Source organism: Lontra canadensis, unplaced genomic scaffold (assembly GCF_010015895.1).
Source record: "Lontra canadensis isolate GAN:19392208 unplaced genomic scaffold, GSC_riverotter_1.0 scaffold43, whole genome shotgun sequence".
Lineage (NCBI taxonomy): Eukaryota > Metazoa > Chordata > Mammalia > Carnivora > Mustelidae > Lontra > Lontra canadensis.
Window position 1 is genome coordinate 15955506 of NW_022631037.1, and position 266708 is coordinate 16222213.

At 49.2% G+C, this 266708-nt stretch overlaps 18 protein-coding genes, 2 long non-coding RNA genes and 2 pseudogenes across 47 annotated transcripts; 14 read left to right on the forward strand and 8 right to left on the reverse strand.

Moving 5' to 3' along the window:
* Positions 1–33: 33 nt before the first annotated feature.
* Positions 34–21745, reverse strand: RETREG3 (reticulophagy regulator family member 3). Its single transcript, XM_032871685.1, has 9 exons — positions 21448–21745; positions 9132–9238; positions 7182–7212; positions 6122–6248; positions 5390–5474; positions 4457–4594; positions 3319–3401; positions 2572–2704; positions 34–2143 (listed from the first exon to the last, which is right to left on the reverse strand). The coding sequence occupies exons 1-9, from the start codon at positions 21684–21686 to the stop codon at positions 1686–1688; spliced, it is 1401 nt and encodes a 466-aa protein (XP_032727576.1). The 5' UTR covers positions 21687–21745; the 3' UTR covers positions 34–1685.
* A 331-nt stretch (positions 21746–22076) lies between these two features.
* Positions 22077–27035, forward strand: TUBG1 (tubulin gamma 1). The gene is made up of 11 exons (XM_032871686.1): positions 22077–22125; positions 22443–22555; positions 22707–22874; positions 24079–24147; positions 24421–24500; positions 24943–25069; positions 25307–25393; positions 25512–25661; positions 26021–26173; positions 26263–26424; positions 26613–27035. The coding sequence occupies exons 1-11, from the start codon at positions 22077–22079 to the stop codon at positions 26808–26810; spliced, it is 1356 nt and encodes a 451-aa protein (XP_032727577.1). The 3' UTR covers positions 26811–27035.
* Positions 27036–42593: 15558 nt separating this feature from the next.
* LOC116875957 lies at positions 42594–51971 on the forward strand. 3 transcript variants are annotated; one of them, XR_004384294.1, is made up of 3 exons: positions 42594–42709; positions 46966–47050; positions 51275–51971. It is a non-coding gene; the product is annotated as an uncharacterized LOC116875957 (long non-coding RNA). The 3 variants fall into 3 exon arrangements; XR_004384295.1 differs by having other exon boundaries at positions 51682–51971; XR_004384293.1 differs by lacking the exon at positions 51275–51971 and adding an exon at positions 49106–49295.
* Positions 51972–56508: 4537 nt separating this feature from the next.
* LOC116875883 (tubulin gamma-2 chain) lies at positions 56509–61115 on the forward strand. The gene is made up of 11 exons (XM_032871687.1): positions 56509–56557; positions 56832–56944; positions 57128–57295; positions 57612–57680; positions 58028–58107; positions 58519–58645; positions 59459–59545; positions 59664–59813; positions 60193–60345; positions 60435–60596; positions 60724–61115. Exons 1-11 carry the CDS (start codon positions 56509–56511, stop codon positions 60919–60921), a joined length of 1356 nt encoding a protein of 451 aa, XP_032727578.1. The 3' UTR covers positions 60922–61115.
* A 277-nt stretch (positions 61116–61392) lies between these two features.
* Positions 61393–70409, reverse strand: PLEKHH3 (pleckstrin homology, MyTH4 and FERM domain containing H3). 6 transcript variants are annotated; one of them, XM_032871689.1, is made up of 13 exons: positions 69240–69775; positions 67796–67851; positions 67351–67430; positions 67058–67249; positions 66815–66972; positions 66584–66704; positions 65525–65831; positions 64761–64968; positions 64412–64548; positions 64070–64202; positions 63428–63889; positions 62940–63131; positions 61393–62381 (listed from the first exon to the last, which is right to left on the reverse strand). In XM_032871689.1, the coding sequence occupies exons 1-13, from the start codon at positions 69399–69401 to the stop codon at positions 62205–62207; spliced, it is 2385 nt and encodes a 794-aa protein (XP_032727580.1). In that variant the 5' UTR covers positions 69402–69775; the 3' UTR covers positions 61393–62204. The 6 variants fall into 6 exon arrangements, 4 of the variants coding, with proteins under 4 accessions (XP_032727580.1, XP_032727584.1, XP_032727582.1 ...); XM_032871691.1 differs by lacking the exon at positions 69240–69775 and adding an exon at positions 69821–70409 and having other exon boundaries at positions 61394–62381; positions 64421–64548; XM_032871690.1 differs by lacking the exon at positions 69240–69775 and adding an exon at positions 69821–70409 and having other exon boundaries at positions 61394–62381.
* A 2084-nt stretch (positions 70410–72493) lies between these two features.
* On the reverse strand, positions 72494–74540 carry CCR10 (C-C motif chemokine receptor 10). The gene is made up of 2 exons (XM_032871699.1): positions 74516–74540; positions 72494–73706 (listed from the first exon to the last, which is right to left on the reverse strand). Exons 1-2 carry the CDS (start codon positions 74537–74539, stop codon positions 72639–72641), a joined length of 1092 nt encoding a protein of 363 aa, XP_032727590.1. The 5' UTR covers position 74540; the 3' UTR covers positions 72494–72638.
* A 676-nt stretch (positions 74541–75216) lies between these two features.
* CNTNAP1 (contactin associated protein 1) lies at positions 75217–90257 on the forward strand. The gene is made up of 24 exons (XM_032871688.1): positions 75217–75471; positions 76341–76442; positions 76536–76729; positions 77192–77339; positions 77428–77631; positions 78231–78415; positions 78951–79094; positions 79777–80038; positions 81288–81437; positions 81696–81867; positions 82332–82438; positions 82581–82700; positions 83074–83277; positions 83491–83647; positions 83731–83858; positions 84158–84343; positions 84823–85044; positions 85301–85540; positions 86673–87026; positions 87197–87324; positions 87728–87821; positions 88027–88272; positions 88372–88419; positions 88900–90257. The coding sequence occupies exons 1-24, from the start codon at positions 75408–75410 to the stop codon at positions 89196–89198; spliced, it is 4158 nt and encodes a 1385-aa protein (XP_032727579.1). The 5' UTR covers positions 75217–75407; the 3' UTR covers positions 89199–90257.
* EZH1 (enhancer of zeste 1 polycomb repressive complex 2 subunit) lies at positions 86379–122019 on the reverse strand. Of its 5 annotated transcripts, none has more exons than XM_032871695.1 (21): positions 121956–122019; positions 112937–112980; positions 111777–111904; positions 111533–111661; positions 110284–110403; positions 108771–108891; positions 107054–107230; positions 106109–106211; positions 104582–104745; positions 104063–104154; positions 100327–100507; positions 99891–100087; positions 98494–98585; positions 97527–97567; positions 96914–97039; positions 95496–95674; positions 94881–94976; positions 94411–94492; positions 93877–93957; positions 93385–93469; positions 90740–93102 (listed from the first exon to the last, which is right to left on the reverse strand). In XM_032871695.1, the coding sequence occupies exons 3-21, from the start codon at positions 111891–111893 to the stop codon at positions 93042–93044; spliced, it is 2244 nt and encodes a 747-aa protein (XP_032727586.1). In that variant the 5' UTR covers positions 111894–111904; positions 112937–112980; positions 121956–122019; the 3' UTR covers positions 90740–93041. The 5 variants fall into 5 exon arrangements, with proteins under 5 accessions (XP_032727588.1, XP_032727586.1, XP_032727587.1 ...); XM_032871696.1 differs by lacking the exon at positions 121956–122019 and adding an exon at positions 113899–114112; XM_032871697.1 differs by lacking the exons at positions 90740–93102; positions 121956–122019 and adding an exon at positions 86379–86539 and having other exon boundaries at positions 112937–113145.
* A 9916-nt stretch (positions 122020–131935) lies between these two features.
* Positions 131936–132997, reverse strand: LOC116875982 (annotated as a pseudogene).
* RAMP2 (receptor activity modifying protein 2) lies at positions 132955–134703 on the forward strand. Of its 2 annotated transcripts, none has more exons than XM_032871716.1 (4): positions 132955–133115; positions 133543–133659; positions 134023–134131; positions 134260–134703. In XM_032871716.1, the coding sequence occupies exons 1-4, from the start codon at positions 133016–133018 to the stop codon at positions 134513–134515; spliced, it is 582 nt and encodes a 193-aa protein (XP_032727607.1). In that variant the 5' UTR covers positions 132955–133015; the 3' UTR covers positions 134516–134703. The 2 variants fall into 2 exon arrangements, with proteins under 2 accessions (XP_032727607.1, XP_032727608.1); XM_032871717.1 differs by having other exon boundaries at positions 133543–133608.
* A 3598-nt stretch (positions 134704–138301) lies between these two features.
* Positions 138302–143024, forward strand: VPS25 (vacuolar protein sorting 25 homolog). 2 transcript variants are annotated; one of them, XM_032871718.1, is made up of 6 exons: positions 138302–138432; positions 138647–138792; positions 139486–139539; positions 140032–140120; positions 140895–140970; positions 142379–143024. In XM_032871718.1, the coding sequence occupies exons 1-6, from the start codon at positions 138380–138382 to the stop codon at positions 142489–142491; spliced, it is 531 nt and encodes a 176-aa protein (XP_032727609.1). In that variant the 5' UTR covers positions 138302–138379; the 3' UTR covers positions 142492–143024. The 2 variants fall into 2 exon arrangements, with proteins under 2 accessions (XP_032727609.1, XP_032727610.1); XM_032871719.1 differs by lacking the exon at positions 142379–143024 and adding an exon at positions 141326–141478.
* On the reverse strand, positions 139619–144763 carry LOC116875896. Its single transcript, XR_004384284.1, has 2 exons — positions 144692–144763; positions 139619–139877 (listed from the first exon to the last, which is right to left on the reverse strand). It is a non-coding gene; the product is annotated as an uncharacterized LOC116875896 (long non-coding RNA).
* WNK4 (WNK lysine deficient protein kinase 4) lies at positions 144173–158879 on the forward strand. Of its 3 annotated transcripts, XM_032871703.1 has the most exons (20): positions 144676–144790; positions 145455–145532; positions 146219–146391; positions 147366–147586; positions 147940–148097; positions 148611–148699; positions 148785–149001; positions 151205–151472; positions 151719–151840; positions 152067–152125; positions 152221–152338; positions 152588–152704; positions 155719–155856; positions 156410–156464; positions 156569–157194; positions 157274–157334; positions 157440–157818; positions 157902–158101; positions 158267–158364; positions 158472–158588. In XM_032871703.1, the coding sequence occupies exons 3-20, from the start codon at positions 146270–146272 to the stop codon at positions 158472–158474; spliced, it is 3051 nt and encodes a 1016-aa protein (XP_032727594.1). In that variant the 5' UTR covers positions 144676–144790; positions 145455–145532; positions 146219–146269; the 3' UTR covers positions 158475–158588. The 3 variants fall into 3 exon arrangements, with proteins under 3 accessions (XP_032727593.1, XP_032727591.1, XP_032727594.1); XM_032871702.1 differs by lacking the exon at positions 145455–145532 and having other exon boundaries at positions 144173–144790; XM_032871700.1 differs by lacking the exons at positions 145455–145532; positions 158267–158364 and having other exon boundaries at positions 144173–144790; positions 158472–158879.
* A 668-nt stretch (positions 158880–159547) lies between these two features.
* On the reverse strand, positions 159548–160519 carry LOC116875895 (cytochrome c oxidase assembly factor 3 homolog, mitochondrial). Its single transcript, XM_032871720.1, has 2 exons — positions 160265–160519; positions 159548–159913 (listed from the first exon to the last, which is right to left on the reverse strand). Exons 1-2 carry the CDS (start codon positions 160476–160478, stop codon positions 159807–159809), a joined length of 321 nt encoding a protein of 106 aa, XP_032727611.1. The 5' UTR covers positions 160479–160519; the 3' UTR covers positions 159548–159806.
* A 124-nt stretch (positions 160520–160643) lies between these two features.
* On the forward strand, positions 160644–167827 carry CNTD1 (cyclin N-terminal domain containing 1). Of its 3 annotated transcripts, none has more exons than XM_032871713.1 (7): positions 160644–161010; positions 163889–163964; positions 164262–164430; positions 165374–165536; positions 166209–166353; positions 166986–167082; positions 167657–167827. In XM_032871713.1, the coding sequence occupies exons 1-7, from the start codon at positions 160842–160844 to the stop codon at positions 167825–167827; spliced, it is 990 nt and encodes a 329-aa protein (XP_032727604.1). In that variant the 5' UTR covers positions 160644–160841. The 3 variants fall into 3 exon arrangements, with proteins under 3 accessions (XP_032727604.1, XP_032727605.1, XP_032727606.1); XM_032871714.1 differs by lacking the exon at positions 160644–161010 and adding an exon at positions 161405–161425; XM_032871715.1 differs by lacking the exon at positions 160644–161010 and adding an exon at positions 161448–161467.
* Positions 167828–168464: 637 nt separating this feature from the next.
* On the reverse strand, positions 168465–179392 carry BECN1 (beclin 1). Of its 8 annotated transcripts, none has more exons than XM_032871704.1 (13): positions 179258–179392; positions 178861–178989; positions 176170–176237; positions 175276–175334; positions 174780–174848; positions 174539–174629; positions 174296–174432; positions 173946–174140; positions 172714–172860; positions 171162–171311; positions 170601–170661; positions 170013–170155; positions 168465–169263 (listed from the first exon to the last, which is right to left on the reverse strand). In XM_032871704.1, the coding sequence occupies exons 2-13, from the start codon at positions 178985–178987 to the stop codon at positions 169095–169097; spliced, it is 1416 nt and encodes a 471-aa protein (XP_032727595.1). In that variant the 5' UTR covers positions 178988–178989; positions 179258–179392; the 3' UTR covers positions 168465–169094. The 8 variants fall into 8 exon arrangements, with proteins under 8 accessions (XP_032727595.1, XP_032727596.1, XP_032727597.1 ...); XM_032871705.1 differs by having other exon boundaries at positions 179225–179392; XM_032871706.1 differs by lacking the exon at positions 179258–179392 and adding an exon at positions 179170–179247.
* On the forward strand, positions 176481–177026 carry LOC116875893 (annotated as a pseudogene).
* Positions 179393–187198: 7806 nt separating the features above from the next.
* Positions 187199–194066, forward strand: PSME3 (proteasome activator subunit 3). Of its 2 annotated transcripts, none has more exons than XM_032871724.1 (11): positions 187199–187464; positions 188159–188191; positions 188313–188375; positions 188584–188688; positions 189807–189855; positions 190407–190519; positions 190756–190824; positions 190974–191041; positions 191141–191195; positions 191320–191406; positions 192300–194066. In XM_032871724.1, the coding sequence occupies exons 1-11, from the start codon at positions 187423–187425 to the stop codon at positions 192378–192380; spliced, it is 765 nt and encodes a 254-aa protein (XP_032727615.1). In that variant the 5' UTR covers positions 187199–187422; the 3' UTR covers positions 192381–194066. The 2 variants fall into 2 exon arrangements, with proteins under 2 accessions (XP_032727615.1, XP_032727614.1); XM_032871723.1 differs by lacking the exon at positions 187199–187464 and adding an exon at positions 187933–188056.
* Positions 194067–194210: 144 nt separating this feature from the next.
* Positions 194211–200524, forward strand: AOC2 (amine oxidase copper containing 2). 2 transcript variants are annotated; one of them, XM_032871721.1, is made up of 4 exons: positions 194211–197055; positions 198902–199187; positions 199426–199555; positions 199886–200524. In XM_032871721.1, the coding sequence occupies exons 1-4, from the start codon at positions 195468–195470 to the stop codon at positions 200150–200152; spliced, it is 2271 nt and encodes a 756-aa protein (XP_032727612.1). In that variant the 5' UTR covers positions 194211–195467; the 3' UTR covers positions 200153–200524. The 2 variants fall into 2 exon arrangements, with proteins under 2 accessions (XP_032727612.1, XP_032727613.1); XM_032871722.1 differs by lacking the exon at positions 199886–200524 and having other exon boundaries at positions 199308–199525.
* Positions 200525–201081: 557 nt separating this feature from the next.
* Positions 201082–207457, forward strand: AOC3 (amine oxidase copper containing 3). The gene is given in 5 exon segments (XM_032871726.1): positions 201082–202818; positions 204148–204278; positions 204280–204434; positions 204811–204940; positions 205726–207457. Coding segments are annotated over 5 exon segments (2292 nt in total). The 5' UTR covers positions 201082–201218; the 3' UTR covers positions 206002–207457.
* Positions 207458–213788: 6331 nt separating this feature from the next.
* LOC116875899 (membrane primary amine oxidase-like) lies at positions 213789–221718 on the forward strand. The gene is made up of 4 exons (XM_032871725.1): positions 213789–215574; positions 219846–220131; positions 220860–220989; positions 221233–221718. Exons 1-4 carry the CDS (start codon positions 213945–213947, stop codon positions 221506–221508), a joined length of 2322 nt encoding a protein of 773 aa, XP_032727616.1. The 5' UTR covers positions 213789–213944; the 3' UTR covers positions 221509–221718.
* Positions 221719–236564: 14846 nt separating this feature from the next.
* Positions 236565–246114, forward strand: G6PC (glucose-6-phosphatase catalytic subunit). Of its 2 annotated transcripts, none has more exons than XM_032871728.1 (5): positions 236565–236837; positions 239644–239753; positions 241628–241733; positions 242358–242473; positions 244418–246114. In XM_032871728.1, exons 1-5 carry the CDS (start codon positions 236794–236796, stop codon positions 244927–244929), a joined length of 888 nt encoding a protein of 295 aa, XP_032727619.1. In that variant the 5' UTR covers positions 236565–236793; the 3' UTR covers positions 244930–246114. The 2 variants fall into 2 exon arrangements, with proteins under 2 accessions (XP_032727619.1, XP_032727618.1); XM_032871727.1 differs by having other exon boundaries at positions 236684–237007.
* The last annotated feature ends 20594 nt before the right edge of the window (positions 246115–266708 follow it).

Here is a 266708-nt window from a genome sequence, read left to right on the forward strand (position 1 = left end):
TTTTTTCCCCCCCCCCCCCCCCCCCCCCCCCCCCGCCGCCCATCCCCACCCCAGTTCACAGTGGAGGACTAAGGAGATTCAGAGCCGGATCCCCCGGGTACAAGAAACACCTTCTGAAGATTTTGCTCTCCTTCCTCCCTCCCTCTTGCCAACTTCCAAGGCCTGAAGCTACCCACACTCCTGCAAACACACCCAAACCCACTCCTCTTCCACACTTCCCGTTTTTTCCCACATCAGAGCTCACCTGTGAGACATCTGGGTTCTGTCCAAAGTCTGAGAACCATAAAGCAGGGAGATGCCATTTACCCCTAAACTTCACACACACAAGTGACTATGAAACAGGCACCTAGCTCTTCTCCCTTAGTTTTCACTCCTGGCCTCTACCTTTTCCATCAACCAAGAGCAAACGTGTTAGCACACTCCCACCTGCAGCACACGAAAATGGGCTCTGTCCAACATCCCTTGCCCAGGTATGGGGGTGTTGGGGGAGTGGTCCCTGAGGATCAGCAAAGGGTTAATGCAGAGGGCAAGAGGACAGAACAGTTTGGCCTGAGCTCTGACTGGGGAGCCAAAGAGAGGCTGTAGGCTGGCACAGGTCTAGAATGATCATTTTTAGTTTTTGTCTCACATGATTTTTCTAGGGGCAGTAGAACAGATACCCCTCAGAGAAGTCTCTACTGACGACAGACATATTCTTGCTTACTGGGTTCTCCTTAAAGGAGGCCCCACCAAGTTGGAAAGCAGTTAAAAATGAAAGTATTAAAGGAACTGAACAGGGAGTAGGAAGAGCTGGTGCAGGAAGAGCTGGGCCCTGCGCGAATGCCGGCGGGCCACTGGTAAAGTGCTCCCTGACACGCCGTGCAACCACCGCTGCTCCAGCGGAGGAGCCGGGGAGGCAACAGGAACACGGACACGGATATGGTGTGGTATTGCTTTGCTCGTTGCTCAGGCTGATGGTCAAGTGGAGCCAGGGGTAGCAGCACCAGAAGTAACCAGGCAGCTTCAGAAAATTCCATGAGACCAGGAGACACAGAGGCACTCGCCTTCTCAGCCAGCTGACCCCACAGCCCAAGGTAATGTCGAAGAAGCCCGCCCCCACAACATGTTCACCGTTCTTAAATTTCACAAGCACTACTTTGGAGCACTGGAGGTTAGGCCTCAAGAAATGAGGATGGGCTGGGGCAGAAGGAGCAGGCCTGCTCTGCCCAGCCAAAAAACTTGCTTAGAAAAAGACAAATCAAATCATGGCTTCGCAAAAGAGGAGGATGGCAGCTGCTGCTGACTTGGAGCTCCAAGGAGGTGATGGAGGGAGGGAGGAAGGGAAGGGTGCTTCTGTCACGGAGGGCCCCCGAGCACCCATACCTAGAAGCGAACAGCAGCACCCCCCCAAAGGGGAACCAATACCCCTGATTACTTTGTTCCCCCAAAGTACCATTCTGATGGAGAGAAGCCTCCCTCAGGGGAGCACTCTCGCTGCAGCGACTGAGCTCAGAACCGGGCGTCCAGCGGGTGGCAGGGGCGTGAGCATCCATCCTCTCGGCAGGCCTGAGCTTCAGCCAGGCCGCCAAGCACTCATATGTAATTCAGCGGATGGGACCTGGGTTCTTCCCTTGCCCCTTCACCTTAAGTGGGATAGGGAGAAAATAAAACCTAAACCACAGTGACCCCTAAAAGGAGTCTCTGCTTCAGTGGCTCCTGGAACTGGCAGGGTCCAGCTGATTCAGCTCCGACTGGTCCAGAAGTTCAAAGTCATCCCCCTCAGCATCAGTATCCAGGTCTGAACTGGGGGCCCGGAGGAAGCCTCTTGTTGTTCTCCGGGGAGGCAGGCCAGAAGGGCCTGGCTGGGAGGCCCCTGACAGGGCCAGATGGATCATGCCCTGGGAGACCAGGCTGGCGAGGTTGCTGGTGAGGTGGGACCCTGCAGGCAGGGCACTGAGCAGGAGCTCCGGCAGCACAGCCTCCTCCTGGCTGGCAGGCGGGTTCTGGAGCTCCTCAGCCCCTGGTGGGGAACGGTACATCAAGCTAGGCATCCCAATGCTGGTATCGTCCTCGTCATCCAGGCCAGCGGGATCCACATTAATGGAAGGGAAGTCTGGAAGGTCTCTGGCAAAGGATTCTTCTGGATCACTGTGACCATCTAGGTCTGGGAGAACAGAGGGGTGTCTGAGACATGGCAACAGTCTGGCACTCCTGCGCCCTAGCCCCACAAAGTCAGCACCATGCAACCAGATTTTTTTACCTGGAATTTCTCAGGGTAAAGCAAAACCTGGAGCACTGGTTGGCGTTTCCCCTCCACTTATATACTGCTGTGATCTCTGCTGGCCAAAGAATTCCCTCCCCTTCCTCCCTTATGCTCTACAGGAGCCTAGAACGGAGACTACTGAGGATTTTAAGGAGAGCAGCAGCACAATCCCAGCTGCAGCCATACCCCCCAACCCCCATCAAAGCTCCTCTGCCACCTGTTCCACACCTCTGAAAATAGGGGAGGAGGGGGCAGTATCCTCTCTGCCCAGGGAAGCTGAGAAGCGACAGTCAGAGCCGTTACGAATTCACATCCATGGTCCCCCTCACCTTCAGAGCCTTCTGTTAGAGGTGTCTGGCCCCGTGAAAGATTGAACGTGCCATTGTCTGTACAAGAGACCTCAGCATCTGAGTGCTCAGAGTCTGTGATGGCCAATTCCCTGGCAACAGTAGAATCATCAAGCTTAGGAGAGAAAAGATCAACAAGCCTGAAGAGCGGATGCCATTAGGAACAGGTGCAGTTCCCCAGTTATAGCTCTACTAATTAGCTGGCCCTAAAGGCTAGCCTACGGCCAGCACTGCCATCAGATACGACTGGGGACTTCAGTCAGTATCGTGATCCTACTAGGCTGCTCCCCCAAGGAAAATACCCTTACTTATCGATCTCGAGCAGGAAGGAAAGCAGTCGGGGAAGCCAACCAGCCACTTACTCTAAAGCGAGTAGCTGATGCAGAGATTACTTTTCTTGGGGGCCGGGAAGATACACTGCCCAACAAAAGGTGAGCTGGGCTGTTTAAAAGACGATCACACTAGTCCCAGAAGTCCTGCCATGATGGCAGGGGTTAAAAGGAGACATGGAAGAGGGTGTGCTGGTCACCAGGCTCAAACTGAGATCTACACATACAGTCCCAGTATAACATGAGCTGCTTTCCTCACTGTTCGTGGGGCAAGGGGAGGGTGGGGCCCTGGAGCACCGTAAGTTTGAAAGCCTAGTTACAGCCTAAATGTGAGGCGTCATATGGTTAAAGGGAGCTAAAAGAAAACTAGCCGGTGGTGTACTTCCCACATCCAAGATACCTGAGGACAGAAGGCCGCGAGCTCCTCTTCACTGTCACTGTGGCTGTCCAAGGCACGCTCTGGGTGCAAAGCTCTGCGGCGCACTGTGTGCAAAGAGCAGAAGGCCTTGGCACCTTCCCTTGAAGGAAAAACCCCACCCACTGAACTTCAAAGGCATAAGATCAGAATATAAGAAAATGAACCCTCTAAATACAGCCCAAACCAAAATTACAATTCCTGAAAAAAAACAACCAAAACAACAATGCCTGGTGGGGTGGGGGGGGCGGCTGCTGACCCTCAGTGGCAAGATAAGCTGATAATAAGCACAGAAAGGCTCTCTCCCAGCGCCTCTCCTCCACCAGCCCCTCTCCGTTTTTGTTCTGGTCAGAGGATCAGGAACTCGCAGGATAGGCTGGGGACAAACAGGATGTCAAGCGGAAAGTAGATGCCACTGCAGAGAAGGCAAGGGAACCGCCCCACCCTGGTTCAATCAGGCTTCTGAGGACTGATAGTATTCGGCTGGCCATGCTGGGGAGCTGGGCCCACATGACCACAGGCAGCGTGCTAGGCCTTCATGAAACAGCCCATCTGACCAGCCCAGAGAAGGGAGGGGAATGTTCACACGACTGTCATTCCTGTGTTGGAGGGTATGGGCTAGTACCCTTCTGGCTTCTCAGGCAGTATCAAACTATCACCTTTGGAAAGAAGCTTTCAGTAGTGAAAAGAGGCATGGCTTAGTTAGGAGGTACTATTTACTGACTATAAAGTTCAGTTTCTTTTCTCAAGGTTGTCAGAGTTAAATAAGATACACATGAATAAAATAAAAATATACAATAAAATAAATAAAAATACGCAGAGCTACCACCACAGTGCTTGGGTATATGGAAAGTGCTTCACAGAAAGCAGCAAACTCTAGGGATAGAGATCTTCACTGTCTGACTTGTACTCAACTTGGGAGTGTCCAGAATTGCAAATGCAAAAACTCGTAAGCCTGCACAGATTTCCCTCGAATAAGATATCACTTTTACCTACCACCCTCCTACACACCACATCCCACCACTTCCACTTTTGAGGACCTACCCATTATGTCAGACCTATGGGCTTTTTCTTCTCTTCCCCAAACTGCCCAAGTGGAACGAAGCCTCCCCTTGACACTTACACTGTCTCTCTCTCTGCTTGGACATCATGTAGCCGCGGACACTAAAGTCCAGCCGCTGCAGAGCTGGCTTCAGCCGTACGTAGGCTCGATCCCACAGTCGGTGGTACACGGCTAGGGGCCATATCAGGACAGTGACAACTGAAAGGAGGAGTAGGAAATAGTCACAAGGGAGAAGCTGGATTGTCCCTCTTCCACTGTGTCCTCTGACCAGAGAGTCGGTGGGGCATAGTTCTGCTTCATTCTCCCGGTGACCTTTACTCGTCTCCCATGCCACATGAGGGAGGGGGGTTCTGGAGGGCAGAGACTTCTGTGGCCACCGATGTGGCTGTGCACAGCAGAGTGTGTTGCTGATATATCGAGGACAGAACCAGGTGTGGTCACTTGCATCTGGGTGTCGCTGAGCCATAAATAAGGCTAGACCGGCAACGACTCAGGAACGACTCAACAAATCACAGGAGCTGCTGGCCACAGCCGTTAACTGCTCAGTTTCCCGGCCCCACGCAAAGTTCATGCCAAGAGGAAGTAATGGAATTTAAAACCTTGCACTCCAGGTGAAAAAGAAGTGCTCTAGGATAAGCAGAATCTAGTAGAGTAACCACTAAAACTTATGTTCTGCTGTTATACAATATACTGACTCTAAAACTTTCCTCCTAAATAGGGACAGACAGTCCTTTATGATTGGTAATACAATATATGTTAATGGACCGTCATCAATTTCTAAAGCTCGCTTGGTAAGAAAAGGACTTGATGTTGGGGAGCCTGCTATAGGCAAGAAGAAAGATATTTTCATGACACCAAACAGGTTATAGAAATATAAAAAGGTTATTTCCTGGTGAACCGAGATATAAAAGTCCTCTTCCTAGACCCAGAGTTAGCTCTGGCTAGAAAAGCTAGGAGAAGGGGAAGCTTGGGGGAGGTACATGCCATACTTACGTATCAAGTAGGACAGCAGGAGCCCAGGGATGTAGCGGCCCAAGACGGCCAAAAATGTCAGTATCCCACAGCTCAGCAAGCAGAACTAGAGGAGTCAGGAAACAGTATTAAGTTTCTGTTACATGGCAGGAGACTGGGGTACAGACAAGGGATAAGGTGGAGACGTGGCTGAAATGATTCTTTATGACCTATGAGTGGGCAGGTCAGAATGAGAGCTGTGTCTAGCCACCGGTGCACCCCGTGGTGAATCTGTTTGAGATGAAAAGGAGCATGTCCATTCTATTCACATTCCTTCTCCCTTGCTAACTCAACAGGGCTGCACCCTTTCTACTGGAAAATTGGTTTGCATAGGCTTAGCCAAAAATTCTCTCTGAAAGCAAGTGTTGGTGGTGGGTTTAAAAAAAAAAAAAAAAAGTAAAAAAAAATTTAAAAACTCAACAACCTACCATATGTTTAATATGACACAGAATACACATAAGCAAGCTCTCTTTCCCATCGTAGGGCAGGAAGATGGCTCAATCTAACAGGCAAGCACCCAAAGGAGTCATCGATCAAGCTCTTCCCTTAGTTCTAGTGGCTGGTCAGAAGCCCCTTCCCATAACTTCCCTTTGTCTCCACAATCATCACTGTCTTTCCTTTCTTGAATGAGGCTATGTAGTCAAAGGACTGTTTCAGTTTAGCATGAACTGAACTAAGAAGCCAGAAATGAAAATGAAAAGGGAAGAGTCTTACCTTGCCTGGGTTTTGCTTTTTGAAAAGCACAAGATTCCTTATGAAAATGGTCCCACTAACCCAGACTTCAGCTACGTGGTGGCAGAGCTCGGGCACGCTGAGCAACCGAGGGTGCACAAAGCCCCAGCTATAGAAGAGAGAAGGGGGAGCTGTGAAAGGAGGGTGTTGAGGGGCTCCCCCCATCTTGCTGTGTAGGCAGCCAATGCTTCTAGGTTACAACTGGAGCTAGGGAGTGGCTGGTCGTAGGTGCTTTGGAGGTGAAGCGGGACTTTTTTCTTGTCTCACCAGGTTGAAACTTGAATTTAGGGACTAAGAGGGCACACTGGTTCTAACAACTCCACCCTATGAGCAAGCCGCCCAATCCACGTGTATAAACCTGCCACCAGCTCCAAGGCACTCTGTGCTGAGAAACATCTTCTCTGCCCTCGGACCATTGCAATTCACTGTGATTGCAACTCAGGGATAAAAGCAGAGCACAGTCTGACGCTGCTGCTGCTGAAGGGGAGGCAATGGTAGGTGTGTCCCTCAGAGAGAAAAGAAACTCAGCAAGAGCAAAATAAACCATAGCAGAGGAAATTCCTTGGATCCAACATATGGGATGAATGAACTGAGAAATAAAGCAGGAGCTGTAAGACACAAGAGGAATCTTTGGCTTGCTGACGCCAGGAACCAATGTGTTTTCTGACCGGGGACCTTTTAAAAAGCCAGAGGTCACAGAAAACACTAAATGACCTGGTATCAAAGCCAGGAGACAAGTGAAGTAAGCCTCTTCTGCGTTTTTACAGCAGGGCTAAAAAATGCCACTCACTCCCTGGCATACCAGGTCATGGCACTATTATGCTTCTTTTTCAGAAACGTTTCTTGTTAATAGCAGATGACGCTAGCCATCTCAACATACTGCTGCCTAAACTTTAGGACTCGTTAAGACGATTATTTGGAACAGACTAGGTTCTCAATCATACTCTGTATCCATAACATGGGGTTAACAACATGTAACCAGAATATTACAACAAGAGAATCAATCAGAGCAACAAAAAGGGATTTAATTAGTGTTCCATACCTCTCATTGTCTAATGCGTCGGGTCTTGGCACTACAATATTAAAACAAACACCAGCATTAGTTGGTAGGGAAAACTAAACATAAAAATGTTAGGCTGTTGGTCTGACAGCTCGAGTTTTAATAGGTTTGGGGGAAAAGAAAATAGTAATAGCCAATAAAAAGGAGACACAATGTTATACTGACAGAGTTAGGGAAGTGCAGACATGGGGAGGATGGCTGATGCCTGCTCATTTCTCCAAGGGTCGGGGGGGGCGGTAAGGGGATCCAAATGGAGCATCAGGGCCCCTTCTACTTACTACAATCAAGAGCCAAGGTGCACATGAAAAAATGACCCATCCCGCCCCTCAAGTGTGTCTTGGTTGCTCATACACATCAGCGTGCACCTGGTTACCGAGGCAAGTTACAACCACTCCAACCCCGGAAATCTGCCTTTTCTCTTTGAAAAAGTTCCATTAACTACAATGAATGACGTCAAGTCTTTTGACATTCACCAGCCATAAGACCTGTGAATGAACTACATGACTGCCTAAAGTCTCTGCAAAATAGGATGGGAATGTATTTAAAAACTGTATACTCTGGTGTAAATATCCTGCCAACACTTCAAAATTAATGTCAAAAACATACATCAATTTTCCTTGCTCTCAACCCCTACCCCCCTGCCTGACACTACTGGATCTGGTACCTGAACGCCATTCCCCCCACCCTCCTAGCGCTGAACTCTCACAGCTGGCTTTTATTCCTTACCTTCCTAACCCCCTATTTATCAGTCTTCATGTGTCTTCCTTCTTCCCAGCTAAGTCACCCATGGTTTATTTCCAGGAACACTTCTCTGACTGCTTCTCACACAGATACAAGCCATAGTTTCCTACCAGGTCTCCCTCCTTCCCCTTTTTATCCTTCCCTGGGATCCTATAAAATGCTATTGAATTAATCTGTAATATATAGCTCTAATAAAAAAATGTTCAATGACCACACACTACATTTGGGATAAAGTCTAAACTTCTAGATCTAACTTAAAAGGCTTGTAAAATCTAATCCCAAAACATTTTCAGTTTTATCTCTTCTAGCACTCCTTTTATAATGACCTCTTCGTCCTGGTAAAAGTGACTAATTCCCTGCTCTCAGGAGATACTTTGCAGCTTCTGGTTTCTCAGATTAATCAAACTACTAGCCCCTCTAGAAACACACTTTTCACTTCACCTGTTCAAAACTCTTGCTTCATCAAGGCCTGAGCCAGGGCCAAAATACATGACAAACACACCGATCACATGCTGCACAGTGACATCTCCGGTACCATTCTGTTGTCTATGTGTGTATCATCTTTGAGAAAAGGAACCGTATCTTAGAAAATACTTTATATAAGTCACAATGCTTAGCTTAGTGCTTTGCAAATAAACAATTCATAAGAAATCCCTGGGAGGCAAACTGACACTGCCTCAGTAAAGATGCCATATCCACGGGCGGCTGGGGTGGCTCAGTGGGTTAAAGCCTCTGCCTTCAGCTCAGGTCATAATCTCAGGGTCCTGGGATCGAGCCCCACATTGGGCTCTCTGCTCAGCAGGGAGCCTGCTTCCTCCTCTCTCTCTGCTTGCCTCTCTGCCTACTTGTGATCTCTGTCTGTCCAAAAAAGAAAAGATGCAGTATCCAAAGATAATTTTTTTTTTTTTTTAACTTGAGGACTACTTATTCCTCCGGCCAGTTATGAGGTCAAGAATATCTCAGGTGGTGGATACAGATTTCCTGAGCTTGGTAACAATGGGAAGGCTGGAACAAAGCTCTAAGGAACTACAGATGGGGCCCCAGCCCTTCAAGTGTCTCCTAAAGCAACAATTCAGACATGAAAGGATATCCCAGTTCTAAACACACCCTCATAAACCCCCAAAACTAAAGGTAAAAATTAAAGGCAAGACCATTTCCAGTTCAGATTCTTCTAAATGCTACCAAACTCACCTTTTATTTCAGGCCAGATTTTGTTCTTCCACTGATCTATACATACGATGATCATGGAGCTGAATGCAAGCAGAAACACAAGACGAAGGGATGTCAGTGCAAAGAACCTACAGAGAGGGAAAAACAGATTATTATCCAATTAAGCTAATTTCAGAAGGGACCATCTGTGTAATTCAGGCTCCAGTAAACAGACTTAAGTCCTAGTTATATACCTTAGGAAAATCAGTTAAACTTTCTGAATAACAGCTATTTCACCTATGATAACAATTTGCTTCTGTAAAGGCAGAGGGCTAAATCAAATGACCTCTTAAAGCCCCTTTCGACTTTCAAGTCTGCAATTCTATTAATTTCAGGGAGAAATTCATTCCTGATAACTCATTATGATGAAAGCAAACACCTTTCTACCAAATTAGACCTTAGTGGAGGGCAACAAACTGATAGAAATGTGTTAAAAAGCACAAAATTCAATCAGATATCCTTTTACAGATGAAGGAACTCAGATCCAAAAGTACAATGATTTGGTCAAGGTCAACAGAAAGCACTGAAGCTACATCTTAAAATCTTAAAAAGGCAACTCTTCAGAATTAACACAAGTATTTCTTAAACATTTCCAAAAAATTGAAGAGGGAATACCTCTTGATTGATTTTTATGAGGCCAGCATTACTCTGATACCAAAGCCAGACAAAGACACTACAAAAAAACTACAGCCCTACATTCCTTATGAACACAGAGGCAAAAATCCTTAATAAAACACTACCAAACTCGGGGCGCCTAGGTGGCTCAGTGGGTTAAGCCTCTGCCTTTGGCTCAGGTCATGATCCCAGGGTCCTGGGATTGAGCCCCACATCGGGCTCTCTGCTCAGCAGGGAGCCTGCTTCCCCACCTCTCTCTCTGCCTACTTGTGATCTCTCTCTCTCTCAAATAAATAAATAATATCTTAAAAAAACAAAAACACTACCAAACTGAATTCAGCAGCATATTCAAAGGATTAATTTCAGGAATACAAGGATAGTTTAATATATAAAAACCAGTAAATGTAATACATCACAATAACAGAATGAAGGAAAAGATTGTTGGTTTGTTTTTTTTAAAGATTTTATTTATTTATTTGAGAGAGAGAATAAGAGAGAGCATGAGAGAAGAGGTCAGAGAAAGAAGCAGACTCCCCGTGGAGCTGGGAGCCTGACGAGGAACTCGATCCCAGGACTCCCAGATCATGACTTGAGCCGAAGGCAGACCCTCAGGTGGCTCAACTGAGCCACCCAAGTGCCCGAAAAGTTAGTTTTTATTTGAAGGAATCAAGCACAAATAGATATTTACAAAAAATCAGGGAAATCTGAATACATACCGAAGATATTAGGGAGCCATTGCTTATTTTTTAGGTGTGATAATGTTATGAAAAATATGTTGGTAGAGTCCCTATTTTTAGAAGATACATACTATAATATTCATGAAAAAAATGATGAGATATCTGGGATTTATGTCAAAATAATACAGTCTGGCAAGGAAAAGAATATGAAAGAAGATGAAACAAGGGCACTTGAGTGGCTCAGTCAGTTTAGCATCTGACTTTGGCTCAGGTCATGATTTCAGGGTTCTGGGATCAAGCCCACATCAGGCTCCGGGCTCAGCAGGAGCCTGCGAGCCTGCTTCTCCCTCTGCCTCTGCCTCGCCCCCTGTTCCTGCTCTCTCTCACTGTCAAATAAATCAACAGAATCTTTAAAAAAAAAAAAAAAAAAGTAAAACCAGATTGACGATGAGTTGATAAATTCTAATATTTAAAATCTTCCACAAAAAGTGAAAAAAAATTTTTTTTAAAGTAGTTTTTTTTTTTTTCCTTAAAGATCTGATTTATTTGTCAGAGAGAAAGCTCTCAAGCAGGGGGAGCAGCAGGCAGAGGGAGAAGCAGGCTCCCTGCTGAGCAAGGACTACCCACCCCCCCAACATGGGACTGGACCCCAGGACCCTGGGATCATGATCTGAGCTGAAGGCAGAAGTTTAAACAACTGAGCCACCGAGGCATCCTTAAAAAAACTAGTTCTATGAGTCCTTCTACTACAGCAGCCTATGGCTCTAAAGCAGTGCCTCTCAGTATCTGTAGGCCAGGGCAGGGCTGCAAGTTGACTCTGCCTGTCTGCGAGGAAGTCAGTATTAAATTTAGAGTAAACATTGAGAAATTTTTATAGCAATCTGACCAAGTAATTTTGAATCTAAGAACACATTTGGGTTTGTATATTCTGTCCCTTTTTAAACCTTATTTTTCTAGTAACTCATTTATATTGTATTTTACAAAAGTACTAATTTGCAACACATCAGGGAAAACACCACCACTAGCCTTCCCCACAGACCGTTAGGCAGGGCAGTGAGGATGGCTTTTAAAGTCAGACTTGCTTGAATTTGATTCTCTGAACACCCACTCTTAGTTATGGGTCCTTGAATGAATTAGCTCTTCGGTTTCTTCATCTATTTGTAGCGGTAACAATAACAAAACTTGCAGGACTGTTTGTAGTCTTCGATACAACATACTTAATTGCCTATAAAAATATCATACTTCATATCTTGCTAGAAAGACAAGAAAATACAAGCCTAACACACGGTTCTATTCAACTTTACAAGGTACAAGTGTTATCAGCTATTATCACAGGAACTGATCAAACAAGGGTAAGGATGACCAAGGTTTGGTTACAAATGACCTGTCTCTTTTCAACTAAACACACGACCTAATGGCTTGGTGTAACACAGAACAATACCAGAGTATGAGCCTTATAAAGGAAAAAAAAAAAAAGCTTTGTCTATGTGTATATATCAATACATACACATATGCAGGGACTGGCAGAGGAACTTCAATTCAATTCTTCTAGATATTTTTGTACTTGTTTTCAATAAACATGAATCCATGTTATGTAATTTTAAAAACTAACACAAAGGATGAAGGATGAAGGAAACAAGAACTTAAAAATCTGGTCACCAAATGATAACCCTATTCCGATTTTTCCACCCCACCACTTAAAGGACACTGTAATTATACACGAGATTAAAGAATGAAAACAGCTTAACAAAAATAAGCCTCTCAAGCTGCCTCAGGTCATTAATCTTTTCTCCAAGGCCAGTTCATCATCCCAACAAATAAGCGAATTTAACAAGGCCAAGGATAAGGGCCCTAGAGCTTCCTGCTCCCTAGCACTGCTGCTTCTCTGTCCCAGCCGCAGGAGGATAAAGCAGGACCACTGCTCCCTCCAGAGTTCTTGAAAGGGCTCCCCGGGGAGGCAACCCAGACTGTCTGCAATTTCCACTTCCCAGATCATGATTACTAACACCCATCTAAACTGGGGTAGGGAAAGGATATTAAGCTCTCCTAAGAAAGGCTGATTTTCCAAAAATGATGGCAGGAAAAAATACTGCTTCTCCAAGACCTGAACTACTTTATATTTTGGTAGCCTGTTATAGTCCCCACCTATGCTTCAATTCAATCCAGCAAATACTTACTGAGTGCCCATTTTATGTGGAGGCCGGAGGTATGCAGCCCAGTTACAGAAACAGTGAGACATGGACCTTACTCTCAAGTGTATTTATGCGTCTATCTATGTTTGCAATATAACATGTCAGGGTAAGGATAACAAAGAGGAGGACATCAAGCTGGAATTTAAAAGATAAATGGTAAGAATGGGGTGCCTGACTGGTTCAGTCAATGGAGCATGTTACTCTTGATCTCGGGTTGTGGGTTTGAGCCCCACGCTGGGTATAGAGATAACTGGGGGTGAAAAAAAAAGATAAATGGTAAGAAAACAAGACAAAAGGGTGTGGGGAAGGAGGAGAGGACACTCAGATAGGGAGAAGAGCCAGCTGGCATGACATATTTAAAGGACGACAAGCAGTTTTGATAGAACTGAAACAGAACACAAGGAGGAGATGAGTATGGGGAGAGAGGCAGGAGTCAGATTATGAAGGGCCTTTTATCATAAGCATATTAGATTTTACCTTGCAGATAAAAGTGATAAAGAATTTTATAAAGGCTGTATTTTTTGGGTCATGAAGGCTAAAAGTGTGAACATCTTCTTGAACAAGATTAATCCTGGTCCATAAATTAATTTTAGGAACAGATTTACCTTTTTTCTTGAATAAGCCAATGTAGGAACCTCAGAAGTTTTTCTGTGTGGTGTAAAATAACATTTCTTGGGAAATCAGTTTCTTCCATATAGGTAAAAACTTTTTTTTTTTTTTTAAAGATTTTATTTATTTGGCAGACAGAGATCACAAGTAGGCAGAGAGGCAGGAAGAGAGAGACGGAGAAGCAGGCTCCCTGCTGAGCAGAGAGCTGATGCTGGCTCGATCCCAGGACCCTGGGATCATGACCTGAGCCGAAGGCAGACGCTTAACCCACTGAGCCACATATAGGTAAAAAGGAGCCCCCATATAGGTAAAAACTTCATTAATGTAAAGATCACCTCAATACACTGCAGTTGACCCCTCCAAGGTAATCAGACAATAGCATCAGTGTTCTCTTAGAGGTCTGACCAACAAACATAAAACATGGATAAGGGTGTGCTTCTTTTCTTCCAGGCCTCAATGTTAAAACCCTAAACAAAAAGGGAGTATCAATCTCAGATGAGTGTTTTTTTTAAAAAAAGCTCAGAAAGCGTAAGACATGGACCATGTGAAAAGAAGTCACATCGATGCTTATCATTTTACAGATGTAACCTGGAAGCCTACCTCTAAGAAAACTCTGCAACTATGTGCAAAGATAAGACATAATTGGGGGCGCCTGGGTGGCTCAGTCGGTTAAGTATCTGCCTTCGCGCATTCGCAGGTCATCATCCCAGAGTCCTGGGATGGAGGCCCACATTGGGCTCCCTGCTCAGTGGGGAGCCTGCTTCTCCCCCCCAACCCCCCCCACACTCATGCTCACTCTTGCACGTACGATCTCTCTCTCTCTCACAAACACATAAATAAATAAAATAAAATCTAAAAAAAAAATACAAGTCATAACTGAAGATAAAGTCTTTTTGAGATTGGTACAGGTAAAGGATGGATGAAAAATCAGGACTCTCCTGGACTTGTTCAAATCCTGCAATGTCTATTCATCTGGCCCAAGATCCACAGGCAGATTTAACAGCATATGAGTTTGATAAGACAATACGCAAAACATTTTTCAGCAACTAAAATCAGCATGAAAACGTCCCAACTTAACAAAAAAGTGCAAATGCAGTCCATTCTGAATCTTCCCCTGTGAGTGGTTCAATCTGGGGATTGCCCATAGCCCATTACTCATTTTACCCCCTGTGGGCTCACAATCTGTTCTTTCTTAATGATGTATTTTTTTTCTTATTCGTAAAGGCAACCATGTTTATTGGAGAAAGTTTAGAAAATGAAAGTGATAGGGCGCCTGGGTGGCTCAGTGGGTTAAGCCTCTGCCTTCGGCTCAGGTCACTGTCTCAGGGTCCTGGGATCGAGCCCCACCATCGGGCTCTCTGCTCAGCAGGGAACCTGCTTCCTCCTCTTCTCTGCCTGCCTCTCTGCCTACTTGTGATCTCTATCAAATAAATAAATAAAATCTTAAAAAAAAAAAGAAAATGTAAGTGATAATTACAGATGAAATTAAAAATTGAATTAGTACATCATCTATAAAAGTCTTACCCGTCCCCCCCAAAAAATTCTTGAACCTCAATCTAATCAAGTCTCTCGATCCAGTTATCAATGTACAGGAAATACAGAGCGTAGAGGTATCTGCACATGGATGCAATAAGTGAAATCCAGCCTGTGGAATACTTTATAGGACAAACTGGTTTCTTCAACCAACAAATGGTAGAGGAAAAAAGACTGAAAAGGAACCAACAGAGTAAAAGAGATGTAAAAAACAGAATGATCAGTCACAATATATGGACTTCATTTGGATCCTACCCAAACAATTTTTTTTTAAGATTTATTTATTTATTTATTTATTTGACAGAGATCGCAAGTAGGCAGAGAGGCAGGCAGAGAGAGAAGGGGGAAGCAGGCTCCCTGCTGAGCAGAGAGCCCCATGCGGGGCTCGATCCCAGGACCCTGAGATCATGACCTGAGCTGAAGGCAGAGGCTTTAACCCACTGAGCCACCCAGGTGCCCCAAACAATTTTTTTTTAATTTTTTTTTTTTTTTTATTTGACAGAGAGAGATCACAAGTAGGCAGAGAGGCAGGCAGAGAGAGAGAGAGAGGAGGAAGCAGGCTCCCCGCTGAGCAGAGAGCCCGATTCGGGACTCGATCCCAGGACCCTGAGATCATGACCTGAGCTGAAGGCAGAGGCATAACCCACTGAGCCACCCAGGCGCCCCCAAACAATTTTATTTTTCTATTTTATTTATTTTTTTGGAGGGCAGAGGGGCAGAGAGAGAGAGAGCGATTCCCAAGCAGGCTCCAAACCCCCCAGCACAGAGCCCAACGCAGGGCTTGAACCCATGACCGTGAGATCATAATCTGAACTGAAATCATGAGTTGGACGCCTGAGCCACCCAGGTGCCCCCCAAACAAACTATTTAAAAAAAACAAATAATATTTAAATTTTTTTTAAAAGTAAGCTCTACACCCAACGTGGGGCTTGAACTCACCAACCTGAGATCAAGAGTCATATATGCTGTGTCGACTAAGCCAGCCAACTGCCCCAAAACACAAGTAATATTTATGAAAAAACTGGAAATTTGAACACTAACCAGAATCATTAATTTTTTACCTGTGATAATGGCACTGGTATTTTTTTTTTTTTTGAAGTCTTTATTTTTCAGAGACTCACATTCTAAAATACTTACAGATTACATTATAAGGCACCTGGGATTTGCCTCAAAACAATAAAGGAAGAAGTAAAAAAAAAAAAAGAACTGAGGTACAGAAGACACAAAATTGGCCATGAACTGAAGAATTTTAAAGCTGGGTACATGGTGGTACATATTATTATTCTGTCTACTTATGTACTTATGTATATGTTTTAAACTTTCCATAGAAAATGTTTTTTTAGGGACGCCTGGGTGGCTCAGTTGGTTAAGCAGCTGCCTTCGGCTCAGGTCATGATCCCAGCGTCCTGGGATCGAGTCCCGCATCGGGCTCCTTGCTCGGCAGGGAGCCTGCTTCTCCCTCTGCCTCTGCCTGCCATTCTGTCTGCCTGTGCTTGCTCTCTCTCCCTCTCTCTCTCTGACAAATAAATAAAATCTTTAAAAAAAAAAATGTTTTTTTTAAATGGCCTTTTGAGGGCACCTGCGTGGCTCAGTCGTTAAGCGTCTGCCTTCAGTTCAGGTCATAATCCCAGGGTCCTGGGATCGAGCCCCACATCTGGCTCCCTGCTCGGCAAGAAGTCTGCTTCTCCCTATCCCACTTCCCCTGCTTGTTTTCCCTCTCTTGCTGTTTCTCTCTCTAATAAATAAATAAATAAATAATCTTTTTTAAAAAAATGGCCTTTTGAGGCGCCAGGGTGGCTCAGTTGGTTGAGCGTCCAACTCTTAGTTTCGACTCAGATCATGATCTCAGGATGGTGAGATCAAGCCCCATGTTGGGCTTCACACTCATCATGGAGTCTGCTTGAGATTCTCTCTCTTCCTCTCCCCTCTGTTCTCTCTCAAAAATCCTGAGATCATGACCTGAGCCGAAGGCAGAGGCTTAACCCAAGCCACCAAAGCGCCCCTCAAAGAAGTCATCTTAAAAAAATAATTTTTCTAAAGATTTTTATTTGACAGAGAAATGACACAGTAAGAGAGGAAACATAAACAAGGAGAGTAGGAGAGGGAGAAGCAGGTTTCCTACAGAGCAGGGAGCCTGATACGGGGCTCAACCCCAGGACCCTGGGATCACAACCCAAGCCGAAGGCAGAGGCTTTAACTCACTGAGCCACCCAGGCGCCCCTGAAAACATTTTTAAATAAATAAAAAATAAAGGAATAAGCAGAAATGAGTAACTCATTGCCATTTACTTTAAAATCTTTTACTACTACTGAGGGTGAAATATTATATATCCATCAATTCATTACTTTCTGCCTTTTTCCCCCTGTTCTTTTATAAATCTTCCATCCCCTTTATTAGGGGTTAAAATCCAATTATCAGTCTAAATAAAATATTCCTTGAAAAAACTGGTTTCCTGAAAAGTCAAGAGAAAGTCCAAAACTAAACAATTTTTTTGAGGTTAACTATACCATGGATCCTCATTATTAGTAAAGGTAAATTAGAGTTTGCTATAATCATAAAGTTTATGCTACAATCATAAAAAAAAATAAAGGGCATATGTCTATCTTCAATCAAAGAAGATACTATTTCTGGGTTCCTTTGTTATTACAGAGTAAGCTTGTCTCACTGGCACTTCAGAACAAAGCCTCCCATCCTATAGGGACAAAAAGCCCATTATTGTACAGCACTTGTGGCCGTCTGGTTAATGAGCCAGTCACTGGTAAATGAGAATGAAAAAAATTAACCCAACCCACATAATGTAGTGATCATTGTTGCTTACACAAAACCAGAAATGAAACCAGCTAGCTGCTAAACACCTACTTTATATTAATAACTGTCCATTACCATAAAGCACCCAACCTTGCAATTAGGATAGATAAAAGCTGATGGCGAAAGCGAGACAAAAAAAAGTAAGCCAAGGCATTCTTGGGAGTCTCCCTGGCTACTAAAACCAACAAGAACCTTCCAGAGACTAGCATTAGAAACATGTGCTCAAAAGACTGCAACTGCAATTTGATTGTAAATTTTTCTCATAGAACAAATGTCTTTACTTAAATGGACCCTGCCTTCCATCTCTTATTCCTCACTATTGTTTTTCACTCATATTCTAACCGTTTAAATCAGAATTGTTGTACTCTTAATCACTTCTTGCTCATTTTTAAAAAAAAAAATTTATTTCTTTGACAGAGATCACAAGTAGGCAGAGAGGTGGGGAGAGAGAGAGAGAGATGGGGAAGCAGGCTCCCCGCTGAGCAGAGTCCGACATGGGGCTTGATCCCAGGACCTGGAGATCACGACCCAAGCTGAAGACAGAAGCTTAACCCACTGAGCCACTCAGGCGCCCCTCTCGGTCATTTTTTTATTTGGGGGGCTTTGTCGGGGAGGGAACACCTGTATTTTTTTAATCACTGAAACCACAGATTCCATAATATCCCCTAGGGTATAGGATGGTTAATTCAGACAAGTGACAGTTAAAGCAGATCTCAACAGGGAATCAGCTTGTGATTGCTCTAAAGCAGTATCCCTAATAGAGACTGTCTAGAATCCTAGAATGTTAAGAAGTGTAAAGGAGCTCCAGAGTCATCTAGCCCTCCTTGAATCATGCGCTACTCTTAAGAAGAAGGGCTTAGAATGCATACACATCTCCAGGGCTCCTTGGTGCTCCCCTGATCTGCTAGGTCAGAGTTAAACCAGCAGGTTACTCTAACCTGTTCTTTTCTGATCCTGTGAGGATACATTCTTGCGGACTCAGATATTCTTCCCCCAAATCACTCATTTACAGGTGGCGTTGAGGCTAATGAAAACACAAGCTACTGGAAAGGAAGGGCTAACATTTCTGTTAATATCCTAGAAATAATAACATATCAGTGACCAGAAGCAATACAGATTAGAAGATTTCTGACCTAATAGCTATAATTGCTCTGGAACCTGAAGGGGGAAAAAAAAACAAAACAAAACAAAACAAAACAGAACAAACCATGAATGAAAGCCCTGAAATACTATATAGCAAAGCTATACATCTCTTTCTTTTGTGGTGGTGTTGTTGCTGTTTTTAATTAAGATGTAAGAGGGCACATTCACAGGCACAGAAAAACCCTGAGTGAGAATAGATATCAATGAAAGTTAAGAGCTACCTACCTGAACTCTGATTTTTTTATACTCCTATCCAATCTTCTAATACCTCAAAATGTATAAAACATCTCAGTTAATGATGTATCACTATTCAGAACAAAAAAAGGAAAAAACGCCAATGATCCTCTTACATTTTCTAAACATTTATAAAGTCTGAGAACTAAACAGTTACTAACTGAAATGTCAATACACATATAAAATATGATGTTACTAGAATGTTAAGTCTAGTCTTCAATTTGAACTTCAAACTGCCTCCCAAGGAGGCTCATTTCCTAAAACAACAATCCTGTGAACTGCCCTACCAAACTACTTTAGCTGTCATTCTGTAACCTTCATGGGTATGAGTCCTCTCTCCATAAAGTGCCAGAGTCTTGAGTCACACCTTCTTTCTGCTGTGGCTCTTCACCTACATTGTGGAGAAGGATGGGAATTTAACAAGTAACCATGTTCTGGGTACACAGTAGGCAAGCTATCAGGAAATGGCAGAGATAAAGACCAATCACAAGGCTTTAAGAGACCAAGATGTAAGAAAACAGGAGCTGAGTGAGATTCTAAACTTAGCCTGTTAGTAAACTTGAGCATACACTACTGAGGGGCAAAATTAAAGCTAACTCCAACAGTAGGAGCAGCCATGTTCAGATCTCAATTCCACAACCTACTTCTAAAGTTTCTCATGCAAGAGGCATATGGAAAGCCCTGAGAAATAACAACAGACATGCTACTGATTCATTTGTATTAACACACCCTTGGTTTCATTATTCATTTAAATCCTGATGGGAGTTTTTATGTATCAGACAATCACACTTGGATCCAAACCTTTTAATGAGGACCAATTTTTTCCCTAGGAGTACAATCTCAGTGTAGGTAAAAAATGAAGTTTTGACTGGATGGTTTGGGTAAAGTTTAGGGCTGTGATGGGGGAGGTGGGGAAAGGAAGAGAAGATCATTTTGGAAAATGCTCTTGACTGATGTGCTATAGTTAAAGGTTTCTGACAGAGTAGAAGAGGAAAGAAAGTAAGTACCCGGGGATCAAAGAAGCACTACCAAAAATAAATGAAGAATGCTGTAGGAAAACTTTATCACCAAGTTTGCTGAACTCTCTGGAAGCAACTAGTGTCAGAGACTGCTGCAACACCTTTAATCTGAGTCTCCTTCAAACTGTGAGGAGTAATAGCTGAACATTGCATCTTTCTGTCAATGAATTTGAAATTGTGCTCCAGTTCACTAAAAATCTTTCAGACAAAAAAAATAATAAATGTGCTGGTTTTAAAACCAAGAATTTTAGGAGAAAAAGTATTTTCAGCAAAAACATATTGTCTGGGATGCCTGGGTGTCTCAGTCGTTAAGCGTCTGTGTTCTGCTCAGGTCTTGATCTCAGGGTCCTGGGATGGAGCCCCACATTGGGTTCCCTGCTCACTGGGAAGTCTGCTTTCCCTCTCCCACTCCCCCAGCGTGTGTTCCTGCTCTTGCTGTCTCTCTCTCTGTGTCAAATAAATAAATAAAATCTTAAAAACAAAACATATTTTTCTTGGAAATGTTCCATTTCAGACTTATCCAGAATAGGTTTTTCATTCAGCTGTAGACCCCCTCCCCAATACCACATCACTTGGAATTTGGTGGATAATCCTTTCTTAGCTTTGAATAATTCCGAAGTATGCTCAGCAGATCGTATGAAGACCTATGTCCACCTTAGGTCATGATAACCAAGAAGCAGCAGTTCCATTTCACACAGCATGACACACAGACTCTTAGAGCATATATACAGTCTCACTTCTCCAGCTGAGGAAAACTCACACACGCTTTTAGGCATCCTCAATTTCCCTGCCTATAAACCATGCCTAAGGATGGATCTCTAATTCTTTGGGAGGAATTGCAATCTTAAGTGGCTTTGAAACGGGCAAAACCGCACTATCACTATTTCATAACTGTTCTTCAAAGCTTGTAATTTTCTTTCAACTTGCAGCTTTGGAGGCTCTCACTGACGCTGACTTCACAAACTTCCTTGAGCAGCAGAAAGAAGACCTAACGTGCTAATTCCAGTTCAGGTCTCTTATCACACCTACGGATACCTTTGCAACATCTCAAGTCTCACGCATCTACCCCAGTAACAACTACTAAAATCAGAGCTCGGGGGGTGGTCTTCCAACCACATTTGAGCAAACAAGAGACGGGAAGTGATAGCCTTAAGTGACACAGCGTTCCCTAGCCAAAATGAGGCGCCCTCGCTCACTGCGAGCGGCTCAAGATGTTACCAGAAGCTCCTGCCATATGTACGGGGTGAGGCTGCGGGACAAGTAAAGCAGGGACGATGACTGGAAGGCCCTGGGTACAACTGCGGTGCGAAGCCTGCAGGCGGGATGGAGTGGAAGGAGATGAGGCAAAATTAGACAGTTACTGTAAGGAGCCAATGCAGCGAAGAAAACAGGGAGGCGAGAGGTAGAGCCCTAGAAAAACCTGACGAATTCGCGCCTGGGAGGGTTTCCGAGGGCCCAGTTCTCTCACCAGAAAGCCGCGTTCAGCCCCAGGCACCACAGGGCGCTCCTGGCTGGCCGCTCCCACACCAGGGCTGCCTGCACCCGGCTCAGCAGAGGCTCGTAAGGCCCCAGCACCTCCACCAGGGCCCGCTGCGCCGCCTCAACCTGCTGGTCTCGCTCCCAGGAGCCTGACAGAGCGCGGCGGCCCCTGAAAGTCGGCCCCGAGGCTGGGCCTGGGGCCGCGGCCACCCCCTCTGCCTCCGCCATCTCCCCCCGACAGCCACAACATCCGGGGCCGCGGCCCGCGGTCACAATAAACACCAACTGCGCAGATGCGCGTTTCGGCGGGGGAGGCCGCGATCTCCACAGTGCGCCTGCGCGCGGGCTCTAGTTCCCGTCCACCCAGAGGAAAGAACACTACGTCAAAGTACGTCCTCCGCGCGCAGGCGCAGAGCGCGACAGGGTGCTGCGCACGCGCAGTCTGCTCGACTGAAGCCGAATGAATAAGGACCTGTTATCGCCAGAACTCAGTTCTCATTGGAGCAGAGAAAGTTTGTGGGAGGAACAGGTTGTTTGGCGCCTGCGTCGTGCGGCTAGCGGCTTTAGAGCCGCGGCTTGGCTGGCGGGAGCGTCTGCAGCGCCGGTTCCTGACGAGCGATGCCGAGGGAAATCATCACCCTACAGTTGGGCCAGTGCGGCAATCAGAGTGAGCGAACCTCCGGCCCCTCCACTACTTAGGTTCCTTAGATTCTGTGGGCTCTCGCTGTGATCCCGGACTCCATCTGCCCTTCCCAGAGTCGTAGTTTTCCGAAGGCGGGACATGACTGACCCAGTGTCCAGTTGCCCTACCCCGAGGGGCCCTCCCCTCCCAGTCGCTGGCATACAGCCCTTTCCTTCTACACGGGAGACTCCCGAGGCTTGACTTCTTACCTTCAAACCCAGACGCTCAGCCCCTCAGCTCTCAGTTGGAATCTGCCCAGACCCAGATACCCTCTTTCTCCCCCGTCCGCCCCTCTCCCCCAGTTGGGTTCGAGTTCTGGAAACAGCTGTGCGCCGAGCATGGTATCAGCCCCGAGGGCATCGTGGAGGAGTTCGCCACGGAGGGCACTGACCGCAAGGACGTCTTTTTCTACCAGGTGCCCCCAGCGACATGGTCAGGGGTTCTGAGGGAAGGGCAGGGGCCTGGTACCGGGAGACCCGCTGGGCAGAGGAACCAGGGCGGGAGGCTTGAGGAAGGAGGGCTGGGCCTTAGCTGATTGTGCCCCCTTGCTGGATGCCCCTCGGCAGGCAGACGATGAGCACTACATCCCCAGGGCGGTGCTGCTGGACCTGGAGCCCCGGGTGATCCACTCCATCCTCAACTCCCCCTATGCGAAGCTCTACAACCCAGAGAACATCTACCTGTCGGAGCATGGAGGAGGAGCTGGCAACAACTGGGCCAGTGGATTCTCGCAGGTCATTTGCTTTTTCTCTGGCAGGACCCACAGCTCTCTTCCTGTGTGAGGACAGGTTGTATGACTTGCCAGAGAGAGAAGAAACCAGATCAAGGATGTATGCGTAGTGGAGAGAGAGAGAGAGATGGCTGAGGAGAGTTCTTTTTTTTTTAAGTCTACTACATAATATGGTTAAGACTGCACTTGCCAGTGCTACGTACCAGGCTATACGAAATGCTTTACATATAACTTGCTTAAACCTCCCCAGAATTGTAGAGGTAGATATTATAGGTTCATGGCCTCTTAACAGCTTTTTCAGATTCCAGAAAGCTGTGAAACCAAAAGATGATTTATAACTTATTTAGTAGCAAAACCAAATCTTGGGTGCCTGGCTGGCTCATTCAGTAGAGCATGTGATTCTTGATCTTGGGGGTTGTGAGTTCGAGACCCACGCTGGGTGTAGAGATTATTTAAAAATAAAATCTTTAAGGGGCGCCTGGGTGGCTCAGTGGGTTAAAGCTTCTGCCTTTGGCTCAGGTCATGATCTCAGGGTCCTGGGATCGAGCCCCGCTTCCGGCTCTCTGCTCAGCAGGGAGCCTGCTTCCCTTCCTCTCTCTCTGCCTGCTTCTCTGCCTACCTGTGATCTCTGTCTGTTAAATAAATAAATAAAATATTTAAAAATAATAATAATAAAATAAAATCTTTAAAAAAAACACAAATATCAGTGGAGATAAGCTATTTTAGCTTCTATCCAACTTGTCATTACTCATATGTGTCATTGCAGAAATATTAATATATTTAATATTAATATATTTGATTAACACACATTAGACACCCACTGGCGTTTTACTTAACATACATCATATGTACCATATAGTACCTTACTTGAACAGGAAATATTTGAATCCCAAAACGTACCTGGCCCCAAGAATTTTAAATAAGGCATTGAAGAGTTGTATTATTCCCTTCATTATACAGATGAGGAAACTGAGTAATCTGCCCAGAGTCACTTGGTTAAATAAAACTAGAACTAATACATGACCCGGATGTACTGTCTGCTCATACCCATGTGCTTTACTGCCTCTCAATACTAATGAAAAGCAGGGCTACTGTGCTCCACAAAAGGACTTTTATGGTTCTATAAAGAGAATCCAGGGTGGCTCTTCTGAGGTCAGAGTCCTTGTCCATGGTCCTGTCCCACTCTGACACTCTCCATGTCTGTACAGGGAGAGAAGATCCACGAGGACATTTTCGACATCATAGATCGGGAGGCAGATGGCAGTGACAGTCTAGAGGTGAGTGTCTTAGGAATGCTGGTGGGAGTTGTCCTAGGAAAGGCTTGACGACACCCTTTAGAAGCCACCCGTTAGGTATAAGACCTCCCCATGTGCCCTTTCCACTGAACAAGCCACTGGGCTTTGTTGGACACAATGCAGGGTCTCCTAAGCTGTAGGTGTGGGGGAGGGAAGTGGAGGAGAGGCCTCAGGAAGATAGGAGACCTAGAAGTCGTAGGATGGGTCCAGTTTGCAATGCAATACCTAAACACTGACTGCCCCTTCCCCGTGCAGGGCTTCGTGCTGTGTCACTCCATCGCTGGGGGGACAGGCTCTGGCCTGGGCTCCTACCTCTTAGAACGGCTGAATGACAGGTAAGTCTGTGTTTCATGAGGCTGGAAAACTTGGTTTCCCAAGAAGCTGGGAGGCCTTCCAGATACGCCTTCCTATTTGCTGGAACAGAGAAAGAGCCCTTTTGTTCAGTCCTGTGGTTAGGAAAGGGAAGGTACAATGACCAAGAACCTGATCACACTCTGGGGAGTTGGATCTGCAGCTTAGAATCTAGGCCCTAGATGAAGAGATGAAGGTTCAGGGAGCATGGCTGGTTTAGAGTTAGAACCCTAGGTCTGAAGATGTGTCTCTGCCATTCCTCCTTTGGGCTTGCAGACTTCCAAAAGTCAAGTCTCCTTTCTCTGTTGATCCTGTGTCCCACCCCAGTTTCCCCATCTAGGTTCAGCCACTTTCTGACTATCATGAGCCCCATGTTAACCAAGTCTGCAGTCTCTTACCCTGACCCTCTTCTCTCAACCCCATTAGGTACCCCAAGAAGCTGGTGCAGACGTACTCAGTGTTCCCCAACCAGGACGAGATGAGCGATGTGGTGGTCCAGCCCTACAACTCACTGCTCACGCTCAAGAGGCTGACCCAGAATGCAGACTGTGTGGTGCGTCCTGGATTCTGCCATTCTCCCCTCCAGCACGTCTGTCTGCTTTCATCATCTTCCTGCACTTAAAAAGTCCATTTTGAGCCCTTTTGTTCCTCAGTCCTGTGCCAGTGCCTTTTGGATGGGTCTTTTTGGCCATGAGGCACCAAAGAAATTAAGTTTCAGAGACCAGACGCAGGCAGAACTCCTATTCTTTCTGTCTCCATAAATTTGTCATTCTCTTCTGTCCCTCCCCAGGTGGTGTTGGACAACACAGCCCTGAACCGGATCGCCACGGACCGCCTGCACATCCAGAACCCGTCCTTCTCCCAGATCAACCAGCTGGTGAGCCCCCACTCCTGGACTCTCTGGGCGGAACCCCTCCTTGCTCTGGTCCACCTCAGGAAGGGAGCCCTCACCCCTCCTAGGGGCCAGGGCCCATAGCACACGCTCCTGTCCCCAGGTGTCCACCATCATGTCAGCCAGCACCACCACCCTGCGCTACCCCGGCTACATGAACAACGACCTCATCGGCCTCATCGCCTCGCTCATTCCCACTCCTCGACTCCACTTCCTCATGACAGGCTACACCCCGCTCACCACGGACCAGTCGGTAGGAGCAGTCGCGGCAGGCCCTGCCCTCGCCTTGCTGGCCCCTGCTGCCCCAGGAGCTGCCCCTTGCGGCCCCCAGAGGCTCTGTGCTCCGGGACTAGCATAGACCGTCTAACGCCACACTGACCCGCTCTCCTCTCCCGTGTGCCTCTGGCTCCCTCCCCGCAGAGTCCAGGCCCTGTGGCGTCTACGGATGCTCCCGCACAGGGCCGTGACCTTGCCGAGCTGAGGAGGACTCAGTCCCACAGCAGAGGCTCAGTGTAGACCTGGATCTCGAGACCCTTCCCTAAGAGACAGGGCTGAGGCATTGGACGGTGGCCTGAGTGCGGGCCCGGGCCCTGTGGCCCACTGTCCCCTCAGGTGGCCAGCGTGAGGAAGACCACGGTCCTGGATGTCATGAGGCGGCTGCTGCAGCCCAAGAACGTGATGGTGTCCACGGGCCGGGATCGCCAGACCAATCACTGCTACATCGCCATCCTCAACATCATCCAGGGGGAGGTGGACCCCACCCAGGTAGGTGAGGCCCCTTCGTGCCACCCCCGGGCCCACAGGGGTAGAGGAGAGGCTACCACCACCACTGCTGTGTGCACCCCTCCCCCCAGGTTCACAAGAGTCTGCAGAGGATCCGGGAAAGGAAGCTGGCCAACTTCATCCCCTGGGGCCCTGCCAGCATCCAGGTGGCCCTGTCAAGGAAATCTCCCTACCTGCCTTCGGCCCACCGGGTCAGTGGGCTCATGATGGCCAACCACACCAGCATCTCCTCGGTGAGGCTCACTGTTTACACATGTCTTTCCATATTTGCTTCCCTGGTTGGGCCTCACCTGTCCACATCCCTGCTGCCCCTGCTTCTGGCTCTCTTAACGTACGGATTGCCCAGCCTTGCTTCCCTGGCTTTCTGGGCCATACTGCTGCTCTAAGTTCTTTGTGACCCCTGCTCTCTGCACACACCAAGCTCTTCGAGCGGACCTGTCGCCAGTATGACAAACTGCGGAAACGGGAGGCCTTCCTGGAGCAGTTCCGCAAGGAGGACATCTTCAAGGAGAATTTCGACGAGCTGGACACGTCCAGGGAGGTGGTGCAGCAGCTCATCGACGAGTACCACGCAGCAACACGGCCAGACTACATCTCCTGGGGCGCCCAGGAGCAGTGAGGACCCCAGGATGGGGACCTCATCTGCCTTACTGATTGGCCCAGGCCCTGCCTGACCGACCACGCCCTCAGAGTACTGATCAGGGACCTCACATATCTCTTCCTCATAAACACACACACACACACACACACACACACACGTACTCTGTACTGGCCTGGGGACATGTTTATGTCTCCTCTTATGAGACTATTTATGTTAAATAAAGCACTGGATGTAATAAATCAAGTCACTGGTCTCTTAAAGGCTTGTAGATGTGCAGAAGGGGGATGCCTGTTCTCTCTCCATCACAGTGAAAGGGTCTTCCCCAACTTCCAGCCTCTTCAACGCTGAGCAAATGCCTCCCCTCACTTAAGGAAATTCCTTCCCCTTCCTCATTTTGGAGAACATGGGTGGGGTCCACTCATGGGAGACATTTCTTTCCAGGGTAAAAAGGCCAATAGATACTGCCTTACTCTCTCATGACATTGTGGGCCCCAGGTTCCCCACCCCCTCCAAGCCCTCCATGGATCAGGTGACCCTTCCACCAGTTTCATGTTCCCACATCAGAGTGTCCTGTTAGTCCTCCCAGCAGCAGGCCTGCAGCCACCATCCCTACCGCCAGGCCCTGAGCAAGCAAGAGAGTTGGTCCAAGTGCCTTTCATCTTGTAAGCAGAGTGTGCCAGAGAGTCAGTCCAAGAAAGCCACTGGTCAGGCAGCTGGAGTCCAGGACAAGCAGCTCAGGAGACCAAAGCCAAAGCCTGGACTACATGCAGGGCCAAAATGGGCCCATAGCTAAGGGTCCGTGATTCTGTGAACGGGGGGTCTCCAGTTAAGGGGCCAGTGGCCTCCACTTCTGGTGGAAGATTGCAAGGAAGTAGTAAATATGTAGTGACCTAAATTCTCAGAATCACAAGAGCAAAGTAGGTTGTCCCTAGGTCATGGTGGATTGTCAGGGCCCCTCTTAGGTACTTATGCACCCCAAAGGTGAGGTTTGGGGGTAAGAACAACCACGTATGTGGACATTATGCTAGGGTACTCACATTATTTTGTTCAGTTCTATGACGTGGTAGATTTTATAAATAAATAGATTTTATAAACAAGAAACAGACTAATCGTGCCTAATTTACCAGGTCTCAGACCTAGTAAATGACAGAGTGGGAGTCAAATCCTGATTGGAGTGACTGGTATCAGTATTCCTAACCATTGCATGTCCTGCCTTTTGAGGTATCTTATGGGTTAGTGTAGAATCATCCCATTTCTGCGGTCTGGAGCCATTGGATGAGCCCGTGGTGTCAGAGTGTGTGAGGACCTTGAACAGCTGTGCAGATAGGACAGGTGCAGTCCCCGGGTTGGACAGAGGGTCAGCCTCAACTGGCTTCAGGTAAGCCTGCAAAGTGTCCTCATCACCCAGGTCAGGGTAGCTGGGGACCTGTGCCTGCCTTCTCAGTGTCATGCCAGACTGGCATGACCACCAGGATTTCTGGGGCCAAAGCCAGAGGGTCAGCCCAATGGATCAGGATTGGGGCTGGCGGAGTTTAGCACACAGGTGAAGGACCAGCTCCAGCAGGTATCTGTGAGTCCCTACGGAGGCTGAAGAGTACCCAGGAACCTTGGGCAAACTACAATTTTTTTCTCCTGCTTCGTTGTTGACCTGAGGACATCTTTTTCCTTCCATGAACCCACTTATCTTTAATAAAGCCTTGAATATTAACAGTGAAAAACACTGAGGCCAGACCAAAGGGACTGACAGGCAGAGAATGGGCAGTCAAAGGCTGGGCCCTGGGCTTCCTGAGGGGTGGCAGGGAGGCCATTAGCCTGTCACCACCACAGTCAAAGCATGAACTTGTCACCTTCAGTTGCCAGGGCCCGCAGGAGGCTGACTCAGGAGAGCCAGCCTGGTTGGTGTCAAGCAGCCGCCTGTCGTCTCAGTACAGAGGATGACTTCAGGGGAAACCAGTGTGCACCTGGTGCCTTCAGGGCTCCACCTCTGGCCCCGGCACCACTGGGCACCTTGCCTGGCTCCTCTCCCTTGACTGCCTCTGCCCCGATGACCAGCCTTTCATCACCTGGGGTAGCCGCGTGAGCAACTGGTGCTGAGTGGGGGTCATGAGCACTGGCAGATGTGGCCACAAGCCCAGGGCCTTCTTTGCCAGACCCAGTTCTAGGGTGAGGAGCCCTAGGGGGAGGAAGCACTAGGCAGTCCAGAGGAAAAGTTGTGTGTGTTTAGGACTCCAGCCACCAATCCAAGCGGGGAATACCCTAGGCAGGTGGGCCTCTCTGGAAAGGAAGGCTGGGTCTGCAAAGACGCCTCTCTTTTCCCCCCTGCTGAGGGCCAGGCGCTAGAAACACAGACACACACCTCAGTACCAGCTTCAAGGCCAGGCCCCTCCCCCAAGTCTATTTCCAGATCACCCATCACCCCAGGCCGGTGCGGCCCCTCCCAGTTCTTGGCCAGGGGCAAAGCCCTAAGTGTGTCAACTAGAGGGCCGAGAGGAGGCCAGGTGGACAGGGAGGAGGTCCTCTGGGAATCAAGACAGCAGGTGGTGCTGGTGGTGAAAAATCCGTGGTTCCAGAGACTGCAGGCCACTAAAGTAACTGTCCCAATGAGAGGTGAGGGTTGCTGCAGAGAAAAACGGCTCACGCCCAGAACAGGAACCTCTCTGACTAAACAAATAAGAAAATCAGCCACTTCAGGGTCATATTCCCAGGACCCCCGTGTGATGTGGCCCAGGGACAGAGCTCTGGTATCAGGAAGCGCTTTGTAATAGAGAGTGGTGTAAGCGATCTGGAACTCACGAATGTCACTTTGGCAAGCATACCGGCACAAGGAGAAGAGGGGACCACCCCAAGGGTGGGTGGGGAGCTCACGGTCAGTGCAGATGCCAGGCAGGGGTGGTGAGTCAGTCCACTTAGACTCATCCGTGGTCTCCACTGGTCACCCGTATGCTCCACCTCCCTAGAAAGGGGCTCTCTGCAGTGGAGAGTCAAATCCAACATCAGGACACCTTCCAGGAAGGCCCATCTCCACCACCTGCTCACCTTCCATCCCTCTTAGGTATCTTAAGCAGATAAGGGGTTGCTTTAAGAAAGTAACGGGAACATTTTAAATTGACAGTCTGATTTTCTAATCCATCATTTATAAGTTTTAATGAAATGCCCTAGGGCCTGATCGCTGCCGTATGAATTGGTAAAATCAAGTTTCTTGCAAAGCTGCAGGCTCGGTCAATCTCCCCGCTGTGAGACCCAGCGGGAAATGCCCTCCTTGTATCTCTGGCGTTGCGATAGTAGTGACCTTGGCCATTGACTCCAGAGATAGGCAGTTCATCCCTCCAGCCCTCAAATCCATTATGAATCATGAATAGGGTGACTGAAAGCTCTGAGTCTCAAGAACCCTTCAGATCTGGTTTTAACTAAAATTCCCACATTCCCTCAGTCCTGAGAAAACCGGGATAGTTGGTTACCGTAAATGAAGAAACCCCCGAGAACGATGAGAAAATCTTGAAGCAGTATATATGAATGATCAGGGCTCGATTAAGGTCTGATAAACAGTTGTTCATTTTGCTCATTAATTAAGCAAACATTCATTAAAAATAGAGACCAAGGGGCACCTGGGTGGCTCAGTCAGTTAAGCATCTGCCTTCGGCTCGGGTCATGATCCCAGGGTCCTGGGATCGAGCCCCGCACTGGGCTCCCTGCTCATAGGGAATCCTGCTTCTCCTTCTCCCACTCCCCCTGCCCGTGTTCCCTCTCTTGCTGTGTCTCTCTCTGTCAAATAAATAAAATCTTAAAAAAAAAAAAAAAAGGAGACCAAGTTGCCCATCAAGCTTCATAATGAACCCCACCTAAGGGGTTTTCCAATTTTATTGGGGGTAGGGAATATAATATATACTACAATTAACTTAAATGAAATAGGTATAATATATTAATATAACTTTTGTACGTGATCATATATTATTCTGCTTTTGTTTTTAAACTACGTAAGCTGCCCACCCAACATGGGGCTTGAACTCATGATCCTGAGATCAAGAGTCTAATGCTCTACCAAGGAGCCCCCATTATTCTGTTTTCTTAATTAAATGTCTCAAAATATATGTTGCAAAATTTTAAGTGCTATAAGTAAAATAGTATATGAAATAATATTGAAATCATTACTGAGCATTTAATATATACCAACTACTGTTCTAAGCACTTTACATATATGAGCTCATTTAATTTTGACAGTAACTACATAGATAGGCACTGTCTTATCTGGATGTTTACAAACAAGGACACTGAAGCTCAGGGTCACACAGGCTGGGCAATGGTCTTACCTCCCCTGGAAAGAGAAAACTTAGGGGCACCTTGGTGGCTCAGTCAGTTAAGCATCTGCCTTTGGCTCAGGTCATGATCCCAGGGTCCTGGGATCGAGTCCTGAGTCAGGCTCTCTATGCAGTGGGAAGCCCGCTTTTTCCTCTGCCTGCTGCTCCCCCTGCTTGTGCTCCCTTCCCCCTAAAAAAAAAGAAAAAACTAAAAAAAAAAAAAAAAAAAAAAAAAAGGAAACTTAGGAAGAGATGCAGTAACTGTCACATATATGGTGGGGTGTGGGCTGCAGGAGGGAAGGGCCTCTACCGTGACCCTCCAGGGAGCAAATTGGGGCTGGTGGAGGGAACTAAGAAGGGGCAGGTTGCAGCTCTGCGGGAGGAAGAACATCTACACGCTCGCTGCTGTCTTCAGGTGGCAGGAGCGACCACAGGGACTGCGAGTACCCCCTTCACTGAACTCGGTCAAGCAAGTTCTGTGTGATGACTAGTCCAGAACGGTCAAGTCCTAGGACACAGATGAGGCAACCTTCAACGTGTCTTCCAGCCTTAGGATTTAGGAATTTCTTGGAAACCAATTTCGTTTATAATAAAGCATATTCCTTTTTTATTTGTATTTATATTTCTCTTTTAACAAGGCTTCACGCCCAGCGTGAAGCCCAATGCGGGGCTTGAACTCACGACCCTGAGATCAAGACCTGAGCTGTGATCAACAGTCGGACACACTCAACCAACAGAGCCATCCAGGCACCCCTAGGAATTCAATTTTAAAACAAATATATTAAGGCCTACTGTATGCCTGAACCCTTTGCAGTAACTGGGGATTCTTAGGTACCTAAGCTAAGGTCCCGAATGTCAAGAAATTCTCACCCTGAGACACCCACGCGGCAAAGTGACAGTTAAGGTGGTAGGCGCGCACCAGCAGGATGGCCGCAGTGTGTTCTCGGTAAATATTTACTGAGTGTTAGCAAGAATGAAAGGCTATGCGAGGCCTGTGTGGGAGTCACACAGGGGAACGATCAGTTGACAGGGTCTTGAATTCTGAGGGAAGCTTTCCAAGCGGAGACGTACAGGAAGGTTGGGGGGGCTCGCATGTGCCCCCTCGCAGGGGGCTCTGCTGGCAGGCAAGCGAGAGATGGAGTTTACTTCTCCTCTGGGGCTCAGCCACCCCCTTCCTGTCAGCTGGGAAGGGGAAGCTCACACCAGGCAAATGAGGCCACCAGAGCCCACCTGGGGTGAGGAAAGGCCAAAGGCAGAGAAAAGGAATTATGGCCCAACCCAGGTATGATGGAAGGTTTCCCAGAGAGAAGCCAACGGGGCTTTGTGTGCAGGGGGGAGCGGTTAATGTGTTGACATCCGGAAGGAAAAACATGGTGGGCAAAGGGAAAAAAGGACTTGAGGGGGCTGGAAGGCTTAGAAACAGGACAAGGGGTTCCGGAAACCGCAAAAGCCCAGAGTGGCATTTGGGGGTGCAGCAGGAGACAAGGTCCAGTAGATATTCCAAGACCAGACAGGCCATGCAGGGTCTTTTATGCCATGTGGAGCTTGGACTTTATTCTCTGAGCAAAGGGGAATCCTTGAAGACCAGCTGGGAAGCTATAGCCACCAGCCTGCTCTTTCTGGACTTTTCACCTAAAATAACACAGCACCCCTGCTTTCTATGCCCTCCTGTTCCCTTAACTCTTCCTGCAAACCGGTGTTTGGCAGACTCTGATATCAGAACTCTAGCCTTCTCTGTTGCTCCTTCCTAAAGGTGAATTCTTAGATAGAGCTGCCCACGTCCATGCTTCTCATCATTTTGTTCTCCGGTGCCACTGCCTGCCCTGCCCTGCTCTGAGCTGCCCCAGACCAGCTCTGCCCAGCAAACTGCCCCACTTTCTTCCCTCCCCCAAAGCCCTCACAGATCATTCCTGACCAGGCACACCCGGGGCCTCCTGCCACACTCAACCACAACGATCCCCTTTTTGTCTCCAGTCCACCACACACATAATTTCATGTTATTTTGTTAGTCTTATAATTGTATTTTTGTCATGTAATTTCCTTTTCTAATACTCGCAAATACAACCCCATGTGTTCTATAGAATGTTCAGGCATTCTGGCATGAATTAAGTTCCAATAAATACTAGATTTTAAAATATGTACCCTCAAAAAATTTTTGTTAAGGGGCACCTGGGTGGCTCAGTTAGTGAAGCGGCTGCCTTTGCATCAGATCATGATCCCAGGGTCCTGGGATTGAGCCCCTGGGGTCAGGCTCCCTGCTCATCGGGGAGCCTGCTTCTCCCTCTCTCTCTGTCCTCTCCCTGCATTCATGCTCTCACTTGCTCACTCTCTCTCAAATAAATAAATAAAATCTTAAAAAGAAAATTTTAAAAAAGATTTTATTTATTTATTTGACAGAGAGACACAGTGAGAGAGGGAACACAAGCAGGGGAGTGAGAGAGGGAGAAGCAGGCTTCCTGCTGAGCAATGAGCCCGATTCGGGGCTTGATCGGGACTCGATCGGAACTCGATCCCAGGACCCTGGGATCATGACCTGAGCCCAAGGCAGAAACTTAACGACTGAGCTACCCAGGCGTCCCCCAAAATTTTTTAATGAATACATTTCTTTGTTTTCTCAAAGCACTTAGGCAAATAAAACTTAAGATCCCTGGGAACTTGGGGGCTCCAATGTTTCAACTGATCTTGAGCCTAGAGTAGTTCCTCAGACACCTGACAGGATGCGTGCTCCCCCACCTGGAAGATGCTCTCTCCGGGAGAACTGGTCCCAATCCAACTCTGTGCCACACCTCTCCCTAGCTCCCTCCGCTCCTTCCATGTCCGGCTTCCCCCAGGCCCTTCAACCACTCACGCTCTGGTTTCTCCACATGTCTCCTCCTCTGGGGTGTCTCCTCCTCACTCCACTTCCTTCACCTGGCTGGCTCCTCACTCATTCTCCACATCGCCTGTCACTTCCAGTGAAGGTTTCTGGTTTTTCCATAGACATTCCACCAGCACCCTCTACGTTCTTTGCCATAAATGTCACCACGCTTTATTATTTTATGTTTTTGGTTTTGTTTTTTTCTCCTTGAGGGCAAGGACTGACCTGTTCATCGCCATATCTCTAGAGTCTGATAAGGAGAGGGAATTCAGAAACATTCCTCAAAAGAATGTAAATATAAAGTAGAAAAAAAAACGATAAAAAAGGCACTCTGGATAGCCAAGTTCACATGCTCAAGATTAGGTACTTTAGGGGCACCTGGGTGGCTCAGGAGGTTAAGCTTCTGCCTTCAGCTCAGGTCATGATCTCAGGGTCCTGGGATCGAGCCCCGCCTCGGGCTCTCTGCTCAGCAGGGAGCCTGCTTCCCCCTCTCTCTCTGTCTGCCTCTCTGCCTGCTTGTGATCTCTCTCTCTCTGTCAAATAAATAAATAAAATCTTAAAAGAAAAATGACTAGGTACTTTACCCATAGGTGAGCCTGTCAAGTCTTGACTCATAGTCTACTCACTCTTATTTTATTTTTTTATTTTTTAAGATTTTCGTTAATTTACTTGAGAGAGTGAGTGAGAGCACAAGGGGTGGGAGGGGCCGAGGGAGAGGGATAAGCAGACTCCCTGATGAGCAGGGAGCCCAATGCAGGGCCTCAACTGGATGCTTGATCCCAGGACCCTGAGATCACAGCCTGAGCCAAAGGCAGTCTGTTCAACCAACTGAACCACCCAGGAGCCTCTACCCACCTTTATTTTAAACAAAATTCTCACCTATTTAGATGTATGAATTCCTAGACTAACACAAATTAGCAAGGAGAAAGGAGAGGGGTACTAGGGACTTTTTTAGAGGGTTTTTTTTTAAGATTTTATTTATTTATTTACTGGAGAGAGAGAGAGCTCAAGCAGGAGGAGGTACAGAGGGAAAGGGAAAAGCAGACTCCCTGTTGAGCAGGGAGCCCGGTGCAGTGTTCGATATGGGGCCCAATCCAGGACCCCAAGATCATGGTCTGAGCTGAAGGCACATGCTAAACCAACTGGGCCACCCAGACACCCCTAAGTGTACCAGGGACTTTACATTAAAAACAGTTAGGACCTGGGCTATCACCTTGATAAGGAGAAAAGAGACAGAAAAATGACAAAAAGGCATAAGGAAGGGACCATCTGACTTAAGGGTGAACGCACCTCCAAAGGCTTCTGTGGGCAGCTTAGCCAGATGCCAAGGCTGGTGTTCACGTCTGTTCCTGAGTCAACAAGAAAAGGTTGAATTTTATTCAGTATATTCCACTTAAGGAAAGAGAGGGGTAAAGAATACATTTTACAAATATTCCCACCAAAAATAATTTTTAAAGGTTTTTTAAAAAAATCTTATTTTTAAGTAATCTCTACACCCAGTGTGGGGCTCGAACTCACAACCCTAAGAGCAGAAGTCACATGCCCTATCAACCGAGCCAGCCAGCCACCCCCAAAGTGATTTTTAAATGTTTTAAGTTATGGGACCTACAGAGATAAGCCTGGTTTTCTGGGAAATTCACTTATTTACGTGGAAAATCTTTTTTTTTTTTTTTTTTTTAGTCTGATAAAAATGTAACAGTGGTTGAAAACAATAGTAAAACCATGAGAAGCTACTGCTATTCCACTGAAAGAAGCAGTGACCTTCCTCAGGGATGCCTGCACTGCTCTCTTAGCAATTACCCCTCTATATTCCAATCAATGGTCCACTTCCCTGTCTTCCCCACTGGCCGATGCATTTCTCATGGGCTGGGACAGTGTTTTTCATCTCTATATCCCTGATAACTATCACAGGTCTTGGACATTGGAATTGTTCAACAAATGAGAGAATGAGATCAAGGTCAGAGCTTCTCTTCCCTGCCTCTCCTTTAACAAGAAGACATTAAAAGACTTGCCACATGTGGGACACATGCCTGGCTCAGTCTGTAGAGCATGTGACTCTTGATCTTGGGACCATAAGTTCGAGCCCCATGTTGGGTGTAGAGATTACTTAATAACAAAATCTTAAAAAATAAAAACAAACAAACAAAATAAATAAAAGACTTGTCACACAATCTGATCATAGTGTACCCCAGGATAAATTAATTGTTCACTACATTGGAATATTGTGACTTTAATCCTAATCAGTTTTCAAAAAAAGGAGAAAGGTGGGGGTATTGGGGGGGAAGACGTGATTTCTGCACCTTTAGAAATGAATTTTTCTTTTTTTTTTTTTTTAAGATTTTATTTATTTATTTGACAGACAGAGATCACAAGTAGGTAGAGACGCAGGCAGAGAGAGGAAGGGAAGCAGGCTCCCGGCGGAGCAGAGAGCTTGATGCGGGGCTCGGGGCTTGATCACAGGACCCTGAGATCATGGCCTGAGCTAAAGGCAGAGGCTTAACCCACTAGCCACCCAGGCACCCCTAGAAATGAATTTTTTTGATTCCTTTTATATACGACATAAGAAAATATACCCAAGATTCTTACACAGAGTAGCTACATGTCAAGGAACTAAATGGCCTGATGTTGCTGATTTTCTGATATTTGATCCTTTGGAAATATACTGAACGGATACATTATACAATATGTCATTAGCACCTGAATGGAAACACACTAGTGACAACGAGTATCTTCCTTCCTACAATATCAAATAATCGTCACGAATCATGAACTGATCTGTAGACAGCTGCACCAGAACGTGGAATCAGCAGAAGGCGGGGCAGTTTCAAGTCCTGACCTGCAAAGTGAGCTGGGAAGAGGGAGCACTCAGAACCCACACGGCTGGAAGGTCATCCATGGGACAAAACAAAGTTGCCACCCAGATGAGTGCCTTTAAAACTACTTTGTGGTAGCTTGTCTTGGTCCAAGAGCACAGTCACTGTCAAAAGATGGCCGGGGGGCACCTGGGTGGCTCAGTGGGTTAAAGCCTCTGCCTTTGGCTCAGGTCATGATCCCAGGGTCCTAGGATGGAGCCCCACATTGGGCTCTCTGCTCGGCAGGGAGCCTGCTTCTCCCTCTCTCTCTGCCTGCCTCTTTGCCTACTTGTAATCTCTGTCTGTCAAATAAATAAATAAAGTAAATAAAATCTTAAAAAAAAAAAAAGTGAAATTCTCTTAAAAAAAAAGATGGCCGGGAGGGGAGGGGCTGGTGAGGACTGAGAGGGAGCCTCAAGGTACCGCGAAACTATAGCTGGGCCAAGGAGGAAAACACTGGGCCAAATGCCCCCCAAATCTTGCCCAAGGCTTGAAAACAATCCATCTTCCTTTCCCTACCCCACAGTTCTCTCTGAGGACTCCCACTTCCTTTATGACCTGTCCTTGCTTAGGACTCCTGAACCTAGAGGCAACTGCTCCCCAAGACCTTTCCTTGCCCACCTAGATTCTAGTTCTGGAAAAGGCACTATTCTGAGTATCCCCTCAGCCGGGACCCCAAGGATGGAAATGAGTCACAGAGACCACTGCCTGAGAGGGATGGTATGAAAAATTACCAGGTTCTCTGAGGTTTATGAACAGGGTGAGTGGGGACAGACATAATAGTGTTTAGGGGTCCATGAAGGCCAGACTACTTCTGCTTCAAGGTCATAACCATAGGCAATACTGTTAAGGGAGTCCCCCCACCTAGAGCCAAGGAACAACCTTAATGGAAGCCTCCTGTGGCCCCTGGAAATCCTTGTGACCTGGCTCTCTTCTATAAACTGAATCAGTTCTAAAAGTATAGTAATACTCTGTCTGCTCTGGTGTCCAGTTGTGTTCAGGGATCTCCCCACAGTGACGGGTCTATTCCAACCAGCTGTGTTCCTTTGGACCCACAGTATTCATTTCTTCTTAGGTATTGCAGGGGTCCCCTGTTCATTCAGCAGGTTTCTGACCACTACCCTCTAACCCATGTGTGTGGAGAGGCCTCTAGATAACTACAATTGTCAGGTGATACAACAGCTGTTAATTCATAGGCCCTGAGCCACCAAACTGATAATTACTGCACGGTCATACTCCATTCATTTATATCCCTCCCACGTGAATAAGGACCTTATAAATGCATGCATTCCTTCTGCTGTCCCCTACACCAATGGTCCTTCTTCTTCTTCCTCTTCTTCTTCTTCTTCTCCTCCTCCTCCTCCTCCTCCTCCTCCTCTTTCTTCTTCTTCTTCTTCTTCTTCTTCTTCTTCTTCTTCTTCTTCTTCTTCTTCTTCTTCTTCTTCTTCTTTTTAAGATTTTATTTATTTGACAGAGAGAGAGACACATAGCAAGAGAGAGAACACAAGCAGGGGGAGTGGGAGAGGGAGAAGCAGGCTTCCTGCTGAGCAAGGAGCCCAGTGAGGCGCTCGATCCCAGGACCCTGCAATCATGACCTGAGCCTAAGGCAGACACTTAATGACTGGGCCAGCCAGGCGCCCCTACACCAATGGTTCTTAACCTTTGCTGATTCATGGAGCTCTCTGAGAATCTGCTATGAACCTCCCCAGAAAAAGAGTAGACATATGGACTTGAAAACAATTTCACAGACTTCTTGATGCGTAAAGCCCATCCTTCAGACCCCAAGCCAATGCTAACAATTATTGATGGCATGAAATGATGACATTTCTAAAGAGAGGTAGTTAGAAGGGAAGAGCTGCAGCCTAATTCTTCCCACTTGTTTTTCATAGGCATAAAGGCCTGCAAAGGATGTGGGAACACAACTTGGTCAACCTGATCTGTGAGGTCCAGCCAGGTGCTGTCCTCACCTGTCCACCTTGCCAAGGCAGCAGGCTTATAATGACCAACTAAGGCAGCAGCTCCTGTCTGAGACTGACACAGGTCTCTCCCTTGTCCACACCAATACACACCCACCTGAGTCTAGCCCAGACCTTACACAGCTTTCCCTAGCGCCATCCAGGCAAGCCAGGTGACTCTTATGACTACCTTGTCACCTAGGAATAGTGGATGAAAAGGACCTCTATGGGGTCTGCTGCACTACACCTTCTCTACACTTCCTTCTTCTCCCTTCATCTCTCTCTCTCACATGTACACACAGGAACACACACATACTCCAGCCATCACTCAGAAGAACCAGAGTCAGCATCTCGAAGGCTCCCTGTAGCAGAGCTCCCCAAGCATGCCTTCAGGTTGGACTCAGCCAAGTTTAAGGGTGACTGCTACCCAGCCACTGGCCAGATTACATTTTCTGGGTCACTCTGACCTCCTCAAAGGCCAAGTATTGTCGTCTGATATCTCATCTGATACTCAAACCTCTATGCCTCAAAAATAACAACAACAACAATAACAAAACACCCTTGATCTTCCCTTGATCTTGGGCACCTGGGCAGCTCAGTGGGTTAAAGCCTCTGCCTTCGGCTCAGGTCATGATCCCAGGGTCCTGGGATCGAGCCCCGCATCGGGCTCTCTGCTCAGCTGCTCTGCTCAGCTTCCCCCTCTCTCTGTCTCTGCCTACTTGTAATCTCTGTCAAGTAAATAAATAAAATCTTTAAAAAAATAATAACACCCTTGATCTTGATGCAAAACCAAGTGTTTACCACACACACACACACACACACTCAGGGTTGCCACCAGTCTTCCCCAACCTCTGCCAAAAATGATTACATACTTCTAACAAAGATTGACTGTGAATATAAACAAGGGTTTGTGGACCCCAGGGATGGGAAGAGGTCTCCCCGCCCTTCCACAGACTGGGGACTTCTCCCACTCTAGCCTTTCCCAATCATGGGAAAGACAACCAAGGTAGCTTTCTCCTCACCACAAACATGTACCCATCATTCTAACTGAGAGTATGAGCAAGAAAAGCAAAACTCTAAGGTACCAAAAACACCTCTTGATGGGGCGCCTGGGTGGCTCAGTGGGTTAAGCCTCTGCCTGCAGCTCAGGTCATGTTCCCAGGGTCCTGGGATCCAGCCCCACATCGGGCTCTCTGCTCAGTGGAGAGCCTGCTTCCTCCTCTCTCTCTCTGCCTCTTTGCCTACGTGTGATCTCTATCTGTCAAATAAATAAATAAAATCTTAAAACAACACCTCTTGAGATGGACGTCAGAGTCAACTCTTGTTGCCGTGGACTATCAGATGAATTTCCAGTTCTGTGAATAACCAGTCACCAGAGTTTTATTCCAAGACCCAGCCCAATTCTGGCCTCTCACAATGTGCTTTCAAGTAATGCAATGTGATTAAAGTGTTATCAGAACCTGCCTCTCAGCACGTGACTAACTAGACTTGTTATCTTAGGCAGGTCACTTCCTGTCCCTGGGCCTTGGTTTCATCATTCATTCACTCAACAAATATTTATTTGTTTGTTGAGAAGCTCGTAAGTTCCAGGCACTGTGCTAAGTGCTCAAGACAACAAAGATGAGTGAGATACGGTCCAGCCGGCTGTGGTCTCACTCTATTGTTGATGTGTTAATGTCAATGACTCCTTATTTGCTGCATGCTCAGGACAATAATGGAGGTTGGACAAGGTAGGAGAGGAAAGCTGGGAGGGGAGCACCTGTGTCTGATTAGGGGCATGGAGGTTTGTAAAAATAAGGGAGTTGGGACTTTTTAATCAAAGAGTCTGTTATTCTTAGATGGTGGTGCATTCCAAAAGGACACAGAAGCCATTTGGATATTCTGCTCCAGGGCCGTGTGTGCAATCCCAGGCCTCCGCCAGCGCAGATAAGGAGTTCACCATTGGCATTTGACCAGTTGGCCCTAACACCTCTTTCAGAGTTAGTAGAAGCCAGATTCTTTTTATCAGACTTCTGCACTATCCAATTCTAATGATCACCCTAGAAGGGTGATCATCGACACTTTGTCAAATCAAGTCCCTTCCAATTCAAAGGTCAGCAAAGACATTAGGCGTACTTGTGCCGTACATCTGCTTAACCAGCTGATGAACAAACACGTCATTTGGGAGGGGAATACCCAAACCCAGACATGCACAGAATGAATCCCTCATAAGGTTTTCTTTCAAACAAAGCCAGAAATAAAACCTATTGATCTCTAATTGCCAGAAACTCAATGGTCACCCCAAGATGCTGTTAAACAGAGTCTGCTAATTGTGGCTTATAATTAACTCATGCACCAGCTAATATTATTGAAGTCCTCAAATACTGAAAGGAACAGCGTTATGAATTCCTAGAAAGTCAATATCAGTAATAACCAAAATAACCTTCTGGGTTATTTTTTATTCTGCCTAACTATGTTTTCTGTATTTAGTACAAAAAAATGTGTTTTGATGTTGTAACGTTTGAACCGGCGAGAGGTTATTATTTTACAGAGAATAAAATGTGTTCTCTCCCATTAAAATATTTATTAGTGTTTTTCCTTTCTTGCCAAGATGGTGGGAATCTGATACTGCCACATGCAAACTGCCTAGTAAGTTCATTATATGTATAATTCAGTTCTTACATTTTGTTCTCTCTTGAAGTAGAAATGCAGGCAAAACACACCGGTTCCCCATTGCACTTTGAATTCATATATGTGTCATCTATATATTGGTCAAAAATGTTATGTGTTGAGAAGCCATCTTGATGGTTGTACATCAGTGTGAATGTACTTAATGCCACTTAACTGTTCACTTAAAAATGATTAAAATGAGGGGCACCTGGGTGGCTCAGTCATTAAGTGGCTGCCTTCGGCTCAGGTCATGATCCCAGGGTCCTGAGATGGAGTCCCACATCAGGCTCCCTGCTCAGCGGGAAGCCTGCTTCTCCCTCTTCCACACCCCCTGCTTATGTTCCCTCTCCCACTGTGTCTCTCTCTGTCAAATAAATAAAATCTCTTTTTAAAATTTTTAAAAATTTTATTTATTTATTTGAGAGAGAGAGAGTGAGAGAGAGTATGAGAGGGAGAGATCAGAGGGAGAAGCAGACTCCCTGCGGAGCTGGGAGCCTGATGCGGGACTCGATCCCAGGACCCCGAGATCATGACCTGAGCTGAAGGCAGAGGCTTAACCTACTGAGCCACCCAGGAGCCCCAATATAGAGATTTCTTTTTTTTTTTTAATTTTTAATTTTTTTATTAACATAAAATGTATTATTAGCCCCAGGGGTACAGGTCTGTGAATCGCCAGGTTTACACACTTCACAGCCCTCACCGTAGCCCAACGCAGAGATTTCTTAAAAATAAAACCTTTAAAAAAAAGAAAAAAGGCCTCTCTACATTAACAAAGTGAAGGCTACCAGAGTCTAAGGTTTTTTCTCTGTACCCTCAGACGCTTCATTAAAACACCAGGGAGGAAGAAACCTGTCACACAGATGTCAACTCAGATTAGGGAAGATAAGATTTAAATCACTTTGATTCCAATATGAGAACAGTTTGAGAACGACTTGGCTTCAACCTGTGATTAACAGAAAACCACCTTAAGCCACACACGGTTTCTGAGCTGCGGAGGAGAGGTGGCCCAGGGAGGTGGACACAGGTGGTTTCCAGGGCTCCTTGGTTCATTGGCTCCTTATTTGAGGACAGGGTGACTCAACTGGGGAGAATTGGCTGCTTCAGCCTGTTTGGTCTTGATCTATCCAGAAAACACACTCGCTGACATCTTTCTATCACTAAGTCGTAGGTAGCGACAAAGCAAGTAGGGGAAGGGACTTTTCACTCGGGAATGCTCAGAACCGTCCCAGGACTGCCTTGAGAACCTGCACAAAGGGACGGCCTGAGACCTGCAGGCCCTCGGGTCAACAGCCAGTCTTGAACTGGAGAGGTGAGGAGCCAGAGGGGCAGGCCGGCCAGGACTAAGAATACAGGAGCTCAGAAACAAGCAAACAAAAACTATTCATAAGAAGTCCCAGGAAACAAACTGAGGGTTACAGAGGGAAGGGGGGTGGAGGGAGGGGGTAGCCAGGTGATGGGCGCTAAGGAGGGCATGTGTTGTGATGAGCACTGGGTGTTACAACTAACGAGTCGCTGAATACTACATCAGAAACTAATGATGTTACTATATGCTGGCGAACTGAACATAGTAAAAAAAACTTAAAAAAAACAACAACCAAAAACTGTTCATAAGAAGCACTAAAAGGTGAGAGGGTGCCTGGCTGGTGCAGTTGGTGGAACAGTCACCTCTTGATTTCGGGGTTGTGGGTTCAAGCCACAAGAGATTGGGGTAGAGATTATATACACTGGGTGTATATACCTTAAAACAAAAAAAGTCCTTAAAGGTGAACACAGGCCTGGACCTTCCAGATTGCAATTAGACTGCTAAGTAGCTATCCTTAGAACTTTGTCATATTGATTTAACAAACCAACATAGAAAGCAGAAGACGAAAACCATGTCAAAAGTTAATTTTTAGGGGCCCCTGGATGGCTCAGTCGGTTAAGCATCCAACTCTTGATTTCGGCTCAGGTCATGATCTCAGGGTCTTGGGATTGAGTCCTGTGTCGGGCTCCCTGCTCAGCAGGGAGTCTCCTTCTCCCTCTATTGCACCACCCCCCAGCCCACTCGTGCTCTCTCTCTCTCAAGTAAATAAATAAAATCCTTTTTTAAAAAGTTAATTGTTAATAACCTCCTAAATAGTCTTATTTAATTTTTTTTTTAATTTGAACATAGTTGAACCAGTGTTCCATTAGTTTCAGGTTTATGACTTAGTGAGTATGGTATCTCTGTATGTCATGCTGTGTCTAAGTAGCTTTTTCGGGGTTCTCTTTTAAGGTTTTTCTTTTTAAGATTTTATTTATTTATTTGACAGAGAGAGAGTCAGTGAGAGAAGGAACATAAACAGGGGGAGCGGGAGAGGGAGAAGCAGGCTTCCTGCAGAGCAGGGAGCCCAACACAGGGCTCGATTCCAGGACCCTGGGATCATGACCTGAGCCGAAGGCAGACCCTTAACACCCAGGCACCCCCTAAATAGTTTTAATTAGCCAAATACTGTAGCCTGACATAGCTGGAGGGATGTATTGATAGCACAGTGAACATCAGTAGAGACAAAATGGACCAAAAATTTCAACATACACTGAACCACTGCGGTCAAGGAAAGGCTGTTAGGTTGTGAGAGAGAAAACAAGGGTTTAGCCTCAGCTGTTGCTAACTGGCCCTATGACTCTATCAGGCAGAAATACATTCAGCGGCAGTTAAGAGAACATTCAGTTAGCAGTAAGCTAAATAAATAATATAGTTTGTTTTTCTCACTTGGTAAGTCCAGAGGTGGGCCATCCAGGGTTGGGCATCTGTTAGGAAGCCACCCAGAACATCTGACCCGTCTATATTTGTGTCCCACCATCACCCATGTGTGGCCTTGGTGCTCATGGGTACAAGATGGCAGCTGGACCAAGTTCCAAGCAGAAGACTAGGAGCAGAGCAAAAGAGGCTGCGGCCTCCAGCTGCACTTGCCTTTTTGAAAAAGTTGCCCCAGGAGTCTTTCATTGAGAGATGACTAGGGTGAGGGAGCTGGATTTGCCAACCAACATTAATTACCACAGTGACCTCAGACATACACACAGATCTTAATACAATATCAAGACTAGGGAAGCTTCAAAACCTATGTATACATCTCAGCTCTCTGAATCCTAGCCTCCTCATCCGTAGAGTGTATGGGATGTACTATGGGCATTCTGGGCAGGACGGTTCATTACTGTGGGGCTCTCCTGCAGACGGCAGGACACTACACATCTCTGATCTCCAGGTACCAAATGCCAGGATCCCCCTGCCCCCACAACTGTGATGAAACCAGATAGGCCTCTGCTGGTTTGCAGATGCCTCCGGGTTGGGGTGATGCATGGGAGGGGACTGTCTTGTGGGATTGGAAGCCACTGTCCTAGATCATGTCTAGTCTACAACTGTCTGATTCTCTCTAGCCTTTTTCATAAAAGCGAGTTAGTTTTTGAAGACGTGGTTACCCAGCAGGAATATAGATCCCTATTTTCTATCTCATGGTGGGCTGGTATTCCTTTATCTCCTCACCGCTACCTTTATTATTTTCCTTTTTTAAAAAATTAATATATAATGTATTATTGGCTTCGGGGGTACAGGTCTGTGATTTATTAGTCTTATGCAATTCACAGAGCTCACCACAGCACATACTCTCCCCAATGTCCATCACCCAATCACCCCAACCCTCGCACCACCCTCCAGTCCAGCAACCCACAGTTTGTTTCCTGAGATTAAGAATCTCTTATCGTTTGTCTCCCTCTCTGGTTTCATCCCATTTCATTTTTTCCTCTCTTCCCCTATGATCCTCTGCCTTGTTTCTCAAATTCCACATATCAGCAAGATCATATGATAACTGTCCTTCTCTGATTGACTTATTTAGCTTAGCATAATACCCTCTAGTTCCATCCATGTTGGTGCAAGTGGCAAGATTTCATTTTTGATGGCCGCATAATATTCCATTGTGTGTGTGTGCGTGTGTGTGTGTGTGTGTATAGATATAGATATACATACACATATATATGTATGTCTCTCTCTATATATATATATACATATATATCTCTAGAGATATATGTATATCTCTATATCTATCTCTAGAGATATATATGTATATATATATATCTACCACATCTTCTTTGTCCATTCTTCTGTCGATGGACCTCTAGGCTCTTTTCTTAGTTTGGCTACTGTGGACATTGCTTCTCTAAATCCTTATTGCTACTTTTAGACAATTACATTTTACCTTGCTGAAAGGCCCTCCTCCTCCTCTGAGGCCCATGTTATCCACCACCATCAGATTCTTCTCCCACTTGCTCCAATGATCCATCTATTTCCAGATCATTCCTCCACGTCCTCTAGACCTTCCACTCCAAGCTTTGCCTTCCTCCTCGGTGACTTTTAGATCCATATGGATGGTCTTGCCTGGACTTGACCTCCTGACTTCTAATGCCCTTTACTCTTTCTTTCCTTGTCACCCACACAATGGATGGACCTCAGCACTTGCCATACTGTGAACTACTTAAATTTAACCTTAAACTTGACCAGCTCCCTCTTGGACCACCACTTTCAGTACTTCCATGTTCTCATTCCCTTTGTCCCATTCTTCCTCCTAATGTTGATATGTGAATTTTACTCCAAGGTAGCATCCCCTTCCTAGCTGCACACCTTCTCCACACAGCTTCTGGACAAGCTGGTCCATCCCTCCTGTATTCCCCTGATCTTCACCTCATCCTCCTGGTAAAACCCCAGCCCCAGCTCTAGCTGCTTTTCTGCCCTCTGACTCCTACACTTGAGCAGCTGAACACCCACGCGAAGTGTTGCCATGACAACCGGGTGGTGAGCCGCTGGTCCCTCTACTCGTCCTTGTCAGCCCTCTTCTGTTCCCTACCTTATCACCTCGCCTGTCATTCTCACTCTCAGCAGATAACTTCACTCCTACTTGACAGTGAAAATAGAAGCCATCAGTCAGAAGCCCCCTCAACTTCCTGTCCCCACTGCCACCCCACTAAAACACTTATTTTTATCTGCACTCATCCTTTCCTCCCTTTTATTGTGGGAAAAGTTTCCTTCCTGTGGTTAATCCCTCCACCTGAGCCCTGCATCCCGATAGCTCCAGCCTCCTCAGGGACCTCGGCTCTCAAAGTTCTCTCTCTGCTCCTACAGCATCGCCACGTGGAAAGCTCTCCCATGTTCTCAAACACAGTGTTCTCCAGACCCCACGTTCCCATCTCCACTGTGCAAACTTCCCCTTCCCTCTTTTCCTTTGCAGTCGGAGTTCTCCACCTTTTTCACACCAAGGATGCCTTTGGCTGTCTGGTGGATAATGTTCTTGAAAGCCTGAAATATGCATGGAACTTACCATGAACACCAATGACTGCAAATGCAGTTGTTACAATAGATTTTAAAAATTTGTGACACCATTATACATGCGCTGCTTTCTTTTGTTCTTGGCTATCCTTTGTTAATGCATTAAATAGCAAAATCTTGAAGTGGGTCTAAAAGAACTCCTGTATTTTTATGTAGTGATTATTATAAACACTATTTTGCAACATCTGTGTCAACTATAATGTGAATTAAAACAGCTGTGATTTTTACAGGTGACAAAGTCACAGTTACTACTAATACTACTGAAGATTGATGCCTGCAGACATAATTGAAGAGGAGACGATAGTTTAATTAGAGGTAGGTGAAAAATCAAGGTGTAATTTTTTTCCCATCCAAGTTCGTGGGTCCCGTGAATTCTTTTCTTTTTTTTTTTATAGATTTTATTTATGTATTTGACAGACAGAGATCACAAGTAGGCAGAGAGAGAGGAAGGGAAGCAGGCTCCTCGCTGAGCAGAGAGCCTGATAGGGCGCTCAATCCCATGACCCTGGGATCATGACCTGAGCTGAAAGTAGAGGCTTTAACCCACTGAGCCACCCAGGTGTCCCGTCCAGTGAATTCTTTCCATAGATGCCTTGGAGGGGACCTGTGGGCACCAGATTAAAATGCTTGTTTTAAAGCCCATCTTCTCTGCTCACCTCCTTATCTTCCATTTGTGTCTCAATTTTATGATTCTCCAAATAGCCATTAGTGCCAACTATGTATAACAGTAAGTAATCTTTTGCAATCTGGTTTTCATGGCACAGGGTCATGGCCCCATGGCCCGGGGTCAATATCCTCACCAAAGTTACCAATGGTCCCCTAAATGTGAAGGTACCTTTTCCATCTCCATATTACTCCAAATCATTTCCTCCGTGGAATTTTCTCCTTTCCTATGGCTGCACCTTGAGCGGCAATTAAAAAACAGAATCCAAATCATATAGCTTAAACCATAAGGAAAAATATATTCTACATTTTAAAAAAAGATTTTATTTATTTATTTGGGACGCAAAACAAGGTTTTATTGAGCAATAGGAAAGTATATTGAATGATAGTACAAAGCTCCAAAAGACAGAAGGGACCCAAGAGGGTTACCTATTTATTTATTTTAAAAAAGAGAGAGAGTTCATGCTTCTGTGAGCAGGGGGAGGGGCAGAAGGAGAGGGAGAGGAGAAGGCAAGGAGAGGGGAGGGAGAAGAAGAGGGAGAGAATCTCAAACAGGCTCTTGTGCTGAGTGAGGAGCCTGATGAGGGTCTCGATGAGTAGCTGGATCTCACGACCCTGAGATCATGACCTGAGCTGAAACCAAGAATCTGACACTTAAGTGACTGAGCCACCTAGGCCCCCAAAATAAATCCTACCTTTTAAGAAGTCCAGCTACAAAGCTGATCCAGGGCTGATCAATTTCATGGCTTAGCAATGTCATCCGGGACCCAGGTGCCTTCCGTCTTTTTGCTCTCCCACCTCACCATGATGGCTTATCCTCAAAGATGTTCTCCTCTACACCTTAAAGAACAACTGTAGCAGTTCCAGGTGCCATGCCCAAATGTGATAACATGCAGCTAAAGAACAGGGTGTATCTCTTCCTGTATGTCTATTTCTAATCCGGGAGGAGACCTTCCCCAGGAGCCCCCAGAAGTCTTTCCTCACATCACATTGGCCTAAATTGCATCATATGTCCCTTCCTAAATCAGTCCCTGGCAAGGAAACTGTGATGACCATAACTGGCTTGGATTAATCAGGATTCACTGCCAAACCACTTGGAAGAAGGGTGGAATGCAGAACAAAACCAGGGCTCTGCCAGAAGTGAACAGGCAATCCAACCTCATTGATACACACTAGTTTTTCTTCTGCTTTTTGCTGGCTCCTTCCTTTTGTCTTTGCAATGCATTCCTCCTTCCCACCCCGTTAAGTGTTGTATTGTGTCAGATTCTCTTCCTGTCCTTTTCCAGTCTGGGACCATCCCACCCCACAAATTCTTGCTAAACGACCCTATTTACCCCTATGGCTTGAACTGCCACTTGGGTATGCCTCACTCTCCACCTAGAATTCGCTCCTTAGCTCGAGACCCGTGAATTCTCTGTCACCTCCTGGGACCCTAGCTCCATCTGGATATTCCCAGGCCTCTCAAACTCAACCTGTGCATCCACGTTCTTCCTGAATTCCCTGTGTTTCGGTCATCACCCTGGGACTGAAATCTGTCTGCTCATACTCCTTTCTCTCCTTTACCCCCATTGCAGAATCCATCATCTTAAACTCCTACAGAGTCTCCCCACTCAGTGTCTCTAGAATCGGTCCCCTCTTCTCCAAACTTGGGCAGGGACCTGCTCCTTTCAGGGCTGTGTGGTAACCTTGCCCCTTGCTTTATTCCAGAATACCTGTGTCACTGATACCGGAGGAATCCTTCTCTAGCCTAATTCAGCAACCTTCATCAGCTTCCTGTTTTGCACGGCACATCTCGTCTGGTCCTGGCTGACTTCTCCATTTCACTACCTGACACTTTCCTCCTTCACCCTAAACTCAACATGCCACCTCTCACATCCAGCCCGCACACATGCTGCTGCTTCCCTATCATCAGACCCCTCAACTCGTGCACATGCGCATACACACACACACACACACACATCTTTTTTTCCTCCGTGTGCACTCCAAAATACTTTCATTTTTTTTGACAAAACTTATTTTTGTCACCTACCATGTGTTAGCCACCTTACCATGCTGATGACAGCTCTATCTTATCTTTCTTAAAAATGGCTCCCTTGGGGTGTGTGGGTGGCTCAGTTGGTTAAGCAACCACCTTTGGCTCAGGTCATGATCCTGGAGTCCCGTGATCGAGTCCCACATGAGGCTCCCTGCTTGGTGGGGAGTCTGATTCTCCCTCTAACCTCTCCCCTCTCAGGCTCTCTCTTTCAAATAAATAAATAAATAAAATCTTTTTAAAAAATGACTCCTTTGTGTTCCTTAATAAGGATCGCTGTAAGTTTATTTAAACCCACCCCCTGGATGGATACATGGACAGCCAGGTTGCTTTCCAGCATTATAAACCCCTTGTAGCACCCATCCCTATATATACATCTTTGTGCATATGTCCCAGCATGCGTGCCTAGCTATTAAGGATTCGGGTGATTCCTGGAAGTAGAATTGCCAGTCAAAAGTTATGTGATTTTACATACCAAGAGAATAGCCAGTTTACCCTCCAGAATGTATCCATTTAAACTACCACCAATATAAAAATACTGTATTAAAGCATCTATTTCTCAGAACCTTCATCAACACTAAATATCTTTAAATTTTTGCTTATCTAATATTTTGCCTTAAATTTGAATTTTTCTGATTACTAGTGAGACTGAGTATCATTTTACATTTTTATTTATCATGAACCCTTTCTTTTACCTATTTTTTTTGACTATTCATTCTCCTCCTCCTCCTTCTTCTTCCTCTTTTTCCTCTCCTTCTTCTGCCTCTCCTTCTCCTCCTTCTTCTTCTTTTTTATTAAGAAACCCTCCCCTAGGAAGCCTGGGTGGCTTACTCGGTTGCCTTTGGCTCAGGTCACGATCCCAGGGTCCTCGGATGGAGTCCCACATCAGGCTCCCTGCTCTGCAGGGAGTCTGTTTTTCCCTCTACCCTTCCCCTGCTTGTGATCTCTCTCTCATTCTCTCTCTCTCTCAAATAAATAAATAAAATCTTAAAAACAAAAAACAAGAGCTCCAACTCACAACCCTGAGATCAAGAGTCAAGTGCTCTACCAACTGAGTCAGTCAGGTGCCCCCTTGTTTGTTCTCTTCCTCATTTGTATCCTCCTCCATTTTCTTCACCTGGCCCATTCCTACCAAACATTCAAGGCTCAGGCCAGGCACCACCTCTTTCAAAATAGGTTTCTCCAATTCTCCAATTCTCTGGCCTCTCCCTGCACCCACCCCCAACATAAGCCCCCTGCTCTGCACTCTGTGCTGACCTTGCTCTGTGTTTATCTCCTCCACAAGGCCATGGACACAGGGGTCTGTTACCTCTGTTTCCCCTATTCATATAAGTGTGCCCTGGTGTCGTATAGATACATAACAAAAGAATGAAACAATGAGCAAACGATCCACAAACAGGATCACTTTTAGGGTTATTTCTTTTTTGCTATTCCTTGAGAAAACAATACAGAATTAAATAGCCTATTTTGTTTGTTTCCTAAGGAAGATGAATTTCACGTAACTCCATACAAAAAGCTTCAGCTCTTCACCTGCATTGTTTTAATTTTCTCTTGGCTTCATTTTGAAGGTTAACCCCCCCCCTCCACGGGGGAATGGGATCCCAGTCTCAGGGCTCTAACTAGCTGTCTTCCTCCTCGTCCCTGACACACCCTCCTTTCCCCACCTCACACCTCTGCCTCTTTGCTTCCCCAACATAACTGTGCTCCAGGAGGCCAAGTGTCCAGGAAAGGCCAGAATGGAAGGTGCAGGCAAGGTAATGTTTTATTCAACCTGGAATATCAAATACAAGCTTAGGACATTTAACAGATTTGGTAGTTTACAAATGTTGCATTTATTATCCAAGGCAAACCAAAGCCTCAAAGGAATGCCACATCCCACTTCATTATTATCGCCTGCATCAGAGAACATGGAGCCAAGCAAACTGAACTCAGTACTCAATGATCAAGCCATGGGTGATGACCTTGAGAGCCTGAATCTGAAACCCATGAGAAAGACCCTGAACCTGGTCCTTTTGCTCAACCTCAGTAGAAGGGAGATCCGAAACCGAATCTGTAGGATGGTGACAAATAATCCAGGTTTTAATTTGTTGAAATTTATCCGAAGCAACTACTCATTTTGCTTTTACCCTGAATAAGATGTTTCATCTGTAGCAACAGCTAAGCTATCCTTCAGTTCTGACTACGCCTAGGGGTGATCATAACAGCGGCTGGTGCATGTTGAATGTTTTCTATGAGCCTGGCACTGTGGTAGATGCTCCTGTATCATCTCTTGGAACCAACAACGTGCACGGGTCAGTTCTCAGCAGAAATGGGAATAACCTGCTCATAACTGGGAAGATTTACGTTCAGCTCTGCCCACACGCGTGTCTCCAACCCATTTCTACAGGTAAGAAGGAGCCTCTGGCTGGCCAGAGATGGCTTCTTCGAGGAAACCCACCTTTGCAATTTCCCAACTCAGATCAAGTCACGAGTTCTAACCTGTTTGCCTATAAACTAGGATTTGAAGGAAGTTTTCCCACTTCTGGGAGACTAGCAGGAGGAGCAAGGCATAAGAAAAGGTTGAAATTAAACTCCCTCATTTCACAAGTGCTTGCAGCTTATTATTATTATTTTTTTAATTTTTAAATAAGATTTTATTTCTTGTTTTGACAGAGAGAGGTGGAGCGAGAACAGGAACAAAGCAGGGGAAGCAGCAGAGGGAGAGGGAGAAGCAGGCTTCCCACTGAGCAGGGAGTCCCATGCTGGGCTCGATCCCAGGACCCTGGGATAACAACTTGAGCCTGAGCAACCTAGGCGCCCTGACAGCTTATTATGTTAAAGGAAGCAGACAGTCATTCCAGACTCACAAGGCGGGAGGGCTGGCAAGTTTGCTCTTATCCTTAAAGCCTTCCTCTTCACCTGGGCACTTTGGGAGGGCCTAGCAGAGCCTCTGAAGACAGCCAGCCCTTAGGAACAGCTCTGACAGGGGAAGGGAGCCCCATGGAGGAGCTCAGACTTCAAAGGGAGCACCTAGACCCTCCCTGAAAGGGTGAGGCTGCCAGTCCGCCTGGGGGACACCCCAACAGCCCAAATGGAGAAAGTGGGCTGGGAGGCTGGGGTGGGGTGAGGGGAGGGAAAGTGAGCAAAGGCCTGGGAGGGGACGGGCATGGGGCAAGCCAGAGTCTTCTAAAGAAGCCTAGAGGATTCTTGGCAGCCAGGGCTGGAAGGTGGCCGAGTTCTCATAAAAAAAGAGAAAGTGAGAGAGAAAAGAAAACAAAAAACTTCGTCTGAGCATGACTCTTGGCCGTGGTGCCTTTGCCAGCGCCTCTGCAGCAGCTCCCAGAGAGAGCCTGCCAGACAGGGACAGACAGACAGCCCAATGGAGCAGAAGAACAGCCAGAAGCCAGCCCCGCACCAGAGTGGGGACTTAGAAAGTTCTGGGGCTGAGGGGTCCTGCACCCACTCTTCAGCAATTGGCTTGGAGACCACTGGCCATCCATATGGAAGAGATAAAGTGGATCCCTATCTTACAGCAGGCTTCCAAATAAGTTCCAGATGAGCTAAAGACCTACAGGGTGTTTTGTTCAGGACAAATTATGCTCAGAGACTAAGTTTGTCTTTGCCAATAATTTATTTAACACAGGTCCACTGTAACAATTATAACTTATAGTAATAATATTTCACAAGCCAAGCATACAGGATATTGTCTCTTAATACACCAATAAAGAAATAACATATTCCAAACCAATGATGGATTAGTTACATTATTTTTCCAGGCAAAGGGGAGATGAAAGCAATAAAGACCAGTATTAGTTGGGGTGTACCTTTCTACGAGTTGGTTTTGGGTAGTGTCACTCCTTCCAACTAAAAGCTGGATATCAGCTGCCTGCTTAGGTCCCTCGCTGCTGGGGCACGTAGCTAGCGGGAGTGTTGGTGCCAGTGTTGACAGGCAAGGTGGCTGCTCTGAAGACTGTTACTGCAGGGTCTGCCACACAACTTGTACCACCACTGCCTAGGAAGGATAGCCTCACTAAGGCAGAAGCAGATGTCCCTTCTCTTCCTGAGACTGCCGCGTGGTTTAACACCACGGCTGACCAAGGTAGCCTGGCCACACAGGAGTAAGTAAGTATCTCACAATCTCCAGAGAACTATTTAGATCAGCAAAGAGTAGCCTTGTGCAGACCAAACACTTTTGAATGGCTGGTCATACCTCTTGGTTTTTAAAGTTTAAATGACCGTGTGGTGGACATAATGGCCGCCCGTTACTATGTATGGTGTCTAGAGTTCGATAAGAAAGTGCTAATATCCAGCTTCAAAACAATTTCACGAAAACAAGTTCAAGCCACAAACGACTTGTCCAAAGCAAGTTTTCAAAAACATGGATTTGAAATCGCAACAAGTCAGGACACAACACAGGAAAGAAACAAAACTACTATGGGGCATTTGGAAGAAAACATAAAAGGACAGGTTTATGATACTGGGAAAGGGGAAGATTTCTTTAACAAGGTATAAAACGCACCAAGCAGAAAGGAGTAGTAGAATAACTGTCTACATTAAAATCTTCTCTATCCCAAAAGACACCAGATGCAAAATATAAAGACAAGCCATAGGGGCACCTGGGTGGCTCCGTTGGTTAATTGTCTGCCTTTGGCTTGGGTCATGACCTTGGGGTCCTGGGATCAAGCCCCATATCAGACTGCTTGGTTGGTGGGGAGCTTGCTTCTCCCTCTCCCTCTGCCTTCTGCTCCCCCTGCTTGTGCTCTCTCTCTCTTGCTATCTCTCTCCATGTCAAATAAATAAAATCTTAAAAAAAAAAAGACAAGCCATATCTGTGACTCATACAACCAAGAAAAAAAAATCGTAGAATATCTTATTATGTCTAAAAAAAATAACCCAATAGAAAAATGGGCAAAGGATATGTATAGGCAATTCTGAAAGGTCTAACAACCATAACAAATCAAATCAACCTCCCTTGTGACCAGATTGTGTGGAAATTACAGTCATGAGATCTCACTGAGCAGCCATGGGATGGACAAAAATTAAGATCTGATAACCCAAATGTGGATGCAGGTGTAAGGAAATGGAAACTCCTTCGCTGGTAAGAGTGTAAACTGGTACATCCATCTAGGAAAAAAATATATGAAAACGTGTAAAGCCTTCTAAAGAAGATGCATATGCCAGTGGTAGAGATAGTCTCCTTCATGTTCAGAAGTGACTGATCTGTATTCATTCTACGTAACAGGGGATAAGTAGAAACAATCTAATCACCCCTGTGTGGGAAAGCTATTTCATTCGTCCAATGAAATACTATAAAGCAGTTAAAAACGATGAAAAAAATCTACACATATCAACATTGCTGAATCACAAAAATCTAACATAGGGTGAAAAAAGCAGGTTACAAAAGGCTAGTATACTCTGATAGCATTTACATACATTTTTAAAACAAAAAAGTATACAATAAAAATATAAAATCATGCTTGTATGTTTTAAACTTTAATATTTATTTATTTATTTGTCGGAGACAGAGAGAGCACATAAGCAGGGGGAGCAGCAGACTGAGGGAGAAGCAGCCTCCCCGCTGAGCAAGGAGTCTCATGCGGGGCTCAATCCCAGGACACTGGGATCATGACCTGAGCCAAAGGCAGACGTTTAACGGACTGAACCACCCAGGCCTTCCAAAACTTATCTGTAACTTAAAATAAAACAGAGGGGCACCTGGGTGGCTCAGTGGGTTAAGCGTTCAGTTCTTGATTTTGGCTGAGGTCTTGATCTCAGGGCCACTTATTAGGGAGTCTGCTTGAGATTCTCTCTCTCCCTCGCTCTCTGCTCCTTCCTGTCCTCTCTCTCTCTCTCAAATAAATAATCTTTAAGAGAATTAAAAAAAATAAAACCACAATGAGATACCACTTCACACTCGTTAAGATAGCTATTATAAAACAAAACAAAACAAAAAAATAGAAAGTAACAAGTGTTGGTGAGGATGTGGAGAACTTAGAACCTTATGCACTGCGGGTGGGAAAGCAAAATAGTGCTGCCACTATAGAAAATGGTGCAGCAATTCCTCAAAAACGTAAACATAGAATCACCATATCATCCAGCAATTCTGCTCTTGGGTGTCTACTCAGAATAATGAACAACTGAAAGCAGGGACTCAAACTTATTTGCACAACCATGTTCATGGCAGAATTATTCACAGTAGCCAATAGGTGGAAGCAACCCTGGGGCTTCTACATTCTACATTCTACAGATAAATGGATAAACACAAAATGTGGTATATACATGCGATGGAATATTATACATCCTTAAAAAATTCTGACACTGCTACAACACGAAGTTACCGCGAGAACATTATGCTAAGTGAAATAAGCTAGACACGAAATGGCAAATACTATAAAATACCACTTATAAAAGATGCCTGGTCAAAATCACAGAGACAGAAAGTAGGCTGTTGATGGAGAGTTACTATTTAATGGTACAGGGTTTCAGTTTGGGAGGGTGACAAAGTTCTGGGGATGAATGACAGTGACGGTGGCACAACAGTCGTTATGCCACAGAACTGTACACTTGAAAATGATTAAAATAAATTTTGTGCTAGGTATATTTAACTTAAAAATAGACATTGAAAAAAGACTGGCTTGAATCCAGCCCCTCTGTCCAAAAGAGCCACCAGCCTACTCATCTACCCGCAACGCCCCGCAGAAGGGGTCCTCCTGGACCTTCCCTCCCCGACCCCCCCCCCCCCCCCCCCCGCCCCCCCCCGCCCCTCCCCGCCCCCACACCCAGGTCACTACCTCCGCAGCCCCAGCGAGTCTCACCGCGCAGGCGCGGAGCTGGGGTGGGGGAGCAGAAGGGGGCGTGGCCTCACACTGCGCCTGTGCCGAATTCCAGCTGTAAGTGCTGTGGGGGAAATGATGTCCAGGTTGGGCTCCCCGGCCCGGCGGCAGCGGGGAGGCCTGCGCTGCACACGCGCAGACCGAGCAGTCGCGTCAAAAGACGAAGAGAGCGCGCGCTCCGCACGTCCCGCGAGCCCGGCTGCCAGGCGTTCGTCTCCGCTGTGACTCCCGCGGGGCAGGGCTGGCGCGCCCACGTCTGAAGAGCCATGCCCCGGGAGATCATCACTTTGCAGCTGGGCCAGTGCGGCAACCAGAGTGAGCGAGCGAGCGCCGGGACCCTCCAGTTTCCGGTTTTGCCCCTTCGGGTTCTTCCCAGTGCTTGGCATCCTCCAGTCCCCCTTTCCCTGACATGAACCCCGTGCCCTATTGCGCATGACAAACGCCCCAGCTGGAGAGCCGCACCTGGGCTGTGACAGCTCCCAGACCAGGTGTCTTGGGTGCAGCCTCTGAGTGTGACAGCCTCTGAGCCTGACTCTGGGCGCCTGAGGCCTTACGACTAGCGACGCAGGCATCTCTCCCCATCCCCCAGTTGGGTTCGAGTTCTGGAAACAGCTGTGCGCCGAGCATGGTATCAGCCCCGAGGGCATCGTGGAGGAGTTCGCCACGGAGGGCACTGACCGCAAGGACGTCTTTTTCTACCAGGTGCCCCCAGCGACTTGGCCAGGGGGTCTGAGGGAAGGGCAGGGGCCTGGTACCGAGAGACCCGCTGGGCAGAGGAACCAGGGCGGGAGGCTTGAGGAGGGAGGACAGGCAGGAGCCAGAGCTGGGAGGATGGAGGGCTGGGCCTTAGCTGATTGTGCCCCCTTGCTGGATGCCCCTCGGCAGGCAGACGATGAGCACTACATCCCCAGGGCGGTGCTGCTGGACCTGGAGCCCCGGGTGATCCACTCCATCCTCAACTCCCCCTATGCGAAGCTCTACAACCCAGAGAACATCTACCTGTCGGAGCATGGAGGAGGAGCTGGCAACAACTGGGCCAGTGGATTCTCGCAGGTATCCGGGTGACCATCCCCTAAACCCCCGATGTTCCCTCCCCAGAGCAAGGCAGGCTCAGGCATCCTGGGGATTTGACTAGACCAGACTGACAAAAAAATAAGAGACAACGGAATAACCTGATAAGAGGGACAGCCAAGGAGAGGTTTAGGCAGATTGCAAGTCATTTGCAAAGTAGCTTTTTTGGGGTTGAGGGTCATGGCTGAGACTCTGCTTGAGGGTGGCAGTGGTGTCCCAGGGTAGAGTTTTTGGTGCTGAAAAGAGATACTCCCCAGAACCCTCATCCTCACCCTCCCTCTCATGTCTTTCTCTACAGGGTGAGAAAATCCATGAAGACATTTTTGACATCATAGACCGAGAAGCAGATGGAAGTGACAGCTTAGAGGTGAGGCTCCGCCCCCGCTGAATGGAAAACAAGGCTGAAAAGTGCTGGGAAAGGTCAGGATGTTCGTGAACAGGTGGTGTGATGGGGGCAATTCTATTAAAAACTAATCTTTTGAGTATCCTATGTGAGGTATCGAGGTAAATAAGGTACAGTACTTGTCCTCAAGGAGATCCTCATCTGGATGGCATCAGCTCCTTAGGCATGAGTCTTCCTTCCCAAAGAGTGTCAGCCTGGATAGACACAGAAGAAGCCTTGAGACATGAGTGTGTTGGGAGTGGGGAATGAGACAAGCCTGGAGCCTTTGCCCCATATCCCTGGAGACCGCCTCTCCATCCCTTCCCATGCAGGGCTTTGTGCTGTGTCACTCCATTGCTGGGGGGACGGGTTCTGGCCTGGGATCCTACCTTCTCGAACGACTGAATGACAGGTAAGCCTGTGTTGGGGGAGAGGGCATTAGCCCTGGTTCCGTGGATAGGGTCTTTCCTTTTTATTGATTTTTTCTCTTGGACTGGAAGGTCTGGCACTGTCACTTTGAGTCATTGGTAGGAACGGAGCCTGGCCATCCAGAGAATGTCTTGGAAGCAAGAACTCCCAGGAAGGGGTTTGCCTAGGGAAAAGAGGGACCTTAAGGGTCTGATGGGTTTGATGCTTTAGGTTTATTCTTTTTGGCTCCTGAGCTCTGACCACTCGGTTCTGCCCTTGCCCCCCTTTTGTACCAAGGGCTTGGTGGCACTTGGAAAGGAATGGTCGTGTAAGCTCTAGAGAAGACCAAGATGGGCAGTGATGGGAGTCCTTCCAGTTCACTGTGTCACGTTTCCCTTTCCCTCTTTGCCCCCAGGTACCCCAAGAAGCTGGTGCAAACGTATTCAGTGTTTCCCAACCAGGATGAGATGAGCGATGTGGTGGTCCAGCCCTACAACTCACTGCTCACACTCAAGAGGTTGACCCAGAATGCAGATTGTGTGGTGAGCACTGGAAAAGGGAGTGGGGGGCTCTGGTCCACCTCCTCAAACCTGTGAGACATGGACACCCTGCCCTTCCCAAGTCCCTGCCTAGAGAACAGAGGACCAACAAAGCCATTCCCAGTGGCCCAAATTATGAAATGAGTTGACTCCAAGTTGGTTATAGTCCCTTTAGGCAGCAGGACTCTCAAGAACATGTATACTGCCTGATATATGTCCCCATTTAGCCTGTTTAATGCCTACTCATGCTTAAATTCTCAGCCTAAGGGTCACTTTTGGAGTCAAACTTCCCCTGACCACCCATTCAAGATAAATTCCTTTGTGCATATTTCAGGCTGTAACTATACTTTTCTGTGAGGAGGACAGACCATGCCTGTTTTATCCCCCATGGTATCTACAGAACCAGGCACGTGCATGGCACGTGGGGATAATCACATTTGTTTACTGGATGATAGAAAAGCGTCTGGTGATGCCCCTGAGACAGTAGTTTCCTTTTTTATGTTAACACACCTACGCCCTGGTTTTGGAGTTTAGAGGGGGCTAAGCTAATAACTTTTTTTTTTAAAGATTTTATTTATTTATTTGACAGAGAGAGATCACAAGTAGGCAGAGAGGCAGGCAGAGAGAGGGAGAAGCGGACTCCCCACTGAGCAGAGAGTCTGACGTGGGGCTCAATCCCAGGACCCTGAGATCATGACCTGAGCCGAAGGCAGAGGCTTAACCCACTGAGCCACTGATGCCCCGCTAAGCTAATAACTTATCTCCCTGCCCCTTTCTCCTCAAAAAGGTGCCATGACCCTCTTCTGTCCCCCGCAGGTGGTGTTGGACAACACAGCCCTGAACCGGATCGCCACGGACCGCCTGCACATCCAGAACCCGTCCTTCTCCCAGATCAACCAGCTGGTGAGCCCCCACTCCTGGACTCTCTGGGCGGAACCCCTCCTTGCTGGGGTCCGCCTTGGGAAGGGAACCCCCATCCTTCCATGGGGCCAAGGCCTACGGCATGCGCTCCTGTCCCCAGGTGTCCACCATCATGTCAGCCAGCACCACCACCCTGCGCTACCCCGGCTACATGAACAACGACCTCATCGGCCTCATCGCCTCGCTCATTCCCACTCCTCGACTCCACTTCCTCATGACAGGCTACACCCCGCTCACCACGGACCAGTCGGTAGGAGCAGTCGCGGCAGGCCCTGCCCTCGCCTTTCTGGCCCCTGCTGCCCCAGGAGCTGCCCCTTGCGGCCCCCAGAGGCTCTGTGCTCCGGGACTAGCATAGACCGTCTAACGCCACACTGACCCGCTCTCCTCTCCCCTGTGCCTCTGGCTCCCTCCCCGCAGAGTCCAGGCCCTGTGGCGTCTACGGATGCTCCCGCACAGGGCCGTGACCTTGCCGAGCTGAGGAGGACTCAGTCCCACAGCAGAGGCTCAGTGTAGACCTGGATCTCGAGACCCTTCCCCAAGAAACCACACTAGCCCGAGTCAGACAGGGCTGAGGTATTGGACGGTGGCCTGAGTGCAGGCCCGGGCCCTGTGGCCCACTGTCCCCTCAGGTGGCCAGCGTGAGGAAGACCACGGTCCTGGATGTCATGAGGCGGCTGCTGCAGCCCAAGAACGTGATGGTGTCCACGGGCCGGGATCGCCAGACCAATCACTGCTACATCGCCATCCTCAACATCATCCAGGGGGAGGTGGACCCCACCCAGGTAGGTGAGGCCCCTTCGTGCCACCCCCGGGCCCACAGGGGTAGAGGAGAGGCTACCACCACCACTGCTGTGTGCACCCCTCCCCCCAGGTTCACAAGAGTCTGCAGAGGATCCGGGAAAGGAAGCTGGCCAACTTCATCCCCTGGGGCCCTGCCAGCATCCAGGTGGCCCTGTCAAGGAAATCTCCCTACCTGCCTTCGGCCCACCGGGTCAGTGGGCTCATGATGGCCAACCACACCAGCATCTCCTCGGTGAGCCTAATCTCCTGGGCTTCACTGACCAGTCTATTCCACTAGCCACTCTTATCATTCTGCCCCATTCCATTCCAGCCCCTTATCTTGCATGGGTTTCCATCCTGGAGATTTCTATCTCTTTCAGCTCTTTGAAAGTTCCTGCCAGCAGTATGACAAGCTGCGGAAACGGGAGGCCTTCCTGGAGCAGTTCCGCAAGGAGGACATCTTCAAGGAGAACTTCGACGAGCTGGACACGTCCAGGGAGGTGGTGCAGGAACTCATTGATGAGTACCATGCAGCCACGCGGCCAGACTACATCTCCTGGGGCACTCAGGAGCAGTGACTTCCTTGCCACCACTTCCCCTGGACAGTAAGCACAGTCCCCATAATGCCTGGTCCCTGTGACATGGATTCCTCTCAGCTAAAACCTTTCTAGAATCATCTCCATCCCAGGTGCTGGTCCTCCTTCCTCCCTTCTCTGCCCTGACCCTTGATATGCTTGTTATCTCTAATAAAGTGATAAAGCTTTGTTGTGCATATAGTCAGAGTGTGAATATGGGGGGATGACCCATGTTCCCTCCCAGTTCCCAGGCATGTGTCCTTTACCTGCTGTAGCTTCTTACCACTAATCTGGGTGTCAATATGGTCACTGTTTCCATTGGCATACCTTGCCTAGAACCAGGACACTCTACCTGAGTCAGCCCTGAGGGTTACTGAGGTCTGCCCTGTCCTCGGTGCCGGAGCTTCTGCCCCCAGGTGGATCAGTACTGCCCCAGACTCTTCCACTCAGGGAGGAGGCTGTGGGGGTTAGTGAAGGAGGGCCTGCAGCATACTGAGCAGGTCGGGAAACCTGGGACTCTGGATTCCCAGCGCCCAAGGCTATCAGATCCCTAGGAACGCAACCCAATTCAACCTAGCTTGATAAAGCAGGAACAGAACTCAGGAGTAGGGCTGAGCCCATCCTGATAAGGTGTTTATCTGTGCCAGAGAAGCTCTTGGGTCTGATCCATTCCCAAGCTTCTCTCCATTCCAGACCCAAAGCAGTAGGCACACCGACATGGACCCAACGAGGGCCCAGATGCTGGACACTGGGGTAGGAACTGGGTAGTGCCAGTCTTGATGACTCACTGCCTTCCGGCCTCAGGGACGCCAGGAGGCCACCCCTGTGCTGCTCAATGGAGAAGTGAGTGTGAGTAATTGCCAGCTTCCCAAACTGCCCTGTTCCCTGCCCCACCCAGCACCCTGTGGCAGCCTGCTGGCTAGGAGGAGGTTAAATCCAGAAGGTCAAGGAGGGTGGAGCTCTGTGGTGTCCAGACTCCCCTCAGTGCTGGTAAAAGCTCAGAGTGTGGGCGTCCCCAGGGGTGGAGCGCTGAGCTATGGGGCTCTAACTGGTCCCACCGACAACACTCCCACAGGAAGGGTTTGTGTAAATATGGATTTTTTTTCGCTTCTCTTCTACAAATAAATTAAGAAACAAACTAGAAAATCATCGGCACCCATTACAGCCCTTGGGTGTGGGGTGTGCCCTGTCCCTGCAGGGCCAAAAAGGTCCATGGTTCCCTCAAATCTCAGAGCAGTCCAGGTCCAGGCTGGAGGCAGAAGGGAGGTCGTGACCTCTTGGCAGGCTCAGTCCTGCAGCTGCCCCAAACAGCCAGACTGTCCCTGGGGCTCGTCCAGGCCCGGGTGCTGGCTGGGAGGGGAGGTGTCTGGCAGGTCTTGGCATGGAGGAGAAGGGCTGCTGCAAGGCCTCTCAGGGGAGGGATTGGGCAAGTAGGCATTCACCAGCTGCATGATCTCTTCCACCTAAGAGAGGGCAGAGGTCAAAGGGCGGTAGGGGTCACTGGGTTCTCCTTTGTCTCATCCTTTGCCCAGGCTCCTCACCAGGGCCTTCTGAGAGCTGCCCCCCTCCCCGCAACCTTTCCCTCCTCACCACCATGCTCTCCCTCACTCACTATGTGCCAGTCACACTTGTGTCTTTCTGCTTCTCTAAATGCTGTTGTCCTCTCAGAGCCTTTCCACCTGTGATATCCTCTACCTGGGATGCTGTTTCCCCAGATCTTCCTGTGGCTAGCCTAAATATCACTTCCAGTATCCCTTCCTGACTGTCCTACCTAATGCTATGACCCCTTCCAGTCACTTCATGTCACACCACCCTTCCCTTGGTAGCATCTATTACTGTCTTAGATAGTTTCTGATTCCTTATTTAGGGTCTGACCTCCTGCCCTAATGTAAGCTCCTTGAGCTTATCTTTGATCACTGCTGGATCCCCAGTGACTAGACCTGTACCTGGCTCAGCAATAATAAAATGTTTCTTAACATCCTTTCCCTTCCTTCCTCCTTCCACACCCTCTTCCCACTCACCTGGGGACTCTGCAGGACGAGCTGGCTCTCTCCCACCCTCAGTGCTAGGGTGTGGGGGCCCATTAGCTGGCAGGCGGCCACGTGGCCATAGCTGACACTGTGGATGGGCTCTGTCTCACCCGGCCGGGAGAAGGACATGGCCTTGGCTCCCAAGCCCAGGCATAGCTTCTGTGGAGTGCCCCCACCAGGCTCCTAGGGACAGATGGGTAGAGTCAGGATGGACGTAGGGGACCCCGCGGCATTATTTTTGGTGTGGGGAGACAGCTGTGAGCAGGAGTGTCCCGGTCTCCTCTGTGATTCACACAGCATATGTGGAAGGGCTAACGCCTCTGGAGAGGGGAGAGCCCAAGGGCCAGTGACTCCTGGGGTTTGAGAGGGTCAGCTGTGCTGGGTGTGGGGAGTGAGATGACCCACAGTGGGGCCTGTGGCTCTGGGGCAGAGGTGTAGGGCTTGGGCCGCCAGAGTCCCTTCTCCCTTCTCCCCCTCACCGTGCTCAGCTCCAGAACGTCATACCGAGCAGCGCCGAACCCTGGACACTGCGCCGCCAGGGCCAGGTAGGCAGCCATGGCCTCAGCTCGGCCCATGCCCCGTAGCCGCTTCCAGCCGCCCAGCACAGCAGCCGCCGTGCCCGCGCCACCTCCTCCCTCGCGGGCCGCGCTTCCCGCCGGGCCGCCTGCCCCGCCGCCGCGCCGGGTCCGCTCCGCCCGCCTCTTGGCCAGGCCCGGGCTCCAGATCGCCCCGGCCAGCAGGGCGGCGGAGGGGGGAGGCCGGGGGACGGGGCGGGGAGGGTCGTCCCGCGGCGGGGCGGAGGGCGGCAGCAGGCGGTCCAGGCGCGGCAGGGGCGCCCTCGGGGAGAAGTCTCGGTGCAGGCTCTGCAGACGCAGCGCCGCCAGGGCGCGCAGCGTGTCGTCGGGCGGGGGCGGCCGGCCGCGCAGTAGCAGAGCGTGAGCCTAGGAGGAGGCACCGGGTGTCAGCGCGGGAGTGGCGGCGAGCACACCTGGGGGCGCAAAGTCTGACGTCTGGGTTCGAGTAAAGCCTCCCGCGAGGTTGCCATAACGGTTAAATGTGACGGCCCGGAAAGCGAGGGGGGGCTGTCTTTTGGGGGGGCAGTGAACGCTGGAGATGCTCACCTGCTCAAAGAGGAAAGGCAGTTCGTGACCGTCTGGGGACAGCCCCTCAGGGTGCAGGGGCCCGTGAAGACGCAGACACAGTCTCCAACCAGAGTCCAGGGAGTCGTCCAGCCCGGCTTCCTCCACCGCCAAACTGCAGAAGAGAGGAGGACTCGATGCCACGCAGAAGAGAGACCCCCCTCCAAGGCGTCGGCCACGGCGGGCAGGGGTGGGGGGCGGGGCCATGCTGGGGGCGGGGCCAGAAGTTTGGGACGCCTGGAAATCTGACAGCAAACCGCCCGCGGTCAGGGCCCCTCCGTGCAGATGGGTTACCGGAGAGCGGGGCTGGGGCTGGACATTTACTTCTCAAACCTGGTGAGCACGTCGGCCACGAGAGTACCCCCGGCCAGGGCTCGCTCCTGGGCCCCTCGCTGCTCATACAGCGCGAAAGCGTTGCGGCTCCGAGCCAAGCCCAGCCGTCCCACCAGCTCTCGAGCAACCTGGAGGGGAGGAGGCAGGAGGGGGAAATCAGACCGCGCTGGGGTCTTGCCAGCTGGCGAACTCTTTCAGGTCTCCCGGTCCTGCCACACACACGCCTTACGCAAATGATGGATCTTAGACGTAGGCAAACCTAGGGCCCAGGCACCAGGACGGCCGGGCATGGGAAGCTGGGAGGACGGGTTGAGGTTTCAGGGGTCTTTTCTGGCCGTACCTCGCCCGCCGTGGTGTGGGAGTCTATGACCACAGGACAGGCACCAGCCCCGGGACAGTGCACGGTGCATAAGAGCTCCTGCCGTTGGCTCAGCGCCGAAATCTCTGCCAGCGAAGGCACCAGCTCGCGGCCGCGCGTCCGGCCCAGCGCTTTCCTGATGAAGCGCGCGTACTCCGCCAGTTCCGTGTCCGGGAGCGCCTGCTCCGTCCTGGGTTAGAGAAAACCCGAGGGTTAGTGCTCAGAGAGCTTTCCCTCTCCCCATCCCTCTCGCCTTCTTATTGTATCGTTTCTTTCCTCTCACGGATTCCCACCCCTCCAACTCTAAGTTGCTTGGACCTAACGACCCGCTCTCTACCCTTGGAGCACTGCGTGGAGCTCAATTACTTTCTAAGGCTCCTACAGCTCTCTCCTAACCGCGTCCTCCCTCTTGCCAAAGTCTCTCCATGATCTTCCGCGCTGAAATCCATAATCCAGCCCCATTCCGCTCTGCAACTTAGAAGCGCTGGCTAGACTGCCTCAGCCCAGAGGAAAAGCAGCCCTTAGCAATTCCTCTGCCTCAAGGGGGGCGCCTTTTGCAATCCTTCTGCAGGAAAGTGGGATTTGATCTCGTAATTCCCACAAAGACCCTGAGCATATTAGCCGCGGTCAAGTCTCTTCCTCTCTCTGGGTCTAAGTTCTCCTACCGCCAGTTTGGCAAGGCCTGCCATTCTCTCCCGGGCCTGCAGCTCCCCTGCCTCGTCCTTACCCCAGCCCTCCCCTCTCACCTCTCCAGATGCCCCAGAAGGTGCCCGCGGACTGCTCCCCCCGGCCGGAAGGTGCAGCTCATACAGGTGAGGAGCTGCCAGTACCGAAGGGCCGCAGGGTCTTGGGTAGCTGGGGGCCCGGGAGGGCCTGCGGGGCCCGAGGTCTGCTTAGCCAGCTGCAGGAAGAGCTCGTCGCGGAGCGCGGGCAGGTCCCGGCAGGTTTGGAGCACACCCTGCATCAGGGGCCCGGGGCGCCGCGCCCCCTCCAGCGCCTGCAGCGCCAGGAACAGCCGCACCGCCTCCTCGCGCAAGGGTGCGTAGCCCGGACCTGCGGGAGGGTGGGGGCGGAGGGACGGTTTGGAGAGGGGACACAGAGCTGGGCCCTGAAAGGAAGGCATGAACCAGGGAAAGGTCAGAGGGAGTGTAAAGGGACAGGGGTTGGCAAGGAGGGGAGAGTACGAACGACAGGAAGAGTGAAGGGAAAGCAGTGGTCCCCACAGAGCCTCCCAGGCACCTCCCCCGGGGGAGCCACTAGGGCTGCTCTCTGAGTTAGTGAGCTCCAGGGGTTGACTAAAGGACACAGGTTCAAACCCCAGATTCTGCAACTGGGCACTAAAAGCCTATCAGCATGGGCCAGAAAGCAGGCTGGACTGGGAGTCAGAAAACAAGGGTTCTTCTCCCAGCTCCTCTTAATCTTCTACTTTTAGGACCTGGACTCTCACTATTCCTTTTAGGGAAGAGGTATAGCCAGATGAGGCCAGCCCATTCCCCACAGTGCTGGCTTTTCCAGCAGTTGAAAACATAGTATGCCGGGGTCTAAAGAGCATAAAGAAAAATAGAGTGTAAAAACTCATGAAGGAATACCAGTAGTCAGAACGAGATCCATAGACAAGGTGGTCAAAGGGGGCATTTTTTCCTGTGCTGGCTTCCCTCTCCTCCACCCTAGGTATCAATCCAGCCAGCATCCATTCTCAGCCCTTTGAAAAGTGAAGGGCTCAGCCCCCTTTGGACTTCTAAGTCCCTGTCAAGTGAGGCATTCAGATTCCCCATCCAAAGGACTGGAGCCATGCCACCACTCACCTGGGGCGCTGACCCCATACGGCAGGGGCAGGAGTGGAGCATACAAGGCCCCACTGGTGTGCCTCAGGATTGGATTCCGTCGGTAAATAAGGGCCACGGCTTCTGGGTCCCCACAACTCTCCTAAAATCAGGGAAGGAGTCACAAGGATGGAAAAAGGGGCTCCCCACAAACTCAGGAGGCTTCTGGGGCCGCCACCCTCCTCTTTCTCCATGAAGTCCTCTCTGTCACACCTGAATGTCCCTCAGCAGCAGCTGGGTAGGGGTCTCCAGGGGCGCCTTGGAGGCGATCACTTCTCGCAGCGCCAGACCCCAGCGTTCCGCCTCTGCCTGGCGCGGGGAGCAGAGCCGGACGCTGTGCTTCCGGCCAGACACGGTGACTGACCACAGACCTGGAGAAAGAGAGGCCATGGAGGGCAATCAGGGCCGGACGGGGCCGATAGCAGGGAGGTACAAGAGCCCTCTGTGAAGCCTCACCGGTCTCCTTGGGACGGCGCTCCGGGCCGGTCACCGAGCACAAGCTGGTGAGCACGAGGCTCCGGAGGCGCCGCGCCCCCTTCCCGCTGCTACTGAATTGGTCCAGAGAGTCCCGGGTGAGCACGAACCAGGCCCGGCGCGGGGGCAACCAGGGCCGAGCCCCTCCTCCGCGGGGCTCTCCGTACAGCCAACCTGGGGGGAGGGGAGGGAGAAAAAGGGGATGAGCAAGAGAAGACCTTATCCCCTGGAGGGTTGGGATTGGGACTTCCAGAGTGCTTGAGGTGGGTCCCCACCTTTCACGACGACGTCTGGGTCCTCCTCGGGCGGCCCCTTCTCCGGGATGAGGCTCCGCGTCTCCTCCCAGCTCTGCAGCCTGGGCCAGAGGGGAGGGAGGATTGGGCGAGGCTGTCGGTCCAGCACCCCGCCTCCAGGGGGCTCTTCAGTCGGGGCTCCCCAGACCGCGAGGGGAGCCTGCTCCGGGCCTGGACACCCCTCCCCCAGACTGTGGGAACCGCTGGGCCGTTCTGACCTCGCACCAGAAATAGCCCAGACCCCCCCCCTTTCTCCCCGCGCCCCCAGTCGGACCGCCCCCCCGGGACCCCGGCCAAACCACAGCGTCCGGCGTAAGGCCTCTCCCTTATTGCACAACTGCGGGAGGGCAGACTGCGAGGATTGGGGTCCAGGGAACAGGCTTGGGGGGGGGGGCTTCATACCCTAAGACGCAGGGGCCGAGCTCACCTGTCTGAGACCTGCGCACTCCTCACCGGCTGAGTCAGCGTCACGTCCAGGGGGCCCTGGGGAAACAGGGAAGCAGCCCTCAGGATCAGAGCCGTCATCGCGGGATGCCCGTGGCTTCTGCCCCCAGGAGAGCGCTGCTCGGGGGAATTGAGGGATCAAGGAGCGGGGTCGTGATCATGAGGGAAAGAGCTGATGCCACGAGGAAGCCCCTTCTGCCAGTCTCTACGGAACAGCCCTAGCTAAGAAGTCAAGGCTCCCGCGTTGTCTGTTTCCCTTTGAGGATTTAAATCAGGGCGGGATACGCTGGAAAGAGCACTGTGCAGGGAGTCCAGTGGGGAGACCTGGATTCTAGTAACAGTCTGACCACTAACTCGAATCACTGGCTGTGGAACCTTCACAGATCCTCTCAGTCTTTGGGCCCTAGCTTCCCCATCTTTGAAAAGGAAGAGGTGGAGGAAACTCCTTTTTGTTGGAAGTCACCCCCTCCTCCTCATTTCCCCTTCATTGGCTGGCACACCGGCAGGTGCTGGGCACAGCGCTGGATGAAGGGAAGTGGGACTTTTTCAGTATAGGGCTTTCTTCAAGAACTTCTTATGCCCTCCCACAGACACTCCTGAGACTTAATGGTAAGCAGAGACCCTCCCCCTTTGCTGGGGCTCTGGAAGAGCACGTAGAAAAATGGCACACGCTCTCCAGGAGAGGTACAGTTCAGGATTTTGCCCTTCTACCTCCTACCCTGGAACTTCAACAGGAGAATGGGGCCTGAGAGAGGCCAAAATCCCGTCCAGGAGCCAGGTCAGGGGAACTGTGCCATCGTCCCATTGCGCCCAGACTGCTAAAGCCAGGAGGGGGAGGTGGGGGAGGGGGCAGGGACACCTGTCCCCAAGCTCGCGGGAGGGGAGTGGAGGTGGAGCATGAGGGAGGCAATGGCGTGGTTCACAGAGCCGTGGTTCACAGAACTGACCCAGCCCAGGCTGGAAGCTTGGGGACGCCTGGGTCCTGTGCCTTCCTGGGACGCAGACCCACCTTTCTGGAGGGTCCAAGAGGAGTTCTTAGCCACACTGCCGCGGGGGCAGGTGCTGACCACTCTCTTAGTCCAACTCTCCTAATCGCAGTCCCCTGCTTCCCTCCCTCCACCCCCCTCTATATTTATCCGCCCTCCGCCTCCGCCAGGTGCTGGCGCCGGCCCCAGCGGCGCAGCCCGCCCCACCCGGGCACGGAGCCACCGGGCCTGCTGGGGACCCCTGAGCGGGGGATGGGAGCCTGACCCAAGCCATAGCACACGGGAGTCTGGTTGCCGGTGTGCAGGGGACTCCGGAGGGGACATCAGGGTATGGAGGTCTTCCAGACCAATCGAGCCTCAGTTTCCCCACGGGGAGAGTCCACAAAACCGAGGAGCCAAGTGTCCCTCACCATCCCCTCAGGGATTCCCCAGGAGCCTCACCAGGGAGGGCCGAGAGTTCTGTCTTGAGTGGCAGGGTAATGACGAGGGGTCCTCGAAGAGTTGTGGCCCCCAGCTCCCTCTCCGTGGGGTCCCTGCCACGGACCCCAATCTGAGGATGCCTTCTCCCCCTCTCCCAGGTCCCCGCGGCGGGAGCTCCGGCATCTGGCCCCAGCACTCAGCGCTCACGAACTGGGAGCAGAGCGGACCCAGGCGTCCGAGCCGCCCAGCCGGCCTCGCCACATTCCTCGGCGCTGGCGGAGGCGGAAGGAGACGGGATGGGACGCGGGCCCGGCGGGGAAGGGAGAGGCAGGGCCAGGTCGGGCCACGCGTGACGCCTCCCCTGCCTCAGGGCCCCTAGCAGGTGGACAGCGCCCAGCATGCGGCGCGAGGCCCACAGGCACATCCCGAGTAGGGCTGCTCCTTGAGCTCCCGGGGGCTCCTGGCCCCCCAGGCAAAAACCTCTCCCACGTCCCCGTCTGCCCAGCGCACGGCGTTTGGCTGGAGTCTGGAGCAGGATCAGACGTGACGGCCGCTTGTAGTGAGAGGGATTGAGACAAGGCTCCAAACCCCCAGGGACTTACCCTCCCGCCGCCCGCTGGACTCGGGGTCCGCAGCTCAAAGGTCTCCTCGTCCTCGTCCTCGTCCCCGTCCCCGCTAAGCTCGCCGTCCCCGTAGTCCCGGTGCAGAAGAGTAAAGCCTCGACGGCAGCAGAGGAGCCACCACAATCCCCCGGGGAGAGGCATCCGGGCGAGCAGCCGGGGGATGGGGGCGCGGGCAGCCGGGCCGAGCTGCAGGGGGTCGGAGAAACTGGCGGGGCTCCGACCCCAGCGGGGGAATGATGCGGCGGGAGGAGGGGAAGGGAGAGGGGGACTAGGAGGAGGCAGTGTCTGGCGCTGGGCTGCAAGGGGTCGCTTGCTAGAGCCTGCGGGGGGCTCGGTGTCTGGGCCCCCGGAGGGGGAGGGGGAAAGCGTCCAAGGCTGGGTGGGGGGGAGCAATGTCCGGAGCTGGGAAGTAGTGTCCGTTGTAGTGTCCAGCCCTGTGGGGGGCAGTGTCCGGTGCAATGTCCGAGGTGGGCAGTTGTCCAAGCTCCAGGGAGGGTCGTGTCCGGTAGGGTGTCCGGTGGCCGGGGCCCGGGCCGCGCGCGCTGCGCTCCCTGCAGCCCCGGGACTGGCGCGCTAGGGGCGCGAGCACAGCGCCGGGACCCCGCCTCCCCAGCCCCCTCCCCTTCGAGGCCCCCCCCTTTCCCTCTCTTTCTCTCCTCCCTTCTTTACAGGGCAGGGTGCAGTTTTCGTCACAGTCTCCCCTGCCCAATCCCTGTGCCTGGCGCCGGGCGCGGCCACCAATCAGGCCACTGAAACCGCGGCGGGTTGCATCATGTGCCCCTGGCTTGGTGACAGCGGGGAGGAGCTGAGGAATAAAGAGGGAGGGGGCGGTGCGATGTCAGCCACGCCCCCGTCCCCGAGGTCGGACGCGGAGTGCTGGTGATGTCACGGAAGCCCGCCTTCATGCCCTTGTTTTAACTCTTGGCTCACCAGCCAGCAGATTAAAAACCCTCTCGAGAGGGAGCATTGGAGAACGAAGGGCATGGGGCATAGAGGAAGGCCCCGACTGCGGCTCTCTGAACCCCTATCTCGTCTCGGAGTCCCTGAGAAAGGAACGATCTTTAGCTACCTGCGCCAGGCACAGCCCTGGAGGCGGCCCTCCGCCACTGGATGGAGTAGTCCAATTCTTTGGTCTGAGTCACCTCCTTTTTAAGGTGCAGAAGCTGAGGCAGAGTCGGGGAAGTGCAGACCCAGGTCGGAAATTAAACCTGATTTCGAGCGTACAGCTCACTGAACTTCAGTGGGGAGAGTGATTTAAGATTCAAGGGAATTCTACGGTCTTCGAAGAGAGTGGAGGCCTCTCGGGGAATATAGCCTGAGGTCCTGTGTCTGAAGGGGTTAAGCGAGGCGCTAAACGGACCGGGAGGGGCGGGGCCGCGGACGGGGCGGGGCCAGGGCGACAGCGGGCGCGCGCGTGCGTTGCTGACTCAGCGGCGATTCCCGCGGTCTCCGGTGGAGAGTTCCAGGTTGGCCCCCAGTGGCTGGCTTGTAGGACCTTTGGAGGATCGGCGCCATCTCCGGGCCTTCCCTGGATTCTGTCCCCTGGTGGAGGTGGCTTTCGGTCTCTGCCGCAGGAGGCTCTAGGAAGGAAAGCTAGCCAGCGCTGGGCGGGGCGGGACAGGGCGGGGACGTCGGGCCAGCGCCTCCCTTGAGACCTCCCCGCCACGCCCCGCCCTTCTTGCTCCGGGTCCCCAGACTCCAGGCTGGAGTGGTCCGGGCAGCTTTGCTGACCGGATATTAAACTGCAAGAGTTGTCGCACGTGAACACCATCCTGCCTACCGTGCTTGTGTAAAACAAAGACCAGGAATCCATGCGACCGTCAGAGGCTGTCTCGGCCTTGCCCTCGCCCCAGATGACAGTGGCCAGCACTGAGATTTTCTCGAGACGGAGACATTCGAACCATATACTCTCTTCCCTGTCTGGATCCCAGGCCCTTGCCTGCAGGAAAGTTCTTTCCGATGTCTAACCTCTCTCTTTCCGGCAGGCTCAGCACATTTCCTCTGACCCTGTCCCCAGGGAAGATGGAGAACAGCAGTCACCCCCACCCCCACCACGCCCATGATAACGACTCTGGAAATTTTCAAATTGGCATTATCTCCTTGGTTTCTCTCCAAGGTGAAAAACTCCCACTCAACTTTTTAAATTACCTTTTTTCCTTTTTTTTTCCCCGCCACGGAATCTTAGAAGAGATTGTAAAGTGATAATCTAATCCAAGACCCTACCCAAAACTGGAGTCTCCTGGGCATTGTCAATACCTACCACCACACCATGCACAGGCACGCACAATTCCCAACAGCCTTGGCCTGAACATTCCGGAGGCCAGGAACTCCGTACTTGCTAAGGCAGCCATTACTGGATAGCACTGTAGTTGTTAGAAAGCTCTTCCTTGTGCTACTTTAAGAGGAACCCCAGCCCTCCCCCCTTGGCAGCTTTCCCACCTCACATCTTGTTCGAAGAGACCAGGTGAAGGTGGAGGGAGTGACAGTGCCTAGAGCTTCAGGCTCAGCAGCTCTGCACACCCCCACCCAGACTCTCAGTGCCTTCCACTCGGAGCCAAGCGAGTTGAAAGGGGAGGAGGAACGCACCAGTTCTGCCCTGCTACAAATCACTTCCAAGTCGGTGACTCAAAAATAGTAACAGTTGTTGGGTTGTATCTCATTTCCATGTTATCAATTTAATGTGGCAAAGTACAGAAGCAATTCCTTTAGGTCCCTACCTCCGTCTCAGTCCCCCCCCCAACTCCCCTTTCCCACTACCCTCCCTGGAATCCCGTCCTCCCCTCCTTGATTCGCAGCCCTAGTCGCCCCAGGAGGAGACACTGTGGGTCTCAGTGGGAGCCGAACAGGAAGAGAGGCGGGGCCGGCGGGGGCAGCGGCCGCGGGGGTGAGGCCCTGGGCTGCAGCTCCCACCCCGCAGCAGCCTCCGCAGGTCCTGGCGGAAGCGCAGGCCCAAAAAGGCGTAGAGCACGGGGTTGAGGCCGCAGCGGGCCAGGGCCAGCCCTCCGGTGACCAGCAGCGCCAGGTCCTTGCGCTTGCTGGCAGGGCAGCTCCGCTCGCGTGCAGCTAGCAGGTCCGCCGTATCGAGGAGCAGGGCGAGGCTGTAGGGCAGCTGCAGCACCACGAAGGCCACCACCAGGGCCACAACGACGCGCAGCGCACGCCGGCGCTCCGGCCCCCTGGCGGCCAGCAGCGTGCGGCCCAGGAGCGCGTAGCAGGCGGCCATGACGCCCAGCGGCAGCGCGAAGCCCAGGACCACCTGCGCCACGGCGCTTGCCCCCTTCACCGTCTGCGTGAGACCCTCGGGGAAGACGAGCCGGCAGCGCCGCTGGCCTTCCCGCTGCCCGTCCTGGCTGAAAAGGAGAGCAGGCAACGCCAGGAGCAGCGACAGCAGCCACACGATGGCTGAGACCATGTGCGCGCGGCCCGGAGCAGAGGGCCTCGGTCCTGCGGGGAGAGCCCGCGTGATGGCCACATAGCGGTCGGCGCTGATACAGGCCAGGAAGAGGAAGCCGGCGTGGAAGGAGGCTGAGTAGAGGCCGGAGATGGCGCGGCAGGTGGCACTTCCCAGACTCCAGCCCTGCAGAGCCCCTGCTGCAGCGAAGGGCAGGGTTAGGGCCAGCAAAAGGTCGGCCAGGGCCAGCTGGAGCAGGTGGGCGGAGGTGGGCGATCGGACAGCCCGTCGGGCGGCCAGGTGCGTGGCCAAGACCAGGCCATTGCCAGCCAGACCCAGTGCAGCCACCACCAGGGAGACACTGGGTTGGAAGGCCCTACTGAAGGCCTGGACATCCGCCTTGTAGCAGAGCTCTGGCAACGGTTCCGCAGAGTATGCCTCCTCATCCTCCCCAGAGTAGGGGCCCCAGGAGACCTGGGGAGGTCAGAATGAGAGGGACCTTATGAGACATCTTCCCACACACCTCCCCCTCCCACACATACCTTCCAAGCTGGGGGCTGCTGTGTGACAACAGTACAGAGGGAGAAGATACAAACTGTTCTCTGAACTCTTCCTAACACACCCTCCAACAGGCCTCGGCTTCCACTGCACCCCTCCTGTCTCTGCACCCAGCTTTCTGGATGACCTTGACTTTCTGGAACTCAGTTGCCTAATATACAATGTGGAGATTAGAAATCCTGACCAGCCCAAGTGGCAAAGTTGTCTGAAATAAGGAAGATAATGGATGTGAAGCATTGGTGCTCTCCTTAGGTCAGGGTTTCTATTATCAATAAATCTGGAGGTTCCGGTCTGTTTGCAGCGCCCTCTCCTGGAAGAACACCCACATGCAGGCTTTGTCTCAGAGGGGTCCCTCCCTGGACTCCAGGCATGGTGTGGAGAGGGTTGCAAAGTCTTTTCCTTTCTCCCCTGCCGACCCCACCTCTAACCTCCAGTACAGGTGCACTGAACTGCTCATGACAGGGGGAATCTCAAGGGTTGGGCCTCAGGTTTCCTGGTCCCTTGAACCCCTAGGTTCAGCTCACCCTTCCCCTCAGCCCAGTCCCATCCCCCAACTTCAGCCTCACATCACCAGCCCCATCTATCTGGAAGGTGCCAGGTCCCAGATGGCTCCAGATAACCTGGATAGGTCAAAGCATGGCAGAAGCTTGTTACCAGGTGGAGAATCCCATCCCTTTGCCTTACCCTCCCTCTCTATGACCCTTCCCCCCAGCCCCCACTCCCACCTGCTCTGCGGGTTTCGTCCCCATCTCTGGCTACACAGGTTTCTGAGGTATAGCCACTGGGGAGAGAAGTTAAACTAGTGGGACAGGAAGGAAGGGGCGGGGAGAGGGACCAAGAGGGCGGTGGGGATTAGGGTCTGTGGACTCTCTTTACCAGACTTTCCCATTTCACCCCCTAATTTTTTTTTTCTCTCTTTCTTTACCCTGCCAGTAGAAAAAGAATGGGTTTGGGAATATCATCATTTGCTAGCTACCTGTGTGATCTCGAGTAAGTTTACCTCTTTGAGCCTCAGGTTTTTCATTTGCAAAGTGGAGTAAGGTAAAAATGTCGAATTCACAGGGTTAAGAGGGTGCCTAGGATAGGTGCCTGAAGCATAATTTGCCTTCAGAAAATGTTAGATTCTTTTACTTACTCTTCTCTCAATCTCCAAATAGCCAACCCCCGATTTTCTTGGATTTTTCGGGACGCTCCACTGGCATTATCTTCCTTCCCCCAGCCCTGTGGCCACAGTCCCTGCCAGCCTTGGGTTATTCAGGGTATTTCCCGGCGGCTGGAGGCTCTCTACCCCCGCCCTTTCGCAGCAGGGCTGAGGCGCGCGCTTGCGCGGGGTCTGGGAGAGCTGCGCGTGCCGGGAGAGAGAGGCTGGGGAAGGGGGAGGTGAGAGGAGAGAGGGTGGGAAGGAGAGAGAGAGCAGCGGAGAACCTAGAACGACAGAGAGAGAGAGAAGGGAGAAGGGTTGGGGGAGAGAGAGGATAGAGGGAGGGGTGGGTTAGGAAGAGAGACAGCGATCCGCTGCGAACCCCGGGAGGAGAACTGGGAGCCCGAAGTGGACCTGGAGCCCTAGCCGGAGCCGGGCCCTGGGAGGCGGCCGCCGAGACCCGTCAGCCCTGCACCATGTGTCTTCGGCTCCTCTGCATCCTGCTCGCCGCGGTCTCGGGAGCCCGGGGCTGGGGCTACTGTGAGTGCCGGGCTCAGGTGCAAGCAGGGTGGGACCCGGGAGTCCGAAGCCTGCAGGGCGGGTCCAGCCGCAATGCGGCTAGGTGGTCGCGGGTCCCTTCCCCGGCCGGCGCGCGCTTGCTCGTTTCCATCCTTTTCTGCCTCTCCCCCGCGATCCGCAATGCAGCTCCGAGGCTGGAGCGCGCTCCCGGGCCGGTGCTGGGCAGCGAGGAGCCGAGGATTCAGTCGGCTCCGGGGAGGATTTGGGACTGGGATCCAAGCGGGAGCTGGTGCCTGGGCTTGAGGGTTGGGGATAAGGGTGGTACTGGTGATCCCAGCTGGGGTTAAGGTTTTGCCAGGATGTGGGGCTGGGCTTGGAGCTGGCCCAGGGGCTAGGGTTTGGGGCTGGGGCTGCATTTTGAGGCTGGGATCCAAGCAGGAGTTGGTGACCCTGATTGCTGTGAAGGTTGGACATGGTGATGCTGGTATGACTGGCTGGGTTTGGGACCAAGGCCTGGATTTGGGGTTGGTGAGGGTTGGGGGTGCTGATGAGTGGGATCCATGATAAGGCTGGGGCTGGATTGGTGCCTTGGGCTGACTCGGGTTTTGAAAGATGCTAAGGTTGTGTTTGGGGGAGTACTAAGCCTGGGCTGGTAGGAGGGCAGTCACAGACCTGGGGAAGATCCGGCTTAGGGGTCCCCCCAGAAGAAGAAGGCAGCCCCCCTGAGTGTGCAGCTGTTGCTGTAGCCCAGGTTGAGTAGATGGCTTAAGTTAGTGCTGGGGTGCCTGCTGGGGAACAGAGAAGGAGGAGCTCCAGTTGTTCAGTGTGCCTGGTGTTTGGAAGGACCTGGGAGGGGCCCTGCGACCAAAATGTCTGTTTCCCCAACCCAGACGGCTGTGACGAGGAGCTGGTCGGGCCTCTGTATGCACGCTCCCTGGGCGCTTCCTCCTACTATGGGCTCTTCACTGCGCCGAGATTTGCCCGGCTGCACGGTGAGCCAGGCGCCGCCCCAAGGTGTGGTGGGGGCCCTGGAGGGCCAGGCATAACAGGAGAGCCAGGGGTAAAAGCCCTTGCCTCTTCTATAGGCATAAGCGGATGGTCTCCCCGAACCGGGGACCCGAATCCTTGGCTCCAGATTGACTTAATGAAGAAGCACCGGATCCGAGCTGTGGCCACCCAGGGCTCATTTAACTCGTGGGACTGGGTCACACGCTACATGCTGCTCTATGGGGACCGAGTGGACAGCTGGACACCATTCTACCAGCAAGGGCACAATGCGGTATTCCAGGCCCCCTGTGCACGCACTTGGAGAACCCCCTCAGTTCTGCAACCTGCTCTGGGCACTGGCTTGGGGGGATGAAGGAGGAGGAGATGGGGACACGTGTGAGGAACAGCGGCTTCCCATGTGGGGATTCAGTCCAGAGGGACGGTCCACTCACCGTGGGTGCAAGACTTTCTCAGATGACAGGGTTTCACATACTTTAGGGTCAAATCTGGGAGAGCTTCTTGAATGAGGTGACATCCGAGTTGAGCTCGGAGGAGACAATAGGATGGCGGGAGAGGACACGCTACGCTAGGTCATCTGTTTTTCTAAAGCCACGAGGGTCCAGGAGATCAAGAAGAGTCTACTTTCTGGAAGCTGATATTGGCTGGGTGTGACAACTGCGGGCTGGGCTGGGAGGCTGTGGAGAAATAAAGCAGAAGGTGGGGACCTGATCTCCCCTCTGCCCTTCCCCCTCAGACCTTCTTCGGGAACGTGAACGAGTCGGCGATAGTGCGCCACGACCTGCACTACCACTTCACCGCGCGCTACATCCGCATCGTGCCCCTGGCTTGGAACCCGCGTGGCAAGATCGGCCTGAGGCTCGGCCTCTACGGCTGCCCTTACAGTAAGACTGCGGGAGTCGTGGGGGTGGGGGCGGAGGGCTCGGGAATCAGTCTTCTGGGTCCTCGGCCCACCTGCTGGCCTTCGCGCAGAGTCCGACGTGCTCTATTTCGACGGCGATGATGCCATCTCGTACCGCTTCCCGCGAGGGGTCAGCCGGAGTCTGTGGGATGTGTTCGCCTTCAGCTTCAAGACGGAAGAGAAGGACGGGCTCCTGCTGCATGCGGAGGGGGTCCAGGGCGACTACGTGACACTGGAGCTGCAGGGGGCGCACTTGCTGCTGCACATGAGCCTGGGTGAGCTCCACCGTCGCGGGTACGACCCCAGCGGCTTGGCTGCCACGCCCCTCGCGGCCCCGCCTCCGCGAAGCCGCACCCACTCCGGATCTTGCCATTCCTTACTGTTTGGACCGGCTCGCCTTTTCTGTGCCGGGTTTGGCGCTAACAAAACACTGGACTCCGAGTCAGAAGATCTGGATGCCAGTCTCAGCTCCACCTACCAGTGGTGTGACCTTGGACAAGGAACCTCTCCAGTCTGTTTCCTCATTGTGGAAACCTTATATACATTACGTGTACATACACATACAAGCCCAAAGAGTTGTTATTTTGTATCTCATTAGCTTTTCATAACAACCATAGGATGAAGTAGAAGCAGCTATTGTAAAACAGGGGCCCAGAGGGGTTAAACGACGTACCCTAAGTCACATTCTCCCCAGTGGGCACCACTCCATCCCAAGCTGAAGATATCCAATCTCTGTATACCTCCTCCCCCCCCAGGCTGCCCTGGGCCCTGTGCCAACCCTTCTCTGTGCTCCTGGATGCTGCTGCACCTGGGGGCTAGGCCTCTCTGGGGCTCTCCAGGTTGTAGGTCTGACCCTGCTCCTCCGTTCCCCCAGGCAGCAGCCCCATCCAGCCCAGGCCCGGTCACACCACTGTGAGCGCTGGTGGTGTCCTCAACGACCAGCACTGGCATTACGTGCGGGTGGACCGATTTGGCCGGGACGCAAACCTCACCCTGGACGGCTATGTACAGCGCTTCGTGCTCAACGGTGACTTTGAGAGGCTGAACTTGGACAATGAGGTGAGCAGAGTAGTTCATTTAGTCGAGTTGGGGTGCTGGGGGGGTCCGTGGGAGGACAGTGCTCTCCAGTTCCTGAATCTCCTAGCAGCTCTTGGCAAACTTGTGGTTCACGGGTCTGGGATGTTGTGGTTGTTGGTGTTGTTAGAAGGCAGATTTCCTGGGCACACACACCCCCACCAAAGAACAACTGACATGGGATCTGGAAATCTGGGTTTTGGGGATCAGATGAGATGAGAAAATTGCCCCATTGAATTGCCCAACTCTGTGGCCCTGATCTGCAGGTAAAGAATCCCAGACATGTTAATTGACCTACCCAAGGGCATGCACCCAATCTGTGGTGGAGTCAGGGCCAGCACCCAAGCCTGGGGAGGCCCAGCAAGCTTCCAGCTTGAATAGCGATGCTGGGGAAATGTGTATTTCAAGTCTTATATAAACCCAGGCTGGGAGCCTGGGAAAGCCTGGGGAGGAGGAGAGAGAGAGGGGCATGAGCTTGTACTGGCATCCAGGGAACCTAACCCCCTTGCCCCGCCCGCAGATGTACATTGGGGGTCTGGTGGGCGCTGCACAGAAGAACCTCGCTTATCGGCATAATTTCCGAGGCTGCATAGAAAACATAATCTTCAACCGAGTCAACATCGCAGACCTGGCTGTGCGGCGCCATTCGAGGATCACCTTCGAGGCCAGTGGGCAGGGCGTTCAGGGAGGGCGGGACATCAAGCTGCTCCGAAAGCAAAGAGAATCAGATAAAAGCTGAGGATTCCTCTCTCCCCAGCCAAATGCTCAAGTGGGTGGAGGGCGCCATCACAGACTCACAGGAGGTGCAAAGGCCACCCCTCCCTAACCCCCAGCTGAGAAGCTGTGGTCTGGTCTAACCACATCCTCAATTAATGTTTGAGGAAAATAAGATGCAGAGACCGGGAGTGGCTTGGCCAGGGATCACCGAGTTGTACAGTGGTTGAGTCCGATCTTGAACCCAGGTCTGTTTTGGTGTGGTCCCCGTCCCCCACCCCACCCCACCCCACCCCAGCTCAGCAGCGAATGTTCTAGTGCCTGCCAGGAAGCCAGCCGGAAGTTTGCTCTCCAGGCTGGGAGGAAGGGAAGGAGGGAGCGGCGGCCCATGGAGATCGTGTAAAGAAGTCACAGCCAGCAGAGAGTCCCCCAGGGCCGCTTGGTTGGAGACCCCCTCCACAGCTGGTTATGGTTGTGGAGGGTGGGAATGGTCAGAATGGGAGGTCTCCCCCGCACACACTCCGAGGCAGTGTGGGGAGGAAGGTCCGAGACCACTATGGAAACTGAATTCCCCAGGGAGGCAGGCGGCTTCATTCTCTTGGGTGCTGATGGAGCCTCACCTTCATCCTCAGGGTAAGGTGGCCTTCCGTTGCCTGGACCCGGTTCCTCACCCGGTCAACTTCGGAGGGCCTCACAACTTCGTGCAGGTGCCTGGCTTCCCGCGCCGAGGCCGCTTCGCGGTCTCCTTCCGCTTCCGCACCTGGGATCTCACGGGGCTGCTGCTTTTCTCCCGCCTGGGGGACGGGCTGGGCCACGTGGAGCTGATGCTCAGCGAAGGGCAGGTCAACGTGTCCATCGCGCAGACTGGCCGAAAGAAGCTTCAGTTCGCTGCTGGTGAGGGGTGGAAAGTTGCCGGGGGTGGGGGGTGGGTAGGGGAGGAGGAGACCCCAGGAGGAGCCTGTGTGGGCCAGCACTGAGGCCCTGGCTTATTGGAGAGGGGCGAGGGCGGGGCGGGGCGCGAGCACGGGGGTGGGGGGGGGGGCTGGGAAAAGCAGGGAGTGGCCAGAGGCTCAGAGTCAGAGCTGAGGGTCTAAGGGTGCTGGGAGAGGCAGGAGGGCCTAGAGTCCTGGTACACTCTAGCTCCAGGGGGCTCCAGAAGTGTTTGTCACTTGTTTGTGGCTTTGCAGACTCTGCCTCAGCTGCTAGGGTCAGGGAAGACAGTCAAAGATGTCAGCACTCAGTGGGAGCAGTGTAATGGCGGGGGTGGTGCCTGGGGGGGCTCAGTCAGTTCAGTTAGGCATCTGACCCTTGATTTGGGCTCAAGTCTTTATCCCAGGGTGATGAGTCCCTTGTTGAACTTCATGCTCAGCGGGGAGTCAGCTTGAGATTCTTTCTCTCTCCCTCTGGACCCCACCCTCCCCCACAGGCACTCTCCACTCTCCTCTGTCTCTCTCAAATAAATAAATCTTTAATATATATTATACACCATTTATTTATTTATTTACTTACTTATTTATTTATTTAAAAAAGATTTTATTGGGACGCCTGGGTGGCTCAGTTGGTTAAGCAGCTGCCTTTGGCTCAGGTCATGATCCCGGCGTCCTGGGATCGAGTCCCGCATCGGGCTCCTTGCTCGGCGGGGAGCCTGCTTCTCCCTCTGCCTGCCATTCTGTCTGCCTGTGCTCGCTCTCTCTCCCTCTCTCTCAGACAAATAAATAAAATCTTTAAAAAAAAATAATAAAATAAAAATAAAAAAGATTTTATTTATCTATTTGACACACAGAGAGAGATCACAAGGAGGCAGATAGGCAGGTGGTGGGGGGGGGTCAGACTCCCCGCTGAGCAGAGAACCCGATGCAGGGCTCGATCCCAGGACCCTGAGATCAGGACCTGAGCCGAAGGCAGAAGCTTAACCCACTGAGCCACCCAGGCGCCCCATGTTTTATATACTATTTATATGTTTAATATGTGATGTGTTTTGTATATTGTATATCATACACACACACACACACACATATATATATATATAGTGTAATGGAGGGCACATAGGACCGAATGAGGTCGCTGCCTCTAGGCTCCAGACACCCTTCTCTCAGAATGTGGTGCTTCCCACACATTCACTCCATCCTTTCCTCCTGCCCAGGGTACCGCCTGAACGATGGCTTTTGGCACGAGGTGAATTTTGCAGCCCAGGAGAACCATGCCGTCATCAGCATCGATGATGTGGAGGGGGCAGAGGTCAGGGTCTCATACCCACTGCTGATCCGCACCGGCACCTCATACTTCTTTGGGGGTAAGTGGGAGCCAACCCGGCCAGACCCCTGTCTCTGGGTGGGAAGGCACCACCAAAGTCCCCTCAGATGGGGCTGCCTGGAGAGTTTGGTAGGGATAAATCCCCGTCTCCCCTCTGGAGCCTTGGGGACTGGAAAGTCACTGCCATGGTCTCTTGGCCCCCTTCCTTCCTTCATGTCTGGCTTTCCTTTGGAATCTCCCTGGGGGAGGGTCTCTGGGGTCTCCCCTGGGGAGGGCCTCACAGGGGTGGTTGCTCCAGGTTGTCCCAAACCAGCCAGTCGATCGGGCTGCCACTCCAACCAGACGGCGTTCCATGGCTGCATGGAGCTGCTCAAGGTGGACGGTCAGCTGGTCAACCTGACTCTGGTGGAGGGCCGGCGGCTGGGATACTATGCTGAGGTCCTCTTTGACACATGTGGCATCACTGATAGGTATCCGGAAGCCCCTCTCCCTGCAAGAGGTGACCCCTCCAAAGCCCTCTTCGGTGGTCTCCTGATGGGATTGGCCTTTCTCAATAATCTCCCCCCTCCTGCTCCCAGCTCCTCCGTGTCCCACCTGGAGATGATTCCTCCTTGGCCTCTCATCTCACCCTCTTGTCCTTCTTTACCTAGCTCTTCCATTAAAGCGACACACGCTCAGAATGGAAACGAAGCCTCTTCTCTTGGTCCTAGAGGGTTTTCTTCTGTGGGGGAGGAGAGGGAGGGGGTGGGTACACAGTAGTCCTTGAGCCCTGAGGCTTGCCTTAGTGTGCCAGCACTTAGGCATATACCTGGCTTGTTCCTCGGGGTCCTGGCGCTCTCAGGAGCCGGAAGTGAAGCCTGTAGGGATCAGACCCCACGCTCACGCTCTCGCTCACAGTAAGGCGCCTTCCCTTGGTGCTGACCCTCTTCTCTAGGTGTAGCCCTAACATGTGTGAGCATGATGGACGCTGCTACCAGTCCTGGGATGACTTCATCTGCTACTGTGAACTGACAGGCTACAAGGGGGAGACCTGTCACCAACGTAAGCCGGCTGGGGGAGGGGGCCGCTCAGGGACAGGGAGGCCAGGAGGTTGCTGGGGATCATGAGGCTGCTGGAGCCGGTAGGACTGGCCCTCCTCGCCCTCTGACCCCATAACTGCTTTCTCCACCCCACAACCTACCAGCTCTGTATAAGGAATCTTGTGAGGCTTATCGGCTCAGTGGGAAAACTTCTGGAAACTTCACCATTGATCCTGATGGCAGTGGCCCTCTGAAGCCATTTGTAGTGTACTGTGATATCCGAGGTAAGTGACTCTGATGGGTGGTGAAGGGGCAGCTAATAAGGCTGTGAGGGGGTGTGGGGGAAACGGGGGGTTGAAGGGGGGGCAGGGGCTAGCAAGACTGAACTGTGGTGTGTGAGCGGGTAAAGGATGGCAGAGGGGAAAGGGGACACTCAGGAATTTGTAATCTAGCCTTGCAGATAAATTCTAGCTTCCTGATCCAGTCCAGCCATCACATCTAGCCTCAACAATGTCGAGGGCCCAGAGCTAGGCTGGAACAGAGCTGCTTGGCCAACTTTACTGGCTCTGAGGAGCAGCAGCGGTGGTGGACATGGGCAGAGAGATGGATAGAGAATGGCCACCTTGAGCCAAAACTCTGTCTCTTCCACTCCCCCAGAGAACCGGGCATGGACAGTTGTGCGGCATGACAGGCTGTGGACAACTCGGGTGACAGGTTCTAGCATGGAGCGGCCGTTCCTGGGGGCCATCCAGTACTGGAATGCCTCCTGGGAGGAAGTCAGTGCCCTGGCCAATGCTTCCCAGCACTGCGAACAGTGGATCGAGTTCTCCTGCTACAATTCCCGGCTGCTCAACACTGCTGGTGAGGGCCTGGGCTGCCGTGGGCGGGGTGCAGAGCTGGAGGAGAGCCCTGGTTGGCGGGGGGCGGGGGCAGGGCTGGGAGGAGGGAACCAGAGAGGTCAGCTGGAGTTCTTGAACACTTGAGCAAGGATCTGGGCTGGTTGGAAAGGGGAGAGAGGAGCCCACAGACTAATGGAGGGATGGGGCCTGCCAATGGCCCCCACATCTTCCCCAGGAGGCTACCCCTACAGCTTCTGGATTGGGCGAAATGAGGAGCAGCACTTCTACTGGGGAGGCTCACAGCCCGGGATCCAGCGCTGTGCCTGTGGTCTGGACCGGAGCTGCGTGGACCCCGCTCTGCACTGTAACTGTGATGCCGACCAGCCCCAGTGGTGAGGGGCTGAGGGCCAGGGCGCTCAGGATTCCAAGGGCAGCGGAGCAGCAGGGGCTGAACCGCTGCGTCCTGCCCCCACAGGAGAACCGACAAGGGACTGCTGACCTTTGTGGACCATTTGCCCGTCACTCAGGTGGTGGTGGGGGACACGAACCGCTCCAATTCTGAGGCCCAGTTCTTCCTGAGGCCTCTGCGCTGCTATGGCGATCGTGAGTGGCAGAACCCTTTTGTGCGCCCTCCCCAGGGTTGGCTTTCCAGTTTCCGAAATTTAGACCACCTGACCCACTGCAGGTCTCTAGGACATCCTGCCAGACACCCAGCTCCTGCCAGGATGGGACCCCTTCTGTGTGGTTCCCCTGCTGCTCATTCTCTTTCATTACACCCCCTTCTTCTCCCCTCGGTTCCCCCTAACCGTTCTCCTTGCCCCATCTTCCCCCACCCCACCGGGGGCTCCCTTATTTCTCCACCCTCTGACCTCCCTGACCAGGCTTTCCTCCTGGTTTTGCAGGAAATTCCTGGAACACCATCTCCTTCCACACTGGGGCTGCCCTGCGCTTTCCCCCGATCCGTGCCAACCACAGCCTTGATGTCTCCTTCTACTTCAGGACCTCGGCTCCCTCGGGAGTCTTCCTAGAGAATATGGGGGGCCCTTACTGCCAGTGGCGCCGGCCTTACGTACGGGTGGAACTCAACAGTGAGCAGGCAGACCCTGGGAGGGACATGGGCTAGACGGAGATTTCTGGGGGGAGGTGGGGTAGGCAGAGGCTGGGGGAAGGGGCAAAGGCAGGCGCCAGCACGTAAAGGGCTTTAGAGAACGGTAGGTTCTAGAGCCGGGTCTGTCTTGGTAGCAGCTTTGTGAACTTGGGCACTTGCTTCAGCAATCTGGGCCTCAGGCCCCTCACCTTCAAGAAGGTACTTGGACTCCTGAGGTGTTTTCTGCCTGACTAGTTACACTTCTAACCTCAGCAGTGGGGCTGGGAGGCTGGCTCCAGGGATCTGCAAATTTGGGAGAGACCAGGAGTGTAAGGTTTTAAGGAGTTTATGGGTTTGGTCCCAGGCTGAGGAAAACTAGAGGGATGTTCAAGGAACTCCGAGGAGTGAGGAGGAGAGGTTGTATGGAGTGAGGAACCTGTGGGGTCTGAGTCTTTTCTCCCCACCCCCTGCGTTGTCCAGCCTCCCGGGACGTGGTTTTTGCCTTCGATGTGGGGAATGGGGATGAGAACCTGACAGTACACTCAGATGACTTTGAATTCAACGATGATGAGTGGCACCTGGTCCGGGCGGAAATCAACGTGAAGCAGGCCCGGCTCCGTGTGGACCACCGGCCCTGGGTGCTGCGGCCCATGCCCCTACAGACCTACATCTGGCTGGAGTACGACCAGCCCCTTTACGTCGGTGAGCTGCAGCCTTTCGCCGGGTCTGAGGCCTCCTGCCCCTTCCCACCCTCTCACCGCAGCTCTCCTTGCTTCCAGGAGCCCTGTGTCTGAGGTCCCGACGCCCTCTGCTGCGGAGTGGGCCAAGAGCTCACCTCTCCTGTCTAGGCCATGGATTTTATTCCATGCTCTCACCCCCCTTGGCTCCCTTCCCAGCCCCAATACTTACCCCTGCCTCTGACTCTACACCCATTTCTTGACCTGCCCGCCCTTCCCAGGATCTGCAGAGCTAAAGAGGCGTCCCTTCGTGGGTTGCCTGAGGGCAATGCGTCTGAATGGAGTAACTCTGAACCTGGAGGGCCGTGCCAATGCCTCGGAGGGTACCTCACCCAACTGCACAGGCCATTGCGCCCACCCCCGGTTCCCCTGTTTCCACGGAGGCCGCTGTGTGGAGCGCTACAGCTACTACACGTGTGACTGTGACCTCACGGCATTTGATGGGCCATACTGCAACCACGGTCAGTGCAGCTGTATATGGGAGACCCAGGAGCCACAGGGCGCAGAGGGGTATTGGAAGGGCAAGGGAAGGATGGTGGGTGCAGGGTCAGCACCAGGGAAAACTAGAGTTGTCCCTGGCTTCCTGAGCTCTGAGCTGGGACCGTCTCTGAGCCAGGACTGCTGAAGGTGATGGGCGACTCCAAGCCATAAAGAGGCGCGAGGAGGGGATGATGCAGCTGGCTGGTACTGAAAGAACTCAAAAGCAACCGCCAGATAACTTCCCCATCTTCCCACTGTCACCAAGATATCACAGGCTCCCCCCGCCCCCTTGCAAGCATACCCAGCTCAGGTGGTGCAGTGCGCTCCCATGCCATTTCCTAGTTGATAATCGCTGAGCTCCTAAACAGGTGTCTACAGCCTGGTTCTTGGTTAAGGCAAGCCTTGACATTCACCTTAGCAAGATTCTGCACGTGCCCCCAGACCACATCCTTCCTAAGGCTGGTCTAGGAGGATGCCCGTGCAGGAGCGTTCATGGTGGGAGAAGTCTCCCGGAGCAGACACTTGCAGGGACTCAGGGACCAGCAGAGGACCTTGGGTCTTGGTTTGGGGGTGAGTAGTGGAGAGTGTACCAGAGAGGATCGTGAGACTTCGATCCTTTTTTTTTTTTTTAGCTTCTATTTATTTATTTGTGAGAGAGAGGGAGCACGAGGAGGGGGAGGGGCAGAGGGAGAAACAGACTCCCTACTGAGCAGGGAGCCTGACACAGGCTCGATCTCAGGACCCTGGGAGCATGACCCGAGCCCAAAGCAGACGCTTAATTGACTGAGCCACCCAGGCATCCCCATGATACCTCGATTCTAATCGTGGCTCTCTGTATACGGCATATCCTTATGGAAGTCACTAGCCACTTCTGAGACTCGGTTTCCCCCATCTGTAAAAGGCACAGGTCGTATTGGATGATCTTTTCCATTTCTCATGGTTTTAAGATTCCATTCTGGGACCTAGAGGCTCCAGGGGACCTGACAGTGAGTGAAGGCAGGCTGTGATAGTGGCAGGACGTGAGGCTGAGGTCCAGGGTGGGTGGGTGGGTGGGTGACCGACAATGTCTGAAGCCAGGAGCAGCAGCGCTGATCCCCCTCCATGTGCCCTCAGATATCGGCGGATTCTTCGAGCCCGGCACCTGGATGCGCTACAACCTGCAGTCTGCTCTGCGCTCAGCAGCCCGGGAGTTCTCACACATGCTGAGCCGCCCGGTGCCGGGCTATGAGCCGGGTTATGTCCCTGGCTATGACACTCCGGGCTACGTGCCCGGCTACCACGGGCCCGGGTACCGTCTGCCTGAGTACCCCCGGCCCGGCCGGCCGGTGCCCGGGTACCGAGGGCCAGTCTACAATGTCACTGGAGAGGAGGTGTCCTTCAGCTTCAGCACGGACTCCGCCCCCGCGGTCCTGCTCTATGTCAGCTCCTTCGTGCGTGACTACATGGCCGTGCTCATCAAGGAAGATGGTAAGGTCCCACAGGGCCCCCAGCCCCAGCTTCCTGCAGGGCGCCCTTCACTGTCGCAGCTGCTGGTCCACTGGGACAACCCCCAGCCCGACCCAGAGCTCCCCGAAGAGGGGGCTGTGGGTACTGAGTGGACACGCCCTTTCTCCCCCTGCCCCACCCCCATCCCGCAGGGACCCTGCAGCTGCGGTACCAGCTGGGCACCAGCCCCTACGTGTACCAGCTGACCACGAGGCCGGTCACGGACGGCCAGCCGCACAGCGTCAACATCACCCGCGTCTACCGCAACCTCTTCATCCAGGTGCGCGGAGGGACAGGGACCCCCTCGGGACGCACCCAGGCAGTGGCCCCAGGGACGTGTCCAATAGCACAGGGAGAGTGCATCCCAGTTTACAGAGGAGTCTCAGGGGTCTTGTGTGTTGCTCTGGGAGGTCGTCTGGGGAGGTGGATGTTCTCATGTCTGTTCCGTAAGGCAGTGAATGGGCTCAGGGCGTCTCGGGGTTCCCCACCGAGGCAGGCCACCGGCAGCTGCCACGACGGGGCTCAGAACGAGGCTGCCGGGTTGTTCACAGTGAATCCTTCAGTGGGTGGCTGTCCACCTGCGGCTGAGCGAGGGCTCCCCAGCAGCACGGGAGTCCCCGCGTGGGCCTGGTTTGGTCAGCCTCTGGTTCTCCCTCCCTCCGCGCCTCTCCCCTGCCCCTCAGGTGGACTACTTCCCACTGACGGAGCAGAAGTTCTCGCTGTTGGTGGACAGCCAGCTGGACTCACCCAAGGCCTTGTATTTGGGGCGTGTTATGGGTGAGCTGAGGGTGCCAGCGTGTTTGGGGCGAGGAGCATGGGGGTGGAGGCGCGAGGGAGCCCTGGAGGACGAGGGAGCCCCAGAGGATATGGGAGCCAGGGTGGCTGCGAAGGCAGCGGTGAGGGGCCGGAAACCCGCTGGTAGTGAGTGGGGCAAAGCTGGAGGGGCCCAGCCCCTCTCCCTCTGGGCCTGCCTCTCCCTCAGAGACCGGCGTCATCGACCCAGAGATCCAGCGCTACAACACCCCGGGGTTTTCGGGGTGCCTGTCTGGCGTTCGATTCAACAACGTGGCTCCCCTCAAGACCCACTTCCGGGCCCCTCGGCCCATGACAGCTGAGCTGGCCGAGGCCCTCCGCGTTCAGGGGGAGCTATCCGAATCTAACTGCGGAGCCATGCCGCGCCTTGTCGCAGAGGTGCCGCCCGAGCTGGACCCCTGGTATCTGCCCCCAGGTGGGTCTGGGGGACACACAGAGGAGGGAGGGTCGACAGGGAAGGGCAGCGGTTCTTAACACGGAGGAGGCTTCGCCTCACCAGTGCTTTCCCCTCCAGACTTCCCGTACTACCACGATGAGGGATGGGTTGCCATACTTCTCGGCTGTAAGTAACAGGAGCACTACCTTGATCTCATTCCACCCTCTGTGGGCATCCCCTCCCTGTCCCGGACCCCCGGGCTGAGGGCGGCGAAGGCATAAGGCGAGGGGGCACACACACGGATGAGCCAGGCTGTGTGGACGGCAGCAGAGTCGTGAGCTGCCGAGTCCTCCGTGTCTGAGGACACCAGGGACTCTGAAATGAACTATTAACATGGGGCTCTAGCAAAGGGATGAGGAGAAAGAGGGTGCAGCAGTTTCTAGAGAGGTGAGAAACTGGGGTAAGCCCAGGGGTGTGGAAAGAGAATACGGGAAACCGAAGACAGCAGCGGGGTGAGCCCGGAATTCAGACCTGCAGGACACTTGGGACTGGCTTGACACACGTGAACTGCGGACGGCCACGCACGTACCCTTTTGGCCAAAAGCATCCATGTGTGTCTGCGGAGAAACCCCCAAGATCGGCCCTGAACTCTTTTTTCCCTTGCAGTTTTGGTGGCCTTCCTGCTGCTGGGGCTGGTGGGGATGTTGGTGCTTTTCTATCTGCAAAATCATCGCTACAAGGGCTCCTACCACACCAATGAGCCCAAGGCCACCCATGATTACCACCCTGGCAGCAAACCTCCCCTCCCTGCTTCAGGCGCTGCCCCAGTCCCAGCCCCTACAGCAGCTTCCACCCCAGCCCCAGCCCCAGCCCCAACCCCAGCCCCAGCCCCAGCCCCAGCCCCAGCCCCTGGTCCCCGGGACCAAAATCTCCCCCAGATCCTGGAGGAGTCCAGATCTGAGTGAATCAGGAGAAGGGCTCTAGGGACCAAGTCCATCTCCTCTGAATCCCCCAATTCCCACCTCTCCCCACCCTGTCAGGGACATTTGGCTCCTCTTAGCTGGTTCCGCTCAAGCAGAGGAGGCCCCTCCTGCCAAGTCTGGCAGGCCGAGCTACAGATGGGACCAAAGGGAGTGGCCAGCCTCACTGCCTAAACCAATGCCCTCCCCGTCCCCATTTCCCCAGGCTCCTGGTTGTTCGCCTGCCCCAAAGGAGAAGCTCCATGGGGTTGAGACAGGCCCCCTCTGCCATCCCTGTCCCAGCTGCTGCAGGGATTAACAACAGAGTGCAGGGGAGATTAACCGCTTCCCTTCCAATATTCAGTCTCAGCAGGGACAGATGTGCGGGATTGCCGGGATGCACAGGGTATGGGGGGAGGAGGCTGCTAAATCATATCCCCTAGCCTCCCCCCTGCCCCGCAGAACGTCTTCCATCTGCTTCCACTCAGTTGGGGGTTAGGGAAGACTTTGTTGCTGTTCCCCACCTTCTCATTTTTGTTTTGTACAGAGACCGAGAGGCCTCGCTTTTAGCACCTTAGTACCTCCGCTGCTTCACATGCTTTAGCCAAAGCCATGAAAAAAAACTTGCAATGTAGAGAGAAAAATGCAGACACACCGACTAGCCAGCCCTCTGTTCTTCCTCCCTCTCCCAAGATATGCAATAGCCTTGGTGCCTGTCCAAAGGCTTGGCCCCCTCTCCAGTGCATGAGGAGTCTTCTTTCCTCCGCTCAGAGATGCTGCTTTGTTTGCCCAGGAGGTCATATTCTTTATATATATTTTTTGTTGCAAAGTCTCTCTCCAGAGAAACTCTATATATTACTCTAATTTTTTAATTATCAGTTTATATATAAAAGAAAAATCAATCGACTGTCCTGTGCTGTGCCCACGGTCTGTAGTTTTTGCTTCTCCCGTGTTGGAAGTCTTGTGAGGTCTGCTGGCCACTCACCCAGCCCGACCCAGCCTCCACTCTCAAGCCGTGCGCTCAGAGCCAGAGCCGTCCTAATAAAGCAGAGTGGCAGAGCCCCAGTCTGTGCGTGGTAGCTGGCGTCATGGCGAGGGGATAAGCGGGATGCTTTTAAGGGACCTCATCTGAGGGCTCAGGAATTTCTACGAAGAGCCCTCCGGATCCTCGCATCACTGACCAGGAGCCTGACTGGCTCTTGCCAACCCCCTCACCCCCCCCAACCCCAGACCTCACTGGAAAGTGGGCGTTAGAATGCTAACACTTCGGGGCGCCTGGGTGGCTCAGTGGGTTAAAGCCTCTGCCTTCGGCTCAGGTCATGATCCCAGAGTCCTGGGATCGAGCCCCACATCGATCGGGCTCTCTGCTCTGCAGGGAGCCTGCTTCCTCCTCTCTCTCTGCCTGCCTCTCTGCCTACTTGTGATCTCTGTCAAATAAATAAATAAAATCTTTAAAAAAAAAAAAAAGAATGCTAACACTTCAGTCCGAGCACCCCCCGTACTGGTGTCCCTTGATTCTTCCAGCCCCAAAGGACACAATACACAACTTGCCAAAATGGATCCTACCACTTTATTCAGATAAGAGGTCACAAGCCACAGGACTTTAAAGTGCGTGAGATTCACTGGCAATAAAGCCGCACATATACCAGCCTCCCCTAGTCCCCACCACCTTGCTCCATCTGTCATTCCACGGTCTCGGGGGAGGGGTTGAGACCCGTCATTTAAGGTGGGGTGGGGGGCAGCGAGGGGAAAAGGATGGGAATGCTGGTGGAATAGGAGTCCCAGTGGTCTGAAACTGGCAAGGAAGGGATTCTGCACACTGAGGGAAGAGTGGGGTTGGTCTTGCCTCTCAATGGCTGGATGTCACTTGCTGCCCATCTCTCCCCACAGCCAGCTCCATTTCAGACAGACCTAACTCCTCCTCCTTCATTTGTCTCTGGTTTTTCCCTGTCCTTTACGAGGACTTCGGAGCCCACAGTCCAGCTAGAGAGTGTCTCCAGTACAACGAACACAAACCACTGCATCTGGAGATTTCAGAATCATGGCAGGGCTAGTCAGTTAGGTGGGAAGAGGGCTCTGTCAGGAGCCGGCTGGGTGTGTGCTGAGGGCTGAGTGTACATGTGCCCACAAGTGTGGTGTGTGAGGGTATGTGAGTGTGTGTGCACATCCCACCAAAATCCCTATATGACAGTCTGGCCAGAGGGAACCCCACTCCTTGCTTCATGGGACAGACAGTGGGGTTGGAGGAAGGGAGTGGTCAGTATAGACTAGAAAAGAAAGGCTTGGGTTCCCTAGAGGAGAGAAACCAGCTCCCTACTCCAGTATTCCCTGGGCCAGCCTGTCCCTGTGCACATCCTTTTACCCAGCACAATGCCCCTTATTCCCCAGCGGCTCAGCATGGCAGCCATAGACACAGGGGTAGCTCCCTGAGCCAGCCCCATGCTCATTTACATCGTGTGTGTCAAGGAGGCTCCTCCTTACTCCTCCAGGAGCTGAGATGGAACTGGAGGGGAATCTTCCAACCCCTGGCCTTCCCCTCCCCTTAGGAATGGGATCTGGGCAGGGGCCCGAGAGACCTCAGCTCAACTCCACCTCAACCTGCAGACCTCCTCAAAGAAATAAAGTGCTTGGCTCTTCATGACTCCCAGAGAGAATGGCAGCATGGACAGGCACGGGGGTTGGCCTGCTACTTCTCAACACTTCAAATACCCTGCGCCAGTGTGCATGGCGAGCACGATGGTGTCCTAAACACATGTAACTTGGGAGCCCCTCACCCACTTCCAAACTCTGTCAACTCACCCTTTCCAACAGCAGGTGCATCAGACAGGAAAATAAATCACCTTCACAACCTCCCCATTTTCAGCCCAGGCCTTCGCCCATCTGCCCAGAAGAGAGAAGCAACAGAGGCCCTGTGGGCGTGGGCTCTAACAGGAACGAGAGGCCTGAAAACAACTCCACAGCCTGGAACCAGAGTGCTCACACCCAGCCCTGCACACCACCCGCGCCTCTTCAGGAGCAGCACGCCGCCTGCCTGCAGTCACCAAGCCGCAGCTCTGGAGGCAGCCGGCTGCACACTGGCACCTGCTTGCAGGAATCTGAAAACGTATCCACCCATCTCCAGAGTATGGAGAAGGCTTCTCAGAGCCTATAGGGCCCCAAGCTAAGCAGTTTAACTACGGTCATCAGGATGGCTCTGGCTCTCTATGGAAGAACGGCACTTAGCTCTCCTTCTCCCAGTGCTGAAGACCTATACTCAGAACCCACACTCTGAATTTGAACCCTGACAAGAGGGAAGAGGTAGTTTAGGTGACCGTCTACCCCTCTGAAGTCAGTCTGTACCACCGCCAGGCTTGCCTTTGACCCAGGCCACTCGTAAGTTCCAGGTACCAAACTTCATTTAGCCAGTCCTCTCCAGGTCCCGTGACCAGAGAGAGGTGCCGACAACCAAATTACACAAGGACCCTTGACTTGGAAAGTTAGAATTACAGGACAATGCTTGTGAGGAACTGCCCAGGTTGACTGCCGAGGCTCACAGCCTACATGGCAGACAAGAAACCACGCTGAGTCACCCACCCCCAGCCTGTGCTCTCTTCCTCTGAGGCCTAAGACTCGGTCTCGCACTTCTGCAACTCTATCTTCTGGGCGCCCAAGCCCTAGCTGCCTCTGTCTCCCCTCTCACTGAGACAGCTTGTTCCCACTGGACACAGCCGAGGCCTCGCTGCAGAGGGAATGGGTGGGGGGATTCTCGGTGTGGGAGACACGTAGTGCAGGAAACTCGAGCAGCGGTGGTGTGTGCATGAAGCAAAGACAGTGCTGCTACCATAGGCGCTGGCGTGGGGCCCAGGAGGGCTAAAGGACATCAGTCTCCCTCTCAATGCCCACGTACTTGAGAGCATCAGCTTGGCTGTACCTGTCCCGGAGCAGGAGGAACCAGGTTACTATTAAGGCTTTTGTGAGCAAACAGGTAGACTCCCCTCCGTTCTGCTCCCTCTCCCCCTTCCTCAGAGTGGTTTACAATTGCTCCCACTTCTGATGCAAGGCACCCGAGAGCAGAACAAAGAGAAAGACAGGACTACCAAGACTTGACCACTGTCTGCTTCCTCCATATCACCCACCGTAAGCCCCCAAATCAATTCTAACAACCACCCTTCTGTCCCTGGAACCACCTCCCAACCATTTCTGGCCCCCTCACCTGTAATCAAAGAAGAGCTCTTCACCAGCTTGAATTGCCCTTTTAGCAAAGATCCCAATGCGATGATCCCCATTCACCATGACCACTGCGGACAGGACAAAGCTAAGGCTAGGTTCCTGCTCAGCTCCACGCCAACGATGGGTGGTGCTGGGCTGATTTTCTCCCAATTCCCATTGAAAACATAAATGAAGTGGAATTAAAAAGCAGTCGGTGATGACTGTTGCCTCTGTGCTTTTAGAGCTGTTGTTCTGACTGGTGATATAGGAAGAGTATTATCTTTAAGAGATTCTTGTTTGTGGGAAAATGGTTATAATGTATTCAGTGAAGAAAGCCAATTACAAAACAAAGACTCAAAATGATACCAGATGTTAAATCATGACTGTCTTTGGACAAAAAATAACTCAGCAATGAAAAAAGTTACATAATGGATAGAAATCATAGTAAATAAAGCATCCATCATCCACCCTCCCTCCCACACTACTGAGAGCTCACCTTTGGCATAACAGTTGGGGTTCACTGAATGGTTTGCAAATCGAATTTTGTTTCCTTTCCGGGTAGCATCTACTACAAAATCTATACAAAGAAAGACCATGAGCTCACCAGACAAATCCACAGCTTCTTGAACCTGATTTCAAAATCAATTAAATGCAACAGAAATAATTCAGTGGGAATTCTGAAGGCCAGCAGCACACAGCATAAGAATATGGCCTCATGTGAGTGTGCTCCCTTTGGATCCCCCCATTTTGCTAGAATTATGGATCTCCTCTTCCCATCTACTGGGTGGGGAGATTTCTGAGGTGGAAGTGCTCAGGGCTCTGATTAAAACACATCCCAGAAATGGTGGTTCTCCCAAAGCAAGTGAACCAAGACTCATGGCGTCTTGAAGTTCAACCTCCCCACCTCGCTCTGTGCACCTGCTGGAGAAATCACAGCTGATCTGAACGTGGGCTGTGGGCTATCGTAAGGGCAATCTGGTAGAAAGACCCACCTAAGACCACCCTGGGGCAAGAGGAAGAGACTCCATACCATTGTTGAGGTTGAAGAGGAAGCTGGACATGTATTTGTCATAGACCTTCCCCCGTCGATCAGCCTCATCCTGAGAGATCAGCTGCAAAGACAGACAAGGAACAAACGGGGGGTCGGGCTGCCCACTCAGGCATAGTCCCCTGCCCACAGAAAGGGGTGCTTGCTAAGTATCATGATGAGAATCACAGGAGACAGAGCTCAAGTTAGTTCATTCCAATCCCCACCAACCGTGACCAGTATGAAGCCTGAAGAGAGTTCTCTGCCTTCCCCCGCCTTGTGTAGCAAAGAATTTCAGAAGAGTGGTTTATCTCAGGATTGCAAACACTTCTGTGGGATCCCCCAAGAGGCCACACAAGAACTCAGTTGAGTTATTTAGAGAGTTAAGTCATAGAGGTCTGGCCCACAGAAAATCAGAGTTTCTCATCAGTATCTCCCCAGATAGGAATGTGGTCCAAACCGATAGCACTCACCTCACCACAGTATTCAGAAATGAATTCGTTCTTTTGCACAGACTCCTTAATGAAGGTGCCCCATCCGGCCACATCTGAGGGGGCCAGCAGCAGGTGCTGGGGAAGAGGAGTCAAACCTCAGACTACAGGGCATGTGTGAGCAGGCGGGGTGTGTGCTAGATGTGCACGTGTGCCGGGCATGGGCAGGGTGGAAAGAACAAGCAACTGTTAAGAGGATCTGAAAACAGAAAAAGGTCTCAGCCATTCTGTTCTGGGGAGAGGAAAAACAAAGAAGGGAGGTGGCAAAAGGAAATGTAACACCTCCTCCTCTAGGCCTGGGGGCCTCCTGGAGCCAAGTCTCGAGGAGCTCAACTCACTGCTACGAGTCAAGCAGAAACAGACAACATCCTCGATGGGTCCTGTGTCCCTCCTCTCTGCTCTTCTCAGGCTGGCCAGTTCAGGGGTCACGCTTCTAACTCCTCCCCAGGACAGACAACTTCAAAATTCAAGAACTTAGGATTTGCCGAGCCCTTTTACGTAGAAGCCCTCCAAGGGGCTGGTGGAAAGAGGTCGCTGGGGCCAACTCCATCTTTCCCCCTCCATCATGCAGCCTGCAGGCCCATAAAAAGCCCTCACCTTCTTGAGGCCTCGCTGGATGCTGCAGTTTTTGCAGGAAACCACCTTGCAGTCCCAGTGCTCGGAGGCCCCACAGGTGAGGCACAGGTCGGGATCGCACTCTCGAACTGCCAGGTAGCAGGGACACTGCTTGGTGTTGCACTGGGTCTTACAGCGACAGCCAGGGAAGCGATTCTGACCTGGGCGGGGCGGGGGGGACACAGGGGAGGGTTAGGAACCGGGGCAGGCTAATGCTGGGGCTCGGGTCTGCCTCGAGGGTCAGCAAGGAAGTAAATGTGATATGTTCCGGGAAAGTTAGCAAAATAGAGGAGAAACTCTCTGGCCAATAAGCATCTAGTCAAGTTTCTTTCCAGAGAACATGGAGTGCCTTCCAACATTCATGCCTGGGAATCAAAAAAGCAGGTTTGCATATGGAGAGGTGTTTCCTAGAGATTCCTCAGCAATGCTCTCCCTCCCCCTTGTTGGTGGAATTTGGAAGGGAGGTGGTGAGTGGCCTACAGAAAATGAAATCAGTGCTTTTCACTGCTAAATCATCACCATCAAAACAAGAATCATTTTGAGAACAGGATGCATCCGTTCTAAGCTACCCTCCTCCACCCACTGCCCTCCCCAGCACAAGTGCCCCTCCGCTGTGGCTAAGATTGATATCTGCTATGGGTTAGAAGGGATTTCCAGCACAACTGCCCAGGCACCAAGTTCTGCAGGCTCTGGAGGCTGTTATCAAACTGCTCAGCCTTGAGCGGGGAAGGGCGCGGAGAGATAAGAAGTGAGGGAGAAGCATGTCTAGCCTCTGTCCTACTTCTGCTGACATCCAGACGGGACAGATATGAATACTCCCAAGTAGTAAACTAAAATAGCCACATACAGGGCGCCTGAGTGGTTCAGTGGGTTAAGCTGCTGCCTTCGGCTCAGGTCATGATCTCAGGGTCCTGGGATCGAGTCCCGCATCGGGCTCTCTGCTCAGCAAGGAGCCTGCTTCCCTCTCTCTCTCTCTCTCTGCCTGCCTCTCCATCTACTTGTGATCTCTCTGTCAAATAAATAAATAAAATCTTAAAAAAAAAAAATAGCCACATACAGACTCGTAACTGGGTGTATGTCATGACACAACATCCTAGAAAGGGAGGCAGTGACTGCACCAGAAGGAAAACGATTCCCAGGTTTATTTCTTCCCTGAAAGGTAACGATGGGAACATTTCTGTTCCTGTGTAATTGCTGCTTTTAGAATCAAACACCTACAGATTTTAAAAAAATGACTTTTCCAGATCTTAAGTACTTGTTTCCTCTGTAAAATGCTTAAAACACAGCAGAGAGAACATCAGAAGGCCCGAGGCAGCAAGGGCCACAGGCTGGAGGGAAAGGTGGCCTGCACCAGGGCCGGCTGTCTGGGAGGACTACCGGGGAAAGCAGAGAACTCTTACAGTCCGGGTTGCACTGGCAGAACTTCTCACAGAAATTCTGCGTCATGATGCAGGGGCAGGTGCTATCACAGGGGCGGTCTGGATGGTCGCAGGGCTGGTAGTTGTACACTTGTGTGGAGGAGTTATCTAGGGGAGAAAAGAACAGACCACAACACTGCTGTGCCCACGCCCCCAGCTGTCCTCACGCCCAACTGTCCAATGGTCTGCACTAGGGGAGGCTGCCCTGGCCACCGTCTCGGACGCGCATTTAGCACCTGAAGTGAGAAGCAGTCAGAGGCGATGTTTGTTTGGCAGCCGCCATGGGGGGATTTCTTTGTGGGGAGAGTGTGGAAATGGCCTGGGACTGCAGGAGAGCCATTCCGAACGGTAAATGAAGACCGGAACCTGGCAAAGAGCTCGCTATGCAAGTCAGAGGCCCAGGGCTCACAACTCTGCCTTCGGAGAGGTGTTCTCAGCTGCAGTGAGAAGCTGAGCTGTTCTCAGCTGCTGCAGACAATTCTGCAGCCTGCGGAAGCGGTGCAGGGTCAGAGTGCAGCTGCAGGTGGGGCGGGCGGGGGACCACAGCCCTGCGACCCCGGGCTGAACTATCCAAGAGCGCTCTGCTGCAACTTACCTTTCTTCAGCTGAATTTTCCTGCAGTGTGCAGCCCACAGCCTGAAAAAGAGAGACGGATGGGCCTGGGTCACGGCTCCGGGGAACTCTGCAGATTTGAGTAAATAACGACATGACCTGCTCTGAGGGACTCTGGTGTGATGACTGGGGAGCACCTCCCCCAGTCCCCTCACAGGAGGCCTCTACCCTGGTGGGGGCTGCTGGAGTCCGTCTGGAGTCCAGCTGCTCTATGCTTTGAGATTTAGATATAAACAACAAAGATGCCTAAAAAACAAACACAAAACCCTACCCTCTGTGTCTATTATAATGCTATTGTTTCTCCCTCGCCTTCTCCTCCTCCACTCCCGCCTTCTCTTTGGGGAAGGCGGGGATGTGGGGGAACAGCAGGATGGGGAGGTGGGAAGACTTTTTAGGAATCTGCTGAGTGAAGGAACTGAGAGGGAGCAGAAGCTACGGGGACTTCCTTCTCTAACCAGAACTGGTGTCTGTTCCTTCCTTCCGTAGGTGATAGCCATTAGGGAACCGAGGCAAGCAGAATGTTGAATTAAAAAAACAAAACAAAACAAAAAAAAACCTTCCAACCCTAAGCAAAAGCTATCTAAAAGACAGTGTTATTACGCAACTTAGAAAAACAATACAAGTGCCAAAAGAAGAAACTCTGGTCAGAGTTGAGAAGTGCAAACAAGTGGTCACTAACCACCCAACGAGGAGAAATGCCCTCAGGGTGGAGCCATAAGGCTACTTCTGGTCCCACTGGCCAGGAGCTTAAAGGGAAAGCAGACACTTATCTCCTGGTCCATAGCATCTAGGGACGGGGGAGAAGGGCTGGTCCGAGGCACGAACCCACAAGGAGCACGGAGAAGGCTGTCCCTTTAGTTGTGCAATGCTACACTCAAGAGGGAGGCGGCTGGGGAGTCCAAGGGGAGGTCAGAGCACAGGGAACAGAAAGTCCTTTGTCCAACACTTGCCTGTGCTTTCTTTTCTTCTTCTGCGACGGGTTCATGAGCTCATCTGTTGGCAGCTTCAGGATAAGTGATTCTTTGACTGCAAACTGAAAGACCTGGAAGAGAAATCCAAAGGGACCTGTCACTCCTTCTTGAGCCAGGTGGTCAGATAAGTGAGCCAACCAGGGGCTGGGTGTGGGAGCATTCTGGAGAGCTCCAAGGTGGCTGACTGAGCATCTCTTCACTCAGGGAGAGACAGAGTGGCACTGGGAAATGGCATCAGTAGCCTGAGTTAATTAACTACCTAGCCTGACTCTAGAAAAGAGAAATGCTGAGCACAGTTACAACTTTCCTGGTCAGTTGCTTTCATCGACAGCTTTGCCCACCAAGCCTTGAGTGGGATGATTCTGACAAACACTGTCTATCTCTTCTTAAGAAGGGCGACTTTGGGTACTTCTGTGTAACTGAGTGAAACAGAAGACACAAGCAGCACCACTTGGCTAACCACTAGCTCCCCCTGCTGGTACGAAGAGGGCAGAGCTTTGTTTATTTCAGGAGCTTCTAACATCCGTTTTTTTGCTTTTTCGTTTCCTTTTTGGCTATGGACCCTCTTGAGATTCTGTGAAGAATACAAATATTCTTCTTGGGAAAATACACACAAAATTGCGTTATACATGATTCTGCAGATGTTTAGTTTAAGAATCTGGGCCTCAAGGAAATAGGTGTGAGCTCCAAAATGAAAGCAAAGTGCACTTCTCCTTATGGTTCTATTGCTTGTTCCAAGGATAGGCATCATGAGGAGGCCAGAGAGACTCCTCCAGAAGTCAGGAAGAGATGGAGGGACACTGGGACATTAAGTCCCCCTGCCTCCAGAGCATCAGCAGCTGCTACCAGACTGTGCTTCTGGTGACAGCATGAGTGAGAAGGGTGCAGTCCAGGCCCAGCTATGGGGGGTGGCAATCAGAAGAGCTAGCGAGAGACCATCTGGAGGAAAAAGCAACTGAGGAGACTGACGGAGGGGATGGGAGTGGCAGCTGCTGGAGGAGCACGCCAGATAAGAAGGTCCCCTGAAAGACTTGGGATCCCCTTCTGGGAAAGGGGTGCACATTTAGAAAGAAAAGTAGGAACCAAAAACAAAGAACAAAGACCAAAAAAAGCTAAAAGAGTGTGGAAACATCCAGGAGAGTCAGATAGTGGCTAGAGGAAGAAATAAGAATCCAGCAAGGAGGAGAGCAGGTCCCCACGCGCTGTGAGGCCTGGCATCTGCAGAAGGTCCCATGTTTGGGGAACCCACCTTGTGGCCCAGAAGCACCCCCTCAAGCACCCCCTTGAGATGGGCAGCCACACAAGATGGCAAAAGGACTGACAGAGCAGGGGATGAAAGGACGGCCTTGTGTGTCCCTGCTCTTCTCTGACAGTACCTGCTTGCACGTCTTAGTGCCCAGAAGTCTGGCTATTGAGCAGAAGTTGTTGAAGTAGGTGCCATGAAAGACTCGAAAAAGGGATTCCTCAGCCCCAGTCCATTCCACAGGCTCCGAGGGTGCCTCCACTACACAGAGCTGAGGTGGGGCCGGACTAGCCTTCTGCTTCGTGGGAGTCTGACAACGAGAGTTGGCCTCTAAGAGAGGAAGAGATAAGAGAAACAGGAAACGAGAGAATGCAATTATCAGGAGTTTGCCACAGACCCTAAAGGACTTCATGCTACTTTTAGGAACCAAATTATCCTGTCTCTACTGCCCACAGCAGAAGCTGTAGAAAGAATTTTTAAAAGGTAGTAACTTTTAAGTGTTAGGCACTGATCCCGCATTTACCAGAGGCCTTGTGTTGAAAGAAAAGATCACTTTCTGTTCCGTGTACCTGAAGAACTAGAGGCCCAGTCATTGCCTGTATCCCTGTCACTGTCCCCTTCTTTAGTCTCAGCCACAGCAGAAGCTGAAGTGTTGGAGCAGGAAGCACTGACCATGTGGTGCCTTCGCCGGCGGCGACCAGAACACTTGGAGCGAGGGTTGTGAAGCATGGCGTACTCCTTTGCTCCTTCCTGCAGCGGACACAATACAGGTGGGAAATGGGAACAGGCCCAGAGTCACTATCCTGAGCCCAACCTCACAAACCACCTTCTTCAACACCTGTGCTTACAGGCTTCCCCCCAAATCAGTATATTATCTTGCTCTGTACCATGTCAGTGTGACCATATAAAAGCTGCTTAACAAACATTCCAGGGGGGCCTGGGTGGCTCAGTTGGGTGAGCATCTAACTCTTGATCTCAGCTCAGGTCTTGATCTCATGGTTGTGAGTACAAGCCCCACACTGGGCTCCACGTGGGGTGTGAAGTCTACTTAAAAAAAAAAAAAATTCTAAAACTTATAAATTTATACCTCTCCACAGAAGAGCTGTCCTATAATCTTAAAAAAAGATAGAATATATGCATCTTCAACTTTCCAGTGAGTTGTATTTAAAACTCATTTGCATGTCAGCTATATAGAATTTGAGAACACATTCTCCTGTATATGAAGGAATGAGGTTCAGAGAGGGGAAGGGACCGGCTTCTCTTACACTATATATACCATGTATTAGTATATACACTAATAGAATATACTATATAGTATACAATATACAGTATAGTACTAATATAATAAATGTTATGTATATAGTACAGATACTAATATATTATACCATAGATATATATCATATATTAGTATATAGCTCATTGTTCCAGAATAGGGACAAGAATCAGGAATCCCTGTCCCCAGGCCATGTTGCTCTTTTTATTCTACTGCATTGCTTATGTTTCAATAATAAAATATGTAGTCCTTCAATTTGTACAATATCACTACTTACTTCTAGAACTTCCCTCCAAATCAGTATATTAAACTTGGAAGGACTACTTCATTACTTCATAGCTGTGCTTTATTAAAAAAAAAAAAAAAAAAGACCAAATAACTATCATTCAGCTTGATCATCTATCTTCTCCTCAAACTTGGTTCCCAAACACTTCTAGCTGTTTCTGAAAACCAAATCTACATGTAAAGGATAAATGTTTGCTATTACTAAGGATACCCAGATTAATATCCCTTAAAGGAAATTCTAAAAGAGAATTTTTCAAGTTAATTGAATCCGACATCATGTGCCCGTGCTACCGTGTGCACACACAGCAGCACTTAACAGCTATTCGAACATCATTAAGCCTGCAGAGCTAATTTTAGCTCATGGGAAATAGGGGGTAGAGAAACAAGTTACATAACACTAGGAGAAAACCACAAACAAAATCCAGAATATGGGACAGTATCCTACAAGACAATGAGCCTGGATTTTTCAAAAAGAAAAAAAGAAAATGGTGTGATGATTTGAGATTAAAGGAGACTGAAAAGACGTAATAACCCAACAGCACGTATGTATGGCTGGATGACCTTGGTTTAGAGGAAACCCCAAACCCAGCTGCTCTTGGTATAGCTGAAAAAAATTTAAATATGGAATGAATATGGAATGGACAGATGATATGATGAAATTCTTGTGAATTTTCTCAGGTGTGATAACGTGGTTATATAAGAGAATGTCTTTATTTTTAGGAAGCACGTGCTGAAATACTTTGCAAACAAGTATTCAATGTCCGCGACTCATTTTCAAATGGCTCAGCAAAACACATGCATAAACAAAGAGAGGGACAAAGCAAATACGGGAAAAATGTCTTTAGATCCAAGACAAAGGTATCTTTCACCTTCTTTGCATGATTGAGAATGTTCTTAATAAAATGTGTGTGGGGAAACAGTCAGGCATTATAGCTGAATATGGACTGACTTCTAAAAAGCAATAAAGACTGCCCAGACATTTCTGTATGTGAAACACACACACAGAGACATACATTTTGGGCACTGATGGCATCTTTGTGAAGCATGTACGTACGGGGTCCCAGGGTAACCGCTGTGAGAGGGTTACCATCTAAATGCTGCTATGTTGATACAACATGGTGTCATTTATTAATTTTTTTAAAGATGTTATTTATTTATTTGTCAGAGAGAGAGAGAGAGGAGCGAGAGCCAGCACAGGCAGACAGAGTGGCAGGCAGAGGCAGAAGGAGAAGCAGGCTCCCTGCCGAGCAAGGAGCCCGATGTGGGACTCAATCCCAGGACGCTGGGATCATGACCTGAGCTGAAGGAACCCGCTTAACCAACTGAGCCACCCAGATGTCCCTCATTTATTAATTTTTTTTGAAGATTTTTATTTATTTGAGAGAGTGAGCAAAAGAGAGCACACATGTAGGGGGAGGGGCAAAGAGAAAGGGAGAAGAGGGCTTCCTGCTGAGCAGGGAGCCTGATGTGGGGCTCGATCCTGGGACACTGGGATCATGACCTGAGGCGAAGGCAGACTCTTAACCGGCTGAGCCACCCAGGCACCCCAAGTGTGGAGTAATTTAACAAGCATGGCCTGTGGAGTTAGACCAGAGCTTGAATTTCATTATTGCCCCACCACTGACACATTAACAAATTTTGGACAAAATACCCACAGTTTCTCCACCTCAGGATGTTGTTGTAAACATGAAAGTAAGAAAATATATGGTCAGGGCCAGCATGGTACTTGGCACACAAGAAGGAGTCAATACATATCAGGGAGAAAATAAATAAAACAAAGTCTATTTGTTCTTTTGCAATTATCACATGACTCATTTTCCAGATATATATCCAGTGGCCCTTTCTACCATCTTTTCTTCTATTACCCCACTAAAGATGGTCCCAAAGGCACTTGGCTGTATGACTTTATTTGGTAGCAGAAATTTTATCAAGGTATTTTATTCTTTACCTACCCTCACTGTATGGTACAGAAAGCAAAACCGTGTCTTTGGCTTGCCCAAGTGAAATTATTCCTTTCTAGTTCTAAGCTACTGCCTTCCCACATGAACGCAGGACAATTTACGTGGCTGCATGAAGTCTGTCCATCAGGGAAGGGTCCACCTGGCATCTGGTTGTTTACCTTACAAGACATCAGTGCTTTCATGTGTTATTTTTCTTACATGTATATGCATTTAAAGGAAGACAGCAAAGAAAACGCTGCCACACACACGCACTCCTCACTCCATAAGATTAACTTCACAGTCCTTAGTGTCTGGGAATTCCCGAAGAGCAGAAGTCATGGGTCCCCTGGGGGGGCTCAGTCAGTTAAGGGTCCAACTCTTGATTTTGGCTCAGGGTCATGAAATTGAGCCCCACGTCGGGCTCTATGCTTAGTGTGGACTCTAGGTGAGATTCTCTCTCTGCCCCTCACCTTGCTCACGCTCTCTCTAAATGGATAAAGTTAAAAAAAAAAAAAAAGCAGAAGTTGTGTTTTATCTGTGCTTTATGACCCACAGACTGCTACATACTGGCTCATTCGGTTCGTATTCCCAGCAGCAGAAAACGGAAGGACCATTTCCTGCTAAACTTTCAACAGCATTAACAATGGCAGAACGGTTCAAGAATATATCAGCAAGGTACACCAGGCTGGCTCAGTCAGAGGAACATGTGACTCTTGATCTTGGGGTCATGAGTTTGAACTCCACGTTGGGTGTTGAGATTACTTAAATAAATAAAATTAAAAAAAAAAAAAAAAAAGGAAAACATACCAGCAAAAGGAAGCAATCTGTGCCACATGGTTCTGGTTCAATCTTGATCTCTTTGTTCTTGCGTTTATATACATTAGGGGTGGCGTGAAAAGCTGGAAAACACAAAACTGTCCTGTTCCCAATGGTCCATCCACTTGATAGGATGGGGAAGAACAAAACCAAATTAGGGAGCCACTGTGGGAAAATTTAGATATAAACCATCAAGTGCACAGAAGTGCACAATCAGGGTGCACAGAAGTGCACAATCAGGGTGCACAGAATTTAATCATTTCTGACATCAACAATCCTTTCAAAGCTAATAGGTACTCAGGGACACTTAGGTTGCTGGTTATTCTGTCCTGACTCCTGACCATGCAAAGCACATCACACTACAACTGAACAAGTGAATATCGAACTGGCCCTTTGTAAACCATCATCAGATCAGAAGCCAGGAACTCTGTGTGATTAACTGAAATAAACAGAAGGAAATGGAGTTTGGGGATGGAGAACAGGAGAGCATTTCAGAGTTGCCCCACTCACGGTGAAGGAAGCAGTCATATTTGAAGCAGCGTCGACAAAACAGTGTGTGGAAGGAGTGCAGAGACTGCTCCCGTTGCACGGACTTGGCATTGGGGCCGTCAATGTTGGGTGTGCACTGAGGGGGAAGTGCATTGGGGTCTGACATCTCCGTTAGCTCTCGATACCTATTTTTAAAAAGAGAGATAAGAGGGGTGCCTGGGTGGCTCAGTTGGTTAAGTGTCTGCCTTCGGCTCAGGTCATGATCTCAGGGTCCTGGGATCAAGCCCTGAGTTGGGCTCCCTGGTCACCGGGAAGTCTGTTTCTCCCTCTGCCTCCTGCTCCCCCTGCCTGTGCTCTTTCTCTCTGTTAAATAAATAAAATAAAATAAAATAAAATAAAATAAAATAAAATAGGGGCGCCTGGGTGGCTCAGTGGGTTAAAGCCTCTGCCTTCAGCTTAGGTCATAATCCCAGGGTCCTCGGATCAAGCTTCGCATCTGGCTCTCTGCTCGGCAGGGAGCCTGCTTCCCTTCCTCTCTCTCTGCCTTCCTCTCTCCCTACTTGTGATCTGTCAAATAAATAAATAAATAAATAAATAATTTAAACATAAATAAATAAATAATAAAATAAAATAAAAAAGAGAGAGAGAGGGGTGCCTGGGTGGCTTGGTGCGTTAAGCCTCTGCTTCGGCTCAGGCCATGATCTCAGGGTCCTGGGATCAAGGCCCGCATTAGGCTCTCTGCTCAGTGGGGAGCCTGCTTCCCCTTCACTCTCTGCCTGCTGCCCTACTTGTGATTGATCTCTCTCTCTCTCTCTCTCTCTCTCTCAAATAAATAAATAAATAAATCTTTTTTTTTTTTTTTTTTTTTTTTAAGAGAGATAGAGAAGAATTCTTTCCAAGGAAATGTCTTCACTGAGAAAGTACAGATTGAACACTGACAGTCATCCAGGTACAGCCTGCCAAGGGAAGATGGGTTTTTTATGGGTCTCGCTGATGACAGAAGGGTATATAACTAAGTGGGTATGTCATTGCAATTGTGCTGGGCTACGCATATGTCTGAAAGTAAAGAGAGGGAAAGACTTGGTAAGTATGGTGCTGGAGTAACTCTCCAGAAAAATGGTAGAATTTAAAAGTTCTCTGCCCAAACTTACTCAAAATCCAGCAAATGTGACCCTTGATATGGGAATGGGCATTTAGAGGTAAACAGGCAAGCAGGAAATAATCAGAAGTGCAAGCAAATCACAGCGTACTTACCAGAAACAAGGCTTTTTATTTTTTTATTTTTGTTTTTTAAAAGATTTTATTTATTTACTTGACAGAGAGAGAGATCACAAGTAGGCAGAGAGGCAGGCAAAGAGAGAGAAAGAGGAGGAAGCAGGCTCCCCGCTGAGATCCCAGGACCCTGAGATCATGATCTGAGCCAAAGGCAGAGGCTTAACCCACTGAGCCACCCGGGCACCCCATAAAGCTTTTTATTAACCAAAAATAGGCTGAATAAAAGTTTTGCCTGAGCACTCTACATGGCCTGAGTGGGACAGCTTTCCCTACCTCTCCTTCATGTCATCTGGAACACCATTCTCAGGGAACATCGAGGCAATTGCACTGAAGATCATGTCATTTGGGAACTGTTTCTTGGAACTCTTTTTGTTGCCTGAATTGGAAATGACAAAAGACTCTTGAGTGCTATAATCAGAGTATGCAAACAAAGCTGTTTGGTCATTTTTCCCTTTTGTCACAGCATTTTGGTTAGAGCAGCTGTGTTAACCTAACCACTGACTGTTTAGGAACACATAAAGGAGGTCAGTGCTTCCTGGACTTATCGAATAGGCTCCTCGTAATAAGGAAATCAGAGTCATGTACACATTAATGACAAATTCCACAGTCCAAGAAAGAAACTAGAAGGGAACACAGGGTTTTTCGTGGGGAGATGTGAATATTGCAGAATGCCACCATAATGATGATGCTGAAGAACAGGAGCGTGACACTCTGTCCCCAGACATCTAATTAAGTAACACAGAGCATAATTAAACATTAAGTTAATTAAATATTAACAACATGGAAAAATGCTTACGACAGAAGATCAAATAACAAGGGATATAAAATTGTGTGTGTGTGTGTGTCATGATCCCATTTCAGAGGATGCATATAAACATGTTCATTTATACACGTACTTTAGAAACCCTGAGTTATAGCTGGCGTACAGCATTATATTTACTTTAGTATGTGTATGTATATATTCTTGTGTGTGTGTGTCTCCACACAGACACATATCTTAGATCTAGAAGGAAATATTAATGCTGGTTATTCCCTGGTAGTAAGATTATAGGATAATTACATTTTCTTCTTCATAACTTTTCATGTTTCTCAAACACACTAGTTTGTCTTCCTTTCAAGGGAACTAGTTGAGAAGCACCAACAGTCTTTAATCACCAACAGTCCTCTCTGTTTTTCCCTTCTTCCCTGTCTCTGCCGCTTTCAAAATGGAATATTTACCTTCAAGAGTGTGTCTTTTTCTCTTTCTTGTTACTGGCAGGTCTTCTTTGCTGTCATCTTGCTTTCCATCTGAGGTGTCATTGTGCCCTTCCTCCTCCTCATCTGAATACTGATTCAGAGCATCTACCAACTCCAGGAAAACTGCATCACTAATCAGGACAGATCCGGGGATCATCTCTGGAACATGAAGATTAGATGCATGAGCTCCATTAGTCCTTCTAGGAAGGTTTTCTTGTATTCACTCCTGAGGCCCAGACAGATAACATATGTACATTTTTATATGAACAACCAGGAGATATACAATAATTTGATTGGCTCTTACAAAGGGAACAGTTCAGCTGGCTACATTGGGAAATCCAGTTATATAGGCTTTTTTCTTACAGGGCAGTTCATTCCTCAGTCAGAGCAACCTGTATTTATGATCCAAAGTCTCAAAAAAGTGCACAGACAATACAAATGGAACAGAGAATGAATGATAACATGAAAACGTATTGGTTTTGCTGCTGAGGGCTCGGTAGTGACTTCTTTGAATCAAAAGACAGCATTATCTTCCTAAAATACTCCATGGGGTTACACTACGACCTAGGATAAAGTCTTTGAACACTAGGCGGCAGTGTGGATAGAAAATGCACTTTCAACAGTACCCACAAGTGTGAAAACAGCTGCGGAGGCCATTGGTTTGCAAAGTCATGGGGAGTCTCTCCCTATCTTCCCATTTCTTACACACTGGCAGCCTTTTCTAGAACTACAACTAAATCCAAATGACTCACTTTCAGAATAGTCAGAGTATTATAAATAATTTCTGGAGATCCAGGGTATATCTGGATCAAAGCAGGACAAAGATTATGCTCACTGCCATTCTCAGAGAAAGGGAAATGAAGAACAAAATGGCTCTGGATGGATTTATGGAAAACTCCTAAGACCATACTTCTTTGTGCACTAAACTTCCTCTCCAGCCACTGATTCCTATACACATAAATGATTACTATATATATAAGTAAATATATATATGTTCCAACTCCTTTTTTAAAAAATTTACATTTCTATTTTTTTCCCCAATTTTTAATTTAAATTCAATTTAGTTAACATATAGTACATTATTAGTTTCAGGGGTAAAATTTAGTGATTCATCAGTGGCAACATAACACCCAGTGCTCCCAACTCCTTTTAAAGTTTAACTGAGTGGGCACCCGGATGGCACCGTCAGTTAAAAATCTGACTTTTGGTTTTGGCTCAGGTCATGATTTCGGGGCTGTGGGATGAAGCCCTGCATTGGGCTCTGTGCTCAGCTTAGGACTGTCTCTCCTCCTTCTGCCCCTCCTTCTGCTCCCTCTCTCTCTATAAAATAAATAAATCTTTAAATAAATAAATAAAATTTGATGAGGGACATTTTTAATATAAAATTTTTGCTCCTAGTCATGTGATGACATTGAAATATTCTTCAGCGGGGATGCAGCAGATAAAAGCAAGATGATGATGTACCAAAGAGAAGACACCATTCTAATAAAGTTTTCTCGGGGCACCGGGGTGGCTCACTCAGTTAAGTGTCTGCCTTTGGATCGGGTCATGACATCAAGTCCTACATCAGGCTCCCTGCTCAGTGGGGAGTCTGCTTCTCCCTCTGCTCTCTATCTTTCATGCACTCTCTCTAATAAATAAATAAAATCTTAAAAAAAAGAAATATAAAGTTTTGTCCCAAAGAGCCCAGCACCACTACCTTCTTCACCATGGACTTTCCCATCGTAGTTATTGATCAGCTCCTCAATGAAAGTCTCATCTTCTTCTTTCACCTCATCTCCCATGTAGGGAATATTGCACAAAACGGTCTCATCTTCTACCTGAAATCAAACCAGATGTGATTCATTCCACGAATCCACTATGCATTTCCTCTTTCTTGTTTAATGGAATCTTTGCTGGGCCTTTTTCGCTGCTTGAATTTCCTGAAAACGCCTTTGGTTACAGAGTTTCCTGCATTTTTAAAGACTGGCCACTTTGTTTTGCCAGCAAAACCTCTAATGGGAGGGGCTGATGCTACTCTTCAGGAAGAAAGTCAGTTTAACTACCTAAGGATATCAACTACAAAATGGTTAGCCTGGTACTAACAGTGATATTTCCACCAACATCTAGAATCTGACAGCACACTTATTCACAGTGATTCCATTATCTAATTTTATCTACTAAACATCATTGTAAAATAGGTAAAAATGTCACTTAAACAACAATCTAAAAAGTCTTCAATTTTAATTCTTCTCATAAGTGGAGACACACAGAGGAAAAGGAAGGCTTCCAAGAGTATAACCTGCAATATAACCACAACAGTTAGAACAGAAACTGAGCAACCATAGTTTCTGGATATTCTATTATACAGACTAAGTACTGACCTCCCACAATCATACCAAAAAGCTATGATGACGACTCATGTCAGTTACACTCAGTGGGAACCTGAAGTCAATTACAGCATGAGCTATGACCATTTCCTGGCTAAAGAAACAATACTAATGGATTTTTGCTATTATTGTTGTCCAGCAGAAAACACAGTCATTCTTAATTCCCCAAGTATCAAGTAAAATTACTGTGAAGTTTTATTCTAAGAGACGATTCCCTTTTGTAAACCTGTATCCTATTCCAGCCAGCAGAACTGTCACCACACAGGTGATAAGCAATGGCAGTATTTGGAGAAGACTGATTATCAGGACCACAACTAATCCTAGAAGGAATCAGCGTAAAGGCCCAGATGAAAGGCTCACAGATCCCTGTGCACCTCTGTTATCTCAGGTGCTTTCAGAGCATCTTGCCTTTAGGGGATTCAGAAAGAATTGCTCCATCAGCAGGAAGATGTCAACCTGCTTAAGCCTCAAGTGTCTGATTTAGACTTCATTTGACTGCACATGTTACAAAATTGGGCCAAAGTAGTATGGGAGAATTGGAGTCTTGCCCAGTCTCATTCATTCAAAAATGAAACAGCATCAACCCAGAAGTACACTTCAGAGAGCACAAGTTAGAAAACTTGCAATATAAATATATATATATACACACACACACACATATGCACACACACACACCCACACACACACATATTTAGAGTAAATATATTACAAGAACAGTCTGCCCTGCATAACCAAGGCTTATTAAGTATAATCTAACAACCTTTACCCTAAGAGAAGTGCCAGCATACCAACATAAGAAAATCATACAGTTTACACAACTACCCCAGTGCTTTCAATACATACCATAAAGTTCTGCTGGAGAGGGGACCAGGAATACATGATGGGAACCAATGCAACTGTGTTCAGAGACCTCATTAGCATATGTTGGCTTGCAAATCCTGGGAAAATGCTCTCTATGGTACACTGAAATATAAGGAAAGACATGGAGAGGGAAAGGCAAGCACACGACCCAAGGGAGAACTGCAGTTTCCTTCTGAACTGATCACAGGACTACTCTAATTCTTACAAGTTAAGAGACTGAGAGCTTTGTAACAATCAGCTCCTGGACTATAAATCCACTGGGCTATAAAACCCTGCAAAGCAGGAACTCTTCTCTTTGTGGCGTCTACAAACGCCAGCACTGGGCCCCTCATACTCAGCGGGTGGTGATTTCAGTTTAAAAGAGCTGGTCTCCTTGGGCTGTCCACAACAGCAAAAGGCCTCTGAACGTCCTAGGAGATGAAGTTTTCCTGAGAACCTCAACTTTAACACAGATGACATCGACTTAGCTCCAGAGCTGATGGAGATGTACAGGGGAAGCAAAGCAGCATAAAAATTATAGTCCTATTCTGCTTTGGAAAAGAAAATTGCTCTCAATACACTATACACTCTTTATATATTTTATTTTATTTATTTTTAAAGATTTTATTTATTTACTTGAGAGGGAAGAAGCGAGACAGAGAGCACGGGCTGGGGTGGAGGGGCAGGGGGCAGAAGGAGAAGCAGACTCTGCCAAGCAGGGAGCCCCATACGGGGCTTGATCCCAGGACCCCGGGCCCATGACCCAAGCTGAAGGCAGACTCTCAACCAACTGAGCCACCCAGGTGCCCCTCCTTTTTATATTTAAAAAATATTATCTCTTTGAGAAAGTAGAATGAATTTTAAATTGAAAACAAGGAATATCCCTTTGATCAGTATATTCCTGTCCATTACGCTGGGCACTCCTTTTCTCATATCAAAGTACCAGATGTGCCAAACAAGGCAAAACAAGGTTGTTTTGAAGCTTGTACACAGAGTCCAGGAAAGTAGACACTAAATGTTATGTTTTTCTGTTAAAAAAAATCCACTCATGGTTATACTCTATTTGAGGAGAATAATAGGAAATAAGCTTTTCTTTAAGCTACAGGTTTACCAAGCTAGTTATTGAAAGCTGACTATAATAACAGTATCCATTATCCTTATTTCTTTTCTAATAAGTCACGAATACAGAAAACAAACAAATAACTTCAGTCCAAGGAAGCGAGGAAGGCTAAGCTTAGACGCCTGGAAGTACCTTTTTGAGAAAAGGATGCCCACTCACGGGCTTCATCAACTGCACAGGTTGGACACGGAGCTTCTTCCATTCTTCATTGAGGATCTGGGTTTTCTCTTGAACCTTTGCAAAATTTGCCACATACAGAGCCTAGAAAAGCCAAGGAGAAAATGGTTAGGATTCCAAAAGAAGAGTTTTAAAAAGCCAAGCCGGTCACAGTGGATCGATATATTAAAATAGATAGCCCCGGGGGGTATTTTTTTACCTTGGCGCCCATATTTGCCTGAAGCCGTTTCAGTTGCCGGAGTCGCATGTATTCAGATTTGACTTTTCTTTTCCAGTAAGTGATGCACTTGGAAGTTGGGGGATTTGGCATATCCATTTTGCTGTAATCTAAGAGAGTCAGACATGAGAAAAGGCATTTTACTGCCTGGGGATGAAGAATTCTTCAAACTCAAATAAACATGGTCAGTCATGCTTCCATTCCCACTGCATTTATTCATAAAAACAGTGTTTAAAGAACCCAAATCTGTGAGCTCAACAAAAGATTTCAATTAAAAAAAAAAAAAAGATTTCACATAAGCAATTCCTGGTCTGATCACCAAAGATCAGCCTCTGTCCTCCTGTGGTCCCTTGTTTTTAATTCAGCATTCAGGAAATTCTCTCACGGATATTTAGGAATTTGGATTACTTGGAAATTTGGAAGCCTACTCAATACCTTGACTAAGAGAAATGTTCAGCAGGGATCAAGTTAATATCAAAGCGCTTCAGGGTCGCCTGCGTAGCTCAGTCGGTTGAGCAACTGACTCTTGATTTTGGCTCAGGTCATGATCTCAGGGTTGTAAGAACAAGCCCCGCATCGGGCTCCACGCTCAACCCAGAGTCTGCTTGAGATTTTCTCTCTCCCACTCTCTCTCCCCTTCCTCCCACACTCTCTCTCTCAAATAAGTAAATATTTTAAAAAATTAATTAATTAAAAAAAGAGCTTCATGCATAACTTGCATATGAAACAGAAGACTCCTGCCATGGAAGAAAGAACAAAGTACAGTCTTCCTCCTTGTCCATAGGAGATAGGTTCCAACACCACCAGTGGATGCTTGAAACCGTAGAGTTTAATTTATGAATTAGGCACCCAAAGAGATTAACAACAGAAACCAACAATAAAATAGAGCAATTATAACAGGAAAAAAAAGAGCTTCATGGAAAGATCCATTCACACTACAAAACTGTACCTGCCAAATTGTCTGAATCCCACCACATGCCTAGCAGTAAAGGTAGGCTATGACAACAGCATCATCTCATCTCCAAGTCAACAGTAAGACACAAAGAAATACAACAGGCAAATCACTTTTTTGTGTGTGTGGGGTGTGTTAAGTTAAGGTTCAAAGTTCTAAAAAAGTACTTACTGTAACACATTCTACCTACCTCATAGAATGCAAGGGGAAGTGTCTGGTTTTATAATGTGCCTTCTGTTCTTCAGAGGAATGTCAAAACATAAAGGCAAAACAAAAGTTCAAAAGAGAATAGACAGTGGTTTTAAGTCAATGGAGCATATTTTTAGACCCTAATACTCTCAGTAGGATGCTCACCCAGAACTACAAAGACTTGAAGCTTCTGCTACCACTATTTCTAAGTCAGGCCCCAATCACACTTGATGCCATTTGTCCTTTCTTTTATTAGATTCTATCCTTCCAGTCATGTGTGCAAATGTATTCTCACAATTACCAAGTTCACATTTCTGCTTTTCTGAACCAATTTCTAGGCTCAGCCAGCAGACCCATCAATTGTTTTAGATAAAGAACAAATATTAAGTACATGTAAAAATTCAATAAAATCTATGAGGTTATGTTTTTATTCTATATTAACTACTGAGATTTCCTAAAGAACTAGTTCTATTCATTTCAACTAGCATTTTAAGTTAATGAAAACATTACAAGAAGCTATGAAAAGCCAAAATTTGAAACAGAAACTACAGTTTCAGGCCTTGTTTTTTAAGTTTTGTGAGAAAAAAATTTTTCCTTTGGAGTTTAAGAACATATTTCTTCTAAAGAAGCATTTTTTTTTTTTAAGATTTTATTTATTTATTTGACAAAGAGAGAGAGATCACAAGTAGGCAGAGAGGCAGGCAGGGAGAAAGGGAAGCAGGCTCCCTGCTGAGCAGAAAGTCCAACAGGGAGGGGAGATCCCAGGACCCCCATCATTCGGCATAGGTTTTAACCCACTGAGCCACCCAGGCGCCCCTAAAGAAGCATTTTTTAATTACCTATTTTTCTCCATAAGAAATGACAGCACTGACAAAAAAAAACAGCAAAATTTACCCCACTGTCTCATATCTGTCACAGACATGATTATAACATCTCATGCACATGGACTTTAAGAGACTATACCTGATTGTTTCATTTGAAGAACCAAATGGATTGGGGTAATTCAATGCTAAATTTAGAGGATAAAGGAAGGAAAGACTAGCAAAGAAGCAGACAGACTCACTGTGTTTACTATTAACTCAATCAAGTGATTCAAGCTCTTAAAAACAGAATTCCCTGTGAGTTAAATATTATCTCTCTGGGGGAAGGGAATGAAACGAAAACAGCATAATCTAAGAATCTGAATCCCAGACTGCTAAAGTGCTGGGTTACCAGAAAAAAAAAAAAAAAAAAATTAAACAGATCTGAATTTCCTTTCACAAGTTGCCCCATCTCTCTTCCTCCTACATCTTTTAAATACTCCTCATTCCTCATGGAATGGGGCCAAAAGAGGGGTTTTTTTTGGAATGATAAAACTATTTAAGTACATACAACACACTCACGTGTAATATTAAATACACTGCCCATATAATTCCTGTTCTGAACAAGCATAGTAATAGTCTGCTCCCCAAAAAATAATAAAAAAAAAAAAGTCTACTCCAGAAAAGGAAAAAATTGTTCAAATCTAGGACAAAACCACCTCCCTCAGAAACCTTAGGTTACCCCTACTGAAACCCAATGTTATAGATCATAATTCAGGGACACTTTATAACCTCCTAAAAAAAAAAAGTTTTTTTAAAGATTTTATTTATTTATTTGACAGAGAGAGAGAGAGTGAGAGAGGGAACACAAGCAGGGGGAGTGGGAGAGAGAGAAGCAGGCTTCCCCCTGAGCAGGGAGCCCAATGCAGGGCTTGATCCCAGGACTCTGGGATCATGAGCCGAAGGCAGACACTTAGTGACTGAGCCGCCCAGGCATCCCTAAAAAATGGTTTTGAACTGCAATCCTTCTCCCATTTTCTGGGGGAGCACATTTCCGTTTTTGCAATAGTAAGCTTATGTCAGGTTGCTCTGTCCCTTTAAAACTGGGAATCAAATAATGGAAAAGAATAAAATCCACAGCTCCTAGGGTATGTGTAGGTAGATTTCTTAGAGATGGACACAGAAAAAATCAGTATTTTTTTAAAGAAAGGAGTTATAATTGAAATGTGATCTACAGTCTGTCAAAAGAGATGAAAGGACACACAGTCCAATAATTAATGGTGCCAATTCTAATTTCACTCAAGTGCTTTATTTGGCCAGAGGAGTATACACATACACATGAAAATGCCACTGAATTTTAACCAATCACAATGTAAAATAAGTCATACTTCCTCCTTTTACAATTAATGTGATATTTGATTCTCATGCGACCATGAGCCAATATTTATTTTGCCTAGCTTTTTAATGGGTCTTCAAAGTCTTTAAAGGCTTATTTGGCAGTTGGTCAGCGCCCACAGAGTGTATGAGGAAGACAAGACATACTGTTTGGAACAGATAGGTATTAAATAAACACCTGAAACACAGCCGTAAAGATGGGTTCTCCTAGCATCTGCATGCTGACCAACAACTACCACTTCAAAGATTTTTTTTTTTTTTCAATTTAAAAAAACAAACAAAAACTCAGCATTCAGTAGAACATATGTGGAGAAATGGGTTCATTCATCTTGGGCAAAGGGAGCGGCACACAAAAATACTTTATATTTCTACTAGATGGATTCTTTAGTTACTGACATATGCAAAACAGTCATTTACATCCCAGTTAAGTACTAGGTCAGCACTTTTTGCTTGATTTGTTTTGGTTTTGTTTGTTTTTTTTTTTTTTACTAGGCCAGTGCTTAAGAGCTTTTCGTTATATTCACTTATACACTGAAAATAAACTCCAAAACATATGCTGCTTTGGTCAAGAAATTTAAGAATAAACTTGTGTGTATGTGTGTGTGTGTGTGTGTGTATCTCCTAAAACTTAATAATAAGATAACCCAATAAAAAGTTGGCAAAAGGGGCACCTGGTGGCTCAGTGGATTAAGAGTCTGCCTTTGGCTCAGGTCATGATCCCAGGGTCCTAGGATGGAGCCCAGCATCAGACACTCTGCTCAGCTGGAAGCCTGCTTCCTCCTGTCTCTGCCTGCCTCTCTGCCTAACTTGTGATCTCTCTCTGTCAAATAAATAAATAAATAAAAGGCTTAAAAAAAAAGGTTGGCAAAAAATATGAACAGATACTTCACTAGAAAAAGATATAGGAAAGGCAAACCCCTGCACAAAAAGATACTCAACATCAGTATTAATCATTAGGGAAGTGCAAATTAAAACCAAAATGATGGGGGAACCTAGGTGGCCTAGTTGGTTAAGTGACCAGACTCTGGATTTCAGTTCAGGTCACAGTCTCAGGGTTATGAGATCAAGCCCGGAGAAAGGCTCTGTGCTGGGTGTGGAGTCTGCTTAAGACTGCCCCTTCACCAGTGTGCCCTCTCTCCCTAAAAAAAAGGTGGTGGGGGGGATGCCTGTGTGATTTAGTTGTTAAGCGTCTGCCTCTGGCTCAGGTCATGATCCCAGGTGGAGCCCCCCATCCAGCTCCCTGCTCTGCAGGAAGCCTGGTTCTCCCTCTCCCACTCCCCCTGCTTGTGTTCCCTCTCGCTGTGTTTCTATCAAATAAATAAATCAAATCTTAAAAAAAAAAAAAAAAGCAAAAACAAAACAAAACAAAAAACAAAGCAAAAAAAACCCCAAAATGATGGACTACAACACACCCACGAGGATGTCTGAAATTAAAAAGATTGGTAACACCAATAATTGGTGAGGACATGGAGGAACTGGAATCCTTATACCTTGCTGCTGGGAGTGCAAAATGGTAGGGCCACCTAGGAAAACAGTTTGCTAGCTTTTTTTTTTTTTTTAATAAAGTTAAATATATACTTACCAGACAACTTGGCATACAGTTTCTATTATTTATCCAAAATAAATGAAAATATATATATTATAAAATATATAAAGGAAAATGAAAATATATGTCCTCTACACAAATGTTCATAGCACCTTTATATAATAGCCAATAAGGAGAAGCAACACAAATATCTACGGATTGCTGAATAGATACAAATTACAGTATATACATAGGATGGAGTACTACTCAGCAATAAAAGGGAATGAGGAGTTCCTCGTTCCGACAAATGCACAATATAACTGAAAAGCATTATGCTAAGTGAAAAAAATCAGACACACACAAAAAACTATGTACTAGATGATTTCACTTACACTGCATTCTACTAGAATGATTTTACAAAGGGCAAATCTACAGTGACAGCAGGCAGATCAGTGCTTGCCAGGGGCTGAGGCTGGGGAGAGTGAGTCCATGGAAAGAAGCATAAAGTAACTTTTTGGGGACTCTGAAAGTATTCTATACCATGGCTGTGGTGATGGTTAGATGGCTATGCACATTTATGAAAACTCGCTGAATTGTATACATAAAATGAGAATTTATCATATGTAAATTTTCACTTCAGTAAAGCTGATTAAAGAAAAAAATAAGTCTTTCTTGATGATACATGAATCCAGTAATTTTCTAGAGACCTTTACTATTAAAAATCAGTAGTCAGAGGTGCCTGGGTGGTACAGTAGGGTTAAATGTCGGACTCTTGGTTTCAGCTCAGCTCGTGATCTCAGCTCAGGGTCATGAGATCCATTCCCACGCTGGGTTCCATGCCCAGTTCAGAATCCGCTTAAAACTCGCTGTCCCTCTGCCCTTCCTCCCTGCTTTCTCTCTCTCAAATAAATAAATCTTTTTAAAAAATCAGTAGGCAAGGACACCCAGGTGGCTCTGTCAGTTAACCGTCTGCCTGCAGCCTGAGCCATGATTCCATGGTCCTCAGATCAAGTCCCACATCCGGCTCCTTGCTCAGCAGGGAGCCTGCTTCTCCCTCTGCCTGCTGCTCCCCCTGTTTGTCCTTTCTCTCTCTCTGACAAACAAATAAATAAATATTTTTTTTAGATCAGTAGGCAATTCCACCTTTTTAAAAAAACTTTGAGTGAGAGTGCCCGGGCAGCTCAGTAGGTTAAGCATCTGCCTTCGGCTCAGGTCATCATCCCAGGGTCCTGGGATCGAGTCCCACATTGGGCTCCCTGCTCAGTAGGGAGTCTACTTTTCCTTTTACCCCTTCCCCCTGCTCATGATCTCGCTCTCAAATAAATAAGTAAAATCTAAGAAAAAAAACTCTGAATGACTTCACAATGAATAATAGTAGAATGATCAATACTGGTTCATTAACTGTAAAAAAAATGTTACCTGTATGCTAATGTAAGATGTTGATAATAAGGGAAACTGGATATGAAATCTATGGAAACTCCTTCTACTATCCTTATAATTTTTTGTAAATTTAAAACTGTTCTAAAAAATTAAGTTTTTGTGTTTTTTTTTTTTTAATTGATAATTGGAAACAAGAACTACCTTATTGGGGTACCTGGATGGCTCAGTTAGTTAAGGGACTGGCTCCTGATTTCAGCTCAGGTCGTGATCTCAGGGATGTCGGATTGAGACCTCTGTCGGGTTCTATGCTCAGAAGGGAGTCTGCTTGAGATTCTCTCCCCCCACACACAAAATAAATAAATCTTTTAAAAAACCCAAAACTACCTTATTTACATGTGAAATCTCCACCAAAAAAAGAAAGCTTGTAAAAATGGAAATCTTTCCCCAGAAAATTGGATCTCAATATGTTTCAAAGGCTAAAACTGGAATATAGTCTGTCACTACTTGGAAATGGGAAAACCTTATTGAAATGTTTGGAGATAAGACATTTAAAGAACAATATTCTTAAATTTAGAGAGGTTAAGATCAGAATATGAAAGTTCCAAACTATGAACTTCTTTCACCCACATAAAGTGACCCCTTTGCACAAAGAGCTTCTCTTTGGGGCACGTTCAATATCTTTACTACTTTACAACAAGTAATTTTATCAAACAGCAGGCTAAGTAAGGCTTCAGAGGCAGATGGCACTACAGATTTTTAAATTTTCCATCTCATTCTTTCCTTTTTAGCTCACGCTGGAGTTAAAACACAAATAATAGTGATGAACCTACCTCTGCAAAGAGCTCTAGAAACACACACTTGAGTCATTTTGGTGATCACCAATTTCATCAATGTTCCATTAACATGAACTCTGTGGCTAAGTATACAGACTGACAGACCCTGCAATTAGGATTTTTAAGTACATCCTTACTTTATACCCTCCCACGTCTCCAAGGTATTTACATTTGTTGTTAGTTTGAGCTTCTGGGCACTCCACATGTAGAAAGAACCTTACTAATGGGAAGCTGTGATCCTGAATTTCCATTTAAAAGAAAATTATAGCATTAATTTTTTATTTTTAATTTTACCATTGCTTGATTAAGAGAATCAGATCATTTGCACTGGAGACAATGGTGATAAAATTCAAAGCAGGATTAGTCTTTAGGAGACCCATCGGAAAGTGCTGACTTAGAAGAGCTAAAGCAGTGCCCTAACAGGCTAGAACCTTACCGTTGCTGGTTTTGTACTACATTAGTACAAAGCCTAATCTTTAGTGATTGCTCATTATCATTTAATAAAAATACTTTTTAGTTATTCCATTGCAAATCAAAGTATTAAGGCAAGTGTGTCAGAGAACACAACACACAAGAGGCACTAAACCCCAACTATCCATTCACGACTTTAAGGTTTGGAGCACTGAGGTCCCAAATGACAGGCTGATGGAGTAAAGAGGTAGGAAGGAACCAATATTCAAATATTACGTTTGCACAAATTAGGAAAAAAAAAAAAAAAAAAGCTAGGGACTTTCTGGAATGGAGGCATTCCCTAAGAGTAGTTTTTCCTTTTTAAACCTCCCCCCACCTCCACTCAATCCTAATCCTTCTCTTCATATAGTTTTTTTCTCTTTTCTTTTTAGTTTTTAACTATTGTATGTAGAAAATGTAATGTGTTTTTAGTGTTGTTGTCTCAAATCTTTTTTGGGAAGTTGCTAGTCAACAAGTAGAAACTTTTTACATTTAGTCCAAGACAATAAAAAGATACACTTAATAAATGAAGTGTTACATGTTTCAATTAGGCAGAAAGCAAGGGCAGGAACTGTTATCCACAGAACTAAGGCAACTAAACTTTCTATCTCAAGAATTAGACAAAATTGATTTTAAATTGTTTTTTTAAAAGGCATCCTAGTTGAAAGGCAACTAAGTATAAGGTAAACAAGTCTGACCACATTTTCTCACTTTCCCCTTTTCACAAAAGTCTTCTTGGGAGTACAATTTCATTGTTTAATCCGAGGGTCCTTATCCTATTGCTGTTTCAAAGAGAATTAAAGTAACACCATAGTGGGGCGCCTGGGTGGCTCAGTGTGTTAAAGCCTCTGCCTTTGGCTCAGATCATGATCTCAGGGTCCTAGTATGGAGCCCTGCATTGGGCTCTCTGCTCGGTAGGGAGCCTGCTTCCTCCTCTCTCTCTGGCTGCCTCTCTGCCTACTTGTGATCTCTCTCTATGTCAAATAAATAAATAAAAATCTTAAAAAAAAAAAAAAAAGTAACGCCATAGTGAATTGGTCATTTCCACTTCAGGGAGTTTTAAGGCTGTGCTTTAGCATCAAGTTCCACGATTGGTCTAAAAGTACTCTGCCTGTTAGTAGCAGAACTAGGATCCAGACTTCTGGAGTCCAAGTTCCATAGATCTACCCACTATTCGTTTATTCCACAAATATGTACTGAACACCTAACCATGTGCCTGGCCCTGTTTTACGTGCTTAGGGTATATCAGTGAATAAAACAGGCAAACATGCTCTCCTCCAGAGAGTTAATTCATAGTGGCTACGAGACACACACTCATCATAACAGTACTATTACATTTGTATAGATGGTCCTTTCCTCTAAGTGTGCTTAAAAGAAAAAAAAAAAAGTACTCAACTCCGAACATACACCACCTTCTGTGTTAAGTAAGTAATCTCTTTTATCACTGCCACACCATCTCAGCCCTGGGGATTCCAAGGCTTAAAATAGACAAGCTCTTACAGAAACCTACGATAGAATTAACACCTTCTCTGGCTGGAACTTCCTTCAGTGCCGGTTTCCTAAACTTAAAAGCTGCGCTGGGGGTGGGACTTCTCTTCAAAGACATCACAGCAGTAACCGTGGAGGAAGAGACTACACTTTCCACGCCCGTCTTTGCACACACCCAGTTGTTCGTCGGGCTCGGCTCACCCTCATCCGCGCCCCTCTATCGCTAGGCTCGACACCCAGCTACCCCATTTACAATCCTACATGCCACCTATCAAAAGCCCACTCTCCATATTCCACCGGGGCACTAACATCCTTCTACATCCCTTCCCTTCGAAACAATGTCTTCAGTAAGAAGTAAGTTTGCCCCGCATTTCCTGATTGCCATGTCCCAAATACAACACCTTGCCTTTGCTTCAGGGCGCTTCCCTTTCTATCCCTCGATCCCCAGAAGAGTCCTGGGGTGGGCAAGGATTGGCGCGAGACCAAATTTAGAGAGAAGCAGCCAGCCTGCTACTCGGGGCCGGCACTGGGGAGAAGCGTGCGAAGCGCCCAGCGCGCAGAAACTGAAGAGGCACTTTGCACCCGCTGGACCCCGAGAGTGAGCTCCCCTTTCATTTTGCGCCCAGGAACCTCTCTCGCCTCACCTTGGTCCCAGCCCAGTTTTTACTGCCACCCCTTCCTCAACACCCCCCCGCCCCAAGGTCATCACAAACAGCCCCCGCGTCTAACCCTCCCCCTGCACAGCCCCAAGTCCCTGGGAGTCCACCTAGCTAAGGGCCCCCCGCAGGTGCCACCGCCCACCCGCGCCCTCTCCGCTCTGGGGCTCCCGCCCACCCGGCCCACCCCGCCCTCCAACGGGAGTCCCCATCCCCGGGCCCGCCCCCGCCGCTCCTCCTCCCGGACACACCGCCCGTCCTCCCCGCCAAAGACGCGGTCCTCGCCGGGGACTCGCTCGTCCCGTCTCCCCCTTTCCTCCAGCCCTCCTCCGACGGGGAGGGGGCGGCCCGCTACCCCCGGCCAGGCAGGCAGTGTGCCCCTTCGCTTCCTCCCAATTCTCTGACCCCTTCGCTTCTCCTTCCCTCAGACCTCGGGTGGCGAGGTGCGGAGGCCCGGCCCCACCACCCGGCCCAGGCTTGTTTACTCACTCACCCTCCATCCCGAGCCGCAGGGACCCGCCGCTAGGACGCCTGCGCGCCGCGGCCCCGCCCCCGCGCCGCGGCCCCGCCCCGCGCCTCCTCCCGGCGCCTGCGCACTGAGCCGCTCGCGCCCCGCCCGTAGGGCCACCTGGGATTCCTTCTTCGCACGTCTGTCATCTGGCGCCGATACCCCGAACTCAGGAGTTCCAGGTGATGCCGCCCGAGCCCGACGGTTTCCAAGGCGATGCTGTGGGCTCTCCGGGAGGCTCCCAGAGCTACTGATATCTTCTTGGAGACCCTCTCTAGAGGTTGCACCATCTTCACAAGCTGGCGACAAGCCACGTTTCACTTCAGCATTTGAAACCAACCCGGAAGCCCTTCATGCTGATCCCTCACACCTACCCATACCTCCAAACACCCGTCTTCGAGCTCTAAATTATCCTTCTTGCTTTATTTACGCCTTGCTTCCTTATTTCCGTCAAAAGTTTTCCCAGTCACTTAGATTCAAATGAATAGCCTTGTATTAAAGTAACTCCTCACAAGATAGCTATAAGTTACAAAGGAAAAAAAAAAAGTAACTTTACAGGACAGAAAGCTGGCAGACATCGCCTTAAGCAAGTGGTCAAAGTTAACATCACTAGTGATGAGTTTAATTTAATCATAAGGAATCGTCAGACAAATCCAAAATAAGAGGTGATCAGCAAGGTAACTGGCCAGCATCTTAAAAATATGGTCATGAAAAACAAAGAAAGAGTGAAGGGGCACCTGGGTGGCTCAGTCGGTTAAGCGTCTGCCTCAGGCTTAGGTCATTATCCCACGGTCCTGGGATGGAACCTCAGGTCTGGCGCCCTCCTGGGCACAGAGTCTGCTTCTCCCTTTCCCTCTGCCTGCCACTCCCCCTGCTTGTGCTCTCTCTCTCTCTCTCTCTCCCGTCAAATAAATAAAATCAGAAAGAAGGAAAGAAAGAAAGAAAGACACGGAAGGAAGGAATAAAGAAGGAGGGAGGGAGGAACTATTCTAGACTGGAAGAGACTAAGGAAACAGGACAATTAAATGTAATGTGTGATTCTGGATTGAATCCTGGATGGGAAGAAGGGGGAGAGTGGGATATCTGATGGAGTTATCCAGTGGGATAACTGATGATGTTAGAATAAGGTCTGTAGACGAGTTAAAAGTAGTTTATCATCTCAGTTCCTGGTTTTGGCAATTGTACTTCCTCAACATTTGAAGAACTTGGCTGATGGATATATGGGAACTATCACTGGCAACTCTTTCGTAAACCTGGAGTTACTTCAAAATATAAAGTTAGAAAAATAAAACTTAAAATGCAAAATACCATTACCTTGAATTTGTCTCCAAGTACATGATTACAAAAGCCTGTAATATTCATTTTTTCAAATAATCTTTATAACTATGAAATAGGTAGGGAGGATTTCAGTTTTAAACACAAGACTATTCTGGCCTAAAGAACTTAAAAGACTTGCTTTACATGGATGAAAAATTTCTCTGTCAGGTCTTAAACTCAGGTCTCTGGATTCCAGATTTAGTGTTCTTTTCCTTATATTAGAAACTTTAGCTGTGCTTTTTTTCTCTTGCCTCTATCTGCTTACCAAATCAAAGCAAATATTCTTTCATACTTAGCCATTTGCAATAACACTCCTTTCCCTTCCCCCTGCCTCCTAGATCAGTGGTTTTCAAGTGTGGCTCACATTTAAATCACCTGGGTAGCTTTAATAACTATTGATGCCTGCCTCCCACCTCCAGAGAGGCTGTTTAGTTGGTCTGGGGTATGGCATGGGCTTTAAGAGTTCTAAGAGAATGCCAAGTGATCCCATTGTGTATCCAACTTCACAAGCATTATGCCACATAAATAATTGTTGAAATAAAGAAGGTAGGTTAAAAGAGGGAGAGACGGCGGAGGGGGGGCCGCCTGGGTGGTTCAGAGGGTTAAGCCTTTGCCTTCAGCTCAGGTCATGATCTCAGGGTCCTGGGATCGAGCCCCACATTCAGGGTCCTGGCATCGAGCCCCACATCGGGCTCTCTGCCCAGCGGGGAGCCGGCTTCCCCCTCTCTCTACCTGCTTGTGATCTCTCTCTGTCAAATAAATAAATAAAATCTTAAAAAAAAAAAAGAGGGAGAGAGAGACAGCAGGTTAAAAAAAAAAAGGGTTATCTAAGGAGAGATGTTCAGAAGATCTGAATGTCAGGACTGAGACTGGGAAGAGATTGGGTACCATCGGCTCACTGCTGGTAACTAACACCATGAGAAGGGATAGCATTGCTTCAGGAGAGTAAGCCAAGTGACAAGAGGAAAGATACAAGAAATTTTGTGGTAACAAAGAATATATGGCTACAGAAATATTTTGAAGCAGAAAGGAAAGGTGACCAGGTTTACCTCAAATTTGTAGATCAGAGTCATGCAGCCCAGCTCAAGCTCCACCTCCTCACTAAGCCTCCCGGCCCTCCTGGATCTCCCCCTTCTTCAACCCCGGTACCACTTCATGCTCACTCCCATGCTGTTATCCCTTTCCTATCCACCATGATACTTGACATAGGACTAAATCGGGCATTGGTAATCCTTGATCACTGGAGGATTTTAAAAGCAACTTCCCATATCACCATTAAGCATGGGGTTCTTGGTGAAAATTTGTTGACTGGGTCTTCCTCATTGTGATGGGAGAGAGTATTTTTTTTTCTTTTTTCTGAGACCAGGCTCTTCCTTAAAGACTGTGGTCCATGACACACTATTGGCCAATGCTTGTTTGGCCAGCTCTTCCTCTATAAAACTTTTTTTTCCCAGACCTTCAGGTTTTTGTCCTATAAATTCATAGAAAAACTGTTGGCAAATGTGGCAGCTGGACCTCTGAAAAACAGTACCATCACCTCTGCCCCACTCCTCCCAGCCCCGCCCCCAGGCCGTTAATAGGAGAAAGGAATAACTGTGTCACTCCTGGACACCAGTTGCTCATCTTGCTCTTAAACTTGGAAGCCTCTGGGGCTGAACGAAACTGTGGACAAAGTGTGCCGAGGAGCCCAATAGGGCTGGTTCTTTTTCTGAAAGTTCCTTATTGCGGAAAAATAAAATTATGTGTTTAATTTCTGTAACCTGATGCCTGATTTGCCTTGGCAGCCATTCTCCCAGGCTTGGCCGAAAGTCCAGCAATACTACTGATTAATACCAGCTCAACTTGCTCCCCAGAGAAGAAGAGCATTATTTACTTGACCATTTTCTTAAATCCTTTTTAATTTGCATGTACTTCAACATGATCTTATTGGCTTTAACCTGCTCTATCTGACCACTGGCCCCAAGTGAAGCCTTGGGGAAGACTGTTCTGCTCTGTGCACCCAGATCCCCATCATAAAACAAGATTTTTTCAATCCAGTGATTAGAAATGACACGTCATGTGTTCTGTTCCTTTTGGGGCTGTTGAGTTCTAAGTGTACTTTTGTCCCCTGCTGGTCTTCAGGCCACTGGTAGAAAGGGAAGAAGATGATAATTCCCAGAATTCAAAACAGTGTTTTCTGCAATATTCCTTTCTCCCTTCCAACCTTCCTCCCTTCCTCCTTCCAGGTCCCTTTGAATGGTGACCCCTGGGCTCATTCTACCTCTCCTTTGTAAAGCCCATAGGGGTAGCAAATAGTGTTTCTCCAAGGGGACACAGGGAACCAAGGAAAGGTTGGGCCCCAGACAGTCCCCGACAGGGAAGTGTAAACACAGCTGCAGAGATGGGAGCAAACTATCCTCCCTCTCGCCTCCTCCCTCCCCCAGTTCCCACCCAGAAGTAGGGAAAGGCCACCCGTCTGTGAAGAAACAAACAACGAAACAAAGCAAAGCACAACCTAAAAGCCTGCGTGAAGGTCACCAGAAACTGGGGTTGCTGCCCAGGCCTTGGTGGGGCCAGCTAAAGTGCCAGACCCCTCCCTGAACATTTAGAGGCAAAGGCAGCTCCAAATCAAGTTGCGGTCTGGACACTACTGAGCCTGGAAACATGGCTCAATTTTTGAAGCCTCTCCACTCCTGGACACTTTGTCCCCTGATCTCAGAAAACATAGCTTTCTGCTCCAGGTACTTAGCTCTTGACCCCTAGTTGCACAGGGATCATAATAACACATTCAATTCAGCAAGTAAGAACAAGCTCACAATAAACTCTTGTTCGTGGCTGTTATAAGTTTAAACTCTGAGCCTCCAAGCCAAAATTGAGAAAGGGCCTCCTAGCCTCTGTTAATTACAAAATAAATAATGCCAGCAGGAAGGGACTTTCTCTTTTGGGGATTACTTGGGTGGGATTCATGCCTTGCTTTACACATACTCTGAAAGCTCCAACCCCACAGCTAGGGTGGTGCCACCCATTCTTGCTCCCTTGGCACAGTGAATGCAGGGCCTTGATCTCATGGGAACGCCTTTGGCACAGCCTTGCCTGGGAAGTAGCCCTGAACGGGTGGACAGCTAATGAGCTGTGCTTCCTTTCTGGCCATCAGGGTCTTCAACTATAAAACTGCAGAACTAGAAAACTGGTAATAGCCTTCAAACACTGTCCATTCAGTATGTGCCCGGCATTGTGCTGAGTGCTTTACAATGGGTCACCTCATTTCATATGAAGTCAGTAATATTCTTTTCCTCATTTTACAGCCGAAAAAAATTAAGGCTTAAAGAGATTCTGGAAATTTCCCAAGGTTACCCGGCTGGTAAGTGGTGTGGTCAGGATTTGGGTCCAGACATTCTGATCCCCAAACCCATGTTCTGAACCTCATCCCTCTACCTCCTCCTTTCTATGAGATCTTCTAGCTCTGATATCATGATTCTGGATTCTTTCCATGGCTTGCTGTTCTCACCATTGGTGCCAGAAAAGAGAAATGTGTTTGGGACTCTGTAAGTTCAGAGGAAAACAGTTCCTGAAGGGTAAGGGGTTCCTTACTCCCTTTGTGCTGGAGATGCCAATCAAAGCTGGACATTCTACAGACCCCCATATCAGTAGGGAACAGTCTGTGTGAAAAACAAACAAATCCTAGCCAGACAGGAAAGGGGAGTTCCTCTTGTTTCTGCAACTTCCCCTACTCTCTTCCCTGGCTTATCAGCAGGGTCCCACACTGCTAATGCTATGGCCCTTTGAACACTCTAGCTAGGGTGGGATACCAGGCTATAGAGATGCTTTTGGAGCAGAAAAGCACATTACATACATCTACAGATTATATCCATGCCACTGTACATAAAGGAACAAACATCAATCACATTTATTTACACATTTAACAAATCATCTTTAACATTCATGTAATCACTAGACATTGGACTGGGTGTGAATCTACATTATTTCTTGTAATCCTTGTAAGGTGTCAGGCAACCATGAGTCATGTAATCCTTGCAAGAGATGGGCATTGTTAGCCCCATTTTACAAAGGACATTGAGACTCAGGGAGATTGAGAACATTGGCCATGGCCACATGGCTGGTTAGTAGGAGGGCTGGAATTCTATCTGGCTCCAAAGACTATATTCTTTTAAATAAAAGGAGTGCTGTGTCATGAAAAGAACAAAATTTTCGAACTGGAAGGATCCCAGAATATCTTGGAAATGCAGTTGTCATAAGTATATATGTTACACACTTTGATGGTAAATACCATTTATCACAGGGTTTCTAGTACCAGACATTGGGTCAAATGCTTGACTTGCATTATCTTTACTGCTGAGTGAGATACACACTGGTAGCCCCATTTTGCAGATAAGAAGACATGTTCAGAAGAGTTAAGAATTTGCGCAGGGTCACATATAGATGGAGCTGGGATCCAAACTCAAGTCTGCTCGACTCCAAAGTGTGTGCTCTTAACCACTAAAATCATGGGAATTATCATCATCATAAATAATAATAATAATAATATCCTGCTCTAAGTGCTTTATATCTTGTAACTTATAAGTATTTTTATTATCCCCATTCTGCAGGTGAGGAAAATATTGTCTTCTGTAGTATTATTAAGCTCACATCACAGATACCACACACGTTAAACAAACATATACTCCTACTGTCATATTTGCTTAACACACGCTGGATGTTATGATCTAGAAAATATTCTATTTTGTAACATCATGAGTGTTTTTCATTGTCCACCCAATGCTTTAAGGTCTTGGGGACAAGGATGTGAAAAGATACTGTCTATAAACGAAGCAGGCGTAGTCAGGAGAGGGATTGCACAGAGAGAAGAAGGCCTCCCGTGGCACGAGCAATTCTACTTGGTTGCCCTTCTGGCTGGTCTTCTGCATCCCTTTCTAACTGGTTCTCTCTAGCAGGTTGGCTAGCAAGTTGACATCTATCAGGTATTGTGGAACAGAGGTTAAGTTCATAGGCTTTGGCATCAAGATCTGGATGTCGGCCAATATGTTGCATGAGCTTGGGCAAATTACTTAAGTTTTCTAAGCCTCAGTTTCCTCATCTGTACAGTGGTTGCTATGGCACCTAATTTAGTAGAGTTGTGAGTTTTAAACAAAACAATCTGAGCATACTGCCAGGCATCCTCGGGGCATCCCCATGTTATATAACATCAAAACTCTTGGGGTGCTGGGAGTGGGTAGAAGGGTTCCCAGGGATGTTTCATAAGATAGTCCTGAGCAACAGAGGAAGAGTAAAAGCAACCCTGGCATCTGGCATTGGGTCCTGACAGCAACCATGAGTCAGCCCCAGGTGCCGAGGGACCAGCAGTGTTCTCAGCACTGCTGGGTGTGTGCTATGGTCACTTGGCCATGATCCTCTTCAGTCATGCTCTCTGAATGTCATCCTTATAAATCTGGTCTTTTTTTTTTCCTTCAGAAAAACAGCCTCTACCATGTGATGTCATGGCCTAGCCGGGGTCAGAGAAGGAAGGGAGGAGAAGGTTGTGTATACACAGTTGGGTGAGATAGGTCTTTTTTTTTTTTTTCTGGAGGGGTCTATCTGGTCCTGGAAGGAACTCTATCCTTCTCTCCTCTTTCATCCCCACTTTCAAGACCCAGTAGGAAATCAGTATTTGGATATAGAGTGAGAAGGAGATGATAAATCATATGACTTAAGACGTGAATCTTAGTTATTATCAAGCACTCCCAAGTTCAGATCCTGACTGCCAATTACTACCTCTGGGGCCTTGGGCATATTACCTCTGTTTCCCCATTTTACCCACCAACAAGATAATTCTGATGTTATGGCAGTAAGGTTTTAAGAATTACTTGCAAAGTATTCAGCACATGTGTCAGAGAACACACTGTGCATCACATAGTAATTGGTAATAAATGGTAGCTACTATTAGGTTCCTGGCAGTTGAGGAAGAATATGGCTTTACTATTTTCTCTGCCTTTTACCAACTTGAGAGCCAAAGTTTTCTCCAAAAACCATTCTTGGGACCCCTGGGTGGCTCAGTGGGTTAAGCATCTGCCTTTGGCTCAGGTCATAATCTCAGCCCTTCATCGGGCTCTCTGCTCAGCAGGGAGCCTGCTTCCCCCCCCCCCCCCGCCCCTCTGCCTGCCTCTCTGTCTACTTGTGATCCTCTCTCTGTCAAATCAATAAATAAAATTAAAAAAAAAAAAAACAAACCAACAACATTCTTGCCTCTGAGAGATGGCCAGGCTCCTCACACGGAGTGTGCCATTATTCTGGAGATGAGGAGATGGAGAGAGATGGAGTTGTTGTGTCCCTACACCTTTGTCTTCCCTCCTTTAGCTAGCTGGCTCCCTGACTATAGCTCTCCTGGTTGTCCCTGCTGCCTCCTTGCCCTCTAAAGAAATTCATCTCCTCTCTCCAGCTTGGAAGAATCAGCCCCTCCCAACCAGGACTCTGGCTCCCCTGACCCTGACTCTCCCCCACATCCTCTCCTGCACTCTGTTCTTTATTTTGCAGATAGCTGGGGAAGAGGCCAGCACGTGTGAATGTCTCTGCATTGTAGAGATGCTAATCCCAGGATGCTCTGCATGCAATTTCATTGTGTAGGAGGTCCCCAGTGCTTTTTACTCCCCTGCATGTTGTTCTGGATTTGTATGTGAGTGTGTAGGGGGGAAAGCTGAAGATTAGAAATGGCACTCCTGGAATCAAGTCACCTCTCCTCTTACTTCAGGCAAGATGTTCCTTCGCCTGTAAGAAGAAGGGAAATTTACATGGCAGTAGGATCCTTATCCCTAAGTCAATCTAGGTTGGGGCCAGAAATCTCAGGTCAATGTCCAGCTGGACCAGAAACAGATCCCTCTCTTCTCGAGCACTAGAAGTGGGTGTGGGATAGGGAGAGAGGACAAAGGAGATGTGTAAGAAAAAAAGACCAGACTCCACTGGATATAAGACAAAGACTACAGATAACACTATACTACAGTTAAAAGGAAAGAAGCACATCTATATAGCCAATGTGAAAGAAAGCCCAAGACATATTAAGTAAAAAAAGAAGTCACCAAACAACAGAGATATTAAATCCCATTTATGCTTTTTTAAGTCCAAAAAATCTAGGGAAGTGAGTGAGAAAGGAATGAGGGTATAAAGTTTAATGTATTTAAATATTTTGCAATGAGTATAAACTTGTGTGTTACTTGCAATTAAAAAATATATTTTTATAGCAAAAAGTATATATTTTAAGGCAGAAATAGGCTTGGGAAGGGAAGAGGAGGGGGTCCCTAGGGGTGGAAAACAGGACTTCCATGAACAAACCAGCCTCTGTCCCTGATGAAGCCCTTCTCTATCCCCTCACTGCAGAACATGGGACTATCTTCTATATGGCAACTTAGAAAAGTGAGGTCTCTGGTCCTCTTTAAGTCCCAAAGGACCCCAAGAGCCAAACCCCAGTTACCAGGATGCCCCCAGGGATCCATGAAAGAGACAAACATCCAACTGGTAAGAAAAAGTGGAAAGAGGAAAATCAGGAGGAGGGAAAATTCCCACATTCTCCAATAGGAAGATTTATTTAGACTCCCAAGTTCAGCAATGACTAAAACAAGCTCCTCATAGGAGGTTTCCACATCCTGTTGCAAACTTAACCCAGCTCCAGGCTAAAGATAAAACTTTCTACTGAGTCACCTATATTTTCCCTTTTGATTCTAACGTCATGTGAAAATGTTGAGCTCCAGAGATAGGAAATGACCTGCCCAAGATGAGACAAAATCTGCCTTCAGAATCCTAACCAATGCTTGCTTGTTTTTTTTTTTTATCAATACTGCCATATTTAAAATCCAACATTTGTTTTTGTCAATTTTCATCTTGACCCCAACCCCAGTCCTAAATCACAGTGGGCTCAGGAGTTTCTGGCCCCAGCCCAGTGGAAGCAGCTAGTTTTGTTTTCTGTCCCTCTATGGGTCCCCCTCCCATCTCATCAACCAGAAATCTCCCTCCTGACCATGTTTCCTTCTTGAAAAGGGCAATCTTGGGTGGGAGGACATGAATGGATTTGTTTGCTGGCCTGAAGTGACTCTGAGGTGGTCAGGCTCTTTTCTGCACATTGCAGAAGATGACTATCACCAGGAGGGCTTTGGGGTTCATGCCAAGTGGGCCACCTCCTTTCTTCTTCCAGATGCCTTACTAAGGCACCCTCTTGACCCTAGCGATGGGGGAGGACCACAGGCTTTCAGTGACCATTGTGCAAGAGCCTAAGCCCCTGAGCTGAAGATTGGAAGAGAGATCACGAAAGATAATTTGTGGTGGGCAGAAATCAGTAAACTGGAACAAGAGCAGCAGCTGAGTCCAGGGGTCAGTGTCTGGGAGTAATTTAGGAAAGTTCAGTGCTGACAGCTGTGTCTGGAGGCGAGCATCAGGGCCAAACCAGCTCCTGGGCTGCTCGGCTCCTTGGCTGCTTCAAGCTAATGAAGCTTTGGCTCAGGACACAGAGACAGCTGTGGTGTGGCAGAAGTCAGGGTCCCTGGGGCCCCAGACTCAGCCTTGCTGCTTCCCAGCAGTGTGACCTTAGGCAAGTCCTTAAGAAAGAAGAAAAAGAAACATCCACTGAGTGAGCTCAATGCCCTTTCATGTGTCATCCTCACTACTGCTTATTGAGAAGGACAATGTCCCTATATTACGTGGGGGGAAACATTCTCCAGGTAACCAAAGTCACTGTGGGCTATCTGGTTATGGAGCAGGAAGACAGAAGTGGGATTTAGAGCCTCTGAGCTCAAGTTCTGGGCTCTTTCTCTGGAGCTTTAGCTTTTTCCCATGTAAAACAGGAACAAAATGTACCCACCTTATGAATGAAGTCACCCATAGCAGTTTCTAAACCCTACCCTTCTCCCAACCTTGGTCTTGAAGAGTAGTAGCCACCTTTTTCTTGGGAATGGAGTAATCGTTAACTTTTGCCCCTCCCCCCAATCCCGTTTGTGGCCACCTTCTTACTAGGAATGAAGTAATCTTACTTTTGCCCTTTACCTCAACCAGGTTTGAGCATCTAGGCCCCAGGAGGTGCCTGGAAGGGAAGGTATTTGGACTCTGGATTCCCCTTTTCCCCCATCCCCAGGCCTTCTCCCGATTCTGGAGGGCTGGCTCCCTCATCTCCTCCTCCCCAGTTTTGGCAGACTGACTGATATCAGTGGGTGTTCCCAGGAAAGGGGAACTGTGAGTCCAACTCCAGGCGCCCCTTCCCCCACGGCCCAGGGCAGCCCAACCTCCTGCCTTAGATACTGCGGGTGGAGAGCCCTCTGAACTCACAGCCGCTTCTTCCTCCTCCAGGTCTGCGAGAGCAGGTCGCTAACCCCCCTTCCTCGCCCCCGCAGCGAGAGGAGAAAGGGCAATAGGGTCCCGGGGGCGGATGCTCCGAGACTCCGGCGAGTCCTGGGCACCACGCAGCTGAGCCCAGGAAATGCATCCCGGTTCTGGGGTTACGAGGGGAGCTGTCCAGCCCCGCAGAGTGAGCTAGAAGAGAGAGTGGGCCAACGCCGACACCGCGGAGGGAGCGGCGGGCGCCAGGGCCGGGTGGGGCTGTGACTCCCCCTCCAGCCTGCCGGCCCCGGGCGTCGCCCCCGCCCCCCACGTGGCCGCAGCCGTCCCAGCCCTTGCGAGGAAGCGGCGCGGCTTCCTGGGGCTTGTGCCGGGGATATAGGCGCCCCCGCCCGGGCCCGGCTCAGCGCCACCGCCCCTCCTCGCCTGCTCGTGGCGCGATGGCTTCGCTCCGGGCTGAGCGCGCAGCCGGCGGCCCGCGGCTCCCTGCGACCCGCGCCGGGCGACCGGCTGCGCTCCGCCTCCTCCTCCTGCTGGGCGGTGAGCGCGGCGCCCCGGGGCCCGGGTGGGAGGCGCGGGAGGCCCATAGGGGAGGGGGCCTGGACGGCCGAGACAAGAAACGGGCCCTGGGTGCGGGAGGGTCAGCGCTGTCCTCGGGCCGTCCCTGGCCCCACTTCGGTGAGGGCTCAGCGAGAGCTGCTTCCCACTTGGAGGAACCTAGGGTCCGGGCCTCGCGGAGAGTTCTTGGGGGTTGGAGAGGAGGAGGAGGATTTGGGTCTGGATGTGAGTGGGAGGGAGCTGGTATCAGCCCTCTCTTCCAGTCACTGAGGCACCCCTTGGAGGCCTGGATTATTCCTTTTTCCTCTACTGAAAGTAGCCCTGACTTCCTAGGGTCTCAGACCCCTCCTCCAGACTCCACTGCTTAGATCCCCGCCATCCCACCTCCCTCTCCCATTTCTGTTCACAGCTGTCCTGAAGCCCCAGGAGTCCCTGGCTCAGGTTCCTCCCACTGAAAGCAGCTTGAAGCCAGAAGGTGTGTACCCGAGGCTCTGGGACGGTGACCTGGGACAGCGAGGAGAGCCAGGTCGGTGGGGAGGGTCCCTTTCCCACAACCCTAATTGGCAGCCCATTAAACCCCCTTCTGTTCTCTCCTGGGGTTCCTGTGGTCTTTCTCTCGCTCATCCCACGTGACCTGCCCCCAGCCCTGAGCTGGCTCACCTCCCGGGTGGGTTAGAAGACCCCAGAAAAAGAGTGTGGCTGTTCTCGTGGGGCTGGCACATGGAAGGCATTAATATTTTTCTGAACTGAGACTCTTTCCTTGGAAGACTTTCTGAGACTCTCCTGGTGTTTGCCATGTTTGAAGACAGGAGCAGTGGAAATACCTGGACCTGAGGGCTTTGGGGGAGGCGCGGGGTTGTGGTCAGTGTGAAGCAATCTGTGCCCACAGAGGACAAGATGGAGAGCTATGAGAGGACTATCCAGTTTTGCTGGCAATCTTATAAGGAGGAGATGGACTCTATCCCCAAGGATTGGTGTGACTGGGCCATGATTAGCAGGTAGGGGCAGTGCCAGGCAGCTTGGGCCAGGGGTGGGGCCTCCTCCTCCTGGGTGGGCCTTGAGTGAGTGAGGGGCATTGCCCTCTCTGGCCCAGTCCATACTCACTGTAGTCTTCCCTTACCCCCAGGCCTTATAGCGACCTACAGTATTGCCTGGAGCATTTTGCAGAAGAATTTCATCTGGGCTTCCCCAATCCCTGGGCAGAAGAGATCATCTTTGAGACTCACCAGATCCACTTTGCCAACTGCTCCCTTGTGCAGCCCACCTTATCAGACCCCCCGGAGGATGTGCTCCTGGCCATGATCATAGCCCCCATCTGCCTCATCCCCTTCCTCGTCACCCTTGTGGTGTGGAGGAGTAAAGACAGTGAAGCCCAGGCCTAGGGTGGTATGAGTTTTTCCACAGCCATCTTACTCCTTTTCCTTGCCACCACCAGGTCTCTCTTCCCCTCCCTGCCTCCTTCTGTCAGTCCCACACCTACCACAGATCCTTGGACTGATGAAAATGGAAATCCAGTGGTGTCATGGCACAAGTTCTGTAATCTTCAAAATAAATTTTTTTTTGTACTGTCCTCTCCCCATCCCAGAGTTTCTGCCATGCACAGCTCTGGCTGGGCAGCAGAGCTGGAAGAATCTGGATAGCAGCACTGTTTTGTTCACTTGCCTGCTCCCCACTATCCCCCTCCCCCCACCTGAAGCCTCCCCCCACCCCCCCACTGCTTCCTCCCAAGGCTGGGCCTTTCCTGTCCATATCCAAACCCAGCACCAGGAAATATACAGGAAAGAGACTCCCTTCCGGTCTGGACAACAGCTCGGGAGGTGTGTGTGGGGGGGGAGCAAGGGTGGAATCTCTGCTGTGACTCTTGTGAGGAGGAAGGGGGACCACCCAGGAGCTCTGAATTTCCCTCTTCTTCATGCCTCAGTTTACTCCCACAGCCTGGGAATAGGAACTGTGATATGACCAAAAAGAGTCCATCCCTAAGGACCTCAGGATTGAGGGCAAGGGCAGTGGGGACTTTACTAAGTCCACCACAGGACTCCCCTTCCAGGTCCCTGGCCTCCTCCTATTTTGTCCTGGACCCTTGCGGGTGGGGCCTACAGCCTGGCAGCACACTGCCCCCTGGTGTCCACTAGAGCTAACAGCCAGAAGATGGACATGATCTGGAAGAAGTTCAAGGCTGAGGAGACTGGACCCTGGGATCAGACATCTGTCATCTCCATAGCACTCACTAGTTCTTAGCTGAATCCTTCTATCAGCTTCCTAAGCCATACTGATACTTCCCTAAGACACTTCCCACTTTTCTAGGGACATAGCCTCTGAACTCATCATTTCATATATAGACACTCTTATATGTTCCTCAGACAGTGAGGCACAGTTGTTTGCCAGAGGACCTTCACCTCCAGTTCTTCCAGATCATCACAAATACGAGAGAACAACTTCGTTCTCCATAAAGACACCTGTTTATTCTTTATGGCACCTGGAGCCTCTTCAGGGACTTTTCGTTCCCTCCTTTCTGAAATATTTACCTCTCTGAGGACATGCATATCCATTTGCTGGGACATGCCAATCCATTCCATAGGTATTTATTTGTATGCTTCCTAGAATCTATCTGTTCATCCTCGGAGACAGACTTCTCCTTTCAGGACACGTCTGTCTCTCTAGAGGCATATCTGTTTCCTGGGCATTTTGAGCTTTCACCTGAGATGAGCCTTTGTTCTTTTTCCATGAATGCATTGGTCTTCCCCAGGGATATACCTGTTCTCTTCTTGGCCCATATTTGCCTTCATGTGTTTTACTAATGTACATCAAGGGCATGTTAGTATAAGATACTGTGTATGGTATATTTTGTTGAAAAAGTAAGATAGGCCTTGGTTTCTGCTCTCAGTGACTTCCGTCTAATAAGGGAGCTCACATGTACACAAATAAACAAAAGCAATGGAGTGTGTGATGAGAGTCATGCAAAGGATATAAACCAAATGTTATCTAAGTACAAAAAAAGGAGGGGTCACATCTAGCTGAGGTGTGATCACAGGAGGGTGATTGTGGAGTTAGTACATGACTAGGCCTTAAGATGGAGTGCATTCCCCTTAGGGGAGAGAGTAAAAAAAAAAAAAAAGGTGAATTAGGAAATTACTGTAATATCCTAGGCTTGAGAAAAAGAGGACATGAGCCAAAGAAGTGATGAGTGAGGAAGTAGAAAATAAAAAGGAGATGATTAAAAACAGGGGAGGGAACCCTCCAATGCCAGGACTTTGGACATGAAGGAGAGGAGAGGTTAGGGCTGACTCAGGCTTTGAATCTGAGTTACTAGGACAATGATGGAAGTAATGATAGAAAATTACTTAGGAAGAGGAGCTGGCAAGAAGAAAAGGATGTACGATACGAGCTGCCAATAGAACAAGCTTTTATGTCCCATAGAGAGTTATAAATGGGAGGGGTGGTGGTGGTGGTGGCAGCAGAAATACAGATTTATTAGTGTTTTGCACAGAAATGCAAAGTGAAGCCATGAAAAGGATGGACATTCTCAAGACAGACGTTGTTTTGGAAAAAAAAAAAAAGCTGAGTTAGGTTCTTAGGAAATATGCACATATATTTTTCCTTTTTTCTTTTTTTTTAATATTTTATTTATTTGTTTGACAGAGATTACAAGTAGGCAGAAATGCAGGCAGAGAGAGAGGGGGAAGCAGGCTCCCCGCTGAGCAGAGAGCCCGATGTGGGGCTTGATCCCAGGATCCTGGGATCATGACCTGAGCTGAAGGCAGAGACTTTAACCCACTAAGCAACCCAGGCGCCCTGAAACATGTACATTTAAAGAAGGGGGGGGGGCAATGAAACAAAGAGAAAGATCAGAGAGACAGTAGCAGAACAAGGATAAAGCAGTCCCCTGGAAGCAAAGGAAATCGTGCCCTTTAAAAGAACATTATAAATTGAATGGTTCATCCATTCATGCAACAAGTATTTGTTGGGCACTTTGGTAGATCAGGAACTGTGCACAATGAAGGATGGACTTGAGTGGGAGAAAGGTTAAAGATCAGATAGGAAATTGAGAGGGTGACAAAGTCAAGGAAGCTGTACATATTTTCAAATACGGGTGACCTGAGCATGTTTGTCAAGTAGGGGAGAGGAGACAGAGGAAAGGAAAAGAGGGAAGATTATGCACAAAGTAGTCCTAGAGGCAACTGGAAAAGAGAGGTAAGAAGATATCCCAAAGTGTTGGTCTTATAAAGGAAGAGTGACACTTCTTCCTTTGAGTCCAAGAGAAAAAAAGTTGAAGTGGAAAGGAATTCTTGTGGGAAGAATCAAGTGTGGTGACAGACAGAGGGGGAATGAGTAGGAGGTTCAAATGCTTGACCTCAAGTTCACAAAATAGGAGGGGCATTCTGCAGAAAGGAGATGGAGACAGGTGGAATGACTTGATGAGTGGAAACATTTGAAGAGTTAGTTACCTGGAGGGATGTGACAGGGAGTCAATAAAAGTGCTGGGCTGCACTGAGAGCCCAGCAGTGAAGTCAGTCAGGGAACTTGGGGCTCAGCCAGCATGTTCTGTGATTTTTTCCAGTAATACAAGTCGGCCCAGGAATTGGGGAAGGTGGGTGGGGAATGGACGTGGGGGCAGGAAGCAACAACCCTGGTCTGTTAAGTGACCAGCAAGTAGACAAGCAAGGGGGACAGAATGGGGTAGTCTAGGCTGGGTAAGAACTCAAATAAGACCAAAATGGGTCCAGAGATTTGAGCCTAGGAAAGTGAGGACGTGAGAGTTATATAGCTGTGGTCAAAGCGGGCAGCTCCGAATCACGGAAGCCGAACCTTTTCCAGAGATAAAAACTACAAATGTGCTCCCACGGGGGCTGCAGGAGACCAGGGAATGGCGGAGTCGAAGGACCTAGCAACTGAGGAAACCGGGGAATTGTGTGGTGTTTGTTAAATGCAACCGACACGAATGTTAATATTAAAGGAAGCCCAGCAGAGGGGGGAAAAGCCTAGGCAATTCTACCGTCAAAGTGTGCCGCTTTGGAGAAGTCACTGCCCTTCTCTAGAACTGAATGAGAAGACTTCTTGGGGCTCTAAACGGTAAGAACTTTTAGGATAACGGCAAGGGACTGGGGGATCAGCGAGACCCCTTCCGTTGGGCCGTCCCTCTCCGAAGAGGCGTCCGGAACCTTTCTGCTGTGCCTTTTGCCCGGACGTGCCAAAGCGGAGGCCGGAAGTCCTTTGCCCGGACGTTCCGGGTTTCCTGGGCTACTACAATGGCGATGAGTTTCGAGTGGCCGTGGCAGTATCGCTTCCCGCCCTTCTTTACGTGAGGCTCAGACCCCGAGAAGCCCCGCTGTGCCTCCCTCCCCTGCCCCAGACCCTGGGCTCAGCCCTGATGCTTCAAATGGGGAGGGGGAGAAAGGACCCGGTCGCCACCACTCCCAGTCCCCTACTTTGTCCCCCAGACGCGCCTCCGGCAAGTGCTGCCTCTCGCTCTCTCACTCCCTCTAATTCTGCGCCCCACCCCCTTCACCCGGCAGGTTGCAGCCGAACGTGGACACTCGGCAGAAGCAGCTGGCCGCCTGGTGCTCGCTGGTCCTGTCCTTCTGCCGCCTGCACAAACAATCCAGCATGACGGTGATGGAAGCTCAGGAGAGCCCGCTCTTCAACAACGTGAAGCTACAGCGTATCCTCCCTCAGGCTCTTCCACAGCCCACACACATGCACTTCCACGCTTTCCCACATGCCCAGACTTCATACCCTCTTTCACCCACAGTAGGCAGGTTCCCACCCAAACTGGACTTGGGAAAGAGCCGGTGTGTTTCTTATAGCTGACTTCCATTTTATCCCCAAACCCCAACGCAAATGCAGCCTCAAACCCCCTTGTCCTGGCTAGTGACAAGGGCCTGGGTGCCATAGTCTCTGCCCTGAAGCCGGGTCCCAAGCTTTTCAACCCAAGCCCTTTGGACTGTGAATCTCCTGTCCTCTTCTGAGTGAAGCTCAAGCTCTGGTATTACCTTTGGTAATTTTCTCCACCTACTCTCTTCCTCCCGGGAAGTAAAGGGCATTTGTTTTTGCTGCCTGATTCATACCTGAAATATCTGTGGAGAAAGTCTCAAGGAAGGAGAAAGGACAGAGGGTGACAGATGGTAGTACCGTTCATTTTTAAAGCTATTCCCTTTAATTGAACTAGTTGCTCTTTGCCTTCCTCCTCCCAATATCCAGGAAATGCCAATTTATAGCCTGTTGGGGAACTGCACATATATGTGTGTGGGAGGGAGAGGAAGGGGACAAGTGGTTCTCAACATGACATTGGCCCTGAGAATTTTTATCCTACCCAACTCAGTCCATCAGTGCCCTTCCCTTAACTTCAAACCAGGCAAGCTTCCCGTGGAATCAATTCAGGTTGTATTAGAGGAACTAAGGAAGAAAGGTGGGTTCAGGGCCTCAGATTTCCTTATTTTTCCTCCTACTTGGCTTTTCCTGAGGGCAGATTGCCATAAGACTTTGTCTTTTTTTTTTTTTTTAAGATTTTATTTTTAAGTAATCTGTATAGCCTATGAGGGGCTCTAACCCACAACCTTGAGATCAAGAGTCACCCACTCCACCAGCTGTGCCAGCCAGGTGCCCCACAAGTCTTTGCTTTTAACAACTTTTTTCTCTCCCCTGGCTTGGAACCCATAGTGTTCTGTATAATAGGTAGTCCAATTCCCGGGTCTTTTTTCCCTGTTGGTATTCACCACTGAAATCTCTCCATCTGTGTCCTGAGACCTGGAGAGAGATAGGAAGAGAATTGGTGCCTTGCAGATAGTAATAAAACAGATTTCAGTTCCTGAGAGCTGGGTCTTTTCCACTGTGTTCTACCGTGGTTTTGCCTTCTGTCCCTTCTTAGCATAAGATGCTTTCATAAGTATCTTTTTTGCAGGGAACCTGGAGTGGTTGGATAAGAACAAGTCTAGCTTCCTGATCATGTGGCGAAGGCCAGAAGAATGGGGGAAGCTCATCTATCAGTGGGTGAGACTACTCCACCATAGTGACCCATGGCAGAGAATTGTATCTGTGTTCAGCAGATACCTGGTGTTCCCAGGTCTAGACTGAGCAAAGTGGGCGGGGGCAGAAAGAGGAAGTATAGGTCTTCAGGCATGCCTCTTTCAGTGACTCAATTTCCCTGGCTGTGTAGAACTTCCCTGCCTTTGACTGCAGGAGGCCAGAGGCTACATGAGGCCATGTTTGGAGAATGCAGTGCTGGAACCATGAGTGCTATTGTTGGCTGGAGTCTCTGGCCACAGAAGATAAATGAGGAAAGGAAGGGAAGGAAGAGAAAAAAAAAAAAAAAAAGCCTGGGGCCCCTCCCCCTCTGTACCCTTTGGGGCTGTCCACCGTATGAATGAGACATTCTGAACCAGTATGGGTGTGGGGACAAACTCTCCCCCCACATTCACAGCCACTACCAGCCCTAAACTTTCCCAAGGGAGAGAAGAGGGGAAGAAGCATCAACAACCCAAATATAACAAACTCATGCCACCTATTCCTGACCAGGAAAACAGAATGAGAGGTCACTGCTCAGACATGTGAAGACCTGTGGTTTTAGTGGTTCCGTGTATGTGCGTACATGTATAAATATAGCACCTGTGGGGTTTGCGGTGTTTAGGCCACTCCTGCCGAGGTGACAGTGAGCCCTGGTTTGGAAATAGGTACCATTCCTGGGTCAGATAGGTGGAGCTGGTGAGCTCACCTTCTCCCCGGGATTTCAGGTCCTTATTCAACCCCCATTTTCTGTGTCCATAGGTTTCCAGGAGTGGCCAGAACAACTCCGTGTTTACCCTGTACGAACTGACCAATGGGGACGACACAGAGAATGAGGGTAACGCTTCTCCCTTTCCCCCCAGTTTTGTGATCTGAAGCCTCTCCGGTCCTTGTTTGACAGTCAGACTTCCCATCCCTGCCTCTGAATTCCAAATACTGCATGATACATGTCCAAGGTTTCCCTAAACTACCTGAATTTATATGCATCATACCCCCAAATTTTGTCTATGGGGCTGTATGTGCATTATTCTAGGGGTAGAGTCCGTATTCAAAGATTTTCAAGGGTATCTGTGACCCATGAAAAGTTAAGAATTACTGGTGTAGATGCTGAATGAGGAACCGGGGCAGGAGATTAAGCTGAAGATCTCATTCCTTGCTGACACAGGCCTTTCTTTCACCCTTTATACTTATAGAGGGCTCAGGATTTGTGGGCGTCAGCTGAAGGGATTGGGCCAACACCCCCATCCCCACCCCCAGGCCTTTTAAATACTTTGGTTTCTGGCCAGGGCAAGGATTTGTATACTGTTTGATATTTATATAGTGTAAATATATTCTTAGCTCTTTTATCTCTGGTTTCACATTCTGATCCCCAGGCTCACCAAAAGTTCCAATCTCAGCTGGGGAAAAAAGGGCACCTTCCCTTTGTGCCAGGCCCTGGCTGCCATAACAGAGTTTACAGCTCTTGGCTGTTCCCCCCTGCCCTGCAGGCCTCTGCTTGCTACTCCCACCATCACCCCATGACTTCAGTGCTGCAGCCTTGCCCAGCCCACCACTCATGCTGGGCAAAGCTAAAGGCTTCCTCAGAAAGCAAGCTCCCTGACTCAAGAGGTAGGCCCCCGTAGGGGGGTGAGGTGTGCGAACCTGTTCGGGCTTGCCACCTGCTTCTCACCTCTCTCTGCAGTATCTTGCCATATCTTCACATACTCAGCTGGCCCTTGGCTCCCAGCTTTGTTCCTTTTAACTAGGTAAGGGCAGATACCTGTGCTGGATCTTAACAGTCTCCTGGTCAGAGGTATGGCTACACTTCTTTGTGTTGGGACAGGTGCTCCTGATGGCAGCACTAGGGTTGGACCCTGATGGGTCCAACTAGGGTCAGAATCCAGTGACAAGGACCTTGACCTTCCTAGGCTTCAGTGTCCCCCACTCTGTGGTCCACAAGCAGGTAGTGCCATTCTTGTACATCAGACACTCATGGCGCAGGGGTGGGGGATACATGTGAGGGTTGAGTCTGACAGAAGAACCTGGACGGGGAGAATAAGCCTGAATTCTCATTTCATGCTGACTCAGGCTTGCTTTCAGCCCTTACTCTAAGGAGTTTGCAGGAGGGGTTGGCAGCAGCCACAGCAGTATCGATGGCACATGTCTCCCCTGGCTTCAGGGTCTCAGCTTCCAGCTAGACTCTGCTCCTCAGGGGCCTTGAGCCCGCAGAAGCAGAGTGTCCCTAATCCCCATCTCTCCCTATCCAGAGTTTCATGGGCTGGACGAAGCAACCCTACTTCGGGCTCTGCAGGCCCTACAGCAGGAGCACAAGGCTGAGATCATCACCGTCAGCGATGGCCGGGGCGTCAAGTTCTTCTAGCGGAGACCTGTCTCCTTTTACTTCTTACCTCCCACCCTTCCAGGGCTTTCAAAAGGAGACAGACCCAGTGACCCCACAGACTGGATCTGTGACTCCACCAGACTCAAAAGGGCTCCAGTCCAGGGATGGGTTTCCCAATTACCCGGTGCGTCTGTCCCTGAGGAAGGGTGAGGCTGAGGCGCCAGGGAAACAAATGATGTGCTTCACTTTGCCCTACCTCCTCTCCCATCCTCGACTGTCCCCAAGCCAGGCAGGGTCTGTAAACCTTTAACTCCACATGTGTTCACACACGTAAGTACATACACACATGCGCGTGCACAAGCTTCTGTCCCTCCCCCTTCTCCACCCCCTTAGCTGCTATTGCCTCCCCTCTCAGGCTGGTGCTGGATCCTTCCTAGGGGATGGGAGAAGCCCTGGCTGCAGGCAGCCTTCCCGGCAATATGAAGATAGGAGGCCCAGGAAGGGGCCTGGCAGTGAGAGGCCAGGCTGGACACTGATTTATGTGATTTACGATATTAAAAAACTCAACCCCACTTGCCTGCCTGCCGTTGGAAGTTACTACTGGAATGGGCATGGGGAGGGCTGTGAAGCATTGCCCCCTGAGTCAATCCCAGCCTAGGAGAGGGAAGAGGTCTATGGCCTTTGTAAATGAAAAGGTCCTCCAGTGCTGGCAGGCTCCAGTGCGCCTGTGGTTTTACATCTGCTGGGTGGGCTGTGTGGGGGAGTGCTGATGGAACACAGCTTGGGGACAGACTGCTTGCTTTCTCTGAATTGGAGTAACTTAGTGGCTTCCCCTTCCCTCCCGTCTCCCCCACCCCATGAAAGCCCTGAACCACTCTGAAGCCCCTCCCTCCATCCTTCTGGTCTGGGTGGGGTCGTTGAGGCCGAGGGGAGCTGAAGAGGTGTAGACCGGATATGGACTTTGGTTTATTGGGAACTTTGGCAAACAGAAGGAGGAGGAAGGAGGGCCCACGTAGCAAAAACGGCTACTGCGGCCAGGACCAGGCTGCGGCCAAGGTAGGAGGTGGAGGGGATGGGTGACCGGGTCCCTGGCTTGGGGGAGGGGCTTGCCCTGGGGTGCACACACCCATCCCTGTGCCGCCCAGAGGGACAGCAGCTTGGGAGAAAACCAAACCTTTCCACTGACCTCTGTTTTGTCGGCCTGGGGCTACCCCGGACAAACAGGAGAGGGTGGCGCTACCTTATCTGGGGCGTGCAGGCGGGTGGTAACCTTCCCTTGAACCTGCCCCCTCTTTAGAGCCGGAGAGCCGCGGTCACGTTTCCTCTCCCAGACCCAGCTTCGTGCCTCCCCCGCCCCCAAGCAGGTTTGCGCACTTAGTGCGAGCGGACACACCTCCGTCTCGCACCCGGTCAGTCACGGAATGAGCCTGTAGGAGGGCGCGCAGGGAGGCGGGGAGGCCGGGAGGGCCTGCGGCCGGGGGCGGGGCGGCTGAGGTGAGGGGCTGCGCGCCCCGCTCAGCGCGCCGCGGGCCGCTGGGAGGGGGCGGCCCTGGGGGCGGTGGGGCTGGGGGCGGGACCGGGGGCGGGGCTGCGGGGAGGGCGAGCCCGGGACTGGGGGCCCCGGGAGCTCAGCCGGAGCACCGCGCACCGGGCCAGTCTTCCTGTCAGGCCGCCTCCTCCAGCCGCCCAGCTAACTGCCTTGCGGCGCCGGCCTTTCCTCATGCTGGCACCCCCGACCCCCGAGACTGCGATCCCCATGTCCCAGGCGGAGGCCGACCTAGCCCTGCGGCCCCCGCCGCCTCTCGCCGCCGCCGCCGGTCCGCCCCGCCTTGGGCCCCCTCCGCGCCGGGTGCGCCGCTTCTCCGGGAAGGCTGAGCCCCGGCCGCGCTCTTCCCGTCTCAGCCGCCGCAGCTCAGTCGACTTGGGGCTGCTGAGCTCTTGGTCCCAGCCAGCCTCACCCGTTCCGGAGACCCCCGCTCCTCCGGACTCTGCTGGTCCTGGCCCCGCAAGGAGCCCACCGCCTAGTTGTCCAGAGCCCCCCGAGGGCACGTGGACCGGGGGAGCCCCCGTGAAGGCTGCAGACTCCGCGCGTCCAGAGCTCACGGGTTCTGCAGGAGGCTCGGGGTCCCGGGATCCGCCGACAGTCCCCGAAGCCGCGGCTCGGGAGCGGCAGCGGGAGCAGGAGGAAAAGGAGGATACGGAGACCCAGGCCGTGGCAACGTCCCCAGACGGCCGATACCTCAAGTTTGACATCGAGATTGGACGTGGCTCGTTCAAGACGGTGTATCGAGGGCTGGACACCGACACCACGGTGGAGGTGGCCTGGTGTGAGCTGCAGGTGCGGCTGGGCGCCCCTCTGTGGCACCTCGGGATGGGACCCTGTGGAGGTTTGGGGATGAGAAATCTAGGGGACAGCAGCAAGGGAGAGATCTATCTTTCCTGTCAAAGGTCGGGACACTCCTGCCCACTCCCCGTTGCTCTGATGATCAATGGATCTGGCTGATTCTGGGCTGCAGAAGGATAAACTAGGCAGAGGCATAGGGTGGCTCCCCTATGGGTTTTGGACGTTCTAACTTTAAAGTCTCTATACTCAACTCTGAGAGTTGAAAGATAGGATGCAGAATCGGTTAGGGAGTCAGTTCAGGTCTGAGGGGTGACTGGCCTCACCAGTCTTCTGCAGTGGTTACTCTCTCTCCCCTTCCCTTTCCTCTTAGTCTTGAGACCCTCAGTATGACCCTGGTCCTCCTCCTCCTTCACCCTGGATGTTTGCCGAGTGGGAGGCTGGGATGATGGAGGCTTGGAGCTGGGGCAGGATCCTCTCCACTTGCAGAAGATTTAGAGTGGTGGTGGCAGGATGCGGCAGCCCTCCCAGGCCCCTTCGGGAGCAGTCAGACTTCTAGATTTCTCCACAGCTGGGGGAGGGGGAGACAGAGTGCTCCAGCCCTGGCCTGAGTCCAGTCCTGCTCTTCATCTCACCGTCTACCTGGGCTTTCTCTTCCCAGACCCAAAGGCACTGAACCCAGTGGGCTCTAGGGGGATGTTGGTGTGATGGACCTTCTTTCCTCTGAGGGAAGAACCCAGTTAAGTCTGGGCCAAAAGCTTTGGGTTCAAACTGGGGGGCAAAGCCTGGGTAAGGGTCCTCCCCTCCAGCCCTGGCACTGGACTCGCCCCTTGCGCCTGCCAGTGCCACTCCCTAGGCTCTAGGCCAGGAACGGAAAGGCAGCCAAATGGGGGGTGGGGGATGAGAGGTGGGCGGGACAGCCATGGGGCAGGGGGCGGTCTTCTGGCGCCTGGTCCTGGATCTTTCTCTGTAACTCCCTCTGCAGCCCTCCTGCCTCCTGTCTGGATCTAGCAGTTCCCAGTTTCTGGGGCCAACCCCCTTGAAGGCCCCAATTCTCTGCCCGCTGTCAGCCTGCTGCCTGCCTGCTGCCTGCCCACTGCCAGCCCCCGGGCGTCCCCTCCCGCCCCACGGCTGGCCTGGGAGGCCACAAAGGCGCTATTGAGCTCAGGACTCCTGGACCGGGCTGCATAAAGGCCCTTGTGTCCAGCAGGGGGTCCAAGGGTGGCCCCAGGCCCAGGATGGGCGTGTCCTTGCAGCAGCCGATTGAGAATTCAGGGTATAGAGCCCGTTGGGCAAGTGATGACCTAGCCTCATCTGTGGGCTCCAACCCTCACTGCTCCTCAGCTCCTCCCCATGTGTCCCTTCCTCCTCTCCGTGGGAGTCCTGGGCCTGTTGTGACCTTGACCCCCATCCCCTACCCCACAGACTCGGAAACTGTCTCGAACCGAGCGACAGCGATTCTCCGAGGAAGTGGAGATGCTCAAGGGGCTGCAGCACCCCAACATCGTCCGCTTCTATGACTCATGGAAGTCAGTGCTGAGGGGCCAGGTTTGCATCGTGCTGGTGACCGAACTCATGACCTCCGGCACCCTCAAGACGTGAGCTCTGTGCCTGGTGGTAGTGTTGGTTGGTGGGAGAGCTGTTGGTGGGAGGTCCCCACCGCTTCTGGAACTTCTCCCAGGCTCCTCAAACTCTAGATGTAGGTTCCAGACCGGGTTCACTACCTCTCACCCACCCCTACTGCGTCTCTGCCTGGGTGAGTGGCAGTGTCCACCCATGATTGCAGCCAAAATTCGATCTCCCCAGATGCCTCCTTTATCTCCACTCTGTGCATCTGTCTTCCCCCACCAGTCTGTCTCCAAGGCCTCCTTATAATTCCCCATTCTGCCTTCCCAGTTCCATCCACTGGCACTCACTGGTTTGGAGACCTGCCGCAGCGCCCTCAAAGGCCTTCCCCCACTCTGCCCTCACCTTTCCAACCTACCCTATCTTCCTACAGTCTGGGGAATCTCTCTATTCCTTCAAGGCTTCCCACCACTCTCAGGTTAAGGTCCACACTCTGCCTATGCCCAGATTCCTTAGGATCTAGCCTCATCTTGAGCCTAGGTTCCACAGGAACTGAATTCCCAGCACCTCCTCCCACCCCACCCTGTTGCAGTCTCCGTGCCTTTGAGTCCAGTGTCCCCTCCGCCTGGAAAGTCTCCATCCCTTCCCCTTTTCACCCTTGAACCCCTACTCATCCTTCAAGAGGAAACAAAAGTTATTTCTACTCTGAAGCCTTCCCCCATGCCCAAGGTGGTTAGTCATCTCTTCCCACGCTCCCCAGCCCCTTCGGCGCTGCCCTATCTACAAGTTCACCACCGGATCCCTTTTGTACTCTCACGTCTAGCCACCACGCCCCCGACTCAGTTTCTCCCTGGAACGCAGCGAGGACCTGAGCTAGAATACTGCTGGCAGAAGATGTGTAGGCGGTAGTGCCCGTGGGAGCCGGGGAAGTTCCCAGCCGGGGTCCGCTCCCCCGCCTCCGCCTCCGTGTTCCCGACGCGACCTTGGCAACGTGCCTTTCCCCCAGATACCTGAGGCGGTTCCGGGAGATGAAGCCACGAGTCCTTCAGCGCTGGAGCCGCCAGATCCTTCGGGGGCTTCATTTCCTACACTCCCGGGTACCCCCCATTCTGCACCGGGATCTCAAGTGTGACAACGTCTTTATCACGGGCCCTTCAGGTTCGGTCAAGATTGGCGACCTGGGCCTGGCCACGCTCAAACGCGCTTCCTTTGCCAAGAGCGTGATCGGTGCGTCCCTCCAGGAGGTCCTTGCTATTCGTACCTCTCCCCTCCCCAATTTCCCCCTCCTCAACAACGTCAGAAGAGACCCCGGGGACCCTCTCTTCCCAGAAAGGCCCTTTGAGTTGCATGGAATTAGAAGAGCATGGGGAACATGGGGAGTCCTATGGCATCCTCTCCAACTCCCCCCCCCCCAATACACACAGAGTGGGGAAGGGTCCTTACTAGTATTCCAGAACTCGGGGTTGGGTGGGGTGGGATTTGCGCCTTCCCGCACCCCCTGGCTAGCTGATGGTAGCCCAAGAGGAGAGAGGAAGCCAGAGGAAGGCTCCGTAGCCTGATGCCCACTGTGGATCCTACAGGGACTCCGGAGTTCATGGCCCCTGAGATGTACGAGGAAAAGTACGATGAGGCGGTGGACGTGTACGCATTTGGCATGTGTATGCTGGAGATGGCCACCTCAGAGTACCCTTACTCCGAGTGCCAGAATGCCGCGCAGATCTACCGCAAGGTCACTTCGGTGAGAGGGGGTGGGGAGGACAGAGAATTCCAGGTCACCTCCCATTTGCCTGCCCCAGTCAGTCTGTGGTCAATGCCGTTTCCCTTAAAGAAAACAGGCTAGACGCGAAGATGCTCTGGTAAACACCGAAGTATAGCGGATGCACACACGCTTCCCCCACCCCCACACCCCACCCGGCCCCCCTCCCCAGTACTAGCTGTTTAGAATAATGATGTGTGTAGCGATCCCTAGAGTTTACAAACGGTTTCACATCTGATCTTTCATGCAGAGGGTGAGCAGGGAGGGCCTCGGCTGTGCCCTGCGCTTTACAAACGGGAAAACTGGCTCAGGGAGACCTGTTCAAGGTCATACTGTCGATACGTGGGGGGACGGGGATTTGAAATCGAACCGTCTAGTAGCTGTGGCGGGGCTTTGACGATTGCACGCTCTGTTGCCTCGGGTGGGGTGTGAGGGGGGAAGCAGAGAGCTGGGGCGCAGAGGTCCGGAGGCCTCATGCAAACCTCTTTCCTCCAGGGCACAAAGCCGAACAGCTTCTACAAGGTGAAGATTCCCGAGGTGAAGGAGATCATCGAAGGCTGCATCCGCACCGATAAGAACGAGAGGTGGGGTGGAGGGGCGCAGGGTGGGTGTTGGGGGAGGCTTGGAGGCGGGCGGCGGCCAGGCTCGGCTCACCGGCGCCGCCCTCAGGTTCACCATCCAGGACCTCCTGGCTCACGCCTTCTTCCGCGAGGAGCGCGGCGTGCACGTGGAGCTAGCGGAGGAGGACGACGGGGAGAAGCCCGGCCTGAAGCTCTGGCTGCGCATGGAGGACGCGCGGCGTGGGGGGCGCCCACGGGACAACCAGGCCATAGAGTTCCTGTTCCAGCTGGGCCGGGACGCCGCAGAGGAGGTGGCGCAGGAGATGGTGAGCAGGCGACAGACGGACCTGCCGCTGAGCTTGGGCGGGGCTGTGGGCGTTGACTGGAGGGCCCCGGGTAGGGTCCCTCGGTGGTGGGACAGGCACCCAGCTCACCCCTCGCAGAGTGTTTTTGTAAGCGTCTCCTGGCCCCTCCCACCTTAACACACTCACGCACACCCGGTGTGCGGACTCGCTGAAAGATTTCCTTTTCCAGAGCAAACCCTGGGTCCTCCAGCCTCCACTCCTCCAGTGCTCTACTTTCTGCTGATGCAATTTTCCTGGAATGCTCTTCTTTCCAATTTATCTATTTATTTTTCTCCTTTTAACCCTCCACCAACCTTGTGTCCACCCCTCCCCTTGCCCCCGTCTTCCTCCATGCTCAGAACCATGAATTTCAAGAAACCCATTCCCTCTAGAGTCAAAATTAAATGCTTCTTTCCACTTCAACAGGTTTTTCATTACAGGACCCACCACCATCGGTCTTGTTTTATACCAGAGGACATTCCTGTCTTTCTCCTCTACTAGACTGTAAATTCCTTGAGGGCAGAGACTGTGTTCTATTGATTTTTCTGTCTCTGACAGTGCATGGCACGTGGTTGGAGCTCATTAACAATCCCACATTTGTATGTGGCTTCAAGCACTTCCACGTGCCTGTCAGTGTTGTTACCAACCCTGTGTGGAGTGATTTTGTCCTGATGTACTGACGAGGAGATGGAGGGCTCTAAGAGGTTGAATATCTTGTCCAAGGTTCTGAGTGAGTAAGTGGCAGAGCTAGATTTAAACTCGGGTTGTTTAGATTTTAAGTCAGAGCACCCCACCCCACCTCCCTTACATGCACGGCAAAGCTTGTCCTTGAGATGAATAAGGACATGGTGAACAGAATCTGCCAGACCAAGAGAGGCATACCTGGGAGGTAGAAGATGGAGAGCTGGTTTAGGAAGGCCAGAGGTGGGGGGAGGGGAGGCAGGAAGAGAGTTTGAGATTTCTTTCTTTCTTTCTTTCTTTTTTTTTTTTAAGATTTTACTTATCTATTTGAGAGAGAATGAGAGAGAAAAGGGATGAAAAGGAGAAGGGTCAGAGAGAGAAACAGACTCCCTGCCAAGGAGGGAGCCTGATGCAGGACTTAATCCTGGGACTCCAGGATCATGACCTGAGCCAAAGGCAGATGCTTAACCCACTGAGCTACCCAGGCGCCCGAGTATGAGATTCCTGATAGAAAAATAGCAATTGAGGGGCACCTGGGTGGCTCAGCACGTTGAGTGTCTGTCTGCCTTTGGCTCAGGTCATGATCTCAGGGTCCTGGGATCAAGCCCCACATTAAGCTTCCTGCTCAGCAGGGAGCCCGCTTCTCCCTCTCCTGCTCACCCTGCCTGTGCTCTCTCTTTCAAATGAATAAATAAAACCTTAAAAAAAAAAAAAAGAGGGGCGCCTGGGTGGCTCAGTGGGTTAAAGCCTCTGCCTTCGGCTCAGGTCATGATCTCAGGGTCCTGGGATCGAGCCCCGCATCTGGCTCTCTGCTCAGCAGGGAGCCTGCTTGTCCCCCCTCTCTCTGCCTGACTCTCTGCCTACTTGTGATCTCTCTCTCTGTCAAATAAATAAAATCTTTAAAAACAAAATTCTTTAAAAAAAAGAAAAGGAAAGGAAAAGAAAGATGGCGGTTAAGAGGGTAGGGATCATCTGTGGTGGGTCTGGGTCAGGAACCTGAGAATGTGTTTGAAATGCGGCATAAGAAAGAGCGGGTCTCCATAGCACAGCTCACACCTGACTTGGGATCTGACCTTGATCCATTACTTACAGGGATTCTTGATGACACCAATGACATCTTTAGGGGACTATAGAGAATGTAAGATGTAGAGAAGAATCCCTAGCTTCTGGTCACTAGATGCCAGTAACACTGAGTTTTGACAACTACAAATGTCCCCAGATATTGCCACATGTTCCCCTTTCCCCCCTGAGTGCAACTGACCTACTAGATTAGTCACAGCTTTCCTTATGTCTAAAACAGAGCTAAGACCTCCCTTGGCAAGTTGCGGGGAGGATTTCATGATGGTGATGTAACGAGTTGCTGGTTAATGGGCACAGTGCCTCATCAACGAATGTTAGTGCCTTTCTCCTGGAGAAATATTCTAGAGGCCCCAAGAAGGCATCCTGATGTGTCTTGGAGCAGAGTCCTCACCTCAAACTGTGTTCCTCCCCCTCTTAACTCCAGGTGGCCCTGGGTTTAGTCTGCGAAGCTGATTACCAGCCAGTGGCCCGCGCAGTACGTGAACGAGTTGCTGCCATCCAGCGAAAGCGTGAGAAGCTGCGCAAAGCTAGGGAGTTGGAGGCCCTCCCCCCTGCACCAGGACCTCCACCAGCAGCTGTCCCCATGACTCCTGGTGGTCCCCCCAGCGGCTTCCCCCCAGAGCCCGAGGAGCCCGAGGCAGACCAGCACCAGCCTTTCCTCTTCCGCCATGCCAGCTACTCATCTACCACCTGTAAGTCACCCCGGAGTGGGGGATTTGGGATGTGACCTTGATCTCAGAACCCTTGGCCTCTGCCCCTTGCCCAGAAGTTCGGTCCAGCAGCACCGTCACTTCCCCCTGCCTTCCACATCTAGCTGTGAACTCCTCTGGGAAGGAACTCCCACAGTGCCAGGCCCCTCCTTGCTCAGGCAGCAACCCCTGCTCTGCCACCATTCCCCTTTATTTCCCCTTTTTTTGATCCCCTCCCTCCCCCACCAGCGGATTGCGAGACTGATGGCTACCTCAGCTCCTCTGGCTTCCTGGATGCCTCAGACCCTGCCTTTCAGCCCCCTGGGGGGGTGCCATCCAGCCCTGCTGAGTCCCATCTCTGCCTGCCCTCGGTGAGAGGGGGTCACTGTGGGGGGCTCCCAGCTATTCCAAGCCTATGACCTATCTTTCTCCCTGTGAAACCCAACCCCATGACCTGGCCCCATGTCCCTGGAAGTCCTGCACTCTGTCTTCATCTTCCTTAGTTCCCTCTGCCTAGTGCCCCAGCACCCTTGACCCCATCCCCCGGATCCCAACGATTATCGTCCTCTGACCTCCTGAAAAAATTTCCTATTTCAGGCTTTTGCCCTATCCATTCCATGTTCTGGCCCTGGCAGTGACTTTTCCCCAGGAGACAGGTAGGTTCTGGTAGGAGTAGGGGTGCTGGAGTGACACATGGCACTCTGGGGTCCTGGGGTCCACTTTGACACTCCTATCTCCTTTCCTTTTCCAGCTATGCCTCGGATGCAGCATCAGGCCTTAGTGATGTGGGAGAAGGGATGGGACGCATGAGGAAACCCCCAGGGAGAACTCCCCGGCGCAGACCGCGATCCCGGCTGCGAGTCACTAGTGTGAGAAAGGGGTACAGGACCAGGATGGAAACTGCCAGGGGGGTAAGGGAGGCCAGCCAAAAAAGAGAGGGCAGTATGTGACTGGTACCCTAAAGGCAGCCGGTCTAGTTTCTGATACCAGGCTTTGGGAACAGAGTCTGCTTCTCTCGATTCCAGTCTGCCCACTGTCACTTGATTGGAGTAGGGTGGGGATATGTGATGAGGACAGAGGGCCTGACATCCTCCCCTCTGCTGACTTTGAATCTGAAGGTCTCAGACCAGAATGACAGAGTGGTTGAGTGCCAGCTGCAGACGCACAATAGCAAGATGGTGACCTTCCGATTCGATCTGGATGGGGACAGCCCGGAAGAGATTGCAGCTGCCATGGTGAGGAGGAGAGAGAGGAGGACAGAGCCTTTGGCTCCAGGACAGGAATCTCCCGTCTGATGTCCCCTGGTGCTGAACTCCCCCTTCCTCCCGCCCAACAGCAAGGTTTTTTAAAGCACAGTAACACTGAAGACATTTCTGCCCTTGGAAGGTGGGGGAGATTTTTATTTATTTCATGAGCTTCAGATCCTCAGCTGGAGCAGTCCGATAACATGAGGGTATCCGTAAGTGCTGTGGTCAAGTACACGCTACACATGTGATCCTGTGTCTGTGGGTAAAGGGGGCCTGGGGGCAGCAGGAGGGAAGAGGCAGAACTTAGTCCGGGTCTTGACAACAGCAGTGAAGACCGGAAAGGGCGGGTCTGGAGGAAGTACAGCATAGGGAAAGGCATGGAAGTAGGGAGTGACTTGGAATGTGGGGCTTGCGGGGGGGTTTATAAGGAAACCCGTGTCACTAGAACTAAGGGTTCCTAGAGGAGAAATGTGGAAGCAAGGTTGGGCAGGAAGAGGAGGCACAGATTAGAGACAGTCTGAAGAGTTAAACAGAGTGTAGTATGGTGAGAATAGGTTTTAAGAAGACCATTCTGCTAGGGGAAGTGGGAGAGGGTTGGTGGGAGGGAGTCCAGTTGGCAGAAGAATATGATAAACTACAAGTGGTCCAAGGAGAAAATGGATTATAGGGAAAGGGAAGAAGAAAAGGAGCAGATCTGAGAGTTGTTTCAGGAAAATACGTTACTCTGTAATCCAGTCATTTTTTGATGCAATATGGGGCATAATGTAGATGCTCAGTGAACGCTTGAGTGGAAATGATAGGGGGTTAGGAAGAAGGGATTTCATGGGTGACTTGTAGCGTGGAGAAGATCGTAGTGGGAGCAGACCGTTAAAGGAGAGGGAAGCTGGAAAGGGTCACGATGAGCTTGAATAACAGAGCGGCAGGCAAGAGCCTCCCTAGGAGCAGGATACAGTCAGGCAGGGCTGGATCTAGGATCCAGAAGTGGATCTAGGAGTTGCCAGTACAGAAGGGAGAGTGAGAGAAGATGAGCTTGCAAAGCCAGAGGCAGAGAGGGTCTGAGAGTGGGTCTCAGCGGATACCTTCTTTTCCGGGATGGGGAGGAGTAGGTCCCCAGAAGACACAGAGGTGGAACCCGAGAGGCTGGAGGAGCCCCTGAAGATGTTAGTGAAAACTGAGTGAACAGAGAGTTTCAAGGAGGTGACATAGGATGAAGCCTGAGGCAAGACCACACTGGCTTTTGTCAGGAGAAGGTCTTTGTGGGAGACCTTTCAGTGGAGTGGGGGCAATGGATGCCAATGGTGAAGGAGAGAGGGGAATGAGAGAAGCGTCAGGCTTCAGGAACTCTCTTTAAAGCTTCTCCTTCGTCATGTCGCTCACCTTGTATCAAGCACAAAGACAAAATACCACGTGGCGCAGAGGCTTATCGTCTTCCCTCTAGCCACACTGGGTTCTGAGTGGTCCTCTGAAGAGGCTGGGTGCCTTTCTACTTTTGTCTCCACCTGCTTAGGGTGTCTTGCCTTGAAAGGCTTCTTTCACCAGGCTTTTAATCCCACTCAGATCCCACACAGCCAAAGTGAGCCCCCCGATGGACCACAGGGTCCTCTGCTCTCTTTTCTTTCCCTACCATTGTACCCTCCACTCCTCTGCAGCAGAATTCTCCTGGGGCTTGGATCTGCTCTGGCTTTTTTGGCCCTACACCATTAATGGTTAACCACCTATGGTTAGAGTAAGGTCCAGTTCTGGAGCATGGCCTTTGAAATCCACAGCACTCCCAGCTCTGCTGTGGTCTTCACTGCATCGTGAATGTGCCGGGTCCTTTCATGCCTCAGAGCTACTACCTCACGCTGTTCTCCCTGCTCTTCTCTTCCCGATGAACAGCATGGAACTGAGGAAAGGCTGGGCTTTCACATAAGACCTGAGTTCAAGGGCAACCCTCTCCAGTCCCCGCCCTCTTCGGGAGCTTTGTACTGTGCCTTAATAAACTTTGTATCACTCAATAATGTAGATGATATACTCATTTTGCCAAGATGTTCTGATATAGCATATAATTTATGAGAGGTGATAGATGTATGAGAAATGAAATTATATAAGAAGTATCCACACATGATAAGTCCTCAGTGAAGGGTTGCTTTCTCACTCATCCTTCCAGGCTCAGCCCTGTGAAGCCATCCCAGCTTCCCTTATCCTCCTGGATGGCATGACCTGCTTTCTCTTGGGAATGGCATTTTAAAAAATTGCAGCAAAAAGCATATAACATAAAATTTGCCATCTTAACCATTTTTAAATATATAGTCCAGTGGGGTTAAGTATATTCACATTGTGGTGAAACAGATCTCCAGGACCTCTTCATCTTGCATATCAGAAACTCTGTACCGTTAACTCTCCCTTTCTTCCTGCTGGGATACCATATTCTCTATACCTCGATCACAATGCCTTTCCTACCACAGGCTGACTTGCCATATATTATGTATACGTCTCCCTTTCACTAGATTGTGGGCTTCCTCGGGGTCAGGATCTTGTTTTATGCTTCTCTGTATTCCTCACCTACGATAATGCTTGGTACATACTGTGTGCTCAGTGTTTGTGAAATTGAATGTTACACTTACCATCCATTGCCTTATTTTTACTTAGCAGATGGGACAGTGCAAAGAACTCGGGCTCTGGCTTTAGACAAATTTGGGTGCAAATTTTGTGATTTTAGGCAGACAGAACTTAACCTTTTTGAGCATTGGTTATCTTTGAACTCTCAAATGGGGCTGTGAATACAGAGCCTGGGGAGCCATTGTCATCATTAAATGAGATAAGACACTGGAAGGAAAGATCTGGGGTAGAATGCATCCTAGGAATGTTAGCTCCTGTTCTCCAAGCTGTCGTTCTTACACTGCAAGCTGGTGGTTGGCAGAGCAGTGGGGTGAAGGGTTGGCTTTTAAAGATCAGTGCAGGGGGGAGGGAGAAGTGGGATCACTGAGCCCTCTCTCCCCTTCCTGCTGACCCCTTGCCAGGTGTATAACGAGTTCATTCTGCCCTCGGAGCGAGCCGGCTTCCTGAGCCGTATTCGGGAGATTATCCAGCGAGTGGAGACCCTGTTCAAGAGAGACACTGGCCCTGTGGAGGCTGCTGAGGACCCTCTGGGCCCCCAGGTCAGACCCCTCAGGTCACCTCCACCTCTCTGCTCCAGACGTGCTCCTCTCTGCCTTCGCCAGTGCCTTTGGCTGTAACTCCTTCATCTCTGGGACCCTATCACAATGGCTCTTGCCCCATTTGAGAATCTGATGAAAGCTGTGGGCCCTTGTTTTAGAAAAATGTGTTCAATGCATACTTTTCAACTCATTATTTTGATACGATTTCAGACACAGAGAGGAGTTGCAAGAATTGTGCTAAGAACTCCTAGATACCCTTTGCCCAGATTTGCCAATTGTCAGTGTTTGGTCACATTAGTTTGATCACTGGCTTCCTCCCTCCCCTCTCTACATGTATGTGCACATATTACTGTTTTCTGAACCACTTGAGAGTAAATTATAGACATGATACTCCTTTACCTGTAAATATTTTAACACATACACTTTTGAGTCCCTTGAAAGTCCTTTATGGACTCCTAGAGGTTCATGGGTCCCAACTGAAGCCCGCTCTGAATGTCCCATCTAAGACTCAGCTCTTCCCCACGGTGACCATGGGCCCCATTCTCTCCCTCAGGAGGAGCCAGCATCATTGCCTGCCCTCTCAGGCCCCCTCCCGGGCCCACCCCGTGGTATGTACAGAGTTCTGTCCCTACTCTCACAATCCTTGGGATTGCTTCTGGGAAGGGCGTAAGGAATGGGGGACTGGAACTCAACACTCCTTCCTCACCCGCAGAGCTCCAGAGCTGCACCTCCCTGGAGCAGAGGAGCTGGGCAGCCTTCTCCACCTCCTCATCTTCTTCTGGAACCCCTCTGTCTCCTGGAAACCTATTTTCCCCTGGAAACCTGTTTTCCCCCGGAACCCTGTTTTCCCCCGGAACCCCTGTTTCCCCAAGTCCCATCTTCCCTATCACTTCTCCCCCGTACTCCAGCCCCTCTCTATTCTCCCAAGTGTCTTCAAATCTCTCGCCACACTCCCCTGGCTCTCCACTTGCGTTCTCCCCCAGTGCTACCCAGGTCCCTGACCCAGCCCCTCATTCTCTGCAGAGCTCTGTCCTCCCTTCTCCACCTGCCTTCTCTCCCAGTGGCTCCCAGGTCACTCTGACTCCTCCTTCCTTTCTCCCCTGCCCCTCCACATCTCCCCTTCCCTCTACCACAGCCGCCCCTCTCCTCTCTCTGGCTAGTGCCTTCTCACTGGCTGTGATGACTGTGGCCCAGTCCCTGCTGTCCCCCTCACCTGGGCTCCTGTCCCAGTCTCCTGCAGCCCCCCCTGCTCCCCTACCCAGTCTGCCCCCACCTCCCACCCCTGCTCCTTGTGGCCAGGATAGGCCTTCACCTCCAGCGGCTGAGATGGAGAATGAGGTGAGTAGGAAACCAAGAGGGGTGGTTAGGGGCACTTTGTTCTGGATCATTCCCCTCCTCACGGACCCACACTTTGTAGGCCCTGCCAAATCCTGCTCGGCCCCTTCTGGGTGAAGCCAGACTCGAGCCCATCTCTGAAGGTGAGGCTTCTGATCACGGACCTTCCCCTGCCCGTTATTCTCATTTCATATCCTGCCCCTGCTTTCTCTCCCTCCTTCCATGACTCCTTTCTTGTCACTCTACAGAGGGAAAGCCGCAGCTTGTGGGGCGTTTCCAAGTGACTTCATCCAAGGAACCGGCTGAGCCTCTTCCCAGTTCCCTGAAGCCTCCAACCCCTCAGCTGACCTCGGAGAGCTCAGACACAGAGGATAGTGCTGGAAGCGGGCCGGAGGCCAGAGAGGCTCTGGCTGAGAGTGACCGTGCAGCGGAAGGCCTAGGGGCTGGAGTTGAGGAAGGGGACGATGGGAAGGAACCCCGAGTGGGGGGCAGCCCCCCACCCCAGAGCCATCCCAGCCCGGTATGGATGAACTACTCATACAGTAGCCTGTGCCTGAGCAGTGAGGAATCCGAGAGCAGTGGGGAGGATGAGGAATTCTGGGCTCAGCTGCAGAGTCTTCGGCAGAAGTGAGTCTGGGGAGGAAGGACAAGAGGTAGACTCGGGAGAGCAAAGCGTGTGGCCAGCGCTCATGCTCGGGGTGTATTCTCAGGCACTTGTCAGAGGTGGAGGCCCTACAGGCACTGCAGAAGAAGGAAATCGAGGACTTGTACAGCCGGCTTGGGAAGCAGCCCCCACCGGGTATCGTGGCCCCGGCTGCTATGCTGTCCAGCCGCCAGCGCCGCCTTTCCAAGGGCAGCTTCCCCACTTCCCGCCGCAACAGCCTGCAGCGCTCTGAGCCCCCAGGCCCTGGTGAGACTGCAGTGGCCCAGCTCCCATCTTTCCCGGGTCCCCTTCCCTACTGATCTGGCTTTCTTCCAGGCCCTGGGGGTCTGTCCCTTGGTGTGGGGGGACTAGCCCCCCTCTCCTCATGGCCCCTTCCCTCACTCAGTGCTCTCCCTCCCCATCCTGCACCAGGCATCATGCGAAGGAACTCCCTGAGTGGCAGCAGCACCGGCTCCCAGGAGCAGCGGGCAAGCAAGGGGGTGACATTCGCCGGGGATGTTGGCAGGATGGTGAGGGCGGGCCCAAGGGAGGGCGAGCCCAGGGAATGGCAGCTGACTGCAGCTTCACCCTCCTCCCATCCTGGAGGTTTCTTCAGTGTTTTTTCTTTTCCTTCCAGTGAATTCAGAACAGAAGCCATGTGTCTCCCCCACACCAGGGCCCACCATGGAGCTTGTGCTCTCAGAATCTTCTGACCAACACAACTCTGCAAGAAGACCCCCGTACTGAGGGAGTAGAAGGCCAAAGGGGCATGGAGAGTGCTGCTCCATTGTAGGGAAGAGCCAAACATGCGGGAACTATTTACTGTGTGTAGAAGGTGTCAGTTCTGCAGCCTACCATCCTCATGCCTCCACCTCCCCAGCCCAGGGTCAACCACTAAGCAATCCCATTCAAGCCCTGATGCTTCTAGAGGGCACACTCTAGCTGAGCAAGTGTAGGGGGTGTGCTCACACTAGAATTCACAACAGCCAATAAAACTGCTGGAAACTAGGATTCTGTGACATCGTATCTGTTGTGCCTTTAAGAACTGGAGGTAAAGCCTTGTGGGGTACAGCAGGGGAAAATTTAGAAGGGATTCTCCTCACAATGGGAATCAAGGCTTGCAGCTCCCCAGCCTTCTGACTTCCTGCCAGCAGTTTGTGAGGAAACTGCAAGGTCAATGATCCACTCAACCAAACTAAGGTCTCATCCAGATCCCAACTTAGGCCCAGAGAGGCAGGTCCAAGTGTAAAAAGAAGGAAGACTGTCCCTCATCTTTCATCTACCCCTCTCTCTCAGAGTGGGAAAAGGCAGGAAAGTTGGAGTAAGGATGTATTGTTTTTAAGGGTAGAGGACAGAAGAGTGACCTTCCCTCCCCGAAGACATGGTTCAGTCTCACAGCCCAGTGACCCACCATGATCTCTCCCTTAAAACAAATGGAAAAGATCTCACGGAAAAAATAATTCTAGTTAAACATTTACAGCTCCCTGGGGCAAAGCCACTGCAGCAGCTATGGCCTGTGGAGCTTTCCAACAGTCATGTCATGTGTCAGCCTTAACACACTCATGTGGCTCCAAGAGAGGTGACTCAATTTATTACTCTCAACCTAACTCCCATCTTTCCTACTTTAGGCTCCATTACATAGAGCTGCCACCCCCACCCCCACAACAGCTAAACCCCTGGGAGGTAAAGAGGGTAAAACCACAAAGTCAGAAATCCTGAGAAAAGCCAAGGTCGTATAACTCTCAAACAAAGAAACAAAATACAAGAAGGGCCAGTGACTGGACACAGTCTGTGTAAAGTGGGCAATATTCCCTTGACCTGGCCAAATGCAAAAAAATTCTTGGGCTCAATCATCGTCCAAGGTTGAGGCCAACAATGCTGGGTGCAGGCTTCGACTTCTACAGGGTCATGGGGCATCATTCACCATGTGAAGGGGCTCCAGCAGGTTGGAGACGTGCAGTGCCCATCCGGTTTAGGGTCCTGATGCTCTCGCCAGGGCGCGGGCTCGGGCGGCTTTGGCCTCGTCCTCCAGCTCATCTAGGAAACGCTCCTGGGACACGGAGTAGAAGGTGTAGCCATCTGGGAAAGTGGGTTCAGGAAATCTCTTGGGAGTATGCATATTGCCTATTCCCAGACTCTCTCCACCACCCTTGTTACTCTCTCACCCTCCCAAATCAGTGATTCGATCTTCTGCCCTCTGCTTTTCTGAGCCCTGACCCCGATTCCGTTATTACTAATAAGTCATATTAAAAGAGCATTTTAAAATGACAAAATAAGATACCTTAAACGCTTGGCTCGGCATCAGAAATGGCCAAGACTTTCACAGCTCGGGCTCTTTTTAGCACCCCCACATTGCCCTACTACGCGCCTCTGCTCCCCTTACCCTTGTCCCCATATGCCTTCTACTGAGCCTACAGTCTGGACGGATACAAATAGCTAACACCAGGGCCCCGATGCCCAGGCCGGTCACGATGTTCCGGGTCCGCCGCTGTGGCAGACTCTTCTGCCACTGGGCGAGCTGCACCTGCCGCATGAACTGCAGCTGCTCGGGAGTCAGCTTCTCCCGAGTCGGGTCGATGCGCTGAGCCACAGGGCCCTTTCCACTCTTTGCATGGAGAGGGTCACCAGCTCCCGGGGTTGCCATGTTGCGGTTCCGCCCTCTGTACTCCCAGGGCGCGAGGGTTGCTGGGAATAGCAGGGGATCCTGGGAGTTGTAGTCCGCGTTTTCTTTCCGGATGCGAGTGCGGCTCTTCGCCTTAGCGGAAGAGCGGTGGGGGCGAAAGGGGAGGTGGCAAGCGGCCGAGCTTTCTGATTGGCTGAGGGGTCCGCGGCCGTTGGGGCGGGAAAAGGCTGTGGAGGGCTCGAGGCCTCAGTGGGCATTGGGTTTTCCTCGCCCTTGAGGTGAAGACAAGCACACGGAAGGCGAAAGATTCTGCCTGGAGCGAAGCTAAGGGGGTGGGTTTATGGATCCAGTGGGTCGCCCAGGTGTCCCCCGAGGCTTCTGAAGATGGACAGACCTGTGAGGTCAAGATTGGCCTCCCTCAGTGATTTCCAGTTCGGAGCTGTCGCCACAGAGACGATCGAAGACGCTCTGCTCCACCTGGCGCAGCAGAATGAGCAAGCCGTGCAGGAGGCTGCCGGCCGGATGGGCAGCTTCAGGGAGACCCGGATCGTGGGTGTGGACGCCGGGCTGGGGAACGAGTTTCATGGGAGACCGGGGGCACCCGTCTTTGAGTCACCGTTTACCTTATTCATCCAAATAAGTGTTGTTAGTAACTACTAGATGCCAGGTCCAGGGGATGTGGTAACGGACGAGATCCCGCAGCACCCCAGCCTTGACTTCAGCCCCTACAGGGTGCTTACCCACACCACTTGGGGGAGAGCGGGATAGAACGGAGGTGCAGATTAGAACAAATCTGTAACTGACAACAAGGACGGTTAGATAAGTGACATGCCAGATAAAAGAAGCTTTTGTGGGAATCGAAGGGAGTGATAGGGAGAAGTGAGGGTAAGAATTCAGGTAGACCTTGAGGAAGGATGACATTTTGGTTGGCGAAGGTGGAGGAGGGGGACAGCGTCTCTACCAAAAGGGTATGATAACCGAGTAAAGCTATGGACATAGAGAAGCTTGGAGTGAGTGTGGAAGAAGAGTTGAAATTAAGACCAGAAAAGTTTGGAGACATTGCGTGTGGAATGCCAAGGGGAAGAGTTTATACATAGCTTACTAGGGAAACAGGACGGCATTGAAGGTTTTCAAATATGGGAGTGATGTGACTTTAGCCTTTGCCCTAGAAAAAGATTATGTTGGCTCTGATGTAAAGAATGGTTTGGAGTAGAGAGAGAAAGAGGAGGGAGGTAGACCAGAGGAGTCTGTGTCAGTAGTTAGGCAACAGGGCAGACGGAATGACAAGGGAGGATGGATTAAAAACATTTCAGAGATAAAATCTGGAGCTCTGCAGTGGATGAATTTAAGAGGTGTTGAAGGCAAAGATGACTGTGCCAAAGGGTTGAGCCTAAGAGAATGGGAGTATATGGTGCTGTTAAGAGAAACACACACATTCATTAAAAAAAAAAAAACAAAAAAAAAAAAAACCAGGAGGAAACGTGACCTTTGTTTGGGAAAGTAACAGATTTGGTTTTGGACCTACTGAGTTTCAAGTGCTTGTAGAACATCTAAAGTAGGGTTTCTGGTGAGCTGTTTAAAAAGTAAGTCAGAAGAGAAGTCAGAACTGGAGATAAAGTTTTAGGAGTTATCTTCATAATGATACTGTTGAAAACTGGCTGAGAATGAGTCTGAGAGGGAGAAAAGAGAAGCAGGTCAAGGTCAAAATGTTCCCTAGGAGACATTTTGTGTTCAGGCAATTGGAGTAGGAAGAAGAGTCAGGAAGGGAACTAAAAATATGGTTGGGGAGGAAGGAACAGAACCCAGACACCTTGGGAAGCCAAGAGTTTCCAGAAGGATGACGGTCAGCTGTTTCACATGCCTCAGGGATATGAACAATGGAATAAAGGTTGCAAAGGGGTGATGTTATTTAATAATTTGGACATAGTTGCTGGCCTTTGAGATCACTGTTGTAGCAAATTGGGAAAAGTAGAAGCCAAACTGCAGAACAATAGGGAATTCACGAGGAAATGGAAGCAGCAGGTTTAAGCCAGCCTTTCAAGAAGGTTAACAGTGATGGAAACTAGGGAGATAAAGAGCGGTAGCTTAAAAGGATAGAAGGGGAGGGTCTTTCAGTAAATAGATGTGTTTATAAGTGCAGGATGGAGAGCCAGTAGGGCGGGGAGGCATAATCGTTCTGCATTGCACCTAACCCTACCTCAGTTTTCTTGGCAAGTTAAACTAGAAAATAGAAACAATCGCCCAGATAATTCAGACCCAAACCAAAACAAAACCAAACAACTGTATACTCACAAACAAAACAGAAAGGAAGCCTAAACTCCAGCAAATAAAAGGACTAATAACACACAATTATGTGTTCTAGGGCATTTTGCTTAACTGCTTAAGCTAATCTTCTTATTGGCCACTGCTAGCAGGGTTTTAGTTTCTGTAACAGTAAAGTTTTGTACATATGTGTAACACATCAAACGGACTGTTCAGCTCTGTGCTAGCATGACTTCCATGTACCTAAGAAAGTCAAACTTTCTCTGAAGACACATGGTCATTCGACTGTGCATAACTTTACTGATCAGTGCTAAAAGTCCCAAGTTCTACAGGAGCTTCCTTTGTTAAGAACTAACATTTACCCTTGTTTTGACCCTCTTAATGAGATTGCAAACTAAACAGAATTCTATCTGGGGCTGTTCTTTCAAAGAGAAACAGAGACAGCCTAAGATCTTGCCAAGGTATCTTGCCCTTCCCACCTTCCCATTGACTTTGCCCCCCCCCTCCCCCAAAGTGGGCTATGTTCCCTGATCTAGGGGATATTTCTTCCAAACTAGCCACTCCATAGTAACGGACTTGCTCCTGGGGAGAAGTTCAGCCACCACAGATTCACCCAACAAACTGGTGGTGGGGAGATGGTGTCCAGCTGTAAGGTGAATCGTGTTTGCAAAGCAATGGGAGTTCTCTAGAGGGCGGTTACTAAACAAACACTGTTGTAAAGAATATTGAAGCTCCAGGAGGGCCTTTTTCTGTTCCTGTCAACATTCCACTGAAAACAGAATATAGGGGTTAGGGTTTTTAATCCATCCAAGAATCTCCCTTGAAGCTGGAGGTTCCCAGCATGGTGTAGAGGCCAACTCGGCCAGCTGGTATGTTTGTGTGTAGCTGGCCAAGCCTTTTATCAGCTGGGACCCACAGGAAGGCTCAAGGGTCACTGAGGGGGCTTGGAAAGCCCTTGTCTTTGGCGTTCAGTCAGTCTCCTTTTCATGCCTCTGATCTGCTTGTTGGCAGGAAAGGGAACTCAGCTCAGCTTGGGTTGTTTGAGTCCCCTTTCTCACCCCCTGACCCTCTTTCCTTGGCCCCATCATGGCTTTTACACAATGCCAGGAGTTCACAGAATGGTTTTGGTTGCACCTTGTGAATTCGTCTCTTCTCTCTTGTTTCGGCAGAGTTTGTTTTTCTCCTGTCTGAACAATGGTGTCTGGAGAAATCCGTGAGCTACCAGGCTGTAGAAATCCTAGAAAGGTAAAGCCCTAGGCGTAGGCCTGTGTGAGTGGTACCTCTTAGAAGAACTAACGTACACTTAAAACATCTTAAAAAGGAAAAAAAAAAAACCAAAAAAAAAAAAACAACAACAAAAAAAAACCCACGACAGTCACCCTTCAGCACGAGACCTGCTTTGGCACCCTCTACTGCTTGCAAATGTCCAGTTTCTCAGCCAGGGACTGAGACTAGAGACTGGAGATAGGGCAGAGCTTGCTGCACAAACTTCCTTTAGTTTGAGTGAGTGTGGATTGACTACTCCCCTTCCCTCCCTTCTAGGTTTATGGTTAAGCAGGCAGAGAATATGTACCGGCAAGCCACGGTCCAGCTGAGTGAGAAGAAGGAGCCTCAGAATTTGAAAGTTCTGAAAGAGCAGCTTTCCAGCAAGTTTATCCTGCGTCTTGTGTCATGTGTTCAACTGGCAAGCAAACTTTCCTTCCACTACAAAGTAAGGAGCTGGGCACCTGCGTGGTAGCAGAAACCAGCTCGTCCGCAGGCGACTGTGAGAAACCTCCTCCTAAGCTAGGTGTTATGACTCCTGTAGAAATTCCAGAGTGCAATTATGCTTCCTAAATAAGCACACCTCCTACACACACACACACACACACACACACACAGGTAGTTCTTTAATAGCCTGCAGTTCTGTTCCCAAAGTGTAATTGCTGGACAGATGCCATCATTTATGCAGGTCACCTTTCCTCCCCTTGGACTCAAGGACAGTTTACGTAAGGTGCCTGAATTGCCAACAGGCCTATCAGTGTTACAGACAAATGGTTACATTTATAGGGGATAAAATGTTTCCATACCCCTACCCGATGCCTGTGTGGTAAAATATCATTCCCACCACAGAGATTCACTGTCTTCTGTGGCCAGAGGCTGCACTCGGTGCCATGGGTACAAGAAGTGAAAATATTGCCAGCACCCTCAAGGAATTTATTATCCAATGGGAGAAGACACGCAGGCAGATAACGTGGGAGTGCGCACTGATGAGTGTAAATACAGACAGCTATGGTGTACCTCCTTGGCCTTGGAAAGTCAAGCAAGTGTATTTAAAGAAAACGACTTCTTGAAGGGGGGTAGGTAGGCGTGGGTAGGAGATGGGTGGATGCTAGGAAAGAGGGAGAGGTGTTCAGGAAAGCAGGGAGAGAGGAAAGGGAGGAGAGGGAGATCCAGACACAGGAAGCCGCACGTGTACAGGCTTGGAGAGCTGGACGGTCTCAGGGACTGCAAGTAATCCTGTGTGACAGGCGTGGGGCGTGAGGGGCCAACTGCCAAGAGAGACGGCAAGATGAAGGCATGGGCTGGACTGAAAAGCTTTGTATGCTACGCCAAGATGCATGACCTTTCGTCTGACACCCTTCTCTCTCTCTCACTGTTTTTTCTTTGCTCAGATCATCAGCAACGTTACAGTCCTGAATTTCCTCCAGGCTCTAGGGTATGTGCACAGTAAAGAAGAACTGCTGGAGTCTGAGCTTGATGTTTTGAAGTCCCTGAACTTCCAGATCAATCTGCCCACTCCCCTGGCATATGTGGAGATGCTTCTGGAGGTGTTAGGTATCTACTGTGTCGGGGGCGTGGGTTGGCATCTTCGTAGAAGGCAATAAGCATGTGCCCAGGGCTTTGGAAGCAGTGGGCAGAACCGGCCAGTGGGAAATGTCAGGAAGCCTGGGATGACCGAATCCCGTGTTCCTTTGGTACCTGTCAGGGATGGAGACTCAGGTGTCAGCGTCTGTCTGGTCTCACTGGGCACTCTCTTATTACAGGATCAACGAGGTGATTTTCTAGAGAGGGATGAGATAAGAGGGGAGCAAGCAAATATATTCTAATTGTGTGTACATGGCAGATGGAGATTTCTCTATCTTCCCCTTTATCCTTTAAAATTGACCTCCAACTAGGGGCGCCTGGGTGGCTCAGTGGGTTAAAGCCTCTGCCTTCAGCTCGGGTCATGATCCCAGAGTCCTGGGATCGAGCCCCACATCGGGCTCTCTGCTCAGCGGGGAGCCTGCTTCTCCCTCCCTCTCTCTACCTGCCTCTCTGCCTACTTGTGATCTGTCTGTAAAAATAAAATAAAATAAAATAAAAAATAAAATAAAAAATTGACCTCCGTCTAAAGAGGTTTCCTACAGTAGAAAACATTAGCTCAAGAGTTTTGTGTCACACGTCAACGGTGATAGTGATCAGAGAGGACCCACTTACCGCTCTTTGCCATGCCCATACTCCATCTAGGATACAATGGCTGCTTGGTCCCAGCCACACAGCTGCACGCAACCTGCCTGACCCTGCTTGACCTTGTCTATCTCCTGCATGAACCCATATATGAGAGCCTGCTGAGGGCTTCCATTGAAAACTCTGTACCCAGTCAGCTGCAAGGGTAAGCCAACTCCTTCGGGTAGGCCCCTTCCAGAAACAGTGTTTGAAGCACACCTCGAGAACATACCACGGGAATGGAATTTACTCAATAAGGCATCCAGTCCACAGATAACCTGCACAGGTCACTGGTTTTAATGAACTCCCAGTATGTTGCTTGGATGCAGATGACTGAGCCCCAGCAGCAAAAACCCGAAAGGATTTTGCTTTTAAATTTAAATGACTGCAGGTAATTAACATACTTTCTTTCATAGTTCTTCCTTTACTGCTGTTTCAATTTGAGATTACTGGACTGCCTTTTAGTCGCTTAGGAAAAAAAGACAGTCACAGGGTTGCGACTTAGACAAAAGGGTTTGATTACTGTAAAGTCAGACTGGTGAAAAGGCTCACAGTTACATGTGTTAGGGAGGCAGATGGGACAACAAAGGCCGATAAACCAGTCAGAAGGCTCAGGTTTTGATCCCAGGTGGGTTGGGGGAGGAGGCCAATTAGCCATCACTTGGGCATTTCCTTCAATATCTAAAAAAGTCCAAGATGATCAACATAAACAACTCATAGGTGAAGTCCCATGGCCCTCGGATTTGGAAGGTCAAGTTCCATTCAAGCTCCAAAATTAATGTGGTTTTAATCACTCAGGGAAAAGTTTGTTTCAGTGAAGGAAGACTTCATGCTGTTGGCGGTAGGAATCATTGCGGCGAGTGCTTTCATCCAAAACCACGAGTGCTGGAGCCAGGTGCGCACCACTGAGCGGGACTGGTGTGGTCAGAATGCACTCAATAGAAAGCATTCTCCCATCGGTTAGGGGAAAAGAGAAGACAACTTAGAAAAAATAAGTCAAGACCCAGCATGAGCATGAGTAAGCAGGATTTGGGGGCGGGAACACTAGGGCAGGCCTGAAAAGCCCTCTCGTTTTCCCCTTATGGAACTGGAAATGGAGGGTGACATTCAGCTTGTTCCTCTCCCTTCCTGATGACAACCCACTATTACGGTCAGGTCCAGTAAGTGTGCGCTCCCCAGTAGAAGCTAATGTCTAGGCCCCAATGCCGTCTTCATATTTCATAGACCTTATCTCCAGCAGAATGGAATGTCTAGCAGAAACTTTCCAGGCTCACACTATCAGGGTAAAGGGATCCGAATGTCACCTGGCCATTGGCAAACACTGGGATCTGGATTTCATCTTCTCTGCAAATGCAGAGAAACAAAAAAATTTACATATGGCTTGAGAGAACAGGCCAAGGGATGTGTCTGTCTGTGCGCTAAAACACGGTGAGGTTATTTAGTAATACAGAATCTGTCTCCTTCCGTAGGTTGTGGGGCATTTGCACAGCATCACAGGCATTGCCTTGGAAAGCATCGCTGAGCTCTCTTACGCAATCCTGACTCACAGCGTGGGAGCCAACACTCCTGCCCGACAGCGGCCGGCTCCTCCCCACCTGGAGCCCAGAGCTCTGAGGGCCTCCGCTGGCTCCAACACATGAGGTGCCTCCAACACGTGAGGTGCGCTCAGCCCACCAAGTATAAACAGCCTTCCTCACCGCGCTCAGCCCTCCTTTTGTGTACTCTCCGACTCAGGATACAGAAGTTCCGAGTATCTTTTTGGACTATGTTTTGTATTCCAACTTCATGCTCCTTTTTCTGCACCAGAGAGAGAGTTAAAGTTGACAAGCATGTCCTTTTCGCCGTTATCAAGACTGAAAATGTCAAGGAGCTGGGAGGAGACAGAACATTAGTGAAGTTGGTTCGTTTTTGTTTAACAAGATATTTATAGCTTTTCCTTAACTGTTCACTTCATTGAGAGAGGACACCAGACATGGAAATGAGTATTAACCAGGGGCTTGAAAACTGGGACTGTTTGGGTGACCTTGACTGATCATCAAGGAGGCAGCCTTTATCTCCCCTTCAAGTTAGATTAACATCTCTGTTCTGTCACTGAGATGTACACAAATGGGGCTTCCTCTACAGCGGACTATCTCCACGAGTCTTTTTTAAAAATAACACTAATCCATCTCTAAACATGTTTCGACAGAATTTCCACAAACTGCACTTGAACTCAACACTCCCACAATATAAAGTACTCTATCTTAGTCAACAAAAAAGCCCAACAGTACACCTCTGGGCAGTTACCAGACTGCAGTTAAAACTTTTATTACAAATAATTAAATCTCTGCATAATGTCTCAGACAATATCAAACACCATTTCATTTTTCTAACAGAAAGCAGAGTAGGCAGTCAGCACGAGAACTAAGACAGGACAAGTGTTAAATCTCAAGCTTCTGATCACACCACCTGGTGACCAAAGCTGATGTGTCACTCTCTCACATTATCCAACTGTGCGTCTCACACATCTCGTCGTCTCAGTGCAGACAGAAGTTTCTAGTTCATATTTTAAGTGCAGAAGTTGAGAGAGATAAAACCCAGTGAAAATACATTAATCTCAATTCAACTCCATTAACAACAACAAAAGCAAATTTAAATTAGTTTTGAGGGGAAGGGGGCAAGGGAGGTATGGGGTTAAGAGTCAAAACTATGACAAAGGCTGGTAGCTGTACAAGGCATGTTGTAGCTCTGGAAACTGTCACATGATATCCTAAAATAAAGTGTCTTTTGTGGATTTTTTTTTCTTTTTTGGTATTGTAAACATGTGCTGTTTAATAGTACCCGAATTTAATTTAAAATACTTTTTTCTCTTTGCAAACAAAACAAAATTTAAAGCCTTTAAGGCAAACTTATCTTCCTCAGAAAAAGTCACTTGTTATAAAACTGTGAGGACACCCAAGCAAGCCCCCACTTGAGATTTGTCAGCATGAACTTGAGAGCTTTTGTCCACTGTTCCTCAGAGTTAAACTGGGTTTTGATGGAATAGGAGCCGCCACTGCCTCCCGTGTCTTCAATCTTGCCTTTCTCCACATCCATCCTGTAGACGGACACAGCAGAGCTCATTAGCAACTGAGATCCGAGGTAAGTCAGTTCAGGCAAATGGGCAGGGACTTGGTCATGGGACCATTCACGTCATTTCATCTAGTAAAGAACTCTTGGCAAGGAATGGTAGTGTATTTTGGATTTGCTTGAAAGCCAAACATCAAGAAGGCTGTCACAAGAGCCTCATTGTCATTATGGGGTACAGGGACAGGACACACACCCAAACAAATGAGAAGCCTGCAGCAGAGGGTACATGGGGGTTATAGTACTCCTGACTGTTTTCCTAGGCATCCCTGAACTCATGGGGAGAGAAGGGAGGCAGAAGAAAAGAAATGCTTTGTTTTGGGGTGACAGAAGCAGCTTGGCCTTACTCTCTTGAACTAAGGTCTCCGTCTATCACTGGGCTCTCATAAAATTTGACCAAAGGAAGCATTCTTATTTATTTACAAGGGCTTAAGGGGAAAAGCTTCCGGGAATCAGAGAACTGGTTTAACCTCTGTGCTAAGAAAATCCCCCCAAAGCCCCAAAGAGAATATTCTTTCTCCTCAGGGACCAAGTGGTCACATTCAGTCCTGCTAGGAATGTTGAATCCGTCTTTGCCCATCAGTGTCATGTGACTCTGCAGCATTTTCTGCTTTCCCACCATTTATTTACACACTATGTTTTGCTTCCATTCTTACTGTCCCTTCAATTCTGCTCAATTTGGTCCTACTCCATGTTCATTCCACATCAGGGGATACTGACCTGTAAGGAAGACAAAAACGTGTCTCGCCTTTCTCTACCTCTTCTTTGAACTGCTGCACACAGTCCAGGAAAGCCACCATGGCATGGTCAAACTTGTTGTCCCAGAAAAACCGCAACCCCCCAGAACAATATAATGGCAGCTCCTGGCCAGGAAGAGAGAGAATCAGCTAAGGGGGTGGCACTGAGACTGGCTACCAGCGATTGTTCCCAAGCCTAGCAATCCCTCGAGTGGTGTTCTGTCCGTATTCCACTGGAAAACAGTAAACTTGGGCCAATACGAGCCACCAAGAACTGCTTCACCATCACTGGAAATGAATTAAACCCTTGATCTCACGGTGATCCCTTTCCCACCCCAGCATACATCTCCTCTGATCTGCCCTTAGCCCTTTTCAACAGATTGTAAGAACCTATATTATGTCTCTAGGCCCCAAAGGGCTAATCCTGACCTAGACAAGACCCCGAACAAGACATGGGATCATGAGATACCTCTAAGAAAGAAACTAAGAAATGCTGTTATCAAAAGGAAACCATTCCCTCAGGAGGTACAAGGATTCTGCCTTCCAGTGAGAATGGGGCTTCCCAGAATACCTTAGATTTGTCTGTCAGAGACTCCAGATATGAATGGTTTCCATAGGGAACGAGCCGATACCTAAAATGGAGATGCACACGGAGACGGATACAGGACTCCTGCTGAAGTGATTACTGGAATGTTAGGACCCAGTGATTTTCAGGCTTCATCCTCCCAAGGACAACTTTTATTATTCCCACCCCTCTCCCTCATCTCCCCATAGACTCCCCATAGACTCCGTGTTTAAAAGATGTTGTTTACTGAGCCAACTACATTTATTATATAATTGGCTGGGGGGCCTTTCACTGGAACATGTAGGTTTTGTTTAGGCTGAAAAAAACAAAAGCTGAAAACAGCTTGAGGAACCACAAGGTTCTGGAGAAGCTGGTCATGCAGTTCAAGGACTGCTGGCTGAGTGGAGAGCCCTGTCGTAAGGGGGATGATCAGAAGCAGAGTCTCCACAGACAGAAAACCCTCAGTGTGTTGGGAGCAAGGGCTCCTGCCCCAGCAGAGGACTCCCACTGGAGATACAGATTACATCAAGGACATGCCACACCCCAGGAGCGAGGGGCATTTCTTACCTCTGAAATTTCAGACCCATCTTATTGGCCAGGGCGTGGAGCAGCAACACCGTCTGGCCCCAGGCGGCATTGATCTCATTCCATTCCACGGGAACACTGGGCAGGCGACCCAGTCGGAAGTTATTGATGGTGCCAAACTGTCCACTGTGCCTGGAGAAGGCGGGAGGGTGGGGGGAAACACGGGGAGACCTTAACACTCAGCAATTTGAGGCTTCCGGCTCGCACCTAAACCCTTGCATAAATCTCTCTCCTCATCTCCCCATTCACATACCTCAGCTCTACTGGGCACTTTATTTACTTAGTAAGCTCTGTGCCCAACTCGGGGCTTGGACTCACGACCTCAGGATCAGGAGCCACGTGCTCTACCAACTGAGCCAGCCAGGAGCCCCTCTACTCGGCACTTTAAATACACATCCAAACGTGAGTCGTCATCTTTCCGCCTGTGCTCAGATGCCAAAGTAGAAAGGGGGACATCATTCCTGAATGCTCGCTCTCTGTTCCCTCCCCTCAAAAAACACGAAGCCCTCTTGACTGGACTTCCTAAATCTCTCCAATCTATCCACTTTTTTCCAAACTCAGTGCCGCTGCTCTATCTTTTCCCACTTAGAGGCCTACTGACAAGTGTCCTTACCACTGGCACTGCTCTCCCCGCCACCACCGCCAACACTTCCCACGGCGCGGGTAAAGCGACCACTCACAAATGCAAATGTAATTAAGTCACCTCCCTGCCTAAATTGCTTCAGTGGTTTCCATTGCCCTTTGGATGAAACCCAAATCCCTTCATGAGGTCTATGAGCTCCTTGGAGAACTGGTCACTCTCCAGTTTCATATCCTGTCACTCTCCCCTTCACACTCAATCTCCAGTCACAATAAGCTCCTTTCAGGTCTCCGGACTCACCACCCCCACGTTCCTCTGTTTCTTTGCACATGATGTTCCTCCGCCAAGAACAATCCCCCTCTGCAGGCTTCCCCTTCATGTCTCAGCTTAAACATCAACCTCCCCTGGGGCAAACTTTCCATGGGGCCTTCCCAAATTGCACCCAGTGCCTTTATACGGCCCCAGAGCTCCCCACCGACGCCACCCCGGGGGTCACAGTCACCATGCCGCATCACAACAGGCTATCACACAGCCATCCCTTCCACGAGATTCTAAGCAACCAGAAGGTAGAGAGCACGCTGTGTGCTATTGCCCTTTGGGTGCTTAACACGGTGCCCGCCATGTACGAGTTGCCCAACAGATACTAGTTAAATGGACAAAACGTCAAATAAATACACCAGTGATCCTAAGGGGAACACCTGGGCAGATGACAAGGTTTTCGTGGGACTGGGGGGCTCAGATCTTTTCCTTTCCTTGGGAGAGTGGACGTCACCAAGCTCTAGAGTTCCAACCCCGGAGGTGCCTATCCCATCACAGGGAACGAGGGCAGGCTGGATGGGGTGACTGTGTACAGTCCGACATGGTGGGAGGCGGACACCCCGGCCTGGCGGTCGGCAGCTAAGGTGCAGGCGTGCAGTGCGCCCCCGGCCCTCCTCACCCTCCAGCCCGCGTTACCAGATGTGGAAGGTTGCATTGAAGACATTGGTTTTCTTCAGCTTGTCCAGCTGCATCTGGGCGTAGCGCATCTGGTTTTCCACACTCTTCAGCTCATCGTCCAGCTCCAGCTGTTGTCGCTTGAATTCACTGTATTCCCGCTGGTACCTGTGAACAGCAAGGGGGCCGCTGAAGGCTGCTGGTTCAGGACTGAAACTTCTCTCTCACCACCCGGCATAACAGTTCAGTCTGGTGGTTATGGGGAGACCTAGCTACAGCATCCTTTCCATTTGGCACAGATCCCATTCAAAGGAACATACAGGCCCTAGTTGTTCTGCCTGACAGAAAGGTCTTAAATTCCAGCTGCCCGCATGCAAAAGGTAGAGGAAAACAGGACTTTCCTAAACCCGGGCCAAGCGCTTCTCATATTTCTGATCCTTTACAGAAGGGAGGTGAGGGGGTTACGAGTGGCTTTTTCCTTGAAATGGCCGTTACTGAACTACCAGAACCTCACTTCTATGCACCTACCAGTCCTTTAGAGTTAGATACACCATTTCCAAGGGAACTTGCTCACTACTTTGAAAAAATTAGTTTTTTCTCTGTCCATCACCTCCCCCACTTTAGTTAGTGCCACCACTGGGTCTCCTCCCCTGGACAGAGGGTTCTCTCAGGGCAGGATCACCAGTGAAATTTTGGGGCTAGGAAAGAACGAACGTAGGCCACCATGCTCATCTTTCCATAGCAGGATGCGGGTTGGGTGGCTGACTTACGGTTCCCTACACGATGGAAATGCAACTAGAACCCTCGTTTCTCCGCTATTTAACCGAAACACTTTTTTCACTTACTTGGGCATGCCCCCTCATATAGAATCCTCTCAACAGACCTCAAGGAACAGGGCCCGAGGGGCACCTGGGTGGCTCATGGGTTTGGCTCAGGTCATGATCGCAGGGTCCTGGGATCGAGCCCCTCATCGGGCTCTCTGCTCAGTGGGGAACATGCTTCCTCCCCTCTCTCTCTCTCTCTGCCTCTCTGCCTACTTGGGATCTCTGTCAAATGAATAAATAAAAAATTAAAAAAAAAAAAAGAAAGAAAGAAAGAAACAGGGCCTGGAAACAGTATGTGGGATCTGGAGCAGACAAGCTGCCAAAAGACAGGTGACTGCAGCTTACGACGTACACAGACACATTCAGTTAGAAGCCACTTGTCCTGGAGCCTCGAGGCCAGGAAGACAGAGGAAGAGGGTGACCACTCACTGAGCTTCCTCCTGGTCCAGTCTCTCAGCCTCAGCCTGGACCTTCTCGAGATTTTCCGCCACCATCTTGCGGTTCTTTTCCACCTCTTCCAGCTCCTGGATCAGCCTCTCCTCCTCCAATGCCAGCTCCTTTAGCTCCATTTGTAGCTGTTCGCTGTCGTCCTCGTTCATCTGCTCTAAGATCTCCAGACAGCGCCTGCCGAGCGCACAGGTAGAACATGCTCACCGCAGGGAGCCCGTTATGCTGTTTACCTGAGCACAGCTCCTGGGTCAGAGCCAGGCCGTCTCAGCGTAGGGACAGCTCTCGCATCCAGACCTCAGGTTCCCGGTGCCGGCTCTAGAGGCACTCACTTGTAGTTCTGACACTCATTTTCAGTGACGTTGAGCTGAGTGTCGAGCTGGTCTAAGAGAGTATCTGTGCATTCCTCACATAGCGGGTGGTCCACATCGGTCTGGCCTGACATGATGTCAAAAAGGTCCCCAGTGACCTGGAAGGGTGGGGTGGGGGAGAGTCAGAGTAGGGCCTGGTGCCCACGACCTGTCAGGCCACCCGCTCTAGGAGCCAGGCCTGCTGCTGCGACGCTGCCCACTTGCCTTCAGTCTTCGGCTGAGGTTCTCCATGGTGGCGCCGTCAGATGCCTCCCCGATCAGAGTGAAGCTGTTGGCACTTTCGGTAGACATCATCCTGCAGACAGCCCCCCGCCCACGGGCCACATGAGGGAGCAGAGAGGCCTCCTCCACCGACTGCTGTGTCAGTGGCAGGGACTCTCAAGCACCGGCTGAGGGGTCTCAAGGCGCATACGCACTCCTAGCCCGACTGACCTCCCAAGGGTACCTCTCTCCCAAGGGAAGGCCATGCTGGTCTTCCACAGGGGCACTCAGCTCGAAGGTTGGCCTGGATGGACTAAGGAGGGGAGAGGGGGCATCAAAAACTGACACGTGGGTTTGTGTCTACAGCAGAAAAGGAAGGAGAATCAGGAAAGTCCATTTTTAAATCTTATACCCCTCACCAGCAGCCTTCCCATGCATCAACAACTAAGAACCTGAACGTCTAACAACACATGATACTCTAAAGCTTTTCAAGAGCCCATCTCTTTTATCGTCATTCACTCCCTCAGACTCTCCTCTGTCCCTTCCCACTGTGTGAATGGCTACAGGGGAAACCAACACGGGAAAGGGTTGGGCCAGGTATAAGAGAATATATCTTTTCTGGAAGAGCCGAAAGGTTAGGTGATTTATCTCTACCACCTGGCTCCAGGTCTCAATTCTGGGTTCCATTAAAATTCTACTGGCCTCTGGCAAGCAACAGGGGGCTGGGGAGTGGTAGGCACCTGGCTGGGGGGATGAATCTTCGAGAGACACCATCCTGGCGAGTTTCAAGAAATGGCTCCTGGGAAGGAAATAAGAGGGTGTTAGAACTCTGGCAGCTTGGAGGTGGGAGTCCCAAACAGCCTCAGAACTATCTGGTTTTACCCTTGATTGATAACTGCTGGACTTGATAAACCAGACACTCAAGAAATAGGTATTACCTAGCCCATCCTCAGATATGTGCACTAAGAGAGGACCCCGGTACAGACAAACCCCAAGTTCCATGTGACTTTTTGTGGGAAACGTCTCCCAACTATGTTATACTCCATTGTAGTTAAATTTACATTTTCTCAACACTTGCCAGTTAGGGGTAGGGGAAGAATGCCCTGAAACACCGCACAAGGAAAAAGCCGTATCAGACTGCAATGAAGTTTGCCATGGCATACGACAAAGTAGATAATTTATATGCTTTTGATACTTTGATATAATTTATGTGTGATCAAATACTTAGACATCTACCTTTGACAAAGAAAATTATCACGGATGTTATCACAGTTTAAAAAAATGACATGTTTGGGGTGCTGGGGGGCTCACTAGTTAAGTGTCTGCCTTCAGCTCACGTCATGATCTCAGGGTCCCGGGATATGGTCCCAAGTTGGACTCCCTGATCAGCGGGAAGTCTGCTTCTCCGGCTCCCTCTGCGTTCCCCAACCCCCGCTCATGTGCACACACTGTCTCTCAAATAAAATCTTTAAATAAACAAAAATGACATGTTCTCTAATACTGATGATCCTTTCTGGCTAGAGTAATCATATTCTAGTCCAAACTAAGCTACTTTTGAGAATGAAGAGGAGTGGATATTAATAATTAGCTAGGACAACAGATATAAACCAGGCATGCATTCCAGTGTTTCATACCTCTCCTGGGTTAGCCTCTTCCTCTTGGGTCTCTCCCGGTTTCACCTGGGCAGTGGCAAGTAATGGAGCTAAGGACAAGGAAAATATCAGAATTAGAAAGAGTCTTAACAAAGCTGGAGTGTGTATGAAAGTATGGGAAAACAAGAAAAAAAAAAGCCTCATCACCACTCCCACCTCCACCTTTTCCTTTAAGTACCATCTGCACATAGATAAACCTTTTGTCTTCCTCCCCTTACCCCCATTAAATCAGGTTAAGGAATTTTTTTTTTTTAGATTAAGGAATTTTTTAAATTTTTCCCAATGTAATATCACGATTGTGTTTTTAAAAAGACATCTTAGCAGAACTGCCATCTTCCAGTAATTCGCTAAAATGACCAACACAAAGAGAAAGAGGAGAGGTACCCGCTGTATGTTCTTTAGGTCTTTTAGAAAACATGGAGTTGTTCCTTTGGCCACATACGTGCGAATTTACAAGAAAGGTGATACAGTGGACATCAAGGGAATGGGCGCTGTTCAGAAAGGACTGCCCCACAAACGTTACCATGGCAAAACTGGAAGAGTCTACAGTGCTCCTCAGCATGCTGTCGGCATTGTTGTAAACAAACAAGGGCAAGATTCTTGCCGAGAGAATTAATGTACGTGTTGAGCATATTAAACACTCAAAGAGCCAAGATAGCTTCCTGAATGAAGGCTGTGGCGGAAAATGATCAGAAAAAGAAAGAAGTCAAAGACAAAGGTACTTGGGTTCAACTGAAGCGTCAGCCCGCCTCACCCAAAGAAGCACACATTCTGAGAACCAACGGAAAGGAGCCTGAGCTGCTGGAACCCACTCCCTATGAATTCATGGCATGATAAATGTAAGCAAAATAAAAGACCTCAAGACTGTAAAAATGTTTCTCTTGAGCAGAAGTATAGTGTCCTTTCCCCTTCAAAAATATTTAAAGCAAACTTTGTGTCCTAAAAAATAAAAATAAAAGACAAAAAGACATCTTATCTTTCAAAAATACTTACCAAAACATTTACAGTATCTTTATGTTTGGGATTTCCTCCAAAATAATTAGGGGTGAGAGGGGAATAGATGGGGGTATAGATGAAACAGGATTTAAATATGCATTAAATTTAGGTGATGGGTATGTGAGGTTCCTTTTATACTCTGAAGTTTTCCGTAACAAAAATTAACATCTCCTCTCCTCCAGAATAACTTGGAAGGAACACGGGGGAACTTTCTGGGAAAATGAAACCTTTCTACATCCCAATGATCTGAGTTACACGAGTGTATCCGTTTTGTCAAAAATGCACAGCTAAGATTTGTACATTTAAAGGCATGACATTTTTGAAGATATGGAGAACACAAGAATGGCGAATGTGGCTTATCACTGAAGCAGGGTGACGGATATGAGGGAGTTCACTATGCTATTCCCTTGACCAAATGATTGAAATTTTCTGTAGTGAAAGGTTAAAAATATATTAAAGAGGGGCGCCTGGGTGGCTCAGTGGGTTAAAGCCTCTGCCTTCGGCTCAGGTCATGATCCCAGGGTCCTGGGATCGAGCCCTGCATCGGGGTCTCCTCTGCGGGGAGGCTGCTTCCCTTCCTCTCTGCCTACCTCTCTGCCTACCTCTCTGCCTACTTGTGATCTCTGTCTGTCAAATAAATAAACAAAACCTTAAAAAAAAAAAAATATATATATATATATATATAAGAGTTAATTCCACTCAAAAAGAGAAATTAGGGGGCACCTGGGTGGCTCAGTGGGTTAAAGCCTCTGCCTTCACCTCAGGTCATGATCCCAGGGTCCTGGGATCGAGCCCCATGTTGGGCTCTCTGCTCAGCGGGGAGCCTGCTTCCTCCTCTCTCTCTGCCTGCCTGTCTGCCCACTTGTGATCTCTGTCTGTCAAATAAATAAATAAAATCTTTAAAAAAAAAAAAAAAGAGAAATTGGTAGCAATGATAACAGCTAACACTTGAGTACTATTTGCCCAGCATATCCCTAAGTACTTATGTTCTTCATCATATCCAATCCTTACAATTACCCTAAGGTCATTTTACATTTTACAGATAAAGAAACCAAGAAACCCGGGCTTAAAAAGTAAAAGTAACTTGCAAAAAGCCATCCAGCTAGTAAATGACACTTATGATTTAAATCCAAACAGGCTGACTCTGGACCCAAGAGCTTATTTAAACTACCTATTCAGTCTTTTCTTTGTTTTGTCTCTAACTTCATCTCACTTCTTGGACTTTAAGACACTGTTCCTCCATTTACCTAATGTTGGCTACCGGATAAGTCACTTAACCTCTCTGAGCCTCAACTCCTCAGCTGTAAAATGATGACTGTACTCCTCCATTGGGGTTGTTGCAGGGATAAGTGATATAATGCATGTAAGGCACCTGCTATATGGTAAGGCCTCAACAAAAATTGTTTATTATTATATATACATATTCCTTTACTCTGAAACAGTAAAAGCAGAAAACTAAGGACCCTTCCTTAAAATAGGAAGCTCTCAGAAGCACACACTGTCAGAACTCCTTCATGCTCCCGACTAGAAAACGGGGAGCCCGAGAGATGAAATGACTTTCCTAAGTTCACAGCAAGTTTGTGGCAGATTACAAAGACAGCCACCTTAAGACCTACAGCTCCAAAGCTGCCCTTTTCCCACGATCTTGACCACCCTCTTTCCAAGGGTCTCCCTGACCTGTGAGCTCCTGGATGGTGACACGATCCAGGATCTTGAAGCTCGTGTCCAGTTTCAGGGGCTGGCTGCAACGCTGGCACACGAAGCTCACTTGCATGGTGCTGCTGGAAGTTTTAGACCCCTCCATCCCTGCGGCGGTAGAGAGGCGATGTTAGGTTGAATCAGCGCCCTTGAACTCTAGGTCCAGGGCTACCACCTGCCTTGCTGGTATAGTGAAGGGGGGAAATCCTCGCCCACGCCATCCCCTGTAGGAGCGGTCGGATGTCAGGCGGACCCGTTTCCGGGAAAGCCCTGGCAAAGCCAGTTTACCAGCCCAGAGTCTGGGAGCGGCTTCGACAGGGGCCGTCAGGGTTCCCAGGCTCACTTCTAAAGCCCCGGTTCAGCCCTCGAGCGTCACCTCGGGACTCGGAGCCCGCAACCCTGGTCGGTCTACCGCGGGGGCACCGTGGCGTCAGGTCTCCCCGGGAGCGACGCCTCCAGACCTGCCATAGCACAGCCTTCTGATACTTCCCTGTCGGCCAGCAGAGGACTTCCGCCCGGACCGGACGTGACGTCATGACCGCCTTGCTGTGGCTTGGGTGGTCGGTCGGGCCGTACTTGCTTACGGGCTCCGCCGCGCCACCTAGAGGCTGATCTGGGAAGCGCGGCAGGCGTTAGCGGGTGGGCAATAGTAGTGAGGAAGAGGCAAGGACCGAGTTGGAAAAGAAAGAGGAGCCTCACCCAATCGGTAACTCTGTGACGCTTCTTTAGATTTGTTACTTCTGAGCGGAACCACTTTAATTCTTCTTGAAGTATCAGTTTTAAAACTTTCTCCTTGGGAGAGCTGGGCTCTCTTTCAAATGCCCCTGAAAAAGTGGTAGACACACTTGGGAGGGGAAGGTGAGGAGGTAAATTTTATCCTGTTCTATTATATATTTTAAAATTTTAGCTATTTATTACGGAAAATAAAGCGTTTCAGATATCAAATATCCAGTTATTGAAATTATAAAACTAAAACATTTTGTTTTGGTGCAGTAATAGACCACAATCAATGGAACATAATATAGTTCAATAATAGACCAAGTTTAAAAAAAAAAGAATAGACCAAGTTTACAGGGGTTTTAGTATATTGTAAAAGCTCGTATTTCAAATCAGTGGGGAAATGAGCTACTTAATAAGTGATGACTGGATCCAAACAGCCATGTAGAGAGCAGAGAGCTGAATCTCTACCTCCCTGTTTATGCCGAAAGAAGCTCCAAGTTGGTCACAAATTTAAGAATCAAAAACACAATAGTTAAAGGTACTAGATGAAAGCATTAGTGAATATTTTTTATAATCTCGGAGTGGAGAAGATCTAAGTATGATGAAAATCAAAAGCAAAGAGGAAAATATGGAATTCTACTCCTTAGAAATTAAAGCTTTCTGAACTGTCAATGACACTGTAAAAAAAAATTCACAGAAGAAAAATGTAGAAAATAGTTGTGGCTCATAAGACAGGTGAGTTTCCTCAATATACAGAGATCTATTCGATCAAAATACAGAACTTTATTCAAAAAAAACACCAAAGACCAGTTATGAAATGGGCAAAATATATGAAAAAGTGAGCTCACAGAACAACAAATGATTGATAAAGAAACAGATGTTTCATTTCATTTGTAATTAAGTCAGTGGAAGTTAAATGGGGCGGCATTGTTGATTTATGAGATTGGTAAAGGCTAAACCAGTTGATAACATTCAATGCTGATGAGCATTCATGAAACTCTAAAATGACATCGGCTGGGACTGTAAATTAGTATAATCTTTTCGGAGGTCAGTTTGGAAACATCTATCAAATTCTTAAATGTTCATATTCTTTGACTCATAAAATATCTTTCTAGGAATTTACCTAATAGATATACAAGTGCACAAATATATACATCCAAGAATGTTCACTGCTCAATGTCCTTCAGTCATAGAGGATTGTTTAAATAAATTATGGTATTATTCATTCAGCAGAGTACTATGTAGCCATGAAAAAGAATAAAGTAAAATTGCTTTTTTTTTTTAAGATTTTTTGTTCATTTTTTTGACAGACAGAGATCACAAGTAGGCAGAGAGGCAGGCAGAGACAGAGGAGGGAAGCAGGCTCCCCGCCAAGCAGACAGCCCGATGCGGGGCTCGATGCGGGGCTTGATCCCAGGACCCTGGGACCATGACCTGAGCTGAAGGCAGAGGCTTTAACCCACTGAGCCACTCAGGCGCCCCTAAAATTGCTTTTTATTTGGTCAATTTGGCCACTTTGATAACAGTCAGAAGAAGGGCAAAGGTGGGTATAGGGAAACTAGCTAAGAGGTTTCTCCATGAATTGAGCCAAGAGGTGTCAATCGAAATAAAAATTATGGGCAGTATACATGGTATGATTTTATTTGTATAAAAAATAACATGACATATGATATGACCTGTGTTACGTGGACAATGGGACAGAGACTTTTTCTTCTAATTAAGGCAAGTTTGTACTGCTGGATTTTTTTTTTTTAAATAAGCCTACAATTCATTTACAAGATCAAACCTTTATAGGAAGATGATTTTTTTAAAGAAGGTATTTATTTATTTAACAGAGAAGGAGCAGGCGAGCACGGGAAGGGGGAGCGGCAGAGGGAGAAGACGGCCCCCTGCAAGCAGGCCCCCTGCTGAGCCGGGAGCCTGATTTGTGGCTTGATCTCAAGACCCTGGGATCATAACCTGAGCTGAAGGCAGTCACTTAACTGACTGAGCCACCCAGGTGCCCCTATAGGAAGATAAAATAACAAATACAGGAAGTTAGGGGAATAGTGTCATAATGTTACCCTTAATCTCACCACATTGTAACTTTTATGGTTTCCATTCAGTTGTATTTTTCCTGGGTACTTTAACATTTGTATTTGTATTTATAATCTGTATGTAATTTTTGTATCCTGTTTTTAAAATTTAATGTTACATATTATATTTTTCATTTTGCTACACAATTTTTGTAATTGCCATTCTCATATGCTGCATTATGTTACGTCAAATGAGTGGCTTTAATGTATTTCTTCTTTGCTGGAAATTTCCATTGTTTCCAGTTTGGGTGATTACAATAATGCTGCAATGAAAAGCTGACTGCTTCCTTGTGTTAGAGTCTCACAATTGGGATTATTGAATTAAAAGAGCATGGGTATTTCATGTCTATTGACTAACATTAGCAATTGCATTAGAAAGCAGTTGCACATAATTATATTCTCCCCCCAGTTAGCATATGAGAGAGTCTGTTTCACAATACCCTGGCCAGTATTAGATATTATATATCTGATGAATAAGGGCCAAAAAAAAAAAAATGGCACTTCCCTGTTATTTTCACTGGCATCATTGGTTACTTGTATATATTGGCTTGCTGTAGTTTCTCTTTTGTGAATTTTGTTTGCATCTTTTGCTCATTTATCTGCTAGGTTCTTAATATTTTTCTTAATATTTTCCATCAATTTATGCAACTTCTATTTAATTGAGGTGTTTTCCAGATGTGCGAAAGTTTTACATTTTTTTAAAGTCAAATCTGCTTTTTTTCCCTTAAGATTTTATTTATTTATTTGAGAGAGAGAGAGAACATGAGAGGAGAGAGGTCAGCGGGAGAAGCAGACTCCCTGCCGAGCAGGGAGCCCGATGCAGGACTCAATCCCAGGACTCCAGGATCATGACCTGAGCCGAAGGCAGCTGCTTAACCAACTGAGCCACCCAGGCGCCCCAAATCTGCTTTTTTTCTTGGTGACTTATATTGTTTAGAAAGTTGTTTCCATGGGATAAATATTAAAATGAAATTTGAAATTTTTGAAGATTTTATTTATTTATTTGAGAGAGGGTGGGAGAGAGAGCACGAGCGCGGGAGAGCAGAGGGAGAGGGACAAGCAGATTCCCCACTGATCATGGAGCCTGAGATCGTGACCAGAGCTGAAATCAAGAGTTGGACACTAGGACAAGAAGTGAGGAGGTGGAGGGGCATCTGGGTAGCTCAGTTGGTTAAGCATCTGTCTTCCGTTCAGGTCATGGTCCCAGATCAACCCCCACATTGGGCTCCCTGCTCATCGGGCTCCCTGCTCCCACTCTTCCTTCACCCCTCTCCTCCCTGCTCGTGTTCTCTCTCTTTCTCTCTCTCTTTCAAAAAGATAAAATAAAATAAAATCTTCAAACAACAGCCACAAGTGAGGAGATGGAGAAAAGCATACTCATATAGGATGCATTATACAGGTCAAGCTAACAGGACCTGCTGATGAATTAGATGTGGCAAGAGGAAGGAAAGAGAGGAATCAAGGTTGACAGTTCAATGTTGGTTTGAACAACTAAGTGGATAGTTGTCTTTTACTGATATGGGAAAGGGCAGGAAAATAACAGGTGTATGGAAGAATCCAGAATCCTGGTTTGGCCTCATCATGTTTCAGATGTCTATTCGTTACCCAAATAGGAATGTCAAATAGACAATTGGAGCTCATGAAGTTGTCAGGACTGGAGATACAAATTTAGAACCATCTGCATACAGATGGTATTTATAGCTATGAACATGGGTGATACCTCTTAGGGAGAAAGTGTAAGAGGAGAATAATAAAGGATGTAGGACTAAGCCCTGGAGCATGCCACCATTAGGAAGTAAGCAGTGGAGGAAGACCCAGCAAAGGGAATAGGTCATCAGTGAGGTTGGAAGAATGTTGGAAGAACAGCTTGCCATATAAATGGTTAGGGGTGCCTGGCTGGCTAAGTCAGTTAAGTGTCCAACCCTTGATTTTGGCCTATGATTTTTGGTCATGATGGTAGGGTTCTGAGATTGAGCCCCATATCGGGTTCCAAGTTCAGTGGTGAGTCTGCTTGAGATTGTATCTCTCCCTCTCCCTCTGGCCCTTCCCCTGCTCACACACTCTCTAAATAAATAAATATAATCTTTAAAAAAAATTTGTTTTAAGTGGAGTGGTTAATGTGTACCACTCAGAAATGCAAGATGAAGAGAAGTAACCCCTGGTGCTATCAGTATGGCAACTGGTAACCTAACAAGAACTATCTCAGTGAGAACATGGGGTGGGAGAGACTGATTGGAGTGGACTGGAATGAATGGGAGATGAAGTAAAGTAAGAGACAATAATATCATTCAAGAAATCTTGGCATGGAGAAGAGCAGAGAAATGGAGTGATAACTACGGAGGAATCTGGGTCCATTTTTCTCAAGATGGGAGAAATCTATCATGTTTGGAAATGATCCAACAGAGAGGGATAAATGTGACATGGGGAAAAAATGGATAATCACAGGAGCAGAGACCTAGAGAAAGTGAAGCATATGGGACCCAATGCATGAAGAGTTGGCTTTTGATGGGAACAGGGTCTTTCCTTTAATGAAAGAGGAGGAAAGGCAGAAAGTACTTATGGGCTGGCAAACTTAGTGGGGAGAGGAAGTTCTCATTTGCTTCTGTCTTCTCAATGAAGAGTCAGCCAAAATAATAAATTGGATGTGGTGGGGGAGGAATTGTCGAGGACTAAGGAAATGAAAAAGCACGAAAGTTATTTGGAGTGTATGAGAGTACACTTGTCAGGGACAAGTAATAGGTTCTCTGCAGTGTTGTGCACCCATGTGGACATGAATTTAAAGTGGTACCAGTCATCAGTAATCACGTTTGATTTACAAGCACCAGAAATGAATAGAGTTTGGTAAATGAAGTGGCCCTCAACAATTGTTCACTGAATAAATAAATAAATGAGTGGAGTGTTATATAAAATGTTTGGACAGGGAAGGAGGAAGGAAAATGAAGAACGAATGTGTATCTGTCGTCTTACAATCTACCTAAAGATAAAACACAATTATTTGAAAACAAAGCCATATTTCAACAAACACAAACATACGAAGTTTTCAACTTAAAGTTATTAATTCTGAAAGAAATGCAGGGTAATCACATACTTAAGATAGGATGAAGTTAATTTGGGAAAGCATTTCTGAAGTTAACTTCCAGATCAGAGTTTACACTGATCTGTACACTAGGTACAAGTGTTAACAGAAAGCAGAGGTAAAATAGAGAAAACTAATAGACATTAATAAGGAAGACGGGTAATATGGGCTATGTTGCATATAGTCTTGAAGAAATGGAAACAGACCTGGACTTTGGAAGCAGCGATGATAATAATTATATAGTGTAAGGAGTAACCTCTTCATGCTAAGCACCAACAGGTAACTTAGTTGACAATAGCTGCTATTTTTCTGGTCCCTGCCTTGTGTCCACACACTGTGTTAGTTTTTTTTTACATATTTATGATTTCTAATATTCACAGTCCACAGAATTGCATATTATTTATTTATAATCAAGATTCCTTTTCACAGGTGAGGGAATTGAGACCCAGCATTTCAGTCATTTCCCAAAAATATCACAGAAAGGAGCTGAGGTAGGATTAACCCAGGTCTCTGATTCCAAAGGCCATAGTCAATGGCACTTACTTTATTTATTTTAAAGATTTTATTTATTTGACAGGCAGAGAGGCAGGCAGAGAGAGAGAGAGAGAGAGAGAGAGAGGGAGGAAGGGAAGCAGGCTCCCTGCTGAGCAGAGAGACCAATTCGGGGCTTGATCCCAGGACACTGGGATCATGATCTGAGCTGAAGGCAGAGGCCTTAACCCACTGAGCCACGCAGGCGCCCCAATGGCACTTTATTTAATTGTGTATTCCTGCCATTTCCCTTGTGCTTAGCACAGAGGCCTTCCCAGGATAAATGCTGAGCAGCAAGAATGACTCCAAAATGTAGATTAGACAACCTGCCTTCCTACTTAATTCAAAGGGGCGCCTGGGTGGCTCAGTGGGTTGAGCCTCTGCCTTCGGCTCAGGTCATGGTCTCAGGGTCCTGGGATCCACCCCTGCATTGGGCTCTCTGCTCATTGGGGAGCCTGCTTCCCCCCAACTCCTGCCTGCCTCTCTGCCTACTTGTGATCTCTGTCAAATAAATAAAATCTTAAAAAAATAAAATAAAATAGGCCCCTGGTGTTCTCTACCTCAGTCATTTCCTAACATTCATCAAATTTTGCAGTTATGTTGTCAGGTTATTTTCTGGTGTCTTTCGCCAGTATTAAGACCCAGGAGGCCAGAGAACTTGAGTCTTGCTTAACTTTTGACTTCCCTGAGATGTGCTTTTCTATTTTTTTTTTTTAAGATTTTATTTGTTTATTTTGAGAGAGTGAGCACAAGCAGGGGGAAGAGGCAGAGGCAGAGAGAGAAGCAGACTCCCCGCTAAGCAAGGAGCCTGATGCAGGACTCAACCCCAGCACCCTGGGATCATGACCCCAGCCGAAGGTAGAGGCTTAACCGGCTGAGCCACCCATGTGCCTGAGATGTGCTTTACAATACAGGAGTCACTGGCCACATGTGGAACCTCTGAATCGAGATCTACAATAAGTGTAAAATCCATACTCGATTTCAAAGACTTGGCTTGAGAAAAGAATGTGTAAGATCTCATCCATATTTTTATATTGATTACATATTGAAAAGATAATCTTTGGATAAACCGGGTTAAATTTATGATTAAAATTATTTTCACCTGTTTTGCCTTTTAACGTGACTACTAGATAATTTTTACTCACATAAGTGCCTCGCGTATTTCTAGTCTCTGGGACAATGCTGTTCCAGGGCCTAGTACAGGGTCCTGCCCCTATTTTATTGCGCGAAATAACCAATGTTAAGAGACCGAATGAATGGATGAATGAAGAGCTATGGTCTCTGCCTCTTATTAGGAAAATAGAATATGGCATTGTCCTGTAAGTCAGGAGATCTGGGTTCTGGTCCAGGTTTACTGGAAATATTATGCAGCCTTGGACAAGCAGTGCCCCACTCTGGGTGTCAATTTGCCCATCGGGCAGCTAATCTCTGAGGTCTCGAAGTGTATGAGAGTAAGTGGCGGAGAAAGGTGGGGAAGCCTGGTACAACAGGACTTGACTTCTGTTTGGCTCCAGCCTAACACTAGGGCTTCGGCCGACGGGAGGAGGCAGCAAAAATCACAGACTAGAAGCCCCGAGTCCCGCGCCGGGACCGCCGGCTTCCTCGGGCCGACGTCACTGGGGCGCGACGGCGTGGTCCTCCCATCCCCGAGGCGGCAGCGGTTCAGAAGGTTCCCCCCAGCGAGGGCGAGCGCCGAACTAATAGAAGGTCAAACAATATTCGAGTCTCTCTAATGCTCAGTTTTCAGCAAACCACCTTCTGCCACCCTCCTCCCACTTCACCCTTAACCGGCACAGGAAGCCAAGGGATACGAGTGCAGCCCCAAGCGTCCAGTGCTGTACCCTAGCGCGGCTGCGCAGGGCACGTGCGCTTCTCCGGGGTCCCGGCGATTGGCTGTGACGTAACTTCCGGCGTGAGCGGCGAAAGCCGGGAGGGCGAGCGAGAGAGAGAGCAGGCAGCAGGCAGCAGGCGGGCGGGCGGACGGCACGGAGGGAGGGAGCGAGCGAGCGAGCAGTGAGTGAGCCAGCGAGGGCGGCCGCGTCCCTAGAACAGCCGAGATTCTTCCCGTCCCTCTGATCCCCTCCCCGGAGCCCACAGCGCCTCCGGTCTCCTGTGGAGCGGACACGGCCCGGCCCGGCCATGGCCTCGTTGCTGAAGGTGGATCAGGAAGTGAAGCTCAAGGTAGCGGCACCGGTCCGGGCCTCCTAACCCCTCGCTTCGATCCCCAAGCAGTCTGACCGGCTTCCCACTCCCCATGGCGTCTTTGTCTCCCTGGGGACACCAGCTCTGAGCTTCCGCTCAGCTCAGCCCAGCCCCCCACTCCCGGAGGTGGCATCGGGGGAGAGGATAATATAGGGTGGCCTTCTGAACCGCGTCTGGTGGTGGAGAGCCCTGGTGAGACCTCCGCGGACACGTGGTGGACTCAGCACTTTAGGCCAGTGACAGCTGGAAGTCCCCCAGCTCAGCAACGTCCCCGCCTCCGGATGCTACTGCTACTCTCTCTGCCCCTACCCTTGGTGTCAGACCTGCTTGGTATCAAAGGCTAGGTCTGGATGGGGGCTTGGCACGTTTGTGAGCTCATATCTCCCCTGTCTACCTGCCTTTTGTTTGCTCTCAAATTCAGACAGCTTCAGACTCAGGGAGGGAGGGTGAGAGGGAAGACGGGTGCTACGCTCAAGCCCCGCTTCCCTCTCCTGAGATGGAGAAATGGATCCTCAAAAAGATAAAGTATTTACAGTCTGGGGGCCTCTCAGCTTCTCATTACAATTATAAGGTGAGGGGAAGACAGCTGGATTTGGGTTTTCCCATCCTGCCGGTACTCCTGTTGCCAGGTACTGACTTGCTGTTACTGAATTGCTTTCTTTGTTAATTTTAGGTTGATTCTTTCAGGGAGCGGATCACAAGTGAGGTGAGTGCAATAAATAGAAAAATAAGCGTTGGTTGATAGTCCGGAATTTCCCAGAGAAGAGATCTATAGAGAGAGAACTTTTCGCAGTTATTAATTGAAGTGCATTTTCCTTCATCTTTAGGCAGAAGACTTGGTGGCAAATTTTTTCCCAAAGAAGTTGTTAGAACTCGATAGTTTTTTGAAGGTGAGAGAGACCCTTTTCTTTTTTTCAAAATCCAACCCCCCCACCTTTTTTTTGGCTCTGGTCTTTCTGTCAAATGGGAGAAATCATGTGTTGATTCTACTTTGTTTTGTACAGTAAAACACTCTATTTTTTGCCCTTCAAATGAAATACTTCTTTGTTCATTTTGAAAAGACTAATGTTGTTTTGGGGGTGGGTGTCTCTCTTTCAGGAACCAATCCTAAACATCCATGACCTAACTCAGATCCACTCAGACATGAATCTCCCAGTCCCTGACCCCATTCTTCTCACCAATAGCCACGATGGACTGGACGGTGTGAGTGTCCTGCATTTTTCTTTGTATTCTGAAGCAGTAGTTCTATATTCTCTGTTCTCTACTTCCTAGTCAATTTGAACATGTACAGAGGAAATAGTGGGATTAGGATCTAGGAATGAGGGCTCTTACAGACATGCTGATTCCAGTATACCACTTCTAGACCCTGATTTTCATTTATAGCATGAAGTGTATAACCTGATGCTACTCTGTCCTAGAGTGAGTGCCACATAGGACTGATAGCTGCAGGTTCCCTCAGGTTGTCTGGTCTGTCCCTATGGCTCTAAGCAAGAGTTTTCTCACCTGTGTCAGTGTCTTATTTTTCTTTTTCTTTTAAAGATGTTATTTATTTATTTGACAGAGAGAGATACAGTGAGAGAAGGAGTGCAAGCTGGGGAGTGGGAGAGGGAAAAGCAGGCTTCCTGCCAAGCAGAGAGCCCGATGTGGGGCTCGATCCCAGGACCCTAGGATCATGACCTGAGCCGAAGGCAGACGCTTAACGACTGAGCCCCCCATGAGCCCCTGTGTCAGTGTCTTGAGTACTGTTACAGGATGAGCAGTTTTTGTTGTGTATTGGACTGTAGTCCCTGTCTTTGTTACATATCTTTAGCACCTAGTGCTTGTCAGTTACATGACCACATTTTATAATAACAGTGATAACACTGTATTGTTGTTTGAGTTACTGTCTCATTGATACAGCTTGCAATTCTGGAAAGCAGAAGCTGTCATAAGCAACTTTGTATCCCCAGCACCTAGTTCTATATCTGGCACATAACAGGTGCTAAGCACATGTTTGTTGATTGAATATTGTGCTTCTTTGTGGAACCAGAAGGTGTGTACCTATTCCCTTAATGATCCTCACCCTGCATTGACTGGTTCATTTTTCCTGTTGTTTATAGTATCCACCCCTCCCCCCAAGTGCTTAGTATGTCAGTTGAAAGGTTTATCTTCCCAACTAGAGTGTAAGTTGCTTTGTGGCAAGAATCTTTCCTTAAAGCCTTGTATGTGCTTAGAAAATTGTGTATAAATTAAAACAACCTATGGGGCAAAGTTACCCGAAGGGGAACTTGTGATGGGGATATGGGTGTCAAGAGCGGGCTAATTCCTGTCTCTATCCGTAGCCCACTTACAAGAAGCGAAGGTTGGATGAGTGTGAAGAGGCCTTCCAAGGTAAGAGCCAGCCCTACCCCACCTACTCCCTGGTTTGCAGCCCTGAGCAGGGGGACTGATCTGGCAGTCTCTGATCAGGAAATAAGATCAGACTTGATTTTCCAGAGTTCGCATTTCCACGTTCTCCAAACATGGTCATTATTTAGCACCCAAAACCTAATGTCCCAGTAAACAGGGAGGGCTTTGCTTAGTGCAGACTGCCAAGGGAGAGAGGTTGGAGGTGGCTGCACATTTCAGGTTTTTCACAGAAGACCAAGTTCCACATTATTTTCTCTTCAGTAATTGTTGGTACATTAAATCTTTAGAGCATATTTTCATTTCCTTGTTCTTCAGACTTCTGGCATACTTTAGACACTCATTTGTTAATCCATACATTTTCTTTTTTTGATTCTGTTGGTGGGGTCATGGTTTGTAGGTAGGATTGTGGCAGATAAACGGCAGAGGTCCTAGCATCTCATGGCTCTGGGGAAGGAGAGAGAAATGTGGGTGGTGGGGGTGTTAATGTCCTGCCCTCCACCGTAGTCATTTGACCTTCTTCATGTCCCTGCCAGGAACCAAGGTGTTCGTGATGCCCAATGGGATGCTAAAAAGCAACCAGCAGCTAGTGGACATTATTGAGAAAGTGAAACCTGAGATCCGGCTGCTGATTGAGAAATGCAACACGGTGAGGCAGGGGCTAGTTACCTATGGGCTGACCCCCAAAAGCCTGGCTTGAACTATGAAAAATGTTGGATGTGGGGCAGGAAGCGTGGAGATGATAGAGGAGTTAGCACGTGAAGTATCTTGGCTCCCTTGCTCCTGGCATCTGGTCCTAGCTAGCAGCATGGGCTGTATACTCCATGGCTTTGGCAGAAAAAGCAAAGGTCCTCATATGTACATATTGGTCCTCTTACCCTTCAGGTCAAAATGTGGGTACAGCTCTTGATTCCCAGGATAGAAGATGGGAACAACTTCGGGGTGTCCATTCAGGTAACGTGCTTGCATACAAACTGGAGAGGAAGGTTCAGAAGGCTTACTCTCCTTTTCAACCTGCTTTGTTTGTTTTTCCCTGGTCTGCTCTTTGGATGACATGGAAATGACTTGACCTCAACACCTGGGTTTTTGGTTTTTTTTTTTAGGAGGAGACAGTTGCAGAACTAAGAACTGTTGAGAGTGAAGCTGCATCTTATCTGGACCAGATATCTAGGTAGGGCTTCTTGGGCTTGGCCCAGGAATTGGGGGCTGGTGATGTGGCAAGCACCATCCAGGGTCTCCTGCAGCTTCCTCCTCTTCTCTCTCGTTTTAGATATTATATTACAAGAGCCAAATTGGTTTCTAAAATAGCTAAATATCCCCATGTGGTAAGTAAGGGTTTGGGGTCTGAGGGTGGATGTGGAAGGGAAAGGGAGGAGTGGCCATTTCCCGGCAAGAGCTGCCTATGGACAGGCTGGCCTCGAGAACTAGCCTTGTCCTCCCTCCTTTCAGGAGGACTATCGTCGCACCGTGACAGAGATTGATGAGAAAGAATATATCAGCCTTCGGCTCATCATATCAGAGCTAAGGAATCAGTATGTAAGTAGCCTTGGCCCCTGCCCACTGTCACCCTGGCTGTTTGTCCTGCCTCTCATTCTCTTGCCGCTCCCTGGGGTTTGAGATGGAGGATGGAGTGGGATAAAATGAAGAGGGTAAATTCTCATCAGCTGAGCGTTGAGAATTAGGAGCTCATTGAGAGTGTGTGGCTGGGGATCTCCCTTTCTGTCTGGATGGCAGGGAGTGCTGTGCAGTGTAGTTGTGAAGGTGTGGGCAGTGGAGTCAGACAGGCTTGGGTTCAGAGCCAATTCTTCCTGTAATCTGGCCTTGAGCAAGTTGTTGAACCTTAAGCCTCAGGTTTTTCATCTGTAAAATGGAACATCGTATCTATGGCATGAAGATGGGTTTTTTTTGTTTTGTTTTGTTTTTTACAGAGATGGTTTTTAAAAACGAGTGAAATAGGGGTGCTTGGGTAGTGCAGTTGGTTAAGCATCCAACTCGTGATTTCGGCTCAAGGAATGATCATGCGTAGTGGGACTGAGCCCTGCATCAGGCTCCACAATCAGCCCGGAGTCTGCTTGAGGTTCTCTCCCTCTGCCCCTCCCCTCACTCATGTGCATGCGTGCACTCTCTCTTAAATAAATAAATCTTTAAAAAAAAAAAAAAGTAAAATAACACGTTGAAAGACCCGGTACCAATTGTTGGTTATGATAGGTGCTCAGCAAATGTTAGTTGTTATTAGACGCCTGGGGCCTGGGAAGCTCCCAGGGATCCCTGATGTGCGGGGATAGAGAGCAAAGGCAGCCACTCTGGGCTGGGGTTCCAGTAAGTGAGATTGGGATTCTGCATATGATTGCTTGGGGCTTTGTGGGGGTATCTGGTTTCTTTGGGAGGTTGTGGTGGAACAAATTTGATTCCCTGGCCTCTTCTCCCAGGTCACTCTACATGACATGATCCTGAAAAATATCGAGAAGATCAAACGGCCCCGGAGCAGCAATGCAGAGACACTGTACTGAGGCCAGGGCCAGGGCCAGGGGACTCTGTGAGTCTGGCTCAAGACCGACATTGCCTTGGTTTGTTACATGACTATCGTGATGGGGAAACTGGCTGGAAATAGTAATCACACCTCTCTCTGTTTTTAGTTAGAGTCTAATGAAACTCTCATGTAGTTCTGTGACGTGTTTACCTCTTTTTTCAGGCCTCAGGAACTCTTCTATTTCCTTCCCTAATGCCCCACACCCGACATGTCCTAATTTCTGGAGAAGTCCAGCTTTGTGTGTGCAGGACGTTGGCACAAGAATACTTGTGTTTTCTCTCCCTGCCCTCGCCCTCCTGTGTCTTGAGCTTTGTGTCATTTTTTTTTTTTTTCCCCTTCTGTTGACTAGTTGATTAGAAGCTGAGGGAACTGGAAGGAAAGTGCTAGGTGTTGGGGGATGCTGTCCAGCTCCTCTCTGATGTAAGGTTAGTAAATGTCTCTTGCCACTGTGTGGGACATTGGATTCTCCCCCCAGTTTCCCTGATGATAACTTAGGGTCTCCCATCTGCATACATCCCACCTTGAACCTGATCATGACAAGAAACACCTTAGGCCTTCTGCCAAGTCCCTAGCTCCTTGAGATGTTTTTATAACTAGGATTTTCACATACATATATGTGTGTGATAGACACGTACATACAGACATGCACGCACATGCCTTCCTACTCCATCATCTGATTTCCCCATCCCATCGTCTGTTGTTTTCCTGTGTCCCGTCACCCCCATCCCATGAATTCTGTCACACACACATCATTCAGAAGCTGATAGTAGTCTTAGTCCTCACCTACCGGGGCCCATCATTCTGCTATTACATATATAGCCTCTCGCTGCCCAGAGGCTGATGAATTGGAGGAGAGAGGAGAATCAGAGGATTTGGGGGACGGCCCCTCCCTCTGTGACTCGGGTCTTTTGGGGCGTTATTGCAAAGGCTGGTCCTCTGACTCCTGGGTGCCTCTTCTAGGCCAGTTGTAAATCGGGGTGGGTTGTCTGCCGCTGTGAGGGCCAGATGCTGCTGCTTCTGCTGGGCTTTCCTGTGGGACAAATAGTTCTCTTATTTATAGTGTTGTGCTTCCAAGGAAAGCAGCACCTGCGTATATGTGTGTGTGTGTGTACATACCTGCGTGTATGCATTGTGTGTATGTGAAAATCCGCTGGGCAAGTCAAAACCACGGAAGAGTTGCCTCCTGTTCCTCAAATCTTCCCGAGCTCTCACTTGTTAAAGCTTTTCTCCTAACCCTCATCAAAGCCCCACTTTCATTCTGCCGCTACTGGAGGGTCCGTATCTGCGGTCAGCCTGCCAGTGACTCTCTCTGTGTCTGTTTCTGACTTTAATTCTTCCCCTGTCTTCCTCTTGCCTTCAACCCCAATCACATTTCCACCCAGCTGCATCATTTTTACTCCCGGTATGCTATAGAGAAGGAGTCAGGATGCTGTCTTCCCATGAATAGTACTCAGTAACAAACCAATTGCATTTTAGTTGGGCAGTGCCCCTACCTACCCTCCAGATCCCTTCCAGCTAAACCCCCCCCCTCCCCACCATGTGTTTCTCAGTTTCCCTTTTTGTTTGTTGGATTATTCTGCTGCCCCTTCTCACTCTATCACCCTTGGATCGTAATGTAAAATTCTTTTACCATGTCAAGAAATTATTAAAAATGCAGGTACTTTGACCTCTTTCTAAAGCTGCAGACCCTGGTGCGATGCTCTGGTGGCTAGGGACATGCCCACACTCAGGTGTGTGCCTGTGGGACCCCCCCACCTCCACGTACACCTCCAGCCACCCTATTGGGTGTTTTTATACCAGTTGAGCTGCCTCTTTTCTCTCAAATAATGGAAAGCCTGAGGCTTCTGCCTACCAAGAGGCAGGGGTGGGTCCTTCATTTGTGGTCAGTCTGAATTATGTGAAAGGTAGCTCTTCCCAAACCTAAGCTGCTTCTGTCTAACCTGCCCAGATGGCAGTGCCTTGCTCCCTCTGCCCGTTGATACCCAGGAACTGCCAGTAGAGGCTGCTCTAATTCCATGGCTGGGGGATCACCTGGTTTGAGGCACAGCCTACCAGCTCACTTTCTTGACCTTCGACGAATTCTCCCCACTGAATAGTGTCTTAAATTTCTTGAGGAGATGCCAGGGATTCCTGCTTTGGGTTTTCCAATGACTTGGGAGAGCCGTCTAGGATTCTAGCTTTCTCTGAAATAAAGCTTCCTCAACTTCAACCTTGCAGAGTAGCCTTTTGATACCCAGTGATCCCCTCACTGATTCTCTGCAAAAAGAGATTTAAGGTCTGAAACGGTGGAGGAACGTCTGCTGTATTCTGTTTCAGAGCTCGGTAGCGGTAGCTAACAATTTTTGAATGCCTCCCCTGTGTTGGGCTCTGTTAAATGCTTTATGTGAATAACCATATTTAATTTTCATGACTCGGGGTAGGTGACTCCTCCCTTATGGGTGAGGACAGTGAAATTCATGAGAAGTAACTCCTCTAGGTCCCACAGTGTAGTGATCTGACTGCTGAGCCCAGGTGCTCACCTTTCCTTTCCCTCTGATTAGCTAGAAGAGACCTGATACTTTAACCAAGCAAGGGCTTGGCCTCTGGCAGCCGGCCAAGCACTTACTGCCGAACTGGGCCGTGGGTTGGGGGAATATTGGCAGGTGGTGCCTGCGAGGAGGCAGGGAAATGGATAGTCTGGCGCCTGCCTGCAGCACACGGCACTTAACTGGGCGTCTGAGGTTTGCATTCTCCCTCAGACCTGTTCTGAGTGCAAGGTGGAGTTTAGAGTTAATCCACAGGGCCCTCTAGTCTGGTCTGAGTGACAGCCGTCAGGACTCCTGTCGGGCGGCCGCCAGGAGCCCAGGGGCAGGGGAGAGCCTATGCACGTGGAAGGAGTGCCTGGGGCCAAACCACGGAACAGAAAATTGGAACAGAATTATATAAATTAAGGTCAGAAATTTCCTGTCCAGCCCACAGGGTGGAGTTTTCTCCATCCCTATCCATCCTACTGAATATAAGCCCTGATTTGATGTTAGTGACTGGAAGGAGCCGCTGGTAGGACTCCCCTTAGCTCTCCGCATTCACCATGAATCTCAAGGTAGTCCTTGTATTCCTGGCACTGTCCCTTATTACCATCTTTGCCCTGGCCTATGTCTTGCTGACCAGCCAAGGTGGCTCCAGCCAGCCTCCCCGCTGCCCCTCCGTGTCCCCCAGTGCCCAGCCCTGGACACACCCCAGCCAGAGCCAGCTGTTTGCAGACCTGAGCCGAGACGAGCTGACAGCTGTGATGAGCTTCCTGACCCAGCAGCTAGGGCCAGGCCTGGTGGATGCAGCCCAGGCCCGCCCCTCGGACAACTGCATCTTCTCGGTGGAGCTGCACCTGCCCCCCAAGGCCGCCGCCCTGGCCCACCTGGACAGGGGGAGCCCCCCACCTGCCCGGGAGGCACTGGCCATCGTCTTCTTTGGCGGACAGCCCCAGCCCAACGTGAGTGAGCTGGTGGTGGGGCCGCTGCCACGGCCCTCCTACCTGCGGGATGTGACGGTGGAGCGTCACGGGGGCCCCCTCCCCTACCACCGCCGCCCCATGTTGGGAGCTGAGTTTGCCCAGATGTGGAAGCATCTGAAGGAGGTGGAGCTACCCAAGGCCCCAGGCCTTCTGGCTTCTGTCTTAAACTACAATGGCTCCACTTTGGCACCTCTACATGCCACCCCCAGTGGCTTGCGCTCAGGGGACCGTGCTACCTGGATAGCCCTCTACCATAACATCTCAGGTGTTGGGATTTTCCTTCACCCGGTGGGGCTGGAGCTGCTGCTGGACCACAGGGCCCTGGACCCTGCCCGCTGGGCTGTCCAACGGGTCTTCTACCTTGGGCGCTACTATGCAGACTTGGGACAGTTGGAATGGGAGTTTAAGGCTGGCCACCTGGAAGTGGTTAGGGTTCCTCTCCCCCTGCCAAATGGGGCTTCATCCTTGAAGTCCCGGACCTCCCCAGGTCCTCTCCCCCCTCTTCAGTTCTCACCCCAGGGCTCCCAGTACAGCGTGCAGGGGAACCTGGTGGCATCCTCCCTCTGGACATTTACCTTTGGTCATGGGGTGTTCAGTGGCATGAGGATTTTTGATATTCGGTTCAAGGGCGAGCGAGTGGCCTACGAAGTCAGTGTCCAGGAGTGTGTATCCGTCTATGGTGCCGATTCACCCAAGACAATGATGACCAGATACTTGGATAGCAGCTATGGACTTGGCCGTCACAGCCGGGGCTTGGTTCGGGGCGTCGACTGCCCCTATCAGTCTACGATGGTGGACATCCACATATTAGTGGGCACAGGGACAGTCCAGCTGCTCCCAGGGGCTGTGTGTGTATTTGAGGAGGCACAAGGACTACCCCTTCGGAGGCACCACAATCACCTCGAGAGTCATTTCTATGGTGGTTTGGCTGGCTCGGCCCTTGTAGTCAGGTCTGTGTCATCTGTAGGCAACTATGACTACATTTGGGACTTTGTACTGCACCCAAATGGGGCGCTGGAAGGGCGGGTTCATGCCACAGGCTATATCAACACGGCTTTCCTGAGTGGGGGTGAGGAGAGCCTCCTCTTCGGAAACCGTGTGGGGGATCGAGTGCTGGGGGCAGTGCACACGCATGCCTTCCACTTCAAGCTGGACCTGGATGTGGCAGGTGAGTGCTCGGGTGAGGACTGAGACGCGGGGTGGAGCAGAGGGAAGGGAGACCCCCAGATGGAGCCAGAAGCAGCAGAGGGGGACAGGCCGGCACGACAACATACTGTGGTAACAGCAGGGGCTGATTGGAGTGTATTCGGCTGCAGTCAGCCTGAAATCCTGGGCGTGCTGGGTATCTACCCTCCACCTTGCAGGGGTGGTTGTGAAACTTGGCTTAAATACAATGGCCAGGCCTGGCGGCCTTCGTCTTGATTGCCTCTGCGGCTAGTGAATTTGCCCCGGCAATTGGGGCTGGATTTGGGGCTCTTGAATTTTCTTCCTGATTCTGGGGGACAGTGGAGGAGGGGAAAGCAGGGGCCTGAGCAGAGGTAGGAAGCAGCCTAAGGAGGTTTTCAGCGTAAAGTTGTTCCTGGGGTATGGGGGTGGGGGGTGCTAGTGAGGGTTGCTTCACAGGATTTCATAAAACAGGACATAGGATGGTGGCCCCACCGTCCTCCTGGGGAGGGTCATCCCACCCCTGCCAGCACATGTCCTCACCGCTGGACCTCCGGTGACACAGCAGGCATGCAATAGGCTTGCTGCAAGTGTAGAAAGGGATTTCTCAAGTGGGGCTCAAAGCAGAGAGAGGACTTCCTGCTCCTGACGGATTTTCGTCAAGAACAAAATAATGAATTTAATCAAATCATGGACTACTAGACCCAGAACGAAAAATAGAAATCTACCAGACCCTCGCCAAGCTGAGGAGCGTGCGGGGAGAAGGGGTAAGAAGTAGCTGCCCAAGTATAATGCTCTGTAACCGCGCATCTTTCTTGTTAAACGGTTTCTTACCCTCTAGACCATAAAGATGCGGTTTGGGGTTGGAGGAGAACTAAGAAAATAGAATGACCAAATGAACCTATTACCTAGATTATTTTTTTACATATTTGGAATAGGACTTGGATTTGAAGTTTCTCTTCAGCACTTTTGGCATTAAAGAACCTTGTCTCAGGCAGTGAAGTTGAGTCACAGGTCCTGGATCCCTGGAGTGTGGAGCTCAAGGGACAGGCAGCGGAAGTGCTGGCCTCAGTAGGGTGTGCTCTGTAGGGTGCTGGGTGCCTTCACCATCAGTCCTGTTTAAAGACACTGACACCTCAAACCTGCAGAGCATCACCAAGTGCCAAGTGGGGAAGATGGGTGTACGTTACAAGTGCAATCGAGTTCTAGGGAATTTTCAGACAATATAAGATCTAAATCTACTCCCGGGAAAAAAACAACAAAACATCGAAGTGGTCCCCACCTTGTGGAGATGGAAAGCAAAGTTTCAGAGCTGGGACGAAGATGCAGGGCACTCTGGAGGGAGACTGGGTTTTTCCAGCCAGCCTCTCCAAGACAAATCTCTCTTTCATGGTTCCAAGAATGTAACTAGCCACCTGCGTGTGCTTTTCCACTTGCAGAGCTCAGCCACAGAACAGCTTTTCTTATGTCCGCTGTAGAGATCGAGAGAAAGAAGTAAAGAATCGGCCCAATGTCTACCGGCTAGACCAGTGCTAACAGAGCTCTGCAGTGATGGATATTTTCCATCTGCGTTGTCTGATGTGTTGGCCACTAGTCCCATGTGGCCAGTGTGACTGAGAAACTTGAGTTCTCAAATGGAACTAGCTACTTGTGACTGGTCATAGCCGTATTGAACGGGGCGAGGTTCAAAGAGGATGGGCTAGCGCTCGAATCCAGGCCTTCTGGCTCCCAGCACAGTGCTTTCTGACGAGCTCCGCCACCCTTTGTCAGGCCAGCGCAGTGGGCATCGTGGGGGAGGACAAGGGACTCTCTCACCTGGTGTGGAACTCCTCTCCCCCCTCCCCTGGCAGGGCTGAAAAACTGGGTGGTAGCTGAAGATGTGGTGTTTAAACCTGTGGCAGCCCCTTGGAGTCCAGAGCACCACCTGCAGCGGCCACAGCTCACCCGGCAGGTCCTCGGAAGGGAGGACCTCACAGCTTTTTCCTTGGGAGAGCCCCTTCCCCGCTACCTTTATCTGGCTGGCAACCAGACTAATGCCTGGGGTCACCAGCGCGGGTACCGGATCCAGATCCACAGCCCCCTCGGCCTACACATGCCCCTGGAGAGCGACATGGAGAGGGCCCTCAGCTGGGGGAGGTGAGGAGGGTTCCGGGCACTGGGTGGTAGGGAAGGACTGGTCCTCTTCCCCGATCCCAGCTCTTGAAGACCCCAACTCACTGCCCTTGGTTTACCATTCACCCTTGTGCCTCCCCTCAGCTCCAAGTAGATATGGGATGGGAAATGCTCTCCCACAGAACCTGGTCCAAAGGACTTCGAGGCCGAGAATGGCCCCTGACATTTCCTGACACCACCTTCCTTCAACATTCCTGGTCAGATACCAGCTCGTGGTGACCCGGAGGAAGGAGGAGGAGTCACAGAGCAGCAGCATCTATTACCAGAATGACATCTGGACCCCTACTATGGCCTTTGCTGACTTCATCAACAATGAAACCCTCTTAGGAGAGGTTGGTAGCCCTAGAGGCAGAGGAGAAGGGCAACTGAAGCCTGACATCTTGGCTGCTCAGCCCCTGACCATAGGTTGGAGGGAATGGTAGGTTTCCAGTTCTCCGATTCAGGGGCCAATGCAGGTCATCCCTTGTGAGGTGAGATTAGTCCAGGGGACAGTGAACACCCTATGGAGCTTCTCACAAGGTCACCCCACCTGCTGTGTGGACCTGGGGCTGGGTGGAGGCGGAAGTGAGGCTGAGGCTAGAGGTTGGGGATTGTGGCTGAGGAGGGGTGGGTCTCTGGGTTTTGCCTCCCCAGAGTCTTTCAGCCTCTCCCTCTTCCCGCAGGACCTGGTGGCTTGGGTTACAGCCAGCTTCCTGCATATCCCCCATGCTGAGGATGTCCCCAATACAGTGACTCTAGGAAACAGAGTTGGCTTCTTGCTCCGACCCTATAACTTCTTTGATGAAGATCCCTCCATCTTCTCCCCTGGCAGCGTCTACTTTGAGAAAGGCCAGGATGCTGGGCTCTGCAGTGTCAACCCCGTGGCCTGCATCCCCAACCTGGCAGCCTGTGTCCCGGACCTGCCCCCTTTCTTTTACCAGGACTTGTAGCCCCAAGGGTGTAGTGGGACATGGAGGGGAGTTGCTGAGACATTTGTACCTTTCTCTGTTCCCACTTCCTGCTCCCTTGACTCCTACCCTCTTAACATTCATTAGGAAAGAGTCTCCCACACTGAACCCCTATATATCCCTTCTGTTAATTCTTATTTCCAGTTCCTCTTGTTTAAATGATGGATGTATACAAAAGATATGATTATTAAGAAATTCAAGTGAAACACCACAAATTCTACCACTCAGAAATAGCTAGTGTTCACATCTGGTGAACATCATACCAGACATTTCTTTATGCATGTGCATTGGAATGGAAGAATAGGTAGAATTTTGTAAAAATAGATGGTGTGTGTGATTTATAATAAAAGGTATTACAAGATTTTTTTTTTATTGCTTGTGTTTCTTCTATTTGACGTTGGAAGTATCTAGAATCCCCCGGAGAATATAAGGACTCTGGCCAAGGAAATTAGCAAGGGAAGAAGAGAGGGCAAGAGGGACAGACCAGGCCAAGGAATGCTGCTTGGGAAGCTGTGGGGCTGGGGGTGGGGGTTTCCTTGGAAGCAGAACAATAGTTCCAAGTTACAGGAAAGGGAACATCTGGCCCTGGAAGGTGGGGGTTGGAGGAAGAAGCCAGGGTGAGGGGAACAAGGGGCTGCTCTGCGCAGACCCAGCTCCTTACCAGTGCTGCTTTTCCAAGCTCAACTGGTCAGTTGCATTATTTTTAAACCCCGCTCTCCTGCTGCCTCCCCCAGCTCTCCCCAGTTCCAACCCTGACCCAGAGAGCTGAGTCTGATTTGCAGCCTGGAAGACAAAGCCATGTAAGGTCTGTGGAAATCACTGCCGTCCTGTTTCAGGCCCGCCCCGCAAGCCTGGCCTGCCCCGCCCCCTCCCCAGCCTTCCCAAGTCCTTCCCACCCTCCCCACCCTCAGTATCCTGAGCGGCTGAACACTGGGAACCTCAGCCAGAGTCCAAGAGCCCCCCACCCCCCGCCTCCCCTCCATATAGGATAAGAGAGATCTCACTCTGCTGACCTGAGAACACACGTCTCTACTCTGGTTCACGGACAATGAACCAGAAGACCACTCTGGTGCTCCTCGCTCTAGCCGTCATCACCATTTTTGCCTTGGTGTGTGTCCTACTAGCCGGCAGGGGAGGAGATGGGGGTGAACCCGGCCAAACTCCTCACTGTCCCTCCGTGTCCCCCAGTGCCCAGCCCTGGACACACCCCAGCCAGAGCCAGCTGTTTGCAGACCTGAGCCGAGACGAGCTGACAGCTGTGATGAGCTTCCTGACCCAGCAGCTAGGGCCAGACCTGGTGGATGCAGCCCAGGCCCGCCCCTCGGACAACTGCATCTTCTCGGTGGAGCTGCACCTGCCCCCCAAGGCCGCCGCCCTGGCCCACCTGGACAGGGGGAGCCCCCCACCTGCCCGGGAGGCACTGGCCATCGTCTTCTTCGGTGGACAGCCTCAGCCCAACGTGAGTGAGCTGGTGGTGGGGCCGCTGCCACGGCCCTCCTACGTGCGGGATGTGACGGTGGAGCGTTACGGGGGCCCCCTGCCCTACCACCGCCGCCCCGTGTTGCTCCGAGAGTACCTGGACATAGACCGGCTGATCTTCGACAGAGAGCTGCCCCAGGCTGCCGGCCTCCTCCACCACTGCTGCTTCTACCAACGCCAAGGACAGAACCTGGTGACGATGACCACGGCTCCCCGAGGTCTACAGTCAGGGGACCGGGCCACCTGGTTTGGTCTCTACTACAACATCTCGGGGGCTGGCTTTTTCCTGCACCCCGTGGGGTTGGAGTTGCTGGTAGACCACAAGGCTCTGGACCCTGCCCGCTGGACCATCCAGAAGGTGTTCTTTCAAGGTCGCTACTATGAGAGTTTGGCCCAGCTGGAGGACCAGTTTGAGGCTGGCCTGGTGAACGTGGTGCTGGTCCCAGACAATGGCACAGGTGGGTCCTGGTCCCTCAAGCCCCAGGGGCCCCCCAGTCCACCGCCTCCTCTGCAGTTCTATCCCCAGGGCCCCCGCTTCGGTGTCCAGGGGAGTCGAGTGACCTCTTCATTGTGGACTTTCTCCTTTGGCCTTGGAGTTTTCAGTGGCCCCAGGATCTTTGACATTCGCTTCCAGGGAGAACGACTAGCTTATGAGATCAGCCTCCAGGAGGCCTTGGCTGTCTATGGTGGAAATTCCCCGGCAGCAATGCTGACCCGCTATATGGACGGCGGCTTTGGCATGGGCAAGTACTCCACTCCCCTGACCCGGGGGGTAGATTGCCCCTATGGGGCCGCCTACGTGGACTGGCACCTCCTTCTGGAATCACACATCCCCAAGACAATACGTGATGCCATTTGCGTATTTGAACAGAACCAGGGCCTCCCCCTGAGGCGACATCACTCAAATTTCTACTCCCACTATTTTGGGGGCCTTGCAGAGACAGTGCTGGTGGTCAGATCTGTGTCGACCATGCTCAACTATGACTACGTATGGGATATGGTCTTCCACCCCAATGGGGCCATAGAGGTCCGACTCCACGCCACCGGCTACATCAGCTCAACCTTCCTCTTTGGTGCCGCCCGAAGGTACGGGAACCAGGTTGGGGAGCACACGCTGGGCACGGTCCACACCCACAGCGCCCACTTCAAGGTGGATCTGGATGTAGGAGGTAAGACATCGCTGGGGAAGCAAGGATTCCTGAAAAGGTATCTCTTTGCTTTGGGGTTTGTGGACGTTATCCAGGAAAGGACGAGTTGAGCGGGAAGGTTGGCTGCTGCATTTTCTTTTGCTCCCAGCTCACTGGCTGGGTACAGAGCTGCCACCCTCCCCCCACGTGACCTCATCAGAAAATCTTGAGAAATGGCAAAGCTCAGGGAGGAGGAAGGATCTGGGCTCACAAGATCCCCTTTGCCCTCGTCCCTCCCTTGTTCTCACAGAGGCCCCACTTCAGGGAGGTGGCCATGTTTTGTAGTTCATTCCTCTGTGTCTGGCCTGTGGCGCCGAGGTTTTGGAGGACTTGTTTGCCTCTTGCCAAGTCCCTGGCACACGCACACTGGTCATATAGCCCCAGGTTATACGTTTCCTCTGGGAGTGAGCCCCCCTCTTTCTGGGTACCATACCCTTAAATGCAAGGTGGTAGAGTGGGTGCTGTGGAATGTTCCTATAGCTCCCAGGGTTGGTGGTCACACAGAGAGACACATGATGTCTTGGAGTCCGTCTCCTCACTTTGAGTCCACCACCCATTTTATTCTGGCCTGTCTGAGATTAGTCAAAGCCTTGCTGGGCCAGCCTTCTCTCTGCCCCTTCCACTCTTCTCTCTCTCAGATCCAGGGGCCACCTGCCCGCCCCTGCCAGCTTGCTGCCCCGTCTGGCTCCATCTTTCCCAGAAGGCCCTTCCCCTCCGAGTGCAGCTCCAGCCTGCCCTTCAGCTCCCCCACGCCCCCCACCCCAGTGTGGCCTTAGCCAGGCCCACACCCTTCCCTGTCCCCAGAGCGCCACAGGTCAGTCAGGCTTCCAGCTTTTGCTCCTGTGTCGCCCCCTCCTAGAACGCCAAGCTGGGTCATCTTTCAAGCCTGAAAGGCACCCAGGAAGGCCCCCTTTTCCTGCCTGCGCCTGTATTCCTGTGACCTTGGACCTTGAATGTGCTCCTCTCACACTGGCCGCCTTTCAGGGCTTTACCTTCCACAGCCTCCGTGAGAGCCAGAGGAAGGGGATGGGATTTCACTCCCCTGTGCCTCCCAGGGCTGAGCCTGGTCCTCTCCAGTGTGAAGGGTTAGTGAATTAGTCCCTGAAGAAATACTTTATAGGTCAACAGCTTTGGCTGAAAGACCGGAGGTATCCTCAGGAGGAGGAGGGAAGCAGGGTCACACTCCATCCTGGGTTTCTCCTTGGCCCCACTCTGAGGTGGTGAGTGGCGGGGAGGGGACAGAGTCCAGAGGCAACAGGGCAGCTGCATGACTGGCCCTCCCTCCCCCCCACCTCCATCCCTCCCCTGCAGGACTGGAGAACTGGGTCTGGGCTGAGGACATGACCTATGTCCCCACGGCAGTCCCCTGGAGCCCCGAGCACCAGGTGCAGAGGCTGCAGGTGACCCGGAAGCTGCTGGAGACCGAGGAGCAGGCCTCCTTCCCCCCTGGGAGGCGTCCCGCCCCGCTACGTGTACCTGGCCAGCAACCACAGCAACAAGTGGGGTCACCTGCGGGGCTACCGCGTCCAGGTGCTCAGCTTTGCAGGGGAGCCGCTGCCCCAGAACAGCTCCTTGGAGAGAGCCTTCAGCTGGGGGAGGTGAGTGATGGGGTGACAGAGAGAAGCTCGGGGAGGAATGAGAGGGAAGGGCGTGTTGGGAGCTCGGTTCAAACTGTACTGGAGCAGAGGTGAGAGCTGCGTTAGGGTTTCCCAGTTATCGAAACGCCAGGTGAAGGCCTGGGCGGGAGAACCCTTCCCCATTCTGGGTGTGGGGAGAGGCTGTCCTGTGAGATGGCCAGGGGATGAACAGAAGGGTGTGGAAAGAGGTTGGCCCACCCATCCCGGGGGGGCACCAGAGTCATTGTGTGAATGAGACGGGAAGCCCGGGGTCCATGCACTCAGCCCCCTTCCATCATCATAATCAGGCAGCAGGACGGGGTTAGTGACCGTGGAGGCCTGACCAGTGCCTCCCTAGGTACCAGCTGGCCGTGACCCAGCGGAAGGAAAAGGAGCACAGCAGCACCAGCATCTACAATCAGAACGACCCTTGGGCCCCCACCGTGGAGTTTGCTGACTTCATCAACAATGAGACCATTGCTGGAGAGGTCAGCTCACCCTAGAAGGGTCCTGGGAGGGAGACCAGGGCACAGAGATGAACCCCACCTCCTCTGTAGTTCCCCGAAACCATCTGGCCTCCCAAGGCCTAGAGCTGACTCCTGCCTTCCCACATCTTTACCTCCTGAGGGAGACTTCCCAAGCTGGGAGCTCGTTTGCTGAGACACTGGCTGAGGCCCCAGGGTTCGAGGAGGGCTGAAAGGCGAGCTCTCTTGTGTCTAACCCTTTTCTCGTTTCTGACTTGACCTCTGAGGGATTCATTTATGAATGTCAGCCTTTTCTGCCTCTTAAACCCTGATCTCCCTACTCCGTCCTCATCTCAGTCATAGATGGGGTGGGGGAGAGTGAGGGACAGGTGAGCTGAAATCGCCTGTGGGTGTCCTCCCTCTGGGGTGGGTGAGCCGGGCGGCGCTGTGATGAGAGATGTCCGAGATAGAGGGCCTGGGTTGGGACAGGGAGGAGGGGTTTCTCCCAATATGAAATTGACCAGGCTTTGACTCCTAGGCAGGTAGGAAAAACTGCTTAAAGACTTAAGATCCTTTCTCAGCTCAGGTCTTGATCTCAGCATTGTGAGTTCAAGACCCACACTGGGTTCCGCTGTTGGGCTCCACGCTGGGTGTGGCGCCTTCTTTAAAAAAAAAAAAAAAAAGACTTAAGATCCTTTTGAGGGAAACTGGGCTAGTGAGCTATATCCTCACATCCACGGCTGCTGTAGGAGGCAGGCCTGTCCTTCATGAAGCCAGGCCTCAGGATCCTCTTTCTTCTCCTCTGCCAGGACCTGGTGGCCTGGGTGACAGCTGGTTTCCTGCACATCCCACACGCGGAAGACGTTCCCAACACGGTGACTGTGGGGAACGGTGTGGGCTTCTTCCTCCGACCCTACAACTTCTTTGACCAGGACCCCTCCTTCGAGTCTGCGGACTCTGTCTATTTCCGGGAGGACCAGGACGCTGGGGCCTGCGAGATCAACCCCCTGGCTTGCCTTCCCCAGGCTGCTGCCTGTGCCCCAGACCTCCCCACCTTCTCCCACGGGGGCTTCTCTCACAACTAAGGGGTCCCCGGGATGGGGAGTGTGCCAGGGACCCTAGGGCCAGGCTGTGGGGAGAGGAGCAGTGGGTGCTGGGCCAGGGGGCCTGATGCCCTCTTTTCCTTCCTTCCACCTGGAAGCTCCCCGCCTCCCCTTCCCCTCAGGCCCCCTCTCTATGGCCCTCCCTGACACCCCCTCCCTGCTGGGAGCATCCTGAGCCTGTGATGCCTGGCACTGGGGGAGGGGCAGAGATGCAACTGGGCTTTGTTGACCCCAGACCTGCTGGGTTCCTGTCCTAGAGAGAAGAATGGCCAGCTGATGCCTGGACGGATGGCCAAGCTTTTCCCAGAAGACTCCTGGTTTTTTTTGCTTTCTGGTTTTCCCAAATCTTTTTAATCCATCTCCGAGCCTCCTCGCTTCCTCCCTTGGGGGGTGAGGATGGTGTTGTTGCACTGGGAATAGTGTCCTAGAAACCCTGGGATAGTTCCCTTGAAGCCCCAGGGCAGGGTTCCTGCCAGGCCGACACCTCCACGGATGAGCTAGAAGGGGTTCCTTAGCCCACATTCCTCTTATCCAAGTCCTCCTCGCCCTCTCCCTTCCCCCACCTACTGCCTCCTCTTCCTGTTCCTACTTGTTCTTATAGCCTGGGATTTGTCTCCCATCCCTCAGAGGACGTTCCTCTGTCACAATGCTCCCTTAGTCTTTATTTCTAATGTAGGTCTCTTCTCCTGGCTCTCTGCCCATGGAAGTCTCAAAATGCAAAGGACATCTAGTTTCAGAGGACAGCCCCTGTCTGTCCCCCTGTGTCTGTCACAACTGGAGGTAGAGTGGACCCCACCCCTGTCCCGGAGCAGGCTGTCCATCATGGAAGTTCTCTCCGCCCCCTTTGTATTCACCTGCTTTGCACCCTCTGGCAAAAGGAGGGCCACACAGCAGCAGCTCAAGTGAGCCCTTGAGGCGGATGTGTGGGTACTGGGGTAATGAGCAGTGGTCATTCATGCCAGGGGTGTGAATGAGCCCATGTACTCCGCAGCAGCAGACCCTGATGACAGGTGGGCGCCAAGGGTGGGAAGCAGTGAGACCTTGGAACTCCAAGAGCCACCACTTGTAGCCATGCCAAGGAAATGGGGAGTGGCTCCCATCATGGCGTCCCTCAGGGACCCTGGGTGAGGGGCGGGTGTGCCCAAAGTGAGAGATTGCAAACCAGAGAAACATCCTTTCCCAGAGGACTGATTAACTAAATTGCCTCATGGTCTTACAACACAGTGCTGTGCAGCTCTAACAAGAAGGCTCTCTCTGTGTATACTAATAGGGAGTGATGTTCCAGTGAAACAGCAAGGCACGGAAGTGTGGGTGGCGCACTTCTCCCTTGTGTGGTAGAAAGGAGGAAACTATAAATACATATTTACATATATATGCATATTCAGAAGAAACCAGTGATAACTGTTGTTTTTGGGGGAAGGGAACTGGGAAGCAGGGATGGGGGAGGGAGGAGACAACACTCTATACCCTTTTGTATATTTTGAATTTTGAGCCATGTGACTGTATTGCCTGTTCAAAATAAATTAAAAAACGGGCCCAAACAGGACCCGACTTTGTTTGTTTGTTTCTTTGTTTATTATTGACAAGTCTTTTAGGAAGGGGTGAAGGTAGGGGTGAGGTAAAGGGAATGAGGATATGGACCCAGGGACTCAGTTTGGTCAAGTTTTTGAGACCCAGAGAAACGGATGCAGCCTCTGGTAACTTCCTTACCCTCTCTCCTACCCCTGTCCATCCCTGAAGACAATGTTAAGCCCCTGTTGTGCTCTCTAGCTCCCTGTCTCCATCTCTGTCTCTCTCTCATTTCCTCTCTGTGTCTCTTAAAATAAGGGACAACAGGGAGTAATGGAGAGAGGTGACTTCTGCCTTCTGGGAGTCTGGGCCAGGTCAGGAGGTGAAGTGTTAGAAAAGGACTTGGGATTCCACTCAGCTCCTGACCAGAAGGAGGTCCTACGTAGGTCACAGAAGTTTCTGCTCCCTTCTGAGCTGCTCCAAGCCCAAGCTTACCTGTGGGTCAATGAAACAGTGGATGGGAACAAGTCAGAGAGCTGGAGAGAAACTAGGATCCAAACTAGGATCCTTCCAGGGAGACTGGAGCGAGGAGAACGGGGCAGGGATGGCCAGTTCAGTTACGGCATGGCCTGGGCTGGAAGCAGGAGTGACAACAGATTGAGGGAGAGGAGGGACTAGAGACTGGGACAGAGTAGAAAAGCAATGGATGCCATGGCCAGCTGTGACTCTAACACTGACTTTGTACTTCCTCTCTCCCTAACCTGAGTAGTTTCTCTGTTACATGCAGATCCATTTTCCACCTTGTGTGGCTCCTCCTTATGGCCAGCCGCAGGGCAGTCAGTGTGGGGGAGGCTGGGGGAAATGGAGAGACGGAATGCTGGTGTCCGCCCCACTCCTTCCCATGTGAATCTCATGACCTTGAAACCCATGTCCACACCAAAGCACATGAGTGCTTGTATGCGGTCTTATGTGTGAGTGGGTGTTCATGTTCACCAGCTTTTGTCGGAAAATGTGACTGTGTGTGATTGTGTCTCTACTTCTCCCCAGGGGGACTACCACTCCTGCCCCAGCCTCAAATGAGAGGAGGCAGGAGGGACATGCAGATTGTCAGAACACCTGCCCAGCTGGGGTCAGGAGGGCTGCAAGGTGGACCCCCAGCCCCCTTCCCCAACCCAGTCTCTTCCTTTGACTACTGAGGCCAGCTTCAAATGTTGGCCTCGTGTTTGTGACCCAGTGACAAGAGTGTATATTCACCAAGCATGTTAAGTTCTGAAGGAACCAGTGCCCCCAAAGCTAGACTAGGACATGGGCTCCTTGCTCTAAGAGAAGCTGGACGAGGGGAGCCTAAGGCTTAGCTCAGAGGGCATAGCTGGGACTTCTCTAGAACATAGACACTAGAATGCTCTGGAAGGGGCACAACATGTATTCTCCTGCCTCTGCTTTCCCCTGTGAAGGGTTCCAGCTCCAAGTGCAAGAGGATTCCTTTGTGCATTCAGCAAAGATGTACAGCGTGCCTTCTAAGGACCAGGCCCACACGAGGCATGAGGATACATTAGTGAATTAGATGCACAGGTTTTGTCCTCGGAGGAGCGAGGCTAGTAAAGGACAGTTGCAGTCAGGACTGCAAGGAAGGGGGAGGAGGCCAAGAGCAGAGTCTCCTGACTCAATCCTAGGGGCTGGGGAAGTCTTCCTGTGGGACAAAATGTCTAAACTGGGGACAAGGAGGACAATGGAGAGAACTTTCCAGGCTGGGGAAACAGCATGATCAAAGGCCAAGAGGTGACAAAGCAGCACCATCGAAGTACCCAAGTTCATTGCCTGGCATGTGGGCTATAAGGAGAGCCTGGAGGGACAGATGAGGCATGTTCCTGCAAGCCATGGTTACCCTAAAGAAAAATGTGGAGCCATGAAAGGATTTGGGGCAAGGGAGTAAGAAGATTCAGATTTGCTGATTTCAGGATATTCCCTCTTGCCCAGATACAAAGAAAGGAGTTGACAGAAGACCTGACCATGGGCAGTGAGTCAGAAGTAAGAACTAATGGTGGCCTGGACATCATTTCAGGCCCCGGGGCCCCGGGGAGGACTCCTCTGGGGAGTCTGGCCTGCTGTTTCAGAGCGCCCCCATCAGAATCCCACATCTGGGTTCCTCCCTCCTCCCACCTTCTGCTGAGGTTGCTGGGAAAGAGAGGTGGGATCTCTGGCCCCTGACTGGGCTTTCTCCAAGCACCCCATTACCTCCTAATGGAAGAGCATTATAGTTCATTTAATGGGATCGCTTCGGAAAGTCAGTTGCTGAAGAAAAATCCCACCCAACAATCAGGCTCTTCTGAAGTTGGTATGGTTATGTGATAATTGGTTAGATCATCCCTGTAGACTTTAAATGGTGCAAACTAGGTTTGAAAAAAAATTAAACCCCTATAAAAGAGAAAGTACCTTGCCTACCCCTGACAGCATCTTTGACTGGGTTTGGCCATGAGGATGGGCTCAGTAATTCCACAGCCTCTTTATCTGGTTAAGGGGGAGCCCTGCCCTTCAGGCTCTTTCTAGAAGGTTCTCCTTCAGTTATCCATCCACTCTTCTGCTTGTATTTTCCCTCCCTCTCTCTTGACTGGTTCTTCTCCACTCTCATCTTGCCAAGCCTTCCACAGGGACCCTGAATCTCCTGGGTCGGGGGAGGTCTTTGCTCTGCCTGTGCCTTTGCAAAAACTCCTTCCTCCAAGGAGTGTCCTCCCGCAGTCACTCCTCCACCCACTGCCCTCCCTCTGGCCCACAGCCAGACACTGCCCCGACAAAGGTCACCAATGACTTCTAAATGCAAAATCAATGGGCCTTTCCAGCTGCCTACTTTCTGGATGGCTCAGTGACATTTGACATCTCCCACCCCCTTCTTGAAATTCTCTGCCTTGACCTCCCCACATTCTGACCCCTCCTCATCCGTTTTTGCTGCTTCTCATCTTCCATGCTGGTTCCTTTACCTCTGCTCCCCTATCAGCCCACATAGCCCCAAACTTTGGCTTTTTCCAGGACTCTGTCTTGGGTCTCCTGTCTTCTCTGTCCCAAAGTCCTCTGCCGGCGATCTCGGCCTCTCTTACTTTAACTGCTAATGCTTGCTGTTGGCCCAAATCTGGATTCTAGAACATCTCTCCTATGCTCCAGACACAGAGTCAACCACCTTATTTCTAGGCATCTCTACTGGGACTTCCCAGGAGCACCTCAAACTCAACCTTGTTGTTCCCCCTTAAACTTGCTGTTCTGCAAGTACATCCTTTCTAGTGAAAAGCCCAACAGGTCATAGGAAACCTTTGTGTCACCTAAGATACTGGGCTCATTCTCACCTACCCACACCCAATAAGGCACCCAGTCATCACACCTGCCCTTAAACATCTCAGACTCTTGCCTTCTTCTCTGTCCTCAAGGTCGCTGGTCTCATCCTGGCCCTCTGCCTCTGGTCTGTCCCATACCCAGGTGCCCTTCAACACTGTAGCCAGAGCTATCTCCCTACAAAGCAGATCTGAGAGGAGCATGAGCTGTGCGCTCCAGGTGGGCCCGGCTGACGGCTCAGGGCCTCTGGGGCAGCAACTCCGCTGAGACACCGCATTCTGGGGCCCAGTCTTCAGCCTGCAGACTGGGGGTGGACTCTGGCTCCCAGGGATAAACTCATCCCATTCATTGAGGCTGGGGCTGCATTTATTCAAAGGGAAATATGACCCAAGGAGAGGAGCAGGGCTGTGGTCCTGCCTCCTGAGTAATTCTCCAAAAGGGCCACCTTTTCAGCAAGTTTTTAGGGTCTTTGACCTGACAGCTGGGAAGATTTGAATGAAATGATATCAGAGGGGACAATGTGACAGCAAGACACATAGGGAAGGTGTCAGGGGTGACCTCTGTTATATTCAAGCTCTCCCACCAGCCAAGACAAAGGGCTCTCCCCGATCGTGACCCACCTTCCCATATGAGGGTCTGATGATACCTCACTAGAACGAACATTTTTGACCTCTGCTTGCCAATACTGGTCAGAGAAACCCCAGCCATCCTAACGATGTGTTCTTAGCTGGGAGCTGAGACAGTAACTTCTCCAAGAGCCCAGACTCAAGCTCCCTGGCTGGCGTGCTGCCTTGTGGCCAGAGCTAACCCTCAACATTAGATCCTGGTCCCTCTTGGGCAACCCTCTCAGGTCCTTTCCCTCTTTGGGAAATTTGTACTGTCGCTCGATAAACTTTACTATCGCCAAATAAACTTTGCTTTGCCTCCCATCACTCTTGTCTGGTCTACCTCTTCATTCTTCAAAGCAGCGTGACAAAAAGAACTGTGGTCATGGAAGGAAAAAATCCTGTAATACGGGGAGGAGAATAAATGGTTTATCTTTGTGCGCAAGACAAAAATATGACTAAGCAATTCACGAAAGATCTACAGATAGTCAATAAACATATGAAAAGATGGTCAGTGTCTCCAGTAGTACAGTAAATATGAAATAATGAGATACTATATTTTTACATGAACATTATCAAAAGAATTTTAAGATTGACAGTATCTGGAACCTGGGTGGCTCAGTCAGTTAAGCATCTACCTTCAGCTCAGGTCACGATCCCAGGGTCCTGGGATCGAGCCCCACATTGGACTCCCTGTTCAGCAGGAGGCCTGCTTCTCCCTCTCTCGCTACCCCCTGCTTGTGTGTGCTCTCTCGTCAAATAAATAGATAATATTTTTTTTTTTAAGTCAATAGTATCTTGTAATGCCAGTGGTAAGAACAAAAACAAAACAAAACAAAAAGATTCTGGTACCTCATATTCTAAAGGTCTCATGGCCCGTTTCCTGCCTCCGTGGTAGTAATCCTATTGTCCCTGTCTTGATGCAAGTTCTCTAGTCCTTCATCTCCATGTTACTGCTCAGTGTATGGGAGCCCTGGGTATGGCTTCTGCTCCCCAATACTCAGGGGTAGGTATTAAAGGTCATGTTTCTTTATGTCTATATTAGGCAACAAGCTCAGTGCCCTGGTACTTGGTTGGCGGGAAATTCAACAACATGTGCTCATCTTCAGGGTTAGGGAAGACTGTAGTCTGGGATCTGGGGGATGGTGGTCAGCCAGTCTTCAGGTGACAGCAGTCACTGCTATTATGTTCATTTTCTGCGGCCCCAAGACCAGCCTTGCTGGGAGGGGGGGGATCTGCCCTGGGGGATGACCCACACCCACTTTCTCCTGTGCCAACTCTCCCAGCTCTGAGATGCCTCACCGTCTACCCACAATTAGGACCTTGCCTGAAACACGTACCACACAAAACTTCCTGATCTGATCTCTTCTTCCCCCCATTTTGTCCCCGCCTCACACCAAATACACAGACCTTTTGGCCCTTTCCTGCCCATGCCGGGCTGTTTCGAGTTTCTCTACATTTTGAACCTTCTGTTTCCTTTGGCTGTCGTATCTTTCCTCTTCCCCACCACCTCCCATTGATGAACATACTCCATCGATCTAATGTCTTCCCAGGCAAATCTTCCTGGGCAGGTCCATGTTGGAAAGGATTCTCCCCCAGGCTGATGAGGGAAGCATGTGCCCTCCAGGGAACCCTCAGTCTCTTCTTGTTCCCCTGGGGACCTGGCTGCCCAGGTGAGTGTGGCCTCCTCCCATTACCTAGCAAAGAAGGGAGGTGGCTTCCCCCTCTGCCTCTGCAATGTTTTCCTGGAAGTGGAGGGCTGTGGGCTTCTAATTAATTCCACAGCCAGTTTGCCAAGCCCTCTGACCTCTGACTTGGCCCATCAGTCTGACTTAAAGGGGAGACGAGGGGTTTTCTCTTACACTCTGCACCTGCCCCCCACCACCTCAATTTCTGACTGGCTCCACACCCTATGCACTGCCCTCCAGTGATCTAGGGTGCTCAGAGCCTCCCCACTGTAGATCTGGCTCCGGGCTTCAGCCTCCCAGCTCCCCCCAGGTGCTCTGTGTTCTCAGCATTACTCTCGAGCCTGCTGGTAGGGGTGGGCAGGTGCGTTTCGCTCGCAAGCTCGTACCAAGGAAAAAGATTCTACCTGGAGAGTGGAGGAAGAACCCAAGGACAGTCCCTTTCTGTTCCCGTTTCTTCTTCCTCTTGCCTCCCTCCAGCTGTATTATTTCCAAAACCTACCCTTCCCCCAGCTTGGTTCTCCGACCCTGACCCTGAGTGTTTGATTTGGAACAAGGGGACAGAGGCTTACGTGGGCCACTTAAAGTCCAGGTTCCTACTTTAGCTCCACCTCCCGAGCTTTGTCTGACCCCTGGCCCCCTCCAGCTCCACTCCTACCTCCATCTGCCCTCGGCAGCTTATCGTCAATGTGCCCATCTCGCCTCCTGCCCAGCAGCACTACTCAGAGACCAGGACACTCCAGAGACCCAAAGACATCATGCTCCCAGGTCCTGTCTTTTCTCTTTGTATTTCCCATTCTGCATAATGATTCAGGAGCCTAAGGACCGTCCACAAGACTTAACTATGGCTATTTTCATTATTTTTTCCCTGTGTAGTGTGCTGGTGACAGGCTTGGGTGAAGGTGGGAGTGAGAAGGGAGTGGAAAGGGAAGGTGAACCCGGCGAGCCTCCCCGCTGTCCCCTCATGTCCCACAGTGCCCAGCCCTGGACACACCCCAGCCAGAGCCAGCTGTTTGCAGACCTGAGCCGAGACGAGCTGACAGCTGTGATGAGCTTCCTGACCCAGCAGCTAGGGCCAGACCTGGTGGATGCAGCCCAGGCCCGCCCCTCGGACAACTGCATCTTCTCGGTGGAGCTGCACCTGCCCCCCAAGGCCGCCGCCCTGGCCCACCTGGACAGGGGGAGCCCCCCACCTGCCCGGGAGGCACTGGCCATCGTCTTCTTCGGTGGACAGCCTCAGCCCAACGTGAGTGAGCTGGTGGTGGGGCCGCTGCCACGGCCCTCCTACCTGCGGGATGTGACGGTGGAGCGTTACGGGGGCCCCCTGCCCTACCACCGCCGCCCCGTGTTGCTCCGAGAGTACCTGGACATAGACCGGCTGATCTTCGACAGAGAGCTGCCCCAGGCTGCCGGCCTCCTCCACCACTGCTGCTTCTACCAACGCCAAGGACAGAACCTTGTGACGATGAACACGGCTCCCCGAGGTCTACAGTCAGGGGACCGGGCCACCTGGTTTGGTCTCTACTACAACATCTCGGGGGCTGGCTTTTTCCTGCACCCCGTGGGGTTGGAGTTGCTGGTAGACCACAAGGCTCTGGACCCTGCCCGCTGGACCATCCAGAAGGTGTTCTTTCAAGGTCGCTACTATGAGAGTTTGGCCCAGCTGGAGGACCAGTTTGAGACTGGCCTGGTGAATGTGGTGCTGGTCCCAGACAATGGCACAGGTGGATCCTGGTCCCTCAAGCCCCAGGGGCCCCCCGGCCCGCCGCCTCCTCTGCAGTTCTATCCCCAGGGCCCCCGCTTCGGTGTCCAGGGGAGTCGAGTGACCTCCTCATTGTGGACTTTCTCCTTTGGCCTTGGAGCTTTCAGTGGCCCCAGGATCTTTGACATTCGCTTCCGGGGAGAACGACTAGCTTATGAGATCAGCCTCCAGGAGGCCTTGGCTGTCTATGGTGGAAATTCTCCTTCTGCTCTGCGAAGCCGGTACACAGATGGTGGATTTGGCTTGGGTCACTTCTCTTCAACCCTGACCCGGGGGGTGGACTGCCCCTATGGGGCTACCTACGTGGACTGGCACTTCCTTCTGGAATCACACACCCCCAAGACAATACGCGATGCCATTTGTGTGTTTGAACAGAACCAGGGCCTCCCTCTGAGGCGACATCACTCAGATATCCACTCCCACTATTTTGGGGGCCTTGCAGAGACAGTGCTGGTGGTCAGATCTGTGTCGACCATGCTCAACTATGACTACGTGTGGGATATGGTCTTCCACCCCAACGGGGCCATAGAGGTCCGACTCCACGCCACCGGCTACATCAGCTCAACCTTCCTCTTTGGTGCCGCCCAAAGGTATGGGAACCGGGTTGGGGAGCACACGCTGGGCACGGTCCACACCCACAGCGCCCACTTCAAGGTGGATCTGGATGTAGGAGGTAAGACATCGCTGGGGAAGCAAGGATTCCAGCAGAGGGGACTGAGGTCTCCATGTCTTGCTTTAAGAATTGTCACTGAGGGGCGCCTGGGTAGCTCAGTGGGTTAAGCCTCTGCCTTCGGCTCAGGTCATGATCTCGGGGTCCTGGGATCAAGCCCCACATCAGGCGCTCTGCTCAGCAGGGAGCTGCTTCCCGTCTCTCTCTCTGCCTGACTCCCTGCCTACTTGTGATCTCTCTCTATATATATCACATAAATAAATAAAATCTTTAAAAAAAAAAAAGAATTGTCACTGAAAGATTAAAAGATTACAAGTGAAAGTCAGGTTCCTCAGAGATTTTCACGCTTAGCAGATGAGTTATTCTCCCATACTTAAGAAAAAAATTCTTCCATATTTTTAAATATAGCATCTGCAATATTTAATAAATTATAACATTTGTTATATTGTATACTATCTGTAAGTATCATATACTGATGTAAATATTTTGAATTTTCATTATCAAAATTGGATCATAACATATCTGTATTTTGCCACTTCTGTTTTTTTCACATAACAATGTATCATTCATGCAAGCAACAAATAGTTACTGAGTGCATTTTTTTTTTTTTTAAGAAAGGGAGCAGGGGGAGGGGCAGAGGAAGAGAGAGAATCTTCAGCAGGTTCTACACCAGGCACAGACCCCAAAGCAGGGCTCCATCTCACGACCCTGAGACCATGACCTGAGCTGAAATCAAGAGTCGGACACCTAACCGACTGGTCACTCCAGCATCCCACGAACGGGTATTTGTGCCAGTCACATCCCTAATGCAATTTAACAAATGAAACAACAACCCTGCTCTCAAGAGGCTTACATTCTAATGGAGGAGTGGGCAACATGTGGAGTGCCTTTAAAAATGTGTATGATAGGGGCGCCTGGGTGGCTCAGTGGGTTAAGCTGCTGCCTTCAGCTCAGGTCATGATCTCAGGGTCCTGGGATCGAGCCCCGCATCGGGCTCTCTGCTCAGCGGGGAGCCTGCTTCCTCCTCTCTCTCTGCCTGCCTCTCTGCCTGCTTGTGATCTCTCTCTGTAAAATAAATAAATAAGATCTTTAAAAAAAATGTGTATGATAGAAACATTATTATGCTTAACTACTCTGTGCCTCAGTTTACCCAAGTGTAAAAATGGTGTAAGAGTGCATTCTTAGTAAGACTACTAGAGGATTAATGATGAGTACCTTAAAACAACATCTCTTAAAAATATTTATTTATTTATTTCCCTAATCTCTACACCCAGCATGGGACTCGAACTCACAGCCCCAGATTGAAAGCCTCATGCTTTTCTGACTGAGCCAGCCAGGGGCCCCCAAAACAATTTCTCTTTTGAAATAATTTTAGACTGAAGAAAAGTTGCAAACATTGTCCAGTTCCCATATATCCTTCACCCAGCTCCCCCTAATGTTAACATCTTATACAATCGCAGTATGGCGATCAAAACCAGGAGATGAATATTATTACAGTACTATTATCTAAATTACAGACCCTATTAGAGTTTCATTAGTTCTTCCATTAATTTTCTTTTTCTGTTCCAGGATCTAATCCAGGATCCCACACTGCTTTTATTTGACTTTTCTCCTTAGTTTCCTCCAATCTAAGACAGCTCCTTGGGCTTTTCTTGTCTTCCATGACCTTGACATTAGGGAAGATTTTGGTCATTATGTAGTACGGTGGCTCTTAAATTGGGTTTCTCTGTTATTTTCTCATGATAAGATTGAGATTGTACTTTTTTTTTTTACAAGAAAACCAGAGAGATAACATTATGCCCTTCTCAGTGCATCATATCAAGAGGTATGTGAGGTTGATATGTCTTATTACCAGTGATGTTGACCTCAAGCACTTGGTTAAGATGGCGTTTTCTGACTTTCTCCATTTTACAAGTTAGTACTTTTCCCAGGCACCTGGTGGTTCAGTCAGTTCAGTGTCTGCCTTCAGCTCGGGTCATGATCCTAGGGTCCTGGGGTCAAGCCCCACGTTGGGATCTCTGCAAGGCAGGGAGCCTGCTTCTCTCGCTCCTTCTGCCCATTACTCTGCCTGCTTGTGCTCTCTCTCTGTCAAATAAATAAGTTTTTATTTATTTATTTATTTGACAGAGAGAGCAGGAACACAAACAGGGGAGTGTTGGGGGTGCCCCAATAAATAAACTATTTTTTTAAAAGTTAGTATTTTTCCATTTGCAATTAATAAATATCTTGGGGCGGGGTGCCTGGGTGGTTCAGTGGGTTAAACCTCTGCCTTCAGCTGAGGTCATGATCTCAAAGTCCTGGGATCAAGCCCCGCATCGGGCTCTCTGCTCAGAAATAAGCCTGCTTCCCCCACTCTCTCCGCCTGCCTCTCTGCTTGCCTGTGATCTGTTTGTCAAGTAAATAAATAAAAACCTTAAAAAAATAAATATCCTGGGGCAATTACTTTGATGCTATACAAATATCCTATTTCTTTTCTTCTTAAATTCTTGCCTACTAATTTTTACCCTCTGTTGGTAGACTTTTTTTTTTTTTTTGCAAGAATTATTACTGCAACATTTCCCTACTGGTCATTTCAAATTTTTTTCTGTATTCTTTATACATTAATTAATTAATTAGAATTCTCCACAAGGAAAAATTATCCTCCATTGACATTGATTTATATATGCAATTATTCATAACTGCACAGATTCATAGATATTTATTTTATTCTAAGGGTTACAACCCAGCAGTATCATTTATTCTGTTCCTTGCACTATCCCAGTATTGGCCATTGGGAGATGCTTCCAGTTGGTTCTTGTTCCTTTTGATATGCCGCCATCCTTTTTTGAGTGCTTCTTTCTTTTTGGCACCATGGGATGTTCCTTTTTTTTTTTTTTTTAATTCATTTGAGAGAGAGAGACACCCAGGTGCCCCCAAGATGTTCCAGTTTGAGCTTGTATTTTCCCTGCTCCAGCCCTGGAATCCAACCACTTCTCCAAGGAGCTCTGGCTCCTTTTTACTGGAGGATGCTCTTTAGAAACCAAGCCCAAGGCACCCAGGGTGCTCAGTAGCACTGGGCCGTCATTGCTTTTAGGCTCACTCCTTGGACTTAGCTAGAAAATTACATTATGTATTCTACCTGACATGCACATCTCTCTATCTCCACACCTAAGCAAGGATGGTTCTTCAAGCTCTTTGAACTATGCCTGACATGTAGTGAGAAGTATTAACCATTGTTGCTGTCATTATGGTCCCCATGAGCCCATTGTGTGGATGTTCCAGAAAAAACTGTTGACCTTTCATTGTCACCTGTGGTGTGGACCGGGGGCAGTGAATCCCCAAAAGGAAAGCGAGAGTCTACTTCTACTTTGGCCTATGTTCCTTACTGCTCTTTGGTCTCAGGGCAAAGTTGACTCCCAAAAGGGTCCTAGTTAGATTCTAATGAAAATCATTCAAAATTCCCGGAGCTCAAGGAACAGACTTTGCCTTTGGCCCTGCTCTTAATTCCTCGCCAAGCCCCAAACGATAGGAAGCACCGTCAAGCTCCGGCAACATTGGGCCCGGCTCTGATTTGCCTTCCCTCTGGCTTGTCTGTCTTCTGTCTGCGTGTCGTGTGCCCACTCTGTGTGGCTCTCCTCTGTGTGCTGCTGTGTGGGCAATGCAGAGCCAGAGTGAGACCGGGGTCCCCAGCATCACCACAATGCTAACCTCCTGCCCTTGGTGACAAGCCTGAGCATGTTACTTAAATTCCCTACATTCCCATCTCTACAATGGGCGCAAGGGTAGTTCCTCTTTCATAGGGTTGCAGTATGAGTAAAGCACCAATGTTCTGCAGTGCAGAGCTCCTTGAGGGGTAATGAATGTGAGCTACCGCTGTTATTATGATCATGATAAAGCAGTTCCAGTGATGCTATGGGGTTTCATTCATTAGCCACAGACCCTTTCCTTGGGTCAGAAGGAATCAGACTCTGCACATGGCCTGCTAGGCTGCTCCAACCTCAGGGCAACCATCCTCTTGGCCAGCCCTCAAAGGGACGAGGTCAGTGGAGGCCCAGTCACAAGGTGTCCGGGATTATTCCCAGAAATGACATCAGGCAGAAACACCATCACCAGATCTCTGGATTGGGGTATCTTGGGGAGAGGGAGGGAAGCAGGGACACACTCCATCCTGGGTTTCTCCTTGGCCCCACTCTGAGGCGGTGAGTGGCAGGGAAGGGACAGAGTCTAGAGGGAACAGGGCAGCTGCATGACTGGCCCTCCCTCCTCTCCCCCTACATCCCCACCCCTCTCTGCAGGACTGGAGAACTGGGTCTGGGCTGAGGACATGACCTATGTCCCCACGGCAGTCCCCTGGAGCCCCGAGCACCAGGTGCAGAGGCTGCAGGTGACCCGGAAGCTGCTGGAGACCGAGGAGCAGGCCTCCTTCCCCCTGGGAGGCGTCCCGCCCCGCTACATGTACCTGGCCAGCAACCACAGCAACAAGTGGGGTCACCCGCGGGGCTACCGTGTCCAGGTGCTCAGCTTTGCAGGGGAGCCGCTGCCCCAGAACAGCTCCTTGGAGAGAGCCTTCAGCTGGGGGAGGTGAGTGGTGGGGTGTCACGGCTGGAGGAGGTGGACTGTAAGACAGACTCATGTGGCTGAGAAGCTACATTGTCCCAACCTCCCGCAGGTGTGCGTGCACATACACAGTCACAAATGCACGCGCACAAACACACGCTCCTGTGGCCACAATCTTAGTGCCGCTCAAAATGAAGCCAGCCCTCTGCACGGAGGGAGAGATGGAGAGCTCCGTGCTGAGTCAAACATGCTGAGATGTGGAAGGCGGAGTCCAGGCTGCGGGCACACGGGGCTGCACTGTGCCATTCTTTCAACTTTTCTGCATGTTTAAAATGTTCACAATGAAAGTCGGAGGAAAACACCAAGAGGAAGAGAGGAACGTGGATCGGAGGGAATATACTGTCCTAACACCCAGGCAGTCGACATCCTGGGCTGGACTGAGGATGGGAATCAGGCTTCGTCTGCACGCACGCATCCAGGGTGCGGGCTTAGATCCGGATGGACGCGTGAGGATGCCATTCCCACCTGAGGTCTGAACGGTGCGCCCGTGGATGTCGGAGATATGGGATACGGAACAAACTCCAGAACTCTGTGGGACAGAGAGACAGAAAGAGAACAAGTATACAGAGAATGATAATGAGGCTCGACACCATGAGACCGTTGTGCTCATTTCCGCTTTGTGTTCCCTCTTCGGTGGGGCCTTGGGCAGTAGGACAGGTTGCTCACCTCATGCTCTAATCCAATCTCCCTAGGTACCAGCTGGCCGTGACCCAGCGGAAGGAAGAGGAGCGCGGCAGCACCAGCATCTACAATTTGAACGACCCTTGGTCTCCCACCGTGGACTTCGCTGACTTCATCAACAACGAGACCATCGCAGGGAAGGTGAGCTGAGAGGGAGGAGGGGAAGGCAAGAGGGGGAGGGAAGGGGAGCAAGGATGAGCTGCCTCATTCACTCCTAAGCCGGATTCCTTGGGGGTCTTTAGAACCTACCGGGAAAGAAAGCTTTGTGATTTCACCTTTTTCCTGGGCTAGTGAGCTATATCCTCACATCCACAGCTGCTGTAGGAGGCAGGCCTGTCCCTCACGAAGCCAGGCCTCAGGATCCTCTTTCTTCTCCTCTGCCAGGACCTGGTGGCCTGGGTGACAGCTGGTTTCCTGCACATCCCACACGCGGAAGACGTTCCCAACACGGTGACTGTGGGGAACGGTGTGGGCTTCTTCCTCCGACCCTACAACTTCTTTGACCAGGACCCCTCCTTCGAGTCTGCGGATTCTGTCTATTTCCAGGGGGACCAGGATGCTGGGGCCTGCGAGGTCAACCCCCTGGCTTGCCTTCCCCAGGCTGCTGCCTGTGCCCCAGACCTCCCCGCCTTCTCCCACGGGGGCTTCTCTCACAACTAAGGGGTCCCCGGGATGGGGAATGTGCCAGGGACCCCAGGGCCAGGCTGTGGGGAGAGGAGCAGTGGGTGCTGGGCCAGGGGGCCTGATGCCCTCTTTTCCTTCCTTCCACCTGGAAGCTCCCCGCCTCCCCTTCCCCTCAGGCCCCCTCTCTATGGCCCTCCCTGACACCCCCTCCCTGCTGGGAGCATCCTGAGCCTGTGATGCCTGGCACTGGGGAAGGGGCAGAGACCCCAGACCTGCTGGGTTCCTGTCCCAGAGAGAAGAATGGCCAGCTGATGCCCGGACTGATGGCCAAGCTTTTCCCAGAAGACTCCTGTTTCTAACAGTTTTTTAATCTTACTTTTTTTTTTTAACAAGATATGACTCTGCATGCCATTAAATCGCATATACATTAAACATGTACAAGTTAGGGGTTTTTAGTATATTTACAAAGTTGTGCAACTGTCACCCTATCCACTTCCAGAGCATTCTCAACACCTGAGAAAGAAACCCCAGACCTGGGTGCCTGGGTGGCTCAATGGGTTAAGCTTCTGCCTCCGGCCCAGGTCATGATCTCAGGGTCCTGGGATCAAGTCCCGCATTGGGCTCTCTGCTTGGCAGGGAGCCTGCTTCCTCCTCCTCTCTCTCTCTCTGCCTACTTGTAATCTCTCTCTGTCAAACAAATAAATAAAAATCTTAAAAAAAAGAAAAAAAAAAAGAAAGAAAGAAAAGAAACCTCGGACCTGTTAGCACCCTCTTTTCCCTCCAACCCCTTCCCGGCTCTAGGCAACCACTCAGCTTTCTGTCATTGTCGATTTGCTGATATTCTGGACATCTCGTATAAAGAGATTTGTACAGTACGTAGCCTTCTGTGATTGGCTTCTTTCCATCAGCATCACGTGTCTGAGGTGCGGACGTGTTGGAGCAGGTGTCTGTCTTTCATTCCCTAATGGCTGAGTCCCGTTCCAACCCAGGGATAGACCACACTTTGTTCATCCGTTCTTTCCTTGATGGCCATATGGCTTGTTTCCACTTTGTGGACTATGCCTCAGTGAACCTTCGTGGACAAGCTCTTGCGTGGACAGACATTTTCATTTCTCTTCAGCACACCCGGGCGTGGAACTGCTGGGGCGTACAGTCGCCTGAGGCTTAACCTTTTGAGGAATCACAGACCATTGTCCAACACAACTGCACCATTACTTATCCCTTCTTCTTTTTTTTATTGAGCTAAAACATACATTACACAAAATTTACACAAAATTTATACAAAATTATAAAAACTGATCATTTTTAGATGTACAGTTGAGTGTCATTAACATTCAGAAGCCTTCTGGGGCCTTCCCAGCTCCTCCTCTGTCCTTGAGTCTGGAATGAAGACGAGGCCTCCAGAGACCAGCTGTTCTCTCGAATACCAGGGCAGCGTCCCCACCAGGCCTGTGGCCTTCTTATTCCAGCACATTCCTTCTCCCCGCTGAGTTCCTCTTCCTCCTCCTCTTCCTACTTCAGCTTCTGCTCCCTGGCGTTTCCCTCCTCTCGGTACCTGAATAAAAATGTTCCTCCTGTCATCTTGTCATCTGTCTCCTCTGCCAAATAGTCTTCTGAGTTTCTGACATGGATGGAGACCATAGGGAAAATGCTTTTGAGATAGGATGGTCAAGTGACAGAAGCAATTCAGGGGGTTTTGTGGGTGGAATGTTCTAAGGGCTATGAGTGACAGTGGCCTCCGTTCCATCAGCCAGCCCCCATGACCAGAACGTCACTGAAGATAGGAACCAGAAAGCATCCAGAGCCTGGCCCTAAGGCCTGGTGCTGTCTGATCAGGGGCAGGCATGCCAACGAGCCAGGGGTGTCCCAGTGGGAACCAGCCTGGCCTGGTCAGGCAACAGCCTCCAGGGCCTCCCATCCCCATTGGCCTTCCTGGGGTATATAATGTGGATGAGCATAAATAAGAACTAGAAGAGTTTCCAGAAAAGAGTGTGGGGGCAAGAGTAAGATTGGGAGATGACTCCAGCTAAAGAAACCCATGGGGAAAGTGGTGTCCACACCTCTGCTTGGATAGCTTGCCTACTTGTGTCAGTCTCTTTTCTAGAAAACAGGGTTGTGGGGTCAGGAAGAGAGGGGCTTCCTTTCCCAGGAGGAAGACCAGGCCACTGACCCAGCCCTAGGGGAGGGCAAGCCGTGGCAAGAGGGTAATTGAGGGCACAGAGATTTGGGTCCAGCTCAACTTGAGAGCAGAGAGAAATGCCAAGACACCATGGAAATCCTGTGCTTCCCTCGAGAATGGCCTACACCCCCAGGCTTAACCAGGTGATCTGGAAAGGAACTAAGTTCTGGCAAAGGGACCTTCAAACAAAGACTAAAAGCCATGGGAGCCACACTCGATTCAAGAATAGCAGCAGGATATGGTGAAATCTCTCAGATGGAGAAGGCGTGAAGGCAGAGCTGGTTAAGACAGTTAAACTGATGCTTCTTTCCATTTTGTTTCTAAGTTCAGCAATTTAGTGTCTCTTAATCCTCTCAGCCCGGATAAATACCCTGTTTGGACTTCCTTGTGTTTCCTTGTGTGAAAAAATTTAAACCATGTTGGGTATAGATGCTCTCCTCTTGGCTCCCCCTAGCCCGCACCAAGGAAATGCGGGGAGGAGCCAAGAATGCTTTTCTTGGCTGTTCCAGCTCTGCTTCTCCTCTTGCAAGAATGGGGAGAGGGGACACATGCCCCCAGGCTGAGGTCTGTGTGAGGGGCTCTGCTACTGTGGCTCACCTGCTAACCAATAGGCTCCCCACTGGGATCAGAGGAGATAATCTGAGCCACTCCGAAGGAGTGGGTACGCAGGGAGCACTCAGGAAAAGCCCTGAGGTAGCCTCGTTGGAAGACCTTCCTGGGAACACACGCTTCCAGCTGCAAGAAAAAGAGCAACCGGACCCTGAGGAATAGCCCAGAGAGATCCAAAGGGTCAGAGTTGTAGGGGGAACCTGGTGAGTGGGAAAGAACTCTGGGAATGTGGGTCTCCAGGGACTGTTGGACCTACAGACCCCACTGAAAGGACCTCAACCACCACACGCACACACACTATCCATGCGAGCTGGTCTTTTAGCGGCACCTGCTTCAGGTTCCCCCTCCAATACTTGGCCCATGGCTGATGGTTGGCCATGTTTGGTCCACTCAGGCTCTGTAGGCAGGTATACGCAGGTTCTATATAATTCTTCCTCTTCCTCCCCACATCTGGACTCTGTGACTGGAAATCAATTTTAAGGCTTTTATCCCAGACATCTGCCCATGGCATGTTCCTTATACTCCTTGACCTTATGTCTGTGGGCCAGAATATGATGGGGGGACTCCCCCTTTCTTAAACACCCTCAAGAAAAGTGAAGTCTCAGTCTTTCCTGCTTCTCTCATTGAAATGGAGCCAGTATGATGAAGACCAACCCGGGTGAGGTAATTTCCATCTGTTGCCTCACAACAACCTTGAGAAGCAGATATTATTATCACTCCCATTTTACAGATGAGAACACTAAGATTCCGAGGGATTAAGTAACTTGCCCAAGTCATCTGGCTAGTAAACAGGCAGCTGGGCTTGAACCCAAGCCTTTGTGGAATTGTAGCTGACAGCTTTCTCCTATCCCACTGCACTGCCTCACTGCCTGGCAGGCCTGGTTAAAGAATTCAACAAAGTGATGTTTGAGAAGTATTGTTGAACTTGGTACCTGATCCATGGTAAGTGACCCTCTAAGAGCAAAATCAACATGCAATGGACCAGAACAGATATATGCACAGTCGCCTTAAAGCAAAGGCTCTTGACCTTGACTGTGTATTAAATCATTGGTGGAACTTGTAAAACTCTGCATACCAGGCTGTACCTCAGACCAATCACATCAGAGTCCCTGGGGGTGAGGCTCAGATATTAGCAGCTCTTAAATTTCCCCATGGTGATTTTAACATGTATCCAAGGTTCAGAAGACTCTGGGACAGCAGTTCAGTTCTAAGCTTACCGGAGGAATATTGATACATAAAGATCTACAAAGAATGTGTCTAAAATATATAAATAATACGTTCATCAGAAGGTGCAGTAGGGGCGCCTGGGTGGCTCAGTGGGTTAAAGCCTCTGCCTTCGGCTCAGGTCATAATCCTAAGGTCCTGGGATCGAGCCCCGCATTGGGCTCTCTGCTCAGCAGGGAGCCTGCTTCCTCCTCTCTCTGCCTGCCTCTCTGCCTACTTCTGATCTCTGTCTGTCAAATAAATAAATAAAATCTTTTTTTTTTTAAAGGTGCAGGAAAGGAGCATTAGTGAATCCAACCCAGTGGGACAATCTGATCACGTCTAGAGCAGAGGAGCCAGCCCAAGCCCGGGCATGTCCAGCCCTGGAGGCACATTAGCCACTTGGTTGGAGGCATGAGACACTGTCAAGCGTAGCCCATGATCAACTTCTGATTCTGATTCCCAGCTCCTTGAGCAAGCTTCCCACCACACCTTGGTCATGGAAGGAAAATGGGCAAGTCAATTATATCTCTTGTATACATGAACTAATTGATATTCTGTTTTAAAATTCTGTTAAAAATTGCTTTTGCTTTGACAGTTACCATAAATGAAGATTCACCTGCAGGTGTTCTTTTGATAAATTTAGATCTTAATTAGATCACCCCTGGGTGATCTGATGAATCTGATTTCTGACTTAGGTCCCTCCCTTGGACTGTGGTGAATTCACCAAGAAACCATCATGGGGTGTCCTGGAGACATCAGCCAGACTCTCCTGCTACAACTCACCCAGCCTTGCCTAGACTTCACATCTAACTTCCAGAGCAGAAACTCAGTGTGAGACAATCCTCACCTTCCTTCCCTTCTCCTACAGTTTTTCCTTGGCCAGCTGAACCTCAGAGCTCCTTGGGGGCGCCTGGGTGGTTCAGTTGGTTAACGATCAGACTCTTGATTTTGGCTCAGGTCATGATCTCAGTGTTGTGAGATGGAGCCCCACATCAAGCTCCACACTGGATGGAATCTTAAGCTTGCTTAAGATTCTCCCTTTCCCTCTGCATCTCCAGCCCAGCTTACGTGCACCTGCACTTTCTCTCTCTCCCTCTCTAAAAGAATAAAAGTGAAAATAAATCCTCAGAACTCCTTACTCTCTGCCAGACATATGGGATCATTCACAAACCAGTTTCAGCACCCCCTGCCATCCTGATGTCCCACATTCCAGATGCTCCAACCATGTGGCCTTCCCCAGTCCATTCCCATCCACTCGTGCCTCTGTACCCCCTCTTTCCTTCCTCTGGTTCTTCCCTCTTCCCCCTCCCTTACTCCTTCCTGCATTTATTCATACTCGAATAGCACTCCCCGAGCAAACCTAGTTGCTTTGTTCTCCCTGTTGCCTTGGTACTTTGGACAGAACCCTACAAAGAGGTTCAGTGCTGAATTCTAGTTCACTCTCTCCATGTATCCTCCCTTCGCTCCCCATCTGAGACTGAGCTCTCTGGGGCAGGACCCACGTCCTGTTGGCCTCACTGGCCTGGTGCCTAGCATTATGGGTGACCCATAATGCCCATTACAGGTGCTTAAATACATCTTTCTTGAAATCTGAACAAACAATAACTATTGCTATAGTCAAGTAATTCTCTGCTTTATAAGAAGCCATTTCATATCTAGTTTTTCCTTTTTGACTACCTCAGAAAGGAAGATCTAAGAAAGCCCCAGGATTTCAAGTGAAAAATCACCCAGGCCGTACAGGTTAGGCCAGGACATGGGGCCAAAGGGCGACACTGACACGCTGAGCCTGAGCATTCCCTCTCCAGATGAGACCTGCACCGCTGGAATCATTATCCAGCAAAGGTCATAGAAAGAGGGGGAGATGGCACAGAAGGTTTCTGAGTAGGTGAACATTGGCAGATCTGAAATCAGTTCCCCACACTGGGCTTTTCCTGAAACAGGAGAAGTCCAGAGCCTGGGATGGACCCCAAGAAGCATGGGTTGGGAGAGTTAGAGGCAGAGGCTGAGTATTGACCCCCCAAATGCTGTAGAATGGGGCATGCATGTGGGAAAGGTGTTTGTGAGGCAACATCCCCAATGAGTTCATGTTTTCCTCATTCCACAACATGGTATAGTGTTCATGGTGGGGTTTCTAGAGCTAGATTGCTTGCATTTGGATCTGCCAAATGTCACCCTTGGGGAATTTATTTAACTTCTCTGTAGCTCACTTTCCACACCTGTAAGGTGGAGACAGTAATAAGATCTACCTTGGGGGGCGCCTGGGTGGTGCAGTCGGTTGAAGCTTCTGCCTATGGCTCGGGTCATGATCCCAGGGTCCTGGGATCGAGCCCCAAATCAGTCTCTCTGCTCAGCAGGGAGCCTGCTTCCCTTCCTCTCTCTCTGCCTGCCTCTCTGCCTACTTGTGATCTCTGTCAAATTAAAAAATAAATAAATAAATAAATAAATAAATAAATAAAAATAAAAATAAATAAATAAATAAAATAAGATCTACCTTGGAATTTTTAATAGGATTCAATGAGTTAATCCATGTACTTTTCCAAAACCAGTTCTTGATGCATAGTAAGTGCTCAATGAATACTAGCCAGTATTTCATAGTTCATTAACCAGCATCTACTGGGCACTTCTGCTACTGCATTAAAAAACCGCCCTAAAAACAAAACAAAACAAAACAAAAAAAACCTCCCTGAAACCTAATGACTTAAAACAGCAAACCATTTTATTTGTTATTTGTTCCATAGGTCAGCTATCAGGGCTGGGCTCAGATGGGAAGTTCTTCTCCTGGAATCACCCAGGATCACTCACACAGCCACAGATCTCTGGCAGTAGGACTGGAGCTGGATGGTGTAATTTGATGTCACTCACATGTCTGGTGGCTGGGCCTGGCCATCAGGTCATATGATACAGCAGTGAGTCTCAGCAGACCAGCCTTGACTTTTCCCCTTTGTGGCCCAGCCCCAAAAGGATAGCCCTAGTGAGCAGAGGTTTTCCAAGCCAAGGCTTGAGATCAAGCCCAGAGTCAAAGGATGGAGATGTAAACTTCACAAGTTGATAGGAAGACAGGCAAAGTCACAATGCAAAAGGACAGGGGGCCGTGTTGAGAACTGTCACAGCCATCTACATAGGCTACCATGATAAACACTCAGAGTTCAGTTCTGAAAGCTGGAAGAGATGTTTTCATGGCCCCCAGGGCTCAGAACATCAGGGAAAATGTTGAGACATAGGAAAAACAACTGTAATGCAAGGTTTGAACATGAGGAGTGCCCCAAGATCAGAACAGTGAAGTGCTAGGGGAGTTCAGGTCAGTTTGTTTCTTTACAGTTGAGGAGGGGTGAGCTTTAGTAGGTTGGGAAGGCTTTATTAGTTTGCCCTTGAACATGGTTAGAATCTGGACACGAAGGGGGAGGGGGGTAGCGAGAGGGTGGTTGGGTTATGGACATTGAGGAAGGTATGTGCTATGGTGAGTGCTGTGAAGTGTGTAAACCTGGCGATTCACAGACCTGTACCCCTCGGGCTAATAATACATTATATGTTAATAAAAAAATAAAAAATAAAAGAATCTGGACATGAGGGGATGGGGAAAATTGTATTCCAGGTGAAGGGAAGAGCAAATTTAGGAAAACAAAGGTGTATCAGGGAAATCCAAACCCATCTAATATAGAACTAGAGTGAGAGATCCATGAAGGAGAGATTGGAAACATAAGGCTAGAAAGATAACCTGGGATCTGATTGTGAGTAAGCTTGAATTTGAACTTCATTCTGGAGGCAATGGGGAGCCTCTGGATATTTTTTAGGTGACCAGTGAGAAGAACTGTATTGTAAGAAGACTCTTTTGCCAGTAGTCTATTGGAGGGCTTGGGCTGTCAGCGAGAAGAGGAGTAGGAGATCATTCGATAAGGGACTAACTAGCAGGTCTAGGCAGAGAGATTGACAAGGAGCAGCAAGAATAGAAAATATATGGTCAGAACCCAATGAGGCAGCATCAAGGATGACTCAAAGGTTACCAGGCTCAGTGCCTAAAGGATGGAGGAAGAAGAGAAGTGTATACAAATCAAGAAAGTCCAGAGGAGGAACAGGTCTGGAAGGAACTCGTGGATTTGAGGAATGTGTGGGACACCCAGGTGGTGTCCAAGCCACGTCCAACATCATGCCATGGGAGGAGGAAGAGGAGAGAGGAGAGGAGAGGAGAGCTTGCTGGAGCAACCCTGAACACAAAGAGGGTGAACCCTTCAAAACAGCTGTCAGAAGTGTCAGATGTGGCCAAAAGATCAAGGAAGAAGGATGAGAAAAGGCCAACCAGCAGATATGACAGTGAGAAGGTCATGGGGACTTCCCAGTAGAGCAGAGGAGACAGAAGTTGCACCAGGCTGAGGAGGGAGCAGCAGGTGTCCTGCTTTCTGGAATTCAAGGTTGGAGAGATCCCCTAAACTTCCGGGACTCCAGTGCCACCCTCCTTCCACTTCAGCCCTACTATAGTGAAGGAAATCTTTAAAATCCTAAAAATAGAGCAAACACTGTCTTTCCCTTTCATCCTAGAGGAGGGAGGCATGCAAGACTCTCCTTGCCTTTCTCCCTCTGTCTCCTGCCTGCTGGCCAGAGATCCAGCAGTGTCAGGACTCGTGTCCAGGGAGACAGGCGTTGGCGGGACAGACGGCTGTTTACTTCCTAGCAGAGCCCTGCCGTGTTTTCATAGCTCAGAATAGTTCCTTGGCCCTTTGCAGGCTTGGGGGTGGGGGTTGGGGGGCAGGGAAACCTCACTGTTTATTTTCAGGACAATTCCAGGCTTCACCTCTTCCTCTTTCTCTGCATTGTGGTCCTCATTGGGGAATTCTCAGAGGGGGTAAGGTGTGGGCTCAAAGGGTCCAAGACTACTGATTTCCTAATTATCTCCCCCCAGCTGGGCTCCGGAAGAGGGAAGGGCTCATAACTGGCTGTGCAGCGTGGTGTTTTGGTTGGGACAAAAACGCTCTGGCCATTAAGGAAAGAGTTGATTAAAAGACTGCAGGGCAGAGCTGGGGGAGAAAGAGAGGGGGGGAAGGGAAGGGGGAACTGCCCCCTCCTCCAGTCTCCGTCTGGGCTGGCTTCCAGTGTCTGTGCAGGGAGCTCCCCTCTACTGGAGACCCCCAGGGGGCTTCCTGGATGCCCCTGATGCCTGGCAGCTCTGGGCTGCATACTGGTATCTGGAAGGTGCCCAGAGGTGGGAGGAAGAACCAGCTTCACTGAATATTTGTACTCTGAATTTTTATTTTTATTTTATTTATTTTTTAAAAAGATTTTATTTTATTTATTTGACAGACAGAGATCACAAGTGGGCAGAGAGGCAGGCAGAGAGAGAGGAGGAAGCAGGCTCCCTGCTGAGCAGAGAGCCCCACGTGGGGCTCCATCCCAGGACCCTGAGATCACGACCTGAGCCGAAGGCAGAGGCTTAACCCACTGAGCCACCCAGGCGCCCTGAACTCTGAATTTTTAAAAACTATGTGATTACGTTGCCTTTTTTTTTTTTTTTAAGTAATCTCTATACCCAGTGTAGGGCTCAGATCCACCCCTGAGATCAAGAGCCCCCCACCACCAACTGAGCCTGCCAGGTGCTCCATAACTACAGGACTTTGGAAAATATTTTAATGAAGAAGATATGAATACATTTATCTTCTCCTTCTAGCAATAATGAATCATTGACTTCTGTTGGGTCATTAAAAGTCAGGAACCACGTCACGGGAGCTACTTTTCAAGGGAGCACCAAAGACTCGGGAGTGTTAACATAGGACGAAGGGTGACGGTCACCAAGTCTCATCAAAACTGTTGACAAAAGTCAAACCCAGACGACTGTAGTGACTCACCCAAGGTCACACAGCTCTTTCATCTTCCCTCGTAATCTTTTATTTTCCTGCTAAATCCTGGCGATAGCGGTGGGGGAGGGGTGGTCTTCACTGCCGCCTGCGGGAGGCCTGAGGGTTCTCTGAGAATCTTCTAAGGGAAATCAAGACCCTCCTTCTGTCCCACACCCACCTCTACTCCACCCCCCGCAGACCCCACCTCACTCCACCTCCCACCGGGCTGAGCTCTGCGGCTGCAGGACTTAGTTTCCCTTCTTCATTCCTCGGTTCCAATTCTTTCAAAGAATTTCGAAGAAGCCTTGAATTGAAGCAAGGAAGGGATGGCATCTTTAGCTTGAGTCACACTTCCTGTCTCACCTTGGATAGCCCCTCTTTGCCTCTGGGGTACAGACCAGAACGAAGGGGAAAATGAGCTTTTTGTACATGGTTCCAACCACTATATTGGAGACTTACTTCCCGTGCCTCTGCCTCTACAGTGCACCGTAGACAAAGTTTAACTCCTGGCAGGAAGGATGAAATTTGACAGCAAGAATGTGTCCTGAGGGCTCACGTGATTTGGCATTGCCCAAGGGTTGACGAGGAGCAGGAGAACTGTCTACCATCTGGTGGGGAGGGGACTGGTTGACCATTTGTGGAAACAGGATATTCTCTGGAGGGAACAACAGCTTCTCTAGAGAGGACAGTGAAGGAAGATGGGGGGCGGGGGGAGGCAAAGGACGGCCGGTCCATGCTTCCTGTCAAAGTTCCCATCGTCCACCTGATGTTGGTAGAAGGCAGACCCTGGGGTGGAAGGAGAAGGTAGTGAGCAGGCAGTTGTTCACTGTTGACAGTGAAGCAAATGCCCTCCGGGATTTTTTTTTTTTGGACAAAATGTCCAGCCCATCCTGAGACATGAACCACGCTCCCCCCACCTGGTCAACAGATGCACAGTTCAAGGTCCTGAAGCTGAACTTTCTCACCACGCCAGCGATAAATCAGCCATTTTCACCGGCTAACAATGATTAACCCACCTCTCCCTCCACCTGCTTTCCCCAATCTGTTTTTGTAAAAAATCAACAGGGTCACTCATCGAAAAGGTGACAGTCATCCATCCAGCCAGTGTCTACTGTCTACCCCTGAACACCTTACCCCCACTGATCACCAGGTAGGAAAAAAAGAAAACAAAGCAAATAAAGAAATTTTTAAAAAAAAAGTAAAACTGTATCTTGTACAGTTTCAGCTGTCATCCTTCAGAGAAATCTACTCTGCTCAAACCCCCAGATCCAAGCTGGGTTTTGCATGCCTGCTTTCGTGTGCAGACAAGGCCCTCTCCGGTGATGACAGCTGAGTGAGGCAAGGCAGCTCCTTCAACAGCACCCAGAGCCCCACCCAGAACAGAGGACGTGGCTGCAGGTGAAGTCAGAATTTCTTTTTAGTAAGAAATGCAATTTTTGGATGAGGTGTGCGGCAAATTCTGGCTCCTTCTCCTCCTCACTTTCCTGTCGACAAATAAACTTGTTCGAGTGAGTGAGTCAAACTTGTTCTTGGAGAAGGAGGTGCCAGGACCCTGGAACCAGCTGTGCTTACTTAATAACAGACCAGACTGTACTTTCTGGCCCCTTTCCTTAATGTTCCTTAATGTTCCTCCCAAACCAAGAGCCCCAAGCCTTTGAGTTTCTGTTTGTGGAGAAAGTGCCCGAGGAGTGCCCAGCTAGTGTACCTGTAAAAAAAAAAAAAATGGGGGGGGCCTCTATAATTTTCCATCTTCATTGCTTCCCAGACTTCATCTCCCCAGAGGGCATTAGTAAGTCTTGAGTCATCTCCACTGAGGACAAAATAAAAAAGAAGTCATTTATATTTGGACAAATGGATTCAGCTTTAATTTAAAGTTCTGCTTTAAATTTATTTTATTATTTTATTATTTATTATTTTATTATTAAGTTTAATTTAAAGGTCCACTTGACCTAACTGTCGAAGGCCTGGCCTCTCAGCCCCACCCCATTGTCAAAGTCCCTGAGAACATGGGAGTTTAACGTTGAATCCTCAGGGAGTCGCGCGAGGCGCTTTGCTCAGGAAATGTTTGTTGAGTTAAACTGGAAAACTTCTTGAAGGGGAAGCTGACAGGAGCTGCCTCTGGGAGACGCGTCTCTAAGTGATCGGATCCTCACCTAAATCTCTAGCCACTCCCATGCTTTGTCCACAGTATTCACCTCAAATATCCACAAGTCCTTTGAGGATCTGAGAACTCTAATTTTCTCTCTTCAGCTTTCTAACAGACTCGGGTCCTTTGGGGCCTCATTCTTTTCTGCACATGATAAAAATTTGCTGGAGGCAGCAGGATGGAGCTGGAGGGTGGAAAGGTAAAGACGAGTAAATGGTCTCGTGATGTACACAGTTGCTCCAAGAGGGTCCCCCTCCCTGGAAGGCAGCCTGCCAGAAGGCTGCCCAGTATGCCCCGAACGGGTTATCAGCCCCATCATGTGTCTCTATCAACATGAACCCTCTCCCTGCGGTTCTTCCAGAAGATAGGGCTCTCCACCGGCTCCCCACCTACCGAGCACATGGTGGAGACCTAGACAATGGCCTCTGGATATTTTGTCAAAGGATCTGCTCTGTTCACCCTCAACTCACCCCAGACCATAAAAGCTCCAGTCCCCAGGGATCACCACAATAGTTACTGAATACTTTTGAGGAGGGCTTATCTAGTAGAGGGAAGGGGCTATCTCTTTGGTTGGGGCCTCCTACCCTTGCTCTTGCAGTCCTGACAATGCAGAACACTGCCCCGCCCTTCACAACTCTGCCAACCACAAGCCTCACCAGCAGCTCCCCCACCATAAGCCGCTCTCTAGCCTAGAAGTGGGGGGGATGGGGTTGCTTGGACCAGGAGAGACAATGTGGTCAAGGGCAGTTGGAATCAGCTTGAGCTGGGTGGGAGCCCAGGGGAGGTGGGCGTGAGACTCCAGGTCATACCTCCTGGATGACGTTGTAATCATTTCCAGCATGGAATGTTGTCAACCTTTGCTACCCACTCATTAGCTCTGAGTTTCTTTTCCTTGTCCCCAATCCACTCCTTACAAGGCAATATGGACTTACCGATGGAAAATCCAAGCAGGTTTTGAAAAACTCTATTCCAATGAGCTCTGATCTTTGAAAATGTCAGTCCGTCACCTGATTCTGCCCCCAGCTCCCTTCAGAGGTCTAGGTGACCCAGGTGTGTGAGGCTTTGGTCTCTGCATGGCTACAGGATGATTTTGGCTCATGCAGGAAAGCGGGCAGCATTGTTTCTCATAACTTAGTTTCTGTTACTTCTATTTATTCCTTGTCCTTTATATATCTAGTCTCCAGAAAGTCCATTGCATTGACTTCCTGGAGATTATATATATATATATATATATATATATATATATATATACCTAATCTCCAAATACAAATGAAAGAAAGCGCAAACCCCTCAGGGAGATGCAAATTAAAACCATAATAAAATATCACCTTACATGGGTGCCTGGCTGGCTCAGTCAGAGGAGCATATGACTCTTGATCTCAGGGTCGTGAGATCAATCCCCATGTTGGGTTTAGAGTTTACTTAATAAATAAATATTTTTAAAAACATATATCACTGTACACCTGTCAGAATGGCTAAAATCAAAAAGACAAGAAATAACAAGTGTTGGCGAGGATGTGGTGAAGAAGGATCTCTTATGAACTGTTGGTGAGAATGTGAATTAGTAGAATCACTGTGGAAAACAGTATGGAGTTTCCTCAAAAAATTTAAAAGTAGAAACACCAGAAGCATCTGGGTGGCTCAGTCCGTTAAGTGTCTGCCTTTGGCTCAGGTCATGATCCCGGAGTCCTGGGGATCGAGCCCCATGGTGGGCTCCCTGCTTAGCAAGGGGTCTGCTTCTCCCTCTGCCTCCGCTGCTCCCCTGCTCACTCTCTCTCAAATCAATAAATAAAATCTTTTTAAAAATTAGAACTACTGCATGACCCAGTAATCCACTTCTGGGCATTTACCCAAAGAAAACAAAAACACTAGTTCAAAAAGATATATACATTCTTCTGTTTATTGCAGCGTTATTTACAATAGCCAAGATATGGAAGCAAACCAACCATCTATCCATAGATAAATGGATAAAGAAGAGATGGTGTCCATATAGAGATAAGAATAGACACACACACATGCACACACACACACACACACACACAGAGGAATATTACGCAATTATAAAAAAGGGTGAGGTTTTTGTCATTTGTGACAACACAGATAGACCCAGGAGGGATTATGCTGAGTGAAATAAGTCAGACTAAGAAAGACAAATATATCACACGATTTCACTTATATGTGGAATCTTAAAAAAAAAAAAAAGAAATGAATAAACACGAAAAGCAGAATCAAACCAATAAATACAGAGAATAAATTGATGGTTGCCAGAGGGAAGGAAGGGGGAGGAGGGGCAAAATGGGGGAAGGAGAGTGGGAGATACAGGCTTCCAGACCTCATGGGATGAATAAGTCACCATGATGAAAGGTACAACGCAGGGAATACAGACAATGGTATTGAAACAGTGTTGCATGGTGATGTTGCATGGTAACAAGCATAGCACAATGTGTAGAGATGTCCAATTGCTATGTTATACACCTGAAACTGATGCAACATTGTATATCAGCTACATTCAAATGCGTTTAAAAAAAAAATACAGGAGCCCTTTCCGGAGTCCCCAGTCACCAGCTTGCTGGTGTTTTTACGAAGAACTACATAGTCAGCACATTGTTTTTGCATGAACACACATTCATTCTACTGCTTAAACTTGTCTGTTAAAACCCCAAAGGTCCCGACCTGAAGGACATTAAGGGAGTTAATCAGTGCATTCAAAGATGATTATTTCCTGGCCATAAGAGCTACGGAGACAACCCTGGGAAGAGGGTTTGAGCTCCCAGACCAGGGACCCTTCAGAGATCCCTCCGCAGATAAAAGAGGCCCAGCAAGGTGATGGTTCCCCGGACGAAAGACCTTACCACATTTTAAAAGGAATATTCTTAAAACATGATAGCTAGAGAACCAAGACTTGCCTCTGTCTTCAAATAAGTGCACTTGCAGACAGGAAATCTCTACAAGAACCAGGGCAGATGTAGACTCTGTCCTGGGTCCCTGGGCTGGCTTCGGAGCCAGAGGGCAACCCTAGCCCAAGCAGTGTGCCAAAGTTAATAATTGGCCCAGCCGAGTACATGGCAGATCAGGCTGTTTTTGTGTGCCCGTTTTTCTATTTTACGTAAATCACCCCGGACATGTTTGCATCAACCTACCGGTGATGCACCTTTGATCAATAGATTTTAGACAAAAGTGGTTTTTGAGTCCAAAGATCAGGGCTGGGTTGACCTGCAGGGCAGATCCAGGGTGTATAAAAACAGTGGCAAGGCGCGGGCTGATAGAAGAGTAATCACCACCAAGTCGGTCATCGCAGCAAGGGCTCAACTGAAGGCTGCCCAAGGCGTCAGGAGTGAGGATGGAGCAAGGAATGAATGCCCTTCATGACTTTGGGATCCAGTCAACGCACTACCTCCAGGTGAATTACCAGGACTCTCAGGATTGGTTCATCTTGGTGTCCATGATCGCAGACCTCAGGAATGCCTTCTATGTCCTCTTCCCCATCTGGTTCCATCTCCGTGAAGCTGTGGGCATCAAGCTCCTCTGGGTAGCGGTGATTGGAGACTGGCTCAACCTCGTCTTTAAGTGGTGAGTAAGAGCCAGACAGAGAGGAGATCGGCAAGGGAAGAGGCTGGCATTCTCTCTGGAAATGTCTGTCCATTGGAAGTTGCCTTCTCCATGCTATTCGGGAAGACACAGGCTACTCCCCTCCCAACTTTGGATCATCTACTTAAAGAGGGAAGACAGAGAAAACCCTGTCCATGAGTTGAAGACACAGGCAAGGCTATTTCATGTGGATGGAAGGCCAGCTGTTCGACTTAGTGAAAAGGCTGACGTATAGGTTATAAGCAAAGAAGTCCAGTTTTATTACTTTGAAGCAGGATAGGTAACATAAAGATAGATGGATGAAAGATGGTGTATGAAAACAGGAAACGTGTTGGTAACTTAAAATCCATGGCATGGATGGGGCGCCTGGGTGGCTCAGAGGGTTAAAGCCTCTGCCTTCGGCTCAGATCATGATCCCAGGGGCCTGGGATCAGATCATGATCCCAGGGTCCTGGGATCAAGCCCCGCATCGGGCTCTCTGCTCAGCAGGGAGCCTGCTTTCTCCCTCTCTCTCTGCCTGCCTCTCTTCCTACTTGTGATCTCTGTCAAGTAAATAAATAAAATCTTAAAAAAAAAATCCATTGGATGGAAAAATGAGAAGCAACCCAGAGAACTGGGCTCCAACCCTCATTCAGCCACCCACCAGCTTTACATCCTGGGCAAATCAAAGCCACTCTCTGAGTTTCTGTTTTATAATCTGTAAACTTAGGTTATCTCTGGGACCTTAATAATAATTCTAGTTAACATTTATTGAACTTTTAATAGGTACTAGGCCATGTGCCAAGAGCTTTGCTGTGGAGTTGTTGCTACAATATAACAGATGAAGAGACAGAGGCATTGAGATAAGCGACCACAGCTCGATCAACATGGGGGTCAACGGCAGAGGCAGCACTGAAGCCTAGGCAGGCTGATTTCAGAGGCAAGGTTCTTAAGAACTAGGTTATAGTCAATGCTGATGAAGTGACTCTCTCAGGGGGCAGGTGGTAGTCCTAATTTTAGCATTTGTCAATTTCTCAGTCTTTGTATTCCCCTTGGGACCACTTTCAATCTACTGATGGGTCATGCTTGCAAAAGTCCTACATCTTTTACAATGGTTGGCCAGTACCAGTTGACTCCAGCACATGACTGGTTTGGCCTCTATTTCCACATCTAGAAAATAAAGAGCTTGGGCCAGCTAAGACCTTTACCATCCCTAAACTATCTATGTCTACTCTCAAGTGATTCTGAAGATGCTTCTAGGTCTAATATTCTTTGGCCATAAACAATAAATGTCTTTTAGTATCCAAAAAAAATTTTGTCATGGCATTGAGAGGACCAAGGTGTATCAATGTGGTTCTGAAACCTCTGTTGAGAGGTTGAAAAACTAAATGTTGTCTGTAATGCCCCCTATTCAGCAGCATGACCCTAAAAAGTAAACAGGTAAAGGGTTATTTTAAACATCTGATCTCAGTTGAAGAACCATGGATTTTCTCTTGAGTTGGCAGAGGTCAGAGTTAGTGGCTATCTCTGATGTCGGTGAAAAATCACTATTCCAGTCCTGGAGGGGCTGAACCTTGACACCTGTTTCCACAATGAAAAGCATATCTAGTACTTTATCTAGTACTTTTAAAAGGGAAGTGGTTTGGGGTGCCTGGGTGGCTCAGTGGGTTAAGTAAGCCTCTGCCTTCGGCTCAGGTCATGATCCCAGGGTCCTGGGATTGAGCCCCGCATCGGGGTCTCTGCTCATCGGGGAGCATGCTTCCCCCCTCTCTCTCTGCCTGCCTCTCTGCCTACTTGTGATCTCTCTCTCTTAAAAAATAATAATAATAATAATAAAGGGGAAGTGGTTTGTCTGGGCTGTACCCTCTTCCAAGGCAGAGAGATTACAAAGTAAGTGCCCGAAACTATCTCTGTCCTTACAGAGAGCAACTCTTATGGCAAGGAGGCCACATCTCCTGAGAGTGACTGTCCCTGGGGCCCAGGCACATTTTCTGATGTCGGAGGAAACCCAAGATTCCCTGAGACCTGACGGAACAGCATAGGGACCTGGCAGGATTTGCAAGCCCAAGGTGCAAATTGTGGTTCTTTTTTTTTTTTTAAAGATTTTATTTATTTATTTATTTGACAGACAGAGATCACAAGTAGGCAGAGAGGCAGGCAGAGAGAGTGGGAAGCAGGCTCCCCGCTGAGCAGAGAGCCCATGCGGGGCTCAATCCCAGGACCCTGAGATCACGACCTGAGCCAAAGGCAGAGGCTTAACCCACTGAGCCACCCAGGTGTCCCGCAAACTGTAGTTCTGTATGTGTCCTTCCAGGACCAATTCTTCCTGGGGTTTAAAAAAAGTCACAGAGCTTCCATTAATATGGATTTTTAGGATCTCGGGTTTATTTCTGTTTGAGTAAATAATACTTTCGAGTCGTTCCAAATTCAAAAGTTATATAAAGGATGTACCAGAAAAAGTCTCCCTCCCCTACCACTCACCAGCCACCCCATTCCCCTTCTTGGAGGCAGCCAAAGCTAATAGTTTTCTGTTTCGGATCACATGAATCTTCTCACACTACTCCCTGTTCCCCAAGGTGTGGGCTTCAGGCAAAAGGGTTCCTTCAGTAACTCTAGACGCTGGTTCTGCTTTTTTACAGGATTCTGTTTGGACAGCGTCCATACTGGTGGGTCATGGACACAGATTACTACCACAACACCTCTGTGCCGCTGATAAAGCAGTTTCCAGTCACCTGTGAGACTGGACCAGGTGAGAGTCCCCGCCCTGGTAGAGACAGAAGCTGGGTGGACCTTGCTTACTGTGGCCACCTCTCAGCAGTCAGTGTAGATGAAGCTGTCTTTGAGGGGACAGGAGGAGGACAGCTCCTTCAAGCTTTAGTCAGTCTTCAGTTGGGTACAACTCCATGTTAATTTAATTCAAGGAGGCCCCCTGAAGAGCACATCTCTGCTGATTTAGAAATCTGCCTGATGTTTCCAGAACCTGAATGGCTAGTCCAGGGAGGCAAGGGTATTCTTATAGGCAAAGGGCTCATGACAGTAATGGCACTGTGGCCCTTCGTCCGGGGAGGGAAAGCAGGAGAAGGCTAAGCCTCTGGCTTGTTCTTCCCCAAGGACCAGCCAAGTAGAGGTATCTTCCTGAACCGACTGTTCAATCCCACGCCATGTTTGTGCTTTTTTTTTTTTTTAAGATTTTATTTATTTATTCGACAGACAGAGATCACAAGTAGGCAGAGAGGCAGGCAGAGAGAGAGAGAGAGAGAGAGAAGGAAGCAGGCTCCCCGCTGAGCAGAGAGCCCAATGCGGAGCTCGATCCCAGAACCCTGAGATCATGACCTGAGCCGAAGGCAGAGGCTTTAACCCACTGAGCCACCCAGGCGCCCCATGTTTGTGCTTTACTAGACACAACCAAACAGTTCTTATGCAACCCAATGATAGATTAGATTTCCTTTTCTGGTAGGCAATGGACTATCCAACCGCTTCACTCACCCTTAAGTCTTGGTGCCAGCATCCCTTCCTCAGGGGCCCATCCCTAACTCCCAAACTAGGGCATGGCCCTTAGTTATTTCTTCTCGCAAATCCTTTGCTCACTTCAGAGCATATTCATTCACTTTATTTTTTATTTATTTACTTTATTTAAATTTTTAAAAATTTCATTTTATTAAAAATTTATTTATTGAGCACCTACACCATGACAGACATTGTTCTAAGTACGTGGAGTACCTTTAGTGAATAAAAGAGACAAAGATCGCTGTCCTTGTGCAGCGAAGTTTGAATGGTGTGTGTGTGTGTGTGCACATGCATGCACAATATACACAATCATATTTCATGAGTAAAAGATAAAGGATTTTAGAAGAAGAGGAAGATGAATAGGAGGAGGAGAGGAGGAAGAAGGAGCAAAGGAGGAGGAGGAGGAGAAAAGGAAAGGCAAGGCGTTATCTCTGGGATGCCCTGGCAAGCAGACTCAGATGTAGATTAGCATGCAAGAGTCCATGTGTTGAATGTGGGAGGAACCCAGTTGGTCAGAGAGATGGAGCACAAGCAGGGGGAGCGACAGAAGGAGAGGGAGAAGCAGGCTCCCCACTGAGCAGGAGCCCCATGAGGGGCTCAATCCCAGGACCCTGGGATCATGACCTGAGCTGAAATCAGATGCTTAACGAACTGAGCCACCCAGGCGCCCCTAGATATTTGTTTGATAAATGACTAAAGGGATGAATGGGTGGATGGCAGGATTGGTGGATGGACGGATGAAAGGTTGGAAAGATGGGTGGTGGATGGACAGATAGTTGGATGGATAGATGGATAGAAATATGGGTGGGTGGATGGATGGATGGATAGAGGACATGTCCTAGCAGTGTCCCAGATGGAGACTTTTTTTTTTTTAAGATTTTATTTATTTGACAGAGAGAGACATCGAGAGAGTGAACACAAACAGGGGCAGAGGGAGAGAGAGAGGGAAAAGCAGGTTTCCTGCCGAACAGGGAGCCTGATGCGGGGCTCGATCCTAGGACCCTGGGATCATGACCTGAGCCAAAGGCAGACGCATAACGACAGAGACCCCCAGGAGCCCCTAGGTGGAGACTTTTCAACTTTAGTTCATCCATTCCTCTCTTCCCTACTCTTTAGGGAGTCCCTCTGGTCATGCCATGGGCACAGCGGGTGTATACTACGTGATGGTCACATCCACCCTCGCTATCTTCCGGGGGAAGAAAAAGCCAACATACAGATTTCGGTAAGAACTCAGCACTGGGGACTGGCGGCTGGAGGGCAGGAGGTGACTGTCTCTGTAAATGGACATACCACTTGCTCTTCCCCACATTCCACACCACTGGCCCACCCCGCCTTGGGCTGGTAGTGAGCCGAGTGGTGGCATTTCTGCTGAGGGCAAGCATGAAGGTCACAGGATGTCAGGGCTGGAAGGGACCTACAAGCACAACCCCTCCCTTTACAGATAAGGAAATAAGGCCCAACACAGTAACTGGGACTTCTCAAGATCAGACAGCGTCCTACTAGCGGGGTTTAAATAAAAACCCACTTCTGTACCAACCAAAGAGTCGCCTTGTCCAGGTTGAAAAACAAAGGCACATAAGACATTCCTACTACAGAGTTCTGAGCCCACAGCCACTGTGGAAATGGTTAATTATCACACACACATAAAATAGGGGAGCTTAACGTTCACGTGTGCAAGCGTTCACCACGTGACACGGGCATCTCTGCGCTTTGGAGTACGGGCTTCGAATTTATAAAAATTCCGTGGACAGCGCCTCAGTTGGCCAGGTTCTGGCGTTCCTGCCAGGGCTGTCCTCGCTAAGGGATGCGTACCCGGGTGCTGTTCTGACCACCTCTCCTCTTGCAGGTGCTTGAACGTCGCTTTGTGGTTGGGATTCTGGGCCGTGCAGCTGAATGTCTGTCTGTCCCGAATCTACCTCGCCGCTCATTTTCCCCATCAGGTTGTTGCCGGAGTCCTGTCAGGTATCAGCTGCTCTGGCTTTCTCCCTTCCTGCCCCTCCTATCCCGTGTCTCCCCAAATGGGACAAAATCCCAGCATGCCAGTTGTGCTCTGGGTGTCATCAGTGCTGTTAGCGTTTCAGCGGGCTGAATGGGAAGGGTGGGGAAACTCTTCATTTCTACAGGAGTGCCCAGATGTACGCAATTCAAAGTGTTTCAGAAAAGTTGCAATACGTCAAGTTTATTTACTCAATTGAATTAGCTGGAAATTTCCTTTTCATATTCTTTATCTCTTACTGATCTTCAGCTGGAAACTGCCCCCCTCATTCTGTTGTTGGGTTGTTGTTTTTTTTAAGGTTTTATTTCTTTATTTAGAGAGAGAGTAGGGAAAGGGCAGAGGGAGAGGGGGGAAAAAACCTCAGATAGACTCCGCACTGAGAATGAAGCCAGATATGGGGTTCAGTCTCAGGATCCTGAGATCACGACCTGAGCTGAAATCAAGAGTGGGATGCCTAACTGACTGAGCCACCCAGGCGCCCTGGTCCTTAGTTTAGTTTTAAGGGAATCTACCAAATTTAACAAATAAACAGGGTCCTAGAAAAGCTCTTTATTTGGGTAAATCAATTTGCAAACCCACAGTTGGTCTTTCTTATAGGACCAGAGTTTTGAATACAGTTGATAACTGAACAACACAGGGGTTAAGAGCCCTGACCCTCTATGTACTCGAAAATCCGCATATACCTCTGACTCTCCCCAAACTTACCTACGAATAGCCTAGTGTTAGCTGGAAGTCTTACCGATAACATAAACAGTCAATTAACACATATTTTGTATTATGTATTATACCCTGTATTCTTACAATAAAGCAAGAGAGAGAAAGAAAATGTTATTCAGAAAATCATCAGGAGCAGGGGTACCTGAGTGGCTCAGTTAGTTAAGAGTCTGCCTCTGGCTCAGGTCCTGATCTCAAGAGTCGTGGGATCGAGCCCCACATGGGGCTCCCTGCTCAGCGGGGAGTATGCTTCTCTCTTTGCCCCACTTCCTGCTTATGCTACCTGGCACTCTCTCTCTCACTCTCTCTCAAATAAATAAATAACATCTTAAAAAAAAAAAGAAAATCAGCAGGAAGAGATAATACATTTACAGGGATCTACTGTAGTCATCAAAAAAAATCTGCATATAAGTAGACCCACCTAGTTCAAACTCATGTTGTTCAAGGGTCAACTATACTTGAGTTGTCTTAGATCCCATTTATAAGGGGCTAAAAGACTTAGGTTAAGTGTAAGAAAGACTTTCTTTACATTGTGGGAGGTCCTGGAATATAAGACCTTAAGAACATTGTAAAATCTCCCCCCTGGAGATGGGTGAGAGCAGAACACAGTAGCATTACAAGAGTGTGGAGTCCAAGGGAGATGAGGGTTTCACCACAACCACAGAAGTAAGGCAGCCTACTGGGTGCCCTGTTTGAGAAGGAGCCTGAAAGCCATGTTACATGAAAGACCTGAGAAGGCATAGGTTAGAGATAAGAATAATTGTCTTCAAATGCATTTTCTACAGAGGTTCTAGATTTACAACTTCACTCCTACAGAAATAACTGAGACCAACAGATGGGATGGGGGCGGCGGGGACACAAGGCAGATTTTTTGATAATTCATTCAAAGATGAAATGGGCTGCCCAAGTGGGAGTGAGGTCTCTACCCCTGTGGGTATTCAAGTAGAAACATGAGGGCCCCGACAGGAAGCACGAGTGCAGTGAGAGAATGTATGCGACATGCCTCTTCCATCTTCCCATCCACCTACGTATGGGAATAAAACAGGTGACGCTCTAATCTGGCACCTGAGATTTAATGTCACAATGGCAGGATGGATGGCAGGTCATCCATGGCTCCGAACCCACCCCCCACTGCCCCGATAGCTGAAGGGCTGGAGTCTTCCCTACTTCTCACAGCCATTCTTTCTCCCACGCAGGCATTGCTGTGGCTGAAACTTTCCGCCACATCCAGAGCATATACAATGCCAGCCTCAAGAAGTACTTCCTCGTCACCTTCTTCCTGTTCGGCTTTGCCATTGGATTTTACCTGCTGCTCAAGGGGCTGGGCGTAGACCTCCTGTGGACGCTAGAAAAAGCCAAGAGATGGTGCCAGCGGCCGGAATGGGTCCACATTGACACGACGCCCTTCGCCAGCCTCCTCAAGAACGTGGGGACCCTCTTCGGCCTGGGGCTGGCTCTCAACTCCAGCATGTACAGGGAGAGCTGCAAGGGCAAGTTCAGCAAATGGTTCCCATTCCGCCTCTGCTGCATCGTGGCCTCTCTCATCCTCCTGCACCTCTTTGACTCTCTGAAGCCCCCATCCCAAGTGGAGCTGATCTTCTACGTCCTGTCCTTCTGCAAGAGTGCGGCCGTGCCCCTGGCATCTGTCAGCCTCATCCCTTACTGCCTTGCCCGGGTCCTGGGCCAGCCGGACAAGAAGTCTTTGTAAGGGCCTCGGAGCCTACAGAGTTCAAGGTCAACTACTGACCGACCGTGCCAACCTCTGAGGGAGGCTAGGGTCTTCTGCCAGCCCAGAGGCCAGAGGTGCTAGAGTCAGCCGGGGGACCCCTCCCTCCTTTGCAATTCTAATTGTATTGGGTGGGGGGTTTTTTGGAAAGCAAATAAGGCTAATTGAGAAAGCCTTATCTTTTAGGAGTTGGGTCCTTCTGGATTTTTCCCTGAAGACTTACTTGCTCTTCTTTGAGATAACGTGAAAGCAAGACTTCCAGGTAGGGCCTGCTCGCCACCCAGGCTGGGGATCTCAACTGAGAATTTTCTACCTGTCCCCTTCCTTACGCAGAAAAGGGAAAGGAGAAAGGAGCAGTGGACTTGACAGAGAAAGAAGGATGATGGGTTAAGGAAGACTTTTTCATATCCTGCACATCTTGTAAATTATGTTACACAATATCTAAATGGCTTTGATTATATTTGAGTCTTTAGGTAAGGCACTCTTAATAGTGGGGGACCAACTTAGAGTATAATTAATGGGCAATTAATGGGGTAATTCTGCTTCTTATATTTTTCTGTTATATATCCATGGTCTTTGCATTTACCGGGATTCCTGAATGGCTGCAGTAACCTTGATTTGTACTGGGTCAGAGCATTCAGATATAATCAATTTCTCCTCTATCATACTAGATCTCCCTCCTTGTTAGCCCAGCTCTGCTTTCCCTAGAATTTTCCACTGGCTCCACATCCTGTCAGATACAGAGATGCCTAAAAGCAGCTCTGGGGCAGTGCTTGTGTATGGTTTAGTTAAACTCTGAAATCTTGGACAAAAAAGCGAGGAGAGGGCAAGGAGAAGGCAAGGAATCCTCTCCCCAGAAGGTCACTCCAATGTTACTTTTGATTCTTACAGGGTAAATATGACTCCTTTCTCTATCCCAAGACAACCAAAAGCACATTCTTAGAGGAAAAGCCAGCTTTCCCTTGCCTGTTCTTAAGTCTCAGCTGATTCGCAGAATATGTCTTAAAAAGAATGTTTAAGCCTATTTATTTGAGAGTCCTTGTTTTTGCTACTAATTATACAGTTCACCATATATTACCATTCACACCAGCCATCCTGGTCATAACATCTTTGAAAAGAAAAATATATATGTGCAGTATTTTATTAAAACAACATTTTATTTAAGAACGAAGTCTTGCTGATTACTGTATTTTAGATGCAATTCGATCTGAAGGTTCTAATTCTGGCTTGGCTAAATTTCTAGCTCTTTTTCTATTTCCCTAAACAAATCATTTAGTCTCCGTGTACCTATATTTTCCCTTCGGAGAAAGAGAGTCTTGGGCTGGCCAGGAGTGCCCGTGGAGCTGGGGGGCCTACAAAGTGTCCACGGGGGCACAGATAGTGTGGAGGGCATCGAGGCAGGCACAATATCATGAGCCAAGATTAAACATGAGTTACCAGACCACAGGTCAGCATGAGTGGCTCGAAGGGATCAAGCTGCAACTTAAAGACAAATACACAGGGTCATTAACCAAACTAAGCAATCAGGGAATGTAAGTCACGGCAGCAGAAAAGACCAGGTAGACTCTGGAATCCAGGAAGCCGGTATCAGCAAGGTTTGGGGTTATGGTTAAAGAAAGTCAAAACAGGGGCCCCTGGGTGTCTCAGTGGGTTAAAGCCTCTGCCTTTGGCTCAGGTCATGATATCAGGGTCCTGGGATTGAGCCCCACATCGGGCTCTCTGCTTGGCGGGAAGTCTGCTCCCCCCTTCCTTCTCTCTGCCTGCCTCTCTGCCTACTTGTGATCTCTGTCTGTCGAATAAATAAATAAAATCTTAAAAAAAAAAAAAGTCGAAACAGAGCAAGTATTAGCAACACGGAAACCTCAAGGGAGCTCTTGACGTTTTCTCCCCAAAGGATTCATTTCATCCTGGGTGCGGGGGCACCCCCTCCAAAGGCATAGCCCTGGATCTAGGAAGACACCTGCTCACTCCCTTCAGAACTTTGGAAAGTGTGTCTTCTGGAAAGTTGAGTCCTCCTTCTGGATTTGGGTTCTTCCGGGGGCATGCGGCCCCTCGGAGACTCTACTGGCCTTCCAGAGGGAGAAGGGAAATGGTCTTGTTCTGTCTAAACTGAGCCCTATTGCTCCGGCCTGACCCCTGTCCTTGATGATTAATTTGTTCTCAGGGACCAGGTCCAGGTTCCTGGCAATAGGACTCTGGCAGAAAGTGAGTAGTTCCCCTGCCCTTGGCAGTTGGTAAGGTCGATGGGGACACAGAATAGATCAAATTTACTGAGTACTTCTTCTATGCCAAGCTCTGTTCTCTTCATTTGATTTATTCATACAACTAATTCACTTAATTCTCCCAAGGAGGGGGCCTGTAATTTATCCAAAGACATTACATATGAATAAGAACAGAGGGGATAGGTATCTAGCCCAGAATGGTAAAGCTAGTTTAGGAACCAAGCGGTCTGGGGCACCTGGCTGGCTCAGTGGGTTAACGCCTCTGCCTTTGGCTCGGATCATGATCCCAGAGTCCTGGGATCGAGCCCCGCATCGGGCTCTCTGCTCAGCGGGGAGCCTGCTTCCTCCTCTCTCTCTGCCTACTTGTGATTTCCGCCTGTCAAATAAATAAGTAAAATCTTTAAAAAAAAAAAAAAAGAGAACCAAGCAGCCTGATTCCAGAGTCCTCATGCCCCCACCCGTAGCCCCTCCCGGGGATGGATGCCAGTAATCCTGGCGGCTCTTTCCAGGTGGCTCTGCCCGGTAGAGCATGCAACTCTGGATCTCAGCATCTTTAGTTCAAGCCCCACACTGGGTGTGGAGCGCCTTAAAATAAAAAAAAATAAAAAAAAAAAACAGTGGGCGCCTGGGTGGCTCAGTGGGTTAAAGCCTCTGCCTTCGGCTCAGGTCATGATCCCAGGGTCCTGGGATCCCCACATCGGGCTCTCTGCTCAGCAGGGAGCCTGCTTCCTCCTCTCTCTCTGCCTGCCTCTCTGCCTTCTTGTGACCTCTGTCTGTCAAATAAATAAATAAAATCTTAAAAAACAACAACAACAAACAACAACAACACTGGCGGCTGTTTCAAACCATCCTTCAGATGCCAGATACAACTTTAAATTCAGCCCAGAGAGAATTTGTTTTCTTGCGGCTGAAGGAATTATAAAACTTTGAGTGATCCTCCCAGTGAGCTGGTCTTAGTTTCTTAGTAGGAAGACACCATATTTCAAAGGCAGTTTTACAAAATAACTGTTAGAACAGGGATAACCATATTAGTTTAACTTGAGCTCTTTCTTTCTTTCAAAAAAAAAATAGTTTAAAAGTCATGCTCAGACTATCTGGGTCAGAGAGGAAGTAACTTACTGTTTCTACAGTGAAAGTAAAATGAGAAGACAGAATTACCACAAAGAACTGTGGGTACTGGGGCATCTGGGTGGCTCAGTCAGTTAAGCATCTGCCTTTGGCTCAGGTCATGATCCCAGGGTGCTAGGATCGAGTCCCGTTTTGGGATCCTTGCTCAGCAGAGAGCCTGCTTCTCCCTCTGCCTGCTGCTCCCTCACAGACAGACTATAGGCTGAGGGGTTTTGTTTTTAACAATATTTATAATCGGTTTTAAAAAGGTATGACAACTTTATTGAGATATAATTCACATATCATATAATTCACCCATTTTTTTTAAAAGATTTTGCTTATTTATTTGACACAGAGAGAGAGCATAAGCAGGAGTGGCAAAGGGAGAGGGAGAAGCAGGCTCCCCACTGAGCAGGGAATTATACAATAGGTGACCTTTTGTGTCTGCTTCTTTCCCTTAGCATGATGTCTTCAAGGTTCACTGGTGTTGTAATAACATATATTAGTACTACATTCCTTTTTATGGCCAGATAATACTCCGCTGTATGGATATACTAAATGTTGTTTATGATATCTGGGATGCCTCCACACTTTGGCTATTATGAATAATACTGCTATGAATGCTTGTGTACAAATTTTTGCATGGATGCATGATTTCCTTTCTCTTGAGTATGGACATAGGAGTGGGCCTACTGTATCATATGGTTACTCTGTGTTTGACCCTTCAAGGAAATGCCAGACTGTTTTCCCAAAGGTTTATCAAGGACAAATTTTACAGTGTTTTTCGTTCTGCCATCTCTTTCGACTGCCTAGAAGCATACCCTGTCTGATAGCTTTGTCTAATTCCTTACCTTGGAAGAGATTCGCAGCAGGATGGAAGAGGGGCTCAGGTTTCACAGAATGAACAGTCAGTGAGCTCCTGCTACTTTCATAAAGCCATGGCTTTATTCCATTGTTCCAAAGTGCACTCCAAGAGCACTTCATTGAAGACATGTCTGGATATTTGAAGTTCCAGCCCTATTCAACTGACTGGCTGTAACCTGTCAAAATTTGTTGACCTGTTTTCTGAACAGCATTCCTTTAGCTGCTGAATTATTAATATGTATTGATTTCATTCCATAGTAATTGCCAAACTAGGACCGATGCATTTAAGGCTGGTATGTGTTAAATAAAATAGAACAACATCACTTGTACCCAAGGGTTTTTTAAGAGCCTCTTGAGCAAGGAAAACACACCGGCCAAATAGCCTTCAGATGATGTTGTTAAGAAAAGAATGTACTTGGGGCGCCTGGGTGGCTCAGTGGGTTAAGCCTCTGCCTTCGGTTTGGGTCATGATGAATCCCTGCTCAGCGGGAAGCCTGCTTCTCCCTCTCCCACTCCTCCTGCTTGTGTTCCCTCTCTTGCTGTGTCTCTCTCTGTCAAATATATAAAATCTTAAAAAAAAAAAAAGAAAGAAAAGAATGGACTAGAAATGGAACGAAGCAGCAACCAACAAAGTCGCTTCCATTAGAGAACCAAGAACCTAATTAATCTGGAAGAGAAACTAGCAATTGTCTAGTCCAATGATGGGTGACCCAAAACCCAAAATCTAACTGCAGAATGAAGATTAAAAAGCTGCCTCTGGAACAAACAAAAAAAACAGAAACCCATAAATATAGAGAACAAACTGGTGGTTGGCAGAGGGGTGAGGGGTGGAGGGATGGGTAAAATGGGTGAAGGGGAGTAAGAGACACAGGCTTCCAGTTACGGACTCATAAGTCCCTGGGATGAAAGGTACAGCACAGTGAATACAGTCCATGGTGTTACAATAGTGTTTTATGGAGACAGACAGTGGCTACACTTGCAGTAACCAGAGCACGATGTATAGAGATACTGAATCACTATGTGTACACCTGGAGCTCATGCGACATTGTGTCTCAGCTATTCTGCAATAAAAAATAATAAAGAAAGAAAAATAAAAAGCTGCATTGGGGTCGCTGCTTCATCATAAAAAAGAAAAAAGCCTATAAATATTTTTATTTTTTCTGAACTGGTCCTTATTAAAAAAAAAAAAAAGCTGCTCACTCTTAGTCCCATTCAAAAATTTATTTCACAGATACAGAAATTAAGGCCTGGAGAAGTAAAAGAGCTCATCTAAGTTATATAAGTAACCTGTCCTCAGGTCTCCTGGTTCTTAGCAGAGAGCAGCCTCTCCTTTGCCTGTCTCCTGTGTGTTAACATGCAGCTGTTGAAACAAAAGTGAACACAGAGCCAGTGTATTTGAACCAGAACCAGGGTTGTTAACCCCATGAGAGCCGCAGCTACAAGAACATGCTCAAAGGTTGTTTTTAAAGGTTTTTTTCTTTTAAGATTTTATTTATTTAAGAGAGTGAGCGAGAGGGAGAGAGAATGAGCAGGGGGGAGAGGCAGAGGAACACGGAGAAACAGACTCCCCCACTGAGCAAGGACCCGCCCCTCCCCCGCCCCCATCAATGCTGGCCTTGATGCCAGGACCTGAGATAGCCACCTAAGCCCCCCAGGAGTCCATCAAGGTGGCCTGTTCTTAATTATGTTATGTGCTCCTCTCTGCCTTTGCTCTCAACAATCTTTCCAGGGCAGAAGTGTAATTAAAACAAGAAGCAGGGGTGCCTGGGTGGCTCAGTGGGTTAAGCCTCTGCCCTTGGCTCAGGTCATCATCTCAGGGTCCTAGGATCGAGACCCGAGTCAGGCTCTCTACTCAGTGGGGAGCCTGCTTCCCCCTCTCTCTCTGCCTACTTGTGATCTCTGTCTGTCAAGTAAATAAATAAAATCTTTAAAAAAAAAAAAAACAACAAGAAGCAACTTGGTGTTTTTATGGAGTTTTAATTTTTTGGTGGGATTTTTGGGGGGAGGGATGTTATTTTTTAAGCAGGAAGGTGCTTTTCCAGGAAGCACATCTTCAATACTTCTGTTTCTTCTCGATCTCACCTTCTGCTTTTCACATTGAACAGTCATTTCCTTCAGGTCAGCCAGTTCGACTCCAAGTCCACAAGCTGCCCGGACTCCCCTCATTTCCTCCAAGGAGGAACTGGGAATCCGAGTGATGTGTCAGCTGTGTTACTTTCTACCTAGAGGCCAAAGAAGAAAACTGAATTCCTTCTCCAACACGGTGAACGGTTTGGACTCCTTGACCAGGGCACACCGCCAGAGGCCCATCTTTTCTCCTCCATCTCCTCCTAACCTCCTCTGACCTCAGCCGGTCGGCAATGCTGCCCTTAACCCCTGCTTGATCTTTCCTCCTGATGAACGCAAATGAGCCTTTTGAGAGAGAGGTAATTTAGCGGAATTGATTTGATAGCCCCAGTGACATAAATCAATTTCCTTTATTTTGGTTATGTCTTTAGATGACCAGGATCCTCCTTCCGGGTCTATTTCCCACCCCCTCCCCACCCCTCCCAGACAATGACTGCAGGGGAATGGCGGGAACAGCATCTCTCCCTACAGAGTGCTGTGAAACCACAAGGACACCCTGAGCCAGACCTCCAAAGGGTTCCTTTGTTTTGAGAGCTTAGGGTGAGGCTGTCTTGCTCCTGACAGGTATCAGAGTTGATTCAGACAAAGCTGATGCAAGCAGCCCATCTTTGATCTGCCTCTCCAAGCTTTGCCAACAGGCTCACTAGGCACGGTGGTCACCAAACTGTTCTCTCCAGAACGATGCCCTCTCTCCTTTTCTACATGGTATGCTTCTAAGAACTTCCACAGGACAAATGACCCCACATATAATAACTGTCAGACTGGCGAGTTAATTTCTCACATTGAGGGATGGCTGAACTCATCCCATGTTAAGAAAACAACAACACCTAGAGAGGATTCTGCCCACCTTGGACTCTTTCATCTGATTTCCAATTAGTTACAATTAGTTACAAAACTAATTTGGGAGTTCTGTAAGACTCCATCTCTGAGGAAAAGGAATCAGGGAAATAATTTGATGAAAGACAAGAAAGTGCTGGAGAAGAGTTCAATGAGGGGAAGAGCTGCCCTCAATTTTTATTTGGGGCTGAGCCTCCTGGAAAGCTAGGGGCAGAGAAGATGAAATTGGAATGTTTCATTGTCTTCATTGAGAGGGGATAATCTCATGTTATTACCCCAGTACCATTATTTCCACACAAAATATCTAATAAACTGAAGGTTCTCAACCAGGAGTGATTTTGCCTCCCAGATGATGCTTGGCCGTGTCTGGAAACATTTTTTGGTTCTCATAACTGGAGATGTTGCTAATCATATCAAGTAGGTAGAGCCCAGGCAGGTGTCTAATCATTCTAGAAGGCACAGCGCCCCACCCCACCGCCACCCCCAGCAAAGAATTATCCTCTCTAAACGTTCATAGTGCCAGCACTGAGAATCCCCATAACAAACCCAAGAGAAAGGAGAATCCATCACAGCTTGCCTGGAAGAATTTTCTCCAATGAATGTTTTTCAACCCAGCGCCAGAACACTGCATTGCAAACGGGTCCTTCTGTGCCCAGCAGCCCCTCCTCCAGTACTGTCGCAAGTGGGAGATTTATCGTGCTAAATTCTAACATCTTTTCCCCCAAAAAAGTCTGGCTTGTTAAAGTAACTGGAGTCCTTGCATCTGGGGGCCTGTAAATAAAACCAGCCTTGCCTCCAGGCTTTTTGTAGAGACCCGGAAGCTGAACGTGTTTTGGGTATCCACAAATGTGGCCATCATTAAATACAGGATAAAGGTATGGATGGATTGAGAGTTTCAGCTAAAGAGTTGGGGTGCGGAGAGCTAGATCTCACCGGGAGCCACCGAGTAGGAGTTTGATAGACAAATTACGCTCCCCCAGAAAGGCTCTGGATGTATTTAACATTGTTGTTAAATCACCAGGGAGAGCGATGAGTAAAACAAAACACATTCTTACATGGACAAACAAAGAACGTTGTTATGACACACTGCATAATACTGGGTTTAATTCTTCCGAGCTTGAGCTCGATTTATTTAAAGAAAGCAGAAGAGATACATACTTCTTTGGTATCTCATTGCTACAAAAGTCAGGGTCCATTACTATTGGTACAAACTCCCGTTTTACTTTTTGTTAATTGCTAATGAAAAACATTCTAATTGGATTGTGTCTCACTGCCCATATTAAGGTTGAGAAAGGAAAGATATCAATACCAGGTCAAATAGCCTTCTTCTGGTGATGTTAAGAATCTACTAGAAGGGGCACCTGGTGGCTCAGTCGGTTAAGCCTTAGATCATGATCTCAGAGCCCTGGGATGGAGCCCAGATGGGGCTCTGCATTGGGCACGGAATCTGCTTTTCCCTCTCCCTTCCCCTCTGCCCCTCCTCCTGTACCTCTCTCTCTCTAATATAAATAAAATCTTAAAAAAGGACTCCACTAGAAAAATTGATTATATTTTAGATTTTTTTTTAATTTATTTATTTGACAGACAGAGATCATAAGTCAGCGGAGAGGCAGGCAGAGAGGCAGGGAAGCAGATTCCCTGCTGAGCAGAAAGCCTGATGCGGGGCTTGATCCTAGGACCCTGGGATCATGACCTGAGCCGAAGGCAGAGGCTTTAACCCACTGAGCTACCCAGGCACCCTGAAAAACTGATTTTAAATGATATGTAAACTTTAACTAATATAATAGTCTATTCCAATGAACATGTTTCCTTGCTTTCCAGTTGTTAAATATTAACTCCTACCCAAGATAAATTATTAAAAACAAAAACAACCCTGAACTTGCCACAAATACTTATCCATTTCCTTCCTGTTTTGTACAGTTCCTTGATTTAATGTCCTCTTAGGGTTTTGTTTTAAGATTTTATTTATTTATTTGAGAGAGAGAGAGAGAGCAGGGAGAGAGGCAGAAGGGACAAGCAGACTGTGCTGAGCACAGAGCCTGTCGAGGGGCTCAATCCCAGGACCCTGAGATCATGACTTGAAGGGAAATCCGAGGTTTCCCTGAGTGAACCACTCACGCGCCCCTCTTCTTAGCCTCCTGATATGACTGCCCCATGTCTGATTCTGAACTCTTCCCAGTTTTGAAAAAAAAAGAAGTGCCAGTCTGCTATCAGCCTGACTCTGTAACAGGAACTGGAGAATTGGTGTTACTCTTCTGTAGATGTTCCATTGGCAGCTCCGATTTATTCTGGCTTCTGAAATCCAATTTCCTCCTCTCTCTTCCTGAAAAAAAAAATAGGTCCCTGCCACTTGGCTGCTTATGGGTGAGCCCTCCTCAACTTCTGAGGACTGATCTGCCAGGGGACAATGGACAGACTCCAAACAGGTTTTTGTATCCAGCACATCTCCTTCATACCAGCCACTCTCCACTCCTTCCCAGATGTCTCCAGATTGTGGAGCAGAGTTCTGATGCCAGAGTTCACATTTTCCCATGCCTTGGCACATACCTATGAAGATTGCCTGCTGCAAAACAACACCGATTGCTTGATTTATATTATAACTATCTCCTTTACATGCTCAAATAACTGTTTCAGACTCCAAAGGGTCAAACCCCAGAATGTCCTGCAATCGATACTGTAATTCACATGCAACTTTACAGAAGAGTTACCAGACTCACCTCTAAACTACATCTTTCCTTCCTCAAAACTCACTTCCAGACTTTTTTGTGCAACAGAGCATTTTACAGAGTTGTAAACTTTCCATGTGGTGATCTTTGTCACTTAAAATAATTAAATCCACACATTCCCTAGAGCCAGCAAAGGCTGCATTCCTGTTTTTAAAATCGGTCACTGGTGTTTCCTTATGTCACTATACCATAGTTTGCCGAACCATTTCCTTATTTGGCATTTGGATTGTTTGGATTATAAATAGCAACACATGGACATCTTTGCACAAATTACATTTTTTCCCTTTTGGGTTATTTCCTTGGGGTATTCCCAAAACTGGTATTACTGGGTCAAAGGTTTGAGAAGTTGCATAGCTCTTGTTACCCACTGCCAGAATATTCTTGAGACAGAGTGCGGTATATCTGAGCACTTGAAATGTTTAACCAGGTTTCCCACGATATACAATAAGGGTAGGTTGAATTTAACTTCTCATAGCCTTCAGTGAGGGAAGGAGTTACAAAATTTCAAAACCAAACAAAAGCAAAGACAGCAGCAATCTTGCTGGAGCCAGAGAGGATCTCTCTTAGGTTAACTTGGTAAAATGTCCACCACAAGGGCTCAGTAAAATATCTGTGTTCCCGGCAGGACAGAAAACAACACCAAAGCTTCTGCGAAGTACCGTCAGCTCACAGCTGAGGCCGAGTGGTTTCAGGGAGAATTTAAAGCCGGCACTTGGTGAGCAGGGTGGGGAGAGAGGTAGAAAATAAAAAGAAGGGGCGTCCCGGTGGCTCAGTCGGTGAAGCATCTGATTCTTGATTTTGGCTCAAGTCACGGTCTCAGGGTCATGAGATCAAGCCCCGAGTGGGGTTCCAGGCTCAGCGGGGAGTCTGCTTAGGTTCTCTCCCTCTCTTTCTGCTCCCCATTCATACTCCCTCTCTCTCTCTTTCTCTCTTTCTCAAAAAAGAAAAGAAAAAGAAGGGACCCATCTGTTGTCATGGCTGTCTCTGTGGTGGCAGCAGCAGCAGCACAGAAAAAAAATAAGCTGGTTCTGATTCAGATTATTTACACCCTGAAAGTAACATCCAAGAACTGTGATGCTTGAGGACCTTGGGAACCTCAGTTTAAGAATCAAAACCAAACCAAAACAAAAATAACCCACTGAGTCATCCTTGCCATCTGGTTCCTCAGGCTAATAATAGTGATGATGACGGTGGCAATGAACACACACCAAGTACGACGTGCCCGTTACTTTTCTAAGGGCTTTACCCACATCAGCCATTTTATCCCCTCAACTTCCATTCTTACGCCCACTTTGCAGATGAGAAAACAGAATCGAAAAGCTAAGAAGCTTCGCCGAAGCCATGGAGCTGGTAAATGTCAGAGCCAGACTCGAACCCAGACAGCCGACCACCATGCCTTGTACTCTGACCACGACACTGTACCGCCTTCAGGTGCGGCAAGACCAAAAGGGCACAGGGATGGTTCGATGATGCACTAGAATATCCGATTGTGGGCTCTCTTCTAAATATTTCAAATTATTTCTGTTTCTTGTCTACTCATCTAAACTGAAACAATGTTACTCAAACATGTTTTCTTCAAATTTAAATTGTATGTGTCTCTCAGGTGCCTGGGTGGCTCAGTGGGTTAAAGCCTCTGCCTTTGGCTCAGGTCATGGTTGGTCCCAGGGTCCTGGGATCGAGCACCGAGTCAGGTTCTCTGCTCAGTAGGGAGCCTGCTTCCTCCTCTCTCTCTCTGCCTGCCTCTCTGCCTACTTGTGATCTCTCTCAAATAAATAAATAAAATCTTTTTTAAAAATGTGTCTCTTGTGTTTTTTTATATATATGTATATATACACACACACACATACATACACACATACGCACACACATATGGATATATAGGATATATATATATATATATATATATATATATCCTATATATATATAAATGATTTAAAGATCAAATATGACTTTTAAATGCCTAAGAAGGACTGAATGGAAATACACCAAAAATATCAACATCGACTATCTCTAGGTGGTGGAATCCTGGGTATTTTTTCCTTCTTTCTACATTTCTATTTCGTTTTAATTGTTCTCTTTTTCTCTTTTAAATGTTATTTGTTCGTTTGAGAGAGAGAGAGAGATCATGAGTGGAGGGGAGAGGCAGAGGGAGAGGAAGAGGCAGGCTCCCTGATGAGCAGGGAGCCCAATGCGGGACTCGATCCCAGGACCCCGGCATCATACTTGACCATCCGAGCCACTTGGGTGCCCCCTCTTAATTGTTCTAAGCATATGTTACCTTTTTCCTTACTCTGTATTTTGAAAAAACTTCAAATAAAAAAGGAAGTGCAATGAACCTTTATAGAGTCTTCCTCTGAATCACCAACTATTCACATTTTTCCATATTTGCCTTATGTCTCTCACTATATATATAGTACATGTACTATACGTGTATCGTACACTGTATACTATAATGTACATTTTTTAAAAGACTTATTTATTTATTTGGGGCTCCTGGGTGGCTCAGTGGGTTAAGCCTCAGGGTCCTGGGATCGAACCCCGCACCAGGCTCTCTGCTTGGCAGGGAGCCTACTCCCCCCTCCCCGCCTGCCTCTCTGCCTACTTGTGATCTCTTTCTCTGTGTCAAATAAATAAATAAATTTTTTTGAATTATTTATTTATTTATTTATTTGACAGAGAGACACAGCAAGAGAAGGAACACAAGCAGGGGGAGTGGCAGAGGGAGAAGCAGGCTCCCCGCTGAGCAGGGAGCCAGATGCAGGACTCGACCCCAGGACCCTGGGATCATGATCGGAGCGGAAGGCAGACACTTAACAACCGAGCCACCCATGCGTGCCCTACATACATATTTTGGATCAGTCATTTAAGGATAATTTGCCAACATCACAATGCTTCATGTGTTTCCTAAGAACACAGACCTTCTCTTACATAACAGTAATGTGTTATTTTCTTTAATCCCAAAGAACCTCAGCTTAAGAAAAACAAATAACTAGGGGCACCTGGGTGGTGCCATCGGGTGAGTGTCCAGCTCTTGATTTGGGTTCAGGTCATGATCTCAGGGTCGAAGGATTGAGCCCTGCATCAGGCTTCATACTGAGTGTGGGGCCTGCTTGGGATCTTGACCCAACTGCACACCCACCCGCTCTCTTTCTCTAAAAAAAAAATAAACAAAAATTTTTAAAAAGAAAAACAAATAATTAACAATAAACTAAAGATTTTCTGTTTTGTTACCATGCACTGCAGGTTAAATGGTCTTTCCTTGCTCACTGAAGCCCATGTGCCCTGATTAATCCTTGTCCACCTGCCCAGCTGTACCCCCATCTCTGCTGGGGAACTTTCCAGAACACTCTTGACTCCTTGACATCACTGAACCTCAGTTTCCTGTCAACCTTTTAAGTGTCTTGGTACGAATCTATGCGCTTCCTTCCTTCTCTGAAAGCCAACAGGTTGCTCATTTAGTTAGTGTAACACTCAGATTAGTTTAAAATTAATATCGTTATTTTATTACTATAATGGAAATTTTAAAATCCTAAAGGTTTTAAATTATTTTTTCATAAAATGTCTTATAATTATAACCTAGGTAGACAGGGTCCCACTTTCAATTTAATGATTTGCCAGCTAAATAATTTATTCATTTAGCTCGTATTTATTGAGCATCTACTGTACCTTAGGCATTGTTGGAGTTAAAGTAGCTAGCACTTTTGAGCAATTAACATCTCCCCGGTACTTCACCTGGGACACCTGAGTTAATCCTCACAACTATCACCATTCTCATTTTCCAGATGGGTAAACAGAGAAGTTAAGTTGTTTGCCCAAGGTTGCACAGCTAGCCAGAATTCTGAGGCAGGCGATCTGCCTCTGTCTGGAACCCATGCTCACAGGCACCAGGTGATACTGCTGGGAGTGCCCCAGGGGAGGCCCATCTGTGGGGCCAGCAAGAACACCAGCACTTGTGAGATAGTGGGGATGCTTGCCTTAGATGGGGTTGGTTGTGGTCGAGGAAGAAACCCAAAAGGCAGGTCTGTTCCCCCTGCTTCTGGGCACGAGGAGATAAAAACAGATAACAGTGAGAAAAGTATGCTTCTGTGCGGGTAATTCTTTCCATAAACACTGACAATGGAGTCTTGGCCTTACTTAACTGGGCTTCCAGGATATTCTTGGTGTTTCTGCTCCCTCTAGCCACTCCTCCCGTCTCCTCTGCCAGCTTGCTCGTCCTCCTTCACCCTGGCTTTCCATTTCTCCAGGACTCAGGCTCTGGCTCAAGCCTCATTTCCCTCCCAACCCATCCAAGTTTAAAACTACTGTCTGCGCTGTGTATCTTCTGTTTGGCCCTTTTGGCTCCTGCTCGGGGCTGGATGGAATGCATCAGGCTCCTTTCCCTGGGCTTGCATTGGGGTTTTGCAGAGGAGAGCTACAAACAAGGGACAAGATGGGGAAAGAGTCCGGGATATTTATCACTACGGGGTCACTGAGCTGTGACAGCAGATGCCGTTTTAACTGATTTCAGGCAACCCTACCTACACTTTTATTAACAACATCCTTCTGACACTCTCCACAAAGCATCCAGCTGGGGCATGCCCTCTGCTTCCCGCAGGGTCCTCTGCCTAACCCCCAGGGACTGTCATGTCAATTGCCCCCATCCCAACCAACGTCTACCATTTCGAGCACTGTGCATTCAGGTACTCATTTCACTTAGAGAGGTGGGATTCTCTGGATTTCTCCCAGGTGCCTCAAATGCAAGACATACAAGCCCAGCGTGGTATAATAATATATATGGTCTTTGTCCCCTGTTTCTGGCACAGAGCTCCTAAAACCCTTGGAATTTCTAGGCGATAAGAGTGATAAAACTATCTTGATGTTCATAAGACATTGAACCACACCTGAGTTCATGTTAATGAGGTGACTTCTGGAAAGCACCTAAGGGGAGCCTGCTGGGGGAACCAGCCATGTGATTATCATGAGTTGGAACTTACCACCCTCCTGCTGTGACCTTGGGGGGTGAGTGGGGGGCAGGGACTGGAGGTTGAATCAGTCGCCAATGGCCAATGATTTCACAAATCATGCCTATGTGGTGAATTCTCCATAAAACCCCAAAGGGACAGGGTTCAGGGACCCCCTCGGCTGGTGAACACGTGGAGATGTGGGGAGAGTGGTGCACCCCAAGAGGGCATGGAAGCTCCCACCTTTCCCCCATACCGTGCCCTGTATCTCTCTTCCATCTGGCTGCTCCTGAGTTCTATCTTTTTATAATAAAATAATAAACTAGTAATTCAGTAGGTAAAATATTTCTCTGAGTTCTGTGAGCCCCTCTAGCAGATTAATCCAACCCAAGGAGAGGGTCGTAGGAACCCCTGATCTGTGGATCTATTGTCAGTCTGTCAGAAGCACAGGGTACAACCTGAGCTTACCAATGGCATCAGAAGGATGGGGGGTGGGGGTGGGGGTCTTGTAGGACTGAACCTTCAGGCTGTGGGATCTGACACCATCTCCAGGTAGATAGTGTCAGAATTGACTTGAATTGTAGGACACCTAACTTGTATCCTGAGAATTGCTTATTGGATGTGTGGGCAGAGACAACCCTCTCCACATACTGAAATTGGGTCCAGAACCCTAATACTGGGGAATGGGAATAATTACTAAAGAGTAAGGGATTTCTATGGGGAAGCGATAAAAATGTTCTAAAATTGATCTTAGTGGGGCGCCTGAGTGACTTAGTTGATTAAGCACCTGACTCTTGATTTTGGCTCAGGTTAATGACCTCAGGGTGAAGAGTTCAAGTCTCGCATTCCGCTCTGCGTTGGGCATGGAGCCTGCTTGGGATTCTTGCTCTCCCGCTCCATCTGCCCCTTCCCTCACCTCCTCTCTCTCTCTCTAAAATAATAAGTAAAATCTCTTTTTATAAAGATTTTGTTTATTAATTAGAGCAAGTGAGAGAGAGAGCATGAGTTGGGAGAGGAGCAGAGGGAGAAGGAGAAGCAGGCTTCCCACTGAGCAGGGAGCCCCGTGTGGGGCTTGATCTTGGGACTCCAAGACCCTGACCTGAGCCGAAGGCCAATGCTTAACCCACTAAGCCACCCAGGAGCTCCAATAAATAAATCTTAAAATTTTTTTTTAAATAGGGGTGCCTAGGTGGCTCAGTCATTAAGCATCTGCCTTTGGCTCAGGTCATGATCTCAGTCAGGGTCCTGGGATCGAGCCCCACATCAGGCTCCCTGCTTGGCGGGAGGCCTGCTTCTCCCTCTCCCACTCCCCCTGCTTGTGCTCCCTCTCTCACTATGTCTCTCTGTCAAATAAATAAATAGAATCTTTTAAAAAATTTTTTAAGTAAAAATAAAATAAAATTGATCATAGTGATTACTCTGTGGATATACTAAAAAACCAACAAATTATACACTTTAAATGGATGAATTTTATGACATGTGAATTATATTTCAATAAAGCTCTTACTGAAAACAAATTCTTTATAGGACCTCCATGAGCCGGCTTGTCCAGGGCCTCACCTACCTCGTCCCCCTCACCTCGAGCCATGTAGACAGCCTACCCCAGCCTCCTCCTGGCTTTTGCCCAGACCTCTTCTCAGAACTCTGTCCCCACTTCACATCCAGGTCCCTCTCCAGTCCAAATCACTTCCTCAAGGAAACCTCCTTGCCCGCCTACCCCAAGCCCAGATCAAGAGCTTGACCGGGCCCCCATGCAACTCCCCATTCCCCCTCCTACCCAGTGTGTCAGTATGTGATTCTCTGAGTCATGTCTGTCTTCCCCACGACACTCAAAGCCCCACGAGGGCCATACTACACCTGCTTGTGAGTGACCTCAGGGAAGCCAGAAGGAGGCCTCAGTGTGTCTTTGTTGAACAATAATGGACAATATACAGCTATTTGCTGAAGAGTTGGAAAACCAGCTAACAAATTATAGATGCGCGGAGCTTAGTGCTCCACACATGACTCAATAAATAGACATTCTGAGGCACTCCCAGCTTAAAATTAAAAAGAGGTTGAAAACCCAAAGGATAAGGCAGGCTTATGCAGAACAGAAACGCTGGCCTCTTCCCAGGAGAAGTTGACTCCCCAAGGTGGGGGACCAACTTTCTCAGCCACTCATTCTAAGAAGTCATGACTAAGGCTTGGGGCTGTTTTGCAAGATAGAGACTCACCCTCCCAGGTCCTAGGATAAGAGAGAGAGTGTGAACCCAATCTTGCTTCAGCCTGATGGGCTTTCAACGGAGAATGTTTTGCTTTTTGCCACTGGTCACAGACCTACTGGTGGCTCAACCAACTTTTACCACATCGCCTCAGCCCCGGTGACGTTGCAGGTCCCGTCACCTTTATGATGTTTTGGACATCACGAACGCAGAGAAGACACAAACACACCACCACAATGATAACAGAACTTGTCGTTACACAATTAATATTAATACGGTGACGTCAAGTTTCATCAGCACCGTTGCTAAATACACTTGTCTTACTTTCCTGCCTTCCCTTTCTAGGGTTGTTTGACACTCTTCTAGGTTCAGAGCAATTTTTTTTTCACTCCTCTATCTTTGTAGAGTTACAGTAATCTTCAGAACCAAGAGGAAACATAATAATATCTCTGAGAAGCCAAGGTTCTGTGTCTGCATTGCGAACTGCCAGATTTAGGACGGGTGTATGGAACCCAGTCGCACTTTCCAACCTAAGCCTCCGTTTTCCATTTAAACTTGACTAGATACAACAATAAGATCTTAAAAACCCATCCCTTGGAAATTGGTGCCGCTCACCAGAATAGTGTTTTCTACTCATCTTGCTTGACTCGCCAAATCCCACTGTCTCATCATTTGAATATGCAATATTGGCGGGTCTGTTACAATTATTTAAAATAATTGTAAATATTAAAAAATTAAATTAAATTTTTAAAAGTGTCAATAAAATCTTATCATATCTCATTATGATGACCTGTGGCTCTAGAGAGATGTGATTCTTCATCTCTCTCCCTCTCTCTCTGCCCCTCAGCCCTGCTTGTGTGCTCCCTCTCTCACTCTATCTCAAATAAATAAATAAAATCTTTTTTTTAAATTAACAATTAAAAATTAACATGATTTATTATCATAAACCATATATTACCTTTTTTGTTTTGGGGTCTTCACATGCTTAACTGCCTGTATTTTATTTTATTTTATTAATATTTAAAGTTGTTTTTTTTTTTTCATTTAACAAAGAGAGAATGCACACAAGCAGGGGGATTGGACAGACAGAAGGAGAGGGAAAAGCAGGCTCCCCATTGAGCAGGGAACCTGATGTGGGGCTTCATCCAAGACCCTGGGATCATGACCCGAGCCGAAGGCAGCCGTTTAACCGACTGAGCCACCCAGGCGCCCTGCTTAACTTATTTTAGTTCATCATAATTACTTTTCCCTTTTTAACGTCAAAATTGTTACAGTTTGGTCAGTGGCTTCCTTATTCTTCCACCACTACTGTCTGAAATCCTTGTTTCCTAGGAAATTCTAAAGTTGCCTTGCCCCAGGATGCAGAATCGTCCTCCGGTAAGTCGGGGCGATGGGGGGGGGGGGAATGCAGCAGCTACCCCAAGTCCTGCTGTGGATGGGTTCCAGTCAGGGTCCGAAAAGAAAAACACATTATTGTTAGAGATCATGAGCTCAGACCAATCGAATTTACTTCTTTTTTTCCCCCAATATAAACATTTTTAAACTTACCTTCTCTACAACATTTCTGCTTCCAGTTTTTTATTCCTTCACCAATAATGCCATCACATTTCCTTCGGTTTTGTACTCCTCCTCCTCCTTGCCGGCCACCATCATGCCAACCCTTTGTTGACCCTGAAGTCTGTTGGGTTGGTCTCCTTGTTGCTATTGACAAACCTGTTGCCCCTCCACAAACATCAGGAAACTCAAACCAACACACACACACACACACACACACACACACACACACAACCAGAGCCGGCATCTTTATGCCCATTGTTTTGCTCCCAGAGGCCTCCTGAGAGCCAGACATCTTTTTAACACAATGACTCCTTCTGGAGTAAAATCCTAACTGAGAGTCTCTGGGAATATTTGGTTTTTGGTGTTACTGTTTTGCCAGCTTGTCCTTTGGGAAGCTGACACTGATTCTCACGGGATATTTTCATTTAATTCTTTAAAAGTGTCGTTCTTGCTGTTTCTCATTTGAAAAGCATCCCACAAAGAAATGATAAAGAAGACCGTTTCCTTTCAGAAGTGCTGGAAACCACCGAAAAGCATAAAGATGAAAATGAAAAGCACTCCAATCTCATCACCTAGAAATAAACTCCTGCCAACATTTTACAATAAGATGTGTGGACTATAACAAAGAGAAATCCGCATGAACCTGAGAGACCTGCTGAGCCTTGGGCAAGTGTGTCATCAGAGATTTCTTAGGGTTTCTCTAAAATGTTAAAAAAGAAATGGGGCTCCTGGGTGGCTCAGTGGGTTAAAGTCTATGCCTTCGGCTCAGGTCATGATCTCAGGGTCCTGGGATGGAGCCCCACATCGGGCTCCCTGCTCAGCAGGGAGTCTGCTTCTCCCTGTCCCTCTGCTCCTACCCCTACTTATGCTCTGTCATCTTGCACTCTCTCCCTCTCAAATAAATAAATAAAATCTTAAAAATTAAAATAAAATTTTAAAAAAGAGTTGTAATGAAAACTTACCAATGATGGTATAATCCCGATTTAAAAGTATGTATTTAGGGGTGCCTGAGTGGCTCAGTGGGTTAAAGCCTCTGCCTTTGGCTCAGGTCATGATCCCAGGGTCCTGGGATCGAGCCCCGCATCGGGCTCTCTGCTCGGCAGGGAGCCTACTTCCTCCTCTCTCTCTGCCTGCCTGTCTGCCTACTTGTGATCTCTGTCTGTCAAATAAATAAATAAAATCTTTAAAAAAAAAAAAGTATGTATTTATGTGGGCGCCGGCTGGCTCAGTGGGTGGAGCATGGGACTCTTGATCTCAGGGAGTGCGTTCCAGGCCCACCTTAGGCATAGAGATTACTTAAAAATAAAATCTGAAAAAAATACATGTATTTATGAGAAAATGTCATCTTTACAATCAAAATGGAAGGATAAAAACCGTGAGGTCTGAGGGTCTCAGGCCTTCCCTACCTTTTTCTTTTTTGTTTTTTATGCATTGAGTTTTTATTAATATTATTAGCTAATGTTTCTTAATGAGAAACATTTGTTTCCTGGTAAACTTAGCTAACTGTCCCATAAAAATCAGAAGATTTGGGGCGCCTGGGTGGCTCAGTGGGTTGGGCCTCTGCCTTCGGCTCGGGTCATGATCCCAGAGTCCTGGGATTGAGCCCCGCGTTTGGCTCTCTGCTCAGCAGAGAGCCTGCTTCCCCCTCCCTCTCTGCCTGCTTGTGATCTCTCTGTCAAATGAATAAATAAAATCTTTTGTTTATTTATTTTTAAAAGATTTTATTTATTTATTTGACAGACAGAGATCACAAGTAGGCAGAGGAAGGCAGAGAGAGAGAGAGGAGGAAGCAGGCTCCCTGCTGAGCAGAGAGCCAGATGTGGGACCCAATCCCAGGACTCTGGGATCATGACCCGAGTTGAAGGCAGAGGCTTAACCCACTGAGCCACCCAGGCGCCCCAATAAATAAAATCTTAAAAAAAAAAAATCAGAAGACTTACCATCTCTCACTGGATAATCAAAAATCTATTTTGGGGAAAAAAAAAACCTATTTGGGGGGTGCCTCGATGGCTCAGTCGGTTAAGCATCTGCCTTTTGCTCAGGTCATGATCCCAGGGTTCTGGGATGGAGCCCCAGGTGGGCCTCCTTGCTCAGTGGGGAACCTGCTTCTCCCTCTGCCTCTGTACCCCCCCGCCCCGCTTGTGTTCACTTGTGCTCTTTCTGACAAATCAATAAATAAAATAAAAAATATTCATTTATTTGGGGGTGCGGAGAGGGCCAGAGGCAGAGGAGGAGAATCCCAGCAGACTCAGCATGGTGCCCAACCTGGGGCTCAATGCCAAGACCCTGGGATCATGGCCTGAGTCCAGATCAAGAGCCGAAGGCTTAATCAACTGAGCCACACAGACACCTCCATGACCACCTTATATACGGCCTATATAAAATGCCAACCCACCTACTACATTCCTCTTTGCCATCACCTTCTATGTTCCCAATCTCTTTCCCTTCCCTTCTATCTTTCCTTTTGCTTTTCCATGTTGATCGGATTTATGGGTTGCTATGTGTCGGTATCACTAAAATATAGGCTATACTAGGGGAGGAATTGTCCTGTTTGCTGATGTATTCCAAGCACTTAGAATTGTGCCTGGCATATGGTAGATACTCAGTAAAGATCTGTTGAAATTGGTTAGTGCTCACACCATAATAATTGGCAAATAATTTGAACACATTGGCTAAAAATACCCTATAGAAGTATCCTTTAAAACGTAGCCAAAGGATAAAAGAAATAAAGCAAAAAAAAAAAAAAAAAAAGCACATCATGGGAAAATGATTGAGGTTGGCAAACATTATAAATCCAAAATGATTGGGGTATCTGGGTGGCCCAGTCGGACTCTTGGTTTTGGCTCAGGACATGATCTCAGGGTCGTGAGATCGACCTGTGCCTCGGGCTCTCTGCTGAGCGTGGAACTGGCTTGAGATTTTTCTCTCTCTCCCTCTGCCCCTCCCCACTCCCTCTCACACACCAACACAAGGAAGGAAGGAAGAGAGGAAGAAAGGAAAGGAAAGGAAAGGAAAGGAAAGGAAAGCAAAGCAAAGGAAAAAGGAAAAGGAAAAGGAAGGGAAGAGAAGGGAAAGAAAGGGAAGGAAAAAGAAAAGGAAAGGAAAGGGAAGGAGAAGAAAAAAAGAAAAGAAAAGAAAAGAAAAGAAAAGAAAAGAAAAGAAAAGAAAAGAAAAGAAAAG

Excerpts from the sequence above, each read along its gene's own strand:
- RETREG3 (XM_032871685.1), bottom strand. The coding sequence starts at position 21,686 with ATGGCGGAGGCAGAGGGGGTGGCCGCGGCCCCAGGCCCAGCCTCGGGG. Across the intron at positions 6,249-7,181 it reads GACGCATTAGACAATGAGAG|CTGGGGCTTTGTGCACCCTC; the intron begins GTATGGAACACT and ends TCTCTTCTATAG. Across the intron at positions 2,144-2,571 it reads TCTAACAGAAGGCTCTGAAG|ACCTAGATGGTCACAGTGAT; the intron begins GTGAGGGGGACC and ends CTGTTCTCCCAG.
- TUBG1 (XM_032871686.1), top strand. The coding sequence starts at position 22,077 with ATGCCGAGGGAAATCATCACCCTACAGTTGGGCCAGTGCGGCAATCAG. Across the intron at positions 24,501-24,942 it reads TTAGAACGGCTGAATGACAG|GTACCCCAAGAAGCTGGTGC; the intron begins GTAAGTCTGTGT and ends CAACCCCATTAG. Across the intron at positions 25,662-26,020 it reads CGCTCACCACGGACCAGTCG|GTGGCCAGCGTGAGGAAGAC; the intron begins GTAGGAGCAGTC and ends CTGTCCCCTCAG.
- LOC116875883 (XM_032871687.1), top strand. The coding sequence starts at position 56,509 with ATGCCCCGGGAGATCATCACTTTGCAGCTGGGCCAGTGCGGCAACCAG. Across the intron at positions 57,681-58,027 it reads ATGGAAGTGACAGCTTAGAG|GGCTTTGTGCTGTGTCACTC; the intron begins GTGAGGCTCCGC and ends CTTCCCATGCAG. Across the intron at positions 59,546-59,663 it reads TCTCCCAGATCAACCAGCTG|GTGTCCACCATCATGTCAGC; the intron begins GTGAGCCCCCAC and ends TCCTGTCCCCAG.
- PLEKHH3 (XM_032871689.1), bottom strand. The coding sequence starts at position 69,401 with ATGCCGGAGCTCCCGCCGCGGGGACCTGGGAGAGGGGGAGAAGGCATC. Across the intron at positions 67,431-67,795 it reads AGTGCGCAGGTCTCAGACAG|GCTGCAGAGCTGGGAGGAGA; the intron begins GTGAGCTCGGCC and ends CCTCTGGCCCAG. Across the intron at positions 64,549-64,760 it reads CCCACACCACGGCGGGCGAG|GTTGCTCGAGAGCTGGTGGG; the intron begins GTACGGCCAGAA and ends CCTCCCCTCCAG.
- CCR10 (XM_032871699.1), bottom strand. The coding sequence starts at position 74,539 with ATGGGGACGAAACCCGCAGAGCAG. Across the intron at positions 73,707-74,515 it reads GGACGAAACCCGCAGAGCAG|GTCTCCTGGGGCCCCTACTC; the intron begins GTGGGAGTGGGG and ends TGACCTCCCCAG.
- CNTNAP1 (XM_032871688.1), top strand. The coding sequence starts at position 75,408 with ATGTGTCTTCGGCTCCTCTGCATCCTGCTCGCCGCGGTCTCGGGAGCC. Across the intron at positions 76,730-77,191 it reads ACCAGCAAGGGCACAATGCG|ACCTTCTTCGGGAACGTGAA; the intron begins GTATTCCAGGCC and ends CTTCCCCCTCAG. Across the intron at positions 77,632-78,230 it reads GCTGCTGCACATGAGCCTGG|GCAGCAGCCCCATCCAGCCC; the intron begins GTGAGCTCCACC and ends CCGTTCCCCCAG.
- EZH1 (XM_032871695.1), bottom strand. The coding sequence starts at position 111,893 with ATGGATATGCCAAATCCCCCAACTTCCAAGTGCATCACTTACTGGAAA. Across the intron at positions 104,155-104,581 it reads ATATGACTGCTTCCTTCACC|CTTTTCACGCCACCCCTAAT; the intron begins GTGAGTGGGGCA and ends TGTGTTTTCCAG. Across the intron at positions 93,958-94,410 it reads CCTCTTCAACCTCAACAATG|ATTTTGTAGTAGATGCTACC; the intron begins GTATGGAGTCTC and ends TTCTTTGTATAG.
- RAMP2 (XM_032871716.1), top strand. The coding sequence starts at position 133,016 with ATGGCTTCGCTCCGGGCTGAGCGCGCAGCCGGCGGCCCGCGGCTCCCT. Across the intron at positions 133,116-133,542 it reads CCTCCTCCTCCTGCTGGGCG|CTGTCCTGAAGCCCCAGGAG; the intron begins GTGAGCGCGGCG and ends TTCTGTTCACAG. Across the intron at positions 134,132-134,259 it reads GACTGGGCCATGATTAGCAG|GCCTTATAGCGACCTACAGT; the intron begins GTAGGGGCAGTG and ends CCTTACCCCCAG.
- VPS25 (XM_032871718.1), top strand. The coding sequence starts at position 138,380 with ATGGCGATGAGTTTCGAGTGGCCGTGGCAGTATCGCTTCCCGCCCTTC. Across the intron at positions 138,433-138,646 it reads CGCTTCCCGCCCTTCTTTAC|GTTGCAGCCGAACGTGGACA; the intron begins GTGAGGCTCAGA and ends TTCACCCGGCAG. Across the intron at positions 139,540-140,031 it reads AGAGGAACTAAGGAAGAAAG|GGAACCTGGAGTGGTTGGAT; the intron begins GTGGGTTCAGGG and ends TCTTTTTTGCAG.
- WNK4 (XM_032871700.1), top strand. The coding sequence starts at position 144,173 with ATGCTGGCACCCCCGACCCCCGAGACTGCGATCCCCATGTCCCAGGCG. Across the intron at positions 152,126-152,220 it reads GACTTTTCCCCAGGAGACAG|CTATGCCTCGGATGCAGCAT; the intron begins GTAGGTTCTGGT and ends TTCCTTTTCCAG. Across the intron at positions 156,465-156,568 it reads CCTCCCGGGCCCACCCCGTG|AGCTCCAGAGCTGCACCTCC; the intron begins GTATGTACAGAG and ends CCTCACCCGCAG.
- LOC116875895 (XM_032871720.1), bottom strand. The coding sequence starts at position 160,478 with ATGGCAACCCCGGGAGCTGGTGACCCTCTCCATGCAAAGAGTGGAAAG. Across the intron at positions 159,914-160,264 it reads GGCCCTGGTGTTAGCTATTT|ATGGCTACACCTTCTACTCC; the intron begins GTATCCGTCCAG and ends CCACTTTCCCAG.
- CNTD1 (XM_032871713.1), top strand. The coding sequence starts at position 160,842 with ATGGACAGACCTGTGAGGTCAAGATTGGCCTCCCTCAGTGATTTCCAG. Across the intron at positions 164,431-165,373 it reads AACTTTCCTTCCACTACAAA|ATCATCAGCAACGTTACAGT; the intron begins GTAAGGAGCTGG and ends TTCTTTGCTCAG. Across the intron at positions 165,537-166,208 it reads GATGCTTCTGGAGGTGTTAG|GATACAATGGCTGCTTGGTC; the intron begins GTATCTACTGTG and ends TACTCCATCTAG.
- BECN1 (XM_032871704.1), bottom strand. The coding sequence starts at position 178,987 with ATGGAGGGGTCTAAAACTTCCAGCAGCACCATGCAAGTGAGCTTCGTG. Across the intron at positions 175,335-176,169 it reads AAGAGGCTAACCCAGGAGAG|GAGCCATTTCTTGAAACTCG; the intron begins GTATGAAACACT and ends TTTCCTTCCCAG. Across the intron at positions 170,662-171,161 it reads ATGGGTCTGAAATTTCAGAG|GTATCGGCTCGTTCCCTATG; the intron begins GTAAGAAATGCC and ends TCTCCATTTTAG.
- PSME3 (XM_032871723.1), top strand. The coding sequence starts at position 187,982 with ATGGAGAAATGGATCCTCAAAAAGATAAAGTATTTACAGTCTGGGGGC. Across the intron at positions 189,856-190,406 it reads GTGTGAAGAGGCCTTCCAAG|GAACCAAGGTGTTCGTGATG; the intron begins GTAAGAGCCAGC and ends TGTCCCTGCCAG. Across the intron at positions 191,042-191,140 it reads TATCTGGACCAGATATCTAG|ATATTATATTACAAGAGCCA; the intron begins GTAGGGCTTCTT and ends CTCTCGTTTTAG.
- AOC2 (XM_032871721.1), top strand. The coding sequence starts at position 195,468 with ATGAATCTCAAGGTAGTCCTTGTATTCCTGGCACTGTCCCTTATTACC. Across the intron at positions 197,056-198,901 it reads GCTGGACCTGGATGTGGCAG|GGCTGAAAAACTGGGTGGTA; the intron begins GTGAGTGCTCGG and ends CTCCCCTGGCAG. Across the intron at positions 199,556-199,885 it reads ATGAAACCCTCTTAGGAGAG|GACCTGGTGGCTTGGGTTAC; the intron begins GTTGGTAGCCCT and ends CTCTTCCCGCAG.
- LOC116875899 (XM_032871725.1), top strand. The coding sequence starts at position 213,945 with ATGATTCAGGAGCCTAAGGACCGTCCACAAGACTTAACTATGGCTATT. Across the intron at positions 215,575-219,845 it reads GGTGGATCTGGATGTAGGAG|GACTGGAGAACTGGGTCTGG; the intron begins GTAAGACATCGC and ends CCCTCTCTGCAG. Across the intron at positions 220,132-220,859 it reads AGAGCCTTCAGCTGGGGGAG|GTACCAGCTGGCCGTGACCC; the intron begins GTGAGTGGTGGG and ends CAATCTCCCTAG.
- G6PC (XM_032871727.1), top strand. The coding sequence starts at position 236,778 with ATGGAGCAAGGAATGAATGCCCTTCATGACTTTGGGATCCAGTCAACG. Across the intron at positions 239,754-241,627 it reads CACCTGTGAGACTGGACCAG|GGAGTCCCTCTGGTCATGCC; the intron begins GTGAGAGTCCCC and ends CCTACTCTTTAG. Across the intron at positions 242,474-244,417 it reads TGTTGCCGGAGTCCTGTCAG|GCATTGCTGTGGCTGAAACT; the intron begins GTATCAGCTGCT and ends TCTCCCACGCAG.